The sequence below is a fragment of the Tachypleus tridentatus genome, chromosome 5, assembly GCF_004210375.1.
Source record: "Tachypleus tridentatus isolate NWPU-2018 chromosome 5, ASM421037v1, whole genome shotgun sequence".
Taxonomy (NCBI): domain Eukaryota; kingdom Metazoa; phylum Arthropoda; class Merostomata; order Xiphosura; family Limulidae; genus Tachypleus; species Tachypleus tridentatus.
The window spans coordinates 30,115,496-30,387,464 of record NC_134829.1 but is presented as its reverse complement, the minus strand read 5'-3'; the positions used below and the strand labels follow the sequence as shown (position 1 = coordinate 30,387,464).

The window sequence follows — 271,969 nt, the reverse complement described above, 5'->3', positions numbered from 1 at the left end:
CCCTTTTACTCTTTGATCTGACCAGTATTTCATCTCCCGAGATTCATTCTTTGGTGAATAACTAATACGTTTTTTCTTTCAAAATATACCAACGATCAGTGCCTAGAATTTTACCAATAAATGTCTAGATATCCGTAGCCAAATATTCCTTTACTTGGTGGTATACAAACAAAGATATTACCTAACAACTTCGATAAGTTTGTGTATATATTCATTCACTAGTTTGCCAGGCTGCATTATTTTTTGTTCAGCTAGGGTCATGATTATGGTTGAACTAAAATACACGGCCTAACTAATTAGTTGATGAATGAATATTTGCTGTAAAGTTCTTATTAATGCTGTAACTGTAGTTACCAGTTTGGTCGCCTATTTTGATTTCATTCCTTTTAAGTCGAGTTCGATTCTTTTTTGCCATACCTAATGTGTTTTGATTAGAGAGGTTTTATCATAAAATAAAGTTACTAAAACATTTAATGTTTCCACACAGGTTCATCAGAGTTTGTTAGTTGTAAAAAGGTGCTACTATTAAAAATAGTATTATTATTGCTGCTAGAGGAAGCGTCATCAGTCTTTTTTTTTTTAATTTTATATATTGAAACACTAGATGGCAGAGCCATCATAGTTTTTGGCAGCATTGGCTGATAATCATTTTATAGCTCGATCCACCATACGAAAATAATAGTACAGATAGATATTTGAAGTATTGTACACGTGTTTATAACTAGTTCTTTAGATTTAATATTTTTTTGCAACAAACACTGCCCCATTCACTTAGTACTGAAATAATAGGTTTCCTTTAAAATGTTTGTGAAAAAACAAACGCAAGAACAAAACTCGAAAAAAAGATAAAAATTAATAAAGAATCTTCATATAGATGCTACTAGACCACAAACAATAAATTTGGGAATAGTTTGTGTCGAATGTGCTGGAATAGATACAGAGCCGGACTTTGAACCTGATGGTTTAGTGTTAGTGTCCAGTTACCGTATAAAAAAATAAAAATGCCTTCCGCGAATAATAAATGTGGCGGTCAAACGATAGCCCAAAAGTTAGTGATGGACGCTACGGAGTGGGTGTCTCATCTCGAATCAGCTTAAATTTACGCAGATAGCTCTCGATTTACTTTGTATGAATATTCGAAAAGAATTTTTTTTTAATATTTTACAATTTTCATTATAAAGGGGTATTCATACGTCACTCTCTGTATGGGAATACAGAAATATTCTGTGCTACCCTATGACTCTACATGGCACAAACATTTGTAGCACTACAACTTGCTACTTTTCGTGCATTCCAGTTTGTGGTATGACTTTTAAGACCTATATCTAAAGAATAACACCGAGGTTTCACGACTTAAAAACAGCGATAAACAGACCTGTATCCAGAGGTTAACACTGAGATTCTGTTGCTTAAAAACAGAGGTAAATATACGAGGAGAAACATTAAGCAGATCTAAAGGCGATTGGTATGGATATTAAACATTTTAACTAAAAGCACAGAACAACGTTTCGACCTTTTCAGGTTGACAAAGACAGTTACTTCAAATAGGTTTCTCGTCATCAGGAGTAAGTTAAGCTATGTTTACAGTGTTAATCTGTAGGCAAATAAATAGACCTGTTTAACACCGAAATACTGTACTTTAAAACAACAACGAAAACACCTGTGTTCATAGAGTAGTATTTGAGGTTCTGGAACTTAGCAACAAAATAAATCTGGCTCCAGAATTTAACATTTACTGATGAAAATGGTGTTAATAGAGAGTGCACAAACTTAAACAGCGATGTTTTATAATAATTATAAGGCTACTTTAGAATAAAACCACAACGGGGAATTAAACCCCATATTTTAGGGTTGTAAAGTCATCAATTTATCGCTGACTTACCAGGGACAAAACTGTAAGTTATATAGGTTGAGCATAATACTTAATTTCATATTATAATTACTTCGTGTATACACACACACACACACACATCAGTTTTAATCTATGTAGGTATCTTTCTTTGATTGGAAGTTAACATTCACCAAAATATTTCAAATGAGTTGTGTGTAAGCAAGCAGATCTATATTCTTATAAAATCAACACTCCGCACTCAGTGATTATTCTAATTCTTTTATTAATAGCATATTAGACTGATGAAAATGTAGATTAATATACGATAAGTAATTCAGTTTAAGAATGATACTTTTAAAGCAATATTTACATAGATATACGTATTGTTTACTTACCTCTACAGTGTTTGTAGTAGAACAATATTTCGATTGGATGGGCGGAAAAGACAACAAAACAAGAGGGGTATCCTCAATAGCCACACCATTTGAAATTCTATTTGGCAGGATCAGAGAAAATTAACCTATAGGATTTTTTTTTTTAATTTTTATTAGTTGTATTTTTTATGCCAGCAATTCGAAGCATGAGACACGCGTATACCGGATTCAGTTTTATTACTCGTCAAGACCTCTACCGACCTATCTTCAAATTGAAATTCTTTTATGCAGGATTAGATTATGTACGTGATCAAACATACCAATTGAAAACTCTCATTGTATCCGAAACTATAATTTTATCTTAAATTGGTTAAAAAATATGGGAGATATGAGCTAAAAGTTTGTACTTGAAAAACGCAGAGACATTCTTTGAGCCACAATGCCGCGGTTAAAAATAGTTCGGTTAGTCCAAATAGAAGACGAATAATCAAGGAGAATTTCAGTAAAATCGAGTAGATGATACATGCTTGCTTTAAAGAAGAGCAAATATTTGAATGTTTTACGTTTTATTTATACAGTTGATGGGTCGGGCGTGGCCCTGTATTTGGCATGTTTCTCAATCCGGGTGTTACAAGACTATGAATTAGATATCATTTGATTAGAGATAGAAGTGAATGATATCAACTAATCTTATCACAAGTTTAACACATATATTCTGTTTCACATCCTTATGTAGTTCTTGTTTGTTATTAAGCACAGAGCTACACAACGAGTTATCTGTGCACTGCCCACCACGGGTATCGAAACCCTGTTTTTAGCGGTATAAGTTCGTAGACATATCAAGGGCTTCCTTATGCAAAACAACAACAATGAACAAGGTGTTCTAGTAATATTAATTAACTGGGATCTCCTTTCGTTCACCTAAAGTTAAACAACAACAGTGCATGACCTTCATGTTTTCAGGTACATAAAAAAAAAAGGTAAATTGAGTACATTTCTTGCTAAGACAATACAGTTTTACATAAATAATTATATTCAAGGTAAAAGTATTAAAAACTATAATACGACTTATCATTCACGAACCTAGTTAGATCGCCTTTGCGTCCTCTACTCCAAGATGTCTCCCAAACTCGCAGTTTGAACACGCATAGTTTAATAATTAGAAATTACTAGCACACATAGCTCTTGTGTAAAAAATTCAGGATACACTTTCGTACCAACTTATTTCCAAACATTCTTGCTCTTAGCAAAGCGTACAAAAAGCTTTTCACGAAGGGAATTATTGTGTTGGACAACCGATAATTTTCACTTTCAGACTGAGTAAGATCAGTGATGACGTAGTTTTATAAGCAGCTTGCACGTGAACTGGAACATTATATTCTACTAAAACGTGATTACCTTCATCATATACCAACACTAATTATTTATTTTTCGGTTTTATACATATTCCAAATACTTCTTGTAACAACATGTGCTGTTTTATTGTCGGAGGGATGAGGAAACTTCGTTTATTTCAATAACTTTAACAGACACATTTTGTTAAGATATTTTATTATTATTTCTTTTTCAACTCTGGGAGATGATTACTTCTGCTGGTTATTACATGATTTTGTGTTTAATATTACACAAAGTTTTGTGAGTAAGTTTCGGACTCGCCTTTCTACTAGTGCTGCTGGTGTTTCTCATGGAGCACGTGAATAAAACACTTATGCAGTGTGATACGTCATTAACTGAAGACAAGAGTCTCGAGAAAAAGTGCACGTTCACTTTTTTGTTGTTGTTCAGTGCTTTTTTTTAATCTGTTTATCTTAGGACTTTCCCGGCGGCTCAGCTATGAGTTCAAGGTTTAAAAGGCTGAAACTCAGGTTTCATTATTCGCGGTGGCCCATTGTAAAGATCACACTAAAACATCCTAAACGTAAATCAGCACAGGTCTGGGAGTATGTAAACATCGTTATCTTGAACTTGTACGTGTTTTAAAATATCTAAACTTGAATTAGTGTTTCCTGTGGAGTATATCAACTCCATTATTGTGAAAAAACATGTTCTAGAGTACTTGAGCTCAGTATTCAGAGGCAGAATATACTTCAGAGTACCAAATTCGTTATCTCACACTAGATAATCTTTTAGAGTTACTAAACGTCATTATCTTGAATTAATAGACATCTTGTAATATCTAAACGTCATTATCTTGAACTAATAGACGTCTTGTAGTATCTAAACTACATTATCATGAATTAATAGACACCTTATAGTATCTAAATTTCATTATTTTGAATGAATGGACGTTTTGTAGTATCTAATCTTCATTATCTTGAATTAATAGATATCTTGTAGTATCTAAACATCTTTATATTGAATTAATAGGCGTCTTGTAGTATGTATACTTCAAAATCTTAAATTTATTGACGTCTTGTAGTATCCGAACTTCATTATCTTAAATTAATAAACGTCTTATAGTATCTAAACTATATTATCTTGAATTAATAGACGTCTTGTTCTATCTAAACTACATTATGTTGTAATTAATAGACGTCTTGTAGTATCTAAACTTCATTACCTTGAACTAATAGATGTCTTGTAGTATCTAAACTTCCTTATCTGATTAAAAATCGTTTTATTACGCACACACGGCAAACTTAACTTTTCTAAAATTCCTGTGTTAAGGTTTGTAGAGCCAGCTGTGGGGTAAACTTAAACACTACTATATTCGGTAGAGAATTACAAGTGCGTTTGTGTGTTTTTCTTAGAGCAAAGCCACACCGAGCTATCTGCTCTGTACATGGAGGAGAATCGAACCTCTGATTTTAGGGTTGTAAATCCGAAGACATGCCGCTTTGAATTACAACAAGAGTTGAACAAGTCGTGATATTTGTTTCTAAGGTTAGAAATGTGCAGTGAAACAAAGGAACTATTCCTACTGACTTTGTTATTAATATTTGATATTTGTCTAACAAGACGGGATAACCTGTCCAAACCTCCTTCTGAAAGGGCATCACTGTCGTAGTGAGGTAGTAAAAAAAACTATGAAAACCCGTCGATATTCAGATGATTATAATATCATTGCACGAGCTTACTGTATATGCTACATGCATCAACTGAGAAGGCTAAAGCCAAGAACTGCAATGGATAGCTTTACTTAACTACGCCAATCCCTTCTGATTGATGGGAACCGACCGGCTTGTCTCCATTTCCGTCAGTTCCGGCCCGGTCGCCATTTCCAGTTTCCGGGAAAGCAAGCGGCGCTGCCGGCTAGTCCGAGCCTATTATTCACAGCCCAGCGGGAGCTCTTCTGTGACTAAAGCTCCGCCCGGCTTATGCGCAGAATCTTTCTTTTTCCTTCACAGCTCGAAGAAATAAAACTAAACACAGTCTATCTGTGTGCTTAAAAGGCAACTTGTTTATCGAAGAAATTTCGTCAAGAAATTTCTCTTTCACTTAGACATAATAGTTTTTAAATTTTTAGACACGATAGGACATTCCTACATGTAAAAAACAAAAGGCTGTGATACAACACCTGTTCCTATTATAGATAAAAATATTTTCTTCCATCGTTATGAAAGGGTTTGTGTTTTTTTTTGGTTTTTTTTTTTAGAATTTCGCACAAAGCTACTCGAGGGCTATCTGTGCTAGCCGTCCCTAATTTAGAAGTGTAAGACTAGAGGGAAGGCAGCTAGCCATCACCACCCACCGCCAACTCTTGGGCTACTCTTTTACCAACGAAAAGTGGGATTGACCGTCACATTATAACGCCCCCACGGCTGGGAGGGCGAGCATGTTATGAAAGGGAGAATAGGGTAAAGAGATGAGTTAAAACTTTTTTTCTTTCTGGATCCAAGTCTGCAGAATCATTAGTTTGTACGTCACAAGCATAATTGTGCTAAACACGTTGACTAACTCATACCATGATCAAAAAGCAAAAGGTTTAGAAATAACTGTAGACTGAATCACACGCTTAAACTATCGGATAATGATTATCTAGCACATTTGTTAGTTCATATTATGCCAAGAAAGATTCAGGAATAATCGTCAAATAACTGAATTACACATTTATAACATGGAAAAAATGAACTATCTAAAGACACTTACTAACTCATATTATGTCCAAAGGACGTTTAGAAATAACCATAAATAACTGAATTACGCGCTTATGAGACGAAAGAACAATAATATATATATAACGGATTTCGTATGAAAGTGTATAGATAATAGACACGATCTTAACTATCGTACTTAACATCAGCTTAACCTACCAAAGATAGTAAAGCTAAGCCTAACATGCAGAACACTTAAAGCATGTATTTAAAATAAATTGATATTACTATGTATTATAGAAGAAAGAAGCATTATGATTATTTGCTGTAATGATTTCAGAAATATGCAAATATTTATCTATCAAGTTCTTTCTTTTCCTTATTACTGGCTGTAGCAGCCTTTTCCAAGTTCATAACCAACACCCCTTTCTTTCATATTGGAAATCATTCGACACGTTTTCCACTCATTAAAGGACATTCAGACTTCTCTTTATCTTGAAAAAATCTTCTTTGAAATAGGAAGGAATATTTTTCCGTGCAAACTGTTTCCATTTAGTAATAAAAATAAGCAAACAAACACTTACGATATTTTATTTTTATCCTATAATTTAAAAGAAATTGTAAACATTATATTGAATGGTTTTTTTTTTACTTTTTATAGAGCAAGGCCACATCGGGTTTTCTAGTGTCTCCACTGCAGGAAAATTGAACCCTGTATTAACAATCATCACCCTCAAATTACTCAGAAATATTTGCATTTTTTCTAGTGGGCCAGGTGGGTTAAGGCGTTCGACTCGTAATCTGAGGGTCGCGGGTTCGCATCCCCGTCGCGCCAAACATGCTCGCCCTTCCAGCCGTGGGGGCGTTATAATGTCACAGTCAATTCCACTATTTGTTGGTAAAAGAGTAGCCCAAAAGTTGGCGGTGGGTGGTGATGACTAGTTGCTTTCTCCTTGGTCTTACACTGCTAAATTAGGGACGGCCAGCGCAGATAGCCAACGTGTAGCTTTGCGCGAAATTAAAAAAAAAAAATTCTAGTAGCAGATAGTTTTTCCTCAGTGTTATAAGAGGTTATTTTTATAATTATTATTGAAGTAATATTCCAACTTTGTTTAAACTACCAGTAGGTTTCGCCACATCTTTCTATACGATGCTTTTTTCTTCTAATCACTTTGTCTACATTGTTTATTTGAAACGCCAACTTCCTTCGTACGGTTGTAAAACTAAATTTTTTACTCCTTTGTACTCGCGAAAGTTTTCACTTAACACTAGTTAACATGGTCTATTTTTCTATTACTATTGTTTTCATTTGAACACGGAGGACAGGAAGACACGTCTATAAGTTAACACTAGCATAAAAATTGTTGTAGTAAATATTAATTGGATATCACGTTTCGAGGTGTATAATTATTCAGAGGAAATTATTGTCATTAAGGTCAGCCTACTCGAATAAGAAGTTCAATGACATAGACGGCCCGAAAGTTCCGATTTGTTTAACAACGTCTCCTATCCAGGCCTTGATTGCTTACACCGCACAGCAACGTCGCGTGTTAACGAAATACTAACGCGTATATAATTATGAATTAACTTCCTGTAAACTAGCGTAATATTTAGCGAGGCATTTAATAATTACGATAAAAACAATCCTAGAACACTGCACGTGCGAGAGGCGTGACCTGATCATGAAGCACTAACCAATAGTAAAGATTAACCCTAATAAACTGCCAGTCGAATTAAACCACGTTGTTCGGCAAATAAAAGGAGGGTAAACTTTAACATTTATATCTCCAACAGTGCACTTGCGGAACAACCAACGTTTTCTATTTATATGAAAGTACTGCGTGTGGCTACATAATTTGAAATTAGATTAAAATTGTAGAGTCGCTGATGAAAGCGAAATTTGGCAGCATATGACTAGAGTATAAAGTGTATGATTGTTACGAGGTCTATTGAAATGTCAATACAGAAATTAATTCCTGAGACACACTATCTTTATGAGGTCTCAGTAATTGTTCCTTGAACGTTGTAATTATACAACAGATCTATGAAGTCTGTTTGTTTGTTGTTGTTGTTTTTTGTTTTGAATTTGTCGCGAAGCTACACGAGGGCTATCCGTAAGACTAGAGGGAAGTCCTCACCACCTACTGCCAACTCTTGGGCTACTCTTTTACCAACGAATAGTGGGATTGACCGTAACATTATAACGCCCGCACGGCTGAAAGGGCGAGCATGTTTGGTGCGACGGGGATTCGAACCCGCGTCTCTCGGATTACGAGTGGAACGCCTTAACCCACCTGGCCATGCCGGGCTATCTATGAAGTCAGCTGTGTTTAAACATTGTTGCAACAGTGCGGAGTTTTAATAAGCCTTGAAAAAATTTAATGAAACAGATTTAAATTAAGTCATTAAAAGGCCTCGAGAAATGTCTAAAATTTCTCAGTTACATAGTTTATAATAAGAATCACATCCATGTGAAGGACATTCAGAAATACCAATGTATAGAAATCAGTAAAACATGACTTTCTGGTATGTGAGTAACTATCAGTCTAAAATCTACAAGTCTCTTGTTTATTGTTAACTTATTATTCCTTATATGACGAGGAATATCACCCAGTGTATGCTTTAATCAGTCGCAATCCTTTTTAACAACATCTCGTACCTAAAATGTCTGAACTCGAAATGTCTTATATAAAGGTATTATAAAGCAATGTACCAGAGACAAAATATCTTGTTTATGTATTGTTTACTCTGAGCACAGGTCATTATTAAGACGTCATTAAGTAGTGTAGCAGATAGAAAATATCATTTATTCAGAGCACGTCTTCCTCTGAGGATTCTTATTATTGTTTTACATAATTCAGGCACGTGTATAGTCTTATCAAAATGTTTGGATATTTTGTAACAAATAAGATCATTATTATTAATATGGAATAAAAATATACTTGATGCGGTGAAACTGAGAAATGCATGTTATATTAAACATCTACATATGTTTCTTGTATAATGAGAGGTTATATGGACAACATGAATGATTTATTAGAATATCAAACAATTTTATCAGATATCTGTAGCAAAATGTGTGATTCAACATTTCACTTATCACAACGAAAATTTACCAAAACATATATAATGACAAAATATAACACAAAATTATTATAAATAACGTCTGTAGCCCTAAATCGGTTTATATTAAACACCCAATATTTGGTTGGTTCTCCATGTACTCTAATAATATCCTCAAGACGACGTGGCATGTTGTCGATAAGGGTATTGATGTACACCACCGTGATTTATTTCGAACTTCATTAAAAAGCACCGCAACTTAGCTGCAATAGCTGGTTTAGGGTTGTGGTTAACTATTTTCCAACTCAAATCTGCCAAGAGTTTTCAGTTGCATTACAATCTTGTAATGACCTCCTGGTCTAAATAATGTGCACTATGGGTAGTGAAATTGTCATTCTGAAACATAAAAATATTACCCCACCTTACCCTAGCATATAGCAGAAATACCGTATCCATGTGTTTTCTTGTAGGGGGCGCCATTGGTGGCTTCCTGGAGGATGAAGATTAGTTTTTCCACCATGATGGATAACTGCCCAAACATGTACTGCACCACCTTTCTTGTGTTACCTGTGAAAAAGACAGTCTCCTCTTATCTATTTTACAAGCAAATGACAAACACGAATCCTGTCATCAACTTTAACAAGCCAGAAATAGGACTTTGTACTAACTATAAGTAACATGGTGACAGCAATGAATTTTGAAAAATATTTGTTTATATGTAATATATTATTCTAAAACAACCTTGTTTGGTCGTTCTCTTATTTACGATACTTGTGGATATCCTAGAATGAATTTATACATGCCATTCTTGGTGTTGCAAGACTTCTTTTGACCTTGATGTGTTAACCTAATCAAAACACGGTTATCTCGGGCAGTAGTTTTTCGTTGTCTACCAGTAGACTTTCCTGAAACAACGGTTCCTGTAGTCCAATGATATTTCATGATTATGGATACAGTGCACTGTGGGTACCCTACTGTTCCGGCAATGTCCTTTTACTTCATACCATTTCCTTAACACGCTTGGCCATGCCGGGCGTAATATAACCCAGTCAACCTCTGTATTTATGGACTTTGTAGTACACAATAAGAATTTCCTTAATTAACATTTATAGTGATTATGTTTACTTATTTGCGAGTGTTCGTGATGTGGCTTGGCATGGCCAGGTGGTTGGGGCGCTCGATTCATAATCTGAGGGTCGCGGGTTTGAATACCCGTCACATCAAACATGCTCGCCCTGTCAGCCGTGGGGGTGTTATGATATGATCGTGAACCCCACTATTCGTTGGTAAAAGAGTAACCCAGAAGTTGACGGTGAGTGGTGATGACTAGCTGCCTTCCCTCTAGTCTTACACTGCTAAATTAGGAACGACAAGCGTAGATAACCACGTGTAATCCGCGTCGCGCCAAATATGCTCGCCCTCCCAGCAGTGGGGGCGTTATAATGTGACAGTCAATCCCACTATTCGTTGGTAAATGAGTAGCCCAAGAGTTGGCGGTGGGTGGTGATCATTATTTGCCTTCCCTCTAGTCTTACACTGCTAAATTAGGGACGGGTAGCACAGATTGCCCTCGAGTAGCTTTGTGCGAAATTCCAAAACAAACAAAAACAAACAATAACCTCGTGTAGCTTTGCGCGAAATTCAAAGCAAGCAAAAAAAGTTTTGGTGAAATTAAAGTATTACGTTTCTGCCAGTAAGTTTTTGAACAAATGAAAACAAGCTTCAAGTTTCGAATTATTTAATTTAGGAAGGAAAGTCCAAGAAGGAGAGCACCAAACGTTTACATAACATGAAAAGGGTTGTTGTTGTTATTTTGAATTAAGCACAAAGCTACACATTAGGCTATCTGTGCTTTGCCCATCACGGGTATCGAAACCCGGGTTTCAGCGTTGTAAGTCCGCTGACATACCGCTGAGCCACTAGGGGGCTCATGGAAAGGGAACCAAGCTTATGTCTTATAGTGCTGCTTGTTGTAAAACGGATTTGTTAGTGGTGTTTAAACATTTTGTTTGTAAAACGGATTTGTTAGTGGTGTTTAAACATTTTGTTTTCTTTCTTCGAGAGATAACACAAGAAAGTACATTTTCTAGCATTTTAACTGCTGGTTGAAACTGTAAAAACAATTAGATTCAAACTTCTGCCACTTTGTTTATACTCTGATGTCCAAACATCCTGCTGTTTGTTCATCTTTTTCCAAAATAATATGGGTTCTGATGACGTAAAATAGATAAATTTTGTGGTTTTTATTTATCAGTCTACATTAGTCTGATTATATCGAGTAATCCTTTCTGTATTCTGTGACTTTTAGATTTGTTTCGACTTTATTTTCTGTCGATATTGATACAGGTTCTATATAAAAGCCGAAACGTTACTTTTATATGATAATAAATTTTCGGTCATTTAATATTGTCTTTCTGTGTATTGTACTGGATGACTAGGAACTGAGCTATCAATTAAATTGTAGGAGACTTGACATTGAGCTATCCATTGCATCATATGACTTATCATTGAGCTATCCATTGCATCATATGACTTATCATTGAGCTATCAATTGCATCATATCTGTTTTAAACACCGAAGTGTCCGTTACAGCTTACTAGACTAAATGTCGAATTATCTATTACATCATAAGACTAATAACTGGAATACTCACTGCAGCATACGTAATTAGTAAAGGAGAGCTATTACAGCGGTAAGTCTACGGATTTACAACGCTAAAATCAGGGGTTCAATTCCCTTCGATGGACGCAACCAGTAGCCAAATGTGGCGTTGCTATAAGAAAACACACACACACACTCGAGAGCAAACAAATTCATCATCTCGTGTTTTCCCGCTTGTGAAATATAACGAAGCAAAGTGAAAGATAATCATTTACGTTTTAAATGGTAGTTAGAAGCGTCGACGTCTAGTTTTGTTATTATTAGCAAAAAGAAGCTCGTTCGATAACTTATAATATAATTCATTCTGAAAAAGAAATAATTGTAAGTTAGTTTAAAACAAAAGAGGCAGTAAACACAAGGTCCGGCATGACCTTTATATAATATTAATTATATAAAATATAATTAAGTATTATAATTATACTTATAACATATTCAATATAATTATACTTATAACATATTCAATATAATTATACTTATAACATATTCAATATAATTACACTTATAACATATTCAATATAATTATACTTATAACATATTCAATATAATTATACTTGTAACATATTCAATGTAATTATACTTATAATATATTCAATATAATTATACTTGTAACATATTCAATGTAATTATACTTGTAACATATTCAATGTAATTACACTTATAACATATTCAATATAATTATACTTGTAACATATTCAATGTAATTACACTTATAACATATTCAATATAATTATACTTGTAACATATTCAATATAATTATACTTATAACATATTCAATATAATTATACTTGTAACATATTCAATATAATTATACTTGTAACATATTCAATATAATTACACTTATAACATATTCAATATAATTATACTTATAACATATTCAATATAATTATACTTGTAACATATTCAATGTAATTATACTTGTAACATATTCAATGTAATTACACTTCTAACATATTCAATATAATTATACTTGTAACATATTCAATATAATTATACTTATAACATATTCAATATAATTATACTTATAATATATTCAATATAATTATACTTGTAACATATTCAATATAATTATACTTATAACATATTCAATATAATTATACTTATAATATATTCAATATAATTATACTTGTAACATATTCAATGTAATTACACTTATAATATATTCAATATAATTATACTTGTAACATATTCAATATAATTATACTTATAATATATTCAATATAATTATACTTGTAACATATTCAATATAATTATACTTATAATATATTCAATATAATTATACTTATAATATATTCAATATAATTATACTTATAATATATTCAATATAATTATACTTGTAACATATTCAATATAATTATACTTATAACATATTCAATATAATTATACTTATAACATATTCAATATAATTATACTTATAACATACTCAATATAATTATACTTATAACATATTCAATATAATTATACTTATAACATATTCAATGTAATTATACTTATAACATATTCAATATAATTATACTTCATCTGAAAACAGCCAAAGTTCAAACACGAGGAGTTCGGTAAGTTTGATCAGAGCACATTTTGATGTGATATATGATCTAAAATCTAGTCAGCACTGAAATCGTAAAGAAATATTGAATTCCTTTTTTAGCAGTAAAAGCTCTTTGATATTTGTTAAAACTACTCTTCCTTGCTAACTTCGTTCAAGAGAAAGTTTTTTAGTAATAAATTATTTTCTATTAACAAATAGGTAAAAATAATATTTTACTTTTTTCATTACAATTTCATTATATTATCCTTTTTGTAACTTTAGTTGATATATGTTTTTGGTTATATTTGTTTTTCCACTCGAATTAAACCACTGGCCTATTTTATTTACTCTTTCACTTTGCTTGCTTCTGATTTATTAGTCATTCAGTGACACAGCGGTATGTCTGCGGACTCATAGAAAGCGGGTTCGATACCGGTGGTGAACAAAGCACAGATAGCCCATAATGTAGCTTTGTGCTTAATTCCAAACAAACGAACTGTTTTTTTTAATATTTCTTCTGTGGGTGAGCGGTAAACGAAAGGTTTAAAACGCTAAATTTTCAAGTTAGTTCCCTGCGGTGGGCATAAAAGATATAGCCAGCTGCGTAACATTGCATTTAATAACAAACAAACACGTGTTTCGAAAACCATTTGTGGGTATCTTATTCTTTTAGGTTTTATTTATTTTTGAATTTCGCGCCAAGTTACACGAGGGCTATCTGCGCTAGTCGACCCTAATTTAGCAGTGTAAGACTAGAAGGAAGGCAGCTAGTCATCACCACCCACCGCCAACTCTTGGGATAATCTTTTACCAATGAATAGTAGGATTGACCGTCACTTTATAACCCCCCAAGGCTGAAAGGTCAAGCATGTTTAGAGTGATGGGGATTGAACCTGCGACTGTCGGATTACGAGTCGAGTGCATTAACCACTCGACTTAACATATTTAAGTTAAGTCTTTTGATAATTATTCATCGAATAATTATAGCTCAGACAATTTTATTTTTTAAATAGGGTGGTTGTCCTATGGAATGGGTTAACTTCAGATGTTGTGAAGGCAGTAAATCTGAGTGAATGTAAAATATTGCTTGATAAATATATGAATATTAAGATATGGCTTTAATTTTTTTAATTCCTATAGTTTGGCATAGAAAATTGAACAGCTGAAATGGGTCAATAGGTTTCTTGTTATCCCTAGACCTTATGCTATGTTACGTAAAAGCGCAAAAACTTAGATGTGAGAAAACAGTTTTTTTATTACTTAAACATAAAAGTCATAATTTAACTTGAAGTAACTTTTAATTAACCATATTTTCCTGGTCTTAAATAAACTAAAAAATATGTGCATTTTCAGATGGTCCATTTATTATATACAGGCTACTCTGGCTTAGTGGTCTAACTTGTCGAAATGGGGATCGATAGACGTAGAACCACTAAACGTACTGTATACTATCACCCGTGGGTGGACTATAAACGTGACAGTCAATTACTCAGTTCCACCAGCCAGACAAATCTCTTGTTGCAGCAGGTGTTGTTGTCTGAAGTATATATACTTCACAAAATGTCCTTCTCCACCCCCACAAGTCACAACAACAGGAACTGACGTGGTTACGTAAACGCAATGTGGAAAACATTTATTTTCTGAATAAAATTATTTCTTATAAGTAACTTCTCGAAAATTTAATTCAATATCTCCTTTCTTTTTTATTTATTTTGTAAAATAAACAACATCAAACAACCTAGATCTTGAATTTTTAAAATATGGATCATGACTTAAAAAGAAAAAACAGTTATTCAATACTGCATTTATGACAAGTATCAAAACAATAAAAAAACTCAATCGCTTTAATGGCTGAGCGAAAATACGTGACTGCAGCTGTATTATATTTACTTGGTGAAAAATCATCAACTTAGTCACTTTTGTTTATCTCTTTTATCGTGCGTAAATCACGCTGATTAAATATTCATTAAAATTTCACAATATTATTAATGCAGTAATTTTCTACTTCTGAATGAAAACTTATACGACATTCTAGTACTTACGTCGGAAGATTTCTCAATCCCGACTTTCATTTGCATAGCTATTACTTCACTTTTCTTCCACCAGCAGGGTTGACTGTTCTCATAATTAAGAGGATATTATTACAACTTAAGTATTATAAAGGAAGGAAAGCAAGATTAATGAGATCAAAGGAAACGGAGGTCCGGCCTTTGAATGTCAATAGAGGGCGTTACCGGTTGTTTCAAGCATTCTTTTTCTAGAAAAGTTGTCGCTTTGATGGCCATGAATCTTCATTCATTTCAAGCTCGTGTTTAGAAGTTCAAACTGATTCTTATGGTAATTTACCCCAGGCGCGTGTCTTCCTCTTTCTGAGGACATTCACAGTATCTTCCTTCTGTGACTGCGTAGTGCCGCCTCCGTAGTGCTCGGAAGGAGAGAGACGAGGCGGCAAAGAACGTGTTAACCGGACTGGTAATTACTGTTGGTGGACAGAAAATAGAAGAGGCAATTGAACACTACAACAGCTTTAATTCATATCCATCGTGCACGCTTTAGTCGGAAACGAAATATATGGAGTTTTTGGTTCTAATTTAAGAATATCGCAGATTGCCATAGTAAAGTTACACTATCTGCAAATTGCAAATGCAAAAGAAAGACAAATGACGGTAGCTGGTGCTCCTCATTCATAATAATTATTTTTCGTTATAAATTTCTGTTTCCATAATTCCCCATTTTCTTACGACACGCGAAGTTGGACAAAATGATGATAGGCCAACTGCATGGATTACGAGATTGCAGAATTACATGCAAGAAGATTCGGTAGTCTTACATTTTGATCAGTGTAATCTAATTCTATGTTGAAATCTTTCTGTCAAGAGGAATTAAAAAAAAAAAAAAAGGCAGCGAAACACTACATACACTTTGCTTTAACTTAAAGAAGGTTGTATTATCTGGTCTGATAGCATGATTAATACACATTTGTGCCCGGCATGGCCAAGCGTGTTAAGGCGTGCGGGTCGTAATCCGAGGGTCGCGGGTTCGCATCCCGGTCGCGCCAAACATGCTCGCCCTCTCAGCCGTGGGGGCGTTATAATGTTACGGTCAATCCCACTATTCGTTGGTAAAAGAGTAGTCCAAGAGTTGGCGGTGGGTGGTGATGACTAGCTGCCTTCCCTCTAGTCTTACACTGCTAAATTAGGGACGGCTAGCACAGATAGCCCTCGAGTAGCTTTGAGCGAAATTCAAACAAACAATAATACACAATTCAGACTTCTTGGTTCTACAGATAAAGTTGTAACTCGTATGGACCACTGTCATAAAACTATTACCTTATCATTCAGTAGTCGCTAATCACATTTTTATTACCAAATATTTCTAAGATATAGAGGACGTAAGGGTGAAGCCAGTGAAAACGACAAAACGTTTGAACGTTTCTAATATATACAATAAGAGATCTTTCTTCAAACAGCTGGGATTAGAAGTAAAGGAAGGATGATGAAGTGGAAATGTTTAAGACTGGATATTTTTGATCTCAACGTGATCCATTTTTAGTTGTGTGTTACAAAGAACATTTTACTTAGAAAGAAAATATAAATTACTTATAAAAATGTAGCGTATTAAAACTCTGTTTCCATCTTTGTTTTGCTTTTCCTGATTAAACTATGATTCTTTCCATTTAACCAGTTTATTATCAGGGATAACATTAACTTGTGTCATATATTTATTTGAATTATAAGTCTCCTCTGTGCAGCTAAGGTATAAACTAGGAACCGTTATATAAAACACTGTTGCATAACTTTTATAATGAAAGTTAACAACGCCTTTTAAAAACTTTTGTTATTACTCTTATAAAGTGAAGTAAATAATCAATTGTTTTCACTTCTGTCCATAGTACAGATACTTGCCCCCCGCTAGTACAGCGGTATGTCTCCGGATTTACAACGCTAAAATCAGGGGTTCGATTCCCCTCGGTGGGCTGAGCAGATAGCCCTTTGTGGCTTTGCTATATGAAAAAACACACAAAGTACAGATGCTTTCCCAAGTGATGTAGTTTCGCAAATTTCTACTTTGGTGTAAGTGAGTCAAAGAAATAAGAATAGGAGGACAGAGAGATGGAAGCCAACGTTGTGTACAAACAACAAAATGAAGGTAACAGGAGGAAATATTGTTGACTTAACAAAGAGATGTTTTATTACAAACAAGGATATGTGTGACAAAATTTAAATTGACCAAAGAAAAAGAGGCACATATCCCACCCTTCCACTTCCACGCTCAGAGACAATCATGCTACCATTTTTATTACTCGCAGATATTCATTCCGGCGATAGAGGATAGGTACTTGAATTGGGTTTACGAAGTGAATTAAATGTGCAAGGTTAAAAATAAACATTAGTTTGTTTGCTTTTTGAAAATTTCGCGCAAAGCTACACGAGGGCTATCTGCGCTCGCCTTCCCTAATTTAGCAGCGTAAGACTAGAGGGAAGGCAGCTAGTCATCACCACCCATTGCCAACTCTTGGGATAATCTTTTACTAACGAATAGTGGGATTGACCGTCACAGTATAACGCCCCACGGCTAAAACGGCGAGCATGTTTGGTGTGACGGGGATTCGAACTCACGATTAGGAGTCGAGTGCCTTAACCACCTGGCCCAAACAGTCAGACTTGTACGTTTCTTCCAGTTTTCATTTCTAATGTGAAGTATTGAATATTCTGCTGAAACAATAACATAAAGGAGAAATATTCGACGACCAAAGGAAGACTATAAAGCTGTAAGTAATACACTAAACTCATGACAGCCGAAACTACGATTTGGATTCTAATATCGTACCTTAATTCAGCAGAACAACTGGGATTTCATTACAAAGCTCCTTATGCTTGAATTTGTTGTTTGTAAAATAAGAAAGCCACATTTGGCAATTAAATGTGTCCACCGCGGGGAATCAAACCCCGAATTTTAGCGTGGCAAGTCCGTAAGCTTATCACTGTCCCTCTGGGAGACTCACGCTTGAATTACATGTTTGTTTACCGGTTGTTTGAAATTAAGCACAAAGCTACACAACGGGCTATCTGTGCTCTGCCCACCACGGGTATCGAAAACCGGTTTTTAGCGGTGGGAGTCCGCAGACATACCGCTGTGCCACTGGGAGGAGGTTAATACATGCAAAAAAAAAAATGCTATCGTGTCGTTTTTACAAATTTTGTTGTCTGCAATGTTTAACAGAAGTCGAGATTCAGATAACTAAACTAGGCTTAGCTCTGTGGTGTGTACCTGTTCACGTTCTGTTCTGTTTAACTGAGAAGGCTTAGCTCTGTGGTGTGTACCTGTTCACGTTCTGTTCTGTTTAACTGAGAGAGTAAATGCGAGTTTAAGTATCATTTTTTATCTATCGCTAGATCAGGAAATCAATCATCTCTAAACCTGGGATCAGCACTTTTTCTCGCTCAATAAACACATCAGAACCGAGATAAGGTTGGCTGTTAAGTAGCGGGATCGATCCCTTTCCTCTCATTACAAGCTGTCCCCACTTCCTCTCATTTCAAGCTGTCCCCACTTCCTCCTACAACCTCTGCTAGGTTTATAACGTCCAAGATAAAGAGTTCAGGCTTGAGAGCTAATCAGTTAGAAGGAAGTGTTTTATCAGGAGGACTCAAGTAGTGTCAGCACGTGGTATGTTTCGGGTTGGTCAATCAAACTCGAGGCTACGGCCTAAATGTCTACTAATTTTCTGGATAAGAAGTGTTAGATATGAGCACACGTCTCCTACATGACTGATTACATGATTTCTAGAACATGAAGAAACCGTAAAACATTACACTCTTTGGTAATGTAGAATTATCAGAGAATGTATTTATTTGATAACAAGATCGTCGACACACATACATGCACAAATACACACGAGTACATATGTAAAAATACACAGAGACACATACATGCACACAGACATGTGCATACCCACAAATATACATGAATACATATATAAATACAAATACATACACGCTTTGTTTGTTTGTTTTGGAATTTCGCACAAAGCTACTCGAGGGCTATCTGTGCTAGCCGTCCCTAATTTAGCAGTGTAAGACTAGAGGGAAGGCAGCTAGTCATCACCACCCACCGCCAACTCTTGGGCTACTCTTTTACCAACGAATAGTGGGATTACATACACGCAAACATATAAAGACATATATACAAACATCTACACACACATACACCAATACAAATACACGGAGACTCATACAGACACACGAATACATACATGTATATAAATATAAAAGACACATACATAAACATACACGAATACATATATAAATACACACAAATACATACAAACACACGAATGCACAAAGACTCACAAACAACACAGACACAAATATATATATATACATGCACAAATATACATAGACACATAAACACAAATACATATGGAAAAATATACACATACGCATACATGCACACAAATACAAATAAACCTACATAAGTACAGATACACGCACAAATACACACAGACGCATATAGAAATGGTTATGTAAATTTATTACTGGCAACTGTCACTACCTTATACTCGTAATTTTGAATGTTATTTCTTCTCCAATGATATAGCAAAGGTCGAATAATCCACGCCTTTAAAAACTATAAACAGAAACTGCATGGTATAATATTAGTAATATAAGTCTCAGACATGCGTATACATATTTATATGGCCCGGCATGGCCAGGTGGGTTAAGGCGTTCGACTCTTAATCTGAGGGTCGCGGGTTCAAATCCCCGTCGCACCAAACATGCTCGCCTTTTCAACCGTGGGGGCGTTATAATGTGACGGTCAATCCCACCATTCGTTGATGAAAGAGTAGCCCAAGAGTTGGCGGTGGGTGGTGATGACTAGCTGCCTTCCCTCTTGTCTTACACTGTTAAATTAGGGATGGCTAGCGTAGATAGCCCTCGAGTAGCTTTGCGCGAAATTCTAAAACAAAACAAAAAACAAACATTTTTATATACATGTGTATATTATACATTTGCCACATAGAAACGATTTACTAAATATACAAAATGTATAGTAATTGCAGGTCTGTCCGATCTTATTAAAATGATCAGCTTACAAACGTAATTCACTACTTAATAACAAATTACAAATGTTAATTATTTCGTTATCTATGTCTCTATGAGTTCAGCTGAACAAAAGAGTAATGGGTTGATTCGTTATGTGATATTCGTCAACTTAATAAAGAAATGCCCCTAGTGGCACAGCGGTAAGTCTGCGGACTCAAAACGCTAGAATCCTGGTTTCGATACCAGTGATGTTTAGCTTTGTGCTTAACTCCAAACAACACCAACAATAAAGAAAAAAAGAGAACATTGAAGGTCCGATCTGTATCTGTTAGATTCATTTCGGTGAGAATCCGCTCGTCACCAGTAACGCAAAACTTACCCAGCAAACTTGGTAGAAGATTGAGGTATAAAAACCTGTTTTTCTCTGAAAATGGGCAGTTCCTCTTTGCCTCAACTAAACATTGTCCATAAGTGGGCAAAAGATCGAGGACCGTATTGTATTGTAAGTAATGGATTTAATTCACGCTAATGGTGTCTGGTTTATCTAGAAGGTCAAAAATATATTACTAAAAATATGCTCATTCCTTATATGTTTAATGTCACTATGGTAATATTAACATAACTGAAACACAATAACACTGGACAACGAACACAATAAAGGAAAATATAATATATTTTTACAATAAATATTCCGTCTTAATAGTAATAAATCAAGCTTAATGGAAACTGCACAATGGAGTACGAAATGAGTGATGAATGCTTTCTTCGCTCCCTTCCAGCGGTGACAGTGTGATAAGGGAAACAGACAATGTGTTTCTTTTTCTTAATTCATTTGGAAAATTGAACATTTCTGATTCACTAACATTTTCAAAATCATTCGCATTTGCGCGTGTTCGGCTCACGTACTGACTTCAGTGCGAAAATAAACCAGCTATGAAATGCTACAACCTTGTCAATGTTACACTCTGTTTTGGTTTGTTGAACTTTCTCACCGTAGATGTCGCTAGAAAAGTCTATAAACTTGTCCTAGTGTGTTCTTTAGTAACATAGGCCGTTTAGGGATTTAGAAACACCTGCCGTAGCCGACAAGAGCATTTTGGAAGAACTGGTTCTACTGTGACAGAAATATATATATACAGACGTCAGACGAAACTTTTTACCTGACTTCCATCTCAGAGAAGTACTGTGCTTTCATCCCATTGCACTGTTCTTGCTTTTGAAGAGTCAAGTATCTTGTCTTGTTTTCTTTAGACAAACAAATAAAACATTATATATTCAACGTGTTAAGCGTGGCGTAGTGGTTAGAGTGCTCAGGTAATGAGCCTAAAGATTCACGGTTCGAAGCTCATTGTCATAAAATCACGATCCACACATTAGAGCCGTGGAAATGTTATAAGAGTGACAGTTATATATCACTATTCGTTTGGGCAAGGGTAGCCCAAAAATTACGAGTGGGTGTTGTTACTTTTCCCTCTAGTCTGTTTGTTCTAAATTAGGAATAACTACCTCAGATAGGTGTTTGTGCAGAAGTTTTGAAACAAACAAACAAATTGTTCGTCTTGTTGATATACATTGTGTCTCATTTATTTTTATTCAGCTTAGTCATGTCAGAAATTCAGATTAGGCTGTCCTCCCGAACCTCCAGTTAGAGAGGTTACTATTATGCCCTGCTGGTTACCGGTGTACGTAAGCATACGCATACATACGTCACTCACATGAACAAATGTGAAACAGTGTACCATACTGAGGAAAACATTCCTAATTTTTATTTAACATCAGGTGTCTTGTGATAAAACATGCGTGATTAATGACATCTTCTTCTCTCAAAGTATTCTCACAATTGCTTTAAAAAGTTTTATTTTATTACTTATAAATTATTTTTTGCAAATCAGACACTGTTACTGTGATTGAAACGTTGATCAAGTGAGTCTGTACCAGTAGAAAATTACAGGGAAAATTTGCTAAAGTCAATTTCAAGTTACTAATTAACATGTGCACTCTGAAAATACACGTTTACATAACGTTCCCTACAGGTGGCGTCTGAATATTGGATTGTACTAAGTGATCTCATGTTTTTACTTGTCACAACACGTGATAGAAATGACTAATAGCACAGTATGAACTCACTCAAATCCTAAGTAAAATAGATCAAAGATCCTAGCAATAATTAGTGGAGTAACCGCAATATTGGCGGTTTTATGCTATATATATATATATTTACTCGTCTCATTCATAGGCAGGGACACTGTATTCAACAAATTTACAAAGTCACTAACAAGTTGGCGTATAAATGGTTTAGAAAAAATTATTTAATAAGCTGTAAGGTGTGTATGTGTGTGTATTTCTTATAACAAAGCCACATCGGGCTATCTGCTCAGCCCACCGAGGGGAATCGAACCCCTGATTTTAGCGTTGTAAATCCGGAGACATACCGCTGTACTAGCGGGGGGGCATATTTTAAAGCCCGCTGAGAGGAATCGAACCCCTGATTTTAGCGTTGTAAATCCGGAGACATACAAACTGTAGGGCTGGTTGCCATCGGTAATTCTAAGGTTAATTGAAAAACAAATCCACACGTATTAAGTCGTACAAGTACGCCAATTTGACTGCTGTAGTAACGTTTCTTTTGATGCTTCAAGAAGTTCGTGATTGTTAATATAATTACACATTACAACGCGGTGTAAACAGTGTTTGTAACAAATAATAATTCTTACTGCTACATTGTATGTGTGGTATTTTGAAACTTCTTTGTTACTATTTACTTCCTCACCACTGTATTTTTATCAGTAATCAATTGATCTCATATTTCACTATGTGGATGATCACCAGAAAACATGAATTTTACTAAAACTGATACTTAATGATACAAATAGCATGTAATCCATGTAATACACTACTTGTACGTGACAAGAAAAGAACACTTCACGTGGATAACACATCGCAACACGCTAACATTCTTTAACTAGTAGCCCCTAGTGGCACAGCGAAATATCTGAGGACTTCCAAAGCTAGAATCCGGGTTTCGATACCAGTGATGGAGAGAGCACATATATCCCATTGTATTGTTTTATGCTTAATTACAAACAGGTAAACTTAACTGGTAAAAGTCTTTATGGTTTTGCGTGACAGGAAAATAATACTCTACATGGACAGCCCAGAGAAACACACTAATATTCCTTACCCAGTAAAAGTCTTTATTATTAGAGTGACAACAAAATAATACTCTACATGGATAACATAGCACAACACGCCAATTTCTTTACCTAGTAAATGTCTTTATTATTAGAGTGACAACAAAATAATACTCTACATGGATAACATAGCACAACACGCCAATTTCTTTACCTAGTAAATGTCTTTATTATTAGAGTGACAACAAAATAATACTCTACATGGATAACTTAGTACAACACGCCAATTTCTTTACCTAGTAAAAGTCTTTATTATTAGAGTGACAACAAAATAATACTCTACATGGATAACATAGTACAACACGCCAAATTCTTTACCTAATAAAAGTCTTTATTATTAGAGTGACAACAAAATAATACTCTACATGGATAACATAGCACAACACGCCAATTTCTTTACCTAGTAAATGTCTTTATTATTAGAGTGACAACAAAATAATACTCTACATGGATAACATAGTACAACACGCCAATTTCTTTACCTAGTAAAAGTCTTTATTATTAGAGTGAAAACAAAATAATACTCTACATGGATAACATAGCACAACACGCCAATTTCTTTACCTAATAAAAGTCTTTATTATTAGAGTGACAACAAAATAATACTCTACATGGATAACATAGCACAACACGCCAATTTCTTTACCTAGTAAATGTCTTTATTATTAGAGTGACAACAAAATAATACTCTACATGGATAACATAGTACAACACGCCAATTTCTTTACCTAGTAAAAGTCTTTATTATTAGAGTGAAAACAAAATAATACTCTGCATGGATAACATAGTACAACACGCCAATATTCCTTACCTAATAAAAGTCTTTATTATATAGAGTGACAGGAAAATAATAATCTACATGGACAACACAGAAGAGCACACTAATATTCCTTACCTAGTAAAAGTCTTTATTATGTTAAAATATTATATAATATTTTACATGGATAACACAGTACAACACAACAGCATTCTTTTCTTAGTAAAAGTCTTTACTTCTCTAATTGAAACCTTGTATAAATATAGTTTTCACTTGTTTAGAATTGGTGATTCGGTACAATAATGATATAAAATCATATCAATAATGACGTAAAATGCGTTCCCAAGTTACAACACAATAAACCCTTGTGACTATTGGTTAAACTTCTGACTGATATTGTACCGACAATGAAAATAATTAAAAAAGGAATACACTAACATTAAGAAGCGCTTGATTCAAGGATGTTTTGTTGGTTTTTGTTCTTAATGTGTTGTTGTTGGGCCCGGCATGGCCAAGCGTCTTAAGGTGTGCGACTCGTAATCTGAGGGTCGTGGGTTCGCATCCCCGTCGCGCTAAAAACATGCTCGCCCTTTCAGCCGTGGGGGCGTTATAATGTGACGGTCAATCCCACTATTCGTTGGTAAAAGAGTAGCCCGAGAGTTTGCGGTGGGTGGTGATGACTAGCTGCCATCTCTCTAGTCTTACACTGCTAAATTAGGGACGGCTAGCACAGAATAGTCCTCGTGTAGCTTTGTGCGAAATTCAAAACAAACAAACAAACAATGTGTTGTTTTATAACTCGTGTGTCGATATTAGCTTTAATTTATAGTATTCTAAAATATTTCATAATATATAAAAGTACGTGTTTAGTAAGTAGTGATTAATATCTTTCGACCAACAGTGAGTGCACTATATGAATCAGAACTTAACAAAAAAACTTAGAAATTAATGGAATCAGTTCTTAGTAACAAACTTTTTATAAATTCATAATTATATATCTACAGAAACATACTATTCCTTCATTTTTCAAATGACCTCATTTTCCGGCGGATTGACATGAAATTTGATAGGATTGTACTTCGGTTTGGTTTGTTTTTTTTATTTTTGCGCAAAACTACAGGAGAGCTATGTGCAATAGCCGTCCCTAATTTAGTAATGAAAGACTAGAGAGAAGGTAGCTAGTCATCACCACCCACAACCAACTCTTGGGCTACACTTTTACCAACGAATAGTGGGACTGACCGAACATTATAACGCCCCCACAGCTGAAGGTGTGAGTGTTTTCTTATAGCAAAGCCACATCGGGCTATCTGCTGAGTCTACCTTGGGGAATCGAACCTCTGATTTTAGCGTTGTAAATTTGTAGACTTACCGCTGTACCACCGAGGGACACAGCTAAAAGAACGAGCATGTTTGGTGTGGCGGGGATTCGAACCCGCATCCCTTGGATTACGAGTCGAGTGCTTTAACTACCTGGCCATGGCCTTCGTATTTCGGTCTAATATGCTCAGGTATTTTTTCATGTTTTTGATTTAACCTTTTAAAAGATTTATTGAGTCAAAAATTAACCCCAAAATGTTTATCTGTGGCTCCTGTGTGGTCATATTTATAGCATCCAACTTCTGTGTGGTCATATTTATAGCAGTCAAGATGAAAACTGAGACACATATTAATTGTGTTAGGTCCAACACACAGACTTACAAACAACTGAATTTCCCCATTTTGAGTATTTTTACGGAGGCTAGAGCTAAAAAAATATCATAATTTGTTTTTTGTCAATTATTTGGCCATATTTTGATAAATTTTCATGATATTTGGTATTAAAACACTTTTTTACAAGTACGAGACACTGACAAACAAAAATAGTGAGCTTGCTCATTTTTAGTAATTATAGGGATATCAAGATGACACAGAAAACATAATTCTAGGGTTTTTAAAAAATAATTACTCTGCCATATTTCAGTCATTTTACATGGGATTTGGTACAAATATACTTTTGTTCTGGTCATATATATATAAATACAAAAATGTGGGATATCTCTTTTTTTGATCATTTTATGGTGGTCAAAAGATTAAATAACCTATAATTTAGGGATTTCGGAAAATTACGTAGTTTGGACCAATTTTTATGGACATTTGGTAGAAAGATACTCTTTGCTGGTTCCAAACAGCGATGTAAATAATTTTGGAATTTTTCTTTGTTTGCTCAATTTTTCAGCCAAGAAAGTACAATTATGAGTTTTCGTGAACTATTAATATCAACCAATAGATATGACATTTGGTATAAAAATACCTTCTTGCAGGTTCAAAGCAATGATACAGAAAATATTAGATTTTTTGTGTGTGTTTTACACGATTTTCTGGCGTCAAAATTTATCATGTTGGGATGACGTGGTAGGAACATGTTGCATTCGGTTGCACATGTTGGCTTTTTTAATATAACAAATAAATTCACAAGGTTAAATCGAATTAGCAGTTGTATATCCTGGTTATCAACGGTATTTTCGGCCGTAATCCCAATAATATCTTATAAGGCTCAAAGCAAAACAATCTTCAGAAGTGTTTTTATTAATAATGAATAAAACAAATTATTTACAATTGTTTTAAATTAATTAATTATTAATGTAGTTTATTAAAGAACAATTGAATATGTAATGAGAAGAAAATCACGCCTACCAAAACTACTTAAGAAGAAGAGCTGGTCGACGTCATCTGCTATTGAAAAGGAGTTTTGTAGTTCAATGTTAAATTTCATGAATTGTAAAGATTAGAATGGTATATGATTGTGTCAGCATAGTTTCGTTGTTTCTTATTCACTCGAAAAACTCGATTTTCAGACAATTTCACATGGAGTCTCATGAAGTGTCAGGGGGCTGTGACATGCTAAATAAATTCTAATAGAGAAATGATTATCAAAAAATAAACAAAAAAAGCTATTCGTTTTGAAGATGAAACCTCCAACTGGTCTTTCTCGCACCCTGGTTTGCTTGAATGCGTTGATTGGCACTGGATCGCGTGAACGAAGCGGGTGCCACGCACAAATGTAGCGTAGCGAACTGTCGTTTAAGCACGCAGAGTGGTACGCGCGCCAACACACCGGAACTGGCGCTTTGCCGACCTATACTCCACGGGTGGTCGCACTGCGGACCAAATCAGTCAGCCTTACCAAAGTTCACTAAAGTTTGGGGTTCGTTATTGCAATACACACGAGCAATGCTCATTTAGAATCCCTTCAACACTTCCGATTGGCTTCATCGTTGCCGGGCAACGCAGAAAGTTACGATGGTAGAAAATTCATTGTTAGTGTTCAGCGACGCAAATTGGGTAGATATTAATTATGCTAAGTGTAAACTAAGTCACTTTTGAAACCTCTTACTTTGGAATTTGTATTTATTTTGTCTAGTAAAGCGGTTTTAAAAGCGTGCTCTTAGTTTAGTACTAGTCAAACTATCACATTATAAGAAAGTTACGTACTGACACAAATTCTTTTATTAAGTAACTGAATCACTGTTGCAACAAAACTATGGAGAAATCCTGTAACTGATATCTTAAAGAAATATCCGTCTTCATTCTGCTATTCCAAGTAGAGTAAGTTTTAAAACAGTTGCCAGTTATACGAAAATCTTGATACTGTTTTAGGGTGTAAGTACAGCCTCGGTAGGTGGATGTTTAGAGCTCAGAGAGTTAAGCTGTTTCTGTATAATAATATTTAGAACATAGAATGTTAATACAACCTCGGTAGCTGAATGTTTAGAACTCAGAGAGTTAAACTGTTTTTGTATAATAATATTTAGAATATAGAATGTTAATACAGTCTCAGTAGGTGAATGTTTAAAACTCAGAGTTAAGCTGTTTCTGTATAATAATATCTAGAACAAAGAATGTTAATACAGCCTCGGTAGCTGGATGTTTAAAACTCAGAGTTAAGCTGTTTCTGTATGATAATATCTAGAACAAAGAATGTTAATACAGCCTCGGTAGCTGGATGTTTAGAACTCAGAGTTAAGCTGTTTCTGTATAATAATATCTAGAACAAAGAATGTTAATACAGCCTCGGTAGGTGAATGTTTAGAATTAAGAGAACCAGTGCTGTCTTTGTAGAATAATGTTTAGAACATGTGTTTCTCTACTGTCTCAGTAGGATAATACTTAAAAAGTACAGCCCTAGAAGGATCATGTTTAGAACGTAGGGTTTCAGTAGTATCTCAATTGGATAGTTATAAATATGTTTACTGTTGATAAAGCATTTTTTATATAAACTGAAAGTAATTATTTCTATACAGCCATCTCTATAGTCCAATTTAGAACTGCATGTGAAATTTCTTTATGTAAATGTCGATTCATCTTAATTAGAAAATTCTGAGATTATCATGAAATATGAACAGACTGTTTCATCACCTTTTCCTGTTCACTTCAGTTCTCGTCCCATTCACAACACATTGTGAGGTTCTGTGAAGAAAAGGAAACAATATTTTATTTGCTTAATGTGAACGCCCTCTACAAGCTAGCGAAGCATTGTTATAATTTATTGTATTTCTCATAAGACTATTACATTTTAAACTTTACTATATTTTAGTCTGTAGATTTAGAAGAGCGTATAATTAGAGTATTCCAACTACATTTTGTTTGTCACTTCCATTGCCGATGAAACGTTTCGATCAATTCAAAGACCCGGCATGGCCAGGTAGTTAAGGCACTCAATTCGTAATCTGAAGATTGCTGGTTCGAATCCCTGTCACACTAAATATGCTCGCCTTCTGAAGAGATTTGAATTAATTGGTTTGGTTTGTTTTTGAATTTCACGCAAAGCTACTCGAGGGCTATCTGCGCTAGGCGTCCCTAATTTAGCAGTGTAAGACTAGAGGGAAGGCAGCTAGTCATCATCACCCACCGCCAACTCTTGGGCTACTCTTTTACCAACGAATAATAGGATTGACTATCACATTATAACGCCCACGCGGTTGAAAGGACGAGCACGTTTGGTGTGACGGGGCAGTCTGGCTGGAATAAAACAAACACAAGAGTGGTCGGAACTATAACAATTGTTGCTGTAACAAATGGCTTATAGAGCTCTAAATTGGTCAAAACGTTTAATCAGGAATGGTGGATATGGCAAATATAGTGTGGTTAGATTTATATTATTATATATTCTTGTATTTCTCGAAGGTCCCTAAAGGACTAGATAAAAAATGTAATGTTAAAAATATAATAGACCTAATACTCATATCTCATGATAGTAATAATTACGAATATTTTATAGCGGAAAAGAAAAACATCTACATATATTAAGAGTTATTTGTGCTTGATTGAGTTCTATCTATTCATTTGATTTAAATAAGTATTTTTGTAAGAAGATAAGGCTACGTTAACTTCAGGTAACATGCATTCTCCTCACATTTAACAATATGACGAATGACTTCAGATTTTCATCGTTTTGAAAGTATTTTAATAACATATTCATGCAAGGTCTACAATATTTGCTTAATTCGACTGCAGACGACAACACGAGCTGGATAGCTAGCCATTAGGCTGTCTTCCCACCCCCTCACTCTTTACGTACAGTTCGATAGCCAGTCCCATTAATCACTGGTGTTCGTACTGTTTCGTACTTTCATGTAACGTCTAAATGACACTGAATATTTTATTCCTGTTTATAATGTTACTAACGATACGGCGAGTGATGCACTAAGCTTTGGTGGCCATTTTCGCACTTCCGGTAAGTGACTTCCGCAATTTACAGCCTTTCAGCTATTACTGACTAATGTATCATGGCAAGAGGCGGAGTAATACTACTGTTCCGCACGAAAGAATCGAGACCCGACAATCATTTCTACTGGCACGAAATCTCAAATTCGAAATCGCTATGCTAAACAATAAATATACACAGTTTCTTAGAAAGGGTTAAATATTCTGGAAACATTTAAAAAAAACCTTCTAGAATCATTTCATCAAGCTTACTAGTTGATCTGTAATTAAAATACAAAGAAAAAACCAATAAAAATGACTTTCAATGAGTGTTCTGTTAGAATAATATTCAATAAAGATAAAATATCTAAAATAAGAGTAAGCTAAAAACGAAGATAAGGAATATACAGTATCAGAAAGTCAACTCGCCACCATTAGCTACAACAAAGGTTTTAGTTTCTTTGTTTTATATCAAAGTTACACTGGGCTATCTGCTGTGTTCACCTAGGGAAATAGAATCCAAGATTTATATAGTTGTAAATACTGAGACCGCCATTTTTTATGTATTTTTATTACTACAAGAAATCTAAATATTTGCTTTGGTAGTACAGAACCAGTATGGTTTCTCTCTTATATAAACGTCTTACAACTTTTCCTAATTTAATTTTTACGTTAGTATTTATTGTGATTAGTTTGTGTGTTTTGCTTTTGAATTTCGCGCAAAGTTACACGAGGGCTGTCTGAGTTAGCCGTCCCTAATTTTACAGTGTAAAACTAGAAGGAAAGCAGGTAGACATCATCAACCAACTCTTGGGCTACTGTTTTACCAACGAATAATGGGATTGACCGTCACATTATAAGGCTCCCACGACTGAAAGGGCGAACATGTTTGGTGTGATGGGGATTGCGAGCCGAGCGCCTTAACCACCTGGCCATGCCGGGCCTTATTGTGGTTAGACAGCCTACAGATATTGTTTTCAAACATTTAGTTTTTTTAAAAAAAACGTCCACTGTTATTCCATTTTGTTAGCATTCACCAAAAAAAGAAAACCCTCCAACTTTTACGCTATAAATGCTCACAAATATATCGCGTATGACCATCTTATAAAACGTTAAATGTTGTTGTACTTTAATTTGGAAGTTATAAAAATCCATAACGTGATAAAATCTGAAAACCACTAGAGAGGGCGTTCGACTAAAACAAAATGCTGACGTCATCATTGTTTTATCTTTTCCTTCGTAGTTTTGGGATACCTTTCTCGGTTATTTCTATCCCGTGCTTAATTTCTAGGAATAAGAAATCTGGATCCATGTTTACGATTGGAGATATTTGACTTTTAGCAAGACAACAACTGAAATGTTATTTGTGATAGAACTAAAGTAATTTACGTTAGTTGACTACACGAGTCAAATTTCAATTCATTGTGCAACAGAGACGCTCCTGAGATACAGGGTTTACGGTTTTAGGTGAATAATAATCCGGCGTGAATTAACTAAAAGCCTTAATATATTCTTGTTATGAAAAAAAAAAGTTGATGTCAACCTTTATTTTTTGTGATCCTTAAGAAAGGTATGGTGTGTCAACCTTTATTTTTTGCGATCCCTGAGAAAGGTATGGTGTGTCAACCTTTATTTTCTGTGATCCTTAAGAAAGGTATGGTGTGTCAACCTTTATTTTCTGTGATCCTTAAGAAAGATATGGTGTGTCAACCTTTATTTTCTGTGATTTTTAAGAAAGGTATGGTGTGTCAACCTTTATTTTCTGTGATCCTTAAGAAAGATATGGTGTGTCAACCTTTATTTTCTGTGATTTTTAATAAAGGTATTGTGTGTCAACCTTTATTTTTTGTGATCCTTAAGAAAGGTGAACCTTTATTTTCTGTGATCCTTAAGAAAGATATGGTGTGTCAACCTTTATTTTCTGTGATCCTTAAGAAAGATATGGTGTGTCAACCTTTATTTTCTGTGATCCTTAAGAAAGATATGTCAACCTTTATTTTCTGTGAAAGGTGTGGTGTGTCAACCTTTATTTTCTGTGATCCTTAAGAAAGGTATGGTGTGTCAACCTTTATTTTCTGTGATCCTTAAGAAAGGTATGGTGTGTCAACCTTTATTTTCTGTGATCCTTAGGAAAGGTATGGTGTGTCAACCTTTATTTTCTGTGATCCTTAAGAAAGGTATGGTGTGTCAACCTTTATTTTCTGTGATTTTAAGAAAGGTATGGTGTGTCAACCTTTATTTTCTGCGATCCTTAAGAAAGGTATGGTGTGTCAACCTTTATTTTCTGCGATGTTATATGGTGTGTCAATCTTTTATTTTCTGTGATCCTTAAGAAAGATATGGTGTGTCAACCTTTATTTTCTGTGATTTTTAAGAAAGGTATGGTGTGTCAACCTTTATTTTCTGTGATGCTTAAGAAATGTATGGTGTGTCAACCTTTATTTTCTGTGATCCTTAAGAAAGATATGGTGTGTCAACCTTTATTTTCTGTGATCCTTAAGAAAGATATGGTGTGTCAACCTTTATTTTCTGTGATCCTTAAGAAAGGTATGGTGTGTCAACCTTTATTTTCTGTGATCCTTAGGAAAGGTATGGTGTGTCAACCTTTATTTTCTGTGATCCTTAAGAAAGGTATGGTGTGTCAACCTTTATTTTCTGTGATTTTTAAGAAAGGTATGGTGTGTCAATCTTTATTTTCTGCGATGCTTAAGAAATGTATGGTGTGTCAACCTTTATTTTCTGTGATCCTTAAGAAAGATATGGTGTGTCAACCTTTATTTTCTGTGATTTTTAATAAAGGTATTGTGTGTCAACCTTTATTTTCTGCGATGCTTAAGAAATGTATGGTGTGTCAACCTTTATTTTCTGTGATCCTTAAGAAAGATATGGTGTGTCAACCTTTATTTTCTGTGATTTTAATAAAGGTATGGTGTGTCAACCTTTATTTTCTGCGATGCTTAAGAAATGTATGGTGTGTCAACCTTTATTTTCTGTGATCCTTAAGAAAGATATGGTATGTCAACCTTTATTTTCTGTGATTTTTAAGAAAGGTATGGTGTGTCAATCTTTTATTTTCTGTGATCCTTAAGAAAGATATGGTGTGTCAACCTTTATTTTCTGTGATCCTTAAGAAAGGTATGGTGTGTCAACCTTTATTTTCTGTGATGCTTAAGAAATGTATGGTGTGTCAACCTTTATTTTCTGTGATCCTTAAGAAAGATATGGTGTGTCAAACTTTATTTTCTGTGATCCTTAAGAAAGATATGGTGTGTCAACCTTTATTTTCTGCGATCCTTAGGAAAGGTATGGTGTGTCAACCTTTATTTTCTGCGATCCTTAGGAAAGGTATGGTGTGTCAACCTTTATTTTCCGTGATCCTTAGGAAAGGTATGGTGTGTCAACCTTTATTTTCTGTGATCCTTAAGAAAGGTATGGTGTGTCAACCTTTATTTTCTGTGATCCTTAAGAAAGGTTTGGTGTGTCAACCTTTATTTTCTGCGATCCTTAAGAAAGGTATGGTGTGTCAACCTTTATTTTCTGTGATCCTTAAGAAAGGTATTGTGTGTCAACCTTTATTTTCTGTGATCCTTAAGAAAGGTATGGTGTGTCAACCTTTATTTTCTGTGATCCTTAAGAAAGATATGGTGTGTCAACCTTTATTTTCTGTGATCCTTAAGAAAGATATGGTGTGTCAACCTTTATTTTCTGCGATCCTTAGGAAAGGTATGGTGTGTCAACCTTTATTTTCTGCGATCCTTAGGAAAGGTATGGTGTGTCAACCTTTATTTTCTGTGATCCTTAGGAAAGGTATGGTGTGTCAACCTTTATTTTCTGTGATCCTTAAGAAAGGTATGGTGTGTCAACCTTTATTTTCTGTGATTCTTAAGAAAGGTATGGTGTGTCAACCTTTATTTTCTGCGATGCTTAAGAAAGGTATGGTGTGTCAACCTTTATTTTCTGTGATCCTTAAGAAAGATATGGTGTGTCAACCTTTATTTTCTGTGATTTTTAATAAAGGTATGGTGTGTCAACCTTTATTTTCTGCGATTCTTAAGAAATGTATGGTGTGTCAACCTTTATTTTCTGTGATCCTTAAGAAAGATATGGTGTGTCAACCTTTATTTTCTGTGATCCTTAAGAAAGGTATGGTGTGTCAACCTTTATTTTCTGTGATCCTTAAGAAAGATATGGTGTGTCAACCTTTATTTTCTGTGATCCTTAAGAAAGATATGGTGTGTCAACCTTTATTTTCTGCGATCCTTAGGAAAGGTATGGTGTGTCAACCTTTATTTTCTGTGATCCTTAAGAAAGGTATCGTGTGTCAACCTTTATTTTCTGCGATGCTTAAGAAAGGTATGGTGATTCTCACTAAATAATTTTGTTTAACAAGCTGGAAAGGTAACAAAATTAATTTATCATTAGTGACACGAAATGTAGACTGTTTATAGTTAAGGAGCTAAATGGTTAATTGACAGGGAAAATTATCAGAAGCTACTTCGTGATATCAACGTTACTCTGACATACCAGTTCGAGATCAAGTCTTTTGTTTCTTTGTTTTAGAGCAAAGCTACACAATAGGCTATCTGCGCTCTACCAACATCAGGGAACCAAACCCAAAGACCTGGCATTGAAAGTCTGTAATTTCACCGCTGACCTGCTGGGAGACAGTTGTATTAACATAAAAAAATTATTGCAATAATATTATAAAAACAAACAAACGAACATGGTATCTTGCATATTGAGTAAAGTAACATTAGAGAATAAACAAAGTAGGTTATAGTTGTTATAGAGAAAGAATACGAAACTCATCCTTCTGCATCAGGAACGTTTGTCAAAATCTCATTTGAAAAGGAAACTGTTAGTGGCAATCCTGGTTAATTAGCTAATTATCGTTACTTCTCTTAGTCTGAGAGTTAGGTGTTTCCTAGTGACCAGCATGCTAAAACGGGAAAGTCGAAAATTCATGATCCGATTCCTTTTTTGCTTCAAAAATTGTGAAGTACCAAATTATTTATTATTACTATTGCTGCTGTGTTTATCGTTTATCCATTTTTTATCTCCTTCTATCATTTAGTTTATCTACGAACTTTTAGTTGTATTAAAACGCTAACTCACTTTCTACCTAATCATTTGTATTTTGTGTAAATATGTGTGTATAACGAAACTGATACCAGTGTACAGATACTCGTAGCACAAGAAAATGTAAATTTGTGATGACATGAGGATGTACTCTCGTGACTTAATCAGTGAATAAATATTCTTGCTGGAAACTTTACTAAGAGAGAGAGAAATTACTATTATCTTTGTTTATCACTCAAAATTGTTATTGATATAGAAAAGTGTTTTTGGAGTAATGTATTTGCTTTATTTTTGTTTTTTGGAATTAGATTTTTTTTTCTTTCTGGTTCTTTATCCCGATTTAATAATTTAAATAATATTTATATTATTAATGTTTAACATACATTGTTTATTGGTGTATAGGCCTGGCCAGTTACTTGTTAATTAACTGTATTTTGATAAGTGTTGATTTTATTTCTAAGTGTTCCTATTGTTAAATAAAATGTTTTTTGTTGTTAAACCCTAATTGTAGCGGCATGTACATTTTAGACAGTTACAAAACGCCCTTCGCATTTTGCCGCCATGGATGAGGTTTAAGAGTAACAAATCTCAATATTCAATAAGTTGAGAGTAAGTAGTCAAACAGTTAGCAGTGATTACTGTCGGTTAGCTGTCTTTTCTCTAAAGATGTAGTCTGCCAGCTCAAAATAAAGGGCCCCCCAGTGGCTCAGCCGTATGTCTGCGGACTTACAACGCTAAAATCCGGGTTTCGGTACCTGTGGTGGGCAGAGCACAGATAGCTTTGTGCTTAATTCAAAACAACAACAAAATAAAGGAAGGATGCATGTACATTACTCTCTGTAACTGTGCGAAAAATTCTGAAACAAACAAGCAAATGAATTTTTTGTTTGAAATATGTGCAACATCCCTCTTTTGAGTAGTTAATAATACAATGTTACTAAAGCCTTGTTATAAACGTTAATAAATCTGATCAAAACTAGGTTCTTGAGAACTGGTTCATTATCATTGTCAGTATTCTTTATAAGAAATCAGTTGTCTGTACCTCAGATATTAATTTTTGTAGTGTGTATATATATATATATATATATATATCGTAGCTACTAATGCTATCTGGTGCAATACCTACTGTTCTACCTGTCGATCGTAAGGAAGGTGATCAATCAGCAGTACAAGGAATTGAGTTTTACTCTCATAACGCATCCATAGATTAAAGTACAGGGAATATTCTGTGGTATCAAGGGTTCCAATCAGCTCTGAAATGCAAATTTCTACTGCAAGGATAACTGGTGTTCGCCTAGACGTGACAATATGTTTAGTTTCAACTTTCGTATCCAGTCTAAGTAATTTCTTAGTTGAAGCTAATGAGAAAAAAAAAAAAAATCGTATCATAATTTCGAAGCTTAGATTTAAAAAAGAATGTATATAAACATTAAAATTTCTTGCCTTCCCTTCTATTTCTGACTGCAAAAAATAGTTAATTAATTATTAGATCTAATATGACAAATAATTATGGTTCTTATATTTAATGGGCGTTAAACATTAGGATTATTTTAAGGATAAGGAGATCTTAGTTCAATAAATTCATTCTTAATGTATGAACGTGAACGAATATTAAAAAATGTAAAATCGTGGGAAGAACGAGAAACTTCTAGTTAACAAGCAAAAACAAACTTTAGTGTTGTGAACTAGGAGATAACGACATAAACATGTGTTTGAGAAACTCGGAATGTCTTCGTTCTTTTATGAATAACATAATTCCGTTAATTGGCAAGACGTTCATTACAAGGTAAAGTAGCTTCGCTTTGCTTTTTTTTTGTGGATATATGGGTATGTTGGATTTTAGATTCCCAGAAGGGTCAGGTGCAAAAGACCTCAAAATGTGTGCTTTTCCTTGTCGAGATCGTTTCTTAGGGCCATCTAGTGCTCAAATAAAAAACTAGGTTAACAAGATTAACTGCTCAAACATTTTATTATAACATAACTAAATTCTGCAAAACTTATTCTTTTCGTCTTCATCATTAACCTAAAAAAAAAAAAAAATTTGGATTTTTCTGGACCTGTTTGTTGGAAAGTACTTTATAATTATGGTCACTCACAATAGATTTACATATACTTACCTTTAGTATGAACGAATTTGTACCCCTGGTGGGACAGCGGATTTACAACGCTACAATCTGGATTTTCACTCTCAGCTGCAGACACATTAAGTTATCAGATATATTTTGCTATAAAACACGCACATATATTTAAAGAGCTAAATATTTTTCTTGTGTTCTGTAAAACTAATTTTGATTTCGGAAACTCGTAAGATTTCTTTTCCGTTGCCATTAGCTTAATTCAGTCAAGTATAACAACGAATACAATTTATTTTACCACGAATATAGGCGGTATTTAAGACACGTAATATTTTTTATCAAAAATCTTAGTTTTTTCTTCTAGTGGAATTATTTTCTTAAAACATTTTTTTCAATGTAAAGGTAAAAAGTTGAGATAAACTGATAACATTATGTAACACAAATTTTGTTCCTGGATAGTATGTGTTATTTCTTAATTGCTTATGTTGTAAAAACACAGAAAATTGTCATTATTCCCTTTAAACTTTGCTTTTGGACATGGATAATGAAATTTAGGGCAAATTTGCACGTTTTCATTTACATAAGGTCTAAATAAAACAACATATGAATCAAGATTTACATGTATTTACACTAAAGTTATACAAAAATGTTTAGAAGTGAGTAGTTTTTCGAGATTTGCGACTGTAATGTAAATCACTTTCAAGTATCAGCCCCCAAATATAGTCTCCCATTTTCGTTATATGCTCCCAGTTCACAAAAGCAAAGTTTGAAGAGAAAAATAGGTGTTTTTTTCCATTTACTTTAGACATAAGCAATTGGGAAATAACGCTTTTTGCCCAGGAACAAGAAAAAGTAAAAAATTAGTTACATAGTGTAATGCTTTTATACTATTTGCCTCGGTGGACTCAGCAGATGTGGCTTTGCTATAAGAAAACACACACACCCATACTATTTGCCTCCTAGCAACAATTTGTGGAAATATCAATAACGTTTTCAAGTCGTAAATCAAGTTAAAAGAATCGTAACATAAATTGTTAACAACACAGCTGCAAACTTTATCAATTGTACCAATAATAGTACTTAGCGGTAAAAAAAACACCTTATGTCGAAGTAGCATTAGTTAATAGGATGTGTTAAGCTGAACTTTATTAATATGATTCTCCCAGTAAATATTTTTTATTTATACTGTATGTTTTTTTATAAACTCTCTATATTTTTTTTTGAACAACGCCTTACATTATTAAAGTTAAACGTTTCTTTTTTGTTTTAAAGAAAGAGATTTTTCATCAAATGCGTCATCTTTAAGACAAGGTAATGATGGACACTCCTTGTTGTCCCTCCCAGCTGCGCAGCGGCAAGTCTAAAGGTTTATAACAGTAAACATCGGGTTTTGATACCCGTGGTATGCACAGAAAAGATAGCCCATTGTGTAGCTTTGTGTTTAATTACAAGTATACAAAGCTTTTATTATTTGGCGCTGATCATTTTTCAGTCCGTCTGTACAAAACCGCAGTGGAGAATGAATTATATTTAACCCAAATTAACCTGATTTCAAATTATATCTTTCAAAACTAGTTTACTAAATAGTGACCTCCATACTGTTTCTTGTTCACTTTATTGGCCATCTCGGGTGCACACAAGAGATAGTAGAGAAAATTATCATTATTCTCAGCCTAAAGGGATTCGAATCCGAAATATAAGAGTTCTAAGCTCTCCAACTTGAGCCACCGGGGCACTTTGGAAAGATAAATTTGATTAACGATATTTTGACAGATATAACTTATGTACGAGGGATAATCTCACTTCACAAGAATGATTTCATTTTGCTAATATAGTAGTGTTTCATGTGGGTGTATGGTGCCATAGGCAACATATTTAGTACAAGTAAATTTGGTTTTTGACCATTCGGCATCCAATGATGCCACACGAAGACCTTCTGCTTGAGAAATGTGTCACAACTCTTTCTGAGTGAAGGACATTTGTACAGCGATATTATTAAATGCTCTAGAATCACGAGTATTTATATTTAAATACTACATTTAAAGCTATAATATTTATATATTAAAGCTACAGGTGGGCTATCTGCGCTAGCCGTCCCTGATTTAGCAGTGTAAGATTAGAGGGAAGGCAGCTAGTCATCACCACCCTCCGCCAACTCTTTGGCTACTCTTTTACCAACGAATAGTGAGACTGATTGTTACATTATAACGCCCCTACGGCTGAAAGGGAGAGCATGTTTGATGCAAAGAGGATTCGAAGCCGCGACCCTCGGATTAAGAGTCGAGTGTCTTAACCACCTGGCCATGCCAGGCTCAGAACTAAAGGAAGGAAGCTTTGACTGTTCTGCGAGGAAAGGGGAAAAAATTGCCAGTCGAACAATTAGCGCAACAGTGGGTTCTTAAACAACACCATAACACAATTCGGAACAATTATATCTATATGCTATCAAAAACACCATTTGACGTTAAGGAGATGTGTTCATCTTATCACCTTTTGTGTGGGAGGGTCAGAGTTGTCTCTCTCGTAATCATAGATTGTCCATGCGAATGATGGAATTTAACATACATTTGATATATTTCTGTGAGTTGGTCGCTCGTCGCTGCTCTCCAGTAGTACAGTGGTAAGTCCACGGATTTATAATCTCCAGTCAGGCATTCGATTCCGCACGGTGGGCTCGGCAAATAGCTCCAAGTGTTTCTTTGCTATAAAAAAACACACACACTAATAATTAAACAAATATTTATAATAAGTTACTATCTTAAATCTTTGAAATATAATTTATGTAAAATTATAACGTTTTATTCGATATGTTTTATATTTCTTACATTGTATTTTGCTGTTGTGATTAAAGGTAATTATATTACTAAAGAATGTAATATATTATAGTATGGAACTTAAGTGGAAACTTCGGTAAGGAAATATACTGATATTCTGTTGCCAGTTATCAAGTATAAGTCTCTTCTTTATACTATACGAAATTCACGGGTGAAATCCATTTAAGGCTCATTCCTTCACGCAGAACTTTGATAGGTTTTCTTGATTTTAAATAGCTACTAGCTAGGATTCATTATAAGATTGTTGGAGGAAAAAAATATTACCACAAAGAAATGATATATTTTTTCTCAAGAGTAAGGTAATCCGTTTACAGGTGTGCTTGGAGTCTTACAACTAAAATTATGGGTTCAATACCCACGGTGAACACGTCACAGCTTATTCACATTGTATTTTTATACGCTGAAACGAACGATCATTAAGCTATTTGATCTATAAAAGAATATTGAAATTATATGTTTTATCTTTTCATATTACAAACACTATAGTGTTCGAAAAAATGTATTGCTAATAATAATACAACATGGTGAAATCATAATGGGCAAACACATGGATGAGAATGTATTTTGGCAACGTGTTGTTGTAGGCTATATTTTCAATATTTTAATTTGGATGTCGAATAGGGAAGCGTGACGAAGTCTAGAAAGTTCATGAAAGTTAAAAATCAATAACTAATCAGCAAGTAATTAATAAGTTATTCAGTTCAATATTAGTAGTGAGAGTTGTTGCGTTTATTCAATTACTTGGTGAGTTAGTGTTTATCTATCGATCGGTTAGCTTTAAGAATTAATTTTAGAAATATCTTAGGCATCTCTACCAGTATTCTTAAAATTTCTGTTGAAATTGTATTTAATGTTAGGTCTATTTTAGTTTTAGAGTTTATGTTGAAAGCCGTATTAGGCTTACAAGTGCATGTGGTAGTAGCAAATATTGTTGAAGACATAAATTAATTCGTTATTATTAGGTGAACTGAACTTGGTATTATATTTTACCAAGTGTTAAAAACAAAAACGCGCAACAATATAACACGTTAAATTATTTAATGTAATAAACTTTTATGTTTTTTGTGTATAAACTCAGTTTTTTCTAATAAACTTAGCAATAAATCATCGTTTTTGACTATTTGTTGATAAAATGACTTACTGCGAAGAAGTCTAAAAGCGAAAGGTTTTCTGTGGTTACGAGTGAAACAGGAGGTAAAATGTCTAACTGGATCTTAGCTCTGACACGTGAGTGTGTTTTTTGTTTTATAGGAAAGTCACATCAGATTATCTGCCAAGTCCACCGACGGGAATCGAACCGCTGATTTATCGTTGAAAATCCATATACTTACCACGGTACCTCAGCTTTTGGAACGCAGGCCTACAAAATTGTACTAGTAGCGAAATGATAATGAATATAAGTAAACACGATAAAATGTAAACCAAGAAATGTTTGTGTTGTTACTTTTATTCAACACACAGAATGACAAGAGGAAACATGAAAAATGATTCAGCAAAGGAAATTGGGCGAAACTGACAGAGGAAGGGTGTTTGTCTTGGGTGGACATGTGTGAAGACCAAAGGTTGATGAATGGTAAAGAGATGGCAGTTGCTTGGAAAGAGTCCAAGAGGAAACCAAAACGAATATGGATGAATGACGTGAGGGCAATGGCGAGAAATACAAAAACACGAGCACATCTAGAGAACGAAGTACAGGAGGGAGCAGCACATCTAGAGAACGAAGTGCAGAAGGGGCAGCATGTTTGTTTTAAGTTAAGCACAAATCTACACAATGGGTTGTCTTGTGCTTTGCCCACCACAGGTATCGAAATCCGGATTCTAGCAGTGTAAGTCCGCAGACATGCCGCTGTGCCACTGGGATGCAGGGCAGTATGAATAAGAGCAGCAATCTCATTCAACCATAACACTAGAAAGGGTTTCTTGTTTCAGTACAAAACTGACAGCGAGCTATCTGTGCTTTGTCTGCCATCACCAAGAGTTAAATTATTTTTTAGTCTATCTATTATCGCTAATGTTAGTTTCGAAAATCCTTTATCCAGATTTCTTTATTTTACTAAAGCGTACAATGTTTAAGTATGATCCTATGTCCTCCCCTCTCTCAGTGGTAAGTTACTGAGCTTCTGACACTCAAAATCAAGTTTAGATAATTGCGATGAGCAGAGCACAGACAATCTGTCGTGTATCTTTACGCTTTATAACGAACAACAGTCTCTTTGCCTTTCCAGTTATATCATAGCTATTAAAGCTATGTTAGCCAATGAATATAGATATTTCTCCCTACACTCGTCATCAAAAGTAATGTTAAAGTTAATCAAAAGTTAAAGATAAATGAAATGCATTCAACTGCAAGATAAGGTTGAAAACCGTAATGTTATATACAATAGACCTTCCCGTCCATAGAACAGTTATAAATTACTGAACATATCCAACTGAAACCAGTTTTCTGAGTATTGCTTCTTTCGATATTTTAAGGTACTCGACACGTAACCTGAGGGTCGCGGGTTCGATGCTATCTCACACCAAACATGCTCGCTCTTTAGTAGTGGGGGCGTTAAAATGTGATGATCAATCCCACTATTCATTGGTAAAATAGTAGCCCAAGAGTTGGCGGTGGGTGGTGTGACTAGTTAACCTTCTAGTCTTATATTGCTAAATTAGGGACGGCTAGCGCAGATAACCTTCGTGTAGCTTTGCGCGAAATTAGAAAAACAAACAAATCAAATCTTTCGCTGTGTACCTGAACCATATATCGTTTATATGTAAGTGTATAGATATTGTTGAAATAAATCTGATTAAAAAAATCAGTGTTCAAGTGACATCGACAAAAAGCTAATGTTTTGTGTATTATCTAATATCGTTAAGTTTCATAGACTTTTATTCCATTTCAAGACATATTACTTAATTCACTAAAATAATAATTTGTAATGTATATGAACGTATTCTTTCAACATTATATTTAAATTACGAATATGATTTTAATTTCTAATAGTTTAAATTGTAACGAGTATCTTTGCTCGTTAACTTTAAGTTTTTACTTATAGAAGGTAAAAATTAAGTATGCACGTTTCGAAAGACTGGGACTCGGCATAGTCCGGTGGTTAAGGCGTTCGACTCTTTATATGAGGGTCGCGGGTTCGAATCGCCCTCGCACCAAACATGCTCACCCTTTCAGCCGTTGGGACTTTATAATGTAACGGTTAATCCCACTATGCGCTGTTAAAAGAGTAGTCCAAAATTTGGCGGTGGGTGATGGTGATTAGCTGCCTTTCCTCTAGTCTTACACTGCTAAATTAGGGACGGTTAATGCAGATAGCCATCGTGTAGCTTTGCGCGAAATTCACAAACAAACAAACAAACAATCGAAAGACTGTACTGTTTCCATTAGTTCGTGATAAAAAACACATCAATACTGAAATCAACAACTTGGTGTCGAAGCATAACTCTCGAAAGTCATCATCTCACCTGCTTAAAGAATGATATATTTACAGATCCACAGTTTTCCAGTTAGCAACAGTAGCTTCAATAACAGATAACAATAGTAATTTCAATAATGGGCAGGCGGCAGAAAGTGTATTATGAAGTCGAACATGAATTCTTTAAGTTTTACCGAGTTGAAGAAATAGCCAAGAGACAGCGTAAACATTAACTGAATAATTGTTTTTATCATCAATACAAATTAAAGTTACTAGGACAACTTGATGACAGACAGTGCTTATAGCTGACAGAAGAACAGGTTTTAATTTCTTTTTTTTTGTTTGTGGTTAAGCACAAAGCTACACAACATTGAAGTTTCCATTAAAGTGAAGTATTCGGTTCATCTAAGGTATAAATCGGTTTCAGCGAGAGAAAATAACGGTTTCCCAATAAACCTTTATCAGCACATATCAAACACCGCCTAGCCCTGAAAGAATTTTGATGGCCACTAAACCTTGTTTAAGAAGCTGACTGTTATGGTTCCCCAAGTTAATGGCCATACCCAACTTGTGCTTGACTGTTATGTTTCCTCAAGTCAATGGACAGACCTGACTTGTGCTTCTTTAGTTATCAGAGCTAAAGAGGCAACAACTATGATTCCTGCATCTTATGGGTAGTTGGGCAAATATTATGTGCTGTGCCAAAATACAATGGGACAAACAACCTGGGAAGCCTTGCCCATTCACTGGTACTCAGTTAGACTGTGTTACTGGCTGACCCGTCCTCAGCAGATCATAATCTCCATGTGATGCAAGCATTTCAGTTGGATATGACTGAACCAATTATATTCATCATCAAAGAGTATAGTGCCTGTCTTTCAAAGATAGGATATGCATGTTCGAATACAGCTTTTGGGGTATTTATATTCGAATACTTTGGTAGGAAAAATTAAAGCATTCGTATTAATGCTCCTGAATAAGCGAAATGTCAACTTTTATGCTCATCAAAGTTCTAGACTGCTATTATTACATCTGTAGCATATTAATGTCTTCTTTCTGTACAAGCTTTGTTCCAATGGGTAAGTTTCCCTTGGGAACGAAGTTTGTACTGAAAACGAAATTAACACTTTTCTGTACAGAATATAACACAACATAATAAGTTATTTGATAAATGTAAACGTTGGCTTCACATTGGTTATAAATAATGTAGTATTGAACATAAGGATTGACAAATCCTGAAACAAAAGATGTCATACGTGAGTGTGGCAAGAGAGACGTGATTTTGCTATTTGATGGCTATGTAACTAAACGCAGTTGAAGGCTATGTAAATAATGCTTTGCCTGGGGAATGACAACATTATAATGAGCAATTTACGTTAAATTTCGTATTTGATGGAGGGATGGTAAATAAATTAGAGAAAAAGGATTGTTTAGAGAAAAAGTCACGTTTCTCACACTAGAAGAAATACAGAATTAAAAGAAAAATATTGCTATATAAGAATGAGTGTGTGTTTTTTCTTATAGCAAAGCAACATCTGGCTACCTGCTGAACCCACCGAGGGGAATCGAACCCCTGATTTTAGCGTGGTAAATCCGAAGGCATACCGCTGTACTAGCGGGGGGCTTATTTAAAATTAAGAGCTTAAAACTTATATATATTAAAATATGGATTATTATCTACGATTTTATACTATACTAATTGATATACCATAATTACATTTTGAATGCAACTTACTAAAACCATCATGTCATGCGTAGTAAAAAATACCCATGACGAGAATGCTAAATCAGGTCAGTATTCTCCAACTGGCTTAAAATTCATTGTACTACATGGTTATAGAGCCAGTCAAGTCACTTGAGCGAATTTGAGACTGGTACTTATCTGTTTTCAGTAATACATGAATTATTCCTATTGATAGATCTAATCACATCAAGGTGAGGGGTAGATATATGCGCGTATATTTCTACTTCAGGAAAAAGAAAATCTGTTAATATATTTGGCAGCAAGGAGAAACTCACAACTGTTCGATGGATAACATTATTTTTCAGTTGGAACTAATTGTTTCACCTGATGGCAGAAAAAGCTCAAACTGCTGGACATTGTCTTCCAATAATGCCTCTCGTTTCTTTTGTCTTGTTTCAAGTGGCAATGGCTAAAGATGGAATTGGGCTATCATTGTCACAAACGTCTGGAAGCTATATAGACTATTTAATATCAGATTAATCAGACTGTACATCGCCATGATGATTCTCAGTCGATTCGATTGTTTCTCCTGTGCACCAAGATCGAACATCAGAGATGAAAATCATTTAGCTGCTCTGGAGCTTTATTTTATGGTAGTGTTCATTCCTAAGTTTGCCTTTACAGCGATATTTTTGTCACGCACTTATGGAAATTCACTGAAGAAGTCAACGTCCAGAAGAGAACTTCTCCAGGTCCTAGCTAATGTCTCAAACAGCCTTTTGTTCTCAGCAACAATTTTTATTTCTTAGTTAGAAAATCTTTATACAAAAAATCTAACTTTCTGTATCCAAGACATTTGAACTTGAAGCGTCCAAGAATAAATAAAAGCATATTAAAATGCATTTTTCAAGAGAAAAAACCCTCAAAAAACAAATCCTGGTCATGGTACCAAAGTTGTCCATGTTATCTTATTCTGTAGTACTTTAAGATATACTGTTTTCCCGTTAAAATAAAAATAGTTAACCACAATAACTAAATTAACATCAATAAAAGTGTATCACTGAGTTAAATATTAACCTTCTTAATTAGAGTAAGAGACAGAAAGAGTGGGCCTGGCATGGCCAGGTGGCTAAGGTGGTAATCTAAGGGTCGCGTGTTCGAATCCCCATCGCACTATACATACTCGCCCCTTTCAGCCGTAGGAGCGTTATAATGTGATGGTCGATCACGCTATACGTTGGTAAAAGAGTAGCCCATGAGTTAGCGGTGGGTGATGATGACTAGCTACCTTCCCTCTAGTCTTATGGCCCGGCATGGCCAGATGGGTTAAGGCGTGCGACTCGTAAACTGAGGGTCGCGTGTTCGCATTCTCATCGCACCAAACATGCTCGCCTTTTCAGCCGTGAGGGCGTTATAATATGACGGTCAATTCCACTATTTGTTGGTAAAAGAGTAACCCAAGAGTTGGCGGTGGGTGGTGATGACTAGTTGCCTTCCCTCTAGTCTTACACTGCTAAATTAGGGACGGCTAGCGCAGATATTCCTTGAGTACCTTTGCGCGAAATTCAAAAACAAACGAACAAACCAAACAGAAACAGTGTAAGAATAAACTGAACATGAATATTCGTTAATCAACAACAATAGCGAGTGCATTTCAAGAATATACAATACTTCTAGGTGACAGAATTGTTTTGTTTGTTTGTTTTGGAATTTCGCACAAAGCTACTCGAGAGCTATCTGTGCTAGCCGTCCCTAATTTAGCAGTGTAAGACTAGAGGGAAGGCAGCTAGTCATCACCACCCACCACCAACTCTTGGGCTACTCTTTTACCAACGAATACTGGGATTGACCGTCACATTATAACGCCCCCACGGCTGGGAGGGCGAGCATGTTTGTCGCGACTCGGGCGCGAACCCGCGACCCTGAGATTACGAAGCGCACACCTTAACGCGCTAGGCCATGCCAGGCTACCTAGGTGACAGAAAAGAGACATTCAAACTTTTTGTCTTATTAAGAAAAGATTATATTCTAGATTGAGATAGTGTGAACGTTATATCCTCATGCTAGTGGATATGACAGAGCATGTACCTTGGCAACAGTGCCCGAGCTTGCATGACGCATTCTCGACGTACAAAAGAAACAGTGGTACTAGCGTATTGCTGTAGGGTGGTGTGAAGTACGAAGAGGGTGAACAAGTAATCAACGAATTACACGTTAGTAAGTAATGTGTAAAACTGATTAGCAGTTTACAAAGTATCATTGTTTTGATGGGAGTCTGTACATGTATATATACATTTTTATACAAAAGAATCCGACGTAAGTGTGCTGAGATGAAGCCAGGAGTCTTTAAAGGATTGTTACAGTGTACGACACTGGTTTCTTCAAGTAAAATGAGACATTGCTAAACTTATACACGACAGTCTCACCAGAGACTGTATACACAAAATCAAAACTAAACTTATACACGACAGTCTCGCCAGAGACTGTATACACAAAATCAAAACTAAACTTATACACGACACTCTCACCAGAGACTGTATACACAAAATCAAAACTAAACTTATACACGACAGTCTCACCAGAGACTGTATACACAAAATCAAAACTAAACTTATACACGACACTCTCACCAGAGACTGTATACACAAAATCAAAACTAAACTTATACACGACACTCTCACCAGAGACTGTATACACAAAATCAAAACTAAACTTATACACGACACTCTCACCAGAGACTGTATACACAAAATCAAAACTAAACTTATACACGACAGTCTCACCAGAGACTGTATACACAAAATCAAAACTAAACTTATACACGACACTCTCACCAGAGACTGTATACACAAAATCAAAACTAAACTTATACACGACACTCTCACCAGAGACTGTATACACAAAATCAAAACTAAACTTATACACGACAGTCTCACCAGAGACTGTATACACAAAATCAAAACTAAACTTATACACGACAGTCTCACCAGAGACTGTATACACAAAATCAAAACCAAACTTATACACGACACTCTCACCAGAGACTGTATACACAAAATCAAAACTAAACTTATACACGACACTCTCACCAGAGACTGTATACACAAAATCAAAACTAAACTTATACACGACACTCTCACCAGAGACTGTATACACAAAATCAAAACTAAACTTATACACGACAGTCTCACCAGAGACTGTATACACAAAATCAAAACTAAACTTATACACGACAGTCTCACCAGAGACTGTATACACAAAATCAAAACTAAACTTATACACGACAGTCTCACCAGAGACTGTATACACAAAATCAAAACCAAACTTATACACGACAGTCTCGCAAGAGACTGTATACACAAAATCAAAACTAAACTTATACACGACAGTCTCACCAGAGCCTGTATACACAAAATCAAAACTAAACTTATACACGACACTCTCACCAGAGCCTGTATACACAAAATCAAAACTAAACTTATACACGACACTCTCACCAGAGACTGTATACACAAAATCAAAACTAAACTTATACACGACACTCTCACCAGAGACTGTATACACAAAATCAAAACTAAACTTATACACGACACTCTCACCAGAGACTGTATACACAAAATCAAAACTAAACCTATACACGACAGTCTTGCCAGAGTCTGTGTACACAAAATCAAAACTAAACTTATACACGACAGTCTCACCAGAGACTGTATACACAAAATCAAAACTAAACTTATACACGACAGTCTCACCAGAAACTGTATACACAAAATCAAAACTAGGCCTCCTCCAACATCTTCCATAGAAAAAAGACCATGAATACTTGTTTGTGGGAAATCTTTTAAACGTATATTACTAGAACGTAAAATAAGGTCACTACTACGTAATGCGGATTTCCTGTAGGCGAGATAATGTAGGTGCTCAAAAAACGTACATTTAAAGTTTCTATAAACTAAGTAGTTTCTCACTCTTAGCTAAGGAGGAAAATAAAGAATACTTAATTGCGCTTGAACAATAATAACTATGTGGAGTTTCTTGCTATCAGGTTTATAATTATACTATATTTTAAAAGGGTCTAAAGGAGAATTAGTTTTTCTGCCATGAAAACATTCCTGTATTTACCACAAGGCATAAGATATAAAAATAAGAAGGACTAAGAGACTAAACGAAGGTGACACCAAAATACTATAAAGGTATTGGTAAAGCAGTATGGTTAAAAAAAATCGAAGAAATTAATTTCTTCTTTTCATAATTAAGGACCAATGAAACCAATAATACTCAACGAATACACAGTGAAAACAAGTGCTCTGTTTGGCTAATAAAGAACAAAATTCGAAAGAACTAGATCAATTGCCTTCCAGTAGCACAATGGCAAGTCTGAAGGCATATAGCGCTAAAACCGGGTTTCAATACACGTGGTGGACACAGCACAGATAGCTCATTGTGTAGCTTTGGGTTTATCTACAAACAAACAAAAGTGGATTAATGTTACCTAAAAGAAAACATGATTGTGCTATGCAGCATCTGTTTTTCTTTATTCTGTACCATCCGATAGAAATACACCACTTATCTATCAGCGAGTTCATTAAATAGATTAAATAGCATAGACTTTACTTAGGCTTAACGATGAAGAGTTGGTTGATAACGTTATAAAAAAGTGAGTATATTAACAAACAGGAAGCCAGATTTGAACATTGCCTTGGGTTTGTATTAATTTACAAATTCACTGAGTTAAAAATAGCATATTCTTAATACAACTAACCTTACAGTAAAGCGAAATTTTTGTTTTTTTTTACTGTGACAGGTCCCAACGGAAAAGATATTTTATAACTAAAAACACTCTAACTCGAATTTGATTTAGAGAATATGATGAAGCGTGACCTTCAAATTACCGACTTTTATTTATACCGTTAACTATCAGAGAGGCTTATATATCATATCACACTGAGAAATTAATTATTTTCAGATGCTACGACATTATCGTCAGGTTTGGTTTGTTTAGAATGTTTGTGCAAAGCTACACGAGAGCTATCTGTGTTAACCGTCCCTAATTTATCAGTATCAGACTAGAAGGAAGACAACTGGTCATCACCACCTACTGCCAACTCTTGGGCTACTCTTTAACCAACGAATAGTGGGATTGACCGTAACATTATAATGCCTCCACGGCTAAAAGGGCGAGCATGTTTGGTGTAACGAAGATTCGAACCTGCGACCTTCATATTACCCGTCGAACGCCTTAACTCACCTGGCTATGCTGGGCCGCGCGAATAGGTCCAGCGTGGCATAATAATAAACGTGACGAGTTGTGGATTCGTAAGTTCATGGTTCGAATTCCGTTTACGCAAAATCGCACGCTGTTGCTATAAGAGTACCAGTGAAATCCTACTTTTTGAAAAAAAAACATACGGAAATACGGTATAATTAGTGTTAATTGTAATGGAAAAATTAAAATATGTAAAAAATGTTCTGAAAAATTAAACTGATTTTTAAATTCAAGCAACAAACCACGTGGAAAAATAAAAATTATTTAATATTTCATTGTGAAGTATGAAACATTTCAAATAAAGCATTAAGATAACTGAAAACAGTGACAAAAAGACCTAAGTTAAGCCTATTTTACATTCATTAACTCTTGTAAGATGTTTCAGAAGTATCCGTATGTTTTGCAGAATAAAGTGTTAATGCAGACATGGACTTATCAGAAAAATATCTGAAGCGTTTTTAGTCCGTTTTACTCCACCGTATGTAATATAAGTTAATCATGATATTAACTATATCGTTGAAGTCATTTCTGTTTAGGTTACTTAAAACACCTGTGTTTAACATCTTGTCATATATAGTCACGTTCAAGCAAAACTGTTTGTAACTATAAATACGGACTAATATCCCATGGTGCTGTAATTTTCACATGTCCAGTGATTTAGTGTTTCAAAAAGAGGCAGCGGAAGTGACGTCATTGTTCTTACATTTTCACTAAACATAGATCTTCCAGTATCTTGTTGAATCGTTGTTAGAGTCATAACACTCTAAATAGTTGTTAATCTTTTGCAACAACCCTAAGATATAACCTAATACTCCTGATATTTACATTGTGACCTTTCATATGGAACTAGTTAGGTTACAACATAAGTCACAACTTCTAGCTCGTAAGTTAATGCGGAAGTTAATTAAATCACTAATTTCTGTTTGCACATTTGTCGAAATTATCTCGAAGACCTAATAGTCTTACAATAATTTTTAATACGAAATAAACCATTTAATAGTTGGTTGTGTTTTTTCAGAGCAAAGCCACATTGGGCTATCTGCTGTGTGCATCGCGAGGAATAAAACCAGAGATTTTAACGTTAAAACCAAGATATTTACCGATCTCACACAATTTAGATGATTTTTATAACGCATTTTATGTTAATTGATTTCTAATGCTATGCCTGTTTTCACCCCTTAAACCGCAATATATCATACCTGGCTTAATCATAGTCAAAAGATTCAAGTATTAATTTAGGATCAGTCAATTAATTTTTTTTATTACTAGTAACTCAAAAGGTTATGTTATAACACAAGGTAGTGTTACTTTCAAAGGGTAATGTCATACCACGAGTTAGTATTTCTTTCAATAGATTATATCACACCACAAACTAGTGTTTCTCTCCATGGGTTACGTCATACCACAAGCTTATGTTTCTCTCAATGGATAATGTCATACCACAAGCTTATGTTTCTCTCAATGGATAATGTCATACCATGAGCTAGTGTTTCTCTCAAAGGGTGATGTCATAACACAGGTTAGTGGGTTTTTTCATTGAAAATTTCATATTATTTTGAATTTTCAAAAGAAAATTCTTGGTTGAAGAATGTACTTACCTTATTATTGTTGTTCACGGTAGCCTAAATCGTTTGAGGCTGGGTTTCGCTCCGTTATGAGCTTCCTCTGTAATCAAGTATTGGCAGTATTTGAGTTTGCATTATGAAAATATTTTTTATGTAGCCTTTATTATAAAGATATCAAAAATTGTTCCCTAATAAAGTTGAATATGTTTTAATATTGACGATTTGCCTTTAAAAGCCTCTTTACTGAAATTTGCACTAAATATATTTACTTATTTTTCTACCAAATCATTTCATAATTGTTATGTAATGTAGCTGAAAATGAACTTTAGCGAAATGCTAAAACAATACAAAACCCTTCTGGTTTTGGGTTGACAGCGTTACCTTTTGCGAAAAGTTCATTTTCGGTTACAACCTAGTGGGTATTTTTGACTAGTTGTCTGTCTTTCTTCGAATTGGTCACTCCAAAATTAGGATCGTGCTTTACTTAGGTAGCACTTTGTGTAGCTTTGCACAATATTTTGAAACAGTCAAACAAACCTGATATCTACACCAGTATACTTTCAATCTAATCCTTGCTTTTTTTGACTCTAGAATCGTACGTGTCAAGATATAGAAGTTGCAATACGTATATATGTGATAAGACAGAAGTGTACGCGTTAAGTTTGTTGATACTATTCATACTGTTACTCAGTCAGAGGAAGTACAGAAAGACAAGTTGAGAACTGTTATTGATGCCACCAACATACTTCTTGTACAAACAGGTGGAGTCAAGTGAAATGGAATGTTGGAAGTACCCATTCAAAGAATGTAATTTCAATCCTTCATCTGCCTGTGGCTCTGACTAAACATTTCAGATCTCCAGGTAGACTTCCAGAAAATGTATTTTTAAGAGTAGTGGTTGTTCAAAAAAAAAAGGCAGACTACACAAGAATCGTACAAGAAGAATTAACATCCAAATATGATGACCTTGGAATGTGAGAAATACATCCAAATATGATGACCTTGGAATGTGAGAGATACATCCAAATATGATGACCTTGGAATGCGAGAGATACATCCAAATATGATGACTTTGGAATGTGATAAATACATCCAAATATGATGACCTTGGAATGTGAGAGATACATCCAAATATGATGACCTTAGAATGTGAGAGATACATCCAAATATGATGACTTTGGAATGTGAGAAATACATCCAAATATGATGACTTTGGAATGGGAGAGATACACCCAAATATGATGACCTTGGAATGTGAGAGATACATCCAAATATGATGACCTTAGAATGTGAGAGATACATCCAAATATGATGACTTTGGAATGTGAGAAATACATTTGACACTCTCTTTGACCATGCTCCTGACAGATTATAAGTAGTGAAAAAGTACAAGGACACAGATTCTAATTACTATCGATGAAAAGTCACTTAACCAGTGTATAACGACACAGTTTCTATTTATTAACAGTAAAAGTCACGTAATCAGTTTACAAGAATACAGTTTGTAATTATCAAGAATAACAATGCAGTAATCAGTGTACAAGGATTGTGTACTTGATTCTTTTGACGGGTGGAGTATCTTGTTCAATTGTAAGTTTTTCAATCTGACAGATTTTGACCAGAAACTGCATAACGTTTCTTTTGAGCTGATGATGGATCCTGGTTTCGCCAAACCAAAAGCCCAGCCTGAAATTTTTGTGAATTTGGACTTAAAATCTCCGTTGCGAGTTCTCTACAACCCATTTACAAAGTATGAAAACTCCAACTAATAAACGTTATGCCTCATGTGAAAAAATGGATTTCGTTTTCTATGTTTAAACAATGTTCGTAGTCATTATGTCTAACAATGTGGAGTGTGTGTTTTTTCAAATCTGACCATATTTAATCATTGTACTGCAATCTTTATTTTCATAATTTTAAAACTTCTAACTAACTCGAGGGTTTAATATGAATTTTAATTATAATCTGAGATCTCCTTGATAAGAAATTCTTATATTTCTGTGATCACGAATAATTTTAAATCACATTGTTATTGCTTACTTCGAGAAGAATTGTAGCAAAACTAATATTTTCAGCAGCTGTGAGTACAATGTAAAGCTTGAAGCTTATTTATTAATAGTATAAGTAGTTTTACCAGTTATACTGTCTTAGCCATTACGTAGATTAATAAACATGATGGCAAAACACAGAGAAACTACCATACCAACGACGGGAGGAGAATATTTTGAACCGTTTTGATCAAACTAAGGTGAAACTAAATAAGAACTGGCAAGTTTTCATTACATTTCCCGTTTTTCATAACAACATATATATTTCAAAATGCCGTAAAGAACGAACACACATATCTTTATCTGCAAGGTTGATGGTCCGTTTGTTATCGGGGTTCTGTTCTCTGATCCATAAACAACTAAGAAATTGTCTGAAACGAGTCAACTTAAGGTTCTGCTAGAAAGAGCAGTACATCTTTTCTGTGATCAAGTGAAATGGATGAAATGAAAGAAAGACTAGCGGAAAAGAAGAAAAATTTGCTGCATGCGCGAGAGGCGACACAGCGGAAGTTCAACAGATCAAAATAACTGGTGTGTGCCGCCCCCTCTTCTTTTTGATATCATTCGGAAATAACGACCTTTTAGTTATTGCTACGTCTAGCTGAAAGCCAAGAAAAGGCCCTTATCCAACAGAGTATCAAAAGGAAGATATAAGCCAAGAGTAAGTTTCTAACTTGCATACTCGACGAGTGGGGGAGTTAGAGCTGTTGAATGAAGGAAACGGGCATTACGTTAGAATAACAAAAGCATTTATTTAGAATAGGTTGTACCGCGTGCATCTACAACATAGATGACCTGAGAGAAATAATGACAGCGTTTGAAAGATCCAGTTTTAAGTATTATGAGAAAAGAAAATACGGAATCGACTTAAGGAGACTTAATTTATAACCTTCTTGCATTCGTATTTAAAATATGGAAATAGCATAAGGCACATCTTAATTTATAAATTTCATATCAATGTTTTGCGTGTTTATTTATGTGAAATACATTAACTGTTCATAGATAATTCAGAACAGCACTACTAAACAATAATGAACCTAATAGAAAACAATAACAACATAATGAGTCTAAAATAAAAAAATATTTCATTACCATTCTTACTGTCATTCTTAAGTTGTTGTATATATATATATATATATATCACATGTAACTAAATCGGATCAGATTTTATATACTGCCTTTGTCATTCACGTGGTTTGTTTGTTTGTTTATTTTAAGGCAAAGCCATGATGGACTATCTGCTGTGTCCACAACGAAGAATCAAACCCCAGGTTTTTGCGATGTAAAATCGTAGACTTACCGTTGTCCCACCGGGAGGGAAACTCATTCATGTGGAACTAATTCCGAAAACACTTTACTTTGTACATTGACCATCCACATGGAATTAATTTAAGACTTACGTTATATTTCTCCTATCCACGTGGGTCAAATCCAGGAAAGATTTACGTTATATTTCTCCTATCCACGTGGGTCAAATCCAGGAAAGATTTACATTATATTTCTCCTATCCATGTGGGTCAAATCCAGGGAAGATTTACGTTATATTTCTCCTATCCATGTGGGTCAAATCCAGGGAAGATTTACGTTATATTTCTCCTATCCACGTGGGTCAAATCCAGGGAAGATTTACGTTATATTTCTCCTATCCACGTGGGTCAAATCCAGGAAAGATTTATGTTATATTTCTCCTATCCACGTGGGTCAAATCCAGGGAAGATTTACGTTATATATTTGCTACCCATGTGAACCGATTCCAGGGAAGAGTTGCATTCTGTTTTTATCGCCTGGGTACAGCAAATTCTCGAAATATTTACCTCATATATTTACCACCCACGTGGAACTAATTGAGGAACCCTTTCCTTTATGCATTTACCCTCACACGAATTCGATCCATATAAGGTTTTACTGTTTATAATTACCATCCACATGGAACTAATAAAGAGAAGACTTCACTTTCTAAATTGGAAGATTTTGATTTTTACCTTTTACATGGAGTTTGTCTGTGAGATAAGTCAATATCTGTCTTACGTTTTATCGAAACTAGTCCAGAAAGGCTTTCAGCTTCTGTATATACCACCTATGATTGTACATAAAAAGTAATTTAGTCACCTTAGTTCTTACTTAAGCATATAGAACTAATGTATATCGTGTTTGTGAGAAACGCATGGTACAATAACAGAAGCATTATTTTTTAAAATTAATTTATTTATATATTATGTTCACACAAGATCAGTGGAGGCTTTTTGTCAAGAGAGCAAAATCACGTGGTGTCCAGTGACGATTACAGATATGTGGTGATTATTCTAACAGCTGTAATGTGTATTTACTGTAAACCTTTTGCAATAAGTAAAATTCCTTAAATTTCCAGTTAAAACCTCCTTGTTTTTCTAATTATTGTTATAATAAACTGTATATATTTTACAAGGTCGGGCATTACACAGTATACTGATATTTTCCACTTGAACGGCACCTATTACGACATGACGACCATATCAGGATTTTTGTTATTGTAACAGATTTACCATTATACGTTTATTTGGATACCTACGACTGTTTCAGTTTGATGCATGCGACGTATATTGTTAGATGTGTATTGCGCAAGTCCCGCCTGTTCTATAAATTTGTAGAAGATTCTCCGGAGTAAGAATCAACAATATTTGTTTCACAAAAACACTAGTAAGTATTAGAACAGAGTTGAAAGTTCGAAAATTTCACCGATATATAACATCGACGTGCTGAGATGCAATTATTATTATTGGTTAGCTACAGTCAGTGTGCTATAGGCTTCGGAAGCTACAATTGTGATTAACGCCTATTAATCGGAAAACTACAGAATTTGAACAGGAACATTTGTAGATTTCAAATATTATTCACCATTTAACTTTAGTAAATTAATTTCAGACGTTAGTATTTCTACGAGGACATTAGATATTGTCGCTGGTGAAATCTTACGAGTGTTTCATACTTATCAAGCTGTCAAAAAAAGTGTACGGGTGTTTCATACTTATCAAGCTGTGAAAAGAAGTGTACGGGTGTTTCATGCTTATCAAGCTGTGAAAAGAAGTGTACGGATGTTTCATACTTATCAAGCTGTCAAAAGAAGTGTACGGGTGTTTCATACTTATCAAGCTGTCAAAAGAAGTGTGCGGGTGTTTCATACTTATCAAGCTGTCAAAAGAAGTGTGCGGGTGTTTCATACTTATCAAGCTGTCAAAAGAAGTGTACGGGTGTTTCATGCTTATCAAGCTGTCAAAAGAAGTGTACGGGTGTTTCATGCTTATCAAGCTGTCAAAAGAAGTGTACGGGTGTTTCATGCTTATCAAGCTGTCAAAAGAAGTGTACGGATGTTTCATACTTATCAAGCTGTCAAAAGAAGTGTACGGGTGTTTCATACTTATCAAGCTGTCAAAAGAAGTGTACGGGTATATCAACAAAGAATTAATTTGCTTTCCATAACCACAGATAAAAGATTCAGTTCCAGATTAGATACGACACTCAATATTGTTTGTAAGATTGTAAAATTCTTGTAAACCATCATTTTTAATAATTATTAATAATAACCGTTATTATAAATTGTATAGTTTTAGTATATTAAAATGTATTTGTGTTCACAAAGAAAGGTGTGTGTATCAACCTTGTTGACAAATACCATAAACTTGATACGTATTAACATGTAATTAACTTCTAAATTAAAATTAAAATGTCCGGTTATTTGAAATAGTAATACATAACGTACTTAACGTTATAATTAAAGTCAGAGACTAGTCTACAATAAATTATAATACGTAACAATATGGAATAACGGCTCCTGGTTTCGAACTAGGGAAATATAATGACAGCTACACTCCCCACCATAAGCACTTTGTTTGGTCTTGAAGTGAATAACAGAATTTACTCTCGTTCGTATAAATCACTCAAAACTAAAAATACGGAGCGTATTTAGTAGCATCGTAGCATGTACTCTGGGCCCTTCGATACGCAGCTCGATACACACTATATCGAAAAAGAAATGTGTAGTCCTTTGCCTACCTTAGGCTTTCATAGGCAATATCATCACCTTCTGATCACTTTCAAATTCTCAACAAGGTCTGTTCTTCGAACTAAGCTGATTAGTTGGGTGCTACTAGGAGTTTTAAAAGAAGAAAATAAGTTTTTTTAGGCTTAATTGCTTAAGAATGTTTTCACTTTTCTTAAAATGAGTTTTATACTATTAATAGTCGCTCAAAAAATGACGTATTAAAATAAGTACAATGAAAACGTGAGAAAGAGGAGAGAGAAATTCTATTTGAATTGTTATGGTAGAAACCTGTGTAAGATTGATTTCATCAGTGTTCAGAAAGTAATATAACCATGTGATTTCAAGCAACCTCGTTAGTAGAAATTCAAAAAAAAAAAATCCGTTAGCATACATCACAAAAACATTTTAATTTTAGGTCTGTGTACGTTGATTACGCGTACAGGTTTCAGAGCAGTAAAAAAATATGAAAGATAGTAACGAGTGTTGTGCCATCAGTTAAGGCCATAAAATACCCCTACCTTTAACAGAAACATATTTTAACTTGGGACTGATTAAGGCTACATAAGGCAAAATAATACTAAAAATAGTAAATTAGATATTAACCGCCATGTGCGTCATTGTTTGTTTGTTTTGAATTTCGCGCAAAGCTATCCAAGAGCTATCTGCGCTAGCCGTCCCTAATGTAGCAGTGTAAGACTAGAGGGAAGGAAGCTAGTCATCACCACCCACCGCCAACTTTTGAGCTACTCTTTTACCAACGAATAGTGGAAATGACAGTCTCATTATAATGCCCCCACGGCTGAAAGGGCGAGCATGTTTGGTGCGATGGGGATTCGAACCCGCGGCCCTCAGATTACGAGTCGAACGCCTTAACCAACGTGGCCAGGTGTGTCGTCAGTTGAAAAGAAATAGAAAGCGGTATCGTCTATATATTTAAAATACAGTACATTTAAATGCTTTCAAAATACAATAAAAATGTGACACTTAGATCAATAGGAAGAAGTCACAGAACTTATTCGTTTTTATAAACACTTGTTGTTTGGTTAAAGCTTCTTGCACTAAATTCAGTACACTTATATGTTAATAGTGGGTAAAAATACCAGTGACCAAAATGTATAAAAGTTCACAAGAAACAAATAACCTATCAGTACAATTAGATATTCATTTGGTTGCGAAGAAGAAACTGTGTTGAAAATTAATAGTTGATAATATTATGACATTATTAATTTCGTATGCGATTGGATGTGTTATGTTAACTGTGTTTCTAAAAATCTACACTTATTTGGTTTATATATATATTTATATAAATATATACATTTTCAGAATTTGGAATGACAACAGAAATCGGCGACGGAAATGTTATTATAACCAACAGGGGGCGGCACAAATCAATAGTCCCAAATTTAACACTCCTACGAAAAGTGGGGCCTAATAGGCCCCAGAGCAACTTGAAAGGTTATTAATATTAGGCTAATAAATTTGTATTTAAATGAAATTGCCATTTCATTTGATTCATTTGCCTAATATTAATAACCTTTCAAGTTGCTCTGGGGCCTATTAGGCCCTACTTTTCGTAGGAGTGTTAAAAAATAACAACAATAAACTTCATTCCAAAATGCACGACTAAACAAATTGAGCCATTAAGACTGACGAGATAATCACCCAGGATAATCTGATAATTTTAATAAAGTCAGAAAAAACTACCTTTACACTCTAGATAATTATAAGAATATCAAACAGTTTTATGTATTAGCCTTGAAAAAGCTGCAAAGGCGAAAGGCCGGCTTAAATAAAAGGTATTATAATAACCTGGTGTGTGAAAGTAGTTTTCTCTTCTAAGTGGAAATCTCTCCAGTATGTAAATTTTGAAAGACCGCAAAAGCGAAATAATTAAAACATTATGTTCAACAAATCGTATATCATACGCCCAGATTACGGTGAAATTCGGTTATTAAAAAGTGCTGCCGCAATTGTAGTCTGACTTGTCGACCCAGCATGGCCAGGTGGGTTAAGGCGTTCGACGGGTAATCTGAGGGTCGCAGGTTCGAATCCCCGTCACACCAAACATGCTTGCTCTTTCAGCTGTGGGGCATTATTATATTACGGTCAATCCCACTATTCGTTGGTTAAAGAGTAGCCCAAGAGTTGGCGGTGGGTGGTGATGACTAGTCTTCCCTCTAGTCTTACACTGCTAAATTAGGGACGGCTAGCGCAGATAGCCCTGGTGTAGCTTTGCGCGAAATTCAAAAAACAAACAAGTGTTATGACTTGATTTTTTTTATAAAAACGAACGACAAAGAACCTTGCTTTTTTGTATCTCTGAGTTTCACAATTGCCAACCTCAACTGTCTCTACCACGAGTAATCGATCCGCAGATTATAGCAAGTTAGATCTTACTTTAATAATTACAACATTTCGACTAATATTATCGTGATGGGTAGTACAAGATTGTAGATGGCGTTAAATTAAGTGTTTTAGCAAAATGGGACGGATTGTTTATAGTTAAGTACAAAGCCTCACAATAGCCTACCTGTTCTGCCAGTCACAAGTATCTAAACTCGGTTCCTAGCGGTATAATTCCGCAGACTGTGTCACTGGGGCCGGACTAATATTACACTTATTACACTTCAAAACTCTACATTATTATATCTACTTTCTTATGGCTTTTTTAGTATTCCAGACAAACTTTGTTTCTCACTTTCATTGCCGATGAAGATCTTTGGCTAGTCCAAAACTTTTAAGGCCGTCTGCGATAAAACAAACACAGTAGCGATTGGATTAACAATAATTGTTGTTGCATCAAATGGCTTACACAGGTAGTGTTCCGACCACAGCTGTGTTTTTGTATCCCATCCAGCCTGAAGAGTTCTGGAGTGAACGAAACGTTTTGTGTGCAAAGAATATGGCAAATCTAATGTGGTTAGTATACTATTATTATACACTCTTCTAATTCTTAAGAAATCTGTAAGGGATTAGATAAAATAATGTAGTGTTTGAAATTGTATTAGGCCTAATATTTAATATTTTGTAACAAGTATAATAAAAAATTGATTATAATCATTTTCACCATCTTCTAAAAGATAAATTAACTAATGATGTAATGTTACATAATCAGGAAACCAGAGCTTTTCGTAAGGATTTTTTTTCAAGTGCGCAATTATATTTTAATTTCATCATTTTTTAATACGTGACTCCTTATTGCACCTCATATATACAGGCCTAGTAAAAAGTATATAAAAAACGAAGAATGTTCTATTAAATACATATATTTATCAACTCTGCAATGGAACTTTATAATCTTAAATATTTTTTGTTTTAAATTCTTATCCACCTGAACTTACTTATATAGGTGAATTTTCAACTGCACAAATATTTTTATTGGTGCACAATTTCTGATCAACTGCCCCCTAGAATAACCCCTGAATGGAAGTGTTAAACAAACATCTATTGCTTAACATCGGGCCTGGCATGGCCGAGCGCGTAAGGCGTGCGACTCGTAATCCGAAGGTCGCGGGTTCGCGCCCGCGTCCCGTTTAACATGCTCGCTCTCCCAGCCGTGGGGGTGTATAATGTGACGGTCAATCCCACTATTCGTTGGTAAAAGAGTTGGTCAAGAGTTGACGGTGGGTGTGATGACTAGCTGCCTTCCCTCTAGTCTTACACTGCTAAATTAGGGACGGCTAGCACAGATAGCTTCGAGTAGCTTTGTGCGAAATTCCAAAACAAACAAAGCTTAACATCGTCACAACTGAAACTAACGCAAAAATGATGCGAGTTCAATACATCGTTGAAGTAAAGTCGTCACCTTAAACAATTTAAAAGAAATTAAAGTGTAGATGTGAAAGTTGTTTTTTTTAAAGTCGTTATATTTTGTATAACTCTTAAACTCCTAATTGGGTAGCAAGAAAATATTCAATTTTCTCACCAAACTGAACGAAGTTTGGTATTTAAGTTACGGTATAGAAATCTCTTTCGTGAAGTTTGTTTCGAATTTCGCAGAAAGTTACACGAGGCCTATCTGGCCTAACCGTCCCTAATTTAATAGTGTAAGACTAGAGGGAGGGCAACTAGTTATCATCACCAACCGCCAACTCTTGGGCCACTCTTTTACCAACGAATAGTGGGATTGATCTTTACACTATATCGTCCCCACGGCCGAAAGAGCGAGGATGTTTGGTGTGGCGAGGTTTCGAACCCGCGACCCTCAGACTACGAGTCGAGCACCCTAACCACCTGGTAATGCTGGGCCATCTTATTTCTGAAATACGAGTACAAGTTTACTAGCTGTCCCCCGCTGGTATAGCGGTAAGTCTACTGATTTACAATGCTAAAATCAGGGATTCGATTTCCCTCAGTGGACTCAGCAGATAGTCCGATGTGGCTTTGCTACAAGAAAAACACACAGAAACACTTACTAGTTCTATTCACGAAATCTTGTAATACTGATAAGATTCTATTGTATCTAATAAGCCGTAAGAAGTAAACGATGTAATTTATTTATACTATTAAGACAGGCAGTTATGACGAAAACAAGTTTCAAGAAACCAATTTAAACAATAACCAAAATGGCACTGTTTAATTTTGAAATCCGAAACTGTACTTTCAATAACATTTTACGTTATAACCTAAATTATTGACAACAACAACAATACACATAATCTCTAGAATTAACCTCTACTTTAAGTGACTAAAACAAACACATCAAAGTTACGCAACCAGTTTATTTTTATTTGTCTTATTTTACTCATTCAGAGTCAAACTTATTTGTTTTTTAGTAATACGCTTTCGTCAATACCGCCGCTATGCTGCACTGATTACAAAACTAAAACATCCATGTTACAAACTCAGAACGTGCTTTAAACAGGAAATGACATCATGATTCCCCCACCTGTGAGACCATATCAAGTCATCTGTTCCCATAATTGAGTATTATGCGTTTCCTTTCCACAAGTACAGTTATTTAGAACTACAAAAGAGAATTAGTCAACCAGTTGCCTAGAAAATTCGCCAAACAACATTTTCTTTAACGTGATTACCAGATTGTCTTACATAAACCTGAAAGTGTTTTAAAAAGGCTTGATTTGAACTTCTCAGAAACTACATTCAGAAAAGTAGATGAGCTTTCATTACCCGAGTTCTAATACTACAAAACCCACAACTTCTGTTCACTTGGTGCTTCAATACTTATTCACAATACCCAATTCTGGGTGTTGTTGTTCTGGGAGACTGTGAGTCAAGAGTATCGAAAAAGGTAAATTTGTGTTAATTTACGTAATTAACTGTTTTAACATTTCCGAGTTCGAGATTACAAGGTTCTTTTTCTTCTACATATTTAGGATTAACAGAACGATCTTTGGTAAATAATTAAATCTCCCTATTTCTTTTTATTGTAAACGATGAATGCTATGTGGACGTTAACAACTGTTTGTCAACAATATTATTTTTATATATCTTACACGAACCTAAAAGTAACACTGATGCCATTTACTAATGGCGTGTTCTAAATAAACCTAAAGTGCTGTCACATGTACTCTGTAGCGTTTCCTAAATGGCCCGGCATGGCCAAGCGTGTTAAGGCAGACTCGTAATCTGAGGGTCGCGAGTTCGCATCCCGGTCGCGCCAAACATGCTCGCCCTTTCAGCCGTGGGGGCGTTATTATATTTCGGTCAATCCCACTATTCGTTGGTAAAAGAGTAGCCCAAGAGTTGGCGGTGAGTGGTGATTACTAGCTGCCTTCCCTCTAGTCTTACACTGCTAAATTAGGGACGGCTAGCACAGATAGCCTTCGAGTAGCTTTGTGCGAAATTCAAAACCAAAAAAACAACAAAAGTTTCCTAAACAAAACTTGGTACCGCAATAATTTTGCCGCATGTTCTCAACCAAACTTAAATGTTTTTACGAGTACTTTGCCACAGGTCCTCAATCCTGCTTAACTGTTTTCACAAGTACTTTGTAGTATTTCCTACATCACTTGTTTTCAAAAGCAACTTGTTACATGTCCTGTATCAAACTAGGCTAATCTTAAGTATTGTCAGAAGTGTTTTGCTGCGTATCGTAAATCAAAGTTAAGTATTTCACAAGTACTTCACCGTATGTCCTAAACTAAAGTTAAGTGTTGTCATAAGATCCTTGCAACATGTCCTAACTCAAACTAAAGTGCTTTCCCAACTACGTTTACGTGTAAGTGTTTTCATTAAAACTTTGACTCATATCAGAAATTAAACTTAAGTGTGTTGTTACAATAATTTGCTACATGTCCTAAACCAAAATTTACTACTTTCAGAAGTTCCTTGTTGTATGTTCTAGACTATGTGGTTAAGGCACTTGACTCGTAATCCGAGGATCGGAGATTCGAATCCCTGTCACATCAAACATGGTCACCCTTTCAGCCATGGGGGCGTTATAATGTGACAGTCAATCTCACTATTCGTTGGTAAAAGATTAGCCCAAGAGTTGGCGATGGGTGGTGATGACTAGCTGCCTTCCCTCTAATCTTACACTGCTAAATGAGGGACGGAAAGCGCTGATAACCCTCGCGTAGCTTTGCGCGAAATTAAAAAACAATCGTATGTTCTAACCCTAAATTAAGTGCAATCACAAAAACTTTGCACTATTTTCTCAATAAATCTTAAGTGTTTTCGCAAGTACTTTTCTACATCTAATAAAGGAAACTTAATTGTTTTTCAAGAGGCAGAAGCTGTATGTCCTAAATCAAATTTAATTGTGTTGCTACAAATAATATTCTGGCTAAGATTAAGTGTGCAGTCAATTGTTCTAAGCCAAATTTAAGTCTTAATATAAATATGTCACTGCATGTTCTACTCCAGACATAACTGTCGCCAAAAGTGATTTGCCATACCTACCAAACAAACTTAAATACTATCCCAAGTGCTTTACCTTATGTCTCATATCAACCATAACTGCTTCAAGTACTTTTCCGCATATTCTAAATCATACTCGACTGTTAACATAAAAAATCATACCTCATGTCCGAAATCAAACTTAAATGTGTTGAAACTAGTACTTTACTACTTGTCTTAAGCCAAATTTAACTGTTATCGTAAGTGATTGTGTGCATATCCTAGACTATACTTATGTGTTATGAAAAATACTTTTCCGCATGTCTTAGATCAAGCTTAAGTGTGTTGTCGTAAGTACTGTATGGCATATCTTAAATGATATTTCTTTGTTATAAACGCACTACTGCATGTTCTAAACCAAACGTATCTGTAATCATAAAATGCTTTCCGTATGTCCTAAATGAAACTTAAGTGTTGTAACAAATGTTTTGTCACAAGTTCTCAATCAAACTAACCAATGCGTATATCAACACAACTAGGAATATTTCACAAGCGTATTCGTGTGTTATTTATCATAACTAAATGTATTTTTGAGCGTATTAGTATTTATTTCATAACCGAGTGTAATTTAATAGGTATATTGGTACGCGTTTCCTCATAATTTAACGTATTTCACTACAATATTCATACGTACGTCGTCATAACAGGGATATTTGTACGTATCAATGATAACCGAATGTATTTCACGAGTATTTGGAGTACGTGTTTCATCATTCTGGTCTGAATGTTAGGGCACTCGTATCATTACCTATGGGTTGGGGGTTCGAACATGCTCGTCCTTTCAGCCGCGGGGGCCTTATAATATGATAGTCAATTCCAGCATTCACCACTGAAAGAATATCCAAAAGCACTTGTAAACTGAGTTTATGGCATTATTCTGCTTAAATGGGTTGGTATTTTATTTTAGTTACACCTGAAATAATGTCACCCTTTGCACGTTTATAATAAAGCTATGCTTTTTTGTTTCTACCAGGAATAATTAATTACAAGAGTTGAGGGGTGTTAGGCTTAATATTCGTCATATATTTACAGTCTGTTATCAGTAATCAGTCTCGTAAAATAAGATTCTAGATTATTTATTTATCTAACATAATTCGATCACACACTACTCTATGAAGAATATTTAATCAAACTCCGACCAAATTAATTATTGGACAAAGTAACATCACGTTTTATGATACATTCGAGGAGTTGTTAGTTTGTAAGAAATATTTATCTATAAACTGTGTTACTGAGATAAACATGTGTCTAAAAGAAAGTACAATAACACTAAACTCCGTTTAAGTACATCACAGTTGAAACACTAAAATTATCACCATAGCGTAGAGTTCGAATTATCATGACCAGTCGTTTAACAGCTAATTTTGAGGACGACTGAAAATTGTAGTTCTGGCAATCATATAGGAAGTTGGTTTGTCAACAATAAACCAAGTAACGCACGTGCTCCGACGTGAAATTCAATTGTTAAATTCGTTTTTACTCGAGTCAAATGTATAACTGTAGTTTAAACACAAAGCTACATGCATAACGTGCTATCTGTGCTCTGTCCATCAAGGGCATCGAAACCCAGTTTATAGCGTTGTAAGTCCGCAGATATACCGCTGAGCCACTGAGGAGCATCATCTGTGTAAGTGACTGGATTTTCAGATACGTTTCAGGTGTTACGTTTTAATATTGGACTCAGCAGTGTAAACATTCTTAATACTGGACGTGATCTTTCAGTGTAGACATTTTTATTACAAGACATGATTTTGCAGTGTAGACATTCTTAATACTGGACGTTATCTTGCATTGTAGACATTCTTAATACTGGACGTTATCTTGCATTGTAGACATTCTTAATACTGGACGTTATCTTGCATTGTAGACATTCTTAATACTGGACGTTATCTTGCAGTGTAGACATTTTTAGTACTAGATGTGATCTTGCATTGCAGACATTCTTAATACTGGATGTGGTCTTTCAGTGTAGGCATTTTTAATAATACTGGGCGTGATCTTGCAGTGAAGATAATTCATTCTTGTTCAACTGATTATTATGATTTGCTTGCTTGTTTTTGAATTTCGCGCATAGCTACACGAGGGCTATTTGCGATAGTAGTGTAAGACTAGAGGGAAGGCAGCTAGTCATCACCACCCACCGCCAACTCTTGGGCTACTCTTTTACCAACGAATAGGGGGATTGACCGTCACTTTACAACGCTCCCACGGCTGGAAGGGCAAGCAAGTTTGGTGTGACGGCGATTCGAACCCGCGACCCTCAGGTAACGAATCGAGTGCCTTAATCACCTGGTCATGCCGGGCCAATTACTGTGATAAATTTATCTCGCTTAGTAATAGTTAATTTTCTAATTTTACTGCATAAAAACTAACCATTTTTATGACTCTTTATCTAATAAATCTCTATAATTCACCTCATATAATATCTTTGTCATCTTAAAAAGACAGCTAAAAACAAAACGAAAATTATCAAACTGTTGTATTTTTGACAGTTATTGTAAAATGAACCCCCACTACCTGTTGACACTGTAAGTTGACAAGTAGACAAATTTTGTAATAATTCTATAAAGAAAAATGAGTGAAACAATACAGTTTCTTGTATTAAACTTATCTAGAAAAATACTCGATGCCGTGAAAAAAAAGTGAAATAATACCTAGTACCTTGTAAAATAAAAAAAAGTGGCCAAACAATGCCTAGTTTCGTGCACGAAAACTGTGTGGAAAAACTCTGAAGAACTTTTACAAAAATTATGTAAAACAATAAATATTATGAGACACTGCTCATTGCCATGCACTAGAATTCTATACAGCAAACATTTGAATTCAATTAGTTTTAATCAAATTCAGTACAGTTTGTAACACGAAATTTATCTTAATATTCTGTGACAAAATTTAATGCCTGGTACGTTATACGCTAATAGCAACGGACACATGGTAACATATAATGATGTATGGATTATAATTGTAGCCACAGCAACTGTATTGAAAACTGTCCTCGGAATGTGTACGCATTCGACAGTATACAAAAATTCAGCCCACGATAACAACGTGCATATTTAAAAGTATGAAAGCTAGTGTTTTCTTTGTTTACCTTTCTCTTTATCAGCTGATAAGAAAACAACTGATTGCCTGCTTTATTTTATATTTTATTAGTATATATGTAATGATAGCATGAAATGCTTTGGAATTATTCAAGCTATTAATGCCAGATAACTTTATTAAAAGTACCAAATAGTAGTTTTTCATAGCTTTTTATTGCTATGTTTCATAGCTAGTTTCATAGCTGAACTATTGAATATTTCTCACCATCCTTTGGAGATCAGGCATACCGTGTTCCCAAGAACCATGGTTTTATTTGTTTTCGAATTTCGCACAAAGCTACACGAGAGCTATCTGCGCTAGCCATCCCTAATTTAGCAAGCTAATTATTATCACCCACCTCCAACTCTCGGGATACTCTTTTACCAACGAATAGTTGGATTGACCGTCACATTATAACGTCCCCACGGCTGAAAGGACGAGCATGTTTGGTGTGACGAGGATCGGAAACCATGACCCTCGGATCACGAGTCGAGTGCCTTAACCACCTGGCTATACCGGGCCGTATATTTTATTAAAGAACTGCCCTACTAACCACTTTTCATTGTATTCCGTGTGAAAAGCCTTTATCAAAGTGTGCCCATGTAGCCCCTGAAAATGGAAATAGTTCGCCATTAAAGTAAACAAGGTGTTAATGTTCAACTGAAGAGTTGGTTATTGTTGTTGTCAGAAACCCTTAAAACTGAGTTCACTCTGTTCAAACCCGAGTTTTTTTTATAGATCTGTTTATAAAAGCAAGATGGAATCCTCAGTAGTACAGCAATTGAAAATTTTTCGGCAAGGTTAGTGTAAATTAATGTATGACACTTTTTATTGTCTATATTTTTGTGTACCAGCAACACTATAGCGTGGGGTGCGTGTATACACGATTAGATGCTATTAGTCATCAGGACCTCTTCCAGCCTACTCTAAAATTGAAATTCTTTTAGGCAGAATTAAAGTGATTTAATTTATGAGGCCTTGTGCATTGTAAAATACATTAATCGAAAGAGTTTGTCCTGCTGAGTCCAAAACTGTAATTAGAGCTCAAATCAGATAATGATTCTATGAGATAAAAGTTTGTAGTTGGAAAACACACCAAAAAACTCAGACTCAGGATCATTCTATGAGCAGCTGTGTTGTTTTTGTTATTTTAACTTAAGCACAAAGCTACACAATGAGCTATCTGTGCTCTGCCCACCACGCGAATCGAAACCCGTTTTTTAGCGTTGTAAGTCCACAGACATACCGTTGAGCCACTAGGAAGCAAGCAACTCTGACGCAGCTAAAAAGAACCTTGATTTAATAAGAAAACTGTAGTTAAGAACTAGAAACTGTATGTGGTCATTATTGATTTCTATAAAATACAAAATAAAATAGTCAAATCACAAAATCTCACACAAAACATAAAAACAGTTAGTTTGTCTTCGTAGTAATGTAAGTTCGGCCTATTTTTACTTCGACTTTTGCCGTGTGTTTACAGGTTATCTTTGGAGAAACGTTTTTATATTTCACACAGTGCTCGGCGTGTTTTTGGCCGTAGATTTCTTAACTGATCAATATAACAGCTACAGAATCAGCTAACAGACTTGCCTTTTAAGGAGAGGTACAGAAGATAAGAAGGAAATAACACCAGTTATTATTATAGCAGTTTATTTGATATCCTTTATAACTGTGTTATTATGCCACCCTTCTGAATAATTGATATTCTGAAAGTTGTAATTAAAACGCGACCAAACGTTGTCAATTCTGTACTAAGCGCGCGTTTTGTGACAACTAAGTAGCCAGAAGTGGACATGACAAAGAGAAAGAAGTTGTGTATTTGTAGAGGTGAAGAAAATATTCCTGTCCTTTCTATAATTCAGTGAGATTGTAAAACTATCATCATTTCATGACAAGTGTGATTAAATAGCTTTCAGTAATAGGAACCTTTGATAGTAAAACTATCATTATTTCATGACAAGTGTGATTAAATAGCTTTCAGTAATAGGAACCTTCCGTTCGAGCACAGTTCACATTTCCTGCCCCTGTTAAGTCTGCTTTCCTGTGAAATAGCCTGTATTTGTAAGAAAGACAAGTCAGTAGGACGCATCAGATGGCAGGAAGACGCCTGTACCACCTGATGAGGTGATGCACACACCTTCATAAGACGACACATCGAGAGAATAGATTCTTATTCAACATGGCGGAAAAGTTTCCTTGGGGGGAGGGATGAAGTGTGTACGGTAAAGTTGAGAAAAGAGTGCGCGATGAGTCGCGTGCAGAGTCGTCGTGGGCCCAATAAAGTGGCGGGTGGACCTCGCGCCGCCGATCGAAGATACACTCCAGCGAACCACACAAGAGAACAAAGAAGCGAACGTAACCTTTGGCTGCCAGTCAAGGACCATTCTTTCCGCGTGCCCACCGAAACTCCTCAAATTCAAAGGGCAAGCTTTTATACCGGTTTGATTTTCACTGAAGATCGGTAACTTGTCCAGAATCAAGCAGGTGGGTAAGATCGAACCTTTAAATTCCTCCTTTTTGTTTGTTAGTTTAAGTCTTTTTCCCGGTTTATCTGACTGATCGACCTAGAACTTTTGGCATAGATAGTTGCTTTTCTCCCCACTCATCTACCCTGGGGTGGTTCGCTGAAAGAAAACCCCATGTACAGCATTAATCGCAACATAGTCACGCTAGATGGGAACCTTATCGAGGAATTTAAGGAATGATATAGCACTGTTCCAAGCGAAGCATGTAGTCTGAGACCAGATCTTTTATATCAACTCCGGCACGAACTCGTCCACCTATCAATGCGATCTGAGTACGGAAAAGGAAAGCACTAGTATGGTAGAAAAGCCGGGGCGCATGTCAATGAGAGAGATCAGCGTCGCCATCGGCGGTGAACTCGGATATCGGCGGGAAACGACTCGGACTTGGACCGGGAACGGAAGGATTGAATCACGGCTGATAGATCGAGCCTTTCCTGGCACGCCTAAAGGAACCCCGCCCGTCCACCGTTTCCTTAACCTCCGGTACTGTTAGTCAGTTACTCTATATGAAAATTATTCGATTATAAAGTATTATCTCCGCCATAATTCACAATGTCCGTTTTTTTTTATTTACGTTAACCAAACTTCGTGTGTGTGTATGTGTAAAATGTTTTCAACGTGTTACAATTTATTATTCATGCTGTTTTACAGAGGACATAATTTTTGTTTTTGGTATATTACTCTAAATATACTCCAAATATAAAATATGGAGGAAGGACTCATAGTTGTAGTTTTGATTACGATTTCAAATAGAGCAAATACGACAGTTTTGTTTGAGGGCCTCGTTATGTGTTAACATTTTTCCTGTAACATTGCGCATGCTCTGTATTCAAAGCAGGACAATAAGAGTTAATGATTCGACATAATTTATACGAAATCATAAACTTTGCATTTTAAGCCCTTCCTTTGTTGTTAAGCGCAAAGCTGTTTAATGGGCTATTTGTGTTCTATACTCCGTAAGTATTGAACCTGGGAGTTTAGCATTATAAGCTCTCAAGCTAACCACCCACCGGAGAGAGAATTATCTTATATACGTGTTAACAAATAATAACAGCACAAAATACCATGTCTGTCAATCTAATGGTTACATTGGAATTTCTGGAGAAACTCTGTATACAGTATTCTATTTTTACTTGAAATATTTCTTCAGGTATTTCTAACAAACAAATTTGTTATATATACTATAATGTTTTTTGTAGCGTAACACACACGTTATTTATGCTACACAGGAACATGATTTTTGTAATGTTACTCACGTCACTGATTTTGAATGTTACACACGTTTGGTAACATTACACATTTCACTGATTTTGTAACATGTTTTTAGCGGTACTACGTACCTCATTTTGAATGTTATACACGGGCATGCTTTATGCGAAGTTAAACATGTTCATGATTTCAGTTGTTACCGAGAAACATGTTTATGTAGCGTCACAAACATACTTGATTTTAGATGTCACACACAGGCATGTTTTTGTAGCATTACACATTCTCTTGTTTTTAACTGTTACACATGAGTTTTTGTAGCGTTTTACATGCCCCTTGTTGTACCTGTTATACACAGACATGCTTTTTCGTAGTGCTACAAACTCACCTTAGCAAATGTTACACACCGGCGTGCCTGTTATGGTGTTTTGTTGTTGTTTTTGTAGCGTTACACATGTTCCTGTTTTTATATATTTTACACAGATATATCTTGACCACAACGAACTGTCGTATATAAGTACATCAAAACGAGAGACAGCGGTTACATAGAAAACTTGTAGCAATTCATAAAATGTATTAACTGGCTTGTTACTAAATCTATTTTAATCACCCCTCCTTAATTAGAAAACAGTCACTTTAAAAATAAACAAATATAATAACCATTCAAAACACAATTCTTAACAAATGTAATAGAATTATTCTGAAATTAAAACGGTACGCTAATTGTCTAAGTTCCAAGCAGGGGCAACTGTAAGGTCTCGTTGCATTGGAAGCTGGGTAATTTGAGGCCCCTGGATGTGTTGATATTTTAAGTATCTCCAATTAGTGAAAGAACTCATCAGACAAAGAATAATATACAGCTGCGATTTTTCATGGCATAGTACTGGGTAATTTTCCATTCTTCTGTAATTTTGACTAGAGTTTGGAGATAACCTTAATATAACAAATGCTTTCCCTTGTAACGTTTCCTCACTAACTTAGTCCCTGGCTCTAGAAACCTACACCTAATTATTTTAAAGGATATAATAAAACAAATGCTTGTGTAAAATGGGAGTGATTTTGTAAATAGATTAACATTAGAGAGCTTAAAATGATAAATATGTGGAGCTACTGCATACATCGTGTTTTCTTCAAGTAACTGTAACTGACTTTCTCATGTTTTCAGATGGCCTATTTGTAAGTCAGGATCCTTGGGTTAAAATAGTGAGACAAAGTGTAATAATTTTTTTAAACAATTCTTAACAGGTGATGTCATTTGATGGCAACGTTTCAATCGTCACGTAAAATTTGTATTAATTTAAACTTTGTCTTTTTCGGTAAGAATACAAGTAGTACCATGTTTTTGACAACTTGATGAGTATTTACAACAATATAAGATTAAACGCAAGCTTAATAACTTAACACAGTGTCCACTTATCTAAGTTGGTTGCAGGTACGGTTCTAGGGTGTCATTCAGTACTTTGAGAACTCTAGGTTCGGTACATCGTTCGGTTTTCAAGAAACTTATAAACATTCAAAGATACATATGGAAAGTATGTGGACAATCAAATCGACCTTTACGTGGGTCAGATATAAGATTAAAATTATGACCGCCAGAAATATTGCAACAACAAACAAAGTGTAAGCCCAACATCAATTTCATCTGATACTATTAATTTATAACCTGTCTCTTAGACACCGCCATTAATTTGCTGTAGATACTCCAACTCCGAAAGACACATCAATGTTATACAACTTTTTTGTTGGTTTGTTTTGAATTTCGCTCAAAGCTACACGAGAGCTATCTGCGCTAGCCGTCTCTAATTTAACAGTGTAAGACTAGAGGAAAGATAGCTAGTCATCACCACTCATTGCCAGCTCTTGGGCTACTCTTTTACCAACAAATAGTGAGATTGACCGTCACATTATAACGCTCCCACGGCTGAAAGGGCGAGCATGATTGGTGTGACAGGGATTCCAACCCGCGACCGTGGGATTACGAGCCGAGTGCCTTAACCACTTGAAACAGTGAAGATAAAGTTTGGAAATAACAGTAAGTGTTTATCAGATAACGTTTTAACGTCTCTCTTGGAACTGTTTCAAGGTTAGTTAACACATAATACAAAATTATATTTTCTATATCAAAATTTAGCAATTATAAAAAACAACTAAAGACATACAATCATGCAATTACTGCGTAACAGACAAAATTATAGCAACTGAGAAATATTTACAATAACTTTGTGTTGCTTCGTTATGCTGTATGTCAGATTGGCCTCGGATGGTCAGGTGGCTAAGGTACTCCCATTGTAACCTGAGAGGCGCGGGTTCAAATTCCGTCAAACCAACCCATTCAATTTATATGCGGCCCGACATGGCCAGGTGGGTTAAGACGTTCGACTCGTAATCTGAGGGTCGCGGGTTCGAATCCCCGTCATACCAAACATGTTCCTCATTTCAGCCGTGGGTGCATTATAACGTGACGGCCAATCCCACTATTCGTTGGTAAAAGAGTAGCCCAAGAGTTGGCGGTGGGTGGTGATGACTAGCTGCCTTTTCTCTAGTCTTACACTGCTAAATTACGGACGGCTAGCGCAGATAGTCCTCGAGTAGCTTTGCGCGGAATTCTAAAACAAACAAACTAAAACAAAGCTTCGTTATGAAAAACTCAACATTAGAGATAGAATTATATGAATGTAGGAAGCGAAAGTTTGACGAATATTGAACATAAATATAAAAACAAGATTGAATTATTATTATTTATCATTAATTTACACACGAATTTCGAACAGAAGATATAGCGACGTGTTTAGAGTACTATGAACTAAAATCTAAAACAAAGCAATAACACTTTTTGAAATGTAGGCGAGAGAATTTACAATTGATGATAAGTGTCTCTATTATCATACTGTAACCATATTTTAATATGGTTCTGCAATAATTTATGGTTGGCAAACTTTCTGATGTTAAATGACTGGATGACAGAGAAATAAGAGAAAGGACATTATTGTACGCATACGATTGTGTGCAGAAAGGGGGAGGGTCCCTCACAGAAAACTCTTGTTCCAGGGCCTTTAAGACCCTTACTACACTAGTAGGTGGCTTTGAGGACTAAGTATGACAAGACAAGGTCCTTGAGTAATATGCTTTCTACAGTCCTCGAGATTCTTCGTCGCTCAGCCAACCTATTGATTTTGAAGTCGCCTTGATCAGTTGACCCGTGCGTACAAAAGATTGGAGAAATTTGTAGTGACGTGAACAGTTGTGGATAGAATGTGGAAAAAAAGCAGAGATACAAGCACATGTCTTTAACACGTTCGCTGCCATGCCCCTTACTGGCCTGTCACAACTGACTTCTAGTTATGGACATACCGGTTAGGCGCATATTGCATGTAGTTACAATGAACCAGTTAAACATGGTGTAGTTATCCATATAAATATTAGACACCTGGGTTAAGCAAAAACAAAAGTGTGGTTGGCACTATGGTATGAATACTTAACACACTAATGGCAGCGAACGTGTGATGATGTAATAAATGCAAGTGATCCTTCTTTAGGCAGGAGTTACCTGTTGTATTTATAACATTCACTAAGGTTTGGTTTACTGATAAATAATTTTATAAATATATTTACTACTGTCCAATCCAGTAATATTTATTTTTCATCTTTTATTCTTAATCAGTTGTTATTGTTACATTAGGAATCCCCTAACGATTTTACAGCCAAAACGATGTCTCATTAATACTACAAATGTCACCAAAAATGGTTGGTTTTATTTCTGTCGTATGCCCCCCGTTAGTACAGAGGTAAGTATACGGATTTACAACACTAAAATCAGGGGTTCGGTTCCCCTTCGGTGGGCTCAGCAGATAGTCCAATGTGGCTTTGCTATAAGAAAAACACACACACACACACATTTCTGTCGTAACCATGATTTGGTGACGTGTTCAGGTACATCAAGGCTCTGCATGTCACATCGAAAACACAAACTTTATATCTTGATAGTGACACGACGACAGGTGCATAATAGTACACACAATTGTTATCACTTGACACAGTACTGGTGATGGGGACTGTTTAGAGATCACTCTTATGGGTAAGGAAGGGGGAATGGTCGATTGGGTTGTATATTAAAAGGTTCCAGGTTCTTATTTCTGTTTGCTATTCGATTGAATGCCTAAACAATTGTTAAGTACTTCCGTGGTAAAACCTTCAGGTCAAGGATGTCATTGGAAGAACGAATAACGTTTCATTTAAGTATGGAGTGTAAACTTGAGTAATTTGTTAACTGAAGCCATCAAAGCTAAAGATGTTTAAACCACTTTATCTATAGAAAAATCGATTCACATCTGACTAATCTTATTTTAACAAACGAGTTTTTCCCTTTAAATATCATATAGATAACTTAAGTTCTTTGACTGTTACTACATTTTTATGGATATTTATTACTTCCCTTTTTGATCGATAGGTAGAAAGAATTAAAGTATTTCTTGATGACGAGAAACCCACTTGAAATTAACATCTCTTTGTTAACCTGAAGATGACCTAGGATGGTCGAAACGTTGTTCTCTGCTTACCAATAAAAGTGTTAATGCCTACACAAGCCGTTCTGAGATACAATTTACGTATTTAATGTTATTGTTATACCACCCTTAACTTACTAGTCGGAGACTGTTCTACATACCAAGGGCACATTTAAGAATAATCTTCAATTAGTTGTTTCACTCCACAAAACAGCTATGATCATCAGTACTTGTGACTACAATATTGATAGAGGCCAAACCAATGATCTAACAGTCACTAGTCCTGTTTGTACTCACTTATTACTAAAAATTTGTGGGCGTAAACAATCAATAAACACTTTATCTTTTATTGCGTCAAGAAACGTCGTTTTTTCCCACTCTCAATATATAATACAATATACACCAAAATAAATTATATAATATTTTGAACAATATATTCATTAGTTTCATTTCTGGTTTACAGTTGGGAAAGAGTATGTTTAAAAACTGTGATGTATAATTTAACTACTATAACACATCTCAGTCGCTAATAGGGAAAGAGGGATTTGTTTACTAAAATATCAGATCAGTGGCAGCAACACAAATAGAATGGTGGATATTAACATTTTGTCCTGAAAGAACGATGTTATATATTAAAAATATTTTTGTAATTAGAAATATAATTATTATAAAAAAAACATTTTATCATATTAGACCACTATAGGAAACATAATGTAACTTACAATTTTATTAGAAAATCTTAAGGTTTTATGGTATTATTTCTGAAAAGTAAAAGTAAAAAAAAAAAATGCCGAAATTTCATTACCATTTCCAATTATGCCAAATCCACAATTTTGGGTGTGAGAACTACTCGAATTAGTCCTTATATATTCATACAGGACTCCATGACATACCAAAATATAGCAACATAAAGTAGCCAGGAGTTGAAACACGTATCAATATAAAGAAAATTATGAAGTAAAACAGTCTGTAGTATCTTTAATATGATATATGAGATGATATGGTTTGGTTTGTTTGGAATTAAGCACAAAGCTACATACGGTGATGTAAATCTACAGCCATACCGCTATCCACTGGGGAAAGATATTTTATAACCCTCGGTTCATAGGGCGAGCATTTTTGGAAGTGACGGGTGTTCGAACCCGCAACCCTCAGATTACGAATATGAGATGAATATGGACCATTGAAAAGTGTCTTCATATGTATAGCTTTGTCTCAGTCTTGCTTATGGTTATATAAAGCATCAAATAGATTTTTATGTGGGAGACCTTTGGTGTTATTAAGGTTACCCTGAATAACCCTACACTATTCCATACACATCCAGAGGTATCTCCAGATGAAATGTGTTCAAGAGTATAATACAAAACCATATAAATGAAAACAGTTCTTACACAGTCCGTAGTTACCTCCTATATCATATCCACATTCTTATATTATTTTGCTTGCTTATTCGAAAGGTTGGCATGTTTATTTTTATTATCATTGTAAGTTTATTAAAAAATTTTGATTGATTCTATATTTATTGTCACTGTACATGTACTTTTGGACTTTGTAATACACGTAAGCACCAAAAGTAGTTAAATATCCGTTTTCAGAGAAACATGTACACGTGACTGTCTACACTCGAAGCTTTACGATGAAACATAGTTTGTACAGAATGTTTATTCTGAAACACTTCAATCTTAGATTGTCATACATAATATGTTCGGATTTAAAATTCTGATATAATTAATTTGATGTATAGTACATATAGTAATTTATAAAATGCCATATTGTTTACAGCTAAATGATTTTTGTTCTCACACTAATGTTTTACTGGACAGGAATAAAGTGAAAAAAGAAATTGAAATTGTAGCTGTTTCTCACCTACAGACATTTGTCTATAGCCTGCTATAAAAGGCCTGCTATAAAAGGCCTGCTATAAAAGCTCGGTCGTTCTGGTTTAGCTAGCAAGCAAACTTGGTTGCAAATAGTCTTTGCCCTTCACTATAACATGTGCAATTGGCCGTGCATAACAGAGTGAACAGAGCCCTAATGAAGATGCGCAGTTGAGTGGGACGGCACGTGTCGAGAAGAGGACACAGCGCGAGATGACTGATCATCTTCTAGGTTCGCGTGAGAGATGGCGGAGTGCGTCCCATACCTTGATATGGTACGAGCGCTTATTGGCCCTTCATCATATGCTTCTGTTATAGTATAATTGTGGGAAAAGTTACGATATGGAAGTGGTTGTTCAGTTGACGGCCTTTCATATGGCAAAATCTTTCTTTTATTTCATTTTATTAACATATAGACCTATTTTGTACTTGTATAATTTAATTCAATGTGGATTGACCATTTGGAGATATAACGGGAAGTGTGGGAAAAAGGCAAATACATATCTAAGAATTTAATATGGAACAGTTTTTAGAAAGATATAATCTACTACTCAGGAATTAACAGTCATTTACTAATAATATTGAACTTTCCAGACAGTCCCTGTAATCTGTGGAGCTCTAACAGACAGTGACCACGTGCTCACAACTGACTTTTTCCTTTGCTTATTTCCTGGAAGTTAAAGTGGACGGTAGTTACGACGGGAAGTTGACATTTCAGTTTGTATTTTTATCATGTTTGAAGGTCCTAACAGTAGCTGTACCTACGGACAGGTCCTTTCTACTGACCTGAACAAAGGTGGAACTAGTGGAGGGGGAGGTAGAGGGCTGATTCCACCTCCGTCTCCCTGCTCTGTGAATGTTAAGGTGGAGGCCTTTGGAACAAGGGACGATTGGCCCGGTTGTGCCTACCGCTACGGCGCAACTTCCCAAATGTCGTCTGTCCCGGTTGACAGCGTCCTCTCTTGTCGCCGCTTTTCCCCGGGTAAGACTTCGTCTATCAGCACGGAAATGACCAGCAAGTCGGCAGGCCTCGTAGCATCCGTGACTCCAACATACCGAGACAGGTACTTTTCACCGAGTGCATTTAATAACATCCCAACTGTTTCTCCTCTTCTCCTCGGCCACTACACCCCCGACAAACATACAATCAACGGTCAAATGAATGTTTCCTCCCGTTCTTCTTCCTCGGGCCGGTCTACCGTTAGAGGCCTCAGCTCCGATAAGCGGATTGTCATGCCAGCAGGTTAGTTCATAACTCTTACTATTCATTACTTAAGGGCATTTTTCATTTGGCCACGTGTTGGTAATGTATCAACATCGTAGATTTAGGTTACATTGACTGTAAAGAATCATACTGTGAAACAGCAGTTGCTTGGTTACTTTAGAAAACAATTTCAAATAACAAGTAAAGTGAAATGGAAACAAGAAAGCAACCTCTTATGTTTGCCGTCAGATTTTCTCTGGAAACTTGGTTTACGAGGCATTTATTTAAACTAGATCCTGGAACAAATTTTTATTAACCTTGTTATTTTGTAAATTAACAGAATATTCACGAGGAGGTTCTTCTTGTCTTATTCAAATTTTACTTTTACTTCACTAAATGTATTTATCATACCTCATGCACTCGTATTTAGCTCTGTATTTCTAAACAGTAATGTGTCTTTATATATTTTAAAACGGCTTGTTGTTAGGGGTCGAGAAGGTACCTCTGTTAGTGCTTTCTCTACACATACCAGCGTTTTTAAATATATAATTTTCTCTACAAGAGGGTTTTCTTGTCATCACGGAGTAATGAGTCTTTTTTTTTTTAGCGGTCTTTTATGATACGATGTAAGAAGGTTGAGTTAAATTCATGTCCGTTCTAAATATGATCAGTAATTGGAATCTTTTCTAAAACAAAATCTGAACTAAGAACTCGTTAATTATATGTTGCTACATAGGTTTTGTTTATTTATCACTTCTTAAAACTCTTTACTTACTGAAGGTTGTCAACTGTTAATACTGCGTCTTTATCATAACAATAGCTAGCAGTGGCTACATGCAATGTTAATAATATATCAGAAGGTTGTCAACTGTTTATAATGCGTCTTTATCATAACAATAGCTAGCAGTGGCTACATGCAATGTTAATAATATATCAGAAGGTTGTCAACTGTTAATACTGCGTCTTTATTATAACGATAGCTAGCAGTGGCTACAATGTAATGTTAATAATATATCAGAAGGTTGTCAACTGTTAATACTGCGTCTTTATTATAACGATAGCTAGCAGTGGCTACAATGTAATGTTAATAATATATCAGAAGGTTGTCAACTGTTAATACTGCGTCTTTATTATAACGATAGCTAGCAGTGGCTACATGCAATGTTAATAATATATCAGAAGGTTGTCAACTGTTAATACTGCGTCTTTATCATAACAATAGCTAGCAGTGGCTACAATGTAATGTTAATAATATATCAGAAGGTTGTCAACTGTTTATACTGCGTCTTTATCATAACAACAGCTAGCAGTGGCTACATGCAATGTTAATAATATATCAGAAGGTTGTCAACTGTTAATACTGCGTCTTTATTATAACGATAGCTAGCAGTGGCTACAATGTAATGTTAATAATATATCAGAAGGTTGTCAACTGTTAATACTGCGTCTTATTATAACGATAGCTAGCAGTGGCTACATGCAATGTTAATAATATATCAGAAGGTTGTCAACTGTTAATACTGCGTCTTTATTATAACGATAGCTAGCAGTGGCTACATGCAATGTTAATAATATATCAGAAGGTTGTCAACTGTTAATACTGCGTCTTTATTGTAACGATAGCTAGCAGTGGCTACATGCAATGTTAATAATATATCAGAAGGTTGTCAACTGTTAATTCTGTATCTTTATTGTAACGATAGCTAGCAGTGGCTACGTGTAATGTTAATAATATATCAGAAGGTTGTCAACTGTTAATACTGTGTCTTCACAACGGAAAAAGTACAAGGATCATAAGTCGTGGCTACAAGGTAAAGCTCAAATTAATATATCTGTGTCTTTCTTAAATCAGAAATTAGCAGAATTATTAGCCAAGCTTGGCAAGTAAGTTTATATTTATATATAACATTGACTTTAGGAAATCTTGTTCTGTTTTGGGTCAGACTTCGAAAAGAGTTTAGTCATACCTGACAGGTAATTGGCATAGTTGGACATATAAAATGCTGTTCTATTTGTAATTGGTTACCTCTTTAAAGATCTCAAATTTAGTATGATGGTCTTTTAACGCACGTTTGTCGTGAGAGGAAGGAATAACTTGTGTTCAAACATTGTGTGTCGAAATAACTTAATCTGGCTAAACTTATTATGTTATAAAATACTAGTAGATGGTGCAGTGTAGGTTTGTCCTTGATATTTGTATATATATATATATATGTGTGTGTGTGTGTGTGTGTGTGTGTGTGTGTGTGTAAAGCAGCTGGTTTCTTTCTATTTCGTTATGCTGAACATAAAAATTTAAAACGTGATAGTAAAATGTAACTCGTAACTGCTACTTTAAGCCTTATATTCCTTTGTGGACATGCTACATAATTAATACGCTGTACGCAGTGGTCTAAGAGTTAACTTATGTGGTAAATAATAATGTAAGATTTATTAATAAAATTATCTCATGACACTAGTTTGAGCCTTATAGTCATTTGCTAGACTTATTTTATATTTTAATGTACATTAAATTCGGTTTGAAAATCCCAATAACTCCTTAACCTCTGCGATAATCTAACTGATGTATGTCCTTGGACTTAACCAGGCACATCTAACTCAGTAAGTGGTGAAACCAAACTGATGTATGTGCCTAGATTGAACCAGGCACATCTAGCACAATAAGTGGTGATACCCAACTGATGTATGTCTCTGGCTTGAACCAGGTGTCTCTAGCACAATAAGTGGTGATACCTATCTGATATATGTACCTAGATTGAACCAGGCACATCTAGCACAATAAGTGGTGATATCCAACTGATGTAGGTCTCTGGCTTGAACCAGGCACATCTAGCACAATAAGTGGTGATACCCAACTGATGTATGTCTCTGGCTTGAACCAGGTGTCTCTTTGTTAACATCTAGCACAATAAGTGGTAATACCCAACTGATGTATGTCTCTGGCTTGAACCAGGCACATCTAGCACAATAAGTGGTGATACCCAACTGATGTATGTACCTAGATTGAACAGGGCACATCTAGAACAATAAGTGGTGATACCCAACTGACGTATGTACCTAGATTGAACCAGGTGTCTCTAGCACAATAAGTGTGTGCTTTATTACCTAAGCTAAGAAATTAAATCCTTAGCAACTGTTAATAAGGTAATTTTTAATCCTTATTCTTGAGTAAATATTCTATAAGAATAGCATTTTATTGTGTTAAACTAGTAAACTGTCACTTTTATTGATAAGCTCACTAAACAATTGTTTATTTTATTTTATGTTTGTTACACACGTGCAAAAAATCAGTAAAGCATTAAAACACAATATATCGAATCAAAAACAAGATAGATATTTCTCAAGTAGAACCTTACTGAACAGATAAATGTATTGTGAGAACAAACTGCGATTACTTTATATGAAATATTGTGTTAAACCATTTGTTGTATGAACAATTACAGTGCTTTGATACAGACCGTAATTAAAGTCGGATTCCCTTCCACGCTGACATGTTAACATCAATTATATTAATACATTTTACGTTTCACGACATCAAATGATAATAAGTAAAAACATACCTCTTACGTATGCACGTGTATTTCATCATAAATACATAAACAACGCTCGAGGCAGGTGCAGTGCAGGGGAACGTGTAGTGTAAGTCTCGAGGCAGGTGGGGCAAGCGCATACTAAAACGTGCATGTATTAAAGAGTGATAAATGATTAATAGAATTTTTCAACGTTTGGTCTACCAACAACTGCCTCGAGGTTAAGCTTCGCGTATTCACCATAGATTATGTTATTACGGCAAAATATTAACCTCGGCAATCCGAAATCAATTTTGCTGTCAGGTAAGTATTCAGATAAAACCTCAGCTACTGTATGTTACACGACTCAAATCGGGCTATAAATATGGATTTGTCCATGTCTGATGATCAGGTTTCTTTGTAACTGAGTTAACAGCTGTCACAGCTAAGCTTTAGTTGATGTATACGCAAAGTTACGCGCAAACCTTGGATTAGCATTGATTTTGCAAAGTCACTGTGTTCGTTTTGTTCTTCGATTTCATTAGTACAAGTTTTCCTTGTTCGTTGGGGCAGCAAAACAGTGGTATACACTTGAAATCATTAACGATGTGTTGTTTTGTAAGATATACTTGTTCAAGCTACGACCAAGTATGGAATTGTATTTCTTTTGTCACTCGGTAACCGGACTTAACCCTAGAATTATCGATATGATGAGAGGACTCTATAGGTTTTTAAACACATTTGTCTAACTTAATTATACTCCATGTTGCTTGCGGGCTCACGACTGGATTTTTTTTCGTGTTTCTTTGTTTGCAGGACTCCGAATGACAAATGAATCGCTCACATGCAGTACCGTTTATATTTCACGTAATACGGCATATTAATGCTGGAATTTTCCACGTACTTTACGGATAAAAAGATAAAATTACCTTTTATGCTCTGATATGCAAATCGTTCTGATGGTGAAAAATATCAAACCTTGAGAGTTTAAAATGTGTCACGTGAAAACATGATGAAAATGAGAATTGTTTGCTTTCAATGGGCTATTTTTGCTAGTCGTCCCTAAATGTGAACTAACAGACCAGCTGCCTTTCATATAATCTATCAGTTGAAAATTAGGGTCGGCTGGAGCGAATACATCTTGTGTTGTTTTGCACAAACATCGTAAAAAGTAAAACACTTGTTAAAGATTGCTGGGTTATCTACAATATAGCTTACCCCTATCAAAGATCGCTGTGTTATCTACAATGTATTTTACCCCTATCAAAGATCGCTGTGTTTTATTACTCCTTTTTTTTGTATCAATAAAAGAGAATAACAGGTTAACAATAAAGCAGTGTTAATATCAGTCAGAGAGCAGCCATTCTTCACCCTATACCAATACATGTAGAAATAACTGGCTTTATCAGTACATGTAGAAATTATTCCCTGTACTAAGACATGTAGAAATTAGCTGTTACACCAACACATATGAAAATTACTCTATATACCAACACGTGCAGAAATAAACCGTTATACCAACACATGTAGATATTACCCGCCATACCAACACATGTAGATATTATCCGCCACACCAATACATGTAGATATTACCCGCCATACCAACACATGTAGATATTACCCGCCATACCAACACATGTCAAAATTATCCGCCACACCAATACATTTGGAAGTTCGTCGCTAAAGCACGTATGTGACGTAACAAGTATGGACGCACAGGAAGTTTGATGTAAGTCTTTCCGTTACAATCCAAGCTTTAGCAAAGCATGCAAAGTCCGCATCATTTCCTAGAAGGCCCCACCTATACCTTCTACATATACATACGTTAGTTTTTAATTTTGGTTTCTGAAAGAACAAATTCATAATAACAATTACTTATTCATTTCAGTTCCTTTACCTACACCCTTCCCTTCCCCGATGACTCTGCAGTAAATCTGAAGGCTCATAATGCTAAAATCCAGTTTGCGATACCCGTGGTGGGTACAGCACAGATAGCCCATTGTACAGTTATATATTTAACAATAAAAACAATTCGTTTTGGTTCTGTCTCGTTATAATTAAATAGTTATTAAACGTGAGTATTGTGTTCTACGAGTATATATATTTTATTTCACCAGAACGACATATTGGTAATAAGATATTCCGTATTAACTGTTTTTTTCCTATGATATAAGTCTTTATATCTAGAAAGCGCTTGCAATATCGTTGATTTTTAACTTTGTCTTCTGAAAAATGGATATCAATTTGTCTTCAATGCGACTTATCCTACTTCTGTCACAACCTTGGTTTCTGTGCTGTGAAAAAACTGTAATTATGCTCAAGAGATTTGTATTCAGAAAAACTTAGATGCGTATGCGCATTTAACATGTTTTTTGATTCTGTAGTTCTGGACACCACCGGATAGAATTGTGATGAAATGTTCGAGTAAGTCCTATGTATAACCATTATGCTTAATATAACAGTCTCAAACTTGTAGATTTCGCGTCAGACATAATTTCTAAACCAGTAATAGTTCAGACAATGGGCTTAATAGCGTGGATTTTTTGATAACTCAGAATTATAGCTCGATAGATATAATCAACTACAGTTTCTTAATTGTATTTAAAATGTCCAAACAAAAATTTATAATAGCGGCAGAGATTAAGCATGTATCGTGTGACTACTTATTAAAGTCACAAATTAAAATAATTTTGTGTTGTAACTATTCTGAGTGGCTCGGTATGGACAGGTGGGTCAAGGTGTTTGACTCGTAAGCTGAGGGTCGGGGTTCGCATCCCGGTTGCGCCAAACATGCTCGCCCTTTCAGCCGTGGGGGCGTTATAATGTGACGGTCAATCCCACTATTCGTTGGTAAAAGAGTAGCCCAAGAATTGGCGGTGGGTGGTGATGACTAGCTGCCTTCCCTCTAGTCTTACACTGCTAAATTAGGGACGGCTAGTGCAGATAGCCCTCGTGTAGCTTTGCGCGAAATTAAAAAAACAACAAAAAACAACGAACAGTTGTAATTAGTGTGATGGATTATAATACTTATGATATTTTAGTGTTGTCAAGGTTCTATAATAGACAAAGTCATGGATGTACAAGCAACTTGATCCATATAATATGTAGTTTCAAAAATCCAAAGAAGTCTTTAATCTTATTGATTTTTTCTAGAATTAAATATAATAGAGTAGGAAACTACAATAAATGTTAGAGTTTCGGTTCGTCATCTAAACAATGTAATATCTCAAAGATCTGCTGAAGAAACATAAGTATTAGAATCGTAGCTCGTTATTGTTATTTATACTTCGGCGACTATGGGACTTTTAATCTTATGTTTTTATATGTAATGTCATTAGTAGCTTCGTACTTAAAACGCTACGTATAAAAGATAATAATACGTAACATTATCTAGTAATTGTGAATGACAACTAACAACATGTTTGCTATACGTTTATAGAGGTTTTTATTTTAACAAAACCAGCTTCAAATGTAGGAAAAACAGCAAATTATATTTGAAGAATCCACTTTTTGCAGAGTCAGCGGTTTTCGATTAGATCTATCTCAGGAGAAAAGCCTTATAACGTTAAGGCGGACACGACATGTTTAACGATCTATCCAGGCGTACAAGACCACGCCTTTATATCGATCCTGTCTTCCATTTTAAGATGATACTTTCCCCGCCTTTAGCCTGAAACTGACATTGAAATTGTCCAATAAAATCTCTAAATGAAATACGCTAGAAAATAAAAGTTAATTTAGCAGTTGGAGGATAAACATGACGTAATGAATTTCTGCTCAGTTACTATCACGTTTCACGGACTAACCTAAGACGAGTTTCCTATAATTGTGATGGGAATTTTGTGAACGTAAACCACAAAAACCTTGGCATGGCATTACTTTAGTTAAAAGAAAAACGTTTATCTTGTTCTTCCGAAGGTCCGGTAAAGCGGATGTAACGCGATTTTTGCAATACCAAATGTTTTATAGGAATGAATAAAGTGCGAGGAAGGATAGTTTTGGACAAACATCGTATAAAGCATATACAACTTTAGGCTAAAACATTACATGTAATATTTTTATTTCATTCGACACGATGTTGCATTTTTGTAAACTATAAACAAGACTACCGTTTTTGTATATCTCATTCAAAGTTTGTTCAATGTTCTGTGCATCCCACTCATTCTAGTAGTGAAGTTTGTTCTTTTCTCTTTTGTTCAGGAACAAGATTTGGTCTGAGGTTTGTTATGAATAGTGATAATGTATATTAGCCCTAAACTTTTTTTTTTCGTATATCGTTTTTTACCCTCCTATGTGTAACTGTAACCATGGAGATAATGTTGCTTGAACGTAATAAGTTATAGGTGTTTTCAAACAGCTTATAAACGTATGTCAACAGGAGCATAGCTTTTTGGTAAAACAAGCAGAAAGTTTAAGCTGGAAATGTCGTGTCAAAGATAGGTAGGTCTAATGTTGTGTGACCTCACTGTTCTTTCGAACAATGTCAGCGAAGACGAAGCTCGTGTTTTGGTTGAAACCGATCTTTTGAAAGTTATACATCATTTATATACACAAAACATAAACCTATGGCCAATCTTAACCCATATTGGGCTTTTGGGTACTAAAAACCTGTTACAAAGGGAAGTTAAGAAACAACAATAACAATGAAAAGATCATATTTAAAGTTTTACCTACTAATAACGTGTAGCTCTGCGCGAGATTCAAAACAAAAACCTACTAAAAATGGGGTTTGATTAGTAAATTTTACTTTTAAAATTGGTCATACTTGTGTGAAACTTTGTAACATTGGCCACATTTGGAATGCCACTAAAACCAAGGTATCGAAACTGTACCATCTTCGGCGAAGTCTTCACAATACTATCTGCCATTGTTGTCTCATATTAAGTAACAAGCTGCAGCAACGCCATCTGAGATTTAATTCTATTTGTTTGTTTTTTGGAGGGGGACAAGTTATATCAGAAATCTCAAAAGCTCTTAGTTGTTGTTGTTTTTTAAAGTAAAAATGTAATAATATGTGGTTTTGCATGAGGCTATACTGTAGGTTTACAGTTGGCACAGTAAAATCTGATAATTATCAGGTTGCTTTTTACTCTTCTTAATGGGAAAAAAATTGCTCTTCTTGCTTCCCACAAATTACGTCCCTGTTGCTGACTAGGATATTTCCATATAATAATTTATCGCCCCTATTCACAGGAAGTGATCAACAGGATTGATTTGTGTGTATTAATTATTCTAAACCGCACTACACAGAGTCATACACGAACTTCGATGGGAAAACTGATAATCACCCATTATGGTAAATCATTTATTTTAAAGTTGATGTTACATTTTTTTTTAAAGGCAGTTTCATATCACAAAAATAGAACTAGTTAGAACTAAATTCTTTTTAAGCAATGAGGAACGTAGAATATGCTTATAGTAAAATAACGTTAGAGGCCAAGGGATGTTTACAGTAGTTGAAAATCTGCTGTTTTCATGTTTACCATTCTGAAGATTAAAACGAACTACGTCATTACTATACGTAAAATATAGATAATCTGACACTATAATGTTTAATTTTTCCTTCTCAAAAACAGGGTGAAAACTTTTAATTTTACTGTATGTTATTTAGTGCTTATAAAGCAAAGATACTGTATTTTGCACAATGATTGATCATTAAGCAACCTCCCAAAAAAAATTAAATTGTTTAACTGTTCTGTTCACCAGCGAAGATTTTGTTTCAGAAAGTTCATGTTTTTATATTGAAACTCAGAATTGTATTGTAGCATTTGATTTTATGTTGTTTCAGAACAGTTCTGAGAAGCATAGTGTGCATGCATTTCAAACTCACCCAGTCAAACGTACAGTCCTTAAGGATGCATTAGTAATATTACTTTTTAAGTGGGTTCGCATTAAATCCCACTATTCACTCAAACCTGGGATTGGGCGACAAGTGTTGTTGACGAGCTGCCTTCCCTTAATCTACAAGATCAAACTTAGAGACAGCTTTTTGCAGATAACAGTTTTGTAGCTTTGCGTGAATTTAAGAAATAAATACTATTAGTCAGAAAACCGGATAGTTAATTTGTTTGTTATCAGACACAAAGCTACACAGTGGTCTATCTGTGACGCGCCCACCACGGATATCGAAACCTGGTTTACAGATGAGCCGCTGGGAGCGCAGGAGACCCAGAGTGCGAATTCCTTAAAAGTCAACTTATACAAACTTCTTGCTATTAAGACATGAACTCGAGAGCACTAGTGCAGAAGAATTGCTTTGGTATCGCTGAAAATCTTCCGTCTTCCTTATAAGCTTCATTAGATGCTCATAAATTCACAATACACTGTTCCATTTATTCAGATACTCACGGTCTGTGTAAAAGAAACAAGTGTTTCATTTTTGAAGCAAACACTTCTAACATGCACATGATTACGTAGTATCACGGATGAATACCATTGACGATTTTGTGGTAAAACATCAGTGTTCCAATGTATCAACAAGGTCGCTGTTCACGAGATAAGTATTGATCAATTTCACAGTCGCTGTTTGGCCTTGATTATGCTCGAGTTCTTATGGAGTAAAAAAAAAAAACAATTTCTATGTTACGAGTTATATAGAGACACGAAAGGTTTAAGCCTCGGAAATTGCAGAGGTGTGATTTTTCTATATATTACATTTTACTACAGAACCATATTACACTCACACACATTCATATGTAAGGATTTTGGGCCTATTTAATACTTCATTTAAGATATTAACAAAAGTGAAGTTTAAAAAAAGACGTACTATTTTAAAATCCATAAGCTTATTTTCCATTATCCATAAATATGTGTGCCTTAATATCCGGTTAAAGTTGTGTGATCTCTCGTTCTAAATATTGCAACAAACATATGTCCGCACACATTAAACCAATAAATAGGCTATAATTACATGTAAACTAGCAAAACTTTTTACTTATTTGGTTAACAGAATGTTGAAGAGACCTGAAATAGAGTAATTATTCAAGGATAGTTATGCCTAAAACTACTGAAATGCTCAGCTGTGTACTATAACAAAACCAAAACCAACCTTTTTATTTGTTCAGTGATGAAGTGTGCTAGACTGTTTATGTTCGCATTTGTTTTGTTTTGAAAAACGTGTAATTAGTCACGAAACAAAAAAACTTATATTGGGTGATGCACGGCATCCAAGACTGAGATGTTTTCGTTATACATTTATGCTGACAGACGCCTGGTGGCTTTTTGTTAATCAATTCAAGCCGTGCGCCCCCTGCTGGTGATGCTACAACAAGCTTTTTCCGATTGTCTGGGAGCCTAACAGAACAAACACGTCACCACACCCCGTGAGGTTCAGGGATAAATGATACAGGGAGGTGGTTTGACTCTGAATTAACTATAAGAGATTTAAAATTAGTTACAAGGGTACGGCTTTTTCAATAAAATTTTATCGAGCGTCAAAACACTGGTTGTAACATTGGCCTTAGCTCTGTACACTATGTTCCCTCTCAAGCACTCACAATAGACCACAAGATTCGGGACCGAAACACAAAACACGAAAACTCGGGTGGCGCGTGCTGCTACCCCAACCCATGCTGACACTCGTGCTCGTTACTCGTGCATGTTGATACGCGTGACCTTTGATCATGTTTTCTTCGAATAGGGAGGGAGAGAGTTCAGAGGATGATCGTTTCAATTAAGGCGTGGGGTGGAGTTCACTGATGAACTTTGGTTGTAACAAGTCATGGGCCTCTTATGGTTACCGTGGGAACAACGCTTTTTAACACACCATCTTGGGACAAAAGCGCGCGTAATGATGTAATGTGGATACCTCGTGAAAGCTCTGTCAGTTAACGTATGCTGCTTTTAACTTAACTGGTAGAATTTCTGTTAGAAAACAAGGTGATGAACAAGGTTGTCATATTTACGTCTTCCCGCGTGTTTCACGTGCGTGTTTTTACTGTATCTTGATATCTGTTTCTCAATATGTTTATTTCTCTATAGTTAAATGACTTAGTCGCCTGTGTATTTCGATGTGTATTTTGATCTCTTTACGTTTTTCGCAATAAGTGTTCTTTCTATAAATCTATACGACTTGGTCGCCCGTATATTATTATTTTTTTTCTCCTTGTTATTTTCTATTTGCTTGTGTTTCCATCAACCTTTCTATATGTATTTGCACGTCTATCACTAAGTCTTCTTTGGTGGGGGTACATAATATATATATATATATATATACACACACACATATATATATACATACACACTCACATACATATGTATATATGCTGTTGTTTTTTTTATCCGTTAACCTGTATAAATCATAAGAATGATATTAGACCGTAGGTTAATCTGTGTCTATGTTTTTGTCTGGTTTATTACCTGTGTTACTTCACTTATTTACATTTTTGCTGTGTTGGCCTATGTAATTACTGATATCTACGTTTATTTTCGTATTTCTTTGTTAATATTTATATTTGCGTGTACCAACAGTTTTCACTGTTAGTTCTTGTAAATCAGTTTGCTAATACAAATAATGTCATCTAGTCTGTTATGTCCCAGTTTGCCCGAGGATTATGTGAGGACCTCGTCACCACTGGATACAGCAGATATAACGTGGCTGACGTATTATTTATTATACCTACTCCTTTACCTTCCCTCAGACTTCCTTATTAACTTATGTGTGGTGTTTGGTTTATTTCTTAACCATTGATTTCATCTGCATGTCTTGCTTTGGCTTATCTGTTAAAGTTTGTCTGTATTTGTGTTTATTCATCTATTTCTTTACAGATGTATACATACATACAGTCCGATTGTTTACGTGTATTTGTCCATCTCTTTCTCTGTGGATATATATATACATGCAATCTGTTCACCCATGTAGTCTATTTTTTCGTAACTACTTGTCATGTTGTTGATCTTTCTGTTACTCTAACTATATCTTTGAATTTGTATGTAGTCTTTCTACTAATATGTATTTGCATGTGCTTGATTGATAGTCTCTGGTCGTGGACTGGGTCTGTATATTCGAGGGTTCATGGTACATGTCCTGTTAACACAAAATTGCACCTCACGCATCATGTTTGCGTGCGCTATAAAAATGGTAGGCAAATTCCACAATTTGAGTTGAATAGTCCAAAGGTGAGCGGTTTGTGCTGTTAGCTAACCACCTATCGTATTTTTCTGTAAGTTCCTAAGTTGGTTCGTCTTGCGCATATATTTCTTGTGTAGCTTGCCGTGAATATCTGAAAAAGCTCCCTAGCTACATGTTTGTCTGTCTTATTGCCCATAAAAGGTTTAATAATTCTAACAACAACGGTTAAATATATACTTTGGTTTCACACAACGAAGTCGACACTTTGATACCTACTTACATTCCTACTCCAGTATTCGTTTGGTCAAAAATATTTATAGCATATTTTGTATGTCAGGATTTTTACCTAATTTGCAGTAAACTGGTTCCCTAAGAACAACAGAAACTTTCAAACCTTCATAAACGTGACGTAAAATGATTAAACTTATGTTTTTTTGATAACTGTCACTATGTGAAAAGGTGGAAATTGTCTTTCGAATATTTCAATAACGCGTTTCAGTTAAAAGTAACTTGTTTTTTTGTGTTCTGTACGTTTCTTATTAAAAAGGAGAAATGTTAAATAGAACAAAAATAATATTTTATTATTTTTACTTCCAGGGAATTTTCTCATATTTGTTACAAAAGTTAAATCATTTATAAAACTCGAAACATTGTTAGGGTTGCCTAAGCATGTAAACAACATAAAATGTTGTTACAGTGAGTTGTCTAAGCATGTAAATAAATAATAAAAAATCTTTGAGTAAATTATGTGAAGTAAAAGAAAACACTATTTCGGTAAATTAAATGAGCGTATAAATAATATAAAACTTTATTACAGTGAGTTACATAAAAGAGTTTGAATGACTTTCGTGAGCGTGTAACACAAAACAATGCTATAGTGATATTTTGTTACAAGTTACAGTAAGTATGATTTTGGTTTGCCACGCGATGAATATTCAATAGTGATAGACTAGAAGGAAAGCAGCTAGTCATCTGAGAGTCGCGGACGCTCCAAACATGCTTGCCCTTTCAGGCGTGGGGGCGTTATAACGTTACGGTCAATCCCACTATTCGTCGGTAAAAGAGTAACCCAAGAGTTGACGGTGGGTGGTAATGACTAGCTGCCTTCTCTCTAGTCCTACACTGCTAAATTAGAAACAGCTAGCGCAGACAGCCCTTGTGTAGCTTTGCGCGAAAATTCAAAATCAAACAAACCAACGAACAGTGGGGATGACCGTAACGTAATAACGCCCCCACGGCTCGTACTTAGATCAGGTACGAAGTTTCTATCGCTGTTTAAATTATTCCAGACTACACAAGTTTTACTATTTAAATAAACATTCAACAATCTAATAATGCATTTAAATTCTATTATTGATAATAGTTACTTATTCACGTATGTATCAATCCGCCTGAATTGACGAATTATTTATTTATGGAAAAAATAGAGAAAAACAAACGCATGTGAATAAATATCCATGTATATAGATGTAAATATACATAATAACAACAATAAAAACTGTGGAATATAATACATAAGATTAATAATGTATGGGGAAACCACGATCAAAGATATATAGAGAAGTGTTTGTTGTTCGATTTTGTTAATGAAGCTCGTCTGATTTTTCTTCTTTTAGTGTAAGTCACATGTTTTAATTGGTTTGGTTTGTTTTAAATTTTGCGCAAAGCTACATTGGGCTATCTGCGCTAGTCATCCCTAATTTAGCAGTGTAAGAGTAGAGGGAAGGAAGCTAGTCATCACCACCCACCGCCAACTCTTGAGCTACTCTTTTATCAACGAATAGTGAAATGACCGTCACATTATAACGCCCCCACGATTGAAAAGGCGAGCATGTTTGGTGCGACGGGGATTTGAACTCGCGACCCTCAGATTACGAGTCGAACGCCTTAACCAACGTGGCCAGGTGTGTCGTCAGTTGAAAAGAAATAGAAAGCGGTATCGTCTATATATTTAAAATACAGTACATTTAAATGCTTTCAAAACACAATAAAAATGTGATACTTAGATCAATAGGAAGAAGTCTCAGAACTTATTCGTTTTTATAAACACTTGTTGTTTGGTTAAAGCTTCTTGCACTAAATTCGGTACATTTATATGTTAATAGTGGGTAAAAATACCAGTGACCAAAATGTATAAAAGTTCACAAGAAACAAATAACCTATCAGTACAATTAGATATTGATTTGGTTGCGAAGAAGAAACTGTGTTGAAAATTAATAGTTGATAATATTATGACATTATTAATTTCGTATACGATTGGATGTGTTATGTTAACTGTGTTTTTAAAAATCTAGTACTAGATGTGATCTTGCATTGTAAACATTCTTAAAACTGGATGTGATCTTTCAGTGTAGACATTTTTAATAATACTGGGCGTGATCTCGCAGTGAAGATAATTCATTCTTGTTCAACTGATTATTATGATTTGCTTGCTTGTTTTTGAATTTCGCGCAAAACTACACGAGGGCTATTTGCGATAGTAGTGTAAGACTAGAGGGAAGGCATTTAGTCAGCACCACCCACCGCCAACTCTTGGGCTACTCTTTTACCAACGAATAGTGAGATTGACCGTCACATTATAACGCCCTCTCGGCTGAAAGGACGAACATGTTCGGTGTGACTGGGATTTGAACCCGCGACCTTCGGATTACGATTCGAGTGCCTTAACCACCTAGTCATGCCGAGCCCCCATGTTTTAATACTGTAATGTTCTGTTCAGAAAAACTGTTTGTTTTCACTCATATGCTCATGAACTTGGGAAGGGTTTTTTTATGTTCGTTTAATTTGATTTTCAAGTTACGTCATGTTTCATCTGTCTAAAAGGCTGGACAAGTGTTACACAAAAGTTTGTGTTTTTATTAAACGCCTCTTGTGTGTGTTTTTTTAATTTGTTAATAACTTACATAACTACTTTCATAAAGAAGTGGTTAACATTAGTAATCGTTTGTTTGTAGTTAAGCACAAAGCTATACGTTGGGCTGTCTGTGCTCTGCCCACCATGGGTATCGAAACCCGATTTATAGCGTTGTAAGTCCGCAGACATACCGCTATACCATTTGAAGGCAACGTTAGTAAAGCATTGAGTTAAATGCACGATTTCTTTATCGATTATTTTTGTGGTGTGGTACGATATGCTAAATTTAGGAAGCTTTTTAGAGCGCTTAACTTCTGGTGGATTATGGATTACACGATTAGAAAACAAACTTAGTTAATTTCCACTGTATGTTTTTTTATGAATTTTAGTGATTAAGACTTGGGAGGGGGATGAGTTTGATGTTCAAACAACTTATTGTATAGTTGTTTTTATTTTGCGCTGTGAACTGTATGTTTTTATGTGCGTTGTCTATGTAACGGAATAACTTTGTTCGTTTCCGTGACACGTAAAGCTGCAAAAAACGTTATCTATACATTTAAGCCTAAATGCTTCATGGTTAAGTCCGTGTAACTGAAGGACGTACGAGTTTCTGTATTGAAAGCGAATAAGTGTGGCTAGTCGCAACAATTCTATTATAATAAAATCGCTGTTTAAACTATGTTATTGGTCTAGAAGGTCGGAAGTGTTTTTAATTGGTTGTTTATCTTGGAAATATAGGATTCTAAAATCCAGTTAAAATATTTACTAGCCTGTAATTTAAAAGAGTTATAATTTAATGTGAGGTTAAGGGATTTTGATAAACCGTAAATTTATGATGTTCTATATTCGTTTTTACGCAAAAAATTATAAAATTTAAAAGTATTAGTTTTTCGTATAATAATATTTTGAGCACTTTCCTCATTTTTGTTGTTGTACGTTGGGTTAAGATGACCGAGTAAACTTAAACATATAATTCAATATGTTTACCATTAAGGTTGTTTGGTTGTTAAAATCGCGATCGAGATTATATTATTGGTTCTTTAAATGACAATGTTTTCCTTATTACTAAGAATGTTTAGGCCTTCTCTTTCTGCTGTAAAAGCTGTAACTTGTGATAAAATATACTTAATCAGTGAATAAAGTCAAAACGAAACTATTAATTCTTACAGTGACTTGCGTGTGCATGTAACACAAAGCATTACATTGTTACAGTGAGTTTCATGTGCAAGTAAATAAAACAAACATTATTTGAATCCCGGGTCTATTCATGCCTAAGCCTATACGTCAACCCTGGGCTACGTCCGGCGAAATTAGTACGATGGCGAACAGAAAACACAACCCAATTAAATTAACGTCGCAACGCTTTCCAGCCCGCTTTATGAAAGGTTTTTTCTTTTGTCTTTCGTTCAAAACTTTACGTGAGAAAGCTTAAATGCTTTAAAATCCTTGCAATAACTTCACAATCGAGGTTTCTATATTACGAATGTAATTCAGTGAACATTTGTTGGAAGCTTTATATTTTTAAAATGTTCTTCATATTGTCCAGTGTCATCTAATATGATATGACTAAGATATGTTTTAGCATCGGGTCCTAATGTTGTTGTTGAAATAACGTGCACAATGTTTCTACAAATTTCATAACCTTACCTAACCGTAAAATAAAAAAAAGTTTGAACTTTCATATGATGTAGGTTATATTCTGTAGGTTGTATTCTGTTGGTTATATTCTGAGATACATGGCTACTAAAGTATCTTGCTTTCTTGTTATCAAGAAACTCGGTACAGGAATTAACTAGACGATACCAAGTTTGTGATATTACAGGAACCACTTAAAACAAGCGTTCGATTTTTCTTAAGTTCTAGGGAGATCAGAAACAGGAAACAAACACGGGTGGAATTTCCGGCCGTAAGTTTGGAACAGATAAATATTCCGGAAGTTACTGGTTTGGCCCAACTTCCGGCTAAGAAATCGTGGTTGTTATATATATTTTAAACGCATTGAACGTAGAGTGGGCCCATAAAATGCGAATATAGTGGGTTTAGAACACATGAAGAAGAGATCAAGTTTCAGCATTGCGTGAGGTATCATTAGTTACAAAAACTATAGAATTATCCACAAAAAACATTGTCCTAGAATACAAGCACGTAATCTAACACTTATATTACGATTTATTTACACTTAGTTATAAAGTTTGAATAAAAACAATACTTTTTAAAATTAAGGTACATTTTTTTCGGCTACGGTTTTGTAGTTTGTTAATGATTTCATTATTAGAGTTCTTGAAACACTGTCTCACATTATCTGAAAGTTCATGGTATCATGGCAAACATTACAGAAAATTTTAAATTTAATGAAAAAAATGGTATGTTTATGTCTATAATACAATTTGTATTATTATTTATAAGTTAACGCCTTACGTATCCTTATTGTTATAAAATTCTAGTTGTATTTCCCTATATGATATATACTAAAACCTGATATTTGAGAATAATTTTGGAAATTTCTTTAAATTCATCAAAGTTTTACAGAAGGTATGAAGTACGATATTGGTCTATTTCCTGAACTGTTAGACATTTTCGAAAAACAAACACCACACTGGTTCTTACAGTTGAAAATATGAATTTATAAATGAAAGCTCGGTCATGGCCAACTAGAGATAGTAACTTATCATATGGTTGCTCACTGGACATGGCCGAAGAATATATTTAGACTTGTTGGAGTCTTCAATACGCAAGCACATTAACCTGGATTACACTGTTAGCTCTATATTACTATAAAAACGATTCATTATGTCCGTGTTAGTATCCATCATCCAGAACTGGCTGTCTCTTTTACCATATTTTTCTATGGTTATAGAGCACAGACCAGCGATTCACAGAGGTTACTTTATTTTACCTGGGAACTCTCTGAAATAGAACACATTTTCACTTTTTAAAAGTATATATACTTTTGGTTTGTATTACCCAAACAAGACTGGGTAATAAACGTAGTATTTTATGGTTATTTTAAATTGTTCTATGTTCTACTTGGGCTTTTTTGTTTTGGGATTTTTTTTCCCGAAAAGGGGATAAAAAATATCCCCGAAATAGGGAATATTTTTCACTCTTTTGTGGAATTTGATTTTGAATTTAAACACAAAACCACTAATCACTTAAATTAGTCAATTATAACACTATGTAACACGAATTTTGTTCCTGGATAGTATGTGTTATTTCTTAATTGCTTATGTTGTAAAAATACAGAAACTGGCCATTATTCCCTTCAAACTTTGCTTTTGTGACCTGGATAATGAAATTTAGAAATTAACTTATTTTCTTTGTAAAAACGGGCAAATTCAGTAGCTAAGGGGGAGCAAGGGGGGAAATCTGTTCCCGGGCGCAGCATCGGGGGTAAGTGGCGCCAAATCGGTTTTACATAATTAGGAAAATTGTGTAACAAGGGGGCATGAAAACTGACTTTGTCCCCGGGCGCTGAAAACCCTAGCTACGCCTCTGGGCAAATTTGCACATTTTCATTTACATAAGGTCTGAATAAAACAACATATGAATCAAGATTTACATATATTTATACTAAAGTTATACAAAAATATTTAGAAGTGAGTAGTTTTTCGAGATTTGCGACTGTAATGTAAATCACTTTCACGTATGAGCCCCGGAATATAGTCTCCCATCATGTTTTCATTATACGCTTCCAGGTCACAAAAGCAAAGTTTGAAAAGTCTTTTCCATTTACTTTAGGCTTACGCAATTGGGAAATAATGATTTGTGCCCAGGAACAAGAAAAAGTAAAAGTTTTGTTACATGTGTTATCATTTCATGACACGGTATTAGCAAATTTTGATAAAATAGTTTTATGTTTTTGCATAACAGAAAATTTTCGCTTTAACAGTTGTAAGTGTCCCAATAGTTGTTTTTCCTTACAGTTTACGCTATACATACCTTAAAGTCTCTTGGCCATAACAGTTGCAATTATTCCAATAATTGTTTTCCTTCATAGTTTTACACCGTATATGCCTTAAGGGGTCTTTGCCATAATAGTTGAGTATTGCAGTAGTTGTTTTTCCTTACAGTTTGCGCTATACATACCTTAAAGTGCCTTGGCCACAACATCTATGAGTGTTCCAATAGTTGTTTTGCTTCATAGGTTTGCACCACACATACTTTAAGAGATCTTGGCCAAAATTTCTCACGCTAACACTTACTGTTGTGGATTCTCTGAATACAATGTAACCAGATTAAAATATTTAGGAGAAGGTACATTACCAAATATACTGGAATTGTTTTCAGTACATAATTGAAGATTCCATAGACAATTGAAGTCTGTGTGTTTTCTTATAGTAAAGCCACATCTGGCTATTTGCTTAGCCTACTGAGGGGAATCGAACCCCTGATTTTAGCGTTGTAAATTCCGAGACATACCGCTGTACTAGCGGGGGACCAATTGAAGTCAACTGACTAATAAAATATCTAGGACAGGATTTAATTAATGCGCGTGTTAACATCTTGTCAATCGTATGTGATATTCCTAAAGTTGATATTTTTAAAAAGAGATACTAGATGTCATTTATTTTGGCAGATTCTCTGCGTCACGTGCCTTTATTCGTGACTCAGTAAGTTACTTTTATTCGCTGCTATCACATCACGTGTCTTTACTTGAAACTACATTAGGAAACAAGTTTTATTCATTGCTATCATCTCAGGTGTATTTACTCGTGGCTAAATGACTTAGCAAGTTTTATTCATTGCTGTTGCCTTACATGTCTTTACTTGTGACTAGATACGTTAGCAAGTTTTATTTATTACTGTCGCTTTACATGTCTTTACTTGTGACTAGATACGTTAGCAAGTTTTATTTATTACTGTCGCTTTACATGTCTTTACTTGTGACTAGATACGTTAGCAAGTTTTATTCATTGCTATTGCCTTACATGTCTTTACTTGTGACTAGATACGTTAGCAAGTTTTATTTATTACTGTCGCTTTACATGTCTTTACTTGTGACTAGATACGTTAGCAAGTTTTATTTATTACTGTCGCTTTACATGTCTTTACTTGTGACTAGATACGTTAGCAAGTTTTATTCATTGCTGTCGCCTTACATGTCTTTACTTGTGACTAGATACGTTAGCAAGTTTTATTCATTGCTGTCGCCTTACATGTCTTTACTTGTGAGTAGATACGTTAGCAAGTTTTATTCATTGCTGTCGCCTTACATGTCTTTACTTGTGACTAGATACGTTAGCAAGTTTTATTTATTGCTGTTGCCTTACATGTCTTTACTTGTGACTAGATACGTTAGCAAGTTTTATTTATTACTGTCGCTTTACATGTCTTTACTTGTGACTAGATACGTTAGCAAGTTTTATTTATTACTGTCGCTTTACATGTCTTTACTTGTGACTAGATACGTTAGCAAGTTTTATTCATTGCTGTCGCCTTACATGTCTTTACTTGTGACTAGATACGTTAGCAAGTTTTATTCATTGCTGTCGCCTTACATGTCTTTACTTGTGAGTAGATACGTTAGCAAGTTTTATTCATTGCTGTCGCCTTACATGTCTTTACTTGTGACTAGATACGTTAGCAAGTTTTATTTATTGCTGTTGCCTTACATGTCTTTACTTGTGACTAGATACGTTAGCAAGTTTTATTTATTACTGTCGCTTTACATGTCTTTACTTGTGACTAGATACGTTAGCAAGTTTTATTTATTACTGTCGCTTTACATGTCTTTACTTGTGACTAGATACGTTAGCAAGTTTTATTCATTGCTGTTGCCTTACATGTCTTTACTTGTGACTAGATACGTTAGCAAGTTTTATTTATTACTGTCGCTTTACATGTCTTTACTTGTGACTAGATACGTTAGCAAGTTTTATTTATTACTGTCGCTTTACATGTCTTTACTTGTGACTAGATACGTTAGCAAATTTTATTCATTGCTGTTGCCTTACATGTCTTTACTTGTGACTAGATACGTTAGCAAATTTTATTCATTGCTGTCGCCTTACATGTCTTTACTTGTGACTAGATACGTTAGCAAGTTTTATTCATTACTGTTGCCTTACATGTCTTTACTTGTGACTAGATACGTTAGCAAGTTTTATTCATTACTGTCGCTTTACATGTCTTTACTTGTGACTAGATACGTTAGCAAGTTTTATTCATTACTGTCGCCTTACATGTCTTTACTTGTGACTAGATACGTTAGCAAGTTTTATTCATTACTATCGCCTTACATGTCTTTACTTGTGACTAGATACGTTAGCAAGTTTTATTCATTGCTGTCGCCTTACATGTCTTTACTTGTGAGTAGATACGTTGGCAAGTTTTATTCATTGCTGTCGCCTTACATGTCTTTACTTGTGAGTAGATACGTTAGCAAGTTTTATTCATTGCTGTTGCCTTACATGTCTTTACTTGTGACTAGATACGTTAGCAAGTTTTATTCATTGCTGTTGCCTTACATGTCTTTACTTGTGACTAGATACGTTAGCAAGTTTTATTCATTGCTGTCGCCTTACATGTCTTTATTTGTGACTAGATACGTTAGCAAGTTTTATTCATTGCTGTCGCAGACGAGTAATCTTATTATATACTAGGCTCAGCATGACCTGGTAAACGAGGGTTTGAACTCGAAACTTGAGGGTTGCAGATTCGAATCTCTGTCACCAGAAATATTCATCCTTTCAACCGTGAAGCTTTATAATGTTACGGTCAATCCCTTTATTCACTGGTAAAATAATGGCTTAAGAGTTGGCGGTAGCGACTAACTTCTTCCCCTCTAGTTTATCACTGCCAAATTATAAACAGATAGCGCAGAAAACCCTTGTCTAATTTTGCGCGAAATTCAAACAGACCAATCTAAATGCGGTACATTTATAATAAGAGTGTTGTTTTGCACTAATGGCTTATCCTTTCAGTTAACTACCTGTGAACAACTGTACCAAGGAAGTTTATCAGTTACCGAACAACGATTTTCTGTGATTTCAGATCCATTGTTATGGAGTCCAGAGCATGTGAAGCAGTGGGTCGAATGGGCAGTAAAAGAGTATAGTCTTCATGATCTTGACGTCTCGCGATTTCACGTGATGGGACGAGACTTGTGTCAGCTAACCAGAGAAGACTTCAGTCGCTTGACAAATCCTTACAATGGTGAAATCCTATATGCTCATTTAAACTTTCTAAGACAAAGTAAGTTACTTTTCCCATCAACAGTTAGTTTAGCATGTCAGTGTGTTACAAGAAAGGACTGCGATCACACCGTGTGTGCTATCTTTAAATGCGTTCTTATTATATAAGGTCATCCCATAAGTAAAGTCAGAAATTTTAATACAGAAAGTGCATCATCATTTCTGTCTTTGTAGAAGGCTTTAATGTAGTAGGACGTGTATAAAAATGTTCAGATAAATGAAAGAAACTAACCCAACTCCACTTTTTCAGATCATTAATCAAATAAACCCTAATGAATATGAATGCGTCTGAGGAGCACATTAGGCATATAATGCTTTTATGCGTTTGAAAAAGGCAACAGTGCAGCAGAAACTACATTAAACATTCAAGGTGTTTATGGGGCGGAATCTCTCAATGAAATAAAATGTCGAAGGTGCTTTCAGAAGTTCAGATCAGGTGATTACAACTTAAGTGATGAGCCATGTTCATGTCGTCCTGTTGAGTTTAATGATGACTTGTTGCTAGCTACACTTGATAAAGATTGTGCTGTAACAGTTGAAGAACTAGCACAGAAGCTTAATTCAACCCATTCAACTGTTCACCGTCATCTGCAACAGCTTAAAATGGTGTCAAAACTTGGAAAATGGGTCCCTCATGATTTGACAGAAGCCAACCTTAAAGCTAGAGTGGATATTTGCACTTCTTTGTACTCTCGTGAAGGTAACTCACCTTTCATAGACAGGTTAGTGATTGGAGATAAAAAATGAATATCTTATCAAAATGTTAAGCGCTGTAGACAATGGCTCAGTGCAGGTAAACTGGCTAAAGCCACCTCCACCCTAGGAATGTCTTGTTAAGCGTTTGGTGGAATATTGTTGGTGTAATCCATTTTGAGTTGCTGACACTCAATGTAACGATTACGTCAGACTTCTATTGTCAACAGTTAGAGTGCTTGAATGTTGCACTGAAAGAAAAGAGGCCTGCTTTGATCAACTGTAAAGGTGTTGTAGTACACCAGGATAATGTACGGCCCATACAGCAAGTATCACATCTGCAAAGATTGAAGAGCCTGACTGGGAATAACTTCCACATCCTCCTTATTCTCTCGACCTTGCCCCATCTGATTATCATCTGTTCTATAGCTTGTAAAACTAACTTGATGAAAAAGAGCTTGGAACACATGATTATATCAAAACTACTCTCTCTACATTGTTTTCCTTCCAAGAATTTTATAGAAGTGACATTTAGAAGCTTGTGAACCATTGGCAGGAAGTAATTAATAATAATGTAACATACATTACTGATGAAATAACAATAAAAGGATTTAAAATCCTTTCTCTTTTTCTGAACCTAAAACCGGACATTAGTTATGGGATGACCTGATATTTACAATAACGCTTGAAGAAACCTAATTTATAAAGTATTTTATGTCTGTACATTTTTGCACAAAGAAGACAACCTTATCGGTTGAAATAGGTTATGAATTATTTTAATATAATTTATGTTTATATTATATGTAGTACTCGTAAGTGACATCACATCACTTTATACTACGTCATATTAACACTTGCCAAAAAATTTTAGTGTATTAACATCACAAAGTTAGAGTATAGCGTTCTACAAGGTCAGGGTATAGAGTTCTTCAAGGTTAGAGTATAGAGTTCTAAAAGGTTAGAATATAAAATTCTTGAACGTTACAGAATTAAGTTCCTTGTGGTTAAAGTATGAATTCCGCAAATAATATTATGTTTCTGGTGGTTACAGTATAAAGCACGACAAAGTTTTAATGCTTATAAAAGGAAGTGCTTAAATGTTAGAACGCGATTCTAGATCAAGGTGAAAGTTGAAGTTCTCTGGTTAAGAATTGGTCGCGGTTATCTTATGTTACAATATTACATAGTTTGTTTTGTTTCTGATGGGTAGAGTGTCAGTTTCAAGGTAAACAAGGGCACGATAGTGTACAATGTGTCAATAACGAATGACTCACTACATTATACGTAGCACTTTCTTTAATAGTCATTCAATTTTTTTTTCTCTTGTAGACTAACACCAACCGTGTTTCTTTTCTGTGGATCAAAATTCGATATGAGAACAGAATTGTATCGATTTTAGCGCCACCTTAACACATGATTTTGTACTTTTTTCAAATTTACTACTTATGCTATTTCAGGGCACTTCCCTTTTCTACATCATTACCTCGGGCATGGATTTGATTACAGCGAAACAGTTCAAGCACACAGAAAATATGAATAATATATGTGTGAATATAAGACTTGAAAGTGAAATGTGTTTTAAAAACGAGGCTCTCTCTCTTTTAGATTTGACTTTGTGTCTCCGATCATTACTGGCTGTTTACTTCAATGTTTTCCTATTAATATTTGAATAACAATACATTTACGGATCCCATACTAAATACACACTGCGATTTATTCAAAGCTCTGTGCATGGCTTTAATAGAATGAAAAATCTCTGCTCCGAAGCTTTGCATATAAGTCTTTGTTTTACACTTATATATTAAAAATTAATCGTGTGAAACTTTGTATGTATATCTAACAGCATCGTATGATAATTGTATCTGCCAAAATATGTCAGCTAGAAATACTTTATTATTCCAGCAGATTTATACTCAGTAATACTGTTATTGCTTTGCTCATGAAGTGACAATTTTTATACAGATATATAAACCTCCAAATTTTCGAATATTACAGAATGTTAACTATCTGATACTGTCTTAACAGTTGTGTAAATTATCGAATTTTTAGAGTTTGTATATGTCTGTATGCTAGGCGTACAAAGCAGGTAACAGACTTATTGCATTCATAGACATAACAATTACGCTAAGAATGAAACAATAACCTGGTTTGGGAAAACTTCATGTGTATATAGTAGACTATTTCAAATTTCCATGAGTGTACGGAAGTGAACGGTATCTTATCCGACATATGAGCTAAATGGCAAGGTTAGAGATCCTACTAAGATTTAGGTACAACCAGCCCTAATTTGGAACTGGTGATTAGAGTAGAACGATTATTCATCAGCTCCCACCGCCTATACTGCTACTGTTATCCGAATAGTGTATATCACAATTAAAACGTTCGCAAAGCTGAAAACTTGAGGTGTATATTCAGCAGCATATCGTGGCTCGAGCCTTAGACCTTCTGTTTTGTAACTTGGCACATTAGCGGCAAGACTATACCTGACCCAACGTTAAATGTTTAGTGAAGAATAGGGACAGGCATGGTTAGATGGTTACGGCGCTTGACTCGTAATCCGAGGGTCGCGAGTTCGAATCCCTATTACACCAAACATGCTCGCTCTTTCAGCCGTGGAAGTGTTATAATGTGACAGTCAATTCCACTACTCATTGGTAAAAGAGTAGCTCAAGAGTTGACAATGGGTGGTTGTGTGACTAGCTGCCTTCCCTCTAGTCTTTCACTGCGAAATTAGGAGATAGCTAGCGCAGATAGCTCTCGTGTTGCTTTGCACGAAATTCAGAAACAAACAAACAAATTGTTATGAAGAGAAAAAACAACTTCGATCCTCTGTAGACTTAACTGGAAATCATAGTCTTTAAAATTATAATATGATGTGAACTTACCTTCAAATGTTGTCGTGTAGGAAAACATTAATACACTCAGATATACTGATGGTTTAGTTTTAATGGTAGTAGTTTCAGAATGTCAAATACTCCTAAGATTTATTCATTACAGAAACTACTGAGCCCTCTTTCAGTGAGTCCCACTTTGTAGATCTGGATATCGACTTTACAGACAGTAACGCTACACGTTGTGAGTGTGAAGAAAACAAATTGATTTGTAGCTTTTAATTGTATTCTTTTAAAATCAAATATAACAAACTACTTAAATCACTGTTTTCATAGATAATCAAAAATTGATTAGTAATTTCGGTAAGTTATTTAGTTATTTAGAGACTATGCTGGTTCCAATGAGCAATAAAGCAATATGGCAAGATGTCAATGGTTTACATTGGAATAGAACTATGCATTGGGAGTTTGATAGTCTCTGCTTAAACCATTCTTTTGAAGCGAATGCTCAACCTTTATTTTTTTATTCAAATTCCACTAATGTCATATACCTGTAATTCTAATTACCTTTTCTCGTAAACTGCCGTTTCTTTTATTCCTATCTTGGGTCTGTTTATTTGTTTGGTTTGATTTGTTTTCATTTTGCGTAAAGCTACACGACAGCTATCTGCGCTAGCCATCGCTAATTTGACAGCGAAAAACTACAGAAACTTCACCTAGTCATCACCAGCTCTTGGGCTACCCTTTTATCAACGAGTAATGGGATTGGCTGACACATCATAACGTCCCCACAGCTGAAAGAATAAGCATGTTTCGTAGGACTGGAATTCGAACCCGCAACCCTCAGATTGAGAGTCAAGGTCATTTATCAAAAGTGATATTTTAGTACTGCTACTTTTACTTCAGTAATACAGGTCACCCGCTTATTTATGTCATAACAGTTAGGACTAACAAAGTATATGTATCTTCTATTTAGAATAAAATATAACATTTTTCCTCCTTACACGTTTGCTCAATTTCGCACATAGCTACCCGAAAAATCTCTACGCTAGCCGTCACTAATTTAGCATTTATAGAGTAGTAAAAAAGAAGTTCTTCAACACCACCCACCGCCAACTCTTGGACTACTCTCTACTAATGAAAAGCGAGGATGGATGTTTTCGCATAACGCTTTCACCGCCGAAAAAGTGTGCATTTTGGTGACGAAATTTGAACCCGCGACCCACAGATTGCGAGTCGAGTTCCATAACTACCAGGCCATGCAAGAAAGGATTCCCTTTCCGCCCTACATGAAAAATATTTTTGATAGATACATCGATAGAGTATATTAATGCAGCCAATGTGGTGGTTTAACTCATTATGACATTTATCTTTCTATAACGATTTTTATTAAGTGTGTGAGAAAAACGTTCACAGTAAAGAACTCGATTAAAAAATAAACTATTTATATATTAAATATACACTTAAAGCTTTGGCGCGGTGATTTAAAACGTTTTAGCGTTTAAGTGAAATACTACCGGTGTCTCACAGGTACGTCCGAGAGTTCTATTGTGCGGATTTACAAAACAAGACAGTTAAACTTTCGGTGAAACAAAATGTAAAAACTATTTAATTGTAGTTAAAGTATCGTTTTAACTGGATTTCTACAAAATAATTTAATCTGTAAATAAATTTTGTGAAAACTAATTTTTTTTCTGAAGATATACTCAAAAATTTGAACTTATAACACACACACACACACACACATACAATCATTTTATTTAAAATTTCGTGAGTTATAAGTTAAGCCTACAAATGATCAAATGTTGTTCGCCATTACAGTAAATCAGTACTATGTCGATTAGGCTGATAATTATACGAAAGTACTTTTATACCCGAGAATTATATGTCATACAAGTCACAACAATTTATCAACGTTTCTGAGTAATTTTAGCCTAATCGGCTTAAGCTAGCCTTCCGTTACGACGAACTGAGATCGATCTCCTAACTTGTAACGCACGAACTCCTTAAACAGACAAAGGCACACATATATATACATATAAGATAACTAAGTAATAAACATACATTTCCAACATTCTGTCAGGAAAATATAATTTGTCATTTTTTACAGCGTCTGATGCCTCTCTTCCCCCTGAATCACATGATAACCTTGCGAGTGGACAAACCATAACTCCACCACTTTGTTCAGGTAAACATTGAATCCTTTCATGAAAACTTACTGTTAAAGTATGTGTTTACTGGAAGTTTACACTTTGTAGTTTTGAATTCAGATTGTTCAGATGTAATTTACTCCATGTTCTGGTTATTTCTAATAAAAAACGGTAATTTTATTCTTTAACTTTAATCATACTTACTCCATTAGTCCACATTCTGATAAGTTTTGAAAACCTGCCATTTTTTTAAAATTTAATTATGATATCTCTTGATGTCCACATCCTGGTGACGTTTAGACAGTCATTTTTTAAAATTTATTTACTTGCGGGTCTCCTTAATTTGTTCCATGTTTATTAGTGGAGTTTAGATAAAAGCTCATAATAATAACAGATTTACCCATAACGACATATTCTTCGGTCCACATTCTGGTGAGTTCCAGAACCTGTGTTGTTTTTTTTTAACTTCTGAGTAGTAACTCCTTCGGTCCACATTCTGATGAGTTATACAACCAGTCCATGTTTGGAATTTTTCCTTAATGTATATAATGCTTTCAATTTGCATTCTGATCATTTTTGGAGAAATTTTTTTTTCATTGGAGGCATAATTTACAAATACTGCCATTTGTTTGTATAGCATTTAAAGAAATTAAAAAATTAGTAAACAACACGTGTTACTTTGACACACTCCCCCCGCTAGTACAGCAGTAAGTCTACGGATTTACAACGCTAAAATCAGGGGTTCGATTCCCCTGGGCGGGCTTGGTAAATAGCCCGTTGTGGCTTTGCTAAAAGAAAAACACACACACATATTTTGTCACAATCTTTATTCTCAGAATCGAGATTGGCATTGGGTAACTTATTTACTTGAAAACTGCGTTTACTTATCTTTATCAAAACTCCAGTTATAAAACTGAAAATACTTCGGACGGCCAGGTGGTTAGGGCACTTGACTCGCAACCTGAGGATCGCGGGTTCGAATCTCTGTCCTACCAAACATGTTCGTCCTTTCGGCCGTGGGGGCGTTATAATATTTCGCTCAATCCCTTTATCTGTTAATAGAAGATCAGTTCAAGAACTAGTGATGACCAGCTGCCTCGCCTCCAGTCTTTCCTTGCTACATTACGAACGGTTATTACAGATAGCCCTCGTATAATTTTGTGCGAAATTCAAAACTAACAAATATAAACATGAATCACCGTAAGAAGTGGCCCGGCGTGACCAAGCGCGTTAAGGCGTGCGACTCGTAATCTGAGGGTCGCGGGTTCGCATCCGCGTCGCGCCAAACATGCTCGCCCTCCCAGCCGTACGGTCACGGTCAATGCCACTATTCGTTGGTAAAAGAGTAGCACAAGAGTTGGCGGTGGGTGATGAAAACTATCTGCCTTCCCTCTAGTCTTACGCTGCTAAATTAGGGACGGCTAGCACAGATAGCCCTCGAGTAGCTTTGTGCGAAATTCCAAAACAAACAAACCGTAAGAAGTGGAACTAGAAGTTTGCACCGTCAAGATATTTGACATTAGGTTTTCATTTTGGTAAAAACGATATCGTGAAAACAATCCTTTCGATCACCAAAGTACCAGAGAAATAAACGTTGACTATAACTTACGTTAGCATAAAACCAAAACTAGAGTTTACTGGGCTTCAGAGGCACCAAAACTTTAACTGCCTCCACAATAATCAAGACTACTACGTGAGTCATTAAGAAAAGCTAACATTAATCCCTTGTGATATTAGATAAACTTTTTAAAAAATCTGTAGGAAACTGAACACTATCCAGTTCAGCAAATCAACTGAAACATCTGTCGTGTGGCTTACCATTTAATTTAAAAGTTGAATAATTTTTATATCACCAAGACACGCAACATAAGGCACATTAAAGCTCATTGAGAGTTTTGAAGCTGACTCCCAGTTAGTTTTTCAAATGATATAAAACACAGTTAGCTTATGAATCGGACTTCTAAAAATTGTCTATCATTTTGACCATCATGACTTTTATATAATAACTGTCATATACATCATGGGACTTCTTTAAAAGTTAACTATTACACATAATTTTCTGGAATAAGCTACTTTTGTGCCTCGTCACGTTTGAAGTTAGCTGCAACTTAAGTGACCAGAACGACAGGTATGCTTTTTAGGCCAACATAACGCTTAAACGATTATGGCAAACACATAGTATCGTTAAAATGTCATGGAAGCATTGCTCCACTGTGAGTTAGAGCCTGGCATGTCCAGGTGGTTAGGGTGTTCCACTCCCAGTCTGAGGGTCGCGGATTCGAATCTTCGTCCCACCAAATATGCTCGCCCTTTCAGCCGTGGGAGCGTTATTATGTTACGGTCATGTCCATTATTCGTTGGCGAAAGAGTAGCCCAAAAGGTGGCGATGGGGAGTGATGACTAGCTTCCTTACCTCTGGTCTTACACTGATAAATTAGGGGCGTCTAACGCAGATACCTCTTATGTAGCTTTGCGCGAAATTCAGAACAAACAAGCTGCTTTCAGATTTGAGGTCTCGAAAAGTTAAATACGGCTTCGTTTTTAAGGATTTCCAAACTAGAATTTTCTTGTACAAGTCAATACATTTAAAACTCTTTAAATCACGAAAACCACTAAGAAACGACAAGTAATGTTACTTAATATGATGGTAACTGAAACTTTACATATCAATATATTATCGCAAAAACGTATTTTTCAAAATTGATTTAGTATTGTGAGTTTCAATGATTATAAGCAGTTTAAAATATTACATTATTGCATACTATTATTAGTTGTTGAAAAAATTACCATGTTTTAATTCTCTAATTAGTAGAATATTAGAGAATACATTAAGATCATTAGATACATATTTCAAAATGTGCAGAAATAAAGCATTTGTATTTTTCGTTCATTTTAGCGGCGCCATCTGTTGGTGTAGCTTTGCATTTGAAATACATTTTTGCTCAACACACCTGTTAGTCGAATACTGATATGTAACTTTTGCTCGTTAATTAAGTAACCAGCTATTGATATGCATAGGAAATAATGCTATAAACTCAGCTAGAGTTACCACGACATCAAACTAAAACCCTTGAATCTTCTTTTAACGATTGTTGAAATTACGATATCTATGACAATTTGCTTAAATTAATTGAGATTATTTCTTTAAATGTAAATAATACTAAAACGTAGAGTATCCCTATTTAAACACAAAACATCTTCATTTTGAAATAAATAATCTTTAGTATTGTAAGTAAGACCCAACTGGTTAGAAATAATTTACTATAAATCAAAGGTACACAGTCAATTCTACCCTTACGGGTTAATGATCTGTTGTAACTTAGGCTTAGCACGAGTGGTTAATGAATGAGCTCGGCTCGCAATCTGAGAGTCGTGAATTCGAATCTCCGTAATAAAACATACTTGCTCTTTCTGCCAGGAGCCGTTGTAATGTTATGGCTAATCCCACTATCAGTTGTCAAAAGTGTAACCCAAAACTTAGCAGTGGGTGGTGTTGACTAGCTGCCTTCCCTCTAGCCTGTCACTGTCAAATTAGGGACGGCTAACTCAGATAAACGTCGTGCAGCTTTGAGCGAAAATCGGATGAAAACAAGTCAAACCACCATCATTTAGTTTTCGTCTCAGACTCGCTTGTTTTCTCAAAGCCGATTTCTGCCTGAGCCTTACAGATCCTTTCCTCTATTGGGATGGTAATAGAAACCTCAAAATGGCGAATGAAATAACGTTAAAACTCCACACAACTTAAAATTTCAAGATATTTTGCACTATACTGGTGCAAAAGATGTACGAAACGTATTGTATTTTAAAATGCATACGATAAATAGTTCGAATAAGAACACAATACTGCAATGAACAATGAGCGCGGGAACCTTAGCCTTATCTCACAGAACTGTAGGTCAACTGACAAATCTGATAAATACGACGTGATAAAATGTGTCATATCATTTAACTAAGGCATTTTGAATACGATATAAGGTTACACATATATTATTAAGCGACTTGTGTCAACATGTCTGTTCTATTTGTTTATGTCGAATATATAACACAAGCTCACTAACTCTCTTGCCACGAAATTCAATGAAATAAACGTTGTACGATCCATGGGTACTTTTACTAGTGTTTAATAAACCAATGTTTTAGGAACCAGTATCGATTGATAACTTGTTAGGCCCGCAGACATTATATTAATCATTAGTGTTGTTCTAAACGATAAATTGTCGATCAACATTACATTTACGAACTTACAATGCTAAAATCTGGAGTTATATTCCCCACGGTGGACAGAGTATAAAAAGTCCATTATGAAGTTTCACACGTGGAAAATAATAACATGACGAGAGAATATTACAGTGAAGTCGATAAAAAAAACGAAACTTAACTACTAGTCTTTTTTTGTTTTTTTTACTTGGCCAATCAGCTTGGTTTGGTTTGTTTCGAATTTCGCGCAAAGATGCACGAGGACTATCTGCGTAGTCGTCCTTAATTTTGCATCGTAAGACTAGAGGGAAGGAAGCTAGTCATCAACACCCACCGTCAACTCTTGGCTTACTCTTTACCAACGAATAGTGGGATTTACCGTCACGTTATAGTGCCCCACGACTGAAAGGCCGAGCATGTTTAGTGTGATGGGGTTTCGAACTTACGACCCTCAGATTACGAATCGAGTGCCTTAACCACCTGGTTATTTATAAAAGTAAAATGACACATGAAATACATTAACAACGGTAACTTAACATTTCATGAATAAAATATGTAATCCCCATAACGGAACATGCTCTCCCTTTTAGGTGTGGAGACATTTTAATGTGACGATTAATCTCACTGTTCATTGGTAAAAGAGTAGTTCAAGAGTTGGTGGTGGGTGATATTGATTATCTGTCTTCTCTCTAATCTATCATTGCTACATTAGGGACGGGAAAGCGCAGAATACACTTGAGTAGCTTTGCACGTAATTCAAAGCAAAAACTAAACATAAATATAAAAAAATTCGGCCTTTGAATTTATTTTGTCGAAATTATACAAGTATTATGCGAAATATAAAGTGCAATCAAACCTACGCGATTGAAATACATAGGATTCTGTGACTGATTTAATTTTATAGGATGTGATAAACGATTACTTACTCTTTCATTTATATATGGATTTACTAATTAATTAATAAGCATAAGGCTTTTCTAAATTATCGGGTTTCAAAATTCTTTAATCGAACGGTTTACCTGGAGTCGTGTTTCTTTTCGTTGTTGTTGTTTTTTCCACTTTCACAGTTTGTGACAACTCGTCGGATTTCTCTTGACTAAACCTCATCCAAAGCATAGGAATATCGGAAATTTCATAAGTGGAGTCAGGGGTTTCAAGAATCATCGTGTGCTAGAGGGAGGAATACATTCCCCTTTCTGAAAGGGTTTTAAAATGATGATATTTACATGAATGATTGATGCTTGCTTAAAAGTTCCACATACTTTTTTTTTCTGTTCTGAAGGTCCCCCAGGTGGACAAGTGGGCCAGATGAAATATTCCCCAGCTTCCCACCCTAAGGGGAATAAAAACAAAGCCTTATTATCCAGTTGTGTTTATTACCTCATTGACTGAATGCGGGTTCGAATCCCCATCGCACCAAACATACTCGCTCTTTCAGCCGTGGGAGCGTTATAATGTGACGATCAATCCCACTATTCGTTGGTAAAAGAGCAGCGTAAGAGTTGGCGATGGATGGTGATGACTAGCTGTCTTCCCTCTAGTCTTACACTGGTAAATTAGATACTGCTAGCGCAGATAGCTCTCGAGTAACTTTGTGCAAAATTCCAAAAATCACAAAACAAACAAATACTGACTGAATGACCTAGCGGGTATCGTTTATCTCGGTTTTTGACATTCATGAACCTCACAGTGGCACAGCGGCATGTCTGCGAACTTATACTGTTAGAAACCGAGATTTGATACCCCTGTTGGGAAGAGCACAGATATCCATTTGTGTTTAATAACAAACAACAACAATGACATTCACGAAGCTTTTCGTAGCTAAATCTCATCTAGTTCTCAAGTTTTTTACTCTTTAAGTGTGGCATTTAGTGCTGACGCTAGCGAGGGAGGGGGCCTAGTCCCCCTAAAATATCGTTGCTCCTTCAAGCTTCTACCATCACTTAGTCTGATTTTAGGTACCCCCAGCCCCTCACCTGGTTAAGGAAAGCTGAAGCCGGTACTGTTTTTGTTACCAAATTTACAAACTAACATTTTCTAACGGCTATTTTTATTGTCCAGTAAATGGCTTGTCATAGCCACTTTATTATTCAGATAACAGACTTCCAAATTATTTGACATCTTTGTTTGCCAGCGGCATACGGGCATGAAATTGGCATTGCTAGCAATATGGGAAAAATATATATGTAAATAAAATGTGATAAGCTTGGATCGTTTTTATTTTAGAGCTAAACCACATTGGGCTATTTAATGTGTCAGCCATACATTCCCTAATAGGATTGTAACTATGAATTAAAGGCTTCAAATGAAGCGATAAACGGACAAAATGCGTAATAATTTTTGTCTTTTAATTCATTTTCTTTCTTTTCCAATATGGTCCTCCGATGGCACAGTCTTCTGATTTATAACGATAAAGTCAGGGTTTCGATTACCCTCAGTGGACACATCAGATAGTTCGATGCGGCTTTGCTATAATAAAAACACACAATACCCCCTCTTCATATCCACCCAAGTAACACAACGGTATGTCTGCAGACTTATACCGCTAGAGAGCGTGTTTCGATACCTCTGGTGGGCAGAGCACAAACAGCCGTTTGTGTAGCCTTGTGCTCAAAAACAAACAATAACCTTACCATATTTTCTTCGTATGTGGATTGGTTGTTGAGGTAACAACAACAAAAGAATTTACCACTCGATATACCTGTGAAATGTATCAATTTAAATACGGACCAGGTGTGGCTATTAGCTAGCGTGCCGGACTGTAAACCCGAGAACCTATCTTGGCGGTGAGTGGTGAGCATAAACGTATGGGTGTAATCTCACTATTCGGTTAGAGTAACCTATGATTTCCTGATGAGTTGCTCCCCAGCGGCTCGGCGGTATGTCTGCGGACTTACAGCGCTAAAAACCGGGTTTCGATATCCGTGGTGGGCAGAGCACAGATAGCCCATTGTGTAGCTTTGTGCTTAATTCAAAACAACAACAACGACCTGATGAGTTCTATTGACTAACAGCCTTCCATTTTGTTTATGTTTTCAAAATTATAGACAAGTGACACTGATAACCCTTGTTTAGTTTTTGTAGACATCAGAAATAGAGAATCTCTTTTAAATGTCTAGTGTCGTTGTGATCTTTTTGTTTTATTTATTTAAGATGAAGCAGTTTTTCTTGCGGAAATGACGAAAATGAACATGAAACTCGTAAACCGGAACTCTTCAAAAATTCTGAATATATCTATTATACAGATTCTATATAAATATACATATTTTAAAAACTGTTGCCAAAGTGTAAGACTGAGATATTATTGACTTTCAGAGTTCAACCTATTGTCTCAGTGGGGAAAATGATAATTTAATACACGTAGAATAATTATTAACCATTTATTTAGCGTTTTTGGAGCTGAACTTTACGAAATGCACTAAACCAGAAATATGTGCACGGTAATGGAAGAGAATTGAGCCAGCAGTAATTCTTTTTCTTAATCAAACCCACGCTCTCAGTAGCAGTAACAAGCGCATCTCGCTTGGAACCTCCCCTTCACGAGCTTTTAATTCATTAGCTTTGTAAGCGTCCAATTAATGGCTGCCACGAGACAGGCTCGTGGAATTATCTGCCAACTGGGTCGTAATTCCACGGTTAACTCACGAGAAGAAAAAAATACTTACAATGGCACGTGCTTGGTAGAAGGTTATGTGCGCATGCGTGCGTGAAAATACGTTTTTTCTAGCATATATTTAAAAATCATAATAATCAGGAGGAAAACAAACTTTTTGTGAAAAATGTGGGAAAAAAAGAAGAAACTAGGAAAATGTAACTCACTTTCCAATGAAACTTACATTAAGATCATAAAAATATTCAGTCAAAATTCTTAAACAATAACAACAAAAATATTTTGGTATTATTATTAGCCTTTAGCGTAAATTAAACCGTCTTAAATCGATATAAATTTATCATATATGCTCAAACTTTTCAAAAAACGTGGTATGCCTACGAAACATGAATATCTGTCCATCCAAAATATATATTTTGATCACCTCCTTTATAGTTATAGTGAGTATACCTTCCCTCTTGTCTATAACTCCAACATTATGGACGACTAGTTGCTATATTCAACAAACAAATAGTAGTGTTTTAATACTTAATGCATTTGTACTACAAAGATGCTATTATTATTTCCTAACGAGTTAATATTTTTTTTTTACAAAAATATATCTTGAAGTAAAAAATATATAGTAGATGTTTTGTTTTTTGTCAGGTGTCGCTACCAAGTCATGCCAGCTTAACTCAGAATCTCATCCACTTCGCCTTACTAAGACAGGTATGCTAACCCTTATTATACACGTTTATTTACGTTTGTCTTAAAGATAGTCAGTAGTTGGTAAGATACAATTGAACATAAGACCTGAGCAAGAGAAGATTAGGTTAGTACTTTTTTCTTTTATAACAACGATGTGAATAAATAAAAACATATAATAAATATGCGAAGTTTAGTTTAATAAAACTGCGTTTTTCACGTGAATTAGCTTTGTATTTGGTTTATCACCATCGTTGTGCCCTCTATCATGTCAATAATGCATTACTAAAAAAGCAAATCAATTGCGTGTTTGTTCTGAATTTCGCGCAGAGCGACACGAGGGCTATCTGTGCTAGCCATCCCAAATTTAACAGTGTAAGACTAGAGGGAAGGTAGCTAGTCTTCATCACCTACCGTCAACTCTTTGGCTACTCTTTTACCAACGAATAGTGGGATTGACCGTCACATTATAACGTTCCCACGGCTGAAAGGGTGAGCGTATTTGGTGTGATGGGGATTTGAACCAGCGACCCTCGGATTGGAAGTCGAGTGCCTTAATCAACTATCCATGCCAGATGCAAACAATACATTCCTAATAGGCCTATTACAAGGTTGAAAAACTGTTTATACATTATAAATTTCCCTCAAAAACTAAACGGGATTGAATAAGTAACATAGTGTTAAAAATATAATGGGCCTAATATACTGATGTACTGTGGCAAGTTTTAATTAATTATAATCGTGCTTTGACAGCTGAGAAAAAGTGTGTTCACGCAATATCGAAAACAGACAAGCTTGTTGCATAAAATTATACAGAGCTCTGTTCGCAGAACGTATTCTAATTTATAATATTGTATATTTTATTCATTTTACAATAACAAATAACCTCTTGATATAAATGCAAAATTTTGATTTTTTTTGTGATTGTATTATTTTAGTTACTAAGTTTTTTAGTCCCGGCATGACCAGGTAGGTTAAGATGTTCGTAACCTGAGAGTTACCGGTTCGAATCCCCGTCGCACCAAACATGCTTGCCCATTCAGCTGTGGGGGCGTTATAATGTGACGGTCAATCTCACTACTCGTTGCCTTCCCTCTAGTCTTGCACTGCTAAATTAGGGACGGCTAGCGCAGATAGTGTATTAGTATCGCGGCTGTGTCGTTTGCTCACGTTTTCCGCACTCTACGCTCATTAAACTTCTGTTAAAAACATTGTTACCTGAGGAGGACTCCCGTAAGAGGGCTGAAAACTCGCAAATAAAAAGTATTTTGAAGTAGAGGAAAGTCATATTATTTTATTATGAGTTTTAAACAACAAACTTGTGTTTTTCCAAACGTTATAGTATTAACTGTAGTTAATATTAATATCATTATAATTAAAACTATCTTGCATTGTTCTTGAGATAATTTATTATTTGTTACTGCTTAATATTTCGGCTATTGGTTTCATCGGTACATGGTCCACACATTATACCATAGGTTATTTTGATTCTAAAATTGTATGTAATATTTTTTGTTTCTGTTAAATACAAAGCTATACAATGGACTAGTTTTGCTGTGTCCGCCAAAGATAACAAAACCTAATTTTTTAATGTTCTTGCTGAAACACCAGTAAATGAAGGACACTTTCTCGAATGGAAAGTAATAAATAAACAAAACTGTTTTCTATAGATGTGTGAGAACAGTAAAGGTTTCTTGTCTTTTCGATAGTTTAATGTCATATATAAATATATCCACGACAGTATACATTTTTTTAACGTTGTTCTCTTTAATTACCTCGTGAAAATAATTAATTGTCTCGTCCACTTAGCAGTAATACAAGATTTTATTTCATCGTTAAGATTTCTTTAGAGGTTTGTACGCTTTGCAACTTGTTGTAGACTTAAGTTTAGAACCTCTAAGCTTAAGCTTTTTGCACGATACTAACGTAAAACGAAACTTAGTTGTACAAATTAATTCAACATGCGCGGTAGTTAAAACAGATCCGAAAACGTAAAAATACAGACTAATTTACCGTAACTCTAGAAAACAACGCTCTGTCTTCATTGTTTCTTTAAGAGCCTGTTTAACTCTCCCTTAATTATCTCTCAACTGTAATTGTCTTCTCGATGCTTCGTGAACCTGTTTTTAAACATACCCATATTTTAGCTACTTTGCAAAGTTACTCGTTCATTAATATTAAATATTTTAGGCCTTCTAGCTGACATCTTAATTGCAACATGAAAGATATAGTGTATAACAATATACATCCAAGTTCAAATAAAAATTTTCGAAAGAAATTGTTAGAAATACCACCTACTTAAATAATAAGCTAAAATATTATTAATTGTTTTGTATGAAACTATTTTATTTTACATTAAGTTACAGCTTTTAGTATAATTTTAATTTCGTTTTTTTGTTAAAAGCTAAGCCTAAAAATATTAATTATTTCGCTTATTTCTAACAAAAGTAGCATGAAAACTTTCAAACGCTTTTATTTTCTGAGTGTTCCACCTACAGATCTTACAAGAAAAATCATATTTTTAAGAGTTATGTTTCTTTTTTTTTAATTTCGTGCAAAGCTACTCGAGAGCTATCTGCGCTAGCTGTCTCTAGTTTAGTAGTGTAAGAACTCTTGGGCTACTCTTTTACCAACGAATAGTGGGATTGACCGTGACATTAAAATCTCCCCACCGCTGCAAGGGCGAGCATGTTTAGTGAGAGAGGGGATTTGAACCCGCGACCCTCGGATTACGACTCGAGCGCCTTAACCACTGGGCCATGCCGGACCAGTTATGTTTCTACTTTAGGTTTAAAAAAATATTTAACAACGCGGAATTTCTAACAAAAGCCACAACTGTTTTCTGTTTTAAGTTAAGACTCATATTTCTTGCTTAACTTTTATTTTGAAATATCAAATATCACACGTTTTGTTGTACTTTGATAGAGAGAGAGAAAAAATAACGAATTGAAAACTTGAGTATTGCTTTTAATCCACTAGTACGAGGTCCTAATAAGGAGCTTGCCTTTGTTATGCTTAAAACCAGAATGTCTTCACTTATATTATAACATTTGATCAGAAATAGGTATGGCCAGTCGTTACTCACAAGTAACAAAATCTGTAGTATCATTAGTCTACTATTACTACTAGTATCCTAATGTTCAGTATCCTCCAGGCACAGGGAATTAGTTGATCTCAGCATCGACAACATAGAGGGATTTAGGTTAGCTACTGTTAAAAAGTACTCAAGAACCCCTTGGAGTACAAACACTTTGATCTTGTTGCATGTAATATTAGGGTTAAATATAGCACTTGAGCCTCTTAAGCCATCATTCTTCATTAACAAGTATCGGATAGTAAACTTTCGGCTGATTATCTACTTAACAATCACTCGTGGAATTTCGTTTTAGCTCAAACTTCAGAATATCCGGCTCGCTCCTATGCCATATCATCCTTATGCTAACCCTAAGCAGAAAGATTAATTACTAGACGAAAGTTGTATTTTATGATATGACGCTACATACATAAACTATAGGTTTGTATGTTGGAAAAAATTATATATATCATTGTAAAACGTAAGAAAGAAAATAAGGTTGTTATCCATAGTGCTAAAAACGAGGGAAAAAATTAATTAATTTTTCTAATAAGAAGAACAAAATGTTATTTTTTTATAATTTAAATTTTGTTGAACACTTTTCTAAAAAAATTATATATATGATGATGTTGGTATAATTATTTTTTTAATTAACTCGAAGGTTGTCGCTACTATCAAAGATCCATTGTTGTCTTGTCCTTCTCGTTGTCAAAATGTTTAATTAATAGAACGCAGTCGCATAAGCTGTAACGAACAGAAACACAAATAATTACATTTGATGAACCTCCGTTGTAACTTAATCCTCATCGTTGTAAACGAACAACAATAAAGACCGTATCTGAGCTTCGTGTATGTTTGTACTTACCGACGATTTTCTCACGTCGGGTAAAATCGACAAGAACCGATTGACTGTATTATCGTGGATGACACCGACCTCTAACGATATCACCATAAGCTATCACGTGACAGGGCAACAAAAGACGAACATTCTACAAAGCATGGCATACCGGAAAGTGTTTTGTTTGGTGGCCTATCAGGACAGCCTTCACCTCACGTGGCACGCGGAAAAGAAGACTCCCTAACAAATCTGTGTAGCTATCTGTAGTTTAAGTGGGCCTTGAGGGTGCGTGGCTGTTATAAATGACGCCGTTAATGTCAAAAATATTTTATCTCGGACGTGATGGATACAAATTTGATTAACTATCTAGAACGAGTGAAGTAGCGGGCTCTCTGTGAAAGAAACGATAACCCGAAACAACGTGAACATTTTAACTATGAAATTCGATATTTTCTGCAATCATTCACGTATGTTATAATACATTTTAATGTTTTTGTTCTGATAGCCGAAACATCAGTTGCACTCAGTCGGCGATACAAATTTAACCTTTAACTTTCGAAGCAATTGATCAACTTGCTTTTGTTACCTGAATTTCTTAACGTTTCTTAATGTCCATCTTATGAGAAGTCTACGTAAAGTATTCATGTAGATAAAAAGTTTACAGAGTTAACCCTGTTTTTTTAATAGTTTCAAGCTTTATTACATCACATTTGTCAATCGTTGAATGATCACATGCGACCATACCAGGTCGTGGCTTAGAACTTATCATAGTCGGTTGATCTTGAGTTCGAGACGTGGTGCTTTAAAGCACGTTTCGCATTTTTCACTTGTGAGTTCGCTATGCTGACAATAGTCTATCACGTTGATTAGTAAGAGTGAATTCTTCCTACCTCGAGTTTTATTGACTAGTTAGCTTCCATTCGATGCACAGTTTAATACTAGATATGGCTAAATCTTAATCGCAGAGGTCATTGATTTGGCATTTTATAGTCCATTTGGAGCATCAACTATACCATTCAGGTGAGAAACAAAACGCATTTGCAAGAGCAGCTACTGAAACTTTTACTTCAATCGTAAAATAGCTGTAAATATCAAGTAAGTTGTCAGATATCTGTGATTTTAACGAATTCATCATAATCTTCAAACCTAAATATTTTTCAAATGAATTTCTATTCCTATCTTTTTAACTGATTACAATAGTTATTACAACCAAGTCAGGCTGTTTCTTTAACTGATTACAGTAGTTATTACAACCAAGTCAGGTTGTTTCGTTAACTGATTACAGTAGTTATTACAACCAAGTCAGGCTGTTTCGTTAACTGATTACAGTAGTTATTACAACCAAGTCAGGTTGTTTCGTTAACTGATTACAGTAGTTATTACAACCAAGTCAGGCTGTTTTGTTAACTGATTACAGTAGTTATTACAACCAAGTCAGGCTGTTTTGTTAACTGATTACAGTAGTTATTACAACCAAGTCAGGCTGTTTTGTTAACTGATTACAGTAGTTATTACAACCAAGTCAGGCTGTTTCGTTAACTGATTACAGTAGTTATTACAACCAAGTCAGGCTGTTTTCTTAACTGATTACAGTAGTTATTACAACCAAGTCAGGCTGTTTTGTTAACTGATTACAGTAGTTATTACAACCAAGTCAGGCTGTTTCGTTAACTGATTACAGTAGTTATTACAACCAAGTCAGGCTGTTTCGTTAACTGATTACAGTAGTTATTACAACCAAGTCAGACTGTTTCGTTAACTGATTACAGTAGTTATTACAACCAAGTCAGGCTGTTTCGTTAACTGATTACAGTAGTTATTACAACCAAGTCAGGCTGTTTCGTTAACTGATTACAGTAGTTATTACAACCAAGTCAGACTGTTTCGTTAACTGATTACAGTAGTTATTACAACCAAGTTAGGCTGTTTCGTTGAATACATGTGTGAACCAAAAAAGGAGAATTGTTAACTGATGTCAAAAAAATACATTGAAATTACCGAAATAGACCAAAATATCATGATCGTTTCAGAGAAGCGAAATAGCCACTAGGAGGCGTTAGGACTATTGCTGTCAATGATCTGTATAGGTGTGTGTTTAAGTTTCAAAACTGCTGTAAAAATGTACAAAGGAATATATGGAATATAAAGATGTGATCATAATTCAGTTGAACAAAAGAATTAGTATTAATTATGTCTTTCTTATGTTTCTGTATCTTTGGTTGTCCAAAGTTTTACTAAAACTGTGACAAATTTAATACCTAAATAACGATTACATGTGAAAAAGCTAAGCCTAATATTAATCGCACAGAACAGTCTAAGGCTTATCTGCAGCTCATTATAAGCCTCCGCTAGTACAGCAGTAAGTCTACGGATTTATAACGCTAAAATACGAGGTTTGAGTCCCCTCGGTGGGCTCAGCAGATAGCCCGATGTGGCTTTGCTATAAGAAAAAACACACTCACACACACAGCTCATTATAGTGGCATAAAAGAAATGCAGTTCGAAGAAGATAAATTATGCTATTTTAAAAATGAATATGTCGCTTTCTAACCTAGTCTCAATTGCATTTTACCGTTTACTCGTCGAAAAAGAAAATACATATGTTTCATGCTTATTTAATTTTACCATTCTAAGTCATTAGTTAAATATTAGTGACAACAGAGAGTGACTAAAAACACCTTGAAACTAGATGTTTTTCCGTTTGATATTAAGAAGAAGGATACACAATGAGCTATCTGTGCTCTGCTTACCACAGGTATCGAAACCCGGTTTCTAAGGTTGTAAGTCAGCAGACATATCTCTGTGCCACTGAGGGGGGCTCTGTTTGAAGAGCAAATAAAACGAAAATTAAGAGTGGCAAATATTTTTTTATTTTTTGTTTTTGAAGGTCACATATCACGATATCTTGCAGCATAATGCTTCTTGTGATTCATGACATGCACAAGTTTTACTGACTTTACGACAGTACAAATTACAACGTTAAGCGTCGTTTATGTGACGTCATTTTAGTGCTTACTAACTGACTGACGAACAACACACTACTATATAATGGTAGGAGTGGTTAAAACACTTGACCCCTTTAAGAGGTCTTTGGACCCATTTCGTTGAGAGATATAAATGTTTTGCAAGTGAAAGCTAACATAAATCTGATTTGACTTGGTAAGGTTTATTTGTAATACAATATTGTCCAGAAATAATGGTTTGGCATGGCCAGGTGGGTTAAGGCGTTCGACTCGTAATCTTAGTGTCGCGAGTTCGAATCCCCGTCGTACCAAACATGCTCGCCCTTTCAGCCGTGGGGGCGTTAAAATGTTACGGCCAATCCCACTATTCGTTGGTAAAATAGTAGCCCAATAGTTGGCGGTGGTGGTAATGACTAGTAGCCTTCCCTCTCGTCTTACACTACAAAATTAGGGACGGCTAGCGCAGATAGCCCTGGTGCAGCTTTGCGCGCAGTTCAAAAAACAAACCAGAAATAATTTGTTCATATTTCTGTTTTAACTAATTAGAATAAAATATAATATTTTAAACCTTGTTTTTGATCATTAAGAACGACAAAAAGCAAACTAGAAGAAAACAAAAGGAGAGACTTGTTTGTAATTAATCACAAAGCCACAGAATGAACTATTGATGCTCTGCCCACTACTGGTATCAAAACTGGGTTTCTAGCGGTGTGAGTCTGCAGACATACTACTTTGCTAGTGGGGTTCTTTTGTATTGTCCTACAACCAAATTACTTAAAAAAAGTAGGTGAGATGAAGAGGAAAACTAAGCTAAGTAAAATTCGTGGTAAGGATTTAGGCTTAAAATTTGACTCAATCCGGAATTTGGGGGCATGGACGGTCAGAAATATCTTTCTCTTCACGCTGCTCTAGATTGGGAAGTTGCAGTAGGCTTAATGATTACATATACATATAGTAAAATATATAAAAAAAGCAAAACGCAAACTAACGTGGCAGGGGTTTAGTTTAGAGAGAGAGAAAAATCGTAAGAATTCTCTCTCCAACTGGGGTGTTCAGGAACGTTGTGGTTCCTCTTCGTCCCCTTTCGTGAAAGGTTATTAGGTTTAGTTTTATTTATTTATTTATGAAATAATTTTTTACTCTTTTCTGGGTGAAGGAGGTCATCCTTAATGTTATCCTAGACCGAGGCAAAGGCAGCACCGGAGAGAACGGCCAGGTCCCGTCCCGAAAGGCAGAAGTCAAAGTAAATATGAACATGAACTCAAACGACCCGACTCAGGGTCTGGCAATAAAGTTGCCTGGGCTGGGATCTAAAAATCCAATGCCTAAGTTTTTGCTGTGGGGGGAAACGGGAGTGCCCCGAGAAAACCCACTTTCACAGGACAGGCGCCGAAAGGTGAGCCAGACGAAAAGCTTCGGCGGCAATTCTCTCGAAAATGTCGTTCACGAAGCTATTCATGATAAACATAGCTTTGCTGGAGATTCCAGTATCAGGATGGATGAGAACCTTGTAAATGTAAATACCGAAGTTCTCCTTTCTCCTCTTCTTCTTGTCTCCAGCTCGTACGGCATTCTGGGCCTTTCCGGCCTTCTTCACAGCTTAAAAAAAAAAAAAAAGTATGACACTAGGCTTCATATAGTAGTAGTTTATCTATTATATGTATGGTGTTTTTAAACGTATTTCACTCACATAATGACCTTCTAATTCCATTGAACTTTTGTGAATGTAGAACATGGAAGCTACTAATTAATTATTGTGTATGGTTTAGCCAATAAGTTGTAATTGTTTGTCTAACCAATTATTTTTTAAGTATGTTTTATTATATCTTTATTATTTTTAGCAAAAGAAAATGTTCATAAGTGCTTGACATGTTTAAATTTCTGTAGCACCCCTAAATTCAAAAACAATAACAGGGATTTGGTTAAGTAGTTCAGTATTACACTCATGTTTCTCAAACGGTTTGAAGTGTTTCAATCACAATACCGTTTTGCGTCGCTTCTATCGAAAATATCACGTGACTCATCATTTTGCTATATGAATGGGTTTGAGTAAACTTCATACGGGAAGGCTTAATTTCCTTAAAGGAAGTCGGTTTGGCGATGTGCGTGTATCATAATACTTTCTTATTCAGTGAGAAATGACTTAAATAAACTACCTTTACTTTTTATTCCCCCTCTTCCACCCAGTGGCTCGCCATCGTGATTTTCCTTTCCTTTTGACTTCGTTTCACTCGACGTGAGAGAAAAACATCCACACGCGCGCGACACCTAGCGAATGTATTTAACAATGCGATACAATTAGATCCCTAACCGGTACTGTCGCAGCTCACTAAAACTACTTTGTGAAAGACGACTAGCTACAACTACGAAGACAGAGAAAGATGTTGGGGAGGTAGACAAATAAAATGAAGTCATTGCCCTGTACATCATAAATTGTACTCATTCTTTAATGACAAATAAAAATAAAAGCATCATATTAATTAGTTTTTATAAGGAGAATCTTTTCGATTTCTGTATTACAATCTAATAATACATAAAGCTAAGTTTGCGTCTGCTTGTTCGCACCTTTCAGTCACCTGTTTCTCATACATTTCTTGATCAATCATCGCCAAACTTGGCACAGTGATACAAGATGAAGAAGGTCATGAGGGGGTCTAACCCCCATCTAATTTCGTATTGATAGAATTCTTGAAAAATTGTTTTTTTTTGTCAATATTGGTAACTTTATGTTTCGTTATTGCACTGCTAATGTTTATTACGCTAAAAAAAATAGATTTTCCTATCCGTTGTTACAGATGGATTTTTATTTCTCCAGCTGTAAGTAAAATAAGAAACGTGAGTTTCGGTTTGTATAGGCTCAATCACCACATTATTTCTACTTGTAAAATCAGATACATTAAACTACAATGTTAATATCAGGGGTTCGATTCTCCTCGGTGGACTCAACAGATAGCCTGATGTGGTTTTGCTATAAACACACACACACACACATACCTTAAACTAATATGTTTGGCAAAAAATGAAGTAGTTATTTGAAACTCATTTAAATTATCATTTGAACCTAGGAAAAATTCTGAAGTTAAAGGTTGGTAATTAAACCTTGAACACGATCATAATTTAGAATTTTACAAGGTTTCTGATGATACTTGTTGCTAAGAGGACACGAAGATATCATAAGGTAGAACTCGACAAAAATTTCTTGTGGTGCTTGGTTGTTAAGGAAACACGAGCGAAAGAGAAAAATGGATCCTCACAAGATTTCTGACGGCGAGTGGTTGCTATGAGACTTAAGCACATCGCAAGCTGGAACTTGGCAAGATTTCCTATTTTAGTTAGCACATCACAAACTGGAACTTGGCAAGATTTCCTATTTTAGTTAGCACGTCACAAACTGGAACTTGGCAAGATTTCCTATTTTAGTTAGCACATCACAAACTGAAACTTGGCAAGATTTCCTATTTTAGTTAGCACGTCACAAACTGGAACTTGGCAAGATTTCCTATTTTAGTTGGTTGCTATGGAAACTTAAGCGAATTCCGAACTGGGTCCTTACAAGATGCTTGATTGTATATAGTTTGTGGTAATGAAATTTGTGAAAACAGTTATTTGAAGTTTAATATTATTATTGGTGGCACCCGTTGAAAACAAAACTAACGAAAAGTACAATTTGGGTGTTACCAAGTATCTTCTGATTGTGAAAGGTGTCCATGGAAAGTTAAACAAACTCTCTTCAGTAAATGTAACAAGATTCTTGACGATCACTGATTGCTAGGAAAACTTGAAAAACAATTGATGGAAAATCGTAGTTTCTTAAATAAATTTACGGTCTCCGAACTTTATAAATAATAGTTTACAAAAATTATTTGAAAGTGTTTCAATGTGTAAATAACAGTATGCTATAATAAATAATTATATGCAAGAATTACACGGCGGTATTTATATGCATAAATAATTATAAGTAAGAACTACACGACGGTATTTACATTAATTAATATTTATATGTAACAACTACCGACGGAATTTACATTCATTAATATTTATATGTAACAACTACCGACGGAATTTACATTAATGAATAATGATATGTAAGAATTACCCCTGTGGTATTTACATTTGTAAGACAGAGGACGTAGATAATATTAGACACAAATACATGAATATACAGAATTTATTTTGACTGTTGCAGATAGTGAAGAACATACTGGTTTTCAAAATCCACAACAAAGCGTTTCTGAAATGGTAATATTTACTGAAAACATGTGACACACGAACAGAAAGAAAACACACAAATTTAAAACGTTAATTTTTTTATTACAATTTAATTAATCAAAACCTGTGAGAGGAAAACAAAACATCCTTACAACGCTAGAAAACGGGTTTCGATACTCGTGGTGGAGAAAGTACAGATAGCCTATTATGCAGTTTATACTTGATTAGAAACAAATCAGAAACAGAAGCATTCTGAATACAATAAATGAGCGACAAAGCAGCAATATCCTTTCCATTTACAGTAGGCCTAAGTTATATAGTGCATATTTGAAACACGTTTAACCCACAAATAAGAGTGTAAAATCAACAGTATTTGATACAGTTGAGATGGTAAAATACAATTACAATACAGTTATAATTTGAACACTGCTCACACAATCTGTCTTTTATCTCACATCTGGTGGTTAGGACACTCAACTGCTAATCTATGGGTCGCAGGTTTGAAAACCCTTTCACTAAACTGGCTTGTTTTTTCAACTGGAGACTGTATAATGTAACAGTCAATCCCAGTTGTCGTTGGTAAAGAACGGCTTAATGGTTGAGAGCGGGTGGTGTCCACTAGCTACCTTTTGTCTATTTTACCACTTCTAAATCAGGAACGCCTGGCACATACACCCCTCATTCTACTTTACTTTAAATTTATCAAATAAACTTTCTTATAATGGTATAGAACTGCGAAAATTAGGCCTGATTACCATTGTCAAGAAGATATATGCTGAGTGACAACTAAGCAAAACAAGTCTTTTAATTTCATAAAAACGTCATTCTTGGAAAAAAAAACAACAACTAAATCATCATCGCAGTAGCTGATGAGATGCTCCGACAGTTAAGAAAAGTATGGTATTTCTAGCTGGTTTATTTTTATTTAAGCACAATAGTACACAACGGGATACTTGCAATGTGCCCACTGTCAGCACCTAACGCATAGTTTTTAGTTTTAGCCCTTAAGTTTCTCCCTGAGCCACACGGGAGTAGAGAAGGGTGCTGGTTGATCTTTCTCTCTCTCTCTCGGGATTTGGTGATCTTATGTACCCTAGATGGTCAGGTACACTTTGACCTTTTCCTTCTTCCTTTACTTACATGATCATACAGTATGAGTTGGAATGGCTACTGCTTTAGAATCAGAGTAATTTGAGTTTACTCAGACCCTTTTCAGGGCAATGTCCATGTACTATTTTCGTACATTTATCGATATGATTTGCCCTATCAATCGGAAGTCTAGTTTGATGCTGGTCTCTTTTTTTTTTCTCCCTTTTATATATATATATATATATCCAGTTTTTTTCGAAATACGTTATTGTATTATGTAGTAGTCTATCTACTATCGTTGGTATGTGTGAATATTTGGGTATGAAGTTAGATGATGTGGTTCTGGGAACTCTGTATTCTGTTGTAAGGACTGTGTTTTGTATTGGTTGTAGCTTGGTTTTGATTATCTTGTCATTTACAGTTATCCATGCTTGAGCTGCATAGTCATTTAGTGGTCTAATGTATGTTTTGTAAATTTTTAGTATATTGTCTATTGATGTTCCACTGTATAACCCTAGAATAACCCTCAGATTACAAGTCGAGCACCCTAACCTCCTGGCCATGCTGGGCTTCTAGAACAGCAAGAGGTTGGGAAATTTTTAGAAAGTTAAAGTGTGTCTACGGCTGAATATTTTGCAGAATATCAAATAACAACATCTATATATTCGTCTCTCTGTCTATCCTTCTCGCGTTCAAACTACAGAGGTTAGAAATCATTAAAAATTCATCGTTTTTGTGCCATTTACCCGCGATGTCAAAATGTGGTCTTTCTAAACAACTCAATACAAACATGATCGGCAACTTCCAGTTAAGTTCAGGAAATCGAGTAGAATTCAACATTCAGGTATAGTTCCGGCCTGGCATAACCGTAACCACACCATCAACCAAACTGTACATAATGTACATTTCTGTAAAGACCTATTAACGATCGTGTTAGTCCGGCTAAAGGGCTATTTATACATTTGATATTATCAATTTTAAACGAACTTTATCCTTCGAAGGGAACGGTGCTTTTACTTAAAGGGAACAGGTGTCCTGTTTTCAAAAACTAGACACATTAATATAGATTTAAATTTATATCCGAAGACTGAAACCAGTTCAGTGTTATATATATTTGGTAGAGGAAGTGGTCGTGAACCGTTTCTTCCTGTCGAGGAACAACAAAACTCTCAGAACTTTTTGATTTCCGTAAATTATTAACAGACAAAATAAACCTATCATGAAACAATAATAACAAAACTTAAGGCTTACGTGGAACATTTACGTCCGTTCTTTTTCCAATTTTCACAAGCACGTGATTCCAGTGTTTCATTTCCGATACTTCCAACGGAAGAGTATTGTTGAATTTTTTACAGTAATTGGGTTATTATTATCATTTTTTTGCGTACTCATATTTTTGTCACTGGTAGTTTGTTCGTCATGGAAACATGATTTGTTAGGAAAGGGAAGAGAAATAGCAAATAAATCGATAAATATACGTAATAGTAATATTTACTTCTCTTATTGTCTTTTAAGCACTAAGTAACTTTCTGCAACATTAAAGCTGTGTCCTACTTTAAAAAATATAGTTTGTATAAGTCTTCATAGATGGCAGTACACATGATACACCGAATAAATTAATTAACCGAGTTGAATCTTGACAGAAATGACGTAGTGTACTTGTTAAGGTGTTGGATTGTGAATTCGAGAGTCAATGTTGTTTTTTTTCTCCTTCAGCAACAAATTCCATGCTTTGAAGCCCAAAATACGTTATAAAAATGACTGTCAAATCCAATTATTTGATCAGAATAGCCCAAGAATTAGAGATGAATGCTGTTGACTTGCTGTCACCTTGCCTATCTGCTCAGATTTGAGGTCAGCTAGTGCAGATAATTTCTCTATGGCTTTGCACTAATTTCCAGAACAAACAAAACACGTTCTAAGGATACGTGTGGAATCAACAGTAAACAACATCTACACAAAGTCTTTGAGTCCTTTTGTTAATCTCTGGTTGCAACCAGTTACAACCAGTTCTTAACAAACAAAATGGAATATGGAAATAACACGTTTATTAAAATTCATTAGACGTGTCAAATAAACATGAATAAATCTTGATATAAAACTTCTATAGAATTTAGACATCTTCATATTTAATGAATTTTCTTGTCTTTTTCACTCCATCTATTTTCTATAGAATTATGAAAGCTCATCACAGTTGAGGTTTTCAAAATACTTCAGTAAATGTTTACTAATTCGTCACATTATTTTGTCTTGAAAACAGTGTTTTTTGTTGTTGTTTTTTAATATTACGAGATTACTACGGACAGTGTAATATCCTCCGGAAGTGATATGGCAACCCAGAACTCAGACACTGTTTTTCTGAAAGTAATATATTCTCTGGAAGTGTCATGACAGTCTAGCATTCAGACTCTGTTTTTCTTTCGGAAGTGATATGACAGTCTAGACCTCAAACGTCGTGGCTTCTGGAAGCGATATGTCAGTCTAGTACTCAGACGCCGTTTCTTTTTCGGAAGTGATATGACAGTCTCGAGCTCAGACGTCGTTATTTCTGGAAGCGATATGTCAGTCTAGTACTTAGACGCCGTTTCTTTCAGAAGTGAGATGATAGATCACTGTGTAGATACTCTTCCTTCAGAAGTGGCGTGAGAGCCTAACATTTAGATTGTCATAGCTATAGAAGGAAATGTCACTTCTCTTTCAAATTAGGCTGATAAAAGTTGTTATAGTTAGTTGAAAATTTGGTCTTTCTGCTTCAATCCCAGCTTTGCTATTAGTTTCTTTGTGATTAAATCAGACTGTAATGAGGCAATCTTTGTGCATGTTTTATATTTTTCGTAATATAAAATTAGCGGAAGTGCTATTCCATATATAGAATTAGCAGAATCATTGTTGCTTGTATATGAACACATTGTTTTAATAACAAAATACAAGATTAGCTAAAGTATTGTTGCATGCATTTGGACAGATTGTTTTAATTAATCGTTAACTAGTTTGGACTAAACAATAGTAGTAGTAATGATAATAATAAAAGGACGGTGTTGAAAGTAATTTACATTATAGTAATAATAATAATGAAAGGACGGTGTTGAAAGTAATTTACATTATAATAGTAAATATAATAATAAAAGGACGGTGTTGAAAGTAATTGTAATTTACATTACATACGGTAATAGAAGATCGAATGTTAAAATGCCTGTATAGGACAACTATATTTTTGTTAATAATAGTCATTTGTAGGATTTTAAAGATGCGTCAAACAAAAACAAAGAACGTTTCTAAAAAAATTATAGATAGTGTTGAAGGAGGAAGTATAGTTATACATCATTATCGGTTATGAGAAACTACAGGGTGTTCGGAATGTCACTGTGCAGTTCTGTCTGTTAATAAATATATAATTGCACAGTGACTTTCCGAACACCCTGTATATTATACTGTAGGTTTGATAATCGTTATGTTTTATAATGTGTTTGTGAGTGTGTTACAATGATAGTAAACACTGAAAGAAAATTAATTAGTTTTGGTCCTGTCTCTCGTCTGATACATGGATAATGGAATGTAAAAAAAAAAAAAAAAAATTGCTGGAGGAAAAAGTCGTGTCGCTGGTGAAGGGACGGTGAGAAACAAATTAATCCGTTTATAACATATTTTTTTTTCTCAAATCGTTATTGTTCAGTGGTTCTAATGAAAATTGACTGTTGCGAATTTTCGATGGGAAGTAGAAACTTTGACGTTTTTGACTGCTGCTGCCCCCTTCTGGACATCTTGACTACTTTGTTGAATGTTATTAAATTATACGTTTTGAATTCTCATTTCATTACGAGTCATAAGGTCGCATGTCAACCACAAGTTCAGAAAAGAAACTTTTAACAATGCTACTGTTTTAAGTCTTATTTTCTATTACTTCACCTGTGCTCTGAAACCATGTAACGCTTGGTTAACAAACCCCAATCATATCAGTGTGCTCTTTCCCAGAATCTACATATGTGTTAGCAATCCCTGGTTTGGAGTTAAAGGTAGACGTCATCCAACACCAGTTCTGTCATACCGAATAACTGGATCTGATAGCCAATCCTATAACTCGTCCACAACCTTATCGTGCATAGCTGTATTTTCTGTTTTCTGCGAAGGGACACAAACCATATAACCTCAATTCCACAGCTGGCCTCCCAGTCTACTCAAAGTAGTAGTTCTCAGTTACGCTAGTATAACTTTTTTATTTGAAGCCAACATTTAGGGCATAAAATATTATCGAAATATATTTTTGAAGAATATATATTCAAGCAAACGCATAATTTCTAAAATAATTTCTTTACTTCTAATACGATAAACATTTCAAAGCATTTATGGTTAATTTATTTGTAGTTTTGCACTTTCCCAAATTTAAAAGTTATAAGATATGTCAAATTAAGTGAAGTAATATTTACGATAACTTCGTAATGTCACTAACATTTTAACACATTTATCCTGAAAATAAGCTTATATTTTCACAATATTAATTTCATATTGAAAATAAGAAATATTCACACACACACGAAAAAGAAATATATTTTAAAAACTCAGAAATAGGCCGAAAGATGGAGCCACACTATAGATAATAGTTACTATATAGTTGGAGCTGTATGATGAATTTTCACACTTATTTGGCAAATCCTTTAAGAATGACAATTAGAATAAATTAGAAAGATAATTAGAGGTGTTTGTAACAACATAAACGTCAATACTCAGTAATGTAACTTGCTAAACATTAAACAATATGTAATTATATAGAGTCAATGTAACCTAGCAACCAACAGAAAACTAAAATTTAACCCAAACTTCTTGTTTTTAATAATAAAAGCCCATTTAAAATATACTTTCCAAGCTATGCTCCGGAGAGATATGGAACTCTACTAGGGTATTATATTTTGTATTTCTGGATTATGCTTAAATAATAAAGAAATTATTATTTTAGAATATTTATATTTTCGGAAAACGATTCTTAAGTAAATGTTACATGTACGTGAATGTGAAGACTTTATTAGAATGAATACAAATTAGATGTGTAGTTATATATAATCGTAATATAATAATAATAGCTTACCATCAGTGTAGGCTATCTTCATATGTAACATGAATACCTTTTATGGATGTGATACGAATTATACGTGTTAAATTACCTACTCGGTACCAAGACACTTTAATAGCATGTATAGTTTCTTATATTAAACCCAGATTGGGCTATATGCTGTGTCCACAAAGGGGAATCAAATCCTTGATTTTATCGTGGTAAATCCGAAGACTTATCCCTGTCCCACCAGGGTATCCCTCCCCAGTGGTATGTCTGCGGATTTACGAAGCCAGAAACCGGGTTTCGATGCCCATGGTGGGCAGAGTACAGCATTCCATTGTGCAGATTTCCGATCATGCACTTGTTGGCGCCTACATCTCTAATAAGAATGTTTATTTTCCCATAGTTATTTCATTAGAGCTGAGTAATCGCTTGTACGCCTTTGATGTAATACAAATAGTGCATAAATGCACATGTGCATACACTTCCTTGATCACTCGACTTACTGTGTGATTTAGATTTTTATCATATTTTGACGGAGTCGTGACTCACGTCTTTCGTGTTTAAATAAAAAATGATATACATTAATATATTTCATTGTCTTAAAAGTTTCAAAGTATATATATATATATATATATTAGTTTGTTATAACTAAAAACAATCGAAACAAAAACTCTGCACTAATTGAAAAGGTCCTAGGGTATAAGCAATAATGTGGGATTATAAAAGTAACCCTAGGATTTGGAGATGACTGAGGTAGTGGGATCCACATTGCTGTGGGGATACACTGTCTCTCAGTTTAAATTCGATCTTGTCTTATGGAGATTCTGACTAGTATTGAAGTTTGGAACTCTTCAGTTTTCAGTCGCGTTTTGCCTACGTTGTGTTATTTAATATTGTTAGCTGATGGTGCAACAAGTGTTTCCATCACTACTGTGCCTGCGTATCCCAACTGACTTGATTAACCCGTGTGATAAGTTGATCTCGTCAGCTCTGAATATGGCAAGCACAGTGTAGTGGACATATTGTCATACGTTCCTTTAGTGCTTTCTCGAGTTCCTAAAATACCGGCAGTAGAATTTTATAATGTTCCTCTGTTTATCAGGGATGAACGTGGCGTTCTAACCAACGTTTCGTCTTTGGTGTTTCTTTATTAGGAGTAGTACATAAAACTGTTTAATATTAGAATATTTAACGAACATTCTAATATTAACAAAAAAGTGAACGATTGTTATCTGAACGTATTTTGCAAAACAGTATCAAATTTTTCTGCTGCCTTCACCTTATAATAGTGCGTTTAATATCTCATTTAAATTAATGTTTGATAAGGACAAAGCGCGAAACGTGGGAAATACACAGTAACTACATGAATGAGAAACGTAAAGTTAACAATTACCTAATTATGCTGAATACCTCCCTTGCATATTTTTTCATTGTTATTTCTTTTCTGTTGAATACGTTTTGTGGTCTTTAACCCTGCGTTTAGTTCGCATCTTTTGCGCTCGCCTAATCCCACGCTTTCGCTACTGAAGAGTCCGAGTTAAAATCGTTTTGTGCATTACTGCTTTGATGGGAACGTTGGGCGCGAGACGGCGCGTGGCACGGGGTCGCCTTGCCCATCGCTTTTACTAACAAAATTGTTAGATGAGCGCGAGCCCTTCTCTTTTTTTTTTTTTTTCCTAGTCATGTAAAAGTTCATTCTCCTCTGTTATGTGCGCAATTGTGTCTGACCATGTGAACAATACGTGTGATTAGTGGAGTGTGAGAATTTCACTACAGCGAGCACGTGATTAAACTAATTCTACGGAAACGCGGCTTCACCAACAATGCTATCTTAGCGTTTCTGTGATTTCATTTCTGTGAATAATATCTGTGTCTACGCTTTTGAATATGTACAAGTGTTTGTTTTATATATATATATATATATATATGCGAAGGCTAAAAATAGATCTCTGGACAAAAATTGTGACAGAACGCACGTACTGGAGGTTTTGTGTTCTTCGGGTTTACGTCAAAGGCAAAAGTTCCTGTTTTTTCCACTCGAAATACCCAGACATATGATTTTACGCTGAGTTAAAACCTAATCGACCACAGAGCTCTTTTGGTGAAAATGAGTCATTATTCCAACACAGGATTTTTTTTAACATCACTAATCGTTCTTTTCTACATCTGATTTAATTTTCATCTATAACTTTTCTTCCTTATTTGAATACTGTCTGTGTGTGTTAACTCTGTTTAAATTAAGGTTCATTAGTTTGCTTTGTTGTTAAGCGCAATCCTACACAGTTGGCGGGCTGTTTCCACCGCAAGCTGAGCGCTGCACTATGGGGAGATGTAGGCGTTGTCTCACATGTTTGGTGATTTATTTATCCATCTATCTGTGTATTTCTTTTTATGTATATATAAAACTCGTTTGAGTAAGATTTCTTGATTTTCATAATAATGTTCGTATGTACCTTAAGTTTAACTTATGTATTATAATATTAAATTGTCCTCCACTGGTACAGCGGTAAGTCTACGGAGTTACAACGGTAAAATCAGGGGTTTGATTCCCCTTGGTGAACTCGGCAAATAGCCCACTGTGGCTTTTCTAAACACAAACACACGCAAATATTATACTATTTATTTATATATTGTTTTTAAATTTCGCGCAAAGCTATTCAAGGATAATCTGCGCCAGCCGTTCCTAACTAAGCAGTGTAGGACTACAGGGAAGGCAGCTACTCATCACCACCCACCGCCAACTTTTGGGATACTCTTTTACCAACGAATAGTAGGATTGATCGTAACATTATAACGCCCTCACGGCTGAAAGGGCGAGGAGGTTTGGTGCGACGGGGATTCGAACCCGCGACCCTCAGATTACGAGTCGAACGCCTTATTCCACCTGGCCTACTATTTATTAATCATGATATATATACGTCAATTGCGAACTTTTCTACATTATGGCTAATTTAATATTCAATAACGGCATACCCAACTCGTGAACTGGGCCGGTGTGAACATGTGACTTGCATGCCGGACCCTGAACCCGACGGTCCATGCTCCGGGCCTTTTGCTGCAAAAAATACTTTATATTTTGGAGATGTGGGTGTGCAATATGAGTGACTGTCAGATTCTACTATTCGATTAGAATCCCGGGGTGGGTGACGTTGACTAGCTAGTGCGTTACCTTCGCTCTAGTCTATTAGTTCAAAGTAAGGGACAGTTAGCGCAGAAAACTAATTTGTAGCTTTGGGTTATTTTCCGGAACAAATATTCCAATACAATACGGGGCCGGTAACTAATTAAATACTTGATAAATTTTGATAGACTGGTTACTGATGATGAAGGGCTGAAAAGGTAAGCTGGAAAAAATAGGATAAAAATAGAAAGTCGTGCGAGTTGGCAGTTAATATATATATATATATTTTCAAATTAAATTTCGTTTGAAGGTTTTCTCTGATAACCATCATATCTCGTATTCGACTACATCAAAGTAAATCCAAACTGACCCTCTAACGGAAGTTCTTTCTTTACTAGCTCAAGTCTTTCACTACGATGGATACGTATACCATACTCTGGACCACTGCCATGGTCACACTATAGGTACATAAGCCACACTCTAGACCAATTTACCATGGTCATATATCATATTATCATTTAGTCTTGGTAATACACAGTGTTCACAACTACACTATTTTCTAAACAATGCTATATTGTTATTTAGTCTTGGTACAACACAATGTTCACAACTACACTATTTTCTAAACAATACTATATTGTGATTTAATCTTGGTACAACACAATGTTCAGAACTACACTATTTTCTAAACAATGCTATATTGTTATTTAATCTTGGTACAACACGATGTTCACAACTACACTATTTTCTAAACAATACTATATTGTTATTTAGTCTTGGTACAACACAATGTTCACAACTACACTGTTTTCTAAACAATACTATATTGTTATTTAGTCTTGGTACAACACAATGTTCACAACTACACTGTTTTCTAAACAATACTATATTGTTATTTAGTCTTGGTACAACACAATGTTCACAACTACACTATTTTCTAAACAATACTATATTGTGATTTAATCTTGGTACAACACAATGTTCAGAACTACACTATTTTCTAAACAATGCTATATTGTTATTTAATCTTGGTACAACACGATGTTCACAACTACACTATTTTCTAAACAATACTATATTGTTATTTAGTCTTGGTACAACACGATGTTCACAACTACACTGTTTTCTAAACAATACTATATTGTTATTTAGTCTTGGTACAACACGATGTTCACAACTACACTGTTTTCTAAACAATACTATATTGTTATTTAGTCTTGGTACAACACGATGTTCACAACTACACTGTTTTCTAAACAATACTATATTGTGATTTAATCTTGGTACAACACAATGTTCAGAACTACACTATTTTCTAAACAATGCTATATTGTTATTTAATCTTGGTACAACACGATGTTCACAACTACACTATTTTCTAAACAATACTATATTGTTATTTAGTCTTGGTACAACACGATGTTCACAACTACACTGTTTTCTAAACAATACTATATTGTTATTTAGTCTTGGTACAACACGATGTTCACAACTACACTGTTTTCTAAACAATACTATATTGTTATTTAGTCTTGGTACAACACGATGTTCACAACTACACTGTTTTCTAAACAATACTATATTGTTATTTAGTCTTGGTACAACACGATGTTCACAACTACACTGTTTTCTAAACAATACTATATTGTGATTTAATCTTGGTACAACACAATGTTCAGAACTACACTATTTTCTAAACAATGCTATATTGTTATTTAATCTTAATTTTAACACGATGTTCACAACTACACTATTTTCTAAACAATACTATATTGTTATTTAGTCTTGGTACAACACGATGTTCACAACTACACTGTTTTCTAAACAATACTATATTGTTATTTAGTCTTGGTACAACACGATGTTCACAACTACACTGTTTTCTAAACAATACTATATTGTTATTTAATCTTGGTACAACACAATGTTCACAATTACACTATTTTCTAAACAATACTATATTGTTATTTAGTCTTGGTACAACACGATGTTCACAACTACACTGTTTTCTAAACAATACTATATTGTTATTTAGTCTTGGTACAACACAATGTTCACAACTACACTATTTTCTAAACAATACTATATTGTTATTTAGTCTTGGTACAACACAATGTTCACAACTACACTATTTTCTAAACAATACTATATTGTTATTTAGTCTTGGTACAACACAATGTTCACAACTACACTGTTTTCTAAACAATACTATATTGTTATTTAGTCTTGGTACAACACAATGTTCACAACTACACTGTTTTCTAAACAATACTATATTGTTATTTAGTCTTGGTACAACACAATGTTCACAATTACACTATTTTCTAAACAATACTATATTGTTATTTAGTCTTGGTACAACACAGTATTCATGTTTACATTATTTTCTACTAGAAAGTCATCCACCATACTGTAACACCTACCTTAGAAAGCAAGCAAAAAGAAATGCACTGTTTATCACAGAATAAAATGAAAATATCTATTGAATGCGAAAATAAAACTTACATTTATGAATTTTGTAACTCAATCGATCCGCATTAATCTATGGTTTACATTTATTCTTCTCCTGAAAGACATTTTCTAAACACTTCGCTTGGATAATGTCAGCTTCCGGACAATGCTAAAACAAATTGTACATTACCGTTACTGAGCTAATACATTGATGCAGCGAACAAAGTGTATCATGTGGCTGTATTGTTTGAACTGAAAACAAAACCTAAAGAAGTTTTTATAAAACGTTCCTTGTTTTGGTTTTGAAGTTGAAGACCATTTATAACACAGACGTGGCCCATCAGTTTTGCGTTCCGGGCTGATTAAAAGGTCTTAAGTTCCAGCTGAACATGTTTCATATCTTCACTAGTGTGAGTGTTATAACTGATATAGTTAATTTATTATATTAAGAATGGTCTCACAGAGTGCGAGCTCTCTTAACATCGTTGTACCTCCTGTGTTGTGTTCTCTTATAGCAAAGCCACAATGGGCTAACTGCTGAGCCCTCAGAGGGGAATTGAACCCCTGATTTTAGAGTTGTAAATCCGAAGACATACCGCTGTACTAGCGGGGGCGTTGCACTTCCTCTTATAAACATCTATGTATATAGATGATATGAACAGGTGTCGCTTTGCTGAGAACATCAAATGCCTATTAATATTATAAAAAACATTTGAATGACTTTACAGCACGTGTATTTTACTACCGTATTTTCCGCGTCATAAGCCGAATTTCTGGCCCTAAATTTTGGACCTGATTTTTGGGGGTCGGCTTATTGGCCGATCACTCCTTTCGGAAATTTCTTCTTCTTAGGAAATGTTTTCCTTTTGAAAATTACCATAGGCGGTAATTTTGTCCCATCAGCAAAGCACGTTAAGACTACAGTGAAACGTTGTTTCTGGAATTTCATTGGTTACCTAATTACAGTGAGTGGAGCCAATAACGAATGACATATTGATTCCATCTCTGTCTCAATACGACACGTTCTGCTTTACTACAGAACGCCAATGATCACACACAACATGCATGCTGACGCTGAAACGAGACTAAGAAATCATTTTGAAGAAACTTGTCACTTCTTAAAAATGGCTTCGGCTTATTGGGCGGTAATAAGCAAGAACCCTCATTTTCAGAGCTGAAAATTGGCCTCGGCTTATTCGGCGATTCGGCTTATTAACCGGAAAATACGGTATTTCAATTCCTATGATTCGTTGTTCTTCTTACGTCAGTTTTAATTATTCGATCCAAAGCTTTGATTTACACGTAGTTTGTCCTCTTTCCGAATGAAAACGATCTTCGTGAAAATTGGCTACGAAGCGATTAACAAAAGATATACTATTAGAACAACAATGGATATTTCTTTCCAGATGAAATACTTAAAAACCAAATAGGCTTGAAATGGACCAAGTTACGTGCTATATTTTATCTCGGACGAGTCTCCGATTTATTGTTACGTACGTTACGTATTACGATTTCAAAGAGCCGAAAATTTTAATTTAGTAGTTAATTAAATGTTAACATGTATCAAATTTATGATAGTTGCCAACAAGATTAATACACAATTTTCCTTTTTAACACAAATATATTTTAATATACTAAAACTATACAATTTATAATAACGATTTATATATAAAATGTTTACAAACTTGCAAACAATATTCAGTCTTCTATCTGGTCTGGAACTGATTATTTTATTGACATTCCAGGTTCACGTTGAGCGAATTAATTCTGAGTTGATTAACAGGTACACTTCACTTGGTGGGAATACTGTCTAGCTCTATTCTTGTCTGGTCTCATGTGGTTTATAAGCTCACTTTTTACCGAGGAAGATATATAACGTATTTGTAGAAACACTAACGTCCGAAGTTAATTCACTGAAGTTGAATGGTTCGTAATATTCGAAATCTATAAACGTTCCATATCACATATCTGTAGTTTTACGATTATTAAACGTTTGTCACAATTATAACTTCCGAGGCTTATAGTTTACTGACTGTAGCGACCAAACAATATTCTAAAACAGTCTCTTGGCGCGTAGATTTATATTCGAAGATTTGCTAGTGCTTTCGTAAAACATATGTTGTTAAGTCTTATATTCGGGAATCTACAATTTTAGAGAACATGTGAGACTTGCGCAGTGCACTTTTAACAATACACGTTACATGCATTAAACTGAATCAAACCTAGATATTAAAATAAATGTATAACAGTAAATCTGTTAAATATTATTCCTTAGATAATTAAAAATTAGCGTTATACAGTGTTCTGAAGGACGTAGCTTGATTCACAAAAACTGTAGAACTATTTATCAGCTTTCTGAAGAAAGTAGTTTTGATTCACAAAAACTGTAGAACTGTTTCTCAGCATTCTGAAGAACGTAGTTTGATTTACAAAAACTGTGGAACTGTTTATCAGCATTATGAAGAACGTAGTTTGATTTACAAAAGCTGTAGAACTGTTTCTCAGCATCGCGAAGAAAGTAGTTTTGATTCACAAAAACTGTAGAACTGTTTCTCAGCATTCTGAAGAACGTAGTTTGATTTACAAAAACTGTAGAACTGTTTCTCAGCATTCTGAAGAACGTAGTTTGATTCACAAAAGCTGTAGAACTGTTTATCAGCATTATGAAGAACGTAGTTTTGATTCACAAAAACTGTAGAATTATTTTTAAGTATCGGAACAACGTAGTTTTCATTCTTAAAATCTGTAGAATTATTTTGGAAATTTCTGAACAACAGAATTTGAAAAGACGGGACAGTTGTGTAAGCCTCCCAAAATGTCGTCACCCACCGTTGCCTCAGTTGTTTAATGTCAGTACAGAAAACAGTTCACGTTTTAAATCAAAAGTCATTTATCAAAGTGTTTCCTAACCATACTAAAATATAAATGGCAAAAAGTATATAACTTAGGCACACTTAGTAATTTTTTTATACGAAGGAAAAGCTCCCTGATTATTTGTAATTAAAAAGAGATATTGTTTTGCTATTAAAATTGTACTGACAGTTGGTGTGACGCCTTTTCGCAAACTTGAACCATTTTATACTCACAGAAATAAGCGTATTAAAGAAAACAGTTAATTACTGTGAAAAGTAATAAGTTAAATATCCATAATATACACCCCCCCCTCCACTTTGGTATAGAGGTATGTCTGTTTCGATACCCGTGGTAGGCAGAGAGCAGATAGCTCATTGTGTAGCTTTGTACTTAACTACAAATATACAAAACCCATCATGTTATTATACTTAACGAATGTCGAATGCTGTATAGACCGTAATCACGTTTTAATACTTAAAGATTACGGAAGGCTTTACATATGGTGTTCGTGTAACTAATAAATGCCCGGTACGCCATAAAGCTTAAAGAACACCGAAACTTTATGAACAGTATTCAGGTATTGAGTATGTAGTACACCAAGGACTTGTTTTGAAGGTGGTAATTACTTTCACTTGTTTATAATATACGTAAGAAAGCTACTGAACCAGGCGTGATCTAGCGATTAGATTAATTGGTTTGGGAATCTGAGAGTTAACGGTTCGCGTCTCTTTATCGAAAAACGCGCTCCACACTTTGTATCCGTGGATAAATCCAACTTAGCCGTTGAAACAAGAGTAAGCTGTGACCACCGTTAGCTAGCCGTGTTCTGTATAGTTTATTAGGGACGGTTGTACACAGCTAACTGTTATACAGCTTTGCACGATCAACTAAATACAACAGTAAAAGTTCCAAAAATTTCTTTCTTTTTACAAAAAAAACTCTAGAATATTCAACTTCTATTCTATAGATTGATCTATATAACTGTTGTTAGTTCTTTTACAAATTTAGCTTGGTATCCGAAACGTCTGTACCTACCTAACCCACACACACACACACACAAATCTTCGGAGACGAGATTATGGTCGAATTCTGAGAACGTATTGATCTTCTGCAGAGAATCAAATAAAGTCACGTGCGTATGTTGTTCATTCTAAAGAAAGAAAGAATAAATAATGTGAAAACATTCGGTCTAAGGAAGTAGCAGTAGCTAATAAGGAGAAATCGTGAGCTTTGTGTTTCGGAAGCCGCATCTTTGAGTGAAGGGAAAATATGAAGCAATTAAATTACCGGATTGACAGAAACCCAAGACTCGATCTGAGCGTGTGTGATACAGAAGTTTTTAGTGGTCGACTTGGGTAAACAACAAATTGTGGAAATAACTCATAAAAGCTCGTTTGTGATACGTAATCATCTCCGTCAGAAGCTAGTTCCTGCTCAATTTGTGTCCAATTTAGGAGCGAGTAGAGCCCAAATTGAAGCCGCAACTGTGTCAGAGCAGAGGCCGACCAAATATTGAGCTCGAGAGTGGGAGGGTTGAAATGGTGGGAGGAGAGCTACAGTAATCAAACACGAGATAAATCACTACCAGTATAATGAATCTTGCTAACACGTGCTTGGCATTGGGAATAGGATAAAAACAATCAAAATAAATATATATAATCCGTTGTCAATGAATTGGAGCATAGGTTTAAATGAGGAAAATAAAAAGGGTAAATTTTCTCCAGAAGAACTGCAATGAATGTACAGTTTTATATCGTGTTGCTAACAGTTATTTGGGAAAAGGTGCCATGGAGCGTTTATAATATGATATTTAATAAACGTTTAAGAAGAATACTCGAGAAAGCATTATATAAGTAATTATCAGTTGATCTACGAGTGTTTTAGTGTGATAAATAACTGAATTATGAACATTATAGTTGTGGGATAAGTAGCTGAGTAATGTAGTGTGATTTGTAGTTGAACTGTTACTGTTCTAGAATGTGATATGTAGTTTTATTGTGAGTATTATAATGTGTTATATATAGTTGAACTGTTACTGTTCTAGAATGTGATATGTAGTTTCACTGTGAGTATTATAATGTGTGATATGTAGTTGAACTGTTACTGTTATAGAATGTGATATGTAGTTTTATTGTGAGTATTGTAATGTGTGATATGTAGTTGAACTGTTACTGTTATAGAATGTGATATGTAGTTTTATTGTGACTATTGTAATGTGTGATATATAGTTGAACTGTTGCTGTTCTAGAATATGATACGTAGTTTTACTGTAAGTATTATAATGTGTGATATGTAGTTTTAGTGTGAGTTGACGGTGGGTGGTGATGAATATCTGGCTTCTCCACCCACCGTCAACGCTTGCGTTACTCTTTTTCCAACGAATAGTGGGATTGACCGAAACGTTATAACGCCCCCAAGGCTGAAAGGACGTGTTTGGTATGACGGGGATTCGAACCCACGACCCAAGGATTGTGAGACGAGTTCCCTAACAACCTGGCCATGCCAAGCCTAGTCTATTTATAAACCCTTGAAGAATGGTTATGCTGGTATTTGGTGTTTTCAACCAGAACAACACATTACGCGACACGTGAACTAAATGACCGCGTCAGAAAACCCAAGGTTTAGGCACAACTGTCCTTAATTTAGACTTTTGACCAGAGAAATTAGAGCCAATCAGCAATACTTGTTCCTAATGCGAATACTTTAATTCCAATAAAGAACTGACTGTCACAGCTACAGAAGTCAAGTAGATTATTCTAAAACAATTTTGGTGATGCACCACGTTGTAGTATCCCATAATATCACGTTTGGTCAAGCTCTATCTCACCGACTCTACATCTTAACAATAGCCTGTAACGTAGTTTCAATTGCAAAAAGCTCAGTCGTAATCTGTCGTGTTAAAGCACATCATTCTTCCCTGCATGGTATCTATAATTCATCTATTGTACGAGGACGACTATTTCCCAGCTCTCGTTTCAATAACTTCCGCACACGGCAATCTGTAAGCGTTGCGTCTAGTGATTTATGCCTTTGTAAGGAATAACATTAATATCTACTTCGTTCACGAGCTGTTTAACGTATGCGACAGTTAAACGGGAAGTATGACTGGAAGGTTTATCTCGGTAAGCTCATACCTGTTGGATTCGCTTCCATCTGGAAATCCTTCTTGTATATGTTGCTTACTGTTGCTTGAGTCACATAACCGGTTTTTAGCACTAACATTTGTGTTCGTAGATTCTCACCTGACACAAGACGCCGCATTTTACTTACCACGGCTTGGGTACGACTTGCTGCAGATATCTTTCTGGATGGTTCTGGTACCCCAAGTTTATCCGTATTCCATTATATTTTAAAGCTATCAAGTATAAGATTTATCTCTACCTTGGAAATATTAAAACCTCCATTTGAACACACCTTTTTGATTTGAGTGTGTGGTTATCTTGCGATAGAACTGGCTGTCACATACCCTTCCCAGAATCGATTACGTTTTGATGGCACTACCTACAAAATGGCAAACAATGTCAAAATTTAATTATAATACATTCCGTTTACTGCGGCCTTACATCCGTTGTAGTTATCATGTTACTTTGTGAGTTGCATGTTACATACTAAACATTTTGTATAACAGCTCAAAATTCGGAGCATCTGCAATTGTATATCACGGTTCGAATTTTGGATTTCTGACTTGCACTCCGGTAGACACGATATACACTCAGGCATGCTCAGGTGAATAATTGTCGTAGTGATCAAATACTTGCTTAATTACATGTGCAATAAAAATGTTGAACATTACGTAATTTCCTAAAACGCTGAACTAAATTCGCTGACCGAGGATTAATGGACATATCTAGAAATAATTACAATTGGAAATCAATTACCAAATAGAATATTTCACAAAAATCTACTTATAGATGAAAATGAAAACGACTTTTTTCATGATTAAAATATTAAGGTTTTTCTTTAAGGACTTTGTTTTCTGTTGTTCAAAATAAAACTACACAATAGGTTTTTCTGTGCTCTAACCACTGCAGGTATCAGACCCACGATTTTTAGCGTTATAAGCCTAAGCCGCTAAGCAGAGCCTTGTGTTTACTGTGTCTAGACTGTGAATCTGAGTGTCAAGTGCCTTCAGACTGTGGCTGTATGAACACTCTCTGTAGTCTGGGCCGTGGCCGTAGGTACACTACAAGATTTGCCAAAGTAGAGTAATACAAGAGTTGGCGGTGGATGCTTTTGGCTAGCTTACTTCCACCTAATCTATCAGGTAAAAATTAGGAGCGGCTATTCACCGGTATTTCTTTGTGCAACTTTACGTGGAAATTCCAAAACAAACAAAGAAACAAACTTACCTCTAAAGGTAGTCCGTGAATACATAATATACAGCTGATCTAGGAGCGCACGAGAGGTAGGAATGTTGTCGCACCACATGGAGTTTGTCTTTCTACTATAACATTAATATATCATAGTTCTAAACTTCGTGCTTACCATTAAGCCAATATTAAACTATCATTACATACTACATATTGTTAAATATCACTGAAATGCAACGGTTTTTTGTTTCAGAATTTTGCGAAAACTATATAACGTCTACCTAAACACAGTAATCTTTCATTTTCAATTGATAAACCAGACGAAAGTTGGCTGGGCAAAATAATCCACTGCCAATTTTTCGGATACTATTATCTGACCGAGTAGTGTGATTTGATCATTCATTTCATACATATATATATAGCGCACTTATAGCCATAAAATGTGAGAAGCATTTTTGTGGAAACGGGACACAAACCCTAAATTCTTGGATTAACGATGTCTCTGTAACAGAGCCAACTTGAGTGTTTACTGTTAACGGATGTGCACGTGTTTACCGAAACATGGAAATGAAAGCAGTGCGATGATATATGAAGTAATAAAAACATAGTTGTAAAGAATTCAGATGAAAGACAGATGTTTAGATTACATAGGATAATATGTATTTATTTTCTAACTCTTTACAAGTGAAAGGGATTGTAAGCTTATTCCTTGTTACCTGCGTCAGGTATGCTTTGTAAGACACCATAAAGTTTGTAGGTGACATTATGTGTATCGTTTTTTATCAAATAACCGTTTTTGTTGTATTTATTATGCCTCTCTATTACCCCTGCTTTCACGGAATCTAATGAGCTTTCTGTAAACCCAGCAGGAGGTGATAGGAATCGAACTCCCTTTTCTAATCATGATGATCACAAAATAACAAAAACCAAAGAAACGGTAAATTTCATCATACGTATTGAAAACTGTGCAAAGCAGCTGAAATAGTCGCTGTAGAGCAAAACTTCGATGTTTAACCCCCCGTTTCTCTTCTCCCCATTTCAAACCCGTATCCGGCTCTCAGCTAACCCCCTAACGGAAGCTTCATTGCATGCAGCCGCCGTATGTACCGGTTTCCTTATCTTTAACAAGCCCGCCAAGGGAAGTGTAGGAAGGATGACGGAAAGTCGACTTCCGCAAGGCCCGAAACGTCTACGCTATCACTAATTAGAAAGATAGCTTTGCCCATCATTCTTTGAAAATCGAACCAGAAAGGTAAAAGCTCTCCTTTCTCTTCGAGGCAAGCAGCCGGATCGATGGCTTGAGACTGCAAGAGCGCGCATGCAATGACGACAGCGCTGATGCTGTGGAGAGGTTAGAGTATAATATAATAATTTTAACAGACTGGGTTCCACGACAAGAACGCGACTCGCCCCAGGCTCGCGACACCACATTCTCGAAAAGACGTTTTCTAGTTTCGTTTTTACTGCCTTCAAACTTCCTTCGCGTTAGCTACTTTTGGCTTACTATGGTTTTAGCAATAGGTTGACCCGAGGCAGTGAGGATACGACGGTATTGTTCATACACAGGCTACAGGCTTAGAGATACAACTATACATGAATATACATACATGGTACATCGTACATACTATATAAATGAATGAGTGTGCAGGCTTACGGTATGAGCAAAAAACCACTGTTGCCCGCCGGTAATCTTTATCTGTCTAAGGCGTGAAGCTGATCTGATTAGAGAGCATTGCCATTACTCGAAAAACTATTTCTTCGCGGTAGCTTCACGAGAAAGCAGAGCACCGGATACAGTCTCATCTCTTTTACTTCCCCGCTCTGTGTGGTTCACGTGACTTCTTCCACGCGTTAAGAAGGGCTGTTATCTTCGTTCTGAAACAACCTCCTTCCTGGTATCTCATCAAGTGTTGGCATTCTTTATGTAACGTGGAAACTGACAAACAAAAACACCGATAAGGCATTCCGTGCTGACGTCACCTGACGGCTTTATTTTCCACACATCGGACTCTGTTCGTTTGTATAACTTTTCTTCCTCAAGCCTTTGTAGATAACGGCATATTGAAAGTGTCTCAGCAAAGATTAAAGAACATTTCGTTAAAAAAAATAAGTCGTATCGTATCATAAACTGCTCTTATAAACCATAGCAAAAATTGCTTTTCACAAAAGAAAAACAGGAGTATAGCTAACAAAGCTTACCATGCCAATTTAAATAAGTTGTAGTTAGGCCAAACTGTTATACTGTAGATAACAACTTTCATTATAAATCTAATAAAAGTTAAATAAATAATCGAAAGGTTCGTCACATTTATCTCATAAACCGTTTTAACCTATTTTTTAATATAATCCTAAATATTTGATTATTATTTTGGTTGTATTTGCTGACTTTTGTGTTGTAAACCTAGTGTGGCCGAATAAATAATAATGAATAACTTAATTGTGATATAACCTGGTTCAATAAAACAACCTCGTTTGACACGACTCACTTTTTATTTATCCTAAAAATGTGCACGTACTTAATTTTAATGTAAACTAAAAGGTGGAGGTAATTAGTATTTTGTACAACAACACATTAAAAGTTTATCAATATTTTTAAACATGTCTAACGTTAGGTCGTAAAATAACATTATAACTTTATTTATTGCTAGTATTAAACATGGTAAAATTTAGTCCTAACTAAACTAAAGCGAAAAATGAACACGAGTGACGGTGTTAATTTATTTCTTTATATCGCATATGGGTTTAAGTAATGTTAGGTCTAACACAAGTGGACTTGCAGATTTCGGTGTCTGCTGTTAGAATTCTTTTGTATCGTGACAGAAATCCTATTTTTAAAGAAGTGCTTTGCATTATAGCGAAATAATCTTATGCTAAATAGTAAACAATATTAAAATAATATTGTTTATAATTGTAAACAATACTGAAATAATCTTATCCAGGTCATTAAACAATGGTGAAGTAATCTTATCCAGAACACTAAACAATGGTGAAGTAATCTTATCCAGGTCATTAAACAATGGTGAAGTAATCTTATCCAGAACACTAAACAATGGTGAAGTAATCTTATCCAGGTCATCAAACAATGGTGAAGTAATCTTATCCAGAACAGTAAACAATGTTGAAATAATCTAATTCAGAATAGTAAACAACAGTGAAATAATCTGATCCAGTTTGTTTGTTTGTAGTTAAACACAAAGCTACACAACGGGCTATATGTACGCTGCCCACCACGGGTATCGAAACCCGATATCTAATGTTGTAAGTACGCATCTGATCCAGTTTTCAATTCTATGGACACATGGGATCATTATTAATGTATGTTTGTGTGAGGGTGTTCTAAAGACTGTGAGTCTTTAATAATGACTTAAATTCATTAACAGTGTATGTTTCTTTGAAGGTTTGTTTGTTTGTTTTTGAATTTCGCGCAAAGCTACACGAGAGCTATCTGCGCTAGCCGTCCCTAATTTTGCAGTGTGAGACTAGAGGGAAAGCAGCTAGTCATAACCACCCACCGCCAACTCTTGGGCTACTCTTTTACCAACGAATAGTGGGATTGACCATCACATTATAACGCCTCCACGGCTGAAAAGGCGAGCATGTTTGGTGCGACGGGGATTCGGACCCGCTACCCTCAGATTACGAGTCGAACGCCTTAACCATCTGGCTATGCCGGGCCTTCTTTGAAGGCATTTTAAAAGCTGTCACAGAAGGTGCACCATAGTCAATGCACAATTTCTCATTGGCATGTTAACCCTATGATCTGTTTATTGTTCCTTGTGATATCCTACATACTGACACATTTTGTTCGCATCAACAACCTCGTATTATTGAAACAAAGAAATGAGAAGAGCACTAAACCCAATAATGATTTACAAGAAAAGCGACTGAGGTATAGAGTGTAATATTACAGGAATACTAGATATTTTATGACATGATTTTTAGTATGCCAGAACAGCAACAACAATTGTACGTTTCACAAATATTTAATTTATGACGAACTGCCCCCAGTACTACAGTGGTATGTGCGCAGGCTTGGAACGCTATAATCGAGGATTCGATAACCCGTTGTGGGCAGAGCAGAGATAGACCACTGTGTTGCTTTGTGCTTAACTTTAAACAAATGTGACAACCATGATTTCGCCACTAAAGATTTAATCAAGTACTTAGTGGCGCCATCTTTTTTAAAAATGTAAAATGTCTGGTTGATTGGCTATATTTATGGAAAATTAGTGATATTAATATGCACAAAGTAATTACTACAGATGACGTATGAGGGCATACACATGCTATGTGATTAACATTTCATGTATTTTGTAGAAACTAGGGTTCAATATTCCTCTTATCCTTCAAGATTTTACTGAAATGGTGCCATTGGAAGTACCTATGATTTCAAGTATTAATTATATAAATTTAGAAAAGGTATGACTTAATTACCTTGTAAAATAGATAATATATAATTGTGATAATTAAATTGGTTTGGTGTTTCGTTGATAAATCTATGTAACGGTTTTAGCGGTAGCATATTATGTTAGTGACAGTTTTGATCAATAACCATCGAAACATTCAACCAATCAGGGACTGGTTGGTCATATGTGTCGTTGTTACCTCATCTCCATGATGGTGTTGAAACTGATCTTTTTAGCGCATCCGAAACCAAGTTTGTCTACTCAATATTCCGAGACGCGTACAATACCATGACCTCATGCCTTTTCCCACACAAGTGACGTTTTCACCCTGACTATTTTATTTAGTGGATCTGAGCGTAAACAACTTATGACAATTGACTTTCCGGCCAAGCTGCGTCTCTTCTACAAAACCCCTCAAACAAACAATCAAACATTCTCCAATCCTGCTCGCCTCAGACACCTACCCGCCTGTGAAATAGGCCAGAAAAGGCTTAACTCGTGACATATGTAGGCTTATCTAGCTGTGGTGAAAAACATATAGTTTTTCCATCGGTTTTTCACGGCTAAATGACTTCTAACTAATATATGGTGAGTTGGTCCAGTTGTTCAAAATGGGTAGTTTCACAGCACCGTGTTCTGTACAGCACTGACTTTGTTGGCAAATATTTGTATAACCTACGTTTGCTGTGCACAAACAGGTTTATGCTCTGTGTTTTCAAGTTATGTTTTGTCACAAAGATTTATCATTATGTCGTTTCTATGGGCGTAATCAAAAGAATACGTTAAATACTTTTCTTTATATATTTGCTGAATCGCACGTTCCATAACAAAACAGTTTATGCTGTATTTAAATTCACTGTAATTTTATGGTCTATATAACTGGAAACACCTTCTTAACTGATAATATGAAATTTATCACAGAGTTAATTGTACTCACCTTTTTGAATTTTCTGTATTAATAATCTATTTCTAAAGTAGCTTACAAGTGACTTACTTTTTAATCCGTTAGATTATTAGCTGTTTTTAATGCAACTTCTCGTTCATTAGTTTCCTTTAGTTTAATAATGACCAATCATTAGACCGACCTCGTATTAAAGAAAGAACGTTGATTGTAATTCTAATTTTACTAAGTGTACCTACGCGAATTGTGGCAAGTTTCTAGTAAAAGGTACAAAAAACAGGTGAGTTTACAGAAGTATTTGTACTCAGGGTATGTCTATGAATTGATGACGTCAGTTTGATTGAGAGTGACAAGTCCGAGTGCAAGATGGAGTTCCGGTGGAGCACAAAAATACTTTTGTCCACCATACAATTTACGTATTGCATTTGCACAAACCCCAGAAATATATATCTACAGTTCTGTTCAGTACCAGTGTGTACTTTATGTGGTATTCACTCTTCTTTACCACAAACTGTTACTAAATCAACAATGTAGGACGAAATGAATAAATGATAACCCTGACATCAAATACAAAATGCCATGTTAAATGGTACTATGTAAAGGGTCATGGTACGCGATGTTTGACTTTGACCCATGTACATAAGGGTTATTTTTTTGTGTTTTCAAAATTTGAGGTAATGAGACACGAACTTGTTTTTTACGGAGTAATTTATTCACAAATGTGCTGACAAAATACATTAACGGAAGTTGAGCTGAACTACAGCCCATAATAACTGAAATAATTTATCCATTAGATACACAGAGGCATTAAAAATACTACTGAATAATAAACACATAAATAATTAAAGAATGTTTAGAATTCGTATTGTTCAGATTATGACTTCGGTCGACACTAACGTTCCTGTTGACTCGTCACTTTACTACAGTGACGTAATCCAAGTGGCAGTAAGTTCTGCAATAATATGCAAATAAATAACATCACTAAGAGTAGCCATGTAGACGGCCAGTGTTCCTAAGTGTTTCCCTTTCTTTGTCCGGTAATTCAAAACCAGAGACCGTTGTGCCTGAAATCTTGGCAGTCTCTGACCTGGTCCTTTAGTCCTTGTGCAAATAAAGTTCCATGCAAGTTGGATAGCTCCCTAGCGGCACAGCGGGATGTCTGCGGGCTCACAATGTTAGAACCCGAGTTTCGATACTAGTGTTGGGCAGAATACAAATAACTCATTGTGTAGCTTTGTGCTTAACTACAAAAAACAACATTTACGTTGAAAATATCAGTACAGGTTCTTCCTAAGAAATACCTTGTGGGCCAACAATAAAATAGCGGATTATAACACTAAAATCCAGGGTTATGTTCCCCTTGGTAGACATAGCGCGGATGGCTTGTTGTGTAGCTCTGCACTAAAACATATTAAGAAAATGTGAAAGACGTTATTAAGAAATTTAATTCAACATAGTTTTATTAAACTTTGTCAGAATGTTTCATTTTTCTTAGTTTACATTTTTATTTTCTAGTAATCTAAACCTCAAGTTAGCATCGTGCCAACTATATTACAATTTCGAAACACCTTTGTAATAAACGTTTTGATTTCTACTTTCATTTTTATTATACTTTACTTTTAAAAATCAGTAAGACATTTTATGTAACTAATTTTATTAAGCCTTATGAACTGACGTTACTTCATAGCACGAAGTGTAAAAAATAACCTAGTTAAACGTTTTATGTAATTACTTTTAGTAAGCCTAATTGACTGTACATTACTTCAGAGCATGAAGCGTAAAAACAATCACGAATACACAACAGGAATCATTGCTGATTTTAAAATTCCCTTTTCGCTGAGTTGAGTTTTGGGTAGGGTCAGATGAAGGGGTAATAAATGGACGCAAATGTCTCAGGTCCTCGGATCGAAGAGACAATCCGAGTAAGATAAAAAAAATAAAATAAATAAACGCAACCTGGGTACCCAATTAGAAAATGTGTTTGCAAGTTTCTCAATATGACAACAGCGATTTTAGTCGTTTCATATAAACCTATTATTATGTAATTATCCACAAACATATTCTTAAAAATTGTTTGAAACCTTTATTTAACAAAATAGCTGTTTGTTATTTTTTTATATTTATTATATATATATCAGAATTAGTATTTTATATATTATCCACCTATTGCTTATGATATATATTGTATATTGTAGTTAACAAACAGTGTTGATTTGTACTTGACTTGTTTATGAAGTTAAGTTCTGAGCTTCCCTCTACAAAAGTGGCTCTGGATCCTACAATTCCTCAATCCAACCCTGATTTTGGGTGTTATATTTGTCTGTCAAGACATAACTGGGTTCCTGAATCAGTAGGAAGAAGAACACACTTGAATGGTAATAGATCACATCCGGTAGATCAAAGTTACGTTTACTAACATACACCACCAAAATTCAGGGTTCGATTCCCCACAGTGGACAGAATGTTATACAGACCATTGTGTTTTGTGCTAAATCAACAGCTACATTCAAAATCTAAACATACTTTTTTGGTCTGAAGAAATACTAATTTAGCTCATGATTTATCATGTATAGTAATACAAGGGGGACAACAAGAGATTTATTTAATGTATATCACATAACTTTGTTTTAGGCTTAAGATGTAAATCAAACTATAACTGTTTGTTGCATGGGTCAGAATATCCACTGTAATGCTAAGTTATGTAAAAAAAAATTGAGACAATTAAACCTCATTATTTTATAAACAAATTTTGGCTTTTTTACAGTATATTTTAAAAATTTACAGTGTATTCCAAAACATTTGTGTCCACGAGCATAACAAAAGCGCGTAACCCTAGTGAATGCTCGTCGCCATCTTTGTGGAGTCAAAATCGAGTGTTTTAACAGTTTCTCGGAGTCACCTATTAGGCTTCTGTGATACCCAGCATGCCTCATTGTTAGAACATTTGGCCAAAGTGGAGGCGTGTAGCTGGACCCTTCGAGCGTTTGGGGTTACCAAGCTGAAGAGTCTTTGACCGTCAGTGGCTTTCAGAGCACAGACAACAGCGATACATATTTCTAATCTTCGCTGATGTAACGACCCTTGTATGTTACTTACTCTTGACGTATCATTAATTTTCCGTATTAAATGGCAAGGCTGTATATTTGTTATTTGTCATTTGTTTAGTCGTCTGTCCGCCTCTCTTTTTTTCCTTCTTCTATTTCTATTTCCGGTTGAGAATCCAAACAACGGAGCTTGAGCAAGGCGAGGGGAGGGTACAGATTGAGATTTTCTTTCTATTACCTTTCACTCCTTAACGTAACATATCATTTCTTTACTATTAGGTTGCAGTAAACAACTGTCCAAATGTTCCGTTAGGTCACTCATATGTATAATTTTACTGTGACGCTTTGCAGCTGCGACATTCGCGAATGTTGCTGTGGTAATAGAGTTTGTCCAACGATTTTTTTTTCCTACTACTTTGTTTAAACTTTTCAGAAAGTCAAATGAATGACATTAAAATGCATTGTTATAATTGGGAATAAATAAAATTACCCTAAACGAAATCTTTGGAACTGCTAAACCTCCTCTCACCTTTAAAAAAAAAAGTTTTTTGATCCATAAACTAATACATTCAGAAAATTTAAGAGATAAAATAAGTTAGACTTTGTTTGTTCTTTAAGCTCAAGCTATGAAATAGATAATCTTTGCTATTTCACCGCGAGCGTCTAACATCGATTTTTAGCATTATAGGTCCTGAATGACATTAATTGTTGGTCACATACAAAAATAATGTGAAAGCAGCAAAATATTATTCTAAAATTGTTCTTCGATTGAACGTATCTTTCTCTCTCTCTTTCATTTATCGTAGATAACACGTACGTCAAACTATTTCTCTACGTATCGAACTGGTACCATGATAAACCCCTCTCTCTTTCTACCAAAGGTGTTAGAATCTACTAATCTATCTCTCGGTGTAAAATATCAACAATCAAAATAAGATATTCGGGTCGTCGGAGTTTGGACGCCTTTTGTTTTATCACTAAAAGATAGATTTTGTCCGGCCGATCAGATGACCTCCGTCCGACTGCTAAGTGCCTTGACCACTACATCCCTTCACGAGCAGCTTCCAGCAAAACAGAGTGAACTACCTCATTGGGTTTCCTGTCCATTTCCGCTGTACTCCTTTAATGCCTTAACTCCATTCATCGGCATCAGACAAAAACCTAGTGGTGTCCATTAGCGAGTAGACTCATGGACTGGCTGAGACTATTCCCGGATCTTTATAATACCACGTAGGGTCTGAGTAATTAGTCAGAGCTCTTCTGACACAGACATCTATATGGGATTGTGATGTTCCTACAAGGAGAACAACTCGACCCTTTACACATTACTTTGTTCTCAATTATAGTACGTTTTCGGTGAAGCTGGCACATATGATTTTCTGTATTGAAAAAAAAAAAAAAGGTACACACTTTTCAGTCAACTTCCGTTTTGTTTTCTCTTCGACATTTTGTTGTATAGTGTCACGTTGTCTTACATTTTGATGACGAGGAAGTATGAGCTACCGAAAGTAACTTGGAGTTTCTGTTTTGACACAAAGTCCATCTATAGCGTCATGAATATTTAGTTCTCAGTGAATAAAACGCATGCAAAAGTACTACTAATTTTGCATTTTGCATTCCATCCTTAAAAATGAAAATGATGAAAATAGAAATGAGTGAAGTCTAAACATGACACGAGACTTTAAAAATAATCTGACCTCTGATATACATTTTGTCACCCACCGTTCAGCTCACAGATTGACACCAAGTGTCCATTGAAAAAAATGCGTTTTGAATTACAAACTTCAGTGTAAATATCACAGTTGAACTCTCCTAGAAGTGCTTATATTTACTTTAAAATAATAATCATGCTAAAATTTCACGACTGGAACATTCCGGCAAACACAATACGTGTTTTATCACTAATTTTAGGTCTGTTGGAGGTAATAAACACACGCACACACACATATTTATATAATAAACTTATTTAAACATCTTTCATGTTATATTTTCCATGTATTTAGACGTAAACTCTGGAAAGAAGTTTAAATACTATATTTGTGAATTAGTTTATTTTTATTTCTCTGTACAGTTCAACATTTTCATAGATATTTGTTGATTTGTATTTATTCTTACACTTACCTACAGTTAAATCTTTATCTCTAAAATGAAGGAAGTAAAAATAAAAGCAAAAACTGACACATAAAACAAAACGCTGGATTACATAGGAAAGTACGGATTAAGCCTACTTTGTGATTCCCATTTCTTCGTAACACAAACTCATTGTTTGTTTGTTTTTTGAATTTCGCGCAAAGCTACTCGAGGGCTATCTGCGCTAGCTGTCCCTAATTTAGTAGTGTAAAACTAGAGGGAAGGCAGCTAGTCATCACTACTCACCGCCAAATCTTGGGCTACTCTTTTACCGACGAATACTGGGATTGATAATCATATTATAACGCCCCCATGGCTGAAAGGACCGAACCCGCGACCCTCAGATTACGAGTCGAACGCCTTAGCCCACCTGGCCATACCGGGCCCAAGATTTGTTTTTCTTTTTAACTTTACCGATAATTAGTCAGTAAGAAACACCACAATATTTCTTCCACTTTGTGATATCAAGTTATGTTATATAATGTTGAGATATACCGCTGATAAGCTTTATTCTTTAAGCTTCGGGCTACAATAAATGGTTCGCTAGAAGTTCAAGAAATATATGGTGAATCTCATGGCACGAACGAAAGCAGATTATAAGTAGACTCACAAATTTATGGAAAAATGGTTTGCTGCCATATTAAGCAAATGGACTTATTTAGCAAGAGCAAGCTTCTATACTCGCAGACAAGGATAATGAATATCTATGGTTTGCAGAAACACGTTCCATCTTCTCGATTCATGGGTGTAGTATAAAAATATCGGTCAAATCAAACATCAGTGGCCCAAGAGTTGGCGGTGGACGCTCTTCACTATCCCTCTAATCTATCAGTTCAACATTATGGATGGCTGTGTGACCCGCATATTTGCGTAGAATTGCTAAACAAGCATTTTCTGCTATTACTATCTTTAACCCAGTGAGACCCAACATTATGTTATTAATAAATGAACACATACATCTATGGAACTAAAGACAAATTAGTCCCTTCACTAAGAGTAAGTTGTCCTCGAATTGCGGTTTTAATTTTTCCGCTAAAGTCTTTCGTTTACAGATTTTGGTATTTTTACAAGCAGTTTTTTTCAGTGACGTTTCAGACAAAGAAGATATTCTTCTAACTGTTGACGCTGCTTTTTGAACCATTTTCGGAATATATATACAGTTCATAATATCGTATATTTCTAAAATAACCCAAAAGAAGATATGGCAGGAAGGTGACACTTCATGTACCACGTCCATAGCGCTGAACAAGTAACAGACTTCCAATTTATTAGTGATACTCAAAGATCGAGAGTTAACTTATAATTCCTGTGTCCTGTTTGTTTTATATTTAATTCGATCCTTTTCATGAGATCCTGTTCAGAGCACGCATTCATTCATCCATACAAAAAAAAACTGTTTTTTTATTTTAGGTTTAACTACGTTTGTCAGCGAAATTAGAAAATGATGTTAAACTGGTTGTATATTTTTCAGAATTATACTGTTTTACTGATCAGCGAAAATATCGTTTACTCTGGTTTTGTATGTTAGTAAGCAAGAATACAGTTGGTAGAACACTAATTCCAGAAAATCTGAGAACTAACTTAAAAACAAAACGAAAGTGGCGTCTCGGTGTTTTGACATTCTATAATAGCACTTGAAAGCGATCCGAATACAGAGGCAAAGATACAACTGACCAATATTTTTATATAGTTCTCTGCCATTCTATAAGCTATATTTCAGAAATTAATAAACATAATATTATTTGTCATGTAAAGTTTCTCAAACTTACTTCGATTGACTTAAACAAAGACTTCGCGTGAAAAATCAGCATACTACGTTAAAATTAATTTTAGTAGTAAGTATTGGCTTACGGAAAGACGGTTCATTTTAGTGATAAGTATTGGCTTACGGAAAGACAACATCAAAGTTGAGACTTCGCGTCAAAAGAGACTCTCAAGTTTGAATCGTATAAAAGAAACGATGATTGGCTAGCGGTTTATTCTCAACTCTGTTCGTTGGAGCACTTTTCATATTTCGATGGCTTCTGAATAAAAACTGCGTACACTGAGAGCACGTGCTTTGGGTGTACCACGTGCAAAGTGTTGCGTGTCAGATATCGAGCGACATTGCGAGAAGTGGGGAGAGGCAAGGATGATGGAATAAGTGTGGATCCCCAGGACGAGGCTTAACAAATTCAATTCGGTGCTGCCCTGTACAAACAAATTAAGGAACAGATCAGCCCGTCTTCAACACTCAACATACGTGTTAATGAACGGTGATCTAATTTTGAACGCACCCTTCGGTTAATCACGTGCCCTCTCCGTGTTCAAGCTTTACATTTACAGAGCTTTAGCTAACACAAATCTATTGACAGAATGACTAAAAAATCACTGTTACACATCGTAATTATGCTGATAATATAGACATGTAACGAAACATACAGTTCGATCCACAGTTTGAAGCAGAACTAACGAACCAATCTTCCATCACACGAAAGTTTGCAAAACAAAAGATAGTGATAACTTTTGTTGAAAGACTCTTGAGGATTTATTATTTTCTTAACGATTTGAATGCCATTCAGCTACATAAGAAGGAGTTTGGGTCACGTATGCCATATAATATAGTTATTATTGTTTGACCAGATAAAAGTCAGCCTTCGATACCCGTGGTGGGCAGAACACAGATAGCCCATTGTGTAGCTTTGTGTTTAATTCAAAACAACTTAAAAAACTAATCAATTTTATTAACGCTAAAATCAGGGGTTCGATTCCCCTCGGTGGGCTGAGCAGATAGCCTTTGTGGCTTTGCTAAAAGAAAAACACCAGATAAAAGTAGCGCGTGGTTGATGGTGAATGCTATTAACTTAAATGCTTCTTTCAGTACAGAACTAGGGACGGCCGTGTTAGCACTTTGGGTATCTTTACATGAAGATTCTGAAACGAAGTAAAGAAATAAATAATAAAACAAAAATATACTTTAATACTCACTCTAGTTTCTTATCCTCCAGCGTGGCCGTGAATTTTACTTACATCGCGTTTGTTAGACATCAGAAAAATTCGCGACTTGCACCTTCTACCTCGTATTAATTGCTCGCAAACTAACTGGTTCGACGACATCTAAGTGTCGAATCCACGTGTCATGTTAAGTTGTCAACATATAAGCTTGGGGTCCACGTGTCATGTCAAGCTGTCAATATGTAAGATTGGTGTCCATGCGTCATGTTGACATCATGTATGTCTGGGGTCCACGTATCATGTTAAGTTGAATAAACATCTGCTGAAGTTTATTTCAACGAATCCTGTCACTCACAGGGGGCGCATGTGTTTTAATACAAGTCTGATTCCTGTCTGAGGTTGTGTGATAAATGTTATTTTTAAGGTTGAAAAGGAAAAAAAAAAACAGTAACTGATATTTTATCCTCAGTTAATGTAATTAACACAGAGTTATTACTTGACATATAAATATCAATATTTAGAAACAAATTGTTTGCTTTAAAATTTAGCGCGAAGATATAGATAAGTTAACTACCTGCGATATTTACCGCCGTGGTATTCACTCTCCAGATTTTAGCGTTATACGTCCCCAGTTAGCCGGCTGAGTCATATGGATATCGTATATCATTCCAAATCTATTTCCTGTTTGAACTTGTTATGACAAATGAATGAATTACGAAGGTTGAAAAATACTGACGTATTACCCTCAGTTTGATGTTTAACAACAGAGACCTATTTTACACAAGTCAAAAGCGCCGGCAGAAAATGAATAGTCTTGCTTACAGATGACTGGCTGGATGTATCACCTCCGTGGGGTTTAGGTTTGAACCTCCATCGAAATTTCTGTATGAAATATGAAAGCGTTACTCATGTGCGTTGTATTCGTAGAGGGTCGCGGTGCCATTAGCTACTGAGATTCTAATATGTCTGTAAAATTTAACAACCGTTATGCTTGCCAAGAATGATAAGGCATTATTAGCATTAAGCTATAGCACATATTTTATCGTTGTTCAACTCGGAAAAAAACACGCGGAAAGTAGGATTTCGTCTAAACAGAGCGTACGGATAATATTACCGTTTCAAACCTCTAACAATTATTTTAATCTAGGTATCTCTTTCTGAAAAGGCAATGATATATTATTCTTTGTCAAGTGACTACCACGTCGTTTTATATTCTTGATACAAACATTAGAGTTTCCGTCACTCTTGACCTCAGTTTCAACTTTACTTCCGGCATAAAAGATTTTATTTCTGCAAACACCGGAACGTAGGAAATGGAAAATCCCGCGTTCCGGTAGCGTTTCTTTCCGCTCGTCTTCTGACTCATGACCGCTACTCACTGGGCCACACGAAATGCAGCTTTCCATAGGGCGACAAAATAAGCATAATTCATTAACATGTGGCGGGAAAGGGCGCTTTAGCGCACGCTGATTGGTGCCTATAATAGTACGGAAACACACGAGCCACTTGGCACACGGTCCGGACGTCATAACTCGTTGAGAACGCTGATTGGCTGCGACCGGTTGGAGACGTGTCAGCAGCTATGTGGTTGAACGCTGATATTAAACGAGCGTTTATAAAGGATGCCGGAGCTAATCGATGAACCCATGGCGAGTGTGTTGTGTGTGTGAACGTGGTTGCTGAGATTTCGACAACCAGTGCTGCCGCAAGTCGAAGCAGGACAAAGTTTCTTGTCGACCACGTCGTCAGTGTTTTTCCATACGTCTTTCGCTGATAAACCCCTAACATATAGCACGTTGATTTTTAATCATTACAATCATTTCCCGAAGTGCTCGTGTGGCGGAGCAGGCCGAAAGCACGTGGACCTGTGGGGGCCGGTGTTTATGCTGTTCCGCGGCCTTTGAAGGGCTGGCATTGACAACCGTGGCGCGAGACGGAGAGTGTCCACATCAACTCCCGTGTCGCTACGGGACCGCGGATGTTTGTCGGTTGTGGATGCAGACTGGAAAGCCGACAGACTTTTTCCCGTGTAATAACGGTTCACCCATAGCAAACCTACCCATGCTTTTCACCGGTAATGTATTAAACGTGTTATAGTTCCTTGAAGAAAAGCTCACATTTTTATTTATAGATGAAGAATATAAAAACTGCCAGTTTCTTCTAGTTCTCTTATTTCATACCAAGAACGTCGCATTTTGCAGCGTAAACATAGCTTCTCTGGAACTGTCTCTCTTGTCTGTACTGAAAAATGTGCAACACTGAATATAATTTTTTTCTAAGTTAAATAAATACATTTGAGCACTAATATAAAAACAAAAAGAAGCACTAATTCGTTTGTGTTTTATTTTGTTTTCGGGGGGGGCGTGATTTAGTTGTTAACACACTCGAACTGTGTGTCTATAAATTTATTTTACGCAACCCGCTGGCTTAAAAAAAACAATTCGAGAATATATTTCGCTAAACACTTAATACTTTCAGATGTGGATGTGTTATAAAAGTGACTGTCAGTCTAATTATTCGGTTCAGAGTTGTAAAAGGTGTTGTTGACTGCTCACCTTTCTTATACCCATCTGTTCAAACTAAGGACGGCTACTAGTCTCTGATCTATACGAGTCGTTTAGCTTGAAAAATGATAAACCACTAATATATGACCTTCTTCATCGTATATTTAAAGAGAAATAAAAAATTAGAATGAATAAATGAAATATTTCTTCACAGTCTAATACTTGTATCGTGGTAATGTGTAACCTCTTATTTCTTATTATTATTTGGGGACGATATAAAATTTTAAAAGAGATTTGTCAAGTGTTTGTCTGGGTAAGTTGTCACCTGAAGATGTGTTTTATCAGAATAAGGGGAAAATATCAAATATGGTTTGATTAATTCTGAGACATTTTTTGTATATTTGTTTTGTGATTCTATACAATTCTTCCACGTTAAATGTAAGAATGTTTTATGTATATAATACCAATTGATAAATTATCTCATCTTGCCACATATAACCCGATAAAAATATTATTCTCATAACGATACATAGCAATAAACCTCTTTTAAACAATAAATAGACACAAGCAATTCGAAATTAGAGACAGACGTAACTTAGGTTTATTTTTCTTTTCACAGAACCGTCGTATAAAGGGGCGTGGCCTTCGCCTACTCCAACCCAACCTCAAGGTGAGTGTTTTTGTGAGAAACTCCCCGTCATGTTTGTTTCACCATAGCAACGTGAAGTCGAAAAGGAAAACTTAATATTCAGTTTAAAGAGTCAGTTTAGTTGAGTACTTCAAGATAACTTCTTTTCGTAATCTGTAGCTCAGGCGCAAATATATTAACAGAAACTTTAAAACTCTACTCTATTCGAAAACATATCATGTCTGCACATAAGGATAGGAAGATATTGTGAAAACAGAGTTCTCTCTGTAGAAATGGAAAAACAAAATGACTCGGAAACTTCTTAATAATACAGCAAGACTTGTTGGTTTCGGTTTCTGTTACGAATTGACGCGAGTCTGTTTGCAGTCTTTCAAAACTTCAAGAAATTGTTGAATTAATAATTTAGTTCATTTTGAATAGTTCGATTAGAAATTTGTCCAATCAATAAAATAGACAGATTGTTATTCTGTTTAGTGGTGAGGCCGATTTGCTGGCATACCGTTCAATATTACTGCATAGACCATGCAGTAAATGTATTTTGTTTCACCTGTTAAATTTTGTGAAAAGCGAAATCACTCGTATATATATATATCCAATAAAAATACATAACAAATCCTCAGATATTATCAGCGAAATTAATTATAATATGAATGATATTTTAGTTTGATTTGTTTCTGTGAAACTCCTGCGTTGTTAAGGACCCTGTAATAAGCATTCATTACTCTCGAATAATTTTGTGCATAGGTAATTTAGAAAAAAAAAATCTAACCCAATGAAGTCCGATCTCATCAGTAATTCTTGGATAGAGAACAATTATCTAATTTGAGAGGAATTACTCGACGCTAATCGACAACTAAGATATATCTTTTGTTATTATTACCAATATAAAACATTTGTTGTTATTTATTACTAATGACCATTAGGAAGAATATCTATAGACGATTAATAATAGATATAAGAGGTGGTAAATAAAGGTTCTTAAACAGCTTTTTAAAAATTGATTGAAGTTTATCGACTCAGTTTCATGCAGATTTGTAAAACAAAGATATCTTATGTTGTGATATTAAAATGTATTCCAGCGCGTGTTATTTTACTGAAGTTAGTTTGTTGGCTTAATATTTATAATAACGCAACTGAGGCTCTCACTAGTGGCTTACCAATTGTACCGTATTTTTGTTGTTGTTTTTCTAGTAAAATTTACATATTTTTTAGAATTACTAGACAGGTATTTATTAGAATTACTAGACAGGTATTTATTAAAATTACTAGACAGGTATTTATTAGAATTACTAGACAGGTATTTATTAGAATTACTAGACAGGTATTTCGATGTTTATTAGACTAGTTGTTATCGTTGTTTTATTATGTTAGGATAATTTAGGTTTAACGTATTTCTGTCTGCAGCTCGAATAATATATAAAACACATGAACAATGTATTTAATGGCGAGTTAAACAGTGTATGGAAAATGGTGACAATGTATCTGTTGTAGATCTCAAATACTGACATTTAAGACACAAAAACACGTGCTAATGAAATAAATAGAGGGGACCCAATTACTTTTTGTGCGGCGGGGAGTCTTTTATAATTATGCCACGGGTGCAAATTATCATTGCACAGTCTATTAAAGTGAAGATTCTCTTATTATTTTGAAACTCATTAAGTTTTCATGGTTGTCGTGGGACGGGTGTAGGTGAACACTGAATTAGAGGTGCTACAGACGGCTGATATGCATATATTTACTTAACCTTTGCTCGAAAATTTTCAAACAAACCAAACTTATCACTAATTTCATTCGCAAAACTAAAAATCTCACACTGTAGTTGTTTTCTTAATTCGTTATATTTCTTTAGTTGTTACTTTTACTAATCACTAGTAATATTATTAAACTGTATCGAACTGATTTCAAGTTTTGTTATTTATCATTTTTTGTTATTTTAATGGGTTGATTTGAGCCTTTAACAGCAGATTTATGGTTAAATTATGAAAACAACTATAGCAACATTATAATTCAGGTATTTAAATGAGAAAACATAAGGTCTGAATTAATCCGCATAACATAAAAGTACTGTTGTAAAAATACAATAAAGTAATGAGAGAAAACCACGAATTTTAAACATCTGTCAAACTCGGAATTTATTTAAGCCAATTTTATTAAGAACATAATTTTTCCCTTGAACCATGTGTAGGTTTTGAAGTTATCTAGTTAGTGTTTTATGTCTGTTTGTCCGTCTGTCTGTTTTTTTAATTTTGCGCAAAGCTACACGAGGGCTATCTGCGCTAGCCGTCTCTAATTTAGTGGGAAGACAGCTAGACACTACCAACCACCGCCAGCTCTTGGGCTACTCCTTTACCAGCAAATAGTGGGATTGACCGTTATATTATAACGCCCACACAGCTGAATGGGCTAGCATGTTTGATGTAACGGAAATTCGAACCCGCGACCCTTGGATTAGGAGTCGAACATCTTAACCACCTGGTCATGCTGGGCTAGCGTATTAACACTGAAAAATGTTTGAGACAAAACTCTTAGTAGCGACTTCACGTCTGATTTTCATTGTGGAACCAGTTAAGTATTGAAGGAAGATTTATCTTGGCTCAGCTCTGGTAGAAGTATGTAATTATATGTTACCCAACAAATTCCTAAAGAAATTCCAGTGATCATGTTCTTCAATTTGAACATGCTACAATAAAAGGTAGTGTATGTACTTGAAATATCGACAATCTTGCGTATTGTATTTTGTGCAATAAATAATAACAATAATAAAATATCGTATATATATTACTGGTGGATTAAACAATTACTCGATGATTATAGACTATACCTTTATTTCTGGAGACGGATATAACAAATCAATTGGTGAGCCCGATCTGCAATCCGAGAATTCTTGTATCGAGACCCGTTGCTTCAAAAACGTTCTCCGCACATTAAATTCATGTGTGTGCCTCGAGAATGACGGTTAATTCCCAGACATTGACACTGGATATTGTTGACTAGCTGCTTTCTTTCGAATCTGTAAGCTCAAAATTAGGGACGGCTTCACGCAGGTTGCCCTCCTTAGCTTTGCGCTAAATTCTGAAGAAATTATTTTTCTGTTTTTGAGTTGTATATTCTGAAAGAAATAAAAACAGCAAAAAAGGTATTTATCGAGAGATGAATCAATAAAGTTAAATTAAACAATCACGAGCTCTGTCACGTGTTGGCGCGGCGTCGCTAGATAGTTAAGACACCCGACTCGTAATCTGAGGATCACGGGTTCGAATCCACGTCACATCAAACATGCTCGCCTTTTCAGCCGTGGAGGCGTTATAATGTGACGGTCAATCCCACTGGTTGTTGGTAAAAGAGTAGCCCAAGAGTTGCCTTCCCTCTAGTCTTACACTGCAAAATTAGGGACGGCTAGCGCAGATAGCCCTCGTATAGCTTTGCGTAAAATTCAAAACAAACCAAACCCAAACTGTCACGTATTAATATGTCAGCATAGAACGATAGCTAAAAATGATTTGGTGTTATGAACTATTCGGTTATTTTATGTTTCCAGTGTTAAGAACTGCGTGAGATTCTGATAAGTAAGACCTGAATTAAGTGATGTATGAGACATTAGGTGTTAAAACAACAAGTTATTATTGAGAATAGTGGTCACCGAGCGAATTCTCATGTGATATTAATTGTAATTATGTTTTATTCATGACTATCCCTGAAAGAAAGTAAGTGTTCCCTAAAGACATGTTCAAACTGTGTATTCAAAGATTATTGGATTAAATCACACATCTTCTTGGATCTCATGTTATGATAATAAAACACACACACACACGTGGGGTATGGGGACAACATTGGAAATGAATAAAGCTATAAATAGCATACCAAGCGGAAAGTAGGGGGATAAAGAGCAAGTTCCTCGGTAAAACTTTTCATATAAGTAGCAAATTAGGCGTATTTGGTTGTAGTGACAGCCAAGTTATGATGGAAATCACATAGTGGGGAACAGAACTGAAAATCATGTGAGAATAGAGCAATATAATTATATGATATTATATGATATAATTACAAAATTATATAATCTTTTTCTTAAGCTCATAATTATCTTTCGACTATTTCCGATCTTAATCGGTTAGGCTCGGCATTGCCAGGCGGTTAAGGCATTCGACTCGTAATCTGAGAGTCGCGGGTTCGAATCCCGTCACACAAAACTTACTCGTCCTTTCAGCCGTTGGGGCGTTATAATGTGACGGTTAATCCCACTATTCTTTGGTAAAAAGTAACCCAAGAGTTGGCGGTGGGTGGTGATGACTAGCTGCCTTTCCTCTAGTCTTACACTGCTAAATTAGGGACGGCTAGCGCAGATAGCCCTTGTGTAGCTTAGTGCGAAATTAAAAACAAACTAAACTAAACTTTATCGGTTTACAGTAAGTCGTTATTTTTGACCGAAAATCTCATTTAATTTGAAAAAAAAAAAAAAATATATTGTCGGAACAGGGTGCTTTTTAACAACGTGTTCATAGATGACAACAATCTTGATTCAGATTTATACATGACGAAACAAATCATGAGGTGCTGACTCACAAATTATGTGGCGTTATTACTGATCACGTGACAGTTTCATGACCGCAGTTACTATTATTCAACAATATATTAATACAATTTCTAGAAAACTCACGAGGAAGTATTAGTTTTTGAACCATTAATTATTTAATGAGTCCCAAAATGGAACAAACACAAACAAACTGTGCATCAAATGATAATTATAACTCGATTTTTTTTCAAACAATAAAACCACGAGAAGTTATTTGACTTCATTCACACAGTTATTTATAGTTCTACATATTTAACGGGATTATAAAAGTAAATTACACTATTTCTAGCTCAAACTCAAAATAATCACTCACGTTTCTGTAATATGACATCCTGTATGAGGTTCCAACATTTTACGTCATTTCCGAACTCGAATATTAATGACTTCCTGTTGTAGCCCAACCCTCTGTTTCAGCCGATGTAACTACATGGATGTGTATGTTAAGAAATAACACGAATGCAAGTTACAGCCAATGCTTCATGTTAGTGCAAAAGTAAGGCAGTTTACTTGTACTTAATTGCAATGTTTCTAAAATTGGTTTGTGATATTTATGAAAGAGCGTTAAACTGTATTATATAAACAGACATAATAAAAAAAAGAATGTCAAAACAGTAAATGCACGATGGTTACGAAGATACAGGAGAAAAGGAGATTTCTGGTTCTTTTTTTTTTTACATTTTCAATTGTGTACACGTAAGATTTGTTTGTTTGTTTTGTATTTCACGCAAAGCTACTCGAGGGCTATCTGTGCTAGCAGTCCCTAATTTAGGAGTGTAAGACTAGAGGGAAGGCAGCTAATCATCACCACCCACCATCAAGTTTTGGGTTACTCTTTTACCAACGAATAGTGGGATTGACCATCACATTATAACGCCCCCACGTCAGAAAGGACGAGGACGTTTGGCGCGACCGGGATTCGAACCCGTGACCCTCGGATTACGAGTCGAATGTCTTAACACGGTTGGCCAGGCCGTATACGTAAGAGATAAAGGTATATTAAAACGCCACAGTAGTTTTTCGTTGATGATATTTCAGAGTTTACTTTATAAACATATTTTACTACTAAGAACAAGAACAGAAAATAAGGAAATCTCCGAGACTGAAGCAAATCTTTTTCATTATTATTATTATTTTTATTTCATCGTATTAACCCTCGGACGCTCCGAAAATTAACCCTAACTTCAAGTTTGTGTGCAGAGAGTCTGTTTTTCTGTGGGTCTGTCTGTTTAGCTGTATTATTGTTGCTTCTTTCTTTGTTTTTATGTTTATTGTTTTCCGCCAGGACAGCAGTAAGTCGACGGAGTTACAGCGCTAAAATCAGGGGTTCGATTCTCCTCGGTGGACAGAGCAGATAACCCGAAGTGATTTTCCTATAATATAACACAAAAACATACAGTTAGAACTTTAAAAATGAGATCACATTCGAAATTTTACACTAAGTTAGTTCCTTTTGTTATGAATATTACGAAATTAATAAGAATATAAAAAAGGCACAAACACTTTCCGTTTATCAATTCGCGAAAACTTGCACACAATTCATTTTAATTATTTACTTATTAAACAAGCATAAGTAATTTACTTGCTCTGATCCAACAGAACATCATACTCAATAATCAAGTGAATTACGTGTCGAATGAGATATGTAATTTGATTTATGGGTAACCACCAGTTTTGGACTAGAACCCATTTACGGAGTTTAGCATGTTGGGATGTAGGTCGGAAGGTCTAAGGCTAGAGCCGCGATATGCTGATGAACATGCTCGGTATTGTCAGTTGTGTGGACGTTATAGCTATGACAGTGTTATCTGGCGATTCAGTTGTTTCATCATTGGCCATCAATATAAAATAGCAATAAATCTGCGACCCTTGTAGGTTCTTCGTGTGTTCGTGTTGAAAAGACCAAGTACCAGCACAGTTGTGAGTGGATCACTTACATAAAAGAGACAGAAAAATGCACAATTACTAAAGGTTAACCATGGGGAATTTACCGCCTGAGGGCTAGAGAACTAATTCATTTTTTATCCAAGCTGTTACTAATTTACAGCGTTATTCATAAAGTAGCACAAAAACAGATCTCTTATTTACTGTATTTCACACCCCAGGGCGTTGGAAACTACAAAGGGGAACTGTAATTATAGTATTTGTGCAGTTCCGGGTTCTATTTTTCACACGTGATTTTTTAGTTCAATCCTAACGTGTGTTTGCTTTTCTTCTTTTTTTAATCAAATCAAAATTGTGGTAATAAAAATGGATTATCTGTTGGACTACTATTGCTGTCACACAAGGTAAGCTTTATAAAAATACTTGGGGGTGATAATTACATAGGAGGCATTAATTAGGGGCAATACGGTAATTCTGTCGAATTTCATCTCCGCCTCCGCTTTCAGAACATCAAGAACCTGTGGTACAGAATCGTAATTATTTCAGCCTTGGGCCTGGCATGGCCAGGTGGGTTAAGGCATTCGACTTGTAATCTGAGGGTCTCTGGTTCGAATCCCCGTCACACCAAACATACTCACTCGTTCAGCCGTGGTGATGTTATAATGTTTCGGCCAATCCCACTATTCGTTAGTAAAAGAGTAGCCCAAGAGTTGGCGGTGGGTAGCGATGACTAACTTCCTTCTCTCTAGTTTTACACTGTTAAACTACGGACGGCTAGCATAGATAGCCCTTGTGTAGCTTTGTGCGAAATTCAAAACCAAACCAAACCATACTTCAGCCTTAGAAAGTTTCAGATTTATATAGGGTGAGTCAACTACCTTTCGGATGCACTGAGTTGTTTTATTGAATGAAGTACAAGGGATAATTCTGCACTGTTTGGCTCGTAAGGCTCATGAACGACTTTTCAAATTCTAAGAATCTTTAATGGGGCGGAACTTTTTAAAGGATGTTTCCACTTAGATTCTCGAGGTGGGTTGTCAGTAGAGTTCAAAAGTGGCTCACTAGATTTTAATGTAAGTTTACATAAACAGAGTGAAAGGTGTGACAGATCGATTATGATATATCCTTTTCACTAACGTGTACGGATATTTAAATGAAACAAACAAACGAATCGAAGATCAATCGGCTGCTACGTGCATCAACTCGAAGGGTGATAAATGCGTACAATTACGTTATCATATCTCCCTATGATCATCTATGTGACAAAATATCGATGTATTTACCTTTCATGATATTAATGTACCACAGAGCGTTATTTACTCACGTGTGTAAATTTCACCAGTAGAATCTATCAGTTCTCATTATATACTTATATCAAACACCCGGTGTTTGGATGATGTTGGAATTACAGACCCTGTAAATCACATGCAATATGAACACGGTACCTTCACTGTTTTTGCCTCTGGAAGTGTCCCATATTGGATGAACAACTTACGCTGTGCTATAGAAGGAATAGCTCTTCGAATTGTTGGAAGATCAATTTTTCTGAATCCCAAGGTGTTGAAACTTGCCACAGACAATAACGTTTCGATATACACAACAATATTCTAATATAATTGGGTGACGGGTTTGGCCTAGTAGTAAGCATACCGAGCTATGAATCCGTGGCTCCATGGTTAGCGCCCCATTTTCATAAAATCGCGACTCCGCGCTTTGGGGTCAATGGGTGCATTATGAGAGTGTTGGTCAAGTTTCATTAATTCGGTTGCAATATCATAAAAGATGGCAGTGGATGCTCTTGACTTTCTGCCTTTCTTCTACTCTATGAGTTTAACATTGAGGACGGCTATCACAGATAACTCTTGTGTAGCTTTGCGCGAATATCCGACACAAACAAACGTTTCACAAAGTTCAGTTATAATATTTTGATCGTTTAAATTTTGAGATTGCTTCTTTTCGTAAAATATACCATCTGCATGACATTTTTTGGTGCTCGAGTAAGATTTGCTGTGTTATTTTGATGGAATTATTACGACCGTTAGCTTTTATTACCAGTTTACATAAATCTTAATAAATGAAAACTAATCAATTTCTAAACAAACAAAACATTCTCTTAAAATCCAAAATATCCAAATTCATCGACTTCAAGACCAAGTACTGAATAACCTACGCTAGTCTTGTGTTTTCAGTACTTTTCTATGTAACAGTCAAATGTGGGTATTTTTATTTCGAGTTAATTTTTTAAAACATGATCCAGGGTTTGTGATATGTCCTACGTTGGTCAAAGTTATTTTCAAGAAAGTGAAAAGAGAAAACTAGCTAAAACCAAGATAATCCAGGCTCAGAGCGAGAATCATCGTCAGATTGCACGAGCTCAATGGTGTCTTTAAATGCGATAAGGCTTAAGTGACTTGATTCCACTTTGGATTCGTCTTCTCAATTTTCCAGTTCTAAAGATTATCGATGTTTTGAATAGTTACATACGCCATGTTGGATATTTGTCTACTGTAAACATTACCTTACTACGCAGTGGGCTGTCTGCGCTTTGTCCATCACGAGTATTGAAACCAAGTTTCTAGCGTTGCAAGTCTGCATACGTACCAATGTGCCCCGGGGGGCTCGATTTGTCGACTAGCAACATACTCCATGCCGGTTACCAATCGACGGCTTTAACACTTTTCATAGAAACAGCTAAACAGCACCTTATACCTGTAATTTCAAACATCATACACCTATCTTTAAGCCTATGTATCACACGATCAATTAACAACACCAAGTTAAAAAATAAAAATCACTCAATCCCAGAGTTTCATCTACGTAAGCCATAGAATAACCTTTATAGACATTGTACTGTAAAGGGAAGAATAAATAGAAATTAAAATAACAAAAAATTAGAAGCCTCAATTTAAAGAAGAGTCCAGGAGGAAGGAAAAGGTCAAATATGCACATGACCTCCCAGGATTACAAAAACTTAAAGACTAATGTCGAAACGATGACAATCGAGAGTCGTACCTTGAGAGTTAAGAAACCTAAAAGGTTGAGCATTGTTTGTTTTGGAATTTCGCACAAAGCTACTCGAGAGCTATCTGTGCTAGCCGTCCCTAATTTAGTAGTGTAAGACTAGAGGGAAGGCAGCTAGTCATCACCACTCACCGCCAACTCTTGAGCTACTCTTTTACCAACGAATAGTGGGATTGACCGTCACATTATAACGCCCCCACGGCTGGGAGGGCGAGCATGTTTGGCGCGACTCGGGCGCGAACCCGCGACCCTCAGATTACGAAGCGCACGCCTTAACGCGCTAGGCCATGCCAGGCCCCAAGGTTGAGCAAGAATAAGTATAGAAACTAGGTTTACTGAAACTACTATGATACCTAGTAGTCTAACTCAAACATGGGCAGCTACCCCAGAAACTAGGTTGGATTTTGTGACCCACTCTTGACCTCGTTCAACTTTAATCTTAAGTTGTAGTCTGATTACAATTCTCTGCTATGACATACCCTTAGGACAGTTTAAGTTAATAGAAAGTTGTTTTAAGTGAGGAATGAGGAAAAAAAAAGGGTGTTTGTGACAACTGTAAATAATAAACCATTTGATAAAATGTGAACTTACAAAAGTGTGTTCTCATAAAGAATTAGAGAATCAAATGCAAACATTCCAAGGTTGCTGATGTTTACAGGTGGGCTCATTCTCTATCCGATGTTCTTTTCCTGCTGACTTTAAAGCTTAAGTGATTTAATCTTTACGACAAAAGGTTAATTTTGCGTAAGTTTATTTACTTCAGTTTGTTTATAGTTAGGTAAAAAGCTACACAATGGGCTGTCTGTGCTCTGTTCACCAGAAGGCATCCATGCTTGGTTTCTAGCGTTGTAAGTCTGCCAGACATACCGCTGTGGTACTGGGGAGGGGAGGGGTATTTACTGTAGTTTGGTTTATTTTGAATTTCGGGCAAAGCTATACAGGGTTATCTGCGCTAGCCGTCCCTAATTTTGCAGTGCAAGACTAGAGAGAAGGCAGCTAGTCATCACCACCTACTGCCAATTCTTGGGCTACTCTTTTACCAACGAATAGTGAGATTGACTGTCACATTATAACATCCCCACGGCTGAGAGGGCGAGCATGTATGGTGTGACGGGGATTCGAACCCGTGACCCTCGGATTACGAGCCGAGTGCCTTAACCACCTGGCCATGCCGGGCCATTTACTATAGTTCTTCGCGTTTGTATTCTAGATGTTACTATAGGTTATTTTCGGTAGACTGGTAATATTGTGTAAAAACGTAAACCTAATAGCGATACTATATAGACGACTGGACAATTTCTTTTTTTTTTAAATATGATTGACAACTTTTGCACACGTGGATTAAAAAGTCAGATAGAGTTTAGGTATGGTTATTTCTATTTTTGAACAACTGACCAAAGAGAAGAAAACTAGCAGCATGTGCCTCCATATCAGGCTTGTCCACCTCTTTCAACCGAATAATGTAATTGACTGTCGTGTGTGTAACGCATTAATCACCATAAGTGTTAAAAATATCTCTAATGCCGGACTTTTTGTTCCGCAGCCTGACATGTTAACTATCAGACTACGTCTAGTCCTGCGATTTAGAATAATATGAGTGTGTGTTTTCTTATAGCAAAGCCACATACTGAGCCTACCGAGGGGAATCGAACCCCTGATTTTAGTGTTGTAAATCCAGAGACTTACCGCTGTACCAGCGGTGGGCAGAATAATACGCGCAGGTTACTGGAATAAATGTATTAACGGTCCTGTATAAAATACTAATATGATATAGACTAACATGGTAAAACTGAACCCGTCAATTTAGGGGTAATATGTCGTTGACTTTCTGCGTTTCTTTAAGGGTACTATAGGGCTCGTACCTACAATTTTAACGTCATAAACTATTCCTCAATCTTACCAATGGAGTACATTTACGAAAACTCGATTTCATGTATTCTGTGCAAAGAATATAAAATTATTTGAAAAGGAAAATATTTTTTACGCCTTTTCCGTTTTCTTCTATAGAATAGTAATCCTCTCTTTGAGACTTTAGCGGCTAATTAATCTAATGACTTTTTGACCAAACAACTTTAATTACGTTTGAAGCCAGAAAAAGTTGGAGCTTAACATGTCATAAACGTGTCTTAAGAAGTCACGGTTCTATAGTAATTGTTTCATCCAGTTTCATCTCACAAGTTTCATTATGTTGTAATTAGTTCATGCTCGTGTGAGAACTTAACTTCTCTGTTAGGTAGTGGATATTTGCATAATGCTAAGATACGTTTTCCTTTGACTCGCTATATATATAATATATATACATTGACTAACTTGGTAAATATGTCTTTAAGAACTCACATTTCCTGTTAGTAATAATTTACATTGTGCTAGACTGCGGATGGGAAATTCCAAGGCTCAAGAATACGGTAAAGAATATTAGTTACAAAAGTGATGGTAATGAAACCCTTTATTAATTTCAAAACCCTTTCAGTGTCGAGTGGTACTGCCTGCCTGCTTTCTTTCTTTTGAGTAGTTCGAAACAAAGACAACGTTCGATGGTTCAGAGATAAGTTTACGGAATTATAACGCTTAGTCAGGGCTTAGATTCCTCGCGAAGGACAGAATACACATAACCCATTGTGAAACTTTGAGCAAAAAAACAAACAAACAAAGCCCCTCCTCCAAGGGGCATAGCGGTATATCTGCAGATTTACAACAATAGCCTATTGTGTATATTTGTGCATAATTACAAACAACTAACCAATCAAAAGAACGATCGTTATAACTAAACCAAAAGGGCTTTGGCTTGGTGGTTTAACCCGCGCCCACATAAGGCGCTGTTCAAATTGAAATTCTAATTTGTATTTGTACTTATTACACACATACAAGCTCATGCGATTTTGTTTCATATTTTAATTCTCTTATTATTATATGATAACATCTGTCCATGTGTCCTTTTTTTTTTCAATGCTGTTGTGTTATATTCTTCTCACCACTGGATTTCGCTGTATACTGGAAAAATTGAAAACAAAGAAATTAAAACTACTTATTACTACGTGCAATTTTTAGAAGTGTACTTTTCCATAGGAAGTGAGGATTCGAATAGTGTCCTCCCATCTATTTATTTATTTATATCAGTAAAGAAAAACTCACTTTGACAACAGTAACTGAATGATCTTACAGCAATTTCCGTTTAAAAACTCCTACAGTTATATGTATTTTCCGTATAATAATTTTTGGAGTGTATGAAATACACCTCCTTTCTTTTACCTAACAAACGTCAGTTAGGCCTAACCGTTTAAAAATACACAGTTTGCGCATTAACAGCTGATACCATTTCGGATCTAACAACGTATCCATGTGCCGCTGCTGTGGGTGTTTAAACATGACCATGTAGGCAGTTAAGGCTCCTGAAGATTCATAAGTTACTGTTAGATACGTGAAAATGTTATATTTGAATATTCTATTAACGAATATGCTTTTTGTAACGCGTTTTTTACGTTGTTCTTAACGTGTTACTTTTGATATAAACGAGTAACGTTCGTTAAATGGACTAGACTTTCCAGGCCTGTGAAAAAACGCTCATCTTTATAAAGTAAAATGAAAGACAAAAGCAAGGCAGGTAGTGTAATTAGGTAGGTGATTTTCAGCTAATTTCATTGACGATGTTCGAAGTGAGACTGAAAGTCCATTGTGATATCTTCCATTTGATGGCGGACTGCTGGTTAGATATTTTTTCCCCCTGCCGATTCGTTGTTTTAGTGAACAAATGCAATTTCCGATTGCTCATAGTTCGACTCTCCCTTTTTTAATATATCTCCCAGAAGCTCATGTGGGTCGAGTCGTTCGTTCCCTTTGTACTCTTAATTGGATCTAAACTATTCATTATTTGGAATCTGTCTGAATTTGCTTGTAGCCATTCATAAGTCTGTTTAATAAGCAAATTCGTGAAAAAGTGTTTTATAAACGATTACGTATCGCTGCTGAAAATGTTATCAGATGTTGAGACGACGGTCTCTCAGATGTTTGCGACTATAAAAACAATAGAAAACATATGTAATTCTGCATTAAGTTTTTCTTGATGTAATTACAGCCAATCTACTTTAAAACTTTTGCAACTCAAATTTCCTTCAAACAATAACTCTTCAATATGCTGATATTCACTTATGAAAATACGGTAATGAAACGTGTATAACGTTTAAAACGTAAGATTTTCAAAGGGAAAAAGGATTTGTTTGTTTTGAATTTCGCACAAAGCTACTCGAGGGCTATCTGTGCTAGCCGTCCCTAATTTAGCAGTGTAAGACTAGAGGGAAGGCAACTGGTCATCACCACCGCCAACTCCTGAGCTACTCTTTTACCAAAGAATAGTGGGATTGACCGTCACATTATAACGCCCACACGCTGAAAGGGCGAGCATGTTTGGTGTGATCGAGATTCGAACCCGCGACCCTCGGATGATGAGTCGAACGCCTTAACACGCTTGGCCATGCCGGGCCAACGGAAAAAAGGAAGTAAAAAAAACGTCAATATTTCTTTTTATAAACACCATCGCTTATTCTAAATTTAAAACGAAGTTAACGTTTCTGACATTCTACATCTGTGCCGTGAGCAATGTTTTATTTGGAACAGCTGAATGCTCTCGGAATATGCTTTATTTAAGACACCCAAAAAACAGATACACCGCTGAATAAGGATGTATTAATATTCAGGTTTACAACAATTATAACGTGAGCTATGAATATCTTTCGGAATCCCCATCTAAATGGCCCGGCATGACCGAGCGCGTAAGGCGTGCGACTCGTAATCCGAGGGTCGCGGGTTCGCGCCCGCGTCGCGCTAAACATGCTCGCCCTCCCAGCCGTGGGGGTGTATAATGTGACAGTCAATTCCACTATTCGTTGGTAAAAGAGTTGGCGGTTGGTGGTGATGACTAGCTGCCTTCCCTCTATTCTTACACTGCTAAATTAGGGACGGCTAGCACAGATAGCCCTCGAGTAGCTTTGTGCGAAATTACAAAACAAACAAACAAACAAAACCCCATCTAAATACATTTCGACAGGAGGTAGTATATCTCCGGTTTTCAAGCTGTCGAGTCACGTGTATTGAAAAGGGCGGGAGTTCAAGTTTTAGTACAAAGTGCGTGTTACCCACTATGAGGAAAAGGTCAAAAGTGAACCTCACTCCTCTCTAAAGGTTTCGACTTAAAAAATCGGCCCGGATTGATTGAATGATTGATTATCCAGTATTGTGACGTCCTTATTAAATAAATTTAAATCTTGTTAAAACGCCTTCTAGATTTTGAAGATATTGGTTTTTAACAGTTTTGCCGTACAAGACTGAGTTATTTGTTAGCTATGTCGTGTTAATGAGTTTATCAAAACGCATTACAACGATGTTCCTCTATAATAAGTGCTGTACATTAAGTTTGTTTAATTTGTTTGTTTTGTAATTTCGCACAAGGCTATACGAGGGCTGTCTGCGCTATCCGTTCCTAATTTTGCAGTGTAAGACTAGAGAAAAGGCAGCTAGTCATCACCACCCACTGCCAACTCTTGGGCTACTCTTTTACCAACGAATTTTACCGTCACATTATAACGCTTCCACGGTTAAAGGGCGAGCATGTTTGGTGTGACAGAGACCTGAACCCGCGACCCTCGGATTACGAGTCGATTGCCTTAACCACCTGGCCGTGCCAGGCCTTTACTTGAAGTATCGTGAAATGAGAGATACTCTCGAAACACTGACTGTATACTCAGGATGAAAGTGCTGTAACCTAACAGTAGGTTTATTTAGCTATTTCAGCACATATTCTTCTGTTTTCTAAGCTTGTTTGCAGCCGTTGTTCTGTTAAAAGATGGATGAAAGTTATTTTCTAGATTTGCCTCCCGTTGTCTTATTAGAAAACGGCCGAAATAAATTTCTTAACGCCTGCTTAATATAGTCTTGTTAGAAGATAGATGAAATTCATTTTCTACGTTTAACCCCGTCGTCTTGTAAGAAGATACTTGAAATATATTTTCTATACTTGTCTCCTATCGTTTGCGATTCTATCGTCTGAGATTCTCTGTTTTAACGTTAGAATTAAAAATTGTTTATGTATCACATTACTTGTGAGCTCATGACTTTGATAGTTAAAGGTTTCATCCCAGACAACTTTGCTGCTGTGGTCCCCTGTGTGTTTTATTCAGAAGTTGAGTGATTTCGTCCAAATTTTTTTAGCCAGTTCCTTATGCAATGCGTTCTTGCTATATGTTGCAATGTGTAGTCGCTCCCCGTTAGCGCAGTGACAGGTCTAAGGGCTTATAATGTTAAAATTCTTGGCACAGTACACATAGCAAATTTTTTACTTTGTACTTAAGAACAAACAGACAAACAATATGCAGAGATACAAGTATAAAATGAAGTCAGGATTTGTGTGTTAAAAGTTATATATTTTTTTACATTAAACACCTTCAGATGATCTAGAGTCCTTTGGGTGCCACCTTTATATTATTTGAGATATGGATTCAAGTTATCTTCTTTTTCTTTCTGAATAGCTTGTTACCTTATTGGGGTATATTATCCTGGTTACCAGTGAAGGAAGGGTACAACGTTTTAATTAAATGAATTCGCATACCTCCAGGAACAGGTTAGGGTTAACAAGGACTGGAATATAGGATGTAATTTGTTTGTTTGTATTTGTTCATCGGTTTTAAGTTTTGATTTTCACCACTCCTTTGTAACACCTTTAACATTCATATTACTGACTTATTTTGATACTGTTTAGTACAAGTGTTACAACACTAGGTGTAAATAACTGACCAAAATAACCACGTAAAATATGTCAGAAAACACCTTCAGAATAATTCGTAGAATTAATCGACAATGATTATATTTTTATTTAATCTTTCTTTTGGTACCTGTACGTTATTAGGAAAATTCCATAACCTATGCAGTAATGGACCCAGAAAAAGAAATTGGTGCATAAATAGCTATGAAAAGGCCCGGCATGGCCAGGTGGTTAGGAGTTTTGACACGTAAGCCGAGGGCCGTGGGTTCGAATTACCGTCACACCAAATATGCTTGCCCTTTTAGCTGTGGGGGTGTTATATGTGATGGTCAATCACACTATTCGTTGGTAAAAGAGTAGCCAAAAAAGTTGGCGGTGGGTGATGATGACTAGCTGTCTTCCCTTTAGTCTAACAATGCTATATAAATTAGGTACGACTAGCGCAGATAGTCCTCGTGTAGCTATGTGCGAAATTCAAAAAAATAAATAAACAAACAAAACTTCGAAATATGTGTATTTAAAAGTCCGTGGATCAGGCTTCATTGGTAGTTTTAGGGTTGAATATTTTGAATGAAGCATTTAGCTAAGAAAATAATAATATTTATTCTATATTAAAACCTTTTGAGACAGACGGTCCTCGAGTAAAGTTCTAAGCAAAATAACGTTGTCGTTAGGTCTATGTTTTACTTCGAACAACAAATTCGTTTGTTCGTAATTCGCCATCTGTCGACACATTTTTTAATTACTATCATATTAATATTATTGTTAGGCTTCCGATAAACTGCTTTACTCAAATTAGTTTCATTGAATGTTGTTTGTTCTTCATAAACTGACGTTTCGTTTTTTAAACAAATATAGCCAGCATGGACGTTGCAAGGGGTGTAGGTTTTTGAGATGGATGAAGTTTCGATCATTTGTCTCTGAAACGTCCACATCCATAAGCATAAAGATATCTCTAGTTATTAAGTACAACGAATTTGAACGTTGAGTCATAAATAATACTGTTATTTACTCATATTTAATGGATAGAATTAAGCTTTTAGTAACCTGATAGTGTGTGTGTCCCTTGTCCTCTCAGCTTCTCTCAAGAACTTGCAGAAATATTCATAATTCTCTTGCGATATGACGCAAGATAAAAACGTAAGCAATCTTTTCAACAAACAGTGAAATAGAAGAATAATATGTGAACATTGAAAAAACAAACTCTCTGTATAAACTAACTTCGAAATCGAAGAAGATATAGAAAAAATACCCAGCTATCTTGATGACGGGAAATCTATACAACAGACAGAAACACTTACAATGGCGTCTTGTCATATATTTCATTTCTATTGTCTTTTTTCTTAATAGGAAATACCGTTATGTTCGGTATCGCTGAAGTGCTTTGTTTAAATTACATGTTAACATGTTATGTGAATCACAATATTATAAACAACAATGAACTAAGTCAGATTGGAATTAAGTCACATTGTGCGTAGAGTACCTTGGTGTCTTAACAATTAGCTTACAGTACTTAAAAACGCTTAAATCCAAGGTTTTATTCTTACACCATTGTGTGGCTATGCGTTAACAAAACAGAGTGACAGTCACAGTAAGCGTACTTGTTTTTTGACCACTGTTACGTTAACCTTCTTATTTTTTAAAACATCATTTAACTGGCGACCATCTTAATTAGAATGTTACTTGCCAGGCTATATGTATCGCACGTCCTAACCCGGCTCACAATATTGTGCGAATAAATCGGTGCAAAGCTTTCATTTCAGAATTTCATGCAAAGCTACATACATTAAAGGCTATCCGCGCACAGCCGTCCCTACTGTTTAATTGTTAGGTTAAAGGGAACCTAAGCTTGTCAGCAGCACCAACCGCCAACGTTTGCGCTACTACTGTCTGATTAGCAGAGGGATTTGATGTTGTTATTATTTCACATCTACGGCCTCAAAGCGCAGAGCAAGTTCTTTCAGCAACGGGTTCATAATCTGGACTCGCTGGACCCAGTATGAAATTACAAGTATGTAAAAAATGGAACGTTTAAGTTAAATGGATACACTGCCATATTTCGTCATAATTCATTACAGTACGACGAAGGCACTGAGCCATTGATAGATGACGTAATTTCTTTATGTTTGGAACTAAGCACAAAGCTACACAATGAGCTATCTGTGCTCTGCCCACCACAGGTATCGAAACCTGGTTTTCAGCGGTGCGAGTTCGTAGACATACTGCTCGGGGACAATTTGTTTATGCATGGAGTTTGCTAATTAACCATGCGTACAATCGGACCATGAGTAGACATGTTCAGCGCCACCTGCTTGTGTAATGGAATAATATCACTTAGTGGAAGGCTCTCCAAAGTTGATATGACTTATTAATTGGTCTTAATAAAATCCTATTAATATTTGACCAATATTTTTTGTTGTTGTTATTAATTTTGCTACGATGTTATTTGCAGCTAAGCCATTGAAAAGTCGAAGGTCAGATTCATAAATACTGTACAATACTATCACCATTTTGCACATGCGAAAATTATGAAACTTTCCAGCAGTTAAAACAACCAACTTTAATTATGTGAACGTACAAGTCATTGATTATTTCTATACAAAAGTAAGTATATATTTCATAGTTTCATGTATCGTTTACAAAATATTTTAATAATTATCACTGTTAACGTGTACACGTAGCTTTTGATGTGAGATTCAGGTCTAGCTTAGTGTTGTTATTTTATTTTTGCTGGATTATGATTCAAAGGGGTCTAAGGTTCGTACCACGATTTTGTGAACAATTAGCCCACTTTAAACATTTGGTTCTTTAGGGAAGTGAAAGTTTCGATGTAAAATATTTGTGGTCAGCAGGTGTTCCTGGTCAGTAACTCAAATTTAAAAACAGCTCCTCAACTGTAGTGAGCTCTGACCTGGCCATTTAGCTAATGTGTTCTATAAGTTGCCTCACAAGTTGCAAAAAACAAACAAACAACAAACAAAAAAAAAATCTTGATGTGGGTTTTAGTTGCACTGTAGCTTACAAAATGTAGACTTCAAGATCTGGCAAATGGATATGTTTGCATCAATTTCAGTCATCTGGATCACAGTCAATTATTGTTCTCCTTCGTGTAAACATCAGCCATACAAATCTTAGGTCTGCTTGTTTTAACACCATTCACTACAGGTGTAGCTCATATATTATAACATATTTAGTAATTTTTATGTTGTACATCTCAGAAGACTGGATGCAAAGAACTGGCTTCAAATACGTCATCTTCCATGTTAAACACCCAGGAAGTGATTGCTGTTTACACAGAGGTATTAATTGTAATAATAATTGGGATCCCCTGGTGAGACAGCTGTAAGTTTATTGGATTACAATGTTAAAATTTGGGGGTCGATTCCCCGAGATGTACGCAGCAAATAGTCAAATGTGGTTTTGTTGTAAAACAGAAAAGCGATATTAGTGTTATTTTTGTGTGACTTTAATTTCACTAAGAACTTTATAACCAGAAAAATCATAGACCCACAAGCTATTTTGCACATAATTAGTTATAAAATACGTTTATAAAGCCAATGGGTCCCATCGCTAGTTCCAGGGTTAATATATTGTTAAGTATTACGATTTATCTGTGGTGAACCTCCAGTTTATTATGTTACTTACTACACTTTGAAATAACCTGAAACTAAGTGAAATTGTAATTTAAATATAGGAGTTAATTTAATGCTGAAATGAATCACATTTATATTTGCCAACGAGATTGAAACAGAAATTTTCCTTCTTAATACTGATATATTTTAATATGCAAATAATAATACAATATATAATTGTGGTTGTTACGAAAAATGATTTATATACAAAATTTTAAAACATACAAACAATACTAAGTCTTCTATGTGGCCTGGAACTGGATATTTTATCAACGTTTCACAATGAGCGAATTAATTTCGAATTGATATAAGTAGTACATAGTTAGCAGGACGGCTAGCTCGCTCTTTGCTGATCACACGTGAATTTTTCACTGCTGAAGTTATATAATGTATTCATAAAAATACTAGCGTCAGATGTTAATCAACTGAAGTTAAATTGTTGTAATGTTCGAAATCTATAAACGTTCCTCGTAAAATGTCTGTAGTTTCCCGATTAATAAACGTTAATCACAGTTATAGCTTCTGAGATTTATAGTAAACCAACTGTAGCAAACCAACAATATATTCTGCCTCTTCGCGTTGTGTTGTTTATAAGCTTGAGAAAAGAATTTCTAGAAATTTCAGCTGAGGCAGCAATACTATCAATCATTAGTATTTTACATACACACATACTACATTGTTGATTCTTACACTCGAGAATTTTCTATAATTTTAGTGAATAGGTAGGAATTTCGTAATACAGATCTAAACATATATTAAACTATATCAAATATTGATATTAAAATAAATACACAACGTAAATTCGTCATAATATACACTAATTTCTGGCCTTATTTATACACATTGAATTATTTCAGTGACGTAGTGGCGGTGATGATTTTTTTTGTTTCTCTGTAGTAAAGCACAAAATCTTTCAAGAAGCTGTTTTGATTCACAATTTTGTTGAAAAATGCAGCAGGTACAAATGACGACATCACAAAACTTTAATTTTTCAAACCAGAAATAACATCTGTTCCATTAGAGTTAAAGCTATTCTTTTCAAAGTTAATAGTGAACAGAACACTATTAATGAATTTGTGTGACTATATTACCAACAAGTTCAAAACCGAACTTTTACTATTATACAATAATTAACTATTTAAATATCATCTACCTTTTAAATATTCAAATTACTGTAGTTTTTTTCATTTTATATCTTTTACCATACAAAAGCAGATTTTGAATCCTTTAAATCCAAACAAAATAAAATTACATTCCTAAAACAAATAAAATAACTGACTGGCAGGTATAAGATTACAGTTTATATATATATATTAAGACTTTAGTTGCAATATTTCTTTTAACTTACGAGCTGTAAAGGCCGGGCAAGAACAAGTGGTTAAGGCACTCGACTCGTAATCTGAGGGTCGCGGGTTCGAATCTCTGTCACATCAAACATGCTCGCCCTTTCAGTCATGGGGGCGTTATAATGTGACGGTCAATTCCACTATTCGTTGGTAAAAGAGTAGCCCAAGAGTTGGCGGTGGGTGGTGATGATTAGCTGCCTTCCCTTTAGTCTTACACTGCTAAATTAGGGACGCCTAGCACAGATAGCCCTCGAGTAGCTTTGCGGGAAATAAAAACAAACAAACAAACGAGGTGTAAGCTGCTTTTTTCAGCACTTCGGGATATGCATGTTTTGGGTTCTGCTTTCATTTTCAATGCAAATGACCCAGCGGTGTGCAACAGGAGAAAACTCGACCAAGTTTCAGTTCACAGAAGTGTATACGTTCTCCTACACTTAACTGAAGTGTATACGTTCTCCTACACTTAACTTAAGTGTATACGTTCTCCTACACTTTTCATCACATATGTCAACCTTATTCACACCACGTTCTACACTCTAAATTCTACGTTTTGTTTACACTTTAAATAATTAAATTGTTTTTTTTTATTCTAGCCTCATGGAACAAAAATTTCTTTGTGCGCAAACCTTCAATAGATGAAGTCAACTGATCCGACGAAAGAGTGTTAAATAATTATGCTGAAAACACTTCTGTTTGAGTACAGCACGTCACTTCACTCGTTTAAGTGACTTGTTACTTCACAGGTTTCAGTTGTGGTTAAATAAGTCATTTAACTTTGGTTTCATTTTAATTTTTTAAATAGTTGATTTTGTTAAAGTTGTTGTTTCATCGCTTCGTCTTAAAGTACCAGACTCAAAATATTTAACATGCTAGAAAATCCTAGTCCACAGAGGTTTAAAATGTGCTAAAAAAGGTTTGTTTGTTCTTAGTGCAAAGCTATAAAAAACGATGTACACGCTGCATCCTAACCAGAATGGAATCCTGAAATATAACATTATAATCTCTGGACGTTTACAGCCCGGCATGACCAAGCGTGTTAAGGCGTGCGACTCATAATCTGAGGGTCGCGGGTTCGCATCGCCGTCGCGCCAAACATGCTCGCCCTTTCAGTCATGGGGGCGTTATAATGTGACGGTCAATCCCACTATTCGTTGGTAAAAGAGTAGCCCAAGAGTTGGCGGTGGGTGGTGATAACTAGCTGTCTTCCCTCTAGTCTTACACTGCAAAATTAGGGACGCCTAGCACAGATAGCCCTCGAGTAGCTTTGTGAGAAATTCAAAAACAAACAAAAACAAACTCTGCACGTTCCCGCCGATCTACTGTGGGAACTATTAAAAATTAAAGACATCCTATTCAAATCTCAAACATATTTCTTTGTAATGACATTTTGAGTTAACTTAAAAAAAAAAAAAATCTGTCAGTGTGCCGGACACTAGGGCTATGGCTGTGTTATAAGAATAACGATCAGATCCCACTTTTCTGTCTGATAAGAATAGTTTAAATGTTGACAGCAGTGTGGTGCTGATTTAGTTGTCTTGCTTCTAGTATATCGCTTTAAAATTAGAAACTGCTAGCACAGGCAGCCATCGTATAGCTTTGCCTGAAATTCAACAAAAATAAGCAAATCCATAAAGACTGCTAGTTTATCATCACAATCCGTGGCTCTTAGAGGTAACCTATAGTAAAGATAAAAGTATAGAATTATATGGGAAGTACTAACGTCCTGATTGTACCTGTGCAGCAAGCCTACTGGCGTATAGCACTTTATAATAAGAAAATGGTGTAGACAGTTATGTAACGACTCGGCAGTAGGCTAACCAGACACCGCTAAGGCCATAATGACTTCGATAAATTATATACAAGTAAAGATCATTTTGTTCTCGGTGAGAAACGACTCACGGAAAGCTTAGAACACATTTTAATAGCAAATGTTGAACAAGCTACGGTGTTGTGCGTGAGCCATACGTCTGAGTAGATAAGAAGGCTTTGAACAAAAACCATCCTAGCACGACTGTTAGACTTTAATGGGTTTTCATCGGAAGCAGAAAGCAGTAGTTTACTATTATATACTAGCGTAAAAAGTGCTTTAACCTTATGTACTGAGTAAATATTACATACATGTAAAAAACAAATTCACATAAACCACCTTCCTTAAGCCGTTCTCTTTCTATCAATCTATCCATCATTTTCACTGTGTGTGTGCGCCTATCTTTAAAAACCTACAAGGGAGCTAAAAACATATATCTTATTTGTAATTTATAACAACTTCAGAAGGTCTAACTGAACAATCTCCGGTGTTTCAGCGGAAAGTTTACGCAACGTCAGGGGCTCCATTCCCCGCGGTGGACAGAGCACCCATGGCTCATTGTGTAGCTTTGCGCTGAAAAAAAACAACCTTCTCACTAAGTTCAGGGAACTTGTTATTCTAACTTTATTTTGATTAATTAATATCTTCTAGATGTATACAATATTATTACGTCCTTAACTGGGGAAGCATTATGTATTGTATAACGATATTGTTTTTGTTACTCTTCTAAGCATGTAGATGACGAAACAGTGACGTAACTACAAAACTACCCTTTCAGTATCCAAAAATAATTGGGCCCATACATTTATTTCCTTATAATTGTACTTACGATTCAGGTCTCCTTTGGGATCCTCATCTCCAGTAATTTCAGGAGAACACCTACGCATACATTTCTGAAGAAGTCACAAGTACTTAGCAAAAAAATGTATTAATTTCAAATGAACATTATCGTTAAAGAGTCAGTCAAGCAACGTCCTGAATTTAAAATAATTGTTTGAAGTTTCTAGATTCTACTTACGATTATTGTTGAAATTAGTTTGGAATTATTTTGATAAAAGCAGCACAAAAAGTGTATTTTTTTCGAAATATAGTGAATTTTAGACAATAGCTGTAGCGAGGTTGGTGGTTAATATAAAGTATTCGATCTATATTTTAAAATCACATATTGAAGTCAATGTCACGCTCTTAGAGCAGATATTTGGAATGTTAGCTACATCATCTATGGTATCTTTTAGGTTACCATCACAACGCTCTCCCTGGTATGACAAAACCTTCTAGTCTTGAAGCTCACACTCACCCACATCTGCGGAACATGCAAGGTACGTTATGTTTTATAAGTACCACACTTACATACAAGGTACCTTATGTTTTATAAGTATCACATCTACATACAAGGTACCTTATGTTTTATAAGTATCACATCTACATACAAGGTTCCTTATGTTTTATAAGTATCACACTTACATAAAAAGTACCTTATGTTTTATAAGTATCACACTTACATAAAAAGTACCTTATGTTTTATAAGTATCATACCTACATACAAGGTACCTTATGTTTTATAAGTATCACACTTACATAAAAAGTACCTTATGTTTTATAAGTATCATACCTACATACAAGGTACCTTATGTTTTATAAGTATCATACAAGGTACCTTATGTTTTATAAGTATCACACTTACATACAAGGTTCGTTATGTTTTATAAGTATCACACTTATATGCAAGGTACGTTATGTTTGAACTGCAATTCAGGAAATATTACACAACCTGAAAACAAACAGATCTATGAAGAAATGAAATATATTTTCTGGTTTAAGATAAGTGAAAATTCACTTATTACTTCATTGTATAATTTTGAATTATCGAAAGGATTAAATTCATAAAGTTTACTTACTTTACCATCATAAATATATTAAAATATTTAGATATCAATTTAACAGAGCGAAATTTTGTTTGCGGTTAAAAAAATCATGATCTTGAAAATCATCGTATGTGAAACTATATTATCAGATGGAGTTCAATTACGAAGCTAAAGTATCAAGTATATAGAAAATTATATTTTAGAACAATCAGTTTTTCAATAGTTTTAAGTAGTGGAATACATATTTTATTTCGGGACAGACGTTCTTATCCTACTCTGTGTGAATTCTCCAGTGCCTCAGCCTGAGGGCTTATAAAGCTAAAAAATATGGTTTTGATACTCACGGTGGGTACAGAATATATAATCAAAAGGTAGCTTTGTAATTCTCAACAATCAAACGAATGAAAAAACACTCAACGTATTATAAGGCGTTACAATAAACGAAGAGATGTGACTGAATAACTTGTTTTCCTGGAAGTCTTTAACATAATTTAATATCGATCAGAAGTCTGTTTTCTTTGCCGATAGTGTAAACTTCCATAAGTTAGTTCTCGAAGTACGATAAAAGAAAATAACTGAAAAGGTAAAAATCTCATAGTTTTTTTTCAAGCCAAGTGGAGTTCAATTCTTCAGGTTAAGACCATGCCGAGCAAGTTTAAGTTATTCGTATGTAGTTTGAGAATGCTCTAAAAAAACCTAATTCTTATTTCATAAATATTCGTTTTCAAAATGCTTCCCAATGGAACTATGGTATATCAGCGAATTTACAACGTTAGATACCGCGATTCGATACCCGCGATTGGCAGAGCACAGATTGCCCGTTGTGTAGCTTTGTGCTTAAACTACAAACAAACACTTCCAAAGTAATGGCTGGAAATTGTTCCACAAAAAACACACCCTATAATTAACTTACGTGCCTTATAAATTATTGAAAATGATTTATAGGCGTTGTTAGTTTTACATCGCAATGTATACTAGTTTTCTGACTTTGAAAATAAACCTATTAAACTGATCACTCGGCCTCACACAGCTGACTAGTGGTGAACTAGCTTAAGTGTGTGTGTTTTTTGTATAGCAAAGCCACAAAGGGCTATCTGCTCAGCCCACCGAGGGGAATCGAACCCCTGATTTTAGCATTGTAAATCCGGAGACATACCGCTGTACTAGCGGGGAGTGAACTAGCTTAAGAAAAGTAAATATAATTTTTTTCTCGTCCTGGGTCTGACGATACCTAGCGATTAACGTGCTCGAACTGTTTAATTCTACAGTTCATGGTTTGATTTTCGTTCCCTTCATTTTGTGGCAGTGATGGCGCTATAAAAATGAATATTTTATTCCAGTCACATGAGAGTAGTCCAAGAGTTAGCGGTGGGTGTTTTTGAATAGCTGCCTTCTCTTTATGACAAAAATTAAAAATTGGGGACAGTTATGCACAGTAGTTTTTCGAAAACATATACATGACAGAGTTTCCTCATCCAGTTTCCACAAATTTTGAATTTGACCAAGGTTGTCAGTTTACAGACCATAATCAAAGTATGTGTTCGCATATCAAGTACCGATTGTAAACGTTCTATTTCACCGCGAAACTTGATGCAATAAAAATCTACTATTAACGTAAATCATTAATTTTTTGATGAAGGTTCGTAATTGGTTTGCGCTATGCAATTTCTTTCTCTGCCAATATTTATACCTAAGCCTATTATTAGAATTCAGGAATGTACATGGGCCCTCAGAGTACTAATTTGAAACACGCAGGCGCACAGAAGTGGATGAACACATTCTTCGGTTTTTCTCACTTTGTGAAAACAAAGCGTTTGTCAGTGTTCACGTCACTGTGAAGAAGTTCCTTCTGTATTAGTGCTGCATTTATCATTACTAGTTTTTTTTTCTTGTTATTCAACAAAAAACCTTTCTAAAGTAAGGAACAATAGATCTGCTAAAATTAATTAAAAAGCATATCTTTTACTCGTTGAAGGTAATTTCTCCGAGGCTATCACGTTTAAATATTTTTGGGTTTTTTTCAGTATGACACTATGGCTATACTAAAAGATTAGTTCTTCTACCATATTCATGACTTCATTTTTAAACTTTTCTTGAACGGAAATTGCACCATTAACAGTTGAATTGGTATTTTATTCATCGGAGACCACAGAAAATGCATGTACCTTCAGTACGTTACCAGCCAAGCATCACGATAGGCTATGCACCACTTCCATGTAAGTCGGGTATAAAAACGATCGAGGTCTCTCGTCAATTCAAATAGAAGGCAGTCAATTGTTATGTGATACGTAGTAAGTAGTAAGACGTAACCTGGCGCACATCTCAAAAATTGTTATTTTTATTTTTGTTAAGCAACGTTGATAATTACGACTCAAATAATCAGTCTTGGTTTTACGTCATGAATACAATAACTTTAACGCAAATTCTTCCAGCTACCATTCTATAAGTAAGTCTTTCTGTTTATACAGTTATGTCTCTGGTCTTTTCAATGGTAGAAGTCGAAGATGCTATTTTTAAATATCTTCTGTTAAGATGAATTTGTTGGCATCTTTCGCGTTTTGATGTTGTGCGTTAAATGAAACTGTAAGTAACTACAGTCAAACGAACTCGATGTTACAGAAGTTTCAGTGAGGAATAAAACTGGTTGTTCTGAAAGAAGGTGAGGACAGGTTCTGCCTAGAAAACGTCATGGTACTTTTAGTAATAACTTATTGGAGTTGTTATGTTTATATCAGTAGAGCTGAGAAGAGATAATTATGAAATTTGGTGCTATGGACCATCAGGTGTGAATGTAGTGACATGACATGTGGTTCTACCACTGGAACTTTGGACGAGGTTCTGGCAGTATAACATTGGACATGGTTTTACTTGTGAAACTGCAGTCATGGTTCTGGTGGGGTAACATTGAACGTGGTTTTACTAGTGAAACTACAGCTATGGTTGTGGTTTTGTAATATTGAACGTGGTGCTACTAGTGGAACTGAAGATATGGTTCTGGCGGTGTAACATTGAACGTGGTTTTATTAGTGGAACTGCAGGCATGGTTCTGGTGGTGTAATATTGAACGTGGTTTTATTAGTGGGACTTCAGGCATGGTTCTGGAGATGTAACATTGAACGTGGTTTTATTAGTGGAACTGCAGGCATCGTTCTGGTGGTGTAACATTAAACGTGGTTTTAATAGTGGAACTGCAGACATGGTTCTGCTGGTGTAACATTGAACGTGGTGCTACTAGTTGAACTGAAGACATGGTTCTGGTGATACAACATTGACCATGGTTCTCTTACCCAAACATGTAGTCTAATATTGCTGATGAAGTAACACACGTTAGTTGTTTGTTCGTTAAAAGTCAACTGTCTTTTCATCCAAGTCTTGATTTAGATGTGCTTCAGTATACAATAAATAATGTTATTCAGAATATTGTTATTCGCAGTCGCTTGTACACAGGATTATGCATAAGTGACTAAATGGGTCGAAACCACTGAATGTATTTTATATACAACCAAGACACTATACAAGTCAAAATAACAATACAGTTGTTACAAGGAACACGCTGGTTAATAGAATCATAAGGACCTAACGAATCGTGAAATGCTCTTTACTCACCACGGAAACTGAAATGTCAGTATTCATGCAGTAAGTACCATCCAGGCTCGCCCTCAGTGGACAACAAAGGCAACAGACAGTCTAAGACTAGCTTACGTCAGTAAATTCCAGTTGTTTCATGACTAACGAAAGGAGGTCCACAAGAAGCTTAGTTCTCAGTCACTTTCCACTTTACTGCCTCTGAAGGGAAGACTCTTTACTGAAAGAATAAGTGAACAAGAGGTCTTTGAAAAGTATCTTTTCTACGTATTCCGTTTTCCGTTGTCAAATACTTGTCCATATATATACAACATATTGAACACAAACAACATTTCAATGTGGATAACATTAATAAACCGAATTAATGAGCTGTTGTTTTCGTCAAACGTTTTTAGGTCATTGAGAAGAATCCTTGGTTCTCAGTTTCATTTCACAACTCGAAATGAGCACACCACAAACAGCCCATTGTGGAGTTGTGTACTTAATAACAAATCTTTAATTCATAGTGTTTTTAGTTATTTCTTTTCATGCGTTCGACATGAAACTGTAGAATTCTTTTAAATGTCTGGTAACAAGCATTAACAACTTAAAATAAAAACGCTTGAAGAAAACTGATATTCCATCAGGATGTGAAGAGTCTAAAAAAATGAGTGGCTACCAACATAGGCATTTGGTTAAGAAAGTGGGGGACCATGCGTATTCTCTCCCATTGGATTGCATAAAAAGGGAATACCTGATACTTTGGTAATTAATGTATGAAATTAAAATGCAGCTTAATTATAGGAAGTGTATCAGTAGACTGAGTTAGGGTAAAAATATGATTTAGAAAATATTTGCCACGACTTGATCGAAAGTATTTTTTTTTATAGTTGTCATCATTTAACTGTTGGTCTGAGAAATATTTGAGTGGAAAAGAAAATATGTCCGACGAGAATAGCTAATTACTTTTATAACTCTTTTAATAACAATGAGAATATTAACTGTAATTTCCCGCCTCACAATCTGTGCGGCTTGTTTTTACTTTTCTTTACATATTTACTTTGATACATAATTCTTGACAATTACTAAATTTTTCGTCTTGGAAACCTGTTTTAACTTCTGCATTTTCCTGAAATGTGTTTATAAGTTTATTTTTATTTTGTTTCGAGTTACTGAGAGTTAATCTTGCTTTGTAAGAATAAAGATTCTGGTGCGTGCTGTCCTCTGAAGTTGGATTTTTTTTTCTTCCAACATCAACTGTATTCAACCTGTTGACCATCAATATGCACTACTGTCCGCCTCCATAACAAGTTTTGAAAGGATTTACATGAACCCTTCACTGTACCAAAATATCGTCTTCCAAAGCCATGTTTGAGAAAAACCAAAGACCAAAGTCCATTAGAACTGGATTGAAGGATTTGACAAGTATATGGTCAGATGTAAATGCTATGGTTCCGCATACTTTTTTGTTTTAAGGTGTGGCTGATCGCGTGTGAACTTTCGTCAGTTTCAAACCCTTATATACTGTACTGTTAAAAGTATCAGGAGAACCTTTTGGGTCACAGGTTATCTTTTGTAACATCATTCTTCACGTTATGAATGGAGGTGCTTGGGATTTGAGCTGGCGCCCACTACTACTCTAAACACTATTTTACTAATTTTGTGTTTTCACGAAAAACATTGAAGGTTCTTATTTCTTTAAAATGTTATCTATTTATGGTTTTATTTATTTAATAAATCGCAATGGGAACACCTTTCTTAAATTATCTGGCATGTTACTTCAACCATACAAATTAGCTTGGGAGTATTGCAGTGTTGAATGGTCAGAGTGTATCATCACCTTTAAATAGGTAATTCTTATTATACGAGAATGTATAATAGTTTCAGCTTTGTCAGTTAAATTTAGCGAAAGACGTCAAGCTGGTAATTTGGATCCTTGCATTTGATTCTATACAATGGTTTGTTTTGTTTCGAATTTCGTGAAAAGCTACACGAGGGCTATTTGTGCTAGCCATCTCTAATTTAGCAGTGTAAGACTAGAGGGAAGGCAGCTAGTCATCACCATCCACTGCCAACTCTTGGGCTACTCTTTTACCACCTAATAATGGAATTGACCATCACATTATAATGCCCCCACGGCTGAAAGGGCGAGTATGTTTGGTGCGACCGGGATTCGAACCCGCGAACCTCAGATTACGAGTCGAACGCCTTAACCAACCTGGCCATGCCGAGCCCTAGCTCACGCAGGCACACATTTTAATCACTTATGAATGAGGTTAAATGCGAGTTTCATTTCAGTACAAAAGTTTTGTTTGTCCATGTATGTGAAGAGATACAAATACCCATGGAACATATAGCAGTTATTTCTACTTTTGTCTAACTTCTAGTGCGCACATTTATAAATGAATTTTCGGGGCGTAGTTAATTAAACGGAATTGAAATATCATGTACGTGCTGTGTCACATATTCACAATTTTTTTAACTTAACCTTTTAAAAGATACAACATCAAGTTTATGATTAAGAAATTATTTGAAGAAAGGGGGAGATGGCGGAGGAAACTACACCCGAGGGTCTAATAGTTTACAAGAGGATTGAATTCGAATCCATTTCGCTTTCTGAGATTCATGGCCCGGCATGGCCAGGTGGGTTAAGGCGTTTGACTCGTAATCTGAGGGTCATGGGTTCGAATCCCCGTCGCACCAAACATGCTCGCCCTTTCAACCGTGAAGGCGTTATAATGTTACGGTCAATCCCACTATTTGTTGGTAAAAGAGTAGCCCAAGAGTTGGCGCTGGGTAGTGATGACTAGCTGCTTCCCCTGCAGTCTTACACTGCTAAATTAGGGACGGCTAGCGCAGATAGCCGTCGTGTAGCTTTGCGCGAAATTCAAACAAAACCGAGACTCATCATACACTTGAAGTTGAAATAGAAACGGAGATCATGAGTGAGGAAGTTTTACAACATCAGTCGTATTATAGTTTTTGTTCTTGTTGCGAGATTGACTTTTAATACACCCACTCTCACATTTCACGTTTGACTTGAACATTGTGGAATATCACCTGGAAACTGGAACTTTATGTACCTAAGGACGCGAGAACCATGTTGTTAGCATTCACCAGCGCGCTTTATAAACTTATGTAAATAATCTAGAGTTTAATGATCTGTTACATTTTACTGTGGCACATAGAATGTCACATTGAAGATAAGTGAAGAGTGTTTGTTGTATGAAGTAACTCACTGTGATATACAGAATTCACGTAAAGATCAGTGAAGGGTGTTTGTTGTATAAAGTAACTCATTGTCATATATGGAATGTTACATTAAAGATAAGTGAAGAGTGTTTGTTGTATGAAGTAACTCACTGTGATATACAGAATGTCACGTAAAGATCAGTGAAGGATGTTTGTTGTATAAAGTAACTCATTGTCATATATAGAATGTCACATTAAAGATAAGTGAAGAGTGTTTGTTGGATGAAGTAACTCACTGTGATATACAGAATGTCACGTAAAGATCAGTGAAGGATGTTTGTTGTATAAAGTAACTCATTGTCATATATAGAATGTCACATTAAAGATAAGTGAAGAGTGTTTGTTGTATGAAGTAACTCGCTGTGATATACAGAATGTCACGTAAAGATCAGTGAAGAGTGTTTGTTGTATAACTCATTGTCAGTAACTCACATGTGATATGAAGTAACAGAATGTCACGTAAAGATGTCACGTAGTGAAGGTGATATACAGAATGTCACGTAAAGATTGAAGGATGTTGTATAAAGTAACTCATTGTCATACATAGAATGTCACATTAAAGAATGTCACATTAAAGATAAGTGAAGGATGTTTGTTGTATGAAGTAACTCACTGTGATATACAGAATGTCACGTAAAGATCAGTGAAGGATGTTTGTTGTATAAAGTAACTCATTGCCATATGTAGAATGTCACGTTAAAGATAAGTGAAGGATGTTTGTTGTGTGAAGTAACTCATTGCCATATGTAGAATGTCACGTCATAGATCAGTGAAGGGTATTTATTATATCAAATAATTTATTACAACTCATTCCTACATATAGAACGTCACATTAAAAATCCGTGAAGGATACTGGTTGTGTCATTCATACCATTTGTATCAGCCAGAGTTTAACTTTTTCACCAGGTCAGTTACAGGTTCATATCCATGTTCTTACTGTATAATTAAAATATTAATAGGTTATATTGTCATGATGTTTAGCCGTAGTGACTCATAAAATAACTGTTTTTCAAATACAAGCATTTAGTTGTAACTTCGCCATCTATTGACTCATCTAATTACAGTTTTAGACTCAGAAGGTCAAACGTTTTATATTGATATATTTGATTAATTTACTCTAATTCTGCAGAAAATAATTTCAACTTGAGGATAGGCTGATACAGATCTCAATGAGTAATAAAATCGAATTGGGTGTACGCGCATCCCATATTGGTATTTCTGGCGACAAAAAGAGAGAGAGAAAAGGTTTCATACATTAATCTACTTTAATCCTACCTAAAAATAATTTCAAGTGTTGCGGCTATTGAGTATTCCCTCTTGTTCAGTTGTATATGGTAATGCAATCCAGCATTAATCTTTGAGGATTCATATTTTCATGTTTATGTTTACTCAACAGAATGTACATCTCATGGATTCATGACTGTGATATTTGCATTTTGAAATATCTATATATTCTGACAGTGTGGTCTTATAGGCGATTACTTTTGATACTAAAGACCGATCGCTAACGTCATTGTTAACAGCGGTCGTCACTTGAAGACCAGTGGAAATACTGACACTCACCAGACGAGTATTAAAATCATCTCGTGAGGGGTCATGACGTACTGTTTGTATATGTTCATTCAAAGTCCTCAAAGGTGTCGCCCGCAGCCTTTCAAACTTCGGGGAAGGGTCGAAAATAAGATGGAAAATTGTACTCATAACGCAGCAACACGTGGATTCACAGTTTGGCTATTCTTGAGTAAGCGCTTGAGGCAGAAGTCTGTTTATATAGAACAACCCTAACTTGGTGATTTAATACATTCCAATGTTGATACCTATCTATAAAAAAAAAAACAGTTTTTTTTTTCTGATTTTGTTTTAATTTTCACCAGTATTTGGTTTTGAGGATTATCCAACTATGTCTCTTGAATGCAAATGCTGAAATATCACATATATCAGGGAGAAGCACAGTAATGATGAGGCCACTTATGATAATATCAGGGATTGAAGCACAGTAATAAAGGGATCACTTATGATAATATCAGGGATTGAAGCACAGTAATAATGAGGCCACTTATGACAATATCAGGGATTGAAGCACAGTAATAAAGGGATCACTTATGATAATATCAGGGATTGAATCACAGTAATAAAGGGATCACTTATGATAATATCAGGGATTGAAGCACAGTAATAAAGGGACCACTTGTGATAATATTAGGGATTGAATCACAGTAATAAAGGGGCCACTTATGAGAATATCAGGGATTGAATCACAGTAATAAAGGGGCCACTTATGACAATATCAGGGATTGAATCACAGTAATAAAGGGATCACTTATGATAATATCAGGGATTGAAGCACAGTAATAAAGGGACCACTTATGATAATATCAGGGATTGAATCACAGTAATAAAGGGATCACTTATGATAATATCAGGGATTGAAGCACAGTAATAAAGGGACCACTTATGATAATATTAGGGATTGAATCACAGTAATAAAGGGGCCACTTATGAGAATATCAGGGATTGAATCACAGTAATAAAGGGGCCACTTATGACAATATCAGGGATTGAATCACAGTAATAAAGGGATCACTTATGATAATATCAGGATTGAATAATAAAGGGACCACATGATAATATTAATTGAATCACAGTAATAAAGGGGCCACTTATGAGAATATCAGGGATTGAATCACAGTAATAAAGGGGCCACTTATGAGAATATCAGGGATTGAATCACAGTAATAAAGGGGCCACTTACGAGAATATCAGGGATTGAATCGCAGTAATAATGGGGCCACATATGAGAATATCAGTGATTGAATCACAGTAATAAAGGGACCGCTTATGATAATATCAGGGATTGAATCACAGTAATATAGGGGCCACTTATGAGAATATCAGGGATTGAAGTACAGTAATAAAGGGACCACTTATGAGAATATCAGTGATTGAAGCACAGTAATAATGGGGCCACTTATGAGAATATCAGTGATTGAATCACAGTAATAAAGGGACCACTTATGAGAATATCAGGGATTGAATCACAGTAATAATGGGGCCACTTATGAGAATATCAGTGATTGAATCACAGTAATAATGGGACCGCTTATGAGAATATCAGGGATTGAATCACAGTAATAAAGGGGCCGCTTATGAGAATATCAGGGATTGAAGCACAGTAATAATGGGGCCACTTATCATAACTACGAAGTATTATATTGACGAATGATATCAGTTTAAATGTTGTTGTTTTTTACTAGTTTTAATATGAGTTTGTTTTTTGCATAAAACTGTCTGAGATAAGATAATATTAACATAAGCATTTTAAAAGGTAATATTATTGAATATGATTTTGTGTTTGAAACCGTTATACGAAAACGAATCATACTTGGATTTAAATTCTAAATTAACAATTAACGGGTAAGTCTGGGGCTTAAAACGCTAAATATCTGGCTTCGATACTCACCATAAGCGAGAGCACAGGCGACCTATTGTGTAACTTTATGTGTTTAACAATGAGCGATTTACCTCTTTGCTTCGTATCTGACAAACTATATTTTATCTTAAAACACGTAATGGGCGCGAGTTTTGCGTCCCTATAGTACAACACTCTCTCCATATCACGTATTTTAACACTGGGAAAGCACTGTATATCACGTCACGTGCTTTTTTGTTTGATATTGATATACGTAAGCCATTCTGAAACATAAAGTGAACGTTCAAACATATTGCTAGTAAATAGAACAGGATCGAGAAAACAACAACATGCAAGAGTAAATGGAAAAGTGCGGTGAAACAGATACAGAGAACCAGTTGTTCGATTGCAGATTCTCTCACTGATTTTAACAGTTGCCAGAAAACCTAGTGTTATACAGATATTCACTTGGTTGTAAACATAGTAGTCATTTTTTGGAAGGTTCTTCATATTTGTCTCTATCTTATATCGTGAAACGTGACATATATTTCGATACTTTGTTTTGCAGATCCGTATCAAGTTTTCGGACCAACCAGCAGTAGACTGGCAAGCTCAGGTACGTTCGCATGTCAATCATTCTTTGCTTACGTTATGCACTTTTAACTTGTTTACTCAATAATTGCTACGTAAGTAACTGCAGTGCGGTTGAGTAGCGAAGGGACACTTATTCATATTACACACTGTATTTGCGTTAAAAGCTAATGACGTGAATTTCTTTTCAGTGATTAGTTATGAGAGCTGTGATGTTTACAGGAAGTGCTTAGTGACGTCATGCACGTGAGCTAACGAGGGTCATGAGATAAGCGACGAGTCTTTATTCGGAGAAAACATTTAAATTACATTGTGGCATGAATTGGAGACAGGGAGAGAAACACGCCTAGACCACGAGTGCTGTATTTGTTGCTGTTGTTCTTAAACAAAGCAAAAACCACAGTAAAGTTTGAAACCGTACCTATAACGTGTTTCTCATAAACAAACTTACGAGTCATAAACGAGGGGAAAAGTGGTATTTATACATAACATGACTGAAGCTGTTTCTCTCTCTCTTGTGGGCCCAGCATGGCTAGGTGGGTTAAGATGCTCGACTCATAGAGTAGCCCAAGAGTTGGCGGTGGGTGGTGATGACTAGCTGCCTTACCTCTAGTCTTACGCTGCTAAATTAGGAAGGGCTAGCGCAGATAGCCCTCGTGTAGCTTTGCGCGAAATTCAAAAATAAACAAACTGTGCAACCATTAGCGGTTTCACAGAACCAAATTATACCCTATGGTCGTCGCAAACCTTATACAGGTAAAATGTTACTTAAAAGAAAGATAGAAAAATAAACTTTTAGGCTTACGGTTTGTAAATACTCTTTTTCATATCTATAATAACTTTTTTCTGAAGATTTACGAAAACGTAAGCAATTTTTTAGAAACATCAGTCAATGCGTAAAAGACATGTCGGGTAAAGTGAAGATTTTGGGTTTATCTCTTCACGCTTTCTTTTGACGTCTGAATTTAATAGTGTAATAAAGATGGTTTGGAGACCCGGTGTCGTACTTTTGATTTATATAGCTTCTGGGAATTGGTAAAAGAAACGTTTTGGGACTCTTGTCATAAATAACTAGACTCCAAGTTTTCGTTATGTCGTGGTATAGATTGTTTTGAATAAACTGAAATGGTTGGTATTTTTCACATGTAATAAAATGTAGTTAGAAGAGAACACCGTTTCGACCTTCCCAGGTCATCTTCAGGTTATTAATAAAAGTGTTAATACCAATACCAGCCGTTCTGAGGTACATTTTTATTTCAAGTGAGTTTCTCGTCATAAAGAAAATGAAGTTAGATTTTATAACCTGCAAAAAATTAGGACTCTGCTTTCAACTGAAAAAGAACAACCGAATACAACCATATAAACGGTTAAAACTATATCTAAGAACACAATAATACACTTTTTTACCATTTAAAGTCGAAACTAATACATACATTTATATGACTATCTCTACATTCCTGTACAAGAGTTTCGCTCGTGTTATCGTCCTATTGTGGTTCTGTTTTCATCAGCTCCTACATTTTGATTTTGCTTTTAAGTGTTACAGCCGGAAACAACGAATCCGTGCCTGGGTATGACGTGAACGTGGAAAGAAAGCATTACGGAAACTGGCTGTTTGCGAAAAGAACTCCCAGAGTGATTTTCTACAAGGTTGTTAGAAATGAGATAAAGAAAAGGTTTACTGTTACTAAATGTCGACAGAACGGCAACATAGAAGCGCGCACCTTGATGGCTTGTTGCCGTGACTGTCACTATATCTGTTATCCCTTGTCACTGTGTAGGACAGAAGAGTCGTGACTGTGACAGTAATGTCTTCTTCAAATATAAGTTTTTGCTTTCATCATCCTGGGCCAGACACTCTTGTCAGTGTTACAGCTTAGTAAAGTATTTCATGGTCACTGTAGGGATAAAACATTACTATAAACTTTTGAGCCTTGCAAAAAGAAAAGATAAATGATATGAACAACTTTCTCTCACATGTGTGTTTGCATTGCCATTCTAGTTTAGTTATTTAAATAACATAAAAGGTTAGCGAGACATTTGTAGCACCTACTGACGTAAACGGTTTTACGGAACCTTTACATCCAATACGTTTTTCTCTCTGTTTAAAACTTACCTGAAACACAGAAGAAAACAACACGATCGGTTTCAGGGTGTTTGTGTCGAGCATAATACCTTAGACTAAAATCTTTAGAGAAGGTTGAGTACCTTATACTGAAACGACTTAGAATGTGCAAATAAGTAAGTCACGTGACCTCTTCAGCCAAATTAAAGAAAGGAAATATATCAGAACTATATTTTGACACTGTTTAACGTTTTAGGTGATGTTATTAATAATAGCTCTTTTCGACATGAAATATTCATATTCATATCATAAAAATGTTTTCATATCAAGAATGAGCAAAATTCAGGGACAACCTTTTGCTTAATTTATTTATAAAAGAAGAATATGGATTAACCTTGGGTATCCGGACCATTAAGAAAGAGACTTGCAACAAAATTATATCTCAGAAGCAAAATTCGGCGTCTTGCAGTAGGTGAGAATCGTCAAACACAAAGGTCAGGGACAAACAAGATATCCATTTAGAAAAGTGACACATGTGTATCCAGTTTACCTTCACCACAAATCCAGGAAAGTAAGACTAAGCGTATGATTGTTTTCTCTTCGGAAAGGGATAGAAGAGTGTGGTTAAACTCGAAGAAACCAAATTATTGGGCCATATTCTACCGGTAAATGTATGAAAAATATTTCCAAAAGTGATGCGTCACATGTTGCGAAACTTTTTCGAAGAGATTCGTAATATTCGCTAGAAACTGCCCCAGGATCAAGTTGGGAATAAGAAGGGTAGATACAAAAATCACATCATGGTGGGCTTTGTTCACTGTTGCACCAATGTTGTGGACCCCTTTATACCACGCAGAAATGCCCAGTTGTACGGAAAGGGAGCAATAGGGCATGGTTTTGTTGGTGTAACATTGAACATGGTTTTACTAGTGGAACTGCAGGCATGGTTCTGGTGGTGTAACATTGAACGTGGTTTCACTAGTGGAACTGCAAGCATGATTCTGGTGATGTAACATTGAACGTGGTTTTACTAGTGAAACTGCAGGCATGGTTCTGATGGTGTAACATTGAACGTGGTTTTACTAGTGGAACTGCAGGCATGGTTCTGGTGGTGTACATTGAACGTGTTTTACTAGTGGAACTGCAGGCATGGTTCTGGTGATGTAACATTGAACGTGGTTTTACTAGTGGAACTGCAGGCATGGTTCTGATGGTGTAACATTGAACGTGGTTTTACTAGTGGAACTGCAGGCATGGTTCTGGTAGTGCAACATTAAACGTGTTTTACTAGTGGAACTGCAGGCATGGTTCTGGTGGTGTAACATTGAACGTGGATTTACCAGCGGAACTGCAAGCGTGGTTCTGGTGGTGTACATTGAATGTGGTTTTACTAGTGGAACTGCAGGCATGGTTCTGGTGGTGTAACATTGAACGTGGATTTACCAGCGGAACTGCAAGCGTGGTTCTGGTGGTGTAACATTGAACGTGGTTTTACTAGTGGAACTGCAGGCATGGTTCTGGTGGTGTAACATTGAACGTGGCTTTACTAGTGGAACTGCAGGCATGGTTCTGGTGGTGTAACATTGAACGTGGATTTACCAGCGGAACTGCAAGCGTGGTTCTGGTGGTGTAACATTGAACGTGGTTTTACTAGTGGAACTGCAGGCATGGTTCTGGTGGTGTAACATTGAACGTGGCTTTACTAGTGGAACTGCAGGCATGGTTCTGGTGGTGTAACATTGAACTTGATGCTACTAGTTTTCAGTCATATCTTCCGTTCAAGCACAAAATATCTCAAGCAGATGAAGAACGAACGGGTATTAATCCTATTCCGCATGAAGATGTACAGGTCACGTTGCTGGACATAGCGCCTGCGAAGTTCTGTGCAGTTGGACTCTTGAAACGGGCACCGGGCAACTATCATCCTCGTACATTAGTTGGTTTACGGAACGTTTACAGAGAGAAGTGGTGTGCTTTGGATATCCTGTCCTTACGACGAAACCTTTTGCAATAGAAACTGCGCTGCAAAGCAACTGACAGTAATTATGATCATCAGAAGGAGAATAATCACACGTAGCGACACGAACTGTAACGACTGTGTGGCTCCAAAAACGTTTTACTTTGACCTTCCCAACCTCTGTATGTCTTACAGTATCTCACATTGACCTCAGAGTTCTAGTATAATAACACAATAATGAGACATGTAAGGCATCATTAAAGGACTTCACATGTATCATTATGTTATCCAGATCTACAGTGTCACCTTCATAGAATTTATTTTTAACAGCTTCGTGAACATACATATTTCACTACTATAGTACACGGCACCACTCGAAAACAGAAACGAATAAACAGTGTAGGTCTTAAATGTGTAATATATTCACAATCGTTTCGTCCTTGAATACTTCATTCATGGACAATATGGATGACTCTAGTATAGCTTTGCATATTAGCTATCAGTGAAGTTTAGTTTGAGTAACAGCAACGAAGAAATTTCAAAATATTTTAGTCCTTAATATCTTTAAGCCTTATTAAAGCATACTTACGTACTTTTGTTTGACGACAGCTAATCGGGCTTAAAGATGCTATAAAGAAAAATTGAACTTCAGTTGTTTACACGTTTTTTTTCATTTTCCAATTCATCTGATTTAACTCTCTTTTTTTATATACAAAACTCTAAGCACACTTTCCTTACGTAATCAGAGAGTCACGGGGATTCGAATCCCCGTCACACCAAACATGCTGGCCATTGCAACCGTGGGGTTGTTATAAAGTTACGGTCAATCCCACTCTTCGTTGGTAAAAGAGTAGCCCAAAAATTGGCGGTGGGCGGTGGTGACTAGCTGCCTTCTCTCTAGTCTTACACTGCTAAATTAGGGACGGCTAGCGCAGATAGCCCTTGTGTAGTTTTGGGCGAAATTAAAAACAAACCTTACATGCAGGTTATTTTGAACATAAAATCTTTCGACGATTTAACTTCGCTACAGGAAAGGCCTTGTGGGACAAAGAGTAAACTAGTATCAGCACAGTAAAAAATTATGTCTTAATTTTTGTCTTAGTTTATATTTAACGAACATTTTATTTACACATGTTTATGATTTACGTAAGTCATTTTCTGAAGACATTGTCCGCAGTAAATCTACAAACTGATTTGGTTCTTCGTGGTGGACACAGCAGATAGCTCAATGGGTTTTGCTCTAAAATAAAAACAAAACAAAACTGAAAACTACAATTTTCATGCGGTCTCTGGCGAGAACTTTTTATTTTTAGCTTCGAGTAACTACTGTTTCATGTTCTTTTTGATAATTCTTTTCTCTTTCATAAACGTTTGTACTTATTATTTTTCAGACGAAGCATTGTCTAAAGTGGAATGATACCAATTCCAAGTGGTGGTTTTTGTTAGGTTTTTTTGGCGTGTTCATCCGCTTCAGTAAGTAATTATGGCTTTCATTAATAAAATGCAATGATTTGGGTTAATCGAATAGGGTCTTAGCTACGAATAAAGCTAATGAGTATATAGTTTGCATCACATCTCCACGCCATTACTTCAGACTAATGAATAGATAATATTAATCAGCCATCCTACAAAACACATTAGACACGCGAGTGACATCACGTGATCAACGAAGAATAGAATCCTAAAAAAATAACAAGTTAGTTGCTTTCTAAGATATGATCATCGACTTTTAAAAACAATGAGAGTTCCGACTCTTTTACGAAATGCGTGAAAAGGTTATTCATCTCTGTCTCTTATGATGAACTGTTATAATTAGAATTTCTGTATGAACACATCACATGATCTTTTTTATTTTGTTTTTAAGTCGGTGAGGCAATACGTGTAAAATATGTTCAAATATTCAGAAATTAAAGGGAAAAGCGTAGTGTTTTACTGGGACTAATAGAGCGTTTTATAGAAAATAGACGCTTCACGAGAACAACAGCGGTAGAGCGTGATTAGAAACTAACGACATTAAAAATCTATTGTAGTAGTGATTAATGTTTAAACAGCATACGTATTACCGAACTACAATCATATCAGCAATGACGGTTTCAAATATGTAAATATATACAGCAAGCGTTCATTAGCAATTTTTGATACTTTCCAACGCTCACGAGTCATACAAAAAATATGTACACAGTTGCTTATTAGAAAGAGTGACGTATTAGGCATCTCCATAAGAGTTTAGGCTTACAACTTTAGTTCTTCATTTTCAAAGTTTTACTCGTATCTTCTCATTAGTTTTTGTTCATAAACTTTTATTAACAAATCGGCAATTTCTGTAACTAGAGTGCCGGGATGCGGATCTAAAAGTCCAAGGTTCGAGTACGCGATGTGCTACCGGACATGCACAGCACTTTCAACTGTGATGATGTTATAAAGGTGACAGTCAAATACGCTGTTCTATTAAAATTGACCGTAAAGGTATCGGGTACTGCTCATCTCTGGTCAGCAGTTGTTATTAGGAACGACTTCGTTTAAATTTTTGGCGTCTTAGATTTAACCGCTTAGACCACGTGCCGTATAAAGTATCGTTCAAGATTAAATATCAGATATTTGTAAAATAGAATTTTTTTCACCAAAATAAAAAATAAGTAATTCGCAGCCATTAGATAAATGAATCGATGCTGGGATGTTAGAAAAAGTAACCTCACTGTTAGATGTCGTTTGTTTTTTGTTTTGTTTTTTATCTTAATTTTTGAAAGTTGTATATCTCATCGCTGTGGTTTGCTGTTCACTGTAGTGTAAACGCTATAATTCTATTAATACAGTTTCTCATTTGAATTTCGTAGCTCAAAGAAGTTGTTCAGAAACAAATGTATAAGCCACGCAGAAGTGGAAGTGAGTACATTTAAGAACCATCTATCATTTTCTAAATGATAGAAAACTGCATATCATTTAATTTTCTTATGACCTACTTTGGTTCTTGCTTTTGCTGTGAAGTTTGTCCAGCGGAAACACGTGAACTTTTAAAGGAAGTATTATCATTCGAAATCAGTTCCTCTACAGAACACCAGAGTGCTAAATGAAACCAGTTTGATTAGTGACACTATTATGGGTAACGGAATAAGATAAAAAATTAACAATGAAGTATGGTTAGCACATTCTTTGACATCTATAATACGTAAAGTCCCTACAGCTGTTCAATTACAATACTTTTACTTCAGTATGATAACAGAAGTAAAATGTAAGTTTTCAATGTGTATTAAAAACACAAGTCTGTGTGAAAAGTAAATTACCTGACGTCAAAATATTAATATATCTAATAATTTGTAAATTCATTACTATTGTTATAATATGTATACATTATAAATAAATTTTAGAACTCAGTACTACCTTTACTTTTTAAATGAAACCAAAGTTGTTTATCTTTATTATTTTCTATCTAGACAAATAATTTTTTATCATTTTACGCCCTTTATAGGAAGCGGCCAGATTCAACTTTGGCAGTTCCTACTGGAACTTCTCTCGGATAGCAGCAACGCCAATTGTATCACTTGGGAAGGAACCAATGGCGAGTTCAAATTGACAGACCCTGATGAAGTTGCTCGCCGTTGGGGGGAGCGCAAGTCAAAACCCAACATGAACTACGATAAGCTCAGTAGGGCACTACGCTACTATTACGATAAGAACATAATGACAAAGGTTCACGGGAAGCGTTATGCCTACAAGTTCGACTTTCAGGGCCTAGCCCAAGCCACTCAGCCCACAGCCGCAGACCCGACTTCTTACAAGTACCAGTCAGATCTCTTCATGTCGGGATACCACCACAGCCCTAAGCTGAACTTTGCAATGGGTGCTCACACTGGAATACCTTCCACTACAGGAACCATATTTCCGTCACCGACGCCATATTGGACCAGTCCGAGTGCCAACTTGTACTCCAACATAGCAGCAGCATCCACGCATACCATGCCCCACCACCCAAGTCACGTTACCTCACACATTGGCTCGTACCCACATTACGCATGACCTTTGTACATAGAAACGAATAAGTGTTATTACTTCTGTTGAAGCTAGATTTTATAATACTTGGAGAGATTAGCGTGAAAGTGGATATAACTTTATTGTGCATTTCGCGAGTGATGTAAGCTTCACTTAACTACGGTGGGATATGACGTAAAGATAATTTTACGTCCAGCACGTCTGTTGAGAAAAACACGCCAACAATAGAACTTGTAAATCTAATAAAAGTTGACGTGTACAAATACTACATCATTTCGTTATTTTGGGGAAACATATCCTTAAGCGAGGATAACGTCTTTAAACATGTAATGCCGTATATTTATATATGTATAATAATTGCACGTGTTTTCCAAAACACATTCCTTGCAGAGAAGTTACGTCTGAGAGTCACCAGCTCATGGACTATCATTCCCACACCATTTCTGTCTGTTAGTATCTCCCCCACCTACCAGGGTACATTGTTAAACACATTCAAGATGAAAGAGTTATTTCAATTGAATTATCCCAGTTTATTCATTTTTCAATAAGATTCTTCAAGCTTTGCTATTTTGCAGTTATAAGTTTATTTTTAGTATTACGTGTCTATATATATATATATGTATATTCATATAATAATCAGTTTGTTATAATATTTTAACTTAAGTCGTAACGAACAATATTGTCCCACCTTCTTCGCTTACGATATATCAGATAAAAATCTAGTCTTATTAAACTAAGGAAAGATATACGACAACAATGACTTTTGATAGGGTTAATATTTTTTATTTATATTTGAATCTATGGGACACATTAGGATTAATATAATCGTTTACCCAGGTGAAGCCAGCGTAGTAGTTTTTGTTTTTTTTTTTTTTTTTTTGCCACAAAGCTTAACCGTATCTTAAACCGATATTACAATTTTGTGCGCAAGGAGTGGTAACATTTATGTAGCACGAGGTTTGTTAAGTGACAATGGTAAGTAGAAAATAGACCATTCTCTTAAAATAGTGGGTATTATGACCAAAGAGGAAAATACAACTAGAGCTGATAAAAAATGAACCTCGGGAAATGTAGCTCTATCATTTTGTAGCTGTTCATTTTACACGCGAACGAATATGATACAAAAATCTGAGTTACTCATTAGGAGAACCATGTTCTTTAATGAAATGTTATTTGCTTCAAGAACTGCCTTAGGTATTTGGCGTTGATTCACGAGATATATCAGATATGTCGTAGCCGAAACGAACGTCTCGTATGTCCTAGTTCCACAGAAACCGGGTGTGATGAATCTCAGAACAAACAACTCACGCTTTTAATTTAATTGTTATTGAAGTGAAATACTTTCGCGTAACCAAGTGTGGTAACGTTAATGTCCTAATAAGCTATCAACAATATGTTTTAAAGATGAAATTAACTACTTTATTTCTTACGTTACTAACTACCCCATCATGTTATATCTAATTATTTTCATATTTCAATAATTGTTCATAGTACGCTGCTGGTTTATAACGAAGTATGATATCATTTGATACGTGTGTGTGTGTTTTTTTACTATTTTTGAGACCCATTTTTTATACTAGTTTTTTTCAGTTATTTATATTCACGATAAATGTTAATTAATATATCCACCCAATCTAGTCGGAATCTAGTCGTAAAAACTAAAACATTGTTACGCTTGTTTTACTTCTTGTGGTTTGTTTATAGCACATGGTTGTTCGTACGACTTCCCTCATACGGATTCAATAGATCTTGCTGTGATGTTGTTATGTACCGCTAGGGTTTATTGTGTGCAAGTTAAAATTAATCAAAATGCCCTAAACACATGACAAATTTGTTGGCATATTTCGTGACGTAGGTTTCGTATACTGTATATTCCTTCTAATCAACTTTCAGTAGCACGTGGCATGCTAGTGAATAAAATATACCATAAAAACTACTTTGATGGCCTCCGTAGACTCAAATACAAACGGGGTAAAACTCAGGTTAAAAAGTTGACTTAATTGTTTCAAGACGTATTATTCCAAATACTCCCTTGTATAAAAATACCCTATACAACTTAGATATTGTTGCAAGTTATAATGTACATTCACATATACTGCTACATATGATACAGGTACTACTAATTGTTAATTAAAATGGTTTCAGATCTATAAAAGGTATGTGTGTTAATATATATAATTTACATTTTCTTTATTTTTCCCGCATTTTTGTTTTGTTGTTTTCTGCACTAATACAGTGTTCATTTGTGCTAACTCTGTTTAATGTAAGATAAAACACGATATTTGTGAATTATTTGCCAAACAAGAAAACACGTTTGGTTATCGTTAGGTCACATTGTCCTCTAGTACCTGTAAAGGTTTAGATCACTGGAATAATTTCACATTCACCAATGTTGAGGTAAGGGGTGAATCTAGGGTATGATCCTGATTTGAAGTTTTCAGTGATTTTTGAATAATATCATTTTGATACATATAACTTGTCTCCAAACTTTGATAGTTTCTTCCGTTTTTTTTATTATTATTTCAAAACGTGTTTTTCGTTAGTAATTTAATTCTCTCCAAGTACACTTCTCACAACAAACTATTTATTTATTTACATATTAATTGGATGTAGTGTGCTTATTACGCATTTCACAAATACACATGAAAACAATGTGGAAATGTTTATCTTTATTTTTGATAAGAGCAAAAAATGTGATAAAAAAGAGAAATTGAAACAACGGGCAACATTTGGATGGAACTGATTAGTCCATCAGGGTCAAAGAGAGTTTCACCTGAGATGGCAAAGTACTATTACTTGTAACACAGGACAGTTATGACAAAACTACGTGATTTTAGTCTAATTTGTTTTCCCTAAACGTGGCCACATTTTCGATCGCTTTTGTACAAGTTTATCCTTGCACCAGTTTATAAATCGAAACGGACAAAAATAACTTAAACCTAAACTACCTACAAATAAATGGCCTAAGTATGGGGAATCCCGTGTCACCAGTGCTAGCCAACACTTTTATGACACAGATTGAATCTCAAGCGATCAATTCAGTCTTACACTCACCACTATACTGGTACAGGTATGTAGACAATGTACTACATAACACCAGAAAGTAAATACTACTGTATCTCGACTCCTCATAACTAAGTTAAATACGCACTATTTTGTTAAGTGTATACTTCCTCAGTCGATACGTATACAGACTCATGAAAATAATACATTACAAAGTAGAAGCAAACTACACCTAGCGATAAATCCATTCAATAAACATAAATCTAAATAAGAACATGCTTTTTGTCACATATGCTAATTAGCTGAAACTGTAGTTAGAAAAGGTCACGTGCATTATTTTATTTTGACGATTTTGGTTATTACGTAGCCATATTTAGGATATTTTATTTGCTTTTCTAGTCGCCATATTTTTCGTATATTAGGTCCACGAGTCTAGTCAAGAAGGTATTTGTCAATTGCGAAGAAACCATCACTCAAAACTGTAAAGTATAACACTATATTTAAGGTCTGTTGACTGTGTTTAATATTCAAGAATAACCATAATATTTAACACATTATACTTAAAAATGTTCTAAGATTTGTGAGCTAAATACCAAACTGTGATTGGATAATTAAGAAGTTGTGACTGGCTAAACTAACACTACTGTACATAAGGTATAAAGTTGATGTTTGTTTTTTTATAATAAAAGTATGATTTCCCCACAAAGTCAAGTTTTTGTTATTCGATGTGATTTATATAACTTTATTTACACGTCACGTAAAATGATATTTAGAGATATTACACACAACATTAAGTACGTGCAAAGAAAGTTATTTCTGTTAAAAAAATCACAAGATTAATACGTAGAAAATACTTATATAAGGTGATGGTTGAATCCTTAGATTCACCGAGTTATTCCTGGGTCAGTTGACTCTTCTCACCTTAAATTCATCCCAGTTACACACTATCTTTAAAACTTAACTGTAATACGTCGATCAGATTCCACTTGCGATGTTAACCCTCGAGTGTCTTTTATAAACAAAACTAATCTGTTAATCGTATTCTATCTTGTCATGAATGAATGACTTCTGAGTCATTACATCCCAAGACCTTAGCACGTAACTGTGACCTTTGACCACGTTATGTCAATAGAATACCACCTGTGACTCTGACCTTTCACATACACTGAGTAGCATCAGTTATCCTATAATTTTTACTAATTTCACAATTTTATAGGCCGAGCAATCATAGCGGAGTATGGATTCCATGTTTTAGTAATTTCAAATGACTGGTTTTAGAGGAAGAACTAGTTGTTTTAATAGCTTACAAGCACAGATTTTTCATGTGAAACCACGGGCAGGATGCTACCCCAAACACTGATTGCACTTTTCTTCAGAAGGAAAAATCAGAAATATTATCGTTCTATCAATTCAATAAAACATTCAATACATTATCCAGTGGAATGTTTACTGTTCACTCACACATAGATGTGAAGATAGCTTTAAAACGAAAAAAAAAAAAAAGCCAGTTTATTTTATTTATGTTTTTCTTAGGATGGAACTTCCTTAGTTTTGAATAGATATTTTTACGTAATGTTACTTAAATACATTTGTCGTGACATTTTTAAGTGATAAAATTATTTATCAAAGCGTTATATATTGAAAACAATATTCAACCTTAATTCTTGACACAATACAGTATCTTGTTGTTTTTTTCGTATTCAGTTAATTTATCATATAATGTTTAAGGAAAAACTGAAAATCTAAATATTGTTACTGTTATCTAGCGATGAAAGTATGGGCATATCATTAAGATATTGCTTTGGTAGTAAGATATGTAAAGCCATTTATAAATCTTGTTCCTTTAGTGTTAAAAGTCAAAATATGTCACATACAAATATCCTGCCTCTAGTGGTGAACATGCTGTGTATACAAATATAGTGCCTTCATTAACGAAAGCTCCCAGAGGATCAGCGGCAAGTATACAAACTTAGAACGCTAAAATTCTAGTTTCGATACTCATAGTGGGCAAAGCATAGATAGCCTACTGTATAGATTTTTGTTTAATAAAAAAAATACCAATGAAAATGATGGTATTTCATGTACAAGTATAGTGCTACTAGCTATGGAAAGCTTATATGTCTTCTACGAATATTATGCCTCTAGTGGTAAGAAAGGATATAGTTTACGTTGTCAATAACGTAAATCGTGTCTCTAGTGGTGAAATATGTAAAAATGCCTGCTATAAATATAACATTTTTATAATATAGTGAAAATGTTTGAGGAAAAAAAACAACAACACACGTTCTGTTATAACAATGCAATTGTTTTACGCGAAGCAGAATAAACAAAGAATCTTTTGATGTAAGTATAAAGTTAACTGAATTGGTTCTCAAACTTGTTCTTAGGTTTATTTATAGTTTTCATAACAAGGTTGTTTTTTTCTACAGAAGAACGAAACTAAGCAATCAACTGTGTCCATCGCAGGGAATCGAGCACCGAATTATAGCGTTGTATATCCGTTGACTTATCGCTGTCTCACTGTGAAAAACAAATAAATAAAAGAAATGGATTTAAATAAGAACCGTGGTAGCACCGCTAGGTGGCGTCTATGAATAAACCACGTAAAATGTATATACGCTTATGTATATACAAAATGAAATTTAAATATGTTGTGATAACTAACATATGATTTATTTAACTTTTATTGTGCCGTATCAGATACGCATATGGCGTTAGAAACCAAGCTGAGATCAAAGTTTTATAGTTAAACATATATATACATACACTGCTGGCCAAAATCTTAAGACCAATGAACATAAAGGAAAAATATGCATTTTGCGTTGTTAGACTCAACCACTTATTTGAGCAGAGCTTCGAAAGATGAAAATAAAAAAAGGGAAAATAAAAATAAACAACTTTTTTAGCATTTAATAGGGAAAATATGAACACTGTGAAACTAGCCTAAATATTAGCTGATCAAAAGTTTAAGACCATACTGAAACGAAGCGTTAAACGGTAAACACGTAACAAAATGTAGTCATTTGTGTTCAAGAATAAGCGTTGTCAACATTTCTAACTGACATTTCTTGTGTTACATTGGGTAGAAACATGGCAAAGGCTAAAACGTTGACAGAGTTTTAACGTGACAGAATTGTCGAGCTGCAAAAGCATGGTCTCTCTCAACGTGCCATCGCTAGTGAGATTGGGCGTAGTAAAACTGCTGTTACAAATTTCTTAAAAGACCCTGAGGGATACGGAACGACAATTTCAAGTGGTCGGCCAAAGAAAATTTCGCTGGCGTTGAGCAGGAGGATTTGACGGGTTGTCCGGCAAGACACCAGCCGATCGTCGAACCAGATTAAGGCCCTTACGAACGCAGAATGCAGCTCAAGAACAATAAGACGGCATCTACGAGAGAAAGGCTTTAAAAACTGCAAATGTCTTCAAAGGCCACGCCTCCTTCTACACCACGAAACAGCTCGGTTAAACTTTGCTGAGAAGCACCAAACATAGAACGTAGAAAAGTGAACGAAGGTTTTGTTCTTTTATGACAAAAAATTAAACCTGGATGGTCTAGATGGCTTCCAACGTTATTGGCACGATAAAGCTATCCCACCGGAGACAATTTCTACAAGACACAGTGGAGGAGGTTCCATCATGATCTGGGGTGCTTTCTCCTTCCATGGAACAATGGAGCTTCAAGCTATACAGGGGCGTCAAACAGCGGCTGACTACATTGGCATGTTGGAGAGAGCATCCTTATTCACTGAAGGCCCTCGCTTGTGTGGAAATGACTGGATCTTTCAGCAGGACAACGCTGCAATCCACAATGCCCGCAGAACAAAGGCCTTTTTCATGGCGAATAACGTGATTCTTTTGGACCATCCAGCGTGTTCGCCCGAAATGATTCCCATTGAAAATGTTTAGGTGTGGATAGCAAGAGAAGTCTGTAGAAATGGGCGTCAATTCCAAACAGTGCATCATCTTTGTGAAGCCATCTTCCACACTTGGAATAACATTCCAGCCAGCCTTCTGCAAACACTTATATCGACAATGCAAAGCGAATGTTTGAAGTTATTCGCAATGACGGCAGTGCAACTCACTACTGAGACCTCTTGTTGGGCATTTCCTACCCTGTTTAGGACTTCTTTTTGGTATGGTCTTAAACTTTTGACCAGCTTGTATTTAGACTAATTTCATAGTGTTTACATTTTCCCTATTAAATGCTATAAACGTTTTTTATTTTTATTTTCCCTTTTCTTATTTTCATCTTTCGAAGCTCTACTCAAATAAGTGGTTGAGTCTATCAACACAAAATGCATATTTTTTCTTTATGCTCATTGGCCTTAAAATTTTGGCCAGCAGTGTATGTCAATATTTGCACATACATTACACGTCGTGTAGAAAATTTTCGATTGTTTTCAAACAATTAGTGAATTATGTAACCAAACATTACCATAAGCAAGCACGTTATGTCTTCCTCTACTAAATAAAACAATATATTTTTATAAAGGTTACACTGCACAAGAAAGTTTTTGCTTCTTGAACACTGTTGGGTGTTCCTTATAAGGTTTTGGCTGCTGATCACGAAAATCACTTCTAAATTTGCCCATTGCGTACCGTTTCATCGAAATCTTCAGTTTTGTCATGTTTTTTCTTGTGCTTGTGTCCAAATATTTTCGTTTTTGTAAGAGACCTATGAACAATGTTTTGTGCAGTCTGGACATATCCAGGCATGAAATCAGACAAGGTTGGAAGCTGTTCTGTGGAAGTATGTAGCCCGGGCATGCCTGGGCAGGCCGGAGCCAGCTTGACACTGTCTCAGCAGGCTATAAAAGTGGCTTGCATACATGGATGCTGTTCATTGGATTAATATAGACCTTATAGTGTGTACGTATTGTTTCAGAATATAGCATTGCCTCAGTAACACTGTAACAAGTAAGTTAGATGTTGTAAACGTTTTACAGAACGATTGGTGTCGGTCAATATGTCTCGTCAATGTAGTAACAGCCGCGATACATTCTGCTATATTTGTGGCGAGTATACGCTTGTTCATCAGAGACGCTCAATGACTGCTCTTGTGAAGAAAGCATATCATCTGTACTTCGGCTGTAAAATTGGTGATCAAGACCAGGAATGAGCGCCTCACATTTGTTGTGCGACATGTGCTGTCTGTCTGAGAGCTTGGCTCAGAGGCACTCGAAAGACAATGCCGTTTGCTGTCCGGATGATATGGAGAGAACAGAAAGACCATGTGATGGACTGTTACTTCTGTTTGACTAATGTGTTGGTTTCTCCGCCAAAAACAAGAAGTCAATTGAATACCCTAATCTGCCTTCAGCAATAAGACTCGTACCACATGACGACAGTCTTCCAATTCCGACACCACCAGAGGAGTGGACCTCAGACGAACTAGATGAAGAAACTGCAATGCAGGGAAGTGACACTGATTCGGATTTTGAACCGTGCTCCTCAGGCGATCTACATCTCATAACACAGTCAGAATTAAACGATCTGGTCAGAGATTTGGGTCTGTCAAAAGCAAAAGTCGAATTGCTGGGTTCCAGACTGCAGGAATGGTGTTTGCTGTCACAAGGTACGAAAATTTTGTTTTTTGAAACCGCCAAAATGATATAACCAAATTCTTTGCACAAGTTGACAGTCTCTGTTTCTGTGTTGACATCGAAGGATTATTCTCTGCTTTGGGTTGTGACCATGACCCGCAAGTGGCGTCTCTTTATTGATTCTTCAATGTTAAGCTTCAAAGCTGTTCTGACAACGTTCACCCTTCAATGCCTGTTGGTTATGCAACACATATGAAAGAAACCTATGAGAACACGGAAATGTTGCTAAAGCACATCCAGTACTGGAATATCTGTAAAGATCTGAAAGTCGTTGCTCTGTTACTGGGACAGCAGCTCGGCTATACAAACTACTGTTGTATCATCTGTGAATGGGATAGTCGTGCCAACGAGTCACATTATTCTAGACAGAGGTGGTCACTCCGTAAAACGTTAGTTCCAGGACAGAAAAATGTGGCGCATGAACCGCTTGTCGACCCGGCAAATATTTTTTTGCCTCCTCTTCACATAAAATTGGGGACTTATGAAGAATTTCGTGAAAGCAATGAACAAAGAAGACGAAGGTTTTCGTTATTTAAGACAGATGTTCCTAAGAATAACTGAGGCCAAGATCAAAGAGGGCATTTTTGTTGGCCCTCAGATCAGACATGTTATGAGTGACAAGCTGTTCGAAGATCTGTTAGTTGGGCCAGAAAACATTGCCTGGAAAGCCTTCAAAGACGTTGTTGACAATTTTCTTGGCAATTACAGAGCCCCACATTACATTCAGCTGGTAGACAAACTTATCAAAGCATACAAAACAATGAAGTGCAACATCTAGATTCATTTCCTCCACTCACACTTGGACTTCTTTCACGCAAATCTCAGTGCTGTCAGTGACAAACACGGTGAAAGGTTTCACCAGGACATTGCAAGAATGGAAAAACGATGTCAGGACAACTGGAATCCGTCAACGCTTGCTGACTACTGTTGGACACTGCAACGTGATACACCGGACATTGAATACAAACGAAAATCAGGAGCAAAATACTTTTAATTATGTTGAACTTAATAGCGTATTAGAAACATAAATGCAATTAAATACGCTATTGCCGGTAAACAATTAATTGTCTATTTCTCAGAGTTCCTACATGATGAGGCAAAACCAAAATTATATTTGTGCATACCCACCAGGTACCTGTCACAATCAGCAAAACCTTTTTAGGAAGCAAAACTTTTCAAAAAAATTGCTGCGCAGTGTTATTAGCTGTAATTTCAAGTAGTTACATTTTAATTTTAATAAAGTAGAATAACTCCTTAATCATATAGAATTACCATTCATTACAAGTTAGACTGATACGTCTGATAAAAACACAATATTACAGCGTGCTAAAAGCTTCATGTCACTCGAAAGAGCGCATTCATGAAATTTGCTGAACGGCTTAAAATAAACATGTACATATATTGATCTATAAAGAATTGTGAGTTACAAAAAACGAGCCTAATTGATTTCATACGACCTAACTGTCACGGTGAGCCGAACTCGATTTTCTCTAGGCCTATCTCATAAATCACAAATTATTGAACAAATACATGTTAACAGTTTCTTCATTCAGGATTAATATATCAAGAAATTATCAATGTCCACTTGATTGCTTGCGTAATGCTTAACGATACCTACAAGATGCATTTTTATAAATATCAATCGAGGAGAATTGTTTATTTAATGATAGTTCATACCTGAGCCAAGTGGTGCTGCTGTAGTAATAAAGTGAAGGAGATGACAAATCAAAATCTAATTAAGTCATGAACAGTGATCAATTTAGTAGTAAAACATAATGAAACTGAATGTGTACGTTTTAAATACAAAACGTTGGCAACAAAACTTGCTGAGTATATTTGATACATCGGACATTGACGTAGTAATAAAATTAATAAGAGGGTACAGATCATATTAAAACTCTAACATACACTACTCTTTACAATGATGTCCCCACTTAGAACACAACATTACTCCTAGTAATGACCCACTCAGTATCCAGGTGATTCCTACACTACGTCTTGTAAAGACAGCTCAGTAATCAGGTGATTCCTACACTACGTCTTGTAAGTACAGCTCAGTAATCAGGTGATTCCTACTCTATTGCTTGTAATGACCCACTCAGTATCCAAGTGATTCTTGCACTACTTCTTGTAATGACCCACTCACTACCCAAGTGACCCCTACACTATTTGTAATGACCACTCAGTATCCAGGTGATTCCTACATTACTTCTCGTAACGACCCACTTAGTATCCATGTGACTCCTACACTACTTCTTGTAATGACCACTAAGTATCCAGGTGATTCCTACACTACTTCTTGTAACGACCCACTTAGTATCCATGTGACGTCTATATTACTTCTTGTAATGACCCACTAGTATCCAGGGGACCTCTACACTACTTCTTGTAATGACCACTCTGTATCCATGACTCCTAAACTTCTTCTTGTAACGACCCACTTATTATCCGGGTGACACCTACACTACTTCTTGTAATGACCCTACACTACATCTTGTATTCACTATCTATGTGACTCCTACACTACATCTTGTAATGATTCACTCAGTATCCAAGTGATTCTTATACTATTTGTAGTGCTCCACTCTGTATCCAGGTGATTCCTACACTACATCTTGTAATGACCCACTCACTATCTATGTGATTCCTACACTACATCTTGTAATGATTCACTCAGTATCCAAGTGATTCTTATACTATTTGTTGCTCCACTCAGTATCCAGGTGATTGTTTCACCACTTCTTATAATTCCCCACTCAGTATGCAGGTGATTCCTACTCTACTTCTTGTAATGTCATTGCCAATAATCCAGGTGACTCCTACGCTACTCCTCGTAATGTCCCACTAATAATCCATGTGACAAAGTTCTGGAATATTCCAAGTAGTGGTGCACCGCGTAGGATCCCGACGACAAAGTAGTTGTTTTTTTGGTGTAAAACCGCACAATAGAATATAAATATATTATATTCACCACATGGAATAGAATTCAGTATTTTAGCGTTATAAGTTTGTAACATCGACCAATCGAGAGACAGATGACAAAGTCCTGGAGTGTCTTCTATTCAGTTTCTCAATTTTACTGTAGTAAGTGTTATGCCTAGGTCACATTTAAGTATATCACGAATAATCAGATATAACTGGTTTGATGGAGAAATGTCTTGTGTTAGTTTGAATAATAATAGTTATGCAAACTGTGCGAAAATCGGAACTTGGTTTCAGACTAGTTATGATTATTAGACAAATAAACAATATTCTGATTATAGTCTTAAGTAGAACTGAATGTGCCTTAATCAAAAAAGTCAATAAGTTATAAAATTTATATTATTAGGGTTATCTAATCCAATGAAGGATTTATAAAAATATTAATATTAGTTAATGAAAGAATACTAGTTAATTCTTCCGATTGATTTAAAGACTGCTTAAATATTATCTGTTACGTTATCTGTTACATTACATTCAATATTTGGTTTTTATTATTTTATAAATGTCAGGATTATGTAAGCTAAAATCAGAGGTAATTATACCACATAATGTTAAAGGCAGTAAGTAGATACTGTAAGACAGCTTACAAAAATAATACTGTTATTCTCTGACACAGCAGAGTTCTAAACATTACAACAAGATCTCAGGAAATCTAGCTTGGAGTAAGATCTTTTGAGATATCTATCACTAAATCTTCAAATCTCCTTTGTTATCAGTGAAAAGTTAAGAAAAAACGACTTTTACACTACAGATAAATATTTAAAAAAATCTTCTTATCTGAACCAACGTTTCGCATTTGCGACTTCTTCAGGGTTAATATAATTAAGTTAAGTATCCATTTTAAAGTTTTTTGTTTTAAATAAAGATTGTTTATTGTAACTGTTTATTTCTCTTTAGTCTTCATTTATTTATCGCAACTCAGAGGACATACTACTACATTCGCAGTAAACATCTTGTCGAATCTTCTGTTATTGAACGGATCTTTCTTGTGGTTCTGAGTGGAATCAATTTTACATGGAAGTACCCCACAGTGTACACGTTGGAATTTAACCTTTGTTTTAGTGTTTTGAATATGTTCAGATCTTCTCGTCAGTTATATATGTAGATCAATTGCAATAACTAGGGTAACATTTTAAACTGGCTTTGAAGGTTATATATGCATCCTGATGTCTACGTTTAGATTCACTCGCCAGTTGTTTATGTAGATCAACTATAATAGCCATGGGATGACATTTTAACTTTGTTCTGATTGTTGAATATGGATTCCAATGTGTTGATTCACTGCTATAAAATTTATGTTCGTATCTACACATTATTCCGTCTTGAATAACAACAATGATGTTGACTTAAGGTTCTCTACTAATTGTTTATATAACATCTACACCGACATTCCCACATCTTGAACACCTACATCGTATGATTATTTAACGTTCTCTCTTCAGCATGCGCACATATTCTACAATTTATACGTTAATGTTTTCCATGCAATTCTGTATTTTAAATATCTAAATATCTTCTTCTGGTTCTTTCTAGTCGACCATACGGTTATAATATCTGTTATGGGATACTGACGCGGTCCAATATATCAGACTCCTAGTGTCTCTTTTTAGAAATATTCATTTATTCTAACTTTTGATCGTATAAAGATTCATTTTAAATTTGTTTCAAGGTAATAGTTGAATTCGTAAAGCTCAAAAAAATATTAAAAAATTACATCAAACATTTTTAGACTTAAAGGACAAGCTCGTGTCTCATGAAAGTCATTAATAGGCATACTTTACTAAATATATCAGTTGATGATATTATATTTGTTTATCTGGCAGCGCACCTCTGCTGAACCGAGCAGAGTGTTGTAGAGGGGAAAATAACGTTTAGTAGAATTCAGTTTGACAGCAACATTCATAACATATTAACTAAACAAAGGTAAATCACTTGCCTTAGTTGATTTTGTAATGAAGAGAACTAACGCTTCACATCATTTCAGCTGGACACAATATTCTCTGTAAGCTGTAAAATTACAGCATTAAGCCAAACAAACTAGAAATCAGTTGTGATGCGTTAGTATAGTTAATGTTTAGAGGACTAACGCTTCAAAACGCTTCAACATTTCAGCTGGACACAATATTCTCTGTAAGCTGTAAAATTACAGCATTAAGCCAAACAAACTAGAAATCAGTTGTGATGCGTTAGTATAGTTAATGTTTAGAGGACTAACGCTTCAAAACACTTCAACATTTCAGCTGAAAACAATATTCTCTGTAAGCTGCAAAATTATAGCATTAAGCCAAACAAACTAAAAATCAGTTGTGATGCGTTAGTATAATTAATTTTTAGAAGACTAACGCTTCAAAACACTTCAACTGGTGTTCCTAGCACGTTGCAGAATTACAACATTAAATAAACAAACATAAATTAGTTGTGTTACGTTTGTGTTGCTTATTTTGTTTAATAAGCTTATTAAATTTGACAATATTTATACAAATCAGGCCACGTCGTAAATAAGTTTGCTAGTATGTGATATAAATTCCTAGATCCTTGTGTAAGTTTTGCTATGTAATTAATTCGTGTTATAAATTTGGATTATTTTTTGATAAAACGATAAAATGTGGTGTAGAATTTACATATTACGCCCTCACTAAATTTTACTATTTGTCTAAAAATTTGGTTATATCGTAAGTTTTGTAAATCTTTTTTTACACAATGTCTGAACTAGAGGGATTGGATATATTTTACGAATTTTACGTACATGTTAGATTTTTTACCAAATTTACCTCGGAGAATGAACGTCATATATACTCCCGAAAGGTTTTATTTCTTATCTTTTAGTTGGCAGTTGTTTTCATAAGTGGGTTTGAAAAATGATTAGATAAACTAATGATCTACAACGTTACTCTCTTCCAAAAACATTACGTATTAAAAGATAATCAATAGAGATAAACAAGCATTAAAAACCTAAGCCTTAAAGTCAAATACATTAAAAATCAAGCTTCATTTTCAAGCTGTATATCTCTGGTTAGTGGTTGACGAAGCGGATGCATCTCGCAGATCGCCACTTGGGCAATTTGTTGTTGTTATTTGTGTACAGTCCTGTACAATGGGGACTAGAACCCTCTATTTCAGCGTTGTAAGCATGTAAACGTACCACTGAAACATAAAAGAACTAGAGAAACACAGATCTAGGTAATTTGTTTAATTTAGCCATAATTGTCTGACTTAGACATTGGTTAAAAAATCACTTGAGTTCTGGTTTAATGCTCTGAGAAACATACACGTAAACAATTTCATAATTTTAAGAATGATAACTACACACAACAAAAAGATCAATGACGTCAGTATTTATACCAACCAATAGAAAATGACGTAATACTAAGAACGAGGTAAGGTTGGATTTTCAAAGCATCTTCACACAAAATATAAGCTCCCAGAAACCTTTCTCTTTATCACTTCTAGAACAAAAATGAACAACACATAAAACTCACTCACTTTATCTACATTAAACTGTACAGTTAACTACAGTTCTCAAACTCCATCAGATGGATAGATTATCAACAAACCCGCACGTGTATTAGAATTAATCTGCCAGGACACTAAATCAGAAGATTTATGGCTCACAACTCTTTACCGAAAATTTCGAAGTTCGGGACTGCGTGTGAACTATTAGAGTGATGGCAAAATCCTACTATTCGATAAGACAAAAGTAATCAAAGGGTTGGCAGCGGTTGTTGTTAACTAGCTGCCTTTCCCACAGTCTGTCAATTAAAAATTAGGAACGGCTCAGCGAAAACAGTTCTTATTTTCTTTTTGCTGGGAATTATAAATAAACAAACGAAACCAACTTTCGTAGTACACCTTCATCATAATAGCGAATGGAATAAACTAGTTGGTCAAGGTTTTTATAGCCTATAAAAGTGAAAAACACAATTGAAGGTCACATAGAGTCTCGTTAATAAAACAGAAATTACTTCGTACATATACACATATATTGATAATTACTGAAAAAAAAAGAGAAAATATTGTATGTGTGCGTGTGTGTTCGTATAAAACTGGATATTACTTCGTATTGGAAAATGTTTTCCATTACTTTGTTGAAACGTATAAGAATAGGTTGATTAGCAACTACCGCAACAAACATTGCCGAATACAGCGGACACATTGTGTGAGTGATTAATAAACTCTAAGTTAAGAGTCGTGACTAAGGCATTTAAACAAAGAAGTCAAATGCTTCTAGGGACTTGGTGAGAGTTACATTATTCTCCTAGAGTTAGCTGCTAGCTCACTTCCGGTCTTACTTATATTGTCTTCGCTTCCCCTTCAGCTTCTACTATTTTGCATTGCTAATAGCCCATTCAACCGAACCACATTTTAACTATTGGTGCAGAGAGATAGAAACTCATCGTTGTGTCGTCAGCTTGCATAGAACCAGGCTGTTAAGTGGGTTTATGTTGTCTCCCAAACAGAGTAGTAATACCATTCCTCGTATCGTAGAGCACAGGCTACGTTGCTAGGTTACCAAGAGGGTTGACGCACGTAAGCCCGTGTTGCACTTAAACAGTCGTCACGCGGATTCAAAAGGGGGTGGGCGTCTATTTGGAATTGATGTAACAAATAATTTTCAGCCAGAGAAGAGAGGAAGGGGGCAACATACTAAAGGAAATCTGATAAGAGCAACGATCAGCTGCTCACAACACTTGTAGTCAGTTTTCTGCCACATTTAAATCTTCCACGAAACGGTAGAGGGCTCAAATTATTGATGTGGCTACAGAATTCTTCTCGAAATATTTGGGAACTGTTGATGAGCTATCGATGTATGAGATGATTAAAAACACAGTTTTTGTTTACGATTGATACTGTGTATTTAATTTTAGATTGTCACAAATTACTCGCCCTTCAAGTACTTTGTGCTAACTTCTATTGCGAATATTAACATATGCACTCCGCTTGAGACAGCTGATGTCAGTTTTTCTAAAGAAATTGACTTTCAGATAAAACACGCTTTTATAATAAAAATTACTTTGGGTAATTGTGTATTAGTAGATACCCGTAAAATATTTGTGGTCAAATTAGTATGTTTAATGTAACAGTACTTCTTTAAACACAATATTTCTAGAGTAATACAAAATAATTATAATCGCAGACACCGAAATAAATAAGTCCACTTGTCTTAGGCCTAACATTAATTAAACCTTTATTACGTTTGTTTGTTTGTTTTTGAATTTCGTGCAAAGCTACACGAGGAATATCTGCGCTAGCCGTCCTTAATTTAACAGTGTAAGACTAGAGAGAAGGCAGCTAGTCATCACTACCCATCACCAACTCTTGGGCTACTCTTTTACCAACGAATAGTGGGATTCACCATCACATTTTAACACCCCCACGCCTGAAAGTGCGAGCATTTTTGATGCGACAGGAATTCGGACCCGCGACCCTCAGACTACGATTCGAGTGCCTTAACCAACTGGCCATGCCAGGCCTCTCTTTATTATGTACGGCCTACATTCGATAAAGATGTAAATAAAAAACTGTAGTTTGTGTATGTTTTGTTTTTGCTCTAAGTTAGTTAGGGCTAAACTTTACCGTATCTAAGATTATCAATAAATAAGCTAATAGTATTATTCTACGACCTAATGTTAGGCCTTAAAAACTTTCATAAGCTTTAAATATGTTGTTGTATAACATGCTAATTTAATCATATGAACATCTGCTTTTTGTTTAATGAACTGCGCATACATGCGCATTTAGATAGTAAGGTGCGCACGCATTTTCATAAAATAGAAAATCGAGTATTAAAATAATAGATTTTACACAGCTAATGTTTCTGTAGTAAACGCTTTTAGCTTGTTTAAAATTTTCTCGCAAAGCTACACAAGTTGTTCCTAATTTTCAACTGATAGACTAGATGGAAGGCAACTAATCAGCAACATCCTCCACCAACTCTTTCACTACTGATATAAGTATGAATAGTGGAACTTCTTGCAATATTTCTGTTATTGTTATAACGCACCCACAACCCGAAAGTGATAATCACGTTTTTGTTGTTATTTTTTTTGCGTTTTCTAGATGCGACAGGGCGCGAACTAAGGAACTTTGAATTAAAACTCCGGAACGCTATCCTCTGGGCTGCGCTCTGCTTATATCAGAAGAAACCAGCATAGGAGATTACAATTACAGAGAAATAAAAAGAACATGTATCAGTCTAACACCGTACTGATAGTCAGTAGTAGAAAGAAACAATAAAAACTGTATCAGTCTAACACCGTACTGATAGTCAGTAGTAGAAAGAAATGATTAAAAACTGTATCAGTCTAACACCGTACTGATAGTCAGTAGTAGAAAGAAATGATTAAAAACTGTATCAGTCTAACACCGTACTGATAGTCAGTAGTAGAAAGAAATGATTAAAAACTGTATCAGTCTAACACCGTACTGATAGTCAGTAGTAGAAAGAAACAATAAAAACTGTATCAGTCTAACACCGTACTGATAGTCAGTAGTAGAAAGAAATGATTAAAAACTGTATCAGTCTAACACCGTACTGATAGTCAGTAGTAGAAAGAAATGATTAAAAACTGTATCAGTCTAACACCGTACTGATAGTCAGTAGTAGAAAGAAACAATAAAAACTGTATCAGTCTAACACCGTACTAATAGTCAGTAGTAGAAAGAAACAATAAAAACTGTATCAGTCTAACACCGTACTGACAGTCAGTAGTAGAAAGAAACAATAAAAACTGTATCAGTCTAACACCGTACTGATAGTCAGTAGTAGAAAGAAATGATTAAAAACTGTATCAGTCTAACACCGTACTGACAGTCAGTAGTAGAAAGAAACAATAAAACTGTATCAGTCTAACACCGTACTGATAGTCAGTAGTAGAAAGAAATGATTAAAAACTGTATCAGTCTAACACCGTACTGATAGTCAGTAGTAGAAAGAAACAATAAAAACTGTATCAGTCTAACACCGTACTGATAGTCAGTAGTAGAAAGAAATGATTAAAAACTGTATCGGTCTAACACCGTACTGATAGTCAGTAGTAGAAAGAAACAATAAAAACTGTATCAGTCTAACACCGTACTAATAGTGAGTAGTAGAAAGAAATGATTAAAAACTGTATCAGTCTAACACCGTACTGATAGTCAATAGCAGAAAGAAATGATTAAAAACTGTATCAGTCTAACACCGTACTGATAGTCAATAGTAGAAAGAAATGATTAAAAACTGTATCAGTCTAACACCGTACTGATAGTCAGTAGTAGAAAGAAACAATAAAAACTGTATCAGTCTAACACCGTACTGATAGTTAGTAGTAGAAAGAAATGATAAACACTGTATAAATCTAAGACCACCTTGCACAATGATTAGTTGGAGTCAGAAAAATATAACCACACGTAGCAATTTGATACCATTCTGGTTGTTTTCTTTTCAAACATATAGAATAATTCCGATATTAGGTGGTTAGGTGGAGAAGAGGTGGAGGTTATATTGCTTATATAATATTTCTGTGATAGGAATGATTGTCAAATCGTTTTTATTCCGGAACGTTTGTTTAAACAAAATCTGGGCCTTGAGTATTTTATAGAGGTGAACGAACCAGATCTTGAATCAAAAGATCCAAATATTGATATACCAAATCTTCGGGTTTGGTAATCAAGAAAGTTAATCATGCTATTTAGTAAACACTAGTACGCGGTTGGCGTTACTTACTGGTTGCTTTTATTTTCGTCGGCATTTTAAAATTAGGGATTGATATATATCTTAGGGTCTTTGAACTAGCGATTTATTTCATGTTTTGCGAAAGGAGCTAGGCCTGGCATGGCCAGGTGGGTTAAGACGTTCCACTCGTAATCTGAGGGTCGCGGGTTCGAATCCCGGTCGCACTAAATATGCTCACCCTTTCAGCAGTAGGGGCGTTATAATGTACGGTCAATCCCTCTATTCGTTGGTAAAAGAGTAGCCCAAGAGTTGGCGGTGGGTGGTGATAACTAGCTGCCTTCTCTCTAGTCTTACACTCCTAAATTAGAGACGGCTAGTGCAGAGCCCTTGAGTAGCTTTGCGCGAAACTAAAACAAACAAATAAACAAAACAAGCGAAAGGAGCTATGCAATTTGAAAGATACCAAATACCTAACACAATGATATTTTACCACAACACATTTCAAATTTCTTGCTCAGCGACTGTTTTCATTAAAACATTAACCTGTACCGTATAATACTGCAATTTAAGCAGTACTGATGCACAGTTATTTGTTTTCCAGCGCGAAAACAGGCACCTTTCTCTGAGGCTTATAAACACGGAAAATAATTTTATTTTCTATTGATATATATCGAAGGTTTTGAACAGTTGTACGTTACTAAATATTCTAGCGTATAACATATTTATTATTGTGGCTCAGTAGTGTCTTACAGCTTACAACGCAAAATTCGGGTTTGGTGGTGGTGCACAGATAGCCTGTTGTGTAGCCTTGTACTCAGTAACAAAACAAATGTTACACGTAAAATTAATCACCTTTTAGGTTGTGTATTACGTATACTCTCTATCATTTAGACCCATCATGGGTGGGCCCCTCCAGCGTATTGTGAAGTTTTCTTTTTAGACAATATTCTGAGGGACAGATTTTAAAAAGAAACAAGACCCAACTTGCTAATTCTGTATAATAACAACCCGTAAACAGGGTTATTCTTAACTTATATCAGGAAGTGTTTGTACAATATTAGGACATCTTTCACGTGCTAGTTACTAAAACAAACAAACTGCCGTTATACATACTCATCGGTCACCCTGGTGATCTGTGTTTAGTCTGACCCCCCCCTACCCATCTACCACCAGTTCTCTTCGGCGTCATTTACAAGCTCGAGGATCGCTCTTCATGTTTGCGGCTTGCTTCGCTGTGCACCATATTTACTCAAGTTTTTAAGAGGCTGGACTTTCTGCGTGGATAGTTTGTCATTGTAAACCTACCAGCAACGGTGTTCAATTAGATAGGGTCATCTTCCATCAGCTGTAGCGAGCTTATATCGTCGACGTTGTGTGCATTAGTAGGTTATATACGAAAGAAAAAAAAAATAACGGTCAGGTCTCTTTACCTCGATCGCATACGAAGACACGTGCTTTGTAAATTTGCCCCACTGCTTACAGCACGCAAGACTAGTCATACAAACCCTATAGTAGAAGTGGACGGGCACTAAACAACGCTTGCTTCCTGAAGCACGTGAGATGTCACGTGAATAATGCAATACATTATATCATGGGTAAAAGTCTGGAACCAATTAGAAGGTAGAATTTCACGAGGCAGAGATTCGATCACTTTTTCCGTAAGAATTATTCGATACGAAATACGATCGTTGTTTGGCTTATCTTTGTTTGGAAAGAGTTGTGACTTTACGCGAGTGCAGTCCACAAAGTACCCTATAACGTATTCGGAGAGCTTAAAGTATACTGAGTACTGTCAACATTTTTTAAACTTATCAGCAGCACCTTACAAATCTGTTATTGTTCTCCTAGCTTTGAAGATGTATAAATACGTCAAGAGGCATCTGATAAAAGAAAATACACATAATTCTTGTATAAATTATACGTCCGTTAGGTATATGCTAATGTATATAATTTAAACTTGGGTTTTACCGAGAACTGAATTTTCTAATATGGTAACATAGAGAATAATGTTCTATCTAATTTTTTTCAAAACATGCACGGAAGTGCGCTACCGATTTAATGTTAGAGAGAGGGGTTATTTTTCGACCATCGACCCTATTGTATCATTAGGATTAGCCATAAAAATCTAACAATATTTTGTTTTAGTTTTTGTTCTTCTGTTTAAGCAAGTCTCTTATACAATGTTCTGAACTTAACATAGGCCTATCATGGGCAGTTCTTATCCGTTTGAAACGGAAATGACACCTCAGTGCAACACACGAAGCAACAAGTCCACATGACGCTGTGTTATTCGAAAATTCGTCTAGTACTAACTGACTGCGAAACTGAATGGGTCTTATTTCTCCTGAAGCCGCCTGGAGGAATTATCTATTTTAACCAGTTCTACTCACTGTACATTAGTAGCTACACAACTGGCTATCTGTGCTCTGTCCACCACCACCAAACCCGAATTTTAGTGTTGTAGGCTGTAAGACACTACTGAGCCACCGGGTGACAATATTAAATATGTTATACGTTAGAATATTTAGTAATGTACAACTATCCAAAATCTTCGATATATATTAACAGAAAATGAAATTATAATCAGTGATGACGAGAAACCCACTTGTTGAGAAATTTATATGCAAAAACGGCTCGTTTGGGCTGAGAAAACACTTTTACATAGAAGAGCGAACAACGTTTCGACCTTCTTCGGTCATCGTCAGGTTCATATCTCACTAGCTGGCAGCGAGAGTTGCTCTCTCTTGTCTATCAGATCAAAATTACGAAAGGTTATGCCGAGACAGCTCTTGTCTAGTAATGCGCAACAATTTGAAACAAACAGTAAACAAAAAGGCAATTCTTTGTAGCATTTTAGGATGTTTGGTGAAAGAATTATTATTGTACGTATGCAGGGCTCTTTTCAGTCATATGGAGATTATTTAGGTAGTGCTTAGAGAACAATGAAAGGATACACATCTTGTGTGCTTGATGTAATTCTATGAACTGTTTCTATGACAGAATATTTTGTGTGTGCAAAGTTTAGCCCTTATGCTTATACGCACAAAAAGATGCCCACAAATGGAATTCAACAAAGGCCATTAACTTTGTTATCATAGATTAAAATGTAAGAAATTTAAAGGAACGTTTCTCTTCCGCAGATATTAGAGTGGTCATTAGCGCCTGAGACCTGAAGCTATAAAGAGTTTTAACCGCACTTTATTAGGAATGGTAGAAAAGTGTTAATAAAGTGTCTTGCCGCTGCAAACTAAAGCTTCAACGCCGCAGACTAGATGCTCAGGATTTAGATATTTGGTTCACGGCGAATTTCTGTCCATTTAATACCGCTGAGAGTAGATTTATGTCTGGATGATTTTTTTCACAGCCTTTCAAAGGAAAGATATTCATATAATGAGATCATTAGCGAAAAATCCCGCATTTCAGAGAAAGAAGACTTCAACGTTTATTCACACACACACAGAGAAAAAAATATCAAATAGCGTATGGTTTAAATCAGCTTTTGGCTTGGAAACCACACCACGACAACGCTAGAGATGTTCCCACCTGCAGATTATAAGAGTATCTTCTGATCCCCCCCCAAAGAAAAGCTTGTTTGTTTTGGTTTTTGAATTTCGCGCAAAGCTACTCGAGGGCTATCTGCGCTAGCCGTCTCTAATTTAGCACTGTGAGACTAGAGGGAAGGCAGCTAGTCATCACCACCCACCGCCAACTCCTGGGCTACTCTTTTACAAACGAATAGTGGGATTGACCGTCACATTATAATGCTCCCACGACTGAAAGGGGCGAGCATGTTTGGTGCGACGGGGATACGAGTCGAACGCCCTAATACACCTGGCCATGCCGGGGGAAAAAAAGTAATGAAGATGGGCACACAACCTGTTGTGGTTAATAAGAAAGTATTTGAATAGAAGGAGATTAATGGAGAATCAAACGCCAAAATTCCACAAGCTTTTAAAAATATATCAATATTAACTATTGTATAATAGAGATAGCCGAGGAAACTGGATTCATAGGAATCTCATTCGATTACAAGTTCTTCAAATGGACTTTTGTGCATTTTAATCTGATTAAATATAGTCTTGGAAGTCGACGTCCACTTTTAATAAAGGGTCGGTCAGCTGAAAGCTTGTTCAGATAACTAACTGGTCGAGGACCAAACTTTTGTCATTCACATAAGCACCAATGACGATGAAGGAAATAATTCCGAAGGCAGCACAAGGCCTAGAACATTCTTCTTGAAAACGATATTGACCCTCAGTATACATTATTGACCACATTTGGAAAACTCGGTTTCTCAACGTTTTTATTGTAAGTAAAACCAACTAACTACGGTTGCAAAAAGTAGTGGAAAATCTCAAACCGAGTCTTTCGTGTGGTGACCATATCTTACTTTTCAGAGCGTTCGTTTTTTGCGTATATAAAAGCTTTCAGTAATAAAGATATAAATGCTTTCTATGGAAGTTTATATATATATATATATATGATATACATTGAGTAAAGGGGGAGACACTAAACTAATGTAATTTTTCCAGTTTCACGGGCACTTATTCTCATATTTCGATGTTTATCTTATTTTAACGTTTTATTTTGACAATGATTTCGCTATCGAACAAATAATTCTCAAACAATCAAGTCATGAAAGGAGTCATTACTTTGGTTCGAGGAACTGTTCCTTTGCTGTTTTAGTTTTTTACTAGAGTTGACGTAAAATTTGAAAAATACTCATCACACTTTATTTAAGCACAGACCTGGCATGGCCAGGTGGTTAAGGCAGTAGACTCATAATCCGGGGGTTGCGGGTTCGAATTCCCGTCACACCAAACATGCTCGCCTTTTCAGCTGTGGGGGCGTTATAATGTAACAGTCAATCCTACTATTCGTCGATAAGAGAGTAAACCAGGAATTGGCGGTGAGTGGTTAGTGATAACTAGATGCATTCCCTCTAGTCTTACACTGCCAAATTATGGACGGCTAGCGCAGATAGCCCTCGAGTAGCTTTGTGCAAAATTCAAAAACAAACAAACCTCTCTCTTTTGAACACTAAACCAGTAAATGAATGAACCCTATACATATTTACATCTTTGTTTATCCGAAAAGAATAATGTTAACTTTTTTTTTCTTCTCTTTAGCCTGAAATTATATTAATGGTCATTATAATAAGAATACGATTGGCTCAAGATTAGAACCAAGCGTGGCCCAATAGTTAGTGTGCCCGTACAGTGAATCCAATGATTTCATGTTTGTAGAATTTCGCTCCACACTTCGGAATCGTGGATGCAACATAACAGTTCCGGGCAAATTTAACTATGCAGTTAGCGGTAGATGCTATTGACTGAAAACAAAAGAGATAACTCGCTACAGCTACTTTTGCTTCTTCTGGGTTCATCAGGAAGACTGTTCTCTGAAAGTGAATGTTTGGTAATAAAAAAATAAAATAACAAAAGGCTTCGAACGACTCTGGATAAGAGAAGCATGACCTGCATAGGTTTTAACTTTTCAGTCGAATTCTATGTTTAGAATAACTGCAGTGAAAGGACCTGTCAAGAAACCTTGAATTTGAAACTGTTCTCTTAAATATATCAGGAAAGGAAAAGCATTTTTAACAATGTTTTGCGCCAACTTTCGACAAGTAATCACATGGATTCTTTGTTTACGTGCAAAATTACACAATAAACTACCTACGCTGTGTTCTTCGAGAGGATCAAGCCCCGACTTCTAGTGTTATAACTTTCAAAGCTATTGCTGAACCACCAGAGTATAGTTGCACTGATAAAAATAAACATAATTCCTGTAACAAGATAATTCAAAAATGACAGTAATATTACGAGAAAGAGCAGTTTCTAAAGAAAAAGAAGAGGGAACCATCATCAGCCGCGGTATTTGAAATTATTACAGGTAGAATTAAAGTATATTCAGTTATGATAATTTTTTGTTAACTATACTTTTGTACTCCACCAATATCAAGCGAGGGGCATCCCAATCGCACAGCGATATGTCTGCGGACTCATACTGTTATAAATCGGGTTTCAATACCCGTGATGTGCAGAGCACAGATAGTCAGTTGTGTAGCTTTGTGCTTAATTCTGAACAAACAAAGCGTGGAACTCGCGTGTACAACATTCAATTTTATTATTCATCAGGATTTCTACCAGCCCACCCTAAAATTGAAAGTATTTTAGACAGGATCAAAGTAAATTCAACTGTGAGATCTCAGGCGTGACCAAATCCATTAATATAAAAGGTCTGACCTCCTAATTAAAAATAAATAATTAAATCTCAAATCGGAGCTATGACGGAGCTATGAGGTAAAAGTTTGTATTTGAGAAACAAAATAAAAAACTCGGTGCCATTTTATGAGCCACTATACCACGGCTAATATAACATAAATTAATTTAAGATTTAGTACGCAACGCAGACCGGGAGATATCTTTCAAAAAAAAAAAAATCAAAGGCAACTTGACTCCTGAAAAAGTATACGATCTATCCACCAGGATTAAAACTATTCATTGTACCTAGAGGCGAAACGACGAAAAAAAAATTTATTGTAGTTAAGTCAAATATATATATATATATACATTTTAGGGCAAAGAAAGAACCGCATTAGTTCTTAACAAATATACAATGGGGAGTAAAATGCCCATTACAAGGAACTGAACCCCCTGTTTCTACTATTGTAAATCGTAATTACGACTTACTGCTGTCCCACGAAATGACATAAAAAAGAATAAAACTGAATGAAGAAATTAGCGATTACAACAAAATATATTTATAGATCATGAGAACATTTTAAGAGATTCGCCCTGGAAGACTGACGATGAGTAGCATTTGATCTGAACATTTAAATAACCACGAGCTGTGGCATTGGCCGAAAGGCCTCATTGGCAGCGACATATAAAAACAAATTATTGTTGAAATGTTGAGAAACAATTTTATACTGTTGTTAATGGAAATCCACACTGAGCCAGAAAACAACAATATTATTAAAATTACTAACACTTTTACCGTTGTGTTACACAACTAATGAATCGTGCTCCACTAACTGCGGCGTTATGCACAATACGGGTTGAAAATCTTGTTGAAGATGTAGCGTAAACTATAGTTTATAACAGCTTGCAGTTTACAAGAATGTTAAATAATAAAAAAATGCTTAGAAATTAAAATCAACAGCAGCATGAAAATATATATGTAATATATATATATGTATTACTTTTTTCTTAAAAAGTTTCCATTTATAGTTTCCCCACTGGCACGCAGTGTGTCAGCAGAGGTATAACACTAGATACCGGGTTTCATGTAACCGTGGTGGGCAAATCACAGATAGCCTAGTGTGTTGCGTTTTGCTTAATTACAAAGAAGCAAAATTCATTTTTACCTTTGTCGTCCCCCACTGAGACAAGGGGAAGTCTAGCGACGTACAACGCTAAAATTCGGGGCTCGCTTCCCCATGATAGACACAGCAATAGCCCACTGTGGCTTTGTTCTAAAGACAAACAATAAGAAAATGTCATCCACATCTGGTATATATGTATATATAAATGACAGTAAGCTGTGAGAGGGCTTACGAATCGTTAATAAATAGGCTACAAATAGAATATATATATTGGCAATAGTGTTTCAAAGAAATTGCGAACTTATGTTATTATACTCAGCGAAAGATTTATTTTCGGTTTATTTTTGCTAATGCGTTACAAGGAGTATAAATCTCAAGGAAATAAAAAAATAAGTGTGCCATATGACTAGATTGTCTTTACAATGTTTAAAACATCGCACACTTTTACGGCTGCGCTCAGCAACACGCTACTTCTTTGTTCGCTGATATATATATATACACGCATACGTGTGTGTGTGATATAAGCGATTGTGGTATTCACAGTTTATAGAATAAAATTATAGACTTTGAAACACGGAGCAGGGGCGTAAGCAAGAATTTTTAAGGGGAGCGTATGCTACTTTTCGGCTCTAAACGAAACGAGCAGCAACGCAAAACCTGAGGAGATGGGGTCCTGGTTATGCCTATTTGGAAATTTGTTTTAATTGTCGCTGAAAGTATTGCATTCTAATGATATCTGAGGCTGTTTTTAATTTTATGTCTATACACGTATAAGTGAAGTGTACTAGGGAGCCCTTATTCATGATTCCCATTGAAAACTCGTTTCAATTTAGAGATTAATAGTTTAAAATTATTATCGGATTTACCGTAATCCACAGTGTCACGGCAGGGTTTGTACCCTGTGTTTAGTGTTATAAATTTGTCGCTAATCCACCGGAGACACTTCTTCATGATAAACTATTCTTCAATCAAAGCGCTTCTGTGTCAAATATTACATAATTAACTTTTTTACGTTTCATTTTGGTCGCTTATTCTACATTCGCTAAGCCTTAATGTCATTTCAAATGTATTACTTTAAAATGAAGAAATTATTAAAACTTCTTGAAACTTAAAAGATCAGGGTAGTCCTGGTTTTCCATAGGAATGCAGAAGTCCTCCAGTGGCACAGCGGTATATTTGCGGATTTACATTGTTAGAAATCGGGTTTCGATACCAGTTGTGTGCAAAGCAGTCTGTTGTGTAGTTTTGTGCTTAACTTTTAACAAACCTATGCAGAAATAAAGTTATTACCTAACGTCATACGCACACACCAAAGTTGATACTTTGTGTAATATATATTGATCTTGAACCAAGCAAATACAACTTCTTGCAATAACTTTGAGCGATCTGATATTAAATAGGCGTTTAACACTCAGCGTAAGTTACGTCTATATTTACTTTATAAGAAAAACTGGTACAATTGTACATAGGAGCCTTCGTTCTTCTATTCATTTTAAAACATGAGCCCATCACCAAACGTAGGTTGACAGTTCAAGGTTTGAAGTGTATTTATTTCTCCCATGATTAGTGCAGATTTCGTGACACCACCAAAAAGAAAAATAATAAAAAAAGATAACTCTTTCCCCTAGGAAATGATTCCCGCCCTCATCACTTTACCATTAACTGCAGAATTAGCCGTCGTATCTGTTGGTGGTGGTGAGGCCCCTGTCGACAAAGACGGTAAACGACTTTTTCATATTCATATGCTAGCTGACAAGGCCGGTGAAGACTGTCTACGCTTACACGTGAAACCATCAACAAGGCAACTCATGCTGTAAGGAATATTTACATAGATATTGTCGTTGTCTGCTCTTCAAACATCCCTGTTGGCGCGTGACAATAACGTATTAACTGCGCGTACTTAAAAAGCTCGCGCTAGAAGCAGGAGCCACGAAGACTACGTGCGAGCACGAAGCGTGCAATGAGGAGGGGAGAGAGCTGACTGTTTAACTAGACTTAGTCAAATCATCGATTAAGCATTTCATTCTAAATGTAAATAAAACTCAATCGCTATTTATTTACCTGCCCAGAGAGGGTCACGCGCTGGTTTGTTCGTGACCATGAGAAAATCAGTCACAAGACATATTCAGAGGGAACATTTACGGAGTGTACTTACAGAAAAACTTGCTTAACATAAATAGATATCTCCGAGCACTCGCTGACATTGTCTTATGTTCAAAGTAAAATGTTATTAATTAATTTTCTGATTATTGAATGTACAATGGATTTAACAATGACGAGAAAATTATTAATTATTTCACTTTTCAACTTTAAATACAAATGTAACAGACTTCCGCAGCTTTCAGGTTTGTTTTGTTTTTTCTCCACCGCGAGGTTTGATCAGATAGTACAATAAATGTTATTTTAGTGCAAAACCACACAATGGGGTATTTGAATTTTATGAACCCCAGGGAAATGAACCTCGAATTTTATGGTCGTGAACTCTTACACTTACCGCTGATCTACAGGGAGGACGTTTCAATAAATATCATACATTTCAAATTACAAAATAATTCAAATATTTTCAAATACATTTCAAGTCATATTATGATAATTGTAAACAGATGATGGCTGTATGTTATGAATATTTTAACCAACACATTGAACTATTGACTTACGTATAAATTTCTATGAGGTGGATTAATTTTAAACCTAAACTGAAAGAAAAGTGTATTGTTATGACTTATATTCTAGTAACTGCAATATCATATCTGATAATTAAGTATCTTTCAATACAAAATATTTTAAGCTTGTGTTTATCTCGATGAAGTTGGAGGTTCAGTATTCTAAATTAGATTCTGTTTTCTATGAAAAAAAAAACATATTTGTGAGGACTATTAATCCATGTTTGTCTATAAACCCAAAGATCGCGGTGGGACAGCGGTAAATTTATTGACTTATAACTCAAAAATGGACGTTCTATTCCTCTTGATGGACGCAGCAAATAGCACAACGTGGTTTTGTTTTAAAACAAATAAATAAAATACAAACTTCAACATCTGAAGATAACACAGCAGGTTTTTTAAACGATCTAAATTAAAATGCTGCTTTAATTATAAGTTATAATCTAATAAAACAGTGTGTGTTAGCGCAATGTCTCCAAGATGGAAGTATCTGGAGAGCTAAAACGTTTCAACCATCCTAAGGGAATTCCAAGAGTGTACAGAACCTGGGCTTAATTTTTCTCAAGACAATTTTGGCCAATTTTTCTGGTCTAAACTTTTCCATGTAATTTTTAAGCCATAAAAAGAGAGAGGTTATATGCTGCCATCTGTCGCTTGGCAAATTGTTATTGAATAAGTGTTTAATAACAACTATGGTAACAACAGTTTTGTAAAAACAGGTTTAAGAAATGCTGTAATACGGGTAATAACGACTGTTTAAAAACAAAAATACAAAAACTGAAGGAGGTAGAAATGATGCAAAACTGAATGATACGTGCAGCTGTGAGGTGGGAAACACCTACTTTCCATCATGCTTAGCTAGTATCTAATAAATGTTATTTAAAACTCATAACGTAGGTTAGTTAATATGTAGAATTATACCCGGACTTTTATCTAGGTTAAAACACTTTTATTTGCGTGTTTTCGGCCCTCTTACTGGGCGATAAAAATTTGTTAATTATGAAGCTCTGTTTCAAAATGTCTTCCAGTGGCACAGCGGTCTTAAAAGGTTAGAACCCGAATTTCTATACCCGTGGTGGGTACAGTACAGATAGCCCATTGTGTAGCTTTGTGCTTAGCTTCAAACAAACAAAGAAACTTTTAAAATAGGTATCTAGGCTATATTCATAACAATATCTAACGTCTGGTATTAAAATGATTAAATATATAGTATTGCGATGAATATACAATGTAAATCTTTTGTTTTGATACAATAAATACAAGGAAAATACGGTTGTAGGTATTACGTACAGAGGAAAATAAAGTTTTTGTACTTCAAATAACACACTGTAAAATTAAAGGTTTAATTCTACATCGAAACCACGTACTCTCTGTGTTTGTGTAAGTGTCTAAATATTGTATTTGATTTTAAACTACAAAGTAAATTATGTAGTTTGGCTAACTTAAAGATTGATTGATTATACTAATTAAATAGAGGGTTGAACATGAGTTTTGCTTTTATTCTGTACAACGGTTTTTAAAAACGTGTTGTCACAAACTGTTATTGTTTTATAATTTGTTAAAAGAAACCATGCATAAGTGTTAGAATTTATATTATTGGTGTGTGTATGTTTTCTTATAGCAAAGCCATATCGGGCTATCTGCTGAGGCCACCGAGGGGAATTGAATCCCTGATTTGAACGTTGTAAATCCGTAAACTTACCGCTGTAGTAGCGGGGGGGCGTCATATTATTGGCAGAAATATTAAATTTAAATGTTTATTCGTATTAGTGAAAAGAGTGTGTCTTTCTTCTCAGTATTAGAACCTTTATACATTTGGAAAAGAGAAATTTCGATCTTTTCAGTTTAAAAATAACTAAACATTGGCCTTTTGTACAAGTAATACCCGGGCAACACTGGGTAAGGACTGTTACTATCTAACAGTTACTGATGCTGTTGGATATCCAGTCTATGATGTTAAAATAAGATCCCATAAATCATTTTACTGAAGCCTAAATTTATTCTAAAAGAACGATGTTTAGATAAAACGGGGGAATGCAATTTAGAATGTAGGCTGTTAAAATGTGGGCTGATGTAGGCTGTTAAAATGTATGCTGTTAAAATACGGTTTTTAAATATAACATTTCCAGTAATCTTAGTTTGATACACAATAACAACAAAACATTAATACGGTTTTATATATACAATTAGACTTTGGAACTTCTCAATCCGATGTCTAAACGTTCGCTGTTTTTCATAAGCGTAAGAACCTCGAGGCAGGTTACATATTGGTGCGCTCACACTTTTTTTAAAATATATTAATAGTTGGATAATTTATATTTCAAGATTTAGTAGTTTCTGTATATTCGTTACAGGTTTTTTTTTCTATGCAACCTTAAAGGTCATCGTATTTCTTTGTTAATATGGTTATCTAGATACATCGGATTTTTGTTGTTCTTGGGGCCCGGCATGGCCAAGCGTGTTAAGGCGTGCGACTCGTAATCTGAGGGTCGCAGGTTCGAATCCCGGTCGCATTAAACATGCTCGCCCTTTCAACCGTGGGGGCGTTATAATGTTACGGTCAATCCCACTATTCGTTGGTAAAAGAGTAGCCCAAGAGTTGGCGGTGATGACTAGCTTCCTTCCCTCTAGTCTTACACTGCTAACTTAGGGACGGCTAGCACAGATAGCCCTCGAGTAGCTTTGTGCGAAATTCCAAAACAAACAAACAAAACAAATAAAATTTATTATCATTACAATGTATAAAGTCAGTTATCATACCAAGTAATCGTCTGTCCATAGTTGAACATAAAAAATATTGGAAATTTAAAAACCTGCAAACAAGAAAAGTTAGTAAACACGACTGGAGACATTGTTTACTTAATGGAGATAACATTGTTCACTTAAATTACAAACCCCTATTTGTGATTCCTCCAAATGTAACTCCAGGTAACATCATGGGACCAAAATAGGACTTTGCAGGTTTTCAAATTCCCATTTTCTTATTTATCTCGTCATCAACAAATGTTATTATCTGATTTAGATCTACGCTTATTGCTACAAGTGCTTCCAATATGCTCTATACTAAATCTTCTTCAAAAATATCTTTGTTCCCACTATTCTTTGAAGTGCTGTATAGATTTGTGCTTACAATATCTTTCAAGTGTATTCTATAGCAAAACTTATTCGTAAAAAAAAAAGTTTCTCTTCTTTCAAGTAAAAACCTTGTTCAATATTTTATTTCCTTCATAAAGCAATAGAATCGTTTCTTCCCTTTTTCCAAGTCCATTCTACAGGAAAACTTGTTTAGAACAAGTTTTTATTCTCTTATTTGATTACAAATATATAAATATATAGGTGACATGATGTATCAGTTTGTACTTGCAAACCTTACTCTGAACCTATAGTTAATCTTGCACAACTGTATATATTGAAATGCCAAAAATTTTTCCAGATTTATACCTTTTTGTGTTCTAATATAAAAATGTTATTAAGTACAAGTTTTATGGAGTAATGCGCCCGAAATTAAAACATAAATATACAACAGATTTACTGACAGTGTTTATCGGGCCTGGCATGGCCAAGCGCGTAAGGCGTGCGACTCGTAATCCGAGGGTCGCGGGTTCGTGCCCGCGTCGCGCTAAACATGCTCGCCCTCCCAGCCGTGGGTGCGTTATAATGTGACGGTCAATCCTACTATTCGTTGGTAAAAGAGTAGCCCAAGAGTTGGCGGTGGGTGGTGATGACTAGCTGCCTTCCCTCTAGTCTTACACTGCTAAATTAGGGACGGCTAGCACAGATAGCCCTCGAGTAGCTTTGTGCGAAATTCCAAAAAACAAACAAACAGTGTTTATCTCCTATTCTCATCTTTGTGTATGATGTACAAAGAATACGTTCTCTGGCATCTGTTACTACTGACCTCCATCCAACCTTTTGACCTACAAACACACTGGTCAATAGTATGCAAACCCTTTCACTGCTTTCTATAAATCAGGTAACCTATACAATGAGCCGGAAAATCAGGCGCGACTGCTCTGGTGCTCCGGGAACAAGGTTTGTCACGGCGAATGTCAGCGGTTTTTATTTGCTTAGCTGAGCAGCTGTGGTTCTCCCTAAGCCTTTTCACGTGCTTCTGATAATCCTGGGATTTGCTCATTTAAAGTTTCATCATGACTGAAAGGAGATTGGAGTAGGGACTTGGTCATATAGATCTACGTTCTTTTAACCGTTGCCGTCTATAGATGACAACAGTAGACTGTGTTATGGCTATTGATACTCCAAAAGAATGACGCCAGCAAAGTTTCATTGACATTCAAGATGGCCTTCCCGCCTCCCTACTGTTCAACATAGATTTGAAACGGTTTGTTACGAGATGACCTGTTTTCTGACCCGATACACGGTGAGCTTAATAGGGAGTAATCAGTAAATTAAGTTTGATAGAGTGGGGTGCACAGTCGATCCTACGGCTATGTGACCAATTCCACTTTAATAAGGTTAACTAGAAACATGACTGTTCTCCGAGATTGCACGTTGTAAAAAAATCTTTATAATTCATTTCAATTTGGAGGAAAAAACACGTGAAAAGCTAATTTACAAATATGGTAATTCGGAATTGAGATAGTTTGGATTTGTGGAAACACATACGATGGAAATGTTTGCTTTCCTTTTTATTTTAGGTGTTTTATATAAATCATACAATAACTATTTACTCTCCATGATAAAAAAAAGTTAACTGTTTAGACTCCAGATTGTTTATTTGTTTTTGTCTTGTCTCATAAGTTTTCTGGTCTTGATGAGATTGCCGGTGAATTCTGATGCTTTGAAACTGAAGTATTTATGATTATCGTTAGAGTTGTTTAAATAAATGATAACATAAGAGTTATATCTTGCCTTTGGGACACGGAATATTAACAAGAAGAAGTTGCCAATATTAATATTTGGTTAATCACAACTGTGTTCTTGGGGGAAATGCGAAAATCTTTTTTCAATGTACTTCCTTGAAAACCATTTAGGTCTAGTAGTTTCACTATTTTGAATTTTATTTCGTGAACCTCGTGTAGTCTTCCTAATGTCATGGTTAGCCTGGAAAGCACATAGTCTCAAGCAAGCAAAACGCCCCTTATAGAGCTTAGTGTTGTCAGGTCACAGTAAAACCTAACAAAAGGGTACAGAATAAAGCTGCAGAGAGCACTAATGCGCTAAGCCTAACTTCACACACAGTTCGAACGCAGCATGTAACGTATTGTTAGGACTAATGATCCTCACACAGTGGCAGTCCACCATAACCCACAGACTGCAGACACCCCACCAACTCCCTGTCTATTCCTCATCTTATGTCAGTCCTAATGGTTGTATCGCAGGCAGCGGTGAACATGTTTAACCTATGGTTGTAGTAACATTATTGAACCTATTGTGTAGTCACTGAATATGTAAACTTCAGATAACACAAGTAGAGTAATTACTAAACGCTAGAGTGTGACGGTTCGAGTTTCAGTCTAACAGTGTTACTATTCAACCTATTCGAACCAGGAACGTGTACGCGTTGTCACAGAAAAATTACTTTTAAGTTCTCTCTACAGTGGAACTCCATATGAACCATCGTCATAAACAAACGATAAAAAAATGGTTCGACAGTATGATTCTTGATCTAACACAAAATGTCATGGTGAACACACAAAAGTACAACTTTATTTATTAATTTTACAAACGCAAATTTCAAAGGAAAGAAACAATTGAAATGAAGATTTTTGTCTCTGAACAAAAATTCATTATGATACTCGAAGTCTTTCTTTTTCTGTATCATATTGCGAAGTTTTCCTTCTCTATTACGCTAATCAAACATTATAAGTTTTTCTTCTCTAGTACACTAATCAAACATTATAAGTTTTCCTTCTCTATTACGCTAATCAAACATTATAAGTTTTTCTTCTGTATTACACTGATCAAACATTATAAGTTTTCCTTCTCTATTACGCTAATAAAACATTATAAGTTTTTCATTATTACACTAACACATTATAAGTTTTTCTTCTCTAGTACACTAATCAAACATTATAAGTTTTCCTTCTCTATTACGCTAATCAAACATTATAAGTTTTTCTTCTGTATTACACTGATCAAACATTATAAGTTTTCCTTCTCTATTACGCTAATAAAACATTATAAGTTTTTCTTCTCTATTACACTAATCACACATTATAAGTTTTCCTTCTCTATTACACTAATCAAACATTATAAGTTTTTCTTCTCTATTACACTGATCAAACATTATAAGTTTTCCTTCTCTATCACGCTAATAAAACATTATAAGTTTTTCTTCTCTATTACACTAATCACACGTTATAAGTTTTCCTTCTCTATTACACTAATCAAACATAATAAGTTTTTCTTCTCTATTACACTAATCAAACATTATAAGTTTTTCTTCTCTATTACACTAATCAAACATTATAAGTTTTTCTTCTCTATTACACTAATCAAACATTGTGATGTTTTATTTTGTGTTACGCTAATCTAACTTCGTAAAGATTTCTTTCTGTGTTACTCTAATCTAACATTATAGGTTTTCTTCTTTATTACACTAATCTAAACGTGTGAAGGTTTTTTTATGTATTACACTAATCTATTCTTATAGATTATCTTTTTTATTACACTTATCTAGTAATATAAGCTTTCTTCTGTATTACACTAATCTAATATTATAGGTTTTCTTCTGTACTACACTATTCTAACATTGTGATTTTCTTCTTTTTTACACTAATCTATCCTGGTGTAGTTCTCCTTCATTGTGACACTGATATTAATATAGAATGTTAAGCACAAAGATACCATTTGGGTGTTTATCCACAACGTGTATCGAATCCCAAGTTTTAGCATTAGAAACCTTCAGACTTACCGCTGACATTATTTTCCTGTTGTATCAGAATGACTCAACGCTTCTGTTTCTGGTCATTCTGACATTATCACATTCCTCATCTTTATTCTAACAGTATCACCCATTTATGCTAAACGTTTATATAATGATACTGTATTTGAGTATCACACTAACCCGCTATTCACGGTCCTCTACATTTGAGCACGTTGTTAAAATGATTTCTGAGTTTCGTCGCATTGTTACCGTCCATGCCATCACTCTTACATGGGTGTGAAATACTAATATACATCCAAAACATATGAACGCACATAATTTGTGAAAAAGTGTGATTTACACCCTATAATAAGATACGCGATCGTAATTTCTTTGTTTATATACAGAAGGAAGGCTTTAAAGTGTCAGATAAATAAACTAAAGAACAAAAGATATATATATATGTAGTAGTATTAGGTGGTCTTTATTTATACAGAGAGTTGAGTAGCCTATATTAAGTTGTGTTTGAACATACAAACCAGAAAGCCATCAGACAACTATAATCGATATTGAGATAGAATGGAATTTTAATCTAATTTGGCGATCGTTTGTAAGTAGTGTTACGCGAGATTTTCATATTTTCAGATAATTAAGATATGTTCATATCGAGGATTTAAAGTTTTCAAGGCCGCGATATCTCTTGCAATTAATGGCTTTAGTAAACAATGAAAATGTATCACCTTGTGGTACAAGGACCATACAAAAAAAGACCGCTAGTGAGTCTTCCCCCAGCTGCGGAAAGCAGAGATCGGTGGCTTATAAAAGTGGGAATCCACGAACATCATAGGAATAACTTGTGTAACCCAGACAATAATATACAACATAATTAAGAAGGATGCTCGTCTGGAAACGCGACTCAACCACGTGTACAACTACTTCCACAATGTATCTGTATAGCCGCTGGAAACTCCAAGCAGCTAGAGAAGTCGCTAGACGTTTTGTTTGTTTGTTAAACATAAAACTACGTTATGGGCAATCTATACTCTGCTCATCACAAGTATCTAAACCCAGTTTCTAGTCCCCAGACATACTACTGTGCCACAGAAGGGAAGGCCTTGTAACGAAAATCCTGTATATTTTAGATGCAGTCTTAAAGTAATAAATTCATCAAGATAAGATTTTAAATGTTGTATCTCTAGCTATGGACATCAGCGGGAGTGAGGGAGGCTTATGAGATTTATCTATAAAAACTTGTCTTGGTTTTCTGTTATTTATCTATCTATATATCTATATATGTATATAATTAAATAGCTTTTTGTTGACAAGAGGTTGCTACAGTATATCAAACATGTTAATATTTAAAGATATACATAATAAAAAATATTTATTGGCCCTGCATGGCCAGGTGAATAAGGCACTCGACTCGTAATCTGAGAATCGCGGGTTCGATTTCCTATCACACCAAACATGCTCGCCCTTTCAGCCGTGGGGGCGTTATAATGTAACTAGCAATTCCACTATTCGTTGGTAAAAAAGTAGCCCAAGAGTTGGCGGTGGGTGGTGATGACTAGCTGCCTTCCCTCTAGTCTTACACTGCTAAATTAGGGACGGCTAGCGCAGATAGCCCTCGTGTAGCTTTGCTCGAAATTCAAAACAAACAAATATTTATTACCTGGATTTTAAACAACATAATGTAGTGTTCTTTTTATCTTGTTACTAAGTCATACATACATTACACATGTTTTAAAACTAGTTCCTCTTCTTTCAGTTGAGAGCGCATACACTGTTTTTTGTTGACTGACAACAGCTCCTACAATGGTGTTATATATAGCCTGCTCTTCTTTTAGAAGTTAATACCCCGAGATTTTTCCTACTTCTGTTTACCGAGTGAAATGTCTAGTACGGAACAATATCTTATAATTATTCCCTACGGTACACAGTTACAATAAGATTTAATCAGCCATTTGCAATAAGCCCTAACCATCCTCATTACTCCACCCCCTATGGCTGTGTACTGACAATTACGGTTTCTATAGGGTGCTTCTGCTGTGATTAATATAGTCTAGATATCAAGCAGCATCTGACTTTATTACAAAGTCAGTATTCCAGTGAAACTTAAGTGTTTTCTGCCTGTAAACCCCCCCAGGCCTCGTGTGTATAGGTTGAAAGCCTTGCAGTAGTTGTAGTAGTAGTGGTGTCAAGTTTCGACTGATAGAACTCTTCATTTTGCAAGCTTTAACTTCTGAGTCATGCGACGCAATTCTCGAATTCCATTAAATGTCCTATGGAACAATAAAGAAAAAAACAAAAACAAATTAACTGTATTGAAGATTAAATATATTAAATATCTATCTGCTTAGTAGAGTCGTAGGGTTGATTCCATCCAACTATCAAAATGTAGTCTGCTCGAGTAACACATTTAAATTTAACCATGAAAGTTCTAACTCCACAAAATTCACAAGAAAGTGAGTTTTTCCTTAAAACGTTTTGTAGTGTAGTCCAATAGTACCATTAGCTTTGGAGTTATGATGGAGCAAACTTATGAAACTAAGTTCTGGTGAGTTCTACACTTACGGAAGTTGGCCCGGCATGGCCAAGCGTGTTAAGGCGTGCGACTCGTAATCGGGTTCGCATCCCGGTCGCGCCAAACATGCTCGCCCTTTCAGCCGTGGGGGCGTTTTAATGTGACTGTCAATCCCACTATTCGTTGGTAAAAGAGTAGCCCAAGAGTTGGCGGTGGGTGGTGATGACTAGCTGCCTTCCCTCTAGTCTTACACTGCTAAATTAGGGAATGGCTAGCACAGATAGCCCTCGAGCAACTTTGTGCAAAATTCCAAAACAAACAAACTTACGGAAGTGGTTCAGTAACAAATTGATAAGCGTAACAGTTGAAGCCCTTGTAAAACTTAAAATAGAATAAAGTCTTGAAATTAACACTCAAGTAGCTTTGGTTGTGATACAGGTAGGTCGCTCAGGTTGTGAGTTTAAAATGTAAAGAACTGAATCCTAGTGGTACATATTCGTTCAGGTTCTGCATTTCGAGTGTAATGTATAACAAAATGGTAAAGCTAACAGTATTAGACATAGGTGTATTAGACATAGGTCTTGACATTTCTGATAGAAAATAGGCGTTGACATTTCTGATAGAAATCACGTAAAGTACACGTTTTTTTTTTTTTTAATGTCGCACTCCTCTTAATGGTTTTATTTGTTGGACTTTTCTACCATCACTGCTATATCAAGCCAGAACTCCAGCGTTGTAAGAATTTATATTGCTGGTTTCTTAATCCATGGCTACACAACGGGCTATCTTCACTCTGTCCTTCCCGGGTAATCGAACTGCAGATCGTGGAACAAGTATTTATGAAACTAGCGATTAAATAACCTTACTGAACGTTAAGATTTAGGGATAGTGTAAATAATTTGTAAGACCAACGGCTAAAGTATTTCAACTTGTTTATTGGACGAGGTTCTCATTAAAGTGATGTTTTCCGGTGGTTGGTGGATTTTTAGCGCTAAAAAAAATCAGGGTTTGCTACCCGAAATGGGCACATATAAGATACCCTATCGTGTAATTTTGAGGTCAAACAGAAACAAATAAACACTAAAACACTAATATCTGTTTATATAAAATAATTCAGATTTATTGAATCATTCAGACAATGGGAATTGTTTACCCTTACGACTTTCTTTGATTGAATTCAGCATGAAGCTATACAATGGGCTATCTGTGCGCTGCCCACCACTGGTATGGAAACCCGGTTTCTAGCGTTGTAATTTCGCAGACATATCGCTGTGCTACTTGGGAGGCTACACTTAAGAAATAAAGGATATTGTTATTTCGCATTATTGTCAGTTCGAGAAATTAGTTGTCCTGCTTCCAATCCCGTTCAGTGTAATTTATGCATATAAAACAGGTATAATTTTATAATATGCCTTACGTATTATAGTAAAGAACGAGATTCTTGTAAGTCCCGGTCTAGGACCAAGATTTACAATAACTGATATTATTTACCACAACGAGGGAATACTTGATAATTTTATCAGCATTTTTATCATCGCCCTTTAAACAAATTTTGTATTTTAAACTACTTAGCACAAAGGGTCATTTTCTCCGAAATATAACAATATATAAATTACATTAGAAGCTTTCTAGAGACTTTTGATTCATTAGCACTAACACCGAATTCTGAAATCAAAACATTGTCCTAGTGGATGCTGTCCTAAACCTCCTAACGTTACGATATTTTTCTGTACAAAATAAATTTTGTATATTTGTTTATGAATAAGATTAATTTCCTCTTATTTTTACGTCCATTTCAAGGTAAAACGTTGCTTTGTTTTTTGTTGTTCCTCTTTTTTTAATTTCATACAAAGCCACACGAGGGCTATCTGTGCTAGCCGTACCTAATTTAGCAGTGTAAGACTAGAGGGAAGACAACTAGTCATCGCCACCCACAGCCAATGCTTGGGTTACTATTGTATCAACGAACAGTGGGATTGACCATAACCTTATAACGATTTAACGGCTGAAACGGCGAGCATGTTTTGTGTGATAGGATTGGATCTCGCGACCCTCAGATGACGAGTCGAACGCCTTAACCACGTGGCCATGCCAGGCCATAAAGTAAAATATCACAAACTTTGCAGTAATCCTAAAAAATGATACACTTGAAGTTTTGTGTTTCTCGATTTCCAGTTTGGAAGTTTACCTATCGTAAAGTCTACAGATTTACAACGCTAAAATCAGGGGCTCGATTTCCCTCGGTGGACTCAGCAGATAGTCTGATGTAGCTTTGCTATAAAAAAACAACACATAAACAGTTTACCTATCACGATAGTAACAAATGTTCCAGGATCGTAAATAATATTAGTGTAACTTAGCAGATAAGTTGTTTTTTTTTTTTGGAATTTCGCACAAAGCTACTCGAGGGCTATCTGTGCTAGCCGTCCCTAATTTAGCAGTGTAAGACTAGAGGGAAGGCAGCTAGTCATCACCACCCACCGCCAACTCTTGGGCTACTCTTTTACCAACGAAAAGTGGGATTGACCGTCACATTATAACGCCCCCACGGCTGGGAGGGCGAGCATGTTTGGCGCGACTCGGGCGCGAACCCGCGACCCTCATATTACGAAGCCCACGCCTTAACGCGCTAGGCCATGCCAGACCCAGCAGATAAGTATGTGTCTCTGATTTGTTGTTAACCTCAAAGCTAGCAGTAGGTTATTTGTACTATGCTCATCACAAGTATCGAAACTCACTTTTTAGCTTTGTAAGCCTTCACACATACTGCTGAACCACCGGCGGCTAGCATATAAAGCGAGAATAATCGCACTATCTTTCAAGTCATGTTGTTTGAAGGCGCCATCGTTTAGTAAAATACAGCGAACGTATGATTAACGTTTGCACGATTTCTGTCTCGCTCTCTGCTAGAATTTGTTTACTATGGGAGAGACATAAACAGTAAGCGAGTTATTCAGGAGAAGCATTTCACTGGAAATCTGTATCGATTTTTTTCCTGATCAAGTTCACTCTCAATATGTATCGTGGGGTTTCAAGATCCCCTCTCTTTTTTTTATCTTATCAAAAATAGTGATATAAAAATCGCTTGTCTGTACTTTTTGCCACCGAAGCTGGAAAATTCGAAACATCAGTTGCAAAACAGTTGTATAATATCCGTATCTCTCTAGCTAAATAATTACGCATCTATTCTTAAAATTCTGATGTCACTTGACTATATGCAGTCCATACGAGTATTATAATAAACGAGTCACATACATATATATATACAAATTAATTCAATTAAAATAGCTCAATTCGTCGATAAAAAGCCGTGTGCTAATATAAGGAACCTAAAAATTATTCATATATAGAACGCAAATGTTACTTAAAGAACACTTTTATATTAGTGTCTGTAAATGAAGATCCAGAAATCAATGATGGATAATGGAACTTTTTGATGACCCCCCAGCAACGTGTAAATTCACTTAAAAACCTCTTTGTACAGTCGATGCTAGAAATGCATTCTGACGTTTGAATAACCTAATTGAATTACCTGAATTAATTTTTAGTACAGTTTCAAAATCCGGTGGTCCGGTGCCTTTTATATCATCACTGATTGGTCCGGTGCCTTGCACAAGGTGCACGTTGTCTTCATTAGCACATGGGGTAAGAACTAATTATACTAATTACGCTTTACACTTCCTTCTGAGCATGAAATGGTTCGTCACGCCGGTTAAGTAATGAGTAGAAATCAATCAGTAAATAACTCAATCTGCCGATATTGTAGACTGCAGTGAACCTATAATCTACATAGTACTGAAAGGTATGTTTTCCATAACGGTTGTAAAATGACATTTTTTTTTTCTTCCATTCGTGGATTGGACTAGACGTGGCAAGTTACACGCACGTATCCGTTAAGTTCTCATAACTGGTAATTAGGCTTAAACAAAACACACCCCTTCTGATGAATCACGGGTTATTAGTGGTGACCGTGGCTGTATCACATCTCAACACATCAAATGGTTTTCGGATTTAGGTTTATTGAAGCATTATATCCATACTTCCTGATTCTAAAGTAATACTGTATGCTAGACAACTTGTAATATAAAAAAATACCTAAATCTCAGCTTTACACTGTTCTAAAGTTATTTTTGTCTTTGTATAGTTGTAATAAATCATAGACTTATACTTTTTCTAACCTTTTGCGTCTCAGCCGTACACTGTTTTAGATTTGTTTGTGTCTTTGTGTAGCATTAATAACTTTCACACAAAATGTGCTTTAACTTTTACAATCTGAGCTCTGTCGTTTATTATTAATATTTAATTTCTATAACTACACATTTTTTTTACGTCTAAGACATCGAGTTGAATGTCATTCTTATTTGGCAAAGAAACAACAAAAAACCAGAGGTTAAAGATATGTTAGGAAGTAAAGAACAGTCTGGAATAAGGTGAAAACAATAAGCTTTTTAACTTAAAACATTTTAACTCATCCTTGAATAATATTAACCAGGAGAGGAGAGTTTCATGGAACAACGAGAGATTCGCATTCAATACCAAACCATTATAGTGGCAGCTAACACATGGTTAACCGTCAAACGAATTTGTAACCGAATGTGCGTGTTCCTTGTGAACTAGGTGTTAAGCTTGTCTCTTTATAATACTGGAATTCGAAGCTAGATACAGTTTTGATTTACAGGCCCAATATCAAAATTGTAGGAAAACACGAATGCAACAAACTGTCAGAATGGTGAACAGTCATAACCATTCTTCGGGGGTGGAAGTGCCTAGGGAAGTAAATAAGGAAGAAAATCTATAGGTGGGTGGAGAGGTGGACAAGAAATCGTTTGTATACAACTGTTAAACTAAAAATATAGTTTGAAACAGGAAGAAAGATTATCTACCCACGGTAAAGAAGGTGAGGCTTAGATGTTAATTTGTTGATTAACCCATAATAATTACCACATGAAGTATACTACATTATAAGTGTAGGAGTTTTGAGGGTTAACAACGTAGCTGGTGCCTTCTTTTTGTTCTTTTTCGAGTAATAATCTTATATAGAGTCGGCGATAGATGAAGTGGTTTGTACCCTAGTCTCACTGGATTCTTGGCCCGGCATGGCTAGGTAGGTTAAGGCATTCGACCCGAGGGTCGCGGGTTCGAATCCCCATCGTACCAAACATGCTCGCCCTTTCAGCCGTGAGGGCGTTATAATGTGACGGTCAATCCCACTATTCGTTGGAAAAGAGTAGTTCAAGAGTTGGCGGTGGATGGTGATGACTAACTGCCTTCCCTCTAGCCTTACACTGCTAGGGATGGCAGGCGTAGATAGCTCTCGTATAGCTTTGCGCGAAATTAAAAAAATCAAACAAACACTGGATTTTCGGAGAATTTGACGCCCAACGGAGCTGCCTCTTGTTAATGCCGGTCCTGGACTTAGCACCATTACAACAGATTGGGTCCAAGTATTGACTTATGTTAAGTAAATTTATGTTTTAGCCTGTTACAGATCTTTATATAAAGGACTGACCAAACGTATTGGGTGAAACCAACTCTTTTTTCTTTTTGTCTTTGTTACTGGACAAAGTAATAAACTTTGAACTGATGGACAAAATATATCTTCAAAATATATTTTGAAGATTCCATATTTCTAACAAAATGTTAGAAGGATCACGTTCTATTCCGTGACACTGTGGACACCCGTAATAATTATTGAGATTAACTGTATTAATTATTTTTATTTAATTTTTTTTTATTACGAACCAACAAACTATCTTGCATTTCACGCACAGTTAGCTTAGAAAAATGTGTTAGAAATGAATTGTCACCATCGGGGTGATTACACTTTACGTTTGAATATCTGAGAGCTAGCTATCTGCACTGGTCATCCCTTTACACTTTACGTTTGAATATCTGAGAGCTAGCTATCTGCACTGGTCATCCCTTTACACCTTACGTTTGAATATCTGAGAGCTAGCTATCTGCACTGGTCATCCCTTTACACTTTACGTTTGAATATCTGAGAGCTAGCTATCTGCACTGGTCATCCTTTACACTTTACGTTTGAATATCTGAGAGCTAGCTATCTGCACTGGTCATCCCTTTACACTTTACGTTTGAATATCTGAGAGCTAGCTATCTGCACTGGTCATCCCTTTACACTTTACGTTTGAATATCTGAGAGCTAGCTATCTGCACTGGTCATCCCTTTACACTTTACGTTTGAATATCTGAGAGCTAGCTATCTGCACTGGTCATCCCTAATTTAGCAGTAATACACTGTAGGTAAGACAGCAGCTAGTCAACACCACCCACCGACAACTCTTGAACCATTCTTTTAACAACTTCACATCATTATGAAAAAGTGCGAACATGTTTCGTATGACGGGGATTCAAACCCATGACGAGACGAGTGCTCGAAGTACCAGACCATGCCAGGCCGATTTAAACTTTTAAATACGAACACTATGACCACACTGCTATATAAAAATAAAAATAACGGGACATCCACGAGAGGAGATCTTAACAAGTGTTCTATCTAACTTTACAGTTCAACTAAGTTTATCGGGAGAAAGTTTTGTAATTCGTGCTTTTTTTTCTTTTCCATTGATAAAAAGTCTTGCCAATAAGTCAGTTTTTAGGTATCACACACTGTATGAGCAGGTATAAACACTTTTTCCACAAGTGCGTCCTCACAACGGATATAACTGTACGGCAATTTCCGCCCTTGTCTTGGACAGAAGAGCCTGAAGCTGCCCATCACGTGTGTGAAGATGACGTAACAAAAAGGACCAATATTTTCTTGCTAACGTTGAAAATGTAAGAATAACACGAAAGTAGCGCAAAATAATATATATTGAAATACACTGTAAGTTTTACAACGGAACGAGCGTAAAATATCTTTTGTTTTATGAAATAAATATTCTATCTTTGAACAATTTATAATTATTCATAATCTAATGCTTTTAATAACAGTGTAAAGTAATGACTGAAATTTGAAACTTAGCCCTAATGTTCTACCTCTGCCCTAAATTCCTTGCGAAGAAGATTCCAATAAAAATCAACGAATAAAGCCTTTAAATGTTTCACGTTGCAATATAAAAGTGATTGTTTTTAAAATACCGAATATTGTAGAATAACAAGCTGTATTCCCTCCCATATCCTATCACTCAATCCATACTAATGTGTTCGTATTTTGAAGATTATATTACGTTTATATCAGTAACTCAGATACAAGATAATTTTTAATGAATTATAATTAGTCTTGTCCGTTAGTATTAACAAAACTTTTGTTTTTTTGGAACAGCTAAGAATAAGTGGGAGTTCTAGAGTTCTGGATGAGGGGGGTTACAAGGCTTTAGGGAAGATGGGTCATACATGTGTGAATAAAAAGGGTCAAATAGCTCTGAATAAGAGTAGTTACATGGTTGTAGAAGTAATCATAGGGCTGTATATACATAAGAAGGGTCACAGAAGTATGTGGAGCTGTATATACATAAGAAGGATCACAGAAGTGTGTGGAGCTATATATTCATAAGAAGGATCACAGAAGTGTGGGAGCTGTATAAGAAGGGTCACAGAAGTGTTTGGAGCTGTATATACATAAGAGGATCACAGAAGTATGTGGAGCTGTATATACATAATAAGGGTCACAGAAGTGTGTGGAGGTGTATATTCATAAGAAGGGTCACAGAAGTGTGTGGAGCTGTATATACATAAGAAGGGTCACAGAAGTGTGTGGAGCTGTATATTCATAAGAAGGATCACAGAAGTGTGTGGAGCTGTATATACATAAGAAGGGTCACAGAAGTATGTGGAGCTGTATATTCATAAGAAGGATCACAGAAGTGTGGGAGCTATATATTCATAAGAAGGATCACAGAAGTGTGTGGAGCTGTATATACATAAGAAGGATCACAGAAGTATGTGGAGCTGTATATTCATAAGAAGGATCACAGAAGTATGTGGAGCTGTATATTCATAAGAAGGATCACAGAAGTGTGTGGATGAAAGACGTCTTGTAGCTGTGGATAAGAAAAAGTTTCAAAATTGTGGGTAGAAAAGGATTATGTGTTTGTTTGCTATTTTGAATTCCGCATAAAGCAAAACTAGAGGGAAGGCAGTTAGTCACCACCACCCATCGCCAACTCTTGGGTTACTCTTTTACCAACGAATAGTGGGATTGACCGTCACATTATAACGCACCCACGACTGAAAGGACGACCATGTTTGGTGTGACGGGATTGGTACTCGCCACCCTCAAAATACGAGTCGAGCGCTCTAGCCACCTAACCTTGTAGAAAAGGTCTAATTTTGAAGGATTGTGGATATTTATAACTTCAAGTAGTGTTAGAAAATCAATGAAAAGTAAGAAAGCATAGAGTTGACCACGTGACTTTTCTTTTTAATATTGTGTTAAATCTTTTCCAAAGCAATAATTTAGATAAGTTGAAATGTTTTAATGTGTTTTGGTGCCAAGCGAGGGCGTTATTCATAATTGTGTTTTTTTCACCTAATATTTAAAATAAAGAGAAAAAATGTATTTTAAAAATCTCTTTAAACATTATTGTGAATGGCATATTTTAATTTTGTTTATAACACGCACTAATATTTTAATTCGTAACAAATGCAACATGATTTACAAGATTTTTTAGCAAGAAGTGATGTTTTTTTATATTCTTTGAAATCACTGCAATCCAAAATGTGTTCTGATATTCTTTGAAATAATTCCTATCTAAAATGTCATCTTGATATTCTTTGAAATATTGTAGTATACGGTGCCATTTTGATACTTTTTGAAATCACTGCAATTCAAAATGCCATCTTGATATTCTTTGAAATCATTCCAACCTAAAATATTATTTTGATATTTTTTGAAATCACTTAATTTAACATGTCCCTTTGTTATTTTATAAAATCACTGCAACCCAAAGTGTCAACTTAATATTATTGAAATCACTCCAATCCAAAATACCGTCTTGATATTTTCTGAAAGCATTCCAATCAAAAATGTCATCTTATTATTCTTTGAAAGCATTCCAATCCAAAGTGTCATCTTGATATTCTTTGAAATCATCCCAATCCAAAATGTCATCTTGATATTCTCTGAAAGCATTCCAATCCAAAATGTCATCTTGATATTCTCTGAAAGCATTCCAATCCAAAATGTCATCTTGATATTCTTTGAAATCATTCCAATCCAAAATGTCATTTTGATATTCCTTGAAATCATTGCAATATACAATGTCTTGTTGATATTCTTTGAAATCATTGAAATATATAATGTCATTTTAATATTCTTTTAAATCATTGGAAGTAGTGATGATTCTTGAAATCACTGCAATCCAAAATGTCATCTTGATGTTCTTTGAAATCATTCCAATCTAAAATAGCATTCAGCAACGAATGCCACCATTAACATTCGATAGTACTCTATGTTATGTGCGATCTTATGTAATTATACACGACATATTCTCTAAACTTAGAATTATCAATTGTATCGATGATTTATTGTGCTTTTAAACTGATTTTTCTAAACTATATGTGCACCAAATTACTTGTGAGTCCGTGGCTATTTTGGTTACAAGGTCTTTAATAACAGCTGAGTCGCGCAAAAAATTAAATAAAGATATATATATATACATATATATATTAACATTACATTTAACACCACACATTGCTGCTTAGGCCCTTTACATATTTTATACAGAAAATAGGTTAATTCACCAAATATCGCTTGGTTAGTTATTCCCCCAGTGGCTCAACGGCATGTCTATGGACTTACAATACTATAAACCGGGTTTCGATACCAGTGGTGGGCAGAGTACAGATAGGCCCTTGTGTAGTTTTGTACTCAACTTCAAAAACGCACACGCTTTCTTTGATCTTTAAAATCTGAGTGTTTTAACAAGCAAAGACGTGAAATAAATCAGTGTGATGCAATAAGAGGATACTTCTGACAGTGAACAGTATAAGAACATGTCGGTAACTCGTGTTCAAATTACTGGTGTGACATTTTATCGTTAAACAGACCTAGTGAAAGTTTGTGTGATGTTACATCACCATAAGATTGATGATGATTTTCATCAAATCTTTCTTTATTAGTTTTATACACGGGTTTATGATAAAAAAAAATACACAATAGCATTTCAACAGCATATTTTGCGCACTGCACCCCACTGCCAGAAAGGCTATTCGTACAGAACTGGGACGCACCAGGTCGAAAGGATTTGAGTTGTATTTTGTGTTTAATGCAAAGTTGCTATATATTAGAATGTTTTACTACTAACCAGAAGAAAGACAGACAGTCACAATCCACCCTAAGAGGTTAATTGTTACTCCTATAACACCGGCACATTTTAAAGTTTGTTTTGAACTTCGCGCATAGCTACACGAAGGCTATTTGCGCTAGCCGTCCCTAATTTAGCAATGTAAAACTAGAGGGAAGGCAGCTAGTCATCACCACCCATCGCCAACTCTTGGTAAATAATGAGATTGACCGGCACATTATAACGCCCTCACGGCTGAAAGGACGTGCATGTTTGTTGTGATGGGAATTCGAACCCGCAACCCTCAGATTACAAGTCGAGTGCCTTAGCCACCTGGACATACAGGGCCTACATTTTAAAGTGGAGAGAGAGGAACGTTTTGTGTTGTCTCTCAGAATCTAGTCTGCCTCTAGCTCTACAATAGGATAAACACGAGCCCCGGCTGCACAACACATATAGCTCGCTCAAAACGTTACTTATTATTAAATATAAATATATGTAATAGTATATGTATTATATGTAAATACATATGTGTATATATATACATATATTTATTTATATTACAAATTTGTTTGGTTTTTGTATCTATACTAGCTGTTTCCATTTTTCAACTAAGTAATTTAGTATTTTTTTAAAAAGTGATTTGATAAATTGAATTATTGGATCCGCGCGATCTTTTTCAGGACGAAACGTTTCCGTATGAAGAATCAACGGTAAATTGGCATTGTATGAAATAAATCCGTAATCTGATGGTATATTCTTCAGATTAAAAGGAGTAGGTCAGCGCGTGTAATATAAAGTTTATGTGTTCTCAGCAAAATTCTAGAACCTTCTTCCATGATGAACCTTCGGCTCACTTGGTTGTCTCTAAATTGCATCTACTTTCTGAAGCGCGTTACAAGATAACCCTGTTTTTCATTGGTTGAACCAAGAAATGCAGGGAAGCAGCCCACTAACACTACAGTCGTAATGTTGCCCTCCTATCCCGACCTATTCATGACCATCGAAGCGTCTGGATCTTTTATGGGCGCGCTCGTCGCGAGAGTATTTCCACATGTTATAATACATGAGTGAAGATATAAGACAGAGAAAGAGACACTCGCCTGCTGCTTAGAACTCGCGTGCCATTCTGGTCAGCGAGTATGAGAACTAGAACGTCACTCTTAGTCTTCAAGCTGCTCTCATGACCTTTCCATTTAACACTGTGGCCAGTCTTCGAGACGTTGAATAGCTCAAAATTTGATATATTTTTATCATCAATCTCTCATCTTCACAGACTCGTTTGTCTTCAATCGAACGTAAAAAAATTCACCGATCGGGACATAAAAGCCTGTTATTCCAAAGATAAGAATTCCTGAACTGGTCATATTCACTGGGCGTTCATTACGAAAAAAAAACACTAAAAGCTTTGGTACTTTTTAGGGTGTCTCACAAAAATGTCTCCAGACGTATTCAATTGATTCCTGTCTGGTTACTACAATAGGTTGAATAGAGAACGTGCTTTTTCTTTCTTTTTTTTAGCAGATGTGTTAAGAACGCTCCATCTGAGATACGACTCAAAAAACTGCAAGAGTGAGAAAAGTTATGGATAGCATGAAAGGTAACTTTTCCTTTGAACAAAATCGTCAAATTTTGAAGTCCATTCTTAATATTAAGTCCATCGAGCAACAAGACAGAAAACTGATAGGAAGCAGAATTGCCAGAATTTTGTCATTTTCGCAAAATTGCACGAGAGCCATCTGCATCAACTGTTTATAATTCTGAACTAGGCTGTGGAAGATAGTTATTAATAAACACCCGTCGCCATTTTGTGAGCCATTTTAATCGAATATTGGGAGTTAACGATCACTCTTTTAAAACACCCGTGTCTTCAAAATGAAGAAAGTGAATTTACGGCAACGGTACACGAATCGTAGACTTGCAGTAGGGTACACTTATCAGTGTGCCTCGTGCGCTCCCCCACTAGTACAATGGTAAGTCTATGGATTTACAACGCTAAAATCAGCGGTTCGATTCCCATCGGTAGACTCAGTAGATAGCCCAATATGGTTTTACTGTAAGGAAACACACACACTGCCTCGTCTTATTCCACCACTTTGTAATTTATTTTCATTTATAAGAAAACCTTTTTTTCTGTATTAAAAAATAATTGTAACTAATTGTATTTCTACAAATTTTTATTACATTTACTCATCGAAGTCAAACGAAAGCGTTATTATTTATAATTATCACATTAGCTATTAAAAAAAAACACTTTGACAAGTTTCCTTGTAGTATATATATATACACACACACTGAAGATTATAGGTAGAATACCATCCACTTGTTAACAATGTTTTGCAGTTTCTGGAACTGTTTCCACAGAAGATGTATATCTAATTAATTGTTTAACTATGTTCAAATTGTAATTCTTTGCTTGCTACGAATGTTAAATATTTTGCCACTTACATTTAAAAATCCTCTCCGTGATTAAGTTTATAAGGAGAGTTTAGTACATCATATCAAAACGATTTTAAATAAGTAAGTTGCCTAACAATTATAGTAGATATAAAGTCATGATGGAACAGGATGTATAATAACAACATTTAAACATTGTTTGACTTTGTGATACCATCGAAAATTCATCGCTTTTGGGGAAGGTATGTAACAGCTGTTTCCAAAGTAAATTATGCAAACTCTCAGATAATAATGATGTACTCAGATCGAGGATTTAGAATTTCTTAGACGGGATATGTACCGCCTTTGGGACCCACTGTCATCCAGAAATAGTTCTGCAATAAGTCATTTCCCAGTTCTGGTAAGTAAAGTGTGATTGATGTCTTGTAACAGAATCCGCGAACGAAAAGATCAGTGACAAAATCTGTCCCCATGCCCAAAGCAACAGTAGACAACATGACTAAGAAATATCTCACCTTAGAAACAAGGGGAAACAAAGTATGGGTTAACCGAGATAAAGCTCCTTGTCATACTTCCCGTACAAATGTCGCATACCTGAAATATTTGGAATATGAAAGGGGTATCCATATCACGTTTCTGGACGCAGCGCATATGAACTTGTGTACGATCTGATTGTTTAAACGGGAACTAGGAAACCGTCATTCACGTACACCAAATGGATTATGAAAAGCGCGCAGAGAGATGAAGTGTGCTTCGGACGTGACAACAGTGGAGTATCTTGCAATGCTGTGGTCGAGACGTACGGTCGTCAAATAGAGTATAACCTGACGTGGCAATATGGACTGTAACGATGTAGTTGGACTCCCAGGTTACTTCAATATAACGTGTCCAACCTTTCTAGAAGTATTTTGACGAACAACTTCATGTTGGCATCTTTCACAGTTCCAACTTTACAGATTACTAAATTTGTTAAGAATAATCCACCAAATCGATTAATTCCTTCATATAAGCTTCCGCAGCAGTAGCCTTACAATCGTTATAGATTATTTAAAAGCTTTTAAATTTATTTTTTGTACCTTAGGCGGACAAATCCATTAATAACAGCTAAGCAGTTTATATTACATATACATACTTAGGACGCTTCTCTTTGGACAGTTGGGTCTTCTGGAGACCTTCAGCCATATGCTTGAGAGCTCATGAGGCTAAAATTTGGGGTTCAATCTTTCCGGTGAGTTGTTCATCTTTGTGTTTAAGAGCAACCAAATCTTCTCTGTTTCACTTTCTGTTTCATCAAGCTATGTTTTGCTTCTAAAACACATTTAATCTCAGAAGTTAACAGAAGTTTCAGTTTTCATTTTCTTAGATAAACGTCTTTGTCAATCATATTACATATTTTACAGATACACCGATAATGCTGCCTTTACAGTTATTACACATTTTACTGACAGAATTCCAATTTTTTTAGGCTCATAATTTTACTTAACTCTTTAACAACAACTAATTTTTTAACATGGTACCTCTTATTTTTATTTAATTTTTGAATCCTGTAGCTTGCGTAGGATTAAGAATTTCCAATAATCTTGTGTAAGAAAGCCACTCAGTCTTTCTTTGCTACTGAATATAGACAGTTACATATAACGGGCAATACACTCTGAGTGTGAAGTTAATTACTGACCTACCACGAATTCCAAAATTTTCTAATTGTTCCATGGGTAAACCGAAAAGTATCTTATTTCGTCAAAAAATTTCTCGCCACATCTTGAATAGCTATAAGTATTGTTGTTATCTTTTTTGCCCCCCAATGGTTATCAGTAGTGGGTAGAACACAGATAGCCTATTGTGTAGCTTTGTGCATAATTCCAAATGAACAAAAAACCTCATCTTTTTATTCTTATTAATAATTACAACTTAATTTAGCTTCGCTCTGTCACATTTTTATGACAATTTGAAGTTTTTTGTTGTGTGAGAACGTAACCATCTTCTGTCTTATTTCTTTCCATAAATACGTTTTATTTCACTGTTATTCCGTGCATTATTGGCCCGGCATGGCCAAGCGCGTTAAGGCGTGCGACTCGTAATCTGAGGGTCGCGGGTTCGCATCCCGGTCGCGCCAAACATGCTCGCCCTTTCAGCCGTGGGGGCGTTATAATGTGACGGTCAATCCCACTATTCGTTGGTAAAAGAGTAGCCCAAGAGTTGGCGGTGGGTGGTGATGACTAGCCGCCTTCCCTCTAGTCTTACACTGCTAAATTAAGGACGGCTAGCACAGATAGGCCTCGAGTAGCTTTGTGCGAAATTCAAAAACAAACAAACAATCCGTGTATTAGTATATATGTGTTTGTATGTGTGTTTATTTACACCTCAATTAATAACAGTATACTCTATAATCTCAGATTATAACAGCAGAATAAGATTTTTAATTTTTAATTATCATTAACCAATTACGGATGTTAAAAGGGAGAAAAAATGTACTTTTGCGACCTGTTCCTCCCTAACCACATTTTTACTAATTCATGGCGAGTGTCGATTCCAATCTCCCAACCCTAACATAACCTCCTCTCTGTTCATTTTCTTTTTAACACAAATTTTTACAATGTTATTTGAATCGACATGGGCGCTACTGTTACTAGTGACAGGCAATTCATTACCTAGAAAATATTGATCACAGATCGTGACGTTTTTGTATACAGTTGCAGCTTTTAAAGCATTCTGCTGTAGATTAATGTCTGCTAAGAATTTTGTCAAAGGGCGTTGCGTGAGTCAAGCGTTGGAACATAGTTTTTTTTCAAACTCCATTTTCCCTATACGTACATGACTATTCGTATTTTAAGGTACATTGTTAGAGTCGCAGCCTATAGAAACATCATAAATTTTCCTACTTGTCAACAATGCGTTCTTTTCGTGCTCTTAGTGATCAACCTTAACGCCACGTGTGGCGGAAAGACTTTATGTCGTTTCCGGTTTCCGGGGCTGCTCTACCAAATTCAGAAATTCCGGAATTGGACAAAAAAGACTTAGGCAACCTTTTCGAAACGTTTCAGCTGTCTTCGTTAAAGACTAGTGTATACCGGAAACTTGTAAGTTCACTTTAAAGTAATACCCTTCCGAGATTTAAGTACTCTAATCTGTTAACCTTTTCCTTTGTCGAAAATCATCCCGTCATCTTTATCATCGATAGCAGAAAATGCGTCCTTGTAAATATGAAATATGAAGCCCTCTGAAGACGTCAAATAGAAACACTTAGACGTGTTGGATAATTCTGTAATTACGTAATTCTGTAGATTGGAATAAAACGATTTATTCAAGGAGATACCTCAATATTATACTCACTACTCTCACTGCTTGTGCTGTTTTCCTTCCTTACATCCATCCACAAGAATTAATCAGTTATTTACAACAGTCTTGGATGTTGACTATGAAATCAATACTTAATTTATCTTCGCATCTTATCACAAGTTGGGCCCAGCATGGCCAAGCGTGTTAAGGCGTGCGACTCGTAATCTGAGGGTCGCGGATTCGCATCCCTGTCGCGCCAAACATGCTCGCCCTCTCAGCCGTGGTGGCGTTATAATGTGACGGTCAATCCCACTATTCGTTGGTAAAAGAGTAACCCAAGAGTTGGCGGCGGGTGATGATGACTAGCTGCCTTCCCTCTAGTCTTACACTGCTAAATTAGGGACGGCTAGGACAGATAGCCATCGAAATTAATAAAAACAAACACAACAAAAATCTCAAGTTGTGCTGTAGTATAGATAAAAACAAACACTGTTTTAATTTTTCCTGTTTTCTTTAGATATTTTTTTAATCTATTAGTTCTTACTGTTTATTCCATTATCAAATACAGTGGCTAAAATGTTGGACCTCGAAGCTTGGTCCAAGGTTCAATCGATCCCGCGATATTCAAGATAAACACTTTAATCTACAAAGTATTAACCAATTCCGCTATCAAAATTAACCATGATGGTGGCGGATGGTGCTTATTAGTAAATTAGGGATGGTTACATTTGAACATTGGGCTCCCTTGGTCTGGTTTGGTTTGAATTTCGCGCAAAGCTACACAGGACTATCTGCGCTAGTTGTATCTAATTTAGCAGTATAAGACTAGAGGGAAGTAAATAGTCATCACCACCCACCGCCAACTTTTGGGCTACTCTTTTACTAACAAATAGTGGGATTGACCTACCCTTATAACGCTCTCCACGACTGAAAGGCGAGCATGTTTGATGTGACGGGGTAATGAACCCGCGACCCTCGGATTACGAGTCGAGTGCCTTAACTACCTAGCCATTCCGGGACCCTTGGGTCTGACTGTTTAGCCGACGTGTTAGGTAATATAACTATTTGGGTTGAAAATATCACGCACTATGTACTACTGTGCTTCTGTATTATTTTTAGAAATCTATTGCATGACTAATAATAACATTCGTTACTAATACTTTATATTTATACTGTTCACTAGTAAAAGGGTTCAGACACTGTCGCGCACTGAATAATACATATTTTTTTATCTTTTCCAGTACTAAGTGTAAAGAACTAAATTAAAACAGTTGGGGAGAAATCACCCACTTTCTATGGAAAATACACATAAGATACCGATAGTTAGTAGTGAATGAAGTGCAACAGAGAAGGTTGTTTTGTTTACATTACTTTAACTGGTACTTTATTATAGACTCGTTAATCCACAAACAGTTTGGTATATAAACAACTTGGAACAATCTGTTTAAAAAAAAAAGCCAATAAATTTCATATCAGCCACATATGGCAAATAGAAAAATTGAAACCGTGGTAGGTGTTTTGGTTTAAAATTATCTGACCCCAAGCCGGAGTACAGAAATTGTCTTCGCTCAGCTCATGGTGGCAAATAAAGAAATGTATGACCGTCACTTATAAAGATAAGTTACAATATTTCAGTGCCATACTCCCGCCAACTATATAGCAGTTTTCGTATTCTTACATTTTGCAACGCTAGCGCCACCTGAAGAATCCCGTTTTCCTCAAATGTTAACCACTATTCATAAATAAGAAAACTTAATGCAAACTTGGTTCGTTACCTCAGAATAGTTTGATATTTAAGTTAGAACCTGAATTTTAACAGTGAAAATAAATAACCCATGATTAAGGTATCAAGTATTTTTAACACGTGATAAACCTACGAAAAGATTTACTTAAACTTTCATTTCCAGTAACTCGAGTCAGTACGTTGAAACTTGATATATATATATTAACGGTTATACCAAAAAATAAAATATTATATATACGAAAAATTCATCCCATATAAGTAGAAGAGAAGTCAAACTTGCTTAAGGTATTCAATTTTATTCTTTTTAGATAAGTTTAATGTTTTCATACATATATATATTATATGTATATGAATTATATCATTATGCATAATACTGAAATATGTGGTCTCATGTTACATTTTTAACAGCATCCTCTAACGGTAACTAAGTGTAACTAACGATATTTTTCTAATTGTTCGTTTTTAACATTTTTAAATATAATAATATGTTTAACTACCGGATACATACTGTAACATGCAATTATAGTTAACTTGTGATACATTTTAAAAAGTTTTTAAAACTAAACGCATCGTTTACTTCCTGATGAAAAAGGACGTACGTAGTAACCATGGACACTGTCCAACTGCTTGAATACGTTGTTAACAATAAACACTCGTATCAAATGAACATTTTGTACAACTCATTAAATAATAACTAAAACAAAAAAAAAAATAATTAAATGTTACCATTTACCCTGAGAAACAAATATTATATTACATGCAATAAACTTCTATATTTTTCACACCTTAAACCAGGACAACTGTTTTCTAAATTAACAGGCATATAAACTAGAGATGGATAGATGTTGACTCGTTGGATTTCTGAAATAGAACAATTGGATTTGTGCAGTACACAGAAACATTGTTAACTTCTTATTGGACTTCTGAAGTAAACAACTGGATTTGTGTCGGTTACATAGACATTGTTAACTTCTTATCAGATTTCTGAAATAAAACAATTGGATTTGTGCAGTACACAGAAACATTGTTAACTTCTTATTGGACTTCTGAAATAAAACAGTTGGATTTGTGCAGGATATACAGATCTTGTTAACTTCTTATTAGATTTCTGAAATAAAACAGTTGGATTTGTGCAGGATACATAGATGTTGTCATATTTCTGTCAGGTTTTTGAAATAAAACAATTCAATTTCTTCTAGATGTTTAATATATTTATAACAATCTGGTGGTTTATTAGTTTGGAAGGTGTGTGTTTAATACATTTATAATAATCCAGTGGTTTGTTACTCTAGGACGCGTGTTTAATTAAAGTGCAAAAACATTTCAAAAGCTTCTCTGAGAAAGGTACATGATACAAACGAACACACACATGCATAATTGCGACACCCAATTCCTGGACTTTCGCAACCAAATTCCTCTTTCGATTTTTCTTGAACATGCTAGATGAAAACACGTTTCTTTTTTTATTTAACAGCAGCAACATAAAAAATCACGTTAGATTCTTGTGAATATATACGAGTTCTTATTCCCAGATATCAGAGCTGCCGTTTCACTCAACGTAAAGATCTATACACGAAATATGTATTACACACAGAGACGGCTTCAGCTATCCCTGCGAACACTATGACTTCGCGTACCTCCTACCAAATACATGTTTCACGAAGTAATTACTGACTTATAATGTAGTCTGCACCCCCCAGACTATTAAGTAAAAATCAATAGGCTAACGTTTAGGCAATTATAGGCCTACGTTAAGGCTTTTAACATACAAATCCCAGTAACTATACCGATCTTTTGGAAACTTCCTCGTGCACAATGATTTGCTTCGTTTTATGGCTAGAATCGATTAATAGGCACATATACATTAAAACAGAGTTATATATATATATATGATTGTAGACCTATACTTACAGGTTTGTAGATGGGTGCAACAATGTATGTATATAGCTGAAAATTTTGATATACACGCATTAGTTTTGTTTCTAGATGTTTCGAATACTGCATATTAGACCACAGTATAGGGCAGTTATATTGTATTTCTCGTTTATTCTCTTTCTTTCTATGGAAAGGGAGGATATATTAATAAATTTAATAGTTGCAATTTTCTCTTAATAACCTCTAGAAATGAATATCACGTTAATTTATTTTAACTCAGCAACACGTTTCTTTGTTGTTGTTTTTTTTTCAGAATAAAATATAAACAGTGAAATACAGACGAGAATGACCACGTTCTTATTTCAGCTAGCTTACCGAGTTCATTAAAATGTTGTGCGCCCCCTAGTGGCACAGCGGCAAGTCTGCGGACTTATAACTCTAAAAACTGAGTTTCGATAGCAGTGGCGAGTGCAGCACAAGATAGCCCATGGTGTAATTTTGTGTCTAACATCAGCAAACAAATAAAATGTAGCGAGTGCAGGAATATTTAAAAAAACACCTTTCATTAAAAATAATGATCGTAAATGTGAACCAATAAAAATTATACTAAACAATCAATCGAACTATGTTATGACACATTTTGTCAAGACAAAATTCAGTTTACACTGAAAATTGATTTCAAAAATTTTCTCCAATCATTACGACGTAAATGGAAAAGTCCGTTTTCTTGCAGTTACAAAAGTTTTGTTTTTTTTAAGTTTACTTTCAATGGTGTTACATCTGCTGTTTCGGTTATGTATATATACTTTTACAGAAAATAGTACTCAGTTTTACAATGACTCGGGATGTCCTGAATAAATGAATTACGAGCAAGCTAATGTGGCACGGCCAGGTGGTTGAGGCACTCGACTCGTAATATGAAGGTCGCAGGTTCGAATCCCCGTCATACCAAACATGCTTGCCCTTTCAGCCATGAGGGTGTTATAATGTGACGGTTAATCCCAATATTCGTTACTAAAAGAGCAGCCCAAACGTTGGCGGTGGGTGGTGATGACTAGCTGTCTTCTTTCTGGTCTTACAATGATAAATTAGAGACGGCTAGCGCAGATAGCCCTCGTGTAGCTTTGCGTGAAATTCAAACTAACTAAGCTATAGTAATATTATTAATTAATAAATTAATTTCTACGTTAGCTATTAGCAGTGACCGTCCATATACAAAACTCCACTTTTGTGTAATAAGATCAGTTTATTTAGAAAATATTACTCAACTGTAGCAGCACTGAGCAATATATATTTTTTCTTCTAGACTTTAACAATAGTATGTGAGTTCACACTCGTATACTGAATAAAACACAGGATAATTATCTTAGACGCACAATTTGATAGCACTGCCTGGTTATAAGCATAACTTTAATCACATGCACATGCGATATAGTTTTCAAGTGTAATTCATCCATATGTCTTCACACATTTGTAATAGTGGTAAATCATTCATATAATTTCACATATTTGTCGTAGTTGTAAATCATTCATATAACTTCACACACTTGGAGACGTAATAAATATATTTTCACACATTTGTATCAGTGGTAAATTATCCATATATTTTCACAAATTTGTAGTAATGGTAAATTACCCACATAACTTTGCATAGTTGGAACATTAGTTAGGACAGAGTTACACATATGAAACTAATGTTTGGAACCAACATTCATGTGTTTCTCAGGGTATGTGGTATCTAAGCAAACAGAGAATTAATTAAAAATAAAAACTACAGCTGATAAATAGTGTTATAGCTATGGGAAAAATCGAGATGGTGGTTACGGGCTGTATCATTGTAAACGTATTTAAAGCAAAAAAGAACAAAACTAGAAAAAGGTTTTTCTCTTAAATTTTGGTGGTGGGAGAGAAAGAACTAAAGTCCGGTAACCTCCCCTTCAAACATGCTCGCCTTTTCGGCCGTGGGGGTGTTATAATTGACGATTAATCCCACTATTCGTTGGTAAAAGAGTAGCCCAAGAGTTGGCGGTGGGTGGTGATGACTATCTGCCTTCCCTCTAGCCTTACACTGCTAAATTAGGGACGGCTAGCGCAGATAGCCCTCGAGTAGCTTTGCGCGAAATTCAAAACAAACAAACAAACTAACAAACCTCCCCTCCCTCCAACTACGTCAATGTTGAGAAATCTGCTACATAAAATAGAAGATAAATAAGTTTTGAACTAATACGTTTTTAAATATTGCACTTCATGTGTTGTAAATTATTATACATTTTCTTATAATAGTAAAGTATAGTGTTATTAAAATATAAAAAATCATATGTTATTTTGTACAGTGGCACTTAACTGCACCTATTAGGACAATCCGTGATGGTCCTTTGTAACAACAAATATTTTTCATAATAATCTTGTGTTTTATATTTGTAAGTAAATCGTTCATTCTTCCTTCTTTATTTACATTTTACTCACAACGTCAGACTCTGAATAAACGATTAATGTTGCATGAGAAATGTTCTCCTCTGTTACCAAAATTGATCGTTCGATATTTCACCAACGCTGAATCTCACATTTCAACAACCTGTTCTCGGTTTAGTCCTAACACTAGCCTCAGGCATTTGTCGAGCAAACAACAAAAAAAAAGTTCAAAATAAAGTTCTGTTTTCAGCTAAAGGCTATTTGTCTGGACAAACATCCTCAAGGTCTTTAACACAAGAAGAAACAAAAGTACAACTAGATATTAGAATTGAACTGCAAATTGGTTATATTATTGAGGATGGATAGATAAATTTTCTAAGGTCTTACAAAAAAGAAAAAGAGAACACGTAGACCTTAACCTCACTTATAAAAGTAAGTTAATATCTACAATTTTACAAAACAAAACAGATTTTGATCTATAACAGTGCAAATTTGAAAATTTTGGTCTATTCTAAATGACAACAAACTATGCACGATTTGCTCACAGGTAAACATGAATAGCATATTATTAAGTTTCCAAAAAGCAAGAACAATTATCTTTATCTTCGTGAATCAAGCAAAACTGGCAAAACAATTATCTTCACGTTCACGAAACGAGCGAAACCGGCACTTAAAATTTAATTTCAAGCTTCATTACAATTTTGGATTTCTAATTTAATTATATTTTAGAAAAGTAATATTATACCACATAAACAGCTCGTTTTAAATTTCATGTATTACTTTAATTCACAAGAAAGAGAAATGATTCAAACATTAGGTAGAGAATTCTAAAACATAATTTCACCATTGGAATCTCTTAGGAAACGGTGTGGGGGAACTTAGAGTTACAAAGGGCACTTTGAGGGTCAAGTTTTATTCAGGAAAATTTTAATATGGCACAGGTCACAGTATATCAAGCCTCTTCCTTAAAATAACTTATTTCAACTGTAATTTGATTTGAACATTTTTCATTAACACTTGAAATCTTGTGTTCTAATGATAAAGCTGCAGGAAACACACGTGGTTTGTTGTACGTGAAAAAAATGTCTTTTAACGTTCCTTGTAGCATACAATAACAATAGTTTAACATGAGAAACCCGAAGCCCAGTCTACACAATATTTTGCCAACGCCTCCTAGTTGCACAGCAGTATGTCTGCAGACATGAAACCGGGTTTCGATACTCGTGGTGAGTAGAGCACAGATATCCCATTGTGTAGATTTGTGTTTAACTACAAACTCCTGCAGGAGTTTTCTTCGATACTTTGAATCAATTCGTCCTTATTCTCCCTCTGGTATAGTAGTAATTCTATGGAGTTAAAACACTAAAATCAGGGTTTCGATTCCTCTCGATTCCCAATGTGGCTTTGCTATAAGAAAACACACACATACACACACACACTCGTTCTTATTCTTATTGTTACCGGCGTGAACCATGCCATTTATGAAGTCTCATAGAAAAAATAACAAAAGAACATAGGTGTAATAGCTAATCATGCCTCCCCTCTCAATACACCAACATGGGAATGTTTCATCAAGTGTGCTGCCTATGTAGGATGCTTCCTGTCATCTGAAGTTGGATCTTATTGATACATTACCGAATTCCTTTTACAACTGTGTAGAAAATTCGAACTCAGCAAACCACAACACACATTTTACTTTCTACTTTGTAATCGTTATTTTGCTTCGAAATGAAATCTCGCAGGTCTTTAGACACTTAATGTTTACATATTGGTTTTTGATCGATAAGCAAAAAGTTGCTGTTATTCTTGTACGTGCAATAAAAACTATTTGTTTCTGTGATTAAACAGTTTTCCGATATGTATGAGTTTCCAAAAGTGTTTCTAAAATCCTAGGACACCCTGTACTCTAATGAAAACAAAGGTAGATTAGTATTCGAACACTATTTTCTCTACCCACATTAGCTTAAACTACAATAGTAAGCATTAGCGGAACTAGATTAGTCAACTGGAGCTCCGTCAGGACTAGGTCAGGCAATTTGTGCAACTCCTGTGAGCCTGTTAAAGTTAGGGGTTTACAACCAAACCCCTAGAAACGGCGCTATTTTAAAGAAGATATTTAAGTACTGAGACGTATTACATTTCTGTAATAATAATGGGGTAAACACATAATATTGTCAAAAAATAGAAAGTTTCTAAGTTAAATGTATTTGTACTTTGTCCCCAGTGGCAGGCATTTCCTAACTGCGCCAGTGAATTTTAAAATTAAATATCTAGTTTCGTTGCTTCCATGATATTCGTTGTCACCAGCAATTTTAAAACAAAACCACGTGCTTCATATAACTGAAAACTGAAATAATTCACCTGTCTTTTACTTTTATCTCTATAGTAGTTATAACTTTTAAATATATGCGCTCGAGAGTCCGAAGTTGATCATTTCGACAAATAGGCGTCTGTACGTCTTTATTAAGTTGGGATGAAAACAAAGACTAGGATTTTATAATGTTTTCTGGGAAAGCTAAATATTAGTATGAATACAGACATCAAATACTATTTGCTGAATGCAGGTGTTAGGATGCCAATATATTTTGATGAAGAAAGACTCGCATATCAATACATTCTGATGAAGACAGACGGATGTCAATACCTTTTGATGATGGTTAATATTAGGACGTTCATACTTTCTGAGGAAACCTGACATTTGTGTGTACAGTATAAAGATAGACATCAAACGCCAATACCATTTGAAGAATGCAGGTGTCAGGATGCTAATACGTTCTGATGAAGGGATACATGAGGATGACAATACATTCTGATGAAGACATACATGAGGATGACAATACATTCTGATGGATAAAGATATTAGAATAGTAATGCTTTTCTTTTTTTATACCATAGTGTTGTATTAGGATGCTTGTGCTTTCTGATGAGGTAAACACTAGGACGTTGACAATGTGTCCAGACAATTTGCTTGTTGAAACTTCCTTCAATATGAAGTCGTTCCTATTCTCTAGGTTACAGCTAAAGAACAATAATTTAACCTATTATCATCTGGATGATTCATTAATTCATTTGGAGATGTAAGGTAAGAGAATCTGAGATTCAAAGTATTTTGTAAATTCTTGAAGATTTTTGTTTATATTGGAAAAAACCACTATATTAAAGGTCTTGTTTGTTTGTTTGTTTGTTTTGAATTTCGCGCAAAGCTACTCGAGGGCTATCTGCGCTAGCCGTCCCTAATTTAGCCGTGTAAGACTAGAGGGAAGGCAGCTAGTCATCACCACCCACCACCAACTCTTGGGCTACTCTTTTATCAACGAATAGTTGGATTGACCGTCATATTATAACGCCCCCACGGGTGGGAGGGAGAGCATGTTTGGTTCGACCGGGATTCGAACCCGCGACTCTCGGATTACGAGTCGAACGCCTTAACACGCTTTGCCATGCCGGGCCCTCTTGTTTGTGTCTTTGTTGTTAAGTCCCACAAAGCTACACAATGGACTAATTGTGCTGTACTAATAACGGGTATCGAAACCAGGTTTCTAGTGTTATAAGCCTTCACACTTACTGCTGAGCCACTTGGGGCTGTAGTAATGGATTTTGTGGAATATAAAATAATGAATCAATCTAATAACTTGTCCAATTATTAGCTAACGGTCAGTACAAAAGTTTTTGATTTTTCACAGCAGCAAGTATGTTAAGAGGTCAAAGTGTGTGCATGTGTGTTTTCTTATAGCTATCTGCTGAGTCCACCGAGAGAAATCGAACCCCTGATTTTAGCGTTGTGAACCCGTAGACTTACCGCTGTACTAGCAGAGGACGTTGACAAGTCACCATTTATAAAATTTACCAATTCTACCTATTTATATGTCGGATGTTAACAGTATGTTAGCAGTATTGCGTTTCATAGTTTGAAATATTACCTTAGCTCCTGTTAGCTGACGATAAAACAATTAAGTTTATGGTTAAACGGAAGTTGGTAGATACAGCTAACGATAAATAAAATTTAGATAAGGTAGTCGTGATCGAATAAATTCAACTGGATACAACTGGTCTTAATCCATACGAGTTGGAACATTTTTGAAAATCATACTTCTAACAAAACCTTTTAACTAAACCAGGATAACAACACATAACCACAACAATCGTTGCGGATGGAAGCTTGCTTTACGAACACGCTCTGCATACGCTAATTGTAGTGTGTATCTGAAAATATGAGCCGTTGCTTAACAACTGAAAAATATATTTCACGGAGAAGTCCTAACGTTTCAAGAGCGTAATGCTATAGATATATAGACCTGTGGTTGACACCTTTTGTCATTTCCCAACAAGAATATCAGCGAAACGAAACGGTAAAGAGATGCAACGTCCAGCACACATCAATTTTGAAAGCGACTGTCCATACCATATGAACGACAATAAGGGAAGACTGCGTTTCGTCTGTCTGACGAGATATTGCTATACAAACAACACTCTACCACACTGACACGAAAGTTCATAAACTGATCGTCCAATAACTTCACCCCTTCCACCTCGGAAGTGATAGCAAACGACATGTACCTACATCCCAGGTAACATGCACAAAATAAGTTGCAAGTAACTTGTACTTGTAAAAAAACAGATGTGGCTTCCTAGAGATATTAGTGAAGCAAAGACGAGCTGTTAAAAGAAACAGAGGATGAAATAAATAAGGTCTGTATGTGTTCAAACGATTGCTAAAGAAACAGTCGGCTGACCACGAGGCGATGAGGACTCTCCAATACGTTTCTCGAATAATACAACAAAAAAACTTATATTCTACAAAGTGCAAAGTACAGAAATGGTTTTGTTTTGTTTTGAATTTTGAGCAAAGCTACACCAGGGCTATCTGCGTTAAAACGGTAATCTTTAATTACTATCAGAAGAATGCAGACACCAATTATTTGTGAAGAAATTCCTGTAGGGCGTCAAGAAAGTAAGGCTACTTATGATAAAACGACAACCACACATTTAAATCCACGGCAGAATGTCA

The 271,969-nt window shown here is 35.5% G+C and overlaps 1 protein-coding gene and 1 long non-coding RNA gene across 13 annotated transcripts; one reads left to right on the top strand and one right to left on the bottom strand.

The window, feature by feature from the left end:
• Nucleotides 1-9,799: 9,799 nt before the first annotated feature.
• Nucleotides 9,800-15,852, bottom strand: LOC143250255 (uncharacterized). Its single transcript, XR_013028109.1, has 2 exons — nt 15,531-15,852; nt 9,800-9,869 (listed from the first exon to the last, which is right to left on the bottom strand). It is a non-coding gene; the product is annotated as an uncharacterized LOC143250255 (long non-coding RNA).
• Nucleotides 15,853-63,060: 47,208 nt separating this feature from the next.
• Nucleotides 63,061-210,136, top strand: LOC143250832 (retroviral integration site protein Fli-1 homolog). 12 transcript variants are annotated; one of them, XR_013028374.1, is made up of 10 exons: nt 63,061-63,400; nt 78,796-79,444; nt 101,832-102,032; nt 107,666-107,743; nt 116,158-116,220; nt 162,692-162,742; nt 186,968-187,051; nt 198,391-198,438; nt 203,827-203,908; nt 205,902-206,037. XR_013028374.1 is itself a non-coding variant. In XM_076501893.1 (10 exons), the coding sequence occupies exons 3-10, from the start codon at nt 78,934-78,936 to the stop codon at nt 206,447-206,449; spliced, it is 1,584 nt and encodes a 527-aa protein (XP_076358008.1). In that variant the 5' UTR covers nt 63,067-63,400; nt 68,830-68,891; nt 78,796-78,933; the 3' UTR covers nt 206,450-210,136. The 12 variants fall into 12 exon arrangements, 11 of the variants coding, with proteins under 11 accessions (XP_076358007.1, XP_076358013.1, XP_076358010.1 ...); XM_076501893.1 differs by lacking the exon at nt 203,827-203,908 and adding an exon at nt 68,830-68,891 and having other exon boundaries at nt 63,067-63,400; nt 205,902-210,136; XM_076501892.1 differs by lacking the exon at nt 203,827-203,908 and having other exon boundaries at nt 205,902-210,136.
• The last annotated feature ends 61,833 nt before the right edge of the window (nt 210,137-271,969 follow it).

What these genes read in the sequence shown, in the direction of transcription:
- LOC143250832 (XM_076501892.1), top strand. Translation starts at nt 78,934, where the DNA reads ATGTTTGAAGGTCCTAACAGTAGCTGTACCTACGGACAGGTCCTTTCT. An exon ending in TTTAAACTTTCTAAGACAAA is followed by an intron (nt 102,033 to 107,665) that starts GTAAGTTACTTT and finishes CATTTTTTACAG; the next exon opens with CGTCTGATGCCTCTCTTCCC. An exon ending in AACTCCACCACTTTGTTCAG is followed by an intron (nt 107,744 to 116,157) that starts GTAAACATTGAA and finishes GTTTTTTGTCAG; the next exon opens with GTGTCGCTACCAAGTCATGC.